This window comes from Mercurialis annua, linkage group LG5 (assembly GCF_937616625.2).
Source record: "Mercurialis annua linkage group LG5, ddMerAnnu1.2, whole genome shotgun sequence".
Taxonomy (NCBI): domain Eukaryota; kingdom Viridiplantae; phylum Streptophyta; class Magnoliopsida; order Malpighiales; family Euphorbiaceae; genus Mercurialis; species Mercurialis annua.
In genome coordinates this window covers 30114435-30402792 of record NC_065574.1, presented here as the reverse complement: position 1 = coordinate 30402792, position 288358 = coordinate 30114435, and the positions used below count along the sequence as shown (strand labels likewise).

General features: G+C 33.0%; 1 protein-coding gene and 1 non-coding gene across 2 annotated transcripts; both read right to left on the bottom strand.

Annotated features, from left to right (window-relative positions):
- Positions 1–94504: 94504 nt before the first annotated feature.
- Positions 94505–95793, bottom strand: LOC126681775 (uncharacterized). Its single transcript, XM_050377325.1, has 2 exons — positions 95761–95793; positions 94505–95710 (listed from the first exon to the last, which is right to left on the bottom strand). Exons 1-2 carry the CDS (start codon positions 95791–95793, stop codon positions 94505–94507), a joined length of 1239 nt encoding a protein of 412 aa, XP_050233282.1.
- A 170232-nt stretch (positions 95794–266025) lies between these two features.
- On the bottom strand, positions 266026–266132 carry LOC126685205 (small nucleolar RNA R71). The gene has a single exon (XR_007643317.1). It is a non-coding gene; the product is annotated as a small nucleolar RNA R71 (small nucleolar RNA).
- Positions 266133–288358: the final 22226 nt, after the last annotated feature.

Genomic DNA, 288358 nt, shown 5'->3' with positions numbered 1-288358 from the left:
ACGTTTGTAAACGTTTGGCTTGAATTTCTAAAAATGTGAAATGTTTGGATTTGTTTCATAACGTTTGTAAACGTTTGGCCTGAATCGCTAAAAAGGTGAAACGTTTGGTTTTGTTTCATAACGTTTGTCAACGTTTGGTTTAAATCGCCAAAAAGGTTAAACGTTTGGATTTGTTTCGTAACGTTTTAAACATTTGGATTGGTTTTGTAACATATTAAACTTTTGGCTTAACTCGCTAAAAAGGTGAAATTTTTTGATATGTTTCGTATAGTTTGTAAAGGTTTGGCTTAAATAGCTAAAAATGTGAAACGTTTAGATTTTTTCGTAACGTTTGTAAACGTTGGGCTTATATCGCTAAAAAGGGGAAACGTTTGGATTTGTTTCGTAACGTTTGTAAACGTTTGGCTTAAATCGCTAACAAGGTGAAACTTTTCCATTTCTTTCGTAACGTTTGTAAACGTTTGGCTTAAATCGCTAAAAAGGTGAAACATTTAGTTTTGTTTCATAACGTTTATACACGTTTGGCATAAATCGCTAAAAACGTGAAATGTTTTGATTTGTTTTGTAACGTTTTAAACATTTGGATTGGTTGTGAAACGTTTTAAACTTTTGGCTTAAATCGTTAAAAGGGTGAAAAGTTTGGATTTGTTTCGTATAGTTTGTAAACGTTTGGCTTAAATCGATAAAAATGTAAAACGTTTGGATTTGTTTCGTAACGTTTGTAAACGTTTGGCTTAAATCGCTAAAAATATGAAACGTTTGGATTTGTTTCTAAACGTTTGTAAACGTTTCGCTTAAATAGCTAAAACGGTGAAACGTTTGGATGGTTTTCGTAACATTTGTAAACGCTTGGCTTAAATAACTAAAAAGCTGAAACGTTCAGTTTTTTTTCGTAACGTTTGTAAACGTTTGTTTTAAATAGCTAAAAATGTGAAATTTTGGATTTGTTTCGTAACGTTTGTAAACGTTTGGCTTAAATTGCTAAAAAGGTGAAACATATGGTTTTGTTTCGTAACTTTTGTATACGTTTGGCTTAAATCGCTAAATAAGTGAAACGTTTGGATTTGTTTCGTAACGTTTGTAAACATTTTGCTTAAATCGGTAAAAAGGTGAAACGTTTGGATTTTTTTCGTAACGTTTTCAACGTTTCGCTTATATCACTAAAAAGGTGAAACGTTTAGATTTGTTTCGTAACGTTTGGCTTAAAATTCTAAAAATGCGAAACGTTTGAAATTCTTTCGTAACGTTTGTAAACGTTTGGCTTAAATCGCTAAAAATGTGAAACATTTGGTTTTGTTTCATAACGTTTGTAAACATTTGGCTTAAATCCCTAAAAAGGTGAAACATTTGGATTTGTTTCGTAACATTTTAAATGTTTGGATTGGTTGTGTAACATTTTAAACTTTTGGCTTAAATGGCCAAAAAGGTGAAAAGTTTGGATTTGTTTCGTATAGTTTGTAAACGTTTGGCTTAAATAGCTAAGAATGTGAAACGTTTGGATTTGTTTCGTAACGCTTGTAAACGTTTGGCTTAAATCTGTAAAAATATGAAACGTTTGGATTTGTTTCGTAACGTTTGTAAATGTTTCGCTTAAATCGCTAAAACGGTGAAACGTTTGGATTGCTTTCGTAACATTTGCAAACGATTGGCCTAAATCACTAAAAAGGTGAAACATTCGTGTTTTTTCGTAACGTTTGTAAATGTTTGGTTTAAATCGCTAAAGATATTAAATGTTTGGATTTGTTTCGTAATGTTTGTAAATGTGTGGCTTAAATTGCTAAAAAGGTGAAACATTTGGTTTTGTTTCGTAGGGTTTGTAGACGTTCGACTTAAATCGCTAAAAAAATTAAACGTTTGGATTTGCTTCGTAACGTTTGTAGACGTTTCGCTTAAATCGGTAAAAAGGTAAAACGTTTGGATTTGTTTCGTAACGTTTTCAACGTTTGGCTTATATCGCTAAAAAGGTGACACGTTTGGATTTGTTTCGTAACGTTTGTAAACGTTTGGCTTGAATTTCTAAAAATGCGAAATGTTTGGATTTGTTTCGTAACGTTTGTAAACGTTTGGCCTGAATCGCTAAAAAGGTGAAACGTTTGGTTTTGTTTCATAACGTTTGTAAACGTCTGGTTTAAATCGCCAAAACGGTTAAACGTTTGGATTTGTTTCGTAACGTTTTAAACATTTGGATTGGTTTTGTAACATACTAAACTTTTGGCTTAACTCGCTAAAAAGGTGAAATTTTTTGATATGTTTCGTATAGTTTGTAAAGGTTTGGCTTAAATAGCTAAAAATGTGAAACGTTTAGATTTTTTCGTAACGTTTTTAAACGTTGGGCTTATATCGCTAAAAAGGGGAAACGTTTGGATTTGTTTCGTAACGTTTGTAAACGTTTGGCTTAAATCGCTAAATATATGAAATGTTTGGATTTGTTTCTAAACGTTTGTAAACGTTTCGCATAAATAGCTAAAACGGTGAAAGGTTTGGATTGTTTTCGTAACATTTGTAAACGCTTGGCTTAAATAACTAAAAAGGTGAAACGTTCGGTTTTTTCGTAACATTTGTAAATGTTTGTTTTAAATAGCTAAAAATGTGAAATTTTGGATTTGTTTTGTAACGTTTGTAAACGTTTGGCTTAAATTGCTAAAAAGGTGAAAAATTTGGTTTTGATTTGTAACTTTTGTAGACGTTTGGCTTAAATCGCTAAAAAAATGAAACGTTTGGATTTGTTTCGTAACGTTTGTAAACGTTTTGCTTAAATCGGTAAAAAGGTCAAACATTTCTATTTGTTTCGTAACGTTTTCAACGTTTGGCTTATATCACTAAAACCGTGAAACATTTGGATTTGTTTCGTAACGTTTGGCTTAAAATTCTAAAAATGCGAAACGTTTGGAATTGTTTCATAACGTTTGTAAACGTTTGGCTTAAATCGCAAAAAAGGTGAAACGTTTGGTTTTGTTTCATAACGTTTGTAAACGTTTGGCTTAAATCACTAAAAAGGTGAAACGTTTGGATTTGTTTCGTAACGTTTTAAACATTTGGATTGGTTGTGTAACATTTTAAACTTTTGGCATAAATGGCTAAAAAGGTGAAAAGTTTGGATTAGTTTCGTATAGTTTGTAAACGTTTGGCTTAAATCGCTAAAAATGGGAAACGTTTGGATTTGTTTCGTAACGCTTGTAAACGTTTGGCTTAAATCTGTAAAAATATGAAATGTTTGGATTTGTTTCGTAACGTTTGTAAATGTTTCGCTTAAATCGCTAAAACGGGGAAACGTTTGGATTGCTTTCGCAACATTTGCAAACGATTGGCCTAAATCACTAAAAAGGTGAAACATTCTGGTTTTTTCGTAACGTTTGTAAATGTTTGGTTTAAATCGCTAAAAATATTAAATGTTTGGATTTGTTTCGTAGCGTTTGTAAATGTGTGGCTTAAATTGCTAAAAAGGTGAAACATTTGGTTTTGTTTCGTAGGGTTTGTAGACGTTCGACTTAAATCGCTAAAAAGATTAAACGTTTGGATTTGCTTCGTAACGTTTGTAGACGTTTCGCTTAAATCGGTAAAAAGGTAAAACGTTTGGATTTGTTTCGTAACGTTTTCAACGTTTGGCTTATATCGCTAAAAAGGTGACACGTTTGGATTTGTTTCGTAACGTTTGTAAACGTTTGGCTTGAATTTCTAAAAATGTGAAACGTTTGGATTTGTTTCGTAACGTTTGTAAACGTTTGGCCTGAATCGCTAAAAAGGTGAAACGTTTGGTTTTGTTTCATAACGTTTGTCAACGTTTGGTTTAAATCGCCAAAAAGGTTAAACGTTTGGATTTGTTTCGTAACGTTTTAAACATTTGGATTGGTTTTGTAACATATTAAACTTTTGGCTTAACTCGCTAAAAAGGTGAAATTTTTTGATATGTTTCGTATAGTTTGTAAAGGTTTGGCTTAAATAGCTAAAAATGTGAAACGTTTAGATTTTTTCGTAACGTTTGTAAACGTTGGGCTTATATCGCTAAAAAGGGGAAACGTTTGGATTTGTTTCGTAACGTTTGTAAACGTTTGGCTTAAATCGCTAACAAGGTGAAACTTTTCCATTTCTTTCGTAACGTTTGTAAACGTTTGGCTTAAATCGCTAAAAAGGTGAAACATTTAGTTTTGTTTCATAACGTTTATACACGTTTGGCATAAATCGCTAAAAACGTGAAATGTTTTGATTTGTTTTGTAACGTTTTAAACATTTGGATTGGTTGTGAAACGTTTTAAACTTTTGGCTTAAATCGTTAAAAAGGTGAAAAGTTTGGATTTGTTTCGTATAGTTTGTAAACGTTTGGCTTAAATCAATAAAAATGTAAAACGTTTGGATTTGTTTCGTAACGTTTGTAAACGTTTGGCTTAAATCGATAAAAATATGAAACGTTTGGATTTGTTTCTAAACGTTTGTAAACGTTTCGCTTAAATAGCTAAAACGGTGAAACGTTTGGATGGTTTTCGTAACATTTGTAAACGCTTGGCTTAAATAACTAAAAAGCTGAAACGTTCAGTTTTTTTTCGTAACGTTTGTAAACGTTTGTTTTAAATAGCTAAAAATGTGAAATTTTGGATTTGTTTCGTAACGTTTGTAAACGTTTGGCTTAAATTGCTAAAAAGGTGAAACATATGGTTTTGTTTCGTAACTTTTGTATACGTTTGGCTTAAATCGCTAAATAAGTGAAACGTTTGGATTTGTTTCGTAACGTTTGTAAACATTTTGCTTAAATCGGTAAAAAGGTGAAACGTTTGGATTTTTTTCGTAACGTTTTCAACGTTTCGCTTATATCACTAAAAAGGTGAAACGTTTAGATTTGTTTTGTAACGTTTGGCTTAAAATTCTAAAAATGCGAAACGTTTGAAATTCTTTCGTAACGTTTGTAAACGTTTGGCTTAAATCGCTAAAAAGGTGAAACATTTGGTTTTGTTTCATAACGTTTGTAAACATTTGGCTTAAATCCCTAAAAAGGTGAAACATTTGGATTTGTTTCGTAACGTTTTAAATGTTTGGATTGGTTGTGTAACATTTTAAACTTTTGGCTTAAATGGCCAAAAAGGTGAAAAGTTTGGATTTGTTTCGTATAGTTTGTAAACGTTTGGCTTAAATAGCTAAGAATGTGAAACGTTTGGATTTGTTTCGTAAGGCTTGTAAACGTTTAGCTAAAATCTGTAAAAATATGAAACGTTTAGATATGTTTCGTAACGTTTGTAAATGTTTCGCTTAAATCGCTAAAACGGTGAAACGTTTGGATCGCTTTCGTAACATTTGCAAACGCTTGGCCTAAATCACTAAAAAGGTGAAACGTTCAGGTTTTTTCGTAGCGTTTGTAAATGTTTGGTTTAAATCGCTAAAAATGTTAAACGTTTGGATTTGTTTCGTAGCGTTTGTAAATGTGTGGCTTAAATTGCTAAAAAGGTGAAACATTTGGTTTTGTTTCGTAGCGTTTGGCTTAAATTGCGAAAAAAGTTAATCGTTTGGATTTGTTTCGTAACGTTTGTAGACGTTTCGCTTGAATCGGTAAAAAGGTGAAATGTTTGGATTTGTTTCGTAACGTTTTCAACGTTTGGCTTATATCGCTAAAAGGGTGACACATTTGGATTTGTTTCGCAACGTTTGTAAACGTTTGGCTTGAATTTCTAAAAATGCGAAACGTTTGGATTTGTTTCGTATCGTTTGTAAACGTTTGGCCTAAATCGCTAAAAAGGTGAAACGTTTGGTTTTTTTTCATAACGTTTGTAAACGTCTGGTTTAAATCGCCAATAAGGTTAAACGTTTGGATTTGTTTCGTAACGTTTTAAACATTTGGATTGGTTTTGTAACATATTAAACTTTTGGCTTAACTCGCTAAAAAGGTGAAAAATTTGGATATGTTTCGTATAGTTTGTAAAGGATTGGCTTAAATAGCTAAAATTGTGAAACGTTTGGATTTTTTCATAACGTTTGTAAACATTGGGCTTATATCGCTAAAAAGGTGAAACGTTTGGATTTGTTTCGTAACGTTTGTAAGCGTTTGGCTTAAATCGCTAATAAGGTGAAACGTTTCGATTTCTTTCGTAACGTTTGTAAACGTTATGCTTAAATCGCTAAAAAGGTGAAACATTTGGTTTTGTTTCATAACGTTTATAAACGTTTGCCTTAAATCGCTAAAAACGTGAAATGTTTTGATTTGTTTCGTAACGTTTTAAACATTTGGATTGGTTGTGTAACGTTTTAAACATTTGGCTTAAATGGTTAAAAAGGTGAAAAGTTTGGCTTATATCACTAAAATGGTGAACCTTTTGGATTTGTTTCGTAACGTTTGTAAACGTTTGGCTTAAAATTCTAAAAATGTAAAACGTTTGGAATTGTTTCGTAACGTTTGTAAACATTTTTGCTTAAATCGCTAATAAGGTTAAACGTTTGGTTTAGTTTCATAACGTTTGTAAACGTTTGGCTTAAATCCCTAAAAAGGTGAAACGTTTGGATTTGTTTCGTAACGTTTTAAACATTTGGATTGGTTGTGTAACATTTTAAACTTTTGTCTTAAATGGCTAAAAAGGTGAAAAGTTTGGATTTGTTTCGTATATTTTGTAAACGTTTGGCTTAAATCGTTAAAAATGTGAAACGTTTTGGATTTGTTTCGTAACGCTTGTAAACGTTTGGCTTAAATCTGTAAATATATGAAACGTTTGGATTTGTTTCGTAACGTTTGTAAATGTTTCGCTTAAATCGCTAAAACGGTGAAACGTTTGGATTGCTTTCGTAACATTTTCAAACGCTTGGCCTAAATCACTAAAAAGGTGAAACGTTCGGTTTTTTTCGTAACATTTGTAAATGTTTGGTTTAAATCGCTAAAAATGTTAAACATTTGGATTTGTTTTGTAGCGTTTGTAAATGTGTGGCTTAAATTGCTAAAAAGGTGAAACATTTTGTTTTATTTCGTAGCGTTTGTAGACGTTTGGCTTAAATCGCCAAAAAAGTGAAACATTTGGATTTGTTTCGTAACGTTTGTAGACGTTTCGCTTAAATCGGTAAAAAGGTGAAACGTTTGGATTTGTTTCGTAACGTTTTCAACGTTTGGCTTATTTCGCTAAAAAGGTGACACGTTTGGATTTGGTGCGTAATGTTTGTAAACGTTTGGCTTAAATTTCTAAAAATGCAAAACGTTTGGATTTGTTTCGTAACGTTTGTAAACGTTTGGCCTAAATCGCTAAAAAGGTGAAACGTTTGGTTTTGTTTCACAACGTTTGTAAACGTCTGGCTTAAATCGCCAAAAAGGTTAAACGTTTGGATTTTTTTCGTAACGTTTTAAACATTTGGATTGGTTTTGTAACATATTAAACTTTTGGCTTAACTCGCTAAAAAGGTGAAAAATTTGGATATGTTTCGAATAGTTTGTAAAGGTTTGGCTTAAATAGCTAAAAATGTGAAACGTTTGGATTTTTTCATAGCGTTTGTAAACGTTTGGCTTATATCGCTAAAAATATGAAACGTTTGGATTTGTTTCGTAACATTTGTATACAATTCGCTTAAATCGCTAAAATAGTGAAACGTTTGGATTGCTTTCATAACGTTTGTAAATGCTTGGCTGAAATTATTAAAAAGGTGAAACGTTTGGTTTTGTTTCATAACGTTTGTAAACGTTTGGCTTAAATCACTAAAAATGTGAAGCGTTTGGATTTTTTTCGTAACATTCGTAAACGTTTGGATTAAATTGCTAAAAATGTGAAACATTTGGTTTTGTTTCGTAACTTCTGTAAATATTTTGTTTAAATCGCTAAAAATGTGAACGTTTGACTTAAATCGCTAAAAAGGTGAAGCGTTTCAATTTGTTTTGTAACGTTTTAAACGTTTGGCTTAAATCGATAAAAAGGTGAAATATTTGGAGTTGTTTCGTAAAGTTTGTAAACGTTTGGATTGGTTTTGTAACGTTTTAAACTTTCGGCTTAAAACGCTAAAAGGTCAAACGTTTGGATTTGTTTTGCAACGTTTGTAAATGTTATGCATAAACTGCTAAAAAAGTGAAACGTTTGGATTTGTTTCGTAACGTTTGTAAATGTTTGGCATAAATTGCCAAAAACGTGAAACGTTTTGATTTGTTGGTAAAATTTTAAAACATTTGGATTTGTTTCGTAGCATTGTAAACGTTTGAATTTGTTTCGTGACGTTTGTAGACGTTTGGCTTAAATCGCTAAAAACGTGAAAAGTTTGGATTTGTTTTATACGTTTGTAAACGTTTGGCTTCAATAGCTAAAAAGGTGAAACGTTTGGTTTTGTTTCATAATGTTTGTAAACATTTGGCTTAAATTTCTAAAAAGGGGAAACATTTGGATTTGTTTCGTAACGTTTGTAAACGTTTTGCTTAAATCGGTGAAAAGGTGAAACGTTTGGATTTGTTTAGTAATGTTTTAAACGTTTGGCTTAGATCGCTAAAAAGGTGAAACGTTTGGATTTATTTCGTAAAGTTTGTAAACGTTTGGCTTAAATTACTAGTAATGTGAAACATTTGGATTTCTTTCGAAACGTTTGTAAACATTTGGTTTCATTCGCTAAAATGGTGAAACATTTGGTTTTGTTTCATAACGTTTATAAACGTTTGGCTTAAATCGCTAAAAAGGCGAAACGTTTGGATTTTTTTATAACGTTGTAAACATTTGGATTGGTTTTGCAAGGTTTTAAACTTCTTAAATCGCTAAAAAGGCAAAAAGTTTGTATTTGTTTCGTATAGTTTTTAAACTTTTGGCTTAAATCACTAAAAATGTGAAACGTTTGGATTTATTTCGTAACGTTTGTTTACGTTTGGCTTAAATCGCTAAAAATATGAAACGTTTGGATTTGTTCCGTAAAATTTGTAAATGTTTGGTTTAAATCGCTAAAAAGGTGAAAAGTTTGGATTTTTTCGTAATGTTTGTAAACGTTTGGCTTAAATCGCTAAAAAGGTGAAAAGTTTGGATTTTTTTCGTAATGTTTGTAAACGTTTGGCTTAAATCGCTAAAAAGGTGAAACGTTTGGTTTTGTTTCGTAACGTTTGTAAATATTTGGCTTAAATCGCTAAAAATGTTAACGTTTGGCTTAAATTGCGAAAAATGTGAAACGTTTGGATTTTTTTCGTAACGTTTTAAATGTTTGGTTTAATTTGCTAAAAAGGTGAAATGTTTGGTTTTGTTTCGTAACGTTTGTAAACGTTTGGATTGGTTTTGTAACGTTTTAAAATTTAGGCTTAAAACGCTAAAAGGTGAAACGTTTAGATTTGTTTCGCAACGTTTTAAACGTTTGAATTGGTTTCATAACGTTTTAAACGTTTGGCTTAAATCGCTAAGCATGTGAAAAGTTAGGATTTGTTTCGTAACGTTTGTAAATGTTTTGCTTAAATTGCTAAAAAGGTGAAATGTTTGGATTTGTTCGTAGCATTTTAAACGTTTCGATTTGTTTTATAGCCTGTTAAACGTTTGGATCGATTTCGTAACGTTTTAAATGTTTGGATTAAATCGCTAAAAAGGTGAAATGTTTTGATTTGTTTCCTAACGTCTGGCTTAAATTGCTAAAAAGGTGAAACTTTTGGATTTGTTTCGTAACATTTTACTCGTTAGGATAGGTTTCATAACGTTTTAAACGTTTGGCGTAAATAGTTAAAAACGTGAAATGTTTGGATTTGTTTCGTAACGTTTACAAATGTTTGGCTTAAATTGCTAAAAAAGGGAAACGTTTGGATTTGTTCGTAACATTTCAAACATTTGGATTGGTTTTGTAGCGTTTTAAACGTTTGGATTGGTTTTGTATCGTTTCAAATGTTTGGCTTAAATCGCTAAAAAGGTGAAACTTTTGGTTCTGTTTCGTAACGTTTGTAAATGTTTGGCTTAAATTTCTAAAAATGTGAAACGTTCGGATTTGTTTTGGTAATGTTTGTAAACGTTTGGCTTAAATTGCTAAAAATGTGAAACGTTAGAATTTGTTTCATAACGTTTGTAAACATTTGGCTTAAATTGCTAAAAAGGTGAAACGTTTGGATTTGTTTTCTTAACGATTGTAAACGTTTGGCTTAAATCGCTAAAAAGGTGAAACGTTTGATTTTGTTTCGTAACGTTTGTAAACGTTTGGCTTAAATCGCTAAAAATATGAAACGTTTGGATTTTTGTCGTAACGTTTCTAAATGTTTAGCTTAAATTGCTAAAAAGGTGAAACATTTGGATTTGTTTCGTAACGTTTGTAAAACTTTGGTTTAAATTTTAAAAAGGTGAAACGTTTGAATTTGTTTTCTAACGTTTGTAAACGTTTGTCTTAAATCGCTAAAAAGGTGAAATGTTTGGATTTGTTTCGTAACGTTTTAAACATTTGGATTGGTTTCATAGAGTTTTAAATGTTTGGATTGGTTTCGTAACATTTTAAACGTTTGGCTTAAATCGCTAAAAATATGAAACGTTTGGATTTGTTTGTCAACGTTTGTAAACATGTGGCTTAAATCGCCAAAAAGGTGAAACGTTTGAATTGTTTTCGTAACGTTTTAAACGTTTCGCTTAAATCGCTAAAAAGGTGAAACGTTTCGATTTGTTTCCTAACGTTTGTAAATGTTTGGCTTAAATCGCTAAAAAGATATAACTTTTGGATTTGTTTCGTAACTTTTTTGCTTTTGTAACGTTTGTAAACGTTTGGCTTAAATCGCTAAAAAGGTGAAAAATTTAGATTAGTTTTGTAACGTTTTAAACTTTTGGCAGTATCGCTAAAAAGGTAAAACGTTTGGATTTGTTTCGTAATGTTTGTAAAGGTTTGGCTTAAATCGCTAAAAATGTGAAACGTTTGGCTTTGTTTTAAAACGTTATAAATGTTTGGCTTAAATTGCTAAAAAGGTGAAACGTTCGGATTTGTTTCGTAGCTGCTTAAATCGCTACAAAGGTGAAACGTTTGGATTTGTTTCGTAACGTTGTAAACGTTTTTGATTGGTTTCGTAATATTTTAAACTTTTAGCTTAAACCGCTAAAAAAGTGAAACATTTGGATTTGTTTCGTAACATTTTAAACGTTTGGAATTGTTTTGTTAATTTTAAACGTTTGGCTTAAATCGCTAAAAATGTAAAACGTTTGGATTGGTTTCGTAACGTTCGGCTTAAATCGCTAAAAATGTAATACATTTGGATTGTTTCGAACGTTTGTAAACGTGTGGCTTATATTGTTAAAAAGGTGAAACGTTTGGATTGGTTTCGTAACGTTTTAAACGTTTGGCTTAAATCATTAAAGAGGTAAAATGTTTTGATTTGTTTCGTAACGTTTGAAAACTTGTGGCTTAAATCGCCAAAAAGGTGAAATGTTTCGATTGGTTTCTTAACGTTTTAAACGTTTGGCTTAAATCGCTAAAAAAGTGAAACTTTTCGATTTGTTTCATAACTTTTGTAAATGTTTGGGTTAAATCGCTAAAAAGGTGAAACACTAAGATTTGTTTCATAACTTTTTTGGTTTCGTAACGTTTGTAAACGTTTGGCTTAAATCCCTAAAAAGGTGAAATGCTTAGATTTTTTTTATAACGTTTTACACATTTGAATAGGTTTTGTAACGTTTTAAACTTTTGGCTTTATCGCTAAAAAGGTAAAACGTTAGGATTTGTTTCGTAAAGTTTGTAAACGTTCGGCTCAAATCGCTAAAAATGTGAAACGTTTGGCTTGGTTTTTAACGTTTTAAATGTTTGGCTTAAATCGCTAAAAAGGTGAAACGTTTGGATTTGATTCGCAGCGGCTTAAATCGCAACAAAGGTGAAATGTTTGAATTTGTTTCGTAACGTTTTAACAGTTTGGATTGGTTTTGTAACATATTAGACTTTTGGCTTAAACCGATAAAAATGTGAAACATTTGGATTTGTTTCGTAACGTTTTATACGTTTGGATTGGTTTTGCTACATTTTAAACGTTTGGTTTAAATCGCTAAAAATGTAAAACGTTTGGATTATTTTCGTAATGTTTTAACCGTTTGGATTGGTTTTGTAACATTTTAAACTTTTGGCTTAAACCACTAAAAAGGTGAAACATTTGGATTTGTTTCGTAACGTTTTAAACGTTTGGATTGGTTTTGTTAAATATTAAACGTTTGGCTTAAATCACTAAACATGTAAAACGTTTGGATTTGTTTCGTAACGTTTGTAAACGTGTGGCTTATATTGTTAAAAAGGTGGAACGTTGGGATTGGTTTCGTAACGTTTTAAACGTTTGGCTTAAATCGTTAAAGAGGTAAAATGTTTCGATTTGTTTTGTAATGTTTGCAAACTTGTGGCTTAAATTCCTAAAAAGGTGAAACGTTTGGATTGGTTTCTTAACGTTTTAACGTTTGCCTTAAATCGCTAAAAAGGTGAAAGATTTCGATTTGTTTCATAACGTTCGTAAATGTTTGGCTTAAATCGCTAAAACGGTGAAACACTTGGATTTGTTTAGTAACTTTTTTGGTTTCGTAACGTTTGGCTTAAATCGCTAAAAAGGTGAAAAGTTTAGATTTGTTTTGTAACGTTTTACACATTTGGATTGGTTTTGCAACTTTTTAAACTTTTGGCTTCATCGGTAAAAAGGTAAAACGTTGGGATTTGACTACGAAGCACGCACAATCGACGAGTCTAAGAACAGAGTAAAACCAATATTAAAATCAAACCCTATTCTAGAGAGTACTAGACACCACATAGGACTAGCAAAATACCGAGTCAAGCATAAACGTAGCCAGAATAGAATGAACAAACAATCAAGTAATGACCCGAGTCAAAAAACTACATGGAGTAACACAATACTCCAAAAACTAAATAAGTCAAGTCTATTGGGTTTCCGCTTTAAAATCTGTTCCTGAAAATATTACTTAAATAATTAGTAAATAATAACTTAAATCCATTTTCTCAAATATTTGGTTAGCCGAGTTACCAATAACGACCAAGCTACCTCACATGTCTAGAGACCCAAGTCTAACCCGATTCAAAATATTTTATCAAAATATAAACCAGAGTTTATAAGTCTCAAAAACAACTTTGATAAAATTAATGTAATTATATCCAATTATTAACCATAGTTTATAATTATAATATTGAAAACGGAACCCAATAGCTTTAACTTCAAGTAACCCAAGTTACAACCAATTTACTTAATTAAAATAAAATAAGAAAGACATTTAAAATCTCAAACGTCAGATTGACACGCCCAATCAATATTTAAAATAACACTTAACTACCCAAGTAATTAATAAATTCAAACAAAACCCATCGCTAAAAATAATTAGAAGAATAATTAAAAGCTAAATTATAAATTTAGTCACACTAACACTCTACGTCAAAATCTCAAAATAACAATGAATAATAATTAAAAATAATTATTAATTTAATAACTCAAATATTATTTTTATGTTTAAAAATAATATTACTAATTTGACAATCTTTCAAATTAAAATTAAATCTCCAATTTAGGAATCAAAGTCAATAATTCAATTAAATCTAAAATCATTTAAATTATAAAAAAATTAATATTAAATCGAAATTTAAAATAATAATACCCAAAGTAAATTTCAAATTATAAATAATAATATTATTAAACTGCCAAACTTTCAATTTAAAAAGTGATTCCCAAATTAGAAATCAAAACAATTAAGCAATAGATAAAATTTAACTTAAGCAATCAATATGTTTAAAGCAAAAAAAATCAGTAACCTAAAAGAACTTTTAGCCAAACCACACACACTTTAACCAAACAATTAATGATACATCATCATCTCCTTCACATATCAAACCAACTCCTACATACAACTGCAGAATCGAATTACTGATTCAAGCAACATAATAAAATAATCTCATAATGAATCAAATCTTGAACCCTCAATCACAAAGCAAATCATAGCTCTTAAACAATAAACAGTGAATCAAGGACCTAATAATCAATAAAACATCAAGAAACTTCAAGTTAAAGCCACGGCATAATTCAAAATAATGTGACGATAAATCGTACGACGTCGAGATAACAAGCGATTCGACGTAACAATATAAGTTTCAACACCCACGGATTTAAGAGGATGATGGGAACAGAAGCAACGGAAAAATCACTTCATATCGATGCTAAGAATAATGAAGTTACGAGTTAATATCGGCACGAGACGATATCGAACATTAAACGAAGAAAAGAGATGAGAATACTTACCGTATCAAAATCTAATGATAAGGGATGATGGTAGAATGTTTCAGAGTGTTTTAGACTGAGAAAGTCGGCTAGGGTTGATAGAAAATGATAGAATATGAAAAATAGGGTTTCAAAACAAAACACGTCTATTTAAATAGACAAAATCCCGTAACAGCAAAGTGCACGTTCGTGCACTTGAGTGCACGACCGTGCACTCAATCGCTCCTCCAACGAGCTTGATATTTTAAAGCAACAGTCAACTTTTTATCGTGCACAACATATCCAAAAATGATCCCGATCCAACGGTTCAATTGGGAGATATGAATGGTTTATCAAAACATGTCAGATTTAGAAGGCACACGAACACAACATCGATTATAATCCGGATACAAATCAAATCTCCATCGAAAACTCACACGACACATGCGACATATACAAAATACAAATCCAATCCCAATTAAAATTTCACACTTGCTAAGTCCACCATTAATAATCTGAAAGTAAGTCGAAAACACAACGAAACCATGACGAAAAATACGGGATATTACAGTTTGGATTTGTTTCGTAACATTTGTAAAAGTGTGTCTTAAATCGCTAAAAAGGTGAAACATTTGGATTTGTTTCATAACGTTTTAAACGTTTGGCTTAAATCGTTAAAAAGGTGAAATGTTTAGATTTGTTTCGTAACGTTTATAAACATTTGGCTTAAATCGCTAAAAAGAGGAAACGTTTGGATTTGTTTCGTAACGTTTTTGGTTTCATAACGTTTGTAAACGTTTTGCTTAATTCGCTAAAAAGGTGAAACTTTTGGATTTGTTTCGTAACGTTTTAAACGGTTGGATTGGTTTTGTAATGTTTTAAACTTTTGGCTTAATCGCTAAAAAGAAGAAACGTTTGGATTTGTTTCATAAGTTTGTAAACGTTTGGCTTAAATCGCTAAAAATGTGAAACATTTGGTTTGGTTTCGTATGTTTGGCTTAAATCGCTAAAACGGTGATACGTTTGGATTTCTTTCGTAACGGCTTAAACCACTAAAAAGGTGAAACATTTGGATTTTTTTCGTAACGTTTGCAAAGTTTTGGCTTAAATAGCTAAAAAGGTGAAACTTTTGGTTTTGTTTCGTAACGTTTGTAAACGTTTGGTTTAAATCGCTAAAAATGTGAAGCGTTTAGATTTGTTTCGTAATGTTTTTAAACGTTTGGGATTAAATTGCTAAAAAGGGGAAATTCTTGGTATTGTTGTTGGCGCATCGGGAGGCGCGGGTCCGGATCGTATATTTCAATTCAAAATCGAAATTCCAATAATCTAAATCCTGAAGTTGATCATATCAACAACAAATGGATTGTCGTATCATTTAGTAATTAAAGCACGCATCTAGAAATCGTAAGAAGAATACCTATGTCGATTCTCCAACGATTCTTGTAGTCCCGAAAGTACGGCAACCTGAAGCTCGTCCACACGAGTATGCGTCCGATTGAGTCCTCGCCTTGAAGTAATCCTGCAAGAGTTCCTCTTGCCGAACAGCCCTAAGCTCAAACTCTCGCCGCGATTACGACCTTACTCGGATGTATGAAAAACGTCGCTAAATTTTTCCCGTGATTGATGACTACTTGAACTCCTTCGAGTGCTTTCTCTCTCTACAACTTTGTAGTGAGATGTGTGTTGTGTGGCGTTGTGAAATGAGCAACGACATGCTCTATTTATAGTCTAGAGCATGTCTTAAGAATGCAACACCTTGCATGCTAGGTGTCACACACCAAGCAAAGGTGTTACCACCACATGACACCTTTCATGTGGTGACATCATATAGGTGATGTCATCATATGACATTACATATATGACATAAGCTTATCTCGTTACATCCTCACCATGAGATCATTATTCCAATAGCTTATGATTAATGATTTAAGTATCATTAATTACACTAATTAATTACTTAAGCTTTTTAATCATAAAACTTGGTTAAAGTGTAATTAGGTTCCTACTAATTTATAACTCTTATAAATTAGTCCCTACTTAACTTGAACATAGTACAATTAGGTTTCTACTAATTTATAACTCTTACAAATTAGTCCCTAATTTGTACTTGTTTTTCATATTTGATTAATTTTCGAGATATGCTAGTATCTATATGAAATCGATCTTTCGTAAACTCAATCGGTTGCACACTCTATTGTGTGTGACTAACTAAGTTCACGTCTATATGGCAATGAGAGACATAAGAAATGCCTTTCTTATATTAAATAATTAAATCCCATTTAATTATTAATTCTCGTAGATCGAGAGTGACGTCTAGGAACATATCACGACCCCCAAATAGAGATGAATGTTTCGATGCATTCTTTATGAACCAATGTTCATAATTGCGGTACACTCAAAATTCCCTTCATCTAAGATTCCAATCTCGACTAGTGTCACGGTTAAGTCAAACACTATTTGTCTTGATTATATGACCTCATCTCTCAGTTCTAATTCTTGATAAATATGACTTCCACTAGAAACAATTTTCTATGTAAGTCATATACACCTGCGCAGGTTTTATCATCCATCAAGAACAATTCGAGATAGCATAGAATATTGTCTCCGTTCATCCAGAGTGATGATTCCTTTCTAGGTTAAACCCCTATCTCCATATACAACTAATTAGAGCCAACACATCCTGCGGCCCTAGCTCATGAAAGATCTAGGATTAAGGAGTATCAAACTCTAATCACCTATATACAAGATAGTGTCACCGCAAGTCAAAGGACATATGTACAATTATGAAATAGATGACATTAAATTGACTTTAATGAATTACCAAGTATAAGTCATCTAGCGTCACTTGTTCGACTCACTCAACACCTTGAGAGTCCACATGTTTATTCTGATCCCCATCAAGTAGTATGAGACTCACTACTTTCTATAATTAGTAACTCTTTACTAATCAGGAGAATAAACAGAGCGATCCCTTATTCATAGGATCCCATCGATCGTGAACGGTTATTTAGATAACTTGTATAATAGAATCTGTCACTCATATTCTTAACACCTTAAGAATAGATTCTATCACAATGTGATAAGGACAATACGTAATAAATGAACACTCAGTTGATGAGACACTTAGTTCAAATAGAACATATATATCTTTGCCATTGGGATTAATTCTACAAATATACATGATCAAATGGCTCTTGGGAACATGCTACTAACAATTATTTCGTAACGTTTGTAAACATTTGGCTTAAATCGCTAAAAATGTGAACATTTGGCATAAATCGTTGAAAAGGTGAAACGTTTGGATTTGTTTCGTAACGTTTTAAACGTTTATCTTAAATCGCTAATAAGGTAAAAAGTTTGGATTTGTTTTGTAACATTTGTAAATGTTTTGCTTAAATTGCTAAAAAGGTGAAACATTTGGATTTGTTCGTAATATTTTAAACTTTTGGATTGGTTTTGTAGCGTTTTAAACGTTTGGAATTGTTTCGTAATGTTTTAAATGTTTGGCTTAAATTATAGAAAAGGTGAAACTTTTGGATTTGTTTCGTAACGTTTGTAAACGTTTGACTTAAATCGCTAAAAAGGTGAAACGTTTGGTTTGGTTTCGTAACGTTTGTAAACGTTTGACATAAATTTCTAAAAAGGTGAAACGTTTGGATTTGTTTTGGTAACGTTTGTAAACTTTTGGCTTAAATCGCTAAAAATGTGAGACGTTTGGATTTGTTTCGTAACGTTTGTCTTAATCGCATAAAGGTGCAACATTTGGATTTGTTTCGTAATGATTGTAAACGTTCAACTTAAACCGCTAAAAAGGTGAAACTTTTGGTTTTGTTTTGTAATGTTTGTAAACATTTGGATTAAATTGCTAAAAAGGTGAAACATTTGGATTTGTTTCATAACGTTTGTCTTTAAATGCTAAAAAAGGTGAAACGTTTGAATTTGTTTTGTAACATTTGTTAACGTTTTGCTTAATTTGCTAAAGAGGTAAAACATTTGGATTTGTTTCATAACGTTTTGAACGTTTGGATTTGTTTCGTAACGTTTGTAAACGTGTGGCTTAAATCGCTAAAAAGGTGAACGTTTGGATTAGTTGCGTAATGTTTTAAACGTTTGGCTTAAATCGCTAAAAAGGTGAAACGTTTCGATTTGTTTCGTAACGTTTGTAAACGATTGGCTTAAATTGCTAAAAAGGGGAAACACTTGGATTTGTTTCGTAACGTTTTTGGTTTTGTAACTTTTGTAACGTTTGTAAAAGTTTGGCTTAAATCACTAAAAAGGTGAAAAGTTTTGATTTGTTTTGTAACGTTTTAAACGTTTGGATTGGTTTTGTAACGTTTTAAACTTTTCACTTAATCGCTGATTTGTATCGTAACGTTTGTAAACGTTTGGCTTAAATCGCTAAAAATGGGAACCGTTGGGCTTGGTTCCTTAACATTTTAAATGTTTGGCTTAAATCGATAAAAAGGGGAAACATTTGGATTTGTTTCGTAACGGCTTAAATCACTACAAGGTAAGACATTTCGATTTGTTTCGTAACGTTTTAAACGATTGGATTGGTTTTGCAACATTTTGAACTTTTGGCTTAAACCGCTAAAAAGGTGAAACAGCTGGATTTGTTTCGTAACGTTTTAAATGTTTGGATTGGTTTTGTAACGTTTGTAAACGTTTGGCTTAAATTGCTAAAAAGGGGAAACGATTGGATTTTTTCGTAACGTTTGTAAACGTTTGGCTTAAATCGCTTAAAAGGTGAAACATTTGGATTTGTTTCGTAATGTTTGTAAGGGTTTGGCTTCAATCGCTAATAAGGTGAAACATTTGGATTTGTTTCGTAACTATTGTAAAAGTTTTGCTTAAATCGCTAAAAAGGGGAAGCATTTGGATTTGTTTCGTAACATTTTAAATATTTGGAATTGTTTCGTAACGTTTGCAAACGAAACAAATCCAAACGTTTCACCTTTTAGGCGATTTAAGCTAAACGTTCACAAACGTAACAAAAAAGGTGAAACGTTTAAAACGTTACAAAAGAAATCCAAACGTTTCACCTTTTTAGCGATTGAAGACAAAATGTTAACAAACGTTACGAAATAAAACTAAAACTTTTCACCTTTTTAGGAATTTAAGCCAAAACTTTACAAACGTTACGAAACGAATCAAAACGTTTTAAACTTTTGGCTTAAATCGCTAAAAAGGTGAAACGTTTGGATTTGTTTCGTAACTTTAGTAAACGTTTGGGTTAAATCCCTAAAAATGTGAAACGTTAGGATTTATTTTGAAACGATTGTAAACGTTTAGCGTAAATCTCTAAAAAGGTGAAACGTTTGGATTGCTTTCCTAACGTTTGTAAACGTTTGGCTTAAATCACTAAAAAGGGGAAACGTTTGGTTTTGTTTCGTAACATTTGTAAACGTTTGGCTTATATCGCTAAAAATGTGAAACATTTGGATTTGTTTCGTAACGTTTGTAAACGTTTTGCTTAAATTGCTGAAAAGGAGAAATGTTTGGTTTTGTTGTGTAGCGTTTGTAAACATTTGGCTTTAAGCTATTTAAGCTATTTAAACGTTCGGCTTAAATCGCTAAAAATGTGAAACATTTGGATTTCTATCGTAATGTTTGTAAACGTTTAGCTTAAATCGGTAAAAAGGTGAAACGTTTGGATTTGTTTCGTAAAGTTTTCAACGTTTGGCTTATATCGCTAAACAGGTGAAAACGTTTGGATTTTATTCGTATCGTTTGTAAATGTTTGGCTTAAATTGCTAAAAATGTGAAACGTTTGGATTAGTTTCGTAACGTTTGTAAACATTTGGCTAAAATTGCTAAAAAGGTGAAACGCTTGGTTTTGTTTCATAACGTTTGTAAACGTTTGGCCTAAATTGCTAAAAAGGGGAAACGTTTGCATTTGCTTCGTAACGTTTTTAACATTTGGATTGGTTTTGTAACGTTTTAAACTTTTGGCTTAAATTGCTAAAAAGGTGAAAAGTTTGGATTTGTTTTCTATAGTTTGTAAACGTTTGGTTTAAATCGCTAAAAATATGAAACGTTTGGATTTCTTTCGTAATGTTTGCAAACGTTTGGCTTAAATCGCTAAAAATATGAAACGTTTTGATTTGTTTCGTAACATTTGTAAACATTTCGCTTAAATCGCAAAAACGGTGAAACGTTAGGATTGCTTTCGTAATGTTTGTAAACGCTTGGCTTAAATCACTAAAAAGGTAAAACGTTCGGTTTGTTTTCAGTAACGTTTGTAGATGTTTGGCTTAAATCGCTAAAAATGTAAAATGTTTGGATTTGTTTCGTAACGTTTGTAAACGTTTGGCTTAAATTGCTAAAAAGGTGAAACAATTGGTTTTGTTTCGTAACTTTTTTAGACGTTTGGCTTAAATCGCTAAAAAAGTGAAACGTTTGGATTTGTTTCGTAACGTTTGTAAACGTTTTGCTTATATTGGTAAAAATGTGAAACGTATGGATTTGTTTCGTAAAGTTTTCATCGTTTGTCTTATATCGCTAAAAAGGTGAAACGTTTGGATTTGTTTCATAATGTTTGTAAACGTTTGGCTTAAATCGCTAAAAATGTGAAACGTTTGGATTTGTTTTGTACTGTTTGTAAACGTTTGGCTTAAATCGCTAAAAATGTGAAACGTTTGGATTTGTTTTGTACTGTTTGTAAACGTTTGGCTAAAATCGCTAAAAATGTGAAACATTCGGTTTTATTTCATAACGTTTGTAAACGTCTAGCTTAAATCGGTAAAAAGGTGAAACGTTTGGATTTGCTTCTTAACGTTTAATACATTTGGATTGGTTTTGTAACGTAATAAACTTTTGGCTTAACTTGCTAAAAAGAGGAAAAGTTTTGATTTGTTTCGTATATTTTGTAAACGTTTGGCTTAAATCGATAAAAATGTGAAACGTTTGGATTTGTTTCGTAACATTTATAAACGTTTCACATAAATCGCTAAAACGGTGAAACGTTTGGTTTTCTTTCGTAGCATATGTAAACGCTTGGCTTAAATCACTAAAAAGGTGAAACGTTCGGTTTTGTTTCGTAACTTTTGTAAACATTTGGCTTAAATCGCTAAGAATATGAACGTTTGGCTTAAATCGCTAAAAAGGTGAAACATTTGGATTTGTTTCGTAACGTTTTAAACGTTTGGCTTAAATCGCTAAAAAGGTGAAAAATTTGGTTTTGTTTCGTAACGTTTGTAAATGTTTGGATTGGTTTCGTAACATTTTAAACGTTTGTCTTATATCGCTAAAAAGGTGAAAAGTTTGGATTTGTTTCGTAACATTTGTAAATGTTTGGTTTAAATTGCTAAAAAGGTGTAACGTTTGGATTTGTTAGTAACATTTTAAAATGATTGGATTGGTTTCGTAGCGTTGTAAACGTTTGAATTTGTTTCGTAACGTTCGTAAACGTTTGGCTGAAATCGCTAAAAAGGGGAAACGTTTGGATTTGTTTCGTAATGTTTGTAACCGTTTGGCTTCAATCGCTAAAAAGGTGAAACGTTTGGTTTTGTTTCGTAACGTTTCTAAACGTGTGGTTTATATCTCTATAAAGGTGAAACGTTTGGATTTGGTTCGTAACGTTTGTAAACGTTTTGCTTAAATCGGTCAAAAGGAGAAACTTTTGTATTTGTTTCGTAACGTTTTTAATGTTTGGCTTATATCGCTAAAAAGGAGAAACGTTTGGATTGTTTCGTAACGTTTGTAAACGTTTTGCATAAATCGGTGAAAAGGTGAAAGATTTGGATTTGTTTCGTAACGTTTGTAAATGTTTGGCTTAAATTTCTAAAAAGAGGAAACGTTTGGATTTGTTTTGTAATGTTTGTATACGTTTGGCTTAAATCGCTAAAAATGAGAAATGTTTTTATTCGTTTCGTACCGTTTTAAACGTTTGGATTTATTTTATAGCGTTTAAAACGTTTGGATTGGTTTCGCAACGTTTTTAACGTTTGGCTTAAATCGCTAAAAATGGGAAACGTTTGGATTTCTTTCGTAATGTTTGTAAACGTGTGGCTTAAATCGTTAAAAAGGTGAAACGTTTGGATTGGTTTCGTAATGTTTTAAATGTTTGCCTTAAAAGGCTAAAAAGATGAAACGTTTCGATTTGTTTCGTAACGTTTAAATGTTTGGTTTAAATCGCTAAAAAGGTGAAACACTTGGATTTGTTTCGTAACATTTTTAGTTTTGTAACATTGATATGTTTGACTTAAATCGCTGAAAAAGGTGAAAAGTTTGGATTTGTTTTGTAACGTTTTAAATGTTTGGATTGGTTTTGTAACTTTTTAATCTTTTGGCTTTATCGTTAAAAGGGTAAAACGTTTGAATTTTTTTCGTAACGTTTGTAAACGTTTATCTCAAATCGGTAAAAATGTGAAACGTTTGGCTTGGTTTTGTAAAATTTTAAATGTTTGGCTTATATCGCTAAGAAGGTTAAATGTTTGGATTTATTTCGTAACGGCCTAAATCGCTACAAAGGTGAAACGTTTGGATTTGTTTCGTAACGTTTTAATCGTTTCAGATTGGTTTTGTAACATTTTAAACTTTTGTCTTAAACCACTAAAGAGGTGAAACATTTGGATTTGTTTCGTAACGTTTTAAACGTTGGATTGGTTTGTTACATTTTAAATGTTTGGCTTAAATCGCTAAAAATGTAAAATGTTTGGATATGTTTCATAACATTTGTAAACGTGTGGCTTAAATTGCTAAAAAGGTGAAACATTTGGATTGGTTTCGTAACGTTTTAAACGTTCGGCTTAAATCGTTAAAAAGGTGAAATGTTTCGATTTGTTTCGTAACGTTTTTGGTTTTGTAACGTTTGTAAACTTTTTGCTTAAATCGCTAAAAAGGTGAAACGCTTGGATTTGTTTCGTAACGTTTTAAACGGTTGGATTGGTTTTGTAATATTTTGAACTTTTGGCTAAATCGCTAAAAAGATGAAACGTTTGGATTTGTTTCGTAGCGTTAGTAAACGTTTGGCTTAAATCGCAAAAAATGTGAAATGTTTGGCTTTGTTTCGTAACGTTTTAAATGTTTGGCTTAAATCTCTAAAATGGTGAAACATTTGTATTTCTTTCATAACGGCTTAAACCGCTAAAAAGGTGAAACATTTGGTTTTGTTTCGTAACATTTGTAAACGTTTGTCTTAAAGTGTTAAAAATATGAAACATTTAGATTTGTTTCGTATCGTTTGTTACCGTTTAACTTAAATTGCTGAAAATGTGAAACATTTGGATTTCTTTCATAACGTTTGTAAATGTTTGGCTTAAATTTCTAAAAAGGTAAAATGTTTGGATTTGTTTTGTAACGTTTGTAAACGTTTGACTTAAATCGCTAAAAAGGGGAAATATTTTTTTTGTTTCGAAACGTTTTAAACGTTTGGATTGGTTTCATAACTTTTTAAACATTTGAATTGGTTTCGTAATGTTTTAAACGTTTGACTTAAATCGCTAAAAATGTGAAACATTTGGATTTGTTTCGTAACATTTGTAAACATGTAGCTTAAATCGATAAAAAGGTGAAACGTTTGGATTGGTTTCGTAACGTTTTAAACGTTTGGCTTAAATCGCTAAAAAGGTGAAATGTTTCGATTTATTTCGTAACGTTTGTAAATATTTGGCTTAAAACGCTAAAAAGGTGAAACACTTGGATTTGTTTCGTAACGTTGATATGTTTGGCTTAAATCGCTAAAAAGGTGAAAAGTTTGGATTTGTTTTGTAACGTTTTAAATGTTTGGATTTGTTTTGTAACATTTTAATTTTTTTTTGTAACGTTTGTAAACGTTTGGCTCAAATCGCTAAAAATGTGAAACGTTTGGCTTGGTTTCATAACATTTTAAATGTTTGGCTTAAATCGCTAAAAAGGTGAAACGTTTGATTTGTTTCATAAAGGCTTAAATCGCTACAAAGGTTAAACGTTTGGATTTGTTTCGTAACGTTTTAAACGTTCGGATTGGTTTTGTAACATTTTAAACTTTTGGATTAAAACGCTAAAAAGGTGAAACATTTGGATTTGTTTCGTAATGTTTTAAACGTATGGATTGGTTTTTTTACATTTTAAACGTTTGGCTTAAATCGCTAAAAATATAAAACGTTTGGATTTGTTTCGAAACATTTGTAAACGTGTGGCTTAAATCGCTAAAAAGGTAAAACGTTTGGATTGGTTTCGTAACGTTTTAAACGTTTGGTTTAAATCATTAAAAAGATGAAATGTTTCGATTTGTTTCGTAATGTTTGTAAACGTTTGGCTTAATCACTAAAAAGGTGAAACGTTTGGATTTGTTCCGTAACATTTACAAACGTTTGGCTTAAATTGCTAAAAATATGAAACGTTTGGATTTAGTTCGGAACGTTTGTAAACGTTTAGCTTAAATTGCTAAAAAGGTGAAACATTTGGATTTGTTTCGTAACGTTTGTAAACGTTTGGTTTATATTTCTAAAAAGATGAAAAGTTTTGATTTGTTTTGTAACGTTTGTAAACGTTTGGCTTAAATAGCTAAAAAGGTGAAACGTTTAGATTTGTTTCGTAACGTTTTAAACGTTTGAATCGGTTTCATAGCGTTTTAAACGTATGGATTGGTTTTGTAATGTTTTAAACGTTTAGCTGAAATCGCTAAAAATGTGAAACGTTTGGATTTGTTTCATAACGTTTGTAAACGTGTGGCTTAAATCGCTAAATAAGTGAAACGTTTGGATTGGTTTTGTAACATTTTATACGTTTGGCTTAATTTGCTAAAAAGGTGAAACATTTCGATTTGTTTTGTAACGTTTGTAAATATTTGGCTTAAATCGCTAAAAAAGGTGAAACACTTGGATTTGTTTCGTAACGTTTTTAGTTTCGTAACGTTTGTAAACGTTTGACTTAAATCGCAAAAAAGGTGAAACATTTGGATTTGTTTTGTGCAATTTTTAATATATTTTATTTTATTTTTGTAAAGTTTTACACATTTGGATTGGTTTTGTAACGCTTTAAATTTTTGGCTTTATCGCCAAAAAGGTAAAACATTTTGCTTGGTTTCGTAACGTTTTAAATGTTCGTCTTAAATCGCTAAAAAGGTGAAACGTGAGGATTTGATTCGTAGCGGCTTAAATCGCTACAAAGGTGAAACGTTTGGATTTGTTGCATAACGTTTTAAACGTTTGGATTGGTTTTGCAACATTTTATACTTTTGGCTTAACCCGCTAAAAAGGTGAAACATTTGGATTTGTTTCGTAACGTTTTAAATGTTTGGATTGGTTCTGTTACATTTTAAACGTTTGGCTTAAATCGCTAAAAATGTAAAACGTTTGGATTGGCTTCGTAACGTTTTAAACGTTTGGCATAAATCGTTAAAAATGTGTAACGTTTGGATTGGCTTCGTAACGTTTTAAACGTTTGGCTTAAATCGTTAAAAAGGTGAAATGTTTCGATTTGTTTCCAAACGTTTGTAAACGTTTGGCTTAAATCGCTAAACAGAGGAAACGTTTGGATTTGTTTCGTAACGTTTTTGGTTTCATAACGTTTGTAAACGTTTCGCTTAATTCGCTAAAAACGTGAAACACTTGGATTTGTTTCGTAACGTTTTATACAGTTGGATTGGTTTTGTAACGTTTTAAACTTTTGGCTTAATTGCTAAAAAGAAGAAACGTTTTGATTTGTTTCGTAAGTTTGTAAACGTTTGGCTTAAATCGCTAAAAATGGGAAACGTTTTGCTTGGTTTCGTATGTTTGGCTTAAATCGCTAAAATGGTGAAATGTTTGGATTTCTTTCGCAACGGCTTAAACCGCTAATAAGGTGAAACATTTGGTTTTGTTTCGTAACGTTTGCAAAGTTTTGGATTAAATCGCTAAAAAGGTGAAACGCTTGGATTTGTTTCGTTACATTTGTAAACGTTTGGTTTAAATTGCGAAAAGGTGAAACGTTTGGATTTGTTTCGTAACGTTTTACTAGTTTGGCTGAAATCGCTCAAATGGGAAACGTTTGAATTTGTTTCGTAATGTTCGTAAACGTTTGTCTAATATCCCTAAAAAGGTGAAATGTTTGGTTTTGTTTCGTAACGTTTGTAAGCATTTAGGTTAAATCGCTAAAAAGGTGAAATGTTTGGATTTGTTTCGTAACGTTTGTAAACGTTTGGGTTAAATTTCTAAAAAGGTGAAACGCTTGGATTTGTTTCGTAAGGTTTCTAAATGTTTGGCTTAGATTGCTAAAAAGGTGAAACGCTTGGATTTGTTTCGTTATGTTTGTAAACGTTTGGTTTAAATTGCTAAAAGGTGAAACGTTTGGATTTGTTTCGTAACATTTTACCAATTTGGCTGAAATCGCTAAAATGGGAAACATTTGAATTTGTTTCGTAACGTTCGTAAACGTTGGGCTAAAATCCTTAAAAAGGTGAAATGTTTGGTTTTGTTTCGTAAAGTTTATAAACGTTCGGCTCAAATAGCTAAAAAGGTGAAAGGTTTGGATTTGTTTCGTAACGTTTGTAAATGTTTGGCTTAAATTTCTACAAAGGTTCGTAACGTTTGTTAATGTTTGACTTAAATTGCTAAAAAGGTGAAATGCTTGGATTTGTTTCGTAACGTTTGTAAACGTTTGGCTTAAATCGCTAAAAAGGTGAAACGTTTTGATTTTGTTTCGTAACGTTTGTAAATGTTTGGATTAAATTGCTAAAAAGGTGAAATGCTTGGATTTGTTCCGTAACGTTTGTAAAGGTTTGACTTAATTTGCTAAAAAGGTTAAACGTTTGGATTTGTTTTGGTAACGTTTCTAAACTTTTGGCTTAAATCGCTAAAAATGTGAGACGTTTCGATTTGTTTCGTAACGATTGTAAACGTTTGGCTTAATAGCATAAAGGTGTAACGTTTGGATTTGTGTCGTAACGTTTGTAAACGTTTGACAAAAATTTCTAAAAGGGTGAAACGTTTGGATTTTTTTTTATAACGTTTGTAAACTTTTGGTTTAAATCGCTAAAAAGGGGAAATGTTTGGATTCGTTTCGTAATGTTTGTAAACGTTTGACATAAATTTCAAAAAACGTGAAACGTTTGGATTTGTTTTGGTAACGTTTGTAAACTTTTGGTTTAAGTCGCTAAAAATGTGAGACGTTTGAATTTGTTTCTTAACGATTGTAAACGTTCGGCTTAATCGCATAAAGGTGTAACGTTTGGATTTGTTTCGTAACGATTGTAAACATTCAGCTTAATCGCATAAAAGGGGAAACGTTTGGTTTTGTTTCGTCTTGTTTGTAAACGTTTGGCTTAAATTGCTAAAAAGGTAAAACATTTGGATTTGTTTCGTAACGTTTGGCTTTAAATGCTAAAAAAGGTGAAAACGTTTGGATTTGTTTTGCAACGTTTGTTAACGTTTGGCTTAATTCGCTAAAAAGGTGAAACGTTTGGATTTGTTTCGTAACGTTTAAAACGTTTGGATTTGTTTCATAACGTTTGTAAATTAAGCGAAACCTTTACAAACGTTACGGAACAAATCCAAGCGTTTCACCTTTTTAGCAATTTAATCCAAACATTTACAAACATTACGAAACAAAATCAAAACGTTTCACCTTTTTAGCAATTTAAGCCAAAACTTTGCAAACGTTACGAATCCAAACGTTTTAAACTTTTGGCTTAAATCGCTAAAATCGTGAAACGTTTGGATTTGTTTCGTAACGTTTGTAAACGTTTGGGTTAAATCGCTAAAAATGTGAAACATTTTGATTTGTTTCATTATGTTTGTATATGTTTGGCTTAAATCGCTAAAAAAAGTGAAACGTTAGGATTTATTTCGTAACGTTTAGCGTAAATCTCTAAAAAGGTGAAACGTTTGGATTGCTTCCCTAACGTTTGTAAGCGTTTGGCTTAAATTGCTAAAAAGCTGAAACGTTTGGTTTTGTTTCGTAACATTTGTAAACGTTTGGCTTAAATCGCTAAAAATAAGAAACGTTTGGATTTGTTTCGTAACGTTTGTAAACGTTTTGCTTAAATTGCTAAAAAGGTGAAATGTTTGGTTTTGTTGTGTAGCGTTTGTAAAAATTTGGCCTTAAGCTATTTAAGTTATTTAAGCATTTGGCTTAAAACGCTAAAAATGTGAAATATTTGGATTTGTTTCGTAACGTTTGTAAACGTTTAGCTTAAATCGGTAAAAAGGTGAAACATTTGGATTTGTTTCGTAACGTTTTCAACGTTTGGCTTATATCGCTAAACTGGTGAAACGTTTGGGTTTTATTCGTATCGTTTGTAAATGTTTGGCTTAAATTGCTAAAAATGGGAAACGTTTGGATTTGTTTAGTAACGGTTGTAAATGTTTGGCTTATATCGCTAAAAGGGTGAAATGTTTGGTTTTTTTCATAAAGTTTGTAAGCCTTTGGCCTAAATTTATAAAAAGGTGAAACATTTGCATTTGTTTCGTAACGTTTTAAACATTTGGATTGGTTTTGTGACGTTTTAAAGTTTTGGCTTAAATCGCTAAAAAGGGGAAAAGTTTCGATTTGTTTCGTATAGTTTGTAAACGTTTGGTTCAAATCGCTAAAAATATTAAACATTTGGATTTGTTTCGTAACGTTTGTAAACGTTTCGCTTAAATCACAAAAACGGTGAAACGTTAGGATTGCTTTTGTAATGTTTGTAAACGCTTGGATTAAATCACTAAAAAGGTAAAACGTTAGGTTTTTTTTTCGTAACGTTTGTAGATGTTTGGCTTAAATCGCTAAAAATATGAAACGTTTGGATTTGTTTCATAACCTTTGTAAACGTTTGGCTTAAATCGCTAAAAAAGTGAAACGTTTGGATTTGTTTCGTAACGTTTATAAACTTTTGGCTTAAATTACTAAAAATGTGAAACATTTGGACTTGTTATGTAATGTTTGTAAACATTTGGCTTCAATCGCTAAAAAGGTGAAACGTTTGGTTTTGTTTCGTAACGTTTAAACATTTGGATTGGTTTGGTAACGTTTTAAACTTTTTGCTTAAATCGCTAAAAAGGTGAAAAGTTTCGATTTGTTTCGTATAGTTTTTAAACGTTTGGCTTAAATCACTATAAATGTGAAACGTTTGGATTTGTTTCGTCTTAAATCGCCAAAAAGGTGAAACATTTGGTTTTGTTTCGTAACTTTTGTAGACGTTTGGCTTAAATTGCTAAAAAAGTGAAACATTGGATTGTTTCGTAATGTTTGTAAACGTTTTGCTAGTATCGGTAAAGAGGTGAAACGTTTGGATTTGTTACGTTTTCAACGTTAGTCTTATATCGCGAAAAAGGTGAAACGTTTGGATTTGTTTCGTAATATTTATAAACGTTTGGCTTAAATCGCTAAAAATGTGAAACGTTTGGATTTGTTTTGTAACGTTTGTAAATGTTAGGCCTAATCGCTAAAAAGGGGAAACGTTTGGTTTTTTTTCGTAACGTTTGTAAACGTCTGGCTTAAATCGGTAAAAATGTGAAACGTTTGGATTTTCTTCTGAAGGTTTTAAACATTTGGATTGGTTTTGTTACGTATTAAACTTTTGGTTAACTCGCTAATAAGGTGAAAAGTTTGGAATTGTTTCTTATAGTTTGTAAGCGTTTGGCTTAAATCGCTAAAAATGTGAAACATTTGGATTTGTTTCGTAACGTTTGTAAACGTTTCGCATAAATTACTAAAACAGTGAAACATTTGGATTGATTTCGTAGCGTTTGTAAACGCTTGGCTTTAATCGCTAAAAGGGTGAAACGTTCAGTTTTGTTCCATAATGTTTGTAAACGTTTGGCTTAAATCGCTAAAAATGTGAAACGTTTGGATTTGTTTCGTAACATTTATCAACGTTTGGCTTAAATTGCTAAAAAGGTGAAACATTTGCTTTGGTTTTGTAACTTTTGTAAACGTTTGGCTTAAATCGTTAAAAATGTGAACGTTTGGCTTGAATCGCTTAAAAGGTGAAACATTTGGATTTGTTTCGTAACGTTTTTAACGTTTGGCTTAAATCGCTAAAAAGGTGAAATGTTTGGTTTTGTTTCGTAATGTTTGTAAATGTTTGGATTGGTTTCGTAACATTTTAAACGTTTGGCTTATATCGCTAAAAATGTGAAAAGTTTGGATTTGTTTCGTAACGTTTATAAATGTTTGGCTTAAATTGCTAAAAAGGTGTAACATTTGGATTTGTTAGTAACATTTTAAAACGTTTGGATTGGTTTTGTAGCATTATAAACGTTTGAATTTGTTTCGTAACGTTTGTAAATGTTTGGCTGAAATCGCTAAAAAGGTGAAACGTTTGGATTTGTTTCGTAACATTTGTAAACATTTGGCTTCAATCGCTTAAAAGGTGAAACGTTTGGTTTTGTTTCTTAACATTTCTAAACGTTTGGCTTAAATCTCTATAAAGGTGAAACGTTTGGATTTGTTTCGTAACGTTTGTAAACGTTTTGCATAACTCGGTGAAATGGTGAAACGTTTGGATTTGTTTCGTAACGTTTTAAACGTTTGGCTTATATCGCTAAAAAGGTGAAATGCTTGGATTTGTTTCGTAACGTTTGTAAACGTTTAGCTTAAATTGCTAAAACTGTGAAACATTTGGACCTGTTATGTAACGTTTGTAAACGTTTGTAAACGTTTAGACTCAATCGCTAAAAAGGGGAAATGTTTGGTTTTGTTTCTTAACGTTGTCTAACCGTTTGGCTTAACTCGCTAAAAAGGTGAAATGTTTGGATTTGTTTCGTAACCTTTAAACATTTTGATTAGTTTTGTAACGTTTTAAACTTTTGGCTTAAATCGCTAAAAAGGTGAAAAGTTTGGATTTGTTTCTTATAGTTTTTAACGTTTGGTTTAAATCACTAAAAATGTGGAACGTTTGGATTTGTTTCGTAATGTTTGTAAAGGTTTGGCTTAAATTGCTAAAAAAGGTGAAATATTTGGCTTTGTTTCGTAACTTTTGTAGACGTTTGGCTTAAATCGCTAAAAAAGTGAAACGTTTGTAAACGTTTTGCTTATATTGGTAAAAAGGGGAAACGTTTGGATTGGTTTCGTAATGTTTTAAACGTTTGTCTTGTATCTCTAAAAAGGTGAAACGTTTGGATTTGTTTTGTAACGTTTGTAAATGTTTGGCTTAAATCGCGAAAAATGTGAAACGTTTGGATTTCTTTAGTAACGTTTGTAAACGTTAGGCTTAAATCGCTAAAAAGGTGAAACGTTTGGTTTTGTTTCGCAATGTTTGTAAACGTCTGGCTTAAATCGGTAAAAAGGTGAAACGTTTGGATTTGTTTCTTAACGTTTTAAACATTTTGATTGGTTTTGTAATGTATTAAACTTTTGGTTAACTCGCTAAAAAGGTGAAAAGTTTGGGTTTGTTTCGTATTGTTTGTAAATGTTTGACATAAATCGCTAAAATAATGAAACGTTTGGATCGCTTTCGTATCGTCTGTAAACGCTTGGCTTATATCACTAAAAAGGTGAAATGTTCAATTTTGTTTCATAACGTTAGTAAACGTTTTGCTTAAATCACTAAAAATTTGAAACGTTTGGAGTTGTTTCACAATGTTTGTCAACGTTTGGCTTAAATCGCTAAAAATGTGAACGTTTGGCTTAAATCTCTAAAAAGGTGAAGCATTTGGATATGTTTCGTAACGTTCTAAACGTTTAGCTTAAAACGCTAAAAAGGTGAAATATTTGGCTATGTTTCGAAACGTTTGGATTGGTTTTTAAATCGCTAAAAAGGTGAAACGTTTTGATTTGTTTCGTAACGTTTATAAACGTTTGGCTTAAATCCCTAAAAAGGCGAAACACTTAGATTTGTTTCGTGAAGTTTTTGGTTTCGTAACATTGATATGTTTGGCTTAAATTGCTAAAAAGGTGAAAAGTTTGGATTTGTTTTGTAACATTTTAAATATTTGGATTGGTTTTGTAACTTTTTAAACTTTTGGCTTTATCGTTAAAAGGGTAAAACATTTGGATTTTTTTCGTAACGTTTGTAAACGTTTCGCTCAAATCGGTAAAAATGTGAAACGTTTGGCTTGGTTTCGTAAAGTTTTAAATGTTTGGCTTAAATCGCTAAAAACGGTTAAACGTTTGGATTTGATACTTAACGTTTTAAATGGTCGGATTGGTTTTGTAACATTTTAAACTTTTGGCTTATACCGCGAAAAAGATGAAACATTTGGATTTGTTTCGTAACGTTTTAAACGTTGGATTGGTTTTGTTACATTTTAAACGTTTGGCTTAAATCGCTAAAAATGTAAAACATTTGGATTTGTTTCGTAACATTTGTAAATGTGTGGCTTAAATCGCTAAAAAGGTGAAACATTTAGATTGGTTTCATAACGTTTTAAACGTTTGGTCTAAATCGTTAAAAAGATGAAACGTTTCGTTTTGTTTCGTAACGTTTGTAAACGTTTGGCTTAAATTGCTAAAAAGGGGAAACGTTTGGATTTGTTTCGTAACTTTTGTAAACGTATGGCTTAAATCGCAAAAAATATGAAACGTTTGGATTTGTTTCGTAACATTTGTAAACATTTACCTTAAATTGCTAAAAAGGTGAAACATTTGGATTTGTTTCGTAACGTTTGTAAACGTTTGGCTTAGATTTCTAAAAAGATGAAAAGTTTTGGTTTATTTTGTAACATTTGTAAATGTTTGGCTTAAATCGCTAAAACGGTGAAACGTTTGGATTTGTTTCGTAATGTTTTAAACGTTTGCATCTGTTTCATAGTGTTTTAAATGTTTGGATTGGTTTCGTAACGTTTTAAACGTTTAGCTTAAATCGCTAAAAATGTGAAACGTTTGGATTTGTTTCGTAACGTTCGTAGACGTGTGGCTTAAATCCCGAAATAGGTGAAACATTTGGATTGGTTTCGTAACGTTATAAACGTTTGTCTTAAATCGCTAAAAAGGTGAAACATTTCGATTTGTTTAGTAACATTTGTAAATGTTTGGCTTAAATCACTAAAAAGTGAAACACTTGGATTTGTTTCGTAATGTTTTTGGTTTCGTAACGTTTTTAAGTTTGCCTTAAATTGCTAAAAAGGTGAAAAGTTTAGATTTGTTTTGTAGCGTTTTACACATTTGGATTGGTTTTGTAACGTTTTAAACTTTTGGCTTTATCGCTAAAAAGGTAAAACATTTGGATTTGTTTCGTAATGTTTGTAAACATTTAGCTCAAATCGCTAAAAATGTGAAACATTTGGCTTGGTTTCATAACGTATTAAATGTTTGGCTTAAATCGATAAAAAGGTGAAACGTTTGGATTTGATTCGTAGCGGCTTAAATCGCTACAAAGGTGAAACGATTGGATTTGTTTCGTAACATATTAAACGTTTGGATTGGTTTTGTAACATTTTAAACTTTTGGCTTAAATCGCTAAAAAGGTGAAACATTTGGATTTGTTTCGTAACGTTTTAAACGTTTGGATTGGTTTTGTTACATTTTAAACGTTTGGCTTAAATCGCGAAAAATGTAAAACGTTTCGATTTGTTTCGTAAAGTTTGTAAACGTGTGGCTTAAATCATTAAAAGGTCAAACGTTTGGATTGGTTTCGTAACGTTTTAAACGTTTGGCTTAAATCGTTAAAAAGGTGAAATCTTGCGATTTGTTTCGTAACATTTGTAAACGCATAGCTTTAAATTTCTTAAAAGGCGAAACATTTGGATTTTTTTCATAACGTTTTAAACGGTTGGATTGGTTTTGTAACGTTTTAAACTTTTGGCTTAATCGCTAAAAAGATGAAACGTTTGGATTTGTTTCGTAAAGTTTGTAAACGTTTGGCTTAAATCGCAAAAAATGTGAAACGTTTGGCTTGGTTTTGTAACGTTTTAAATGTTTGGCGTAAATCGCTAAAACGGTGAAACGTTTGTATTTCTTTCGGAACGGCTTAAACCGCTAAAAAGGTGAAACATTTGGATTTGTTTCGTAACATTTGTAAACGTTTGGCTTAAATCGCTAAAAATATAAAACGTTTAGATTTGTTTCGTATCGTTTGTAAACGTTTAACTTAAATTGCTAAAAAGGTGAAACATTTGGATTTGTTTCGTAACGTTTGTAAATGTTTGGCTTAAATCGATAAAAATGGGAAATGTTTTTATTTGTTTCGTAACGTTTTAAACATTTGGATTTGTTTCATAGAGTTTTAAACGTTTGGATTGGTTTCGTAACATTTTAAACGTTTGGCTTAAATCGCTAAAAATGTGAAACGTTTGGATTTGTTTCGTAACGTTTGTAAACGTGTGGCTTAAATCGCAAAAAAGGTGAAACGTTTGGATTGGTTTTGAACATTTTAAACGTTTGCCTTAAATGGCTAAAAAGCTGAAACGTTTTGTTTTTTTTCGTAATGTTTGTAAACGGTTGGCTTAAATCGCTAAAAAGGCGAAACACTTGGATTTTTTTCGTAAAGTTTTTGGTTTCATAACATTGGTATGTTTGACTTAAATCGCTAAAAAGGTGAAAAGTTTGGATTTGTTTTGTAACGTTTTAAAAGTTTTGATTGGTTTTGTAACTTTTTAATCTTTTGGCTTTATCGTTAAAAGGGTAAAACGTTTGGATTTTTTTTTGACGTTTGTAAACGTTTGGCTCAAATCACTAAAAATGCGAAACGTTTGGCTTGGTTTCGTAAAGTTTTAAACGTTTGGCTTATATCGCTAAAAAGGTGAAACGTTTGGATTTGTTTCGTAACGGCTTAATTCGCTACAAAGGTGACACGTTTGGATTTGTTTCGTAACGTTTTAAACGTTCGGATTGGTTTTGTAACATTTTAAACTTTTGGCTTGAACTGCTTAAGAGGTGAAACATTTGGATTTCATTCGTAACATTTTAAACGTTGGATTGGTTTTGTTACATTTTACACATTTTACTTAAATAGCTAAAAAAGTAAAACATTTGGATTTGTTTCGTAACGTTTGTAAACGTTTGGCTTAAATTCCTAAAAAGATGAAACGTTTTGAATTGTTTTGTAATGTTTGTAAACGTTTGGCTTAAATCGCTAAAAAGGTGAACCGTTTGGATTTATTTCTTAACGGTTTAAACGTTTGGATCGGTTTCATAGCGTTTTAAACATTTAGCTTAAATCACTAAAAATGTGAAACGTTTGGATTTGTTTCGTAATGTTTGTAAACGTGTGGCTTAAATTGCTAAATAGGTGAAACGTTTTGATTGGTTTCGTAAAGTTTTAAAGGTTTGACTTAATTCGCTAAAAAGTTGAAACATTTCGATTTGTTTCGTAACGTTTGTAAACGTTTGACTTTAATCGCTAAAAAGGTGAAACACATGGATTTGTTTCGTAACGTTTTTGGTTTCATAACGTTTGTAAACGTTTGGCTTAAGTCGCTAAAAAGGTGAAAAGTTTAGATTTGTTTTGTAACGTTTTAAACTTTTGGCTATATGGCTAAAAAGCTAAAACGTTTGGATTTGTTTCGTAACGTTTGTAAACATTTAGCTCAAATCGCTAAAAATGTGAAACGTTTCGCTTGGTTCCGTAACGTTTTAAATGTTTGACTTAAATCGCTAAAAAGGTGAAACGTTTGGATTTGATTCGTAGCAGCTTTAATCCCTACAAAGGTGAAACATTTCGATTTGTTTCGTAACGTTTTAAACGTTTGGATTGGTTTGGTAACATTTTAAACTTTTGGCTTAAACCGCTAAAAAGGTGAAATATTTGGATTTGTTTTGTAACGTTTTAAATGTTTGGATTGGTTTTGTTACATATTAAACGTTTGGCATAAATCGCTAAAAATGTAAAATGTTTGGATTTGTTTCGTAAAGTTTGTAAACGTGTGGCTTAAATCGTTAAAAGGTTAAACGTTTGGATTGGTTTTGTAACGTTTTAAACGTTTGTCTTAAATCGTTAAAAAGGTGAAATGTTTCGATTTGTTTCGTAACGTTTGTAAACGTTTAGCTTAAATCGCTAAAAAGGTAAAACGTTTGGATTTGTTTAGCAACGTTTTTTGTTTCGTAACGTTTGTAAACTTTTTGCTTAAATCGCTAAAAAGATGTAACGTTTGGATTTGTTTCCTAACGTTTTAAACGGTTGGATTGGTTTTGTAACGTTTTAAACTTTTGGCTTAATCGCTAAAAATATGAAACGTTTGGATTTGTTTCCTAACGTTTGCAAACGTTTGGCCTAAATCGAAAAAAATGTGAAATGTTTGTCTTGGTTTCGTAACGTTTTGAATGTTTGGCATAAATAGCTAAAATGGTGAAACGTTTGTATTTCTTTCGTAACAGCTTAAACCGCTTAGAAGGTGAAACATTTGGATTTGTTTCGTAACATTTGTAAACGTTTTGTTTAAATCGCTAAAAATATGAAACGTTTAAATTTGTTTCATATCGTTTGTAAAAGTTTAACTTAAATTGCTGAAAAGGTGAAACATTTGGATTTCTTTCGTAACGTTAGTAAATGTTTGGCTTAAATTTCTAAAAAGGTGAAGTGTTAGGATTTGTTTTGTAACGTTTAGCTTAAATCGCTAATAAGGGGAAACGTTTTTATTTGTTTCGTATCGTTTTAAACGTTTGGATTGGTTTCATAGGTTTTTAAATGTTTGAATTGGTTTCATAATGTTTTAAACGTTTGACTTAAATCGCTAAAAATATGAAATGTTTGGATTTGTTTCGTAACGTTTGTAAACGTGTGGCTTAAATCGCTAAAAAGGTGAAACGTTTGGATTAGTTTTGTAACGTTTTAAACGTTTGACCTAAATCACTAAAAAGGTGAAACGTTTCGATTTATTTCGTAAGGTTTGTAAATGTTTGACTTAAATTGCTAAAAAGGTGAAACATTTGGATTTGTTTCGTAACGTTTTTGCTTTCGTAACGTTGATATGTTTGGCTTAAATTGCTAAAAAGGTGAAAAGTTTTGATTTGTTTTGTAACATTTTAAATGTCTGGATTTGTTTTGTAACGTTTTAATATTTTGGCTTTATTGTTAAAAAGGTAAAACATTTGGATCTTTTCATATCGTTTGTAAACGTTTGGCTCAAATCGCTAAAAATGTGAAACGTTTGGCTTGGTTTCGTAACGTTTTAAATGTTTGACTTAAATCGCTAAAAAGGTGAAAAGTTTTGATTTGTTTCGTAACGGCTTAAATCGCTACAAAGGTGAAACGTTTGGATTTGTTTCGTAACGTTTTAAACGTTCAGATTGGTTTTGCAACATTTTAAACTTTTGGATTAAACCGCTAAAAAGGTGAAACATTTGGGTTTGTTTCGTAACGTTTTAAACGTATGGATTGGTTTTCTTACATTTTAAACGTTTGGTTTAAATCGCTAAAAATGTAAAACGTTTGGATTTGTTTCATAACATTTATAAACGTGTGGCTTAAATCGCTAAAAAGGTGAAACGTTTGGATTGGTTCCGTAACGTTTTAAACGTTTGGCTTAAATAGTTAAAAAGATGAAATGTTTCGATTTGATTCGTAACGTTTGTAAACGTTTTGCTTAAATCGCTAATAAGGTGAAACGTTCGGATTTGTTTCGTAACGTTTGTAAACGTTTAGCTTAAATCGCTAAAAATGTGAAACATTTGGATTTGTTTCGTAACGTTTGTAGACGTGTGGCTTAAATCCCTAAATAGGTGAAACATTTGGATTGGTTTCGTAACGTTTTAAACGTTTGTCATAAATCGCTAAAAAGGTTAAAGATTTCGATTTGTTTAGTAACATTTGTAAATGTTTGGCTTAAATCACTAAAAAGTGAAACACTTGGATTTGTTTCGTAATGTTTTTGGTTTCGTAACGTTTTTAAGTTTGCCTTAAATCGCTAAAAAGGTGAAAAGTTTAGATTTGTTTTGTAACGTTTTACACATTTGGATTGGTTTTGTAACGTTTTAAACTTTTGGCTTTATCGCTAAAAAGGTAAAACATTTGGATTTGTTTCGTAATGTTTATAAACATTTAGCTCAAATCGCTAAAAATGTGAAACATTTGGCTTGGTTTCGTAACGTTTTAAATGTTTGGCTTAAATCGCTAAAAAGGTGAAACGTTTAGATTTGATTCGTAGCGGCTTAAATCGCTACAAAGGTTAAACGATTGGATTTGCTTCGTAACATATTAAACGTTTGGATTGGTTTTGTAACATTTTAAACTTTTGGCTTAAATCGCTAAAAAGGTGAAATATTTGGATTTGTTTCGTAAAATTTTAAACGTTTGGATTGGCTTTGTTACATTTTAAACGTTTGGCTTAAATCGCTAAAAATGTAAAATGTTTGGATTTGTTTCGTAAATTTTGTAAACGTGTGGCTTAAATCGTTAAAAGGTCAAACGTTTGGATTGGTTTCGTAACGTTTTAAACGTTTGGATTTGTTTCATAGCATTTTAAACGTTTGGATTGGTTTCGTAACATTTTAAACGTTTGGCTTAAATCGCTAAAAATGTGAAACGTTTTGATTTGTTTCGTAACTTTTGTAAACGTGTGGCTTAAATCGCAAAAAAGGTGAAACGTTTGGATTGGTTTTGAACATTTTAATCGTTTGCCTTAAATGGCTAAAAAGCTGAAACGTTTTGATTTGTTTCGTAATGTTTGTAAACGTTTGGCTTAAATCGCTAAAAAGGCGAAACACTTGGATTTGTTTCGTAACGTTTTTGGTTTCATAACATTGATATGTTTGGCTTAAATCGCTAAAAAGGTGAAAAGTTTGGATTTGTTTTGTAACGTTTTAAAAGTTTGATTTGGTTTTGTAACTTTTTAATCTTTTGGCTTTATCGTTAAAAGGGTAAAACGTTTGGATTTTTTTTGTGACGTTTGTAAACGTTTGGCTCAAATCGCTAAAAATGCGAAACGTTTGGCTTGATTTCGTAAAGTTTTAAATGTTTGGCTTATATCACTAAAAAGGTGTAACGTTTGGATTTGTTTCGTAACGGCTTAATTTGCTACAAAGGTGAAACGTTTGGATTTGTTTCGTAACGTTTTAAACGTTCGGATTGGTTTTGTAACATTTTAAACTTTTGGCTTGAACTGCTAAAGAGGTGAAACATTTGGATTTCATTCGTAACATTTTAAACGTTGGATTGGTTTTGTTACATTTTAAACGTTTTATTTAAATCGCTAAAAATGTAAAACATTTGGATTTGTTTTTTAACGTTTGTAAACGCTTGGCTTAAATTTTTAAAAAGATGAAACTTTTTGAATTGTTTTGTAACGTTTGTAAACGTTTGGCTTAAATCGCTAAAAAGGTGAAACGTTTGGATTTATTTCGTAACAGTTTATACGTTTGGATCGGTTTCATAGCGTTTTAAACATTTAGCTTAAATCACTAAAAATGTGAAACGTTTGGATTTGTTTCGTAACGTTTGTAAACGTGTGGCTTAAATTGCTAAATAGGTGAAACGTTTTGATTGTCTCGTAAAGTTTTAAAGGTTTGGCTTAATTCGCTAAAAAGTTGAAACATTTCGATTTGTTTCTTAACGTTTATAAACGTTTGGCTTTAATCGCTAAAAAGGTGAAATACTTGGATTTGTTTCGTAACGTTTTTGGTTTCATAACGTTTGTGAACGTTTGGCTTAAGTCGTTAAAAAGGTGAAAAGTTTAGATTTGTTTTGTAACGTTTCAACTTTTGGCTTTATGGCTAAAAAGGTAAAACGTTTGGATTTGTTTCGTAATGTTTGTAAACATTTAGCTCAAATCGCTAAAAATGTGAAACGTTTTGCTTGGTTCCGTAACGTTTTAAATGTTTGACTTAAATCGCTAAAAAGGTGAAATGTTTGGATTTGATTTGTAGCGGCTTTAATCCCTACAAAGGTGAAACGTTTCGGTTTGTTTCGTAACGTTTTAAACGTTTGGATTGGTTTGGTAACATTTTAAACTTTTGGATTAAACTGCTAAAAAGGTGAAATATTTGGATTTGTTTTGTAACGTTTTAAATGTTTGGATTGGTTTTGTTACATATTAAACATTTGGCTTAAATCGCTAAAAATGTAAAATGTTTGGATTTGTTTCTTAAAGTTTTTAAACGTGTGGCTTAAATCGTTAAAAGGTGAAACGTTTGGATTGGTTTTGTAACGTTTTAAACATTTGTCTTAAATCGTTAAAAAGGTGAAATGTTTCGATTTGTTTCGTAACGTTTGTAAACGTTTAGCTTAAATCGCTAAAAAGGTAAAACGTTTGGATTTGTTTCGTAACGTTTTTTGTTTCATAACGTTTGTAAACTTTTTGCTTAAATCGCTAAAAAGGTGTAACGTTTGGATTTGTTTCCTAACATTTTAAACGGTTGGATTGGTTTTGTAACGTTTTAAACTTTTGGCTTAATCGCTAAAAATATGAAACGTTTGGATTTGTTTCGTAACGTTTGCAAATGTTTGGCCTAAATCGCAAAAAATGTGAAATGTTTGGCTTCGTTTCGTAACATTTTAAATGTTTGGCATAAATCGCTAAAATGGTGAAACGTTTGTATTTCTTTCGTAACGGCTTAAACCGCTAAAAAGGTGAAACATTTGGATTTGTTTCGTAACATTTGTAAACGTTTGGCTTAAATCGCTAAAAATATGAAACGTTTAGATTTGTTTCATATCGTTTGTAAAAGTTTAACTTAAATTGCTGAAAAGGTGAAACATTTGGATTTCTTTCGTAACGTTTGTAAATGTTTGGCTTAAATTTCTAAAAAGGTGAAGTGTTTGGATTTGTTTTGTAACGTTTGTAAACGTTTGGCTTAAATCGCTAATAAGGGGAAACGTTTTTATTTGTTTCGTAACGTTTTAAACGTTTGGATTGGTTTCATAGGTTTTTAAACGTTTAAATTGGTTTCATAATGTTTTAAACGTTTGACTTAAATCGCTAAAAATGTGAAACGTTTGGATTTGTTTCGTAACGTTTGTAAACGTGTGGCTTAAATCGCTAAAAAGGTGAAACGTTTGGATTAGTTTTGTAACGTTTTAAACGTTTGACCTAAATCACTAAAAAGGTGAAACGTTTCGATTTATTTCGTAAGGTTTGTAAATGTTTGACTTAAATTGCTAAAAGGTGAAACATTTTGATTTGTTTCGTAACGTTTTTGCTTTCGTAACGTTGATATGTTTGGCTTAAATTGCTAAAAGGTGAAAAGTTTGGATTTGTTTTATAACATTTTAAATGTCTGGATTTGTTTTGTAACGTTTTAATATTTTGGCTTTATTGTTAAAAAGGTAAAACATTTGGATTCTTTATCGTTTGTAAACGTTTGGCTCAAATCGCTAAAATTGTGAAACGTTTGTCTTGGTTTCGTAACGTTTTAAATGTTTGACTTAAATCGCTAAAAAGGTGAAACGTTTGGATTTGTTTCGTAACGGCTTAAATCGCTACAAAGGTGAAACGTTTGGATTTGTTTCGTAACGTTTTAAACGTTCAGATTGGTTTTGTAACATTTTAAACTTTTGGATTAAACCGCTAAAAAGGTGAAACATTTGGGTTTGTTTCGCAACGTTTTAAACGTATGGATTGGTTTTCTTACATTTTAAACGTTTGGTTTAAATCGCTAAAAATGTAAAACGTTTGGATTTGTTTCATAACATTTATAAACGTGTGGCTTAAATCGCTAAAAAGGTGAAACGTTTGGATTGGTTCCGTAACGTTTTAAACGTTTGGCTTAAATAGTTAAAAAGATGAAATGTTTCGATTTGATTCGTAACGTTTGTAAACGTTTTGCTTAAATCGCTAATAAGGTGAAACGTTCGGATTTTTTTCGTAACGTTTGTAAACGTTTAGCTTAAATCGCTAAAAATGTGAAACGTTTGGATTTGTTTCGTAACGTTTGTAGACATGTGGCTTAAATCCCTAAATAGGTAAAACATTTGGATTGGTTTCGTAACGTTTTAAACGTTTGTCATAAATCGCTAAAAAGGTTAAATATTTCGATTTGTTTAGTAACATTTGTAAATGTTTGGCTTAAATCACTAAAAAGTGAAACACTTGTATTTGTTTCGTAATGTTTTTGGTTTCGTAACGTTTTTAAGTTTGCCTTAAATCGCTAAAAAGGTGAAAAGTTTATATTTGTTTTGTAACGTTTTACACATTTGGATTGGTTTTGTAACGTTTTAAACTTTTGGCTTTATCGCTAAAAAGGTAAAACATTTGGATTTGTTTCGTAATGTTTGTAAACATTTAGCTCAAATCGCTAAAAATGTGAAACATTTGGCTTGGTTTCGTAATGTTTTAAATGTTTGGCTTAAATCGCTAAAAAGGTGAAACGTTTAGATTTGATTCGTAGCGGCTTAAATCGCTACAAAGGTTAAACGATTGGATTTGGTTCGTAACATATTAAACGTTTGGATTGGTTTTGTAACATTTTAAACTTTTGGCTTAAATCGCTAAAAAGGTGAAACATTTGGATTTGTTTCGTAAAATTTTAAACGTTTGGATTGGCTTTGTTACATTTTAAACGTTTGGCTTAAATCGCTAAAAATGTAAAATATTTGGATTTGTTTCGTAAAGTTTGTAAACGTGTGGCTTAAATCGTTAAAAGGTCAAACGTTTGGATTGGTTTCGTAACGTTTTAAACGTTTGGTTTAAATAGTTAAAAAGGTGAAATGTTGCGATTTGTTTCGTAACGTTTGTAAACGCATAGCTTTAAATTGCTTAAAAGGTGAAACGTTTGGATTTGTTTCGTAACGTTTTAAACGGTTTGATTGGTTTTGTAACGTTTTAAACTTTTAGCTTAATCGCTTAAAAGATGAAACGTTTGGATTTGTTTCGTAACGTTTGTAAAAGTTTGGCTTAAATCGCAAAAAATGTGAAACATTTGGCTTGGTTTTGTAACGTTTTAAATGTTTGTCTTAAATCGCTAAAACGGTGAAACGTTTGTATTACTTTCGGAACGGCTTAAACCGCTAAAAAGGTGAAACATTTGGATTTGTTTCGTAACATTTGTAAACGTTTGGCTTAAATCGCTAAAAATATAAAACGTTTAGATTTTTTTCGTATCGTTTGTAAACGTTTAACTTAAATTGCTAAAAAGGTGAAACATTTGGATTTGTTTCGTAACGTTTGTAAATGTTTGGCTTAAATCGCTAAAAATGGGAAATGTTTTTATTTGTTTCGTAACGTTTTAAACGTTTGGATTTGTTTTATAGCGTTTTAAACGTTTGGATTGGTTTCGTAACATTTTAAACGTTTGGCTTAAATCGCTAAAAATGTGAAACGTTTGGATTTGTTTCGTAACGTTTGTAAACGTGTGGCTTAAATCGCAAAAAAGGTGAAACGTTTGGATTGGTTTTGAACATTTTAATCGTTTGCCTTAAATGGCTAAAAAGCTGAAACGTTTTGATTTGTTTCGTAATGTTTGTAAACGTTTGGCTTAAATCGCTAAAAAGGCGAAACACTTGGATTTGTTTCATAACGTTTTTGGTTTCATAACATTGATATGTTTGGCTTAAATCGCTAAAAAGGTGAAAAATTTGGATTTGTTTTGTAACGTTTTAAAAGTTTGAATTGGTTTTGTAACTTTTTAATCTTTTGGCTTTATCGTTAAAAGGGTAAAACGTTTGGATTTTTTTTGTGACGTTTGTAAACGTTTGGCTCAAATCGCTAAAAATGAGAAACGTTTGGCTTGGTTTCGTAAAGTTTTAAATGTTTGGCTTATATCGCTAAAAAGGTGAAACGTTTGGATTTGTTTCGTAGCGGCTTAATTTGCTACAAAGGTGAAACGTTTGGATTTGTTTCGTAACGTTTTAAACGTTCGGATTGGTTTTGTAACATTTTAAACTTTTGGCTTGAACTGCTAAAGAGGTGAAACATTTGGATTTCATTCGTAACATTTTAAACGTTGGATTGGTTTTGTTACATTTTAAACGTTTTATTTAAATCGCTAAAAATGTAAAACATTTGGATTTGTTTTTTAACGTTTGTAAACGCTTGGCTTAAATTTTTAAAAAGATGAAACGTTTTGAATTGTTTTGTAACGTTTGTAAACGTTTGGCTTAAATCGCTAAAAAGGTGAAACGTTTGGATTTATTTCGTAACAGTTTAAACGTTTGGATCGGTTTCATAGCGTTTTAAACATTTAGCTTAAATCACTAAAAATGTGAAACGTTTGGATTTGTTTCATAACGTTTGTAAACGTGTGGCTTAAATTGCTAAATAGGTGAAACGTTTTGATTGTTTCGTAAAGTTTTAAAGGTTTGGCTTAATTCGCTAAAAAGTTGAAACATTTCAATTTGTTTCGTAACGTTTATAAACGTTTGGCTTTAATCGCTAAAAACGTGAAACACTTGGATTTGTTTCGTAACGTTTTTTGTTTCATAACGTTTGTGAACGTTTGGCTTAAGTCGTTAAAAAGGTGAAAAGTTTAGATTTGTTTTGTAAGGTTTTAAACTTTTGGCTTTATGGCTAAAAAGGTAAAACGTTTGGATTTGTTTCGTAATGTTTGTAAACATTTAGCTCAAATCGCTAAAAATGTGAAACGTTTCGCTTGGTTCCGTAACGTTTAAATGTTTGACTTAAATCGCTAAAAAGGTGAAATTTTTGTATTTGATTTGTAGCGGCTTTAATCCCTACAAAGGTGAAACGTTTCGATTTGTTTCGTAACGTTTTGAACGTTTGGATTGGTTTGGTAACATTTTAAACTTTTGGATTAAACTGCTAAAAAGGTGAAATATTTGGATTTGTTTTGTAACGTTTTAAATGTTTGGATTGGTTTTGTTACATGTTAAACGTTTGGCTTAAATCGCTAAAAATATAAAATGTTTGGATTTGTTTCGTAAAGTTTGTAAACGTGTGGCTTAAATCGTTAAAAGGTGAAACGTTTGGATTGGTTTTGTAACGTTTTAAACATTTGTCTTAAATCGTTAAAAAGGTGAAATGTTTCGATTTGTTTCGTAACGTTTGTAAACGTTTAGCTTAAATCGCTAAAAAGGTGTAACGTTTGGATTTGTTTCCTAACGTTTTAAACGGTTGGATTGGTTTTGTAACGTTTTAAACTTTTGGCTTAATCGCTAAAAATATGAAACGTTTGGATTTGTTTCGTAACGTTTGCAAATGTTTGGCCTAAATCGCAAAAAATGTGAAATGTTTGGCTTGGTTTCGTAACATTTTAAATGTTTGGCATAAATTGCTAAAATGGTGAAACGTTTGTATTTCTTTCGTAACGGCTTAAACCGCTAAAAAGGTGAAACATTTGGATTTGTTTCGTAACATTTGTAAACGTTCAGCTTAAATCGCTAAAAATATGAAACGTTTAGATTTGTTTCATATCGTTTGTAAAAGTTTAACTTAAATTGCCTAAAAGGTGAAACATTTGGATTTCTTTCGTAACATTTGTAAATGTTTGGCTTAAATTTCTAAAAAGGTGAAGTGTTTGGATTTGTTTTGTAACGTTTGTAAACGTTTGGCTTAAATCGCTAATAAGGGGAAATGTTTTTATTTGTTTCGTAACGTTTTAAACGTTTGGATTGGTTTCATAGCTTTTTAAATGTTTGAATTGGTTTCGTAATGTTTTAAACGTTTGATTTAAATCGCTAAAAATGTGAAACGTTTAAATTTGTTTCGTAACGTTTGTAAACGTGTGGCTTAAATCGCTAAAAAGATGAAACGTTTGGATTAGTTTTGTAACGTTTTAAACGTTTGACTTAAATTACTAAAAAGGTGTAACGTTTCGATTTATTTCGTAAATTTTGTAAATGTTTGACTTAAATCGCTAAAAAGGTGAAACATTTGGATGTTTCGTAACGTTTTTTCTTTCGTAACATTAATATGTTTGGCTAAAATTGCTAAAAAGGTGAAAAGTTTGGATTTGTTTTGTAACATTTTAAATGTTTGGATTTGTTTTGTAACGTTTTAATATTTTGGCTTTATCGTTAAAAAGGTAAAACGTTTGGATTCTTTTCATATCGTTTGTAAACGTTTGGCTCAAATCAATAAAAATGTGAAAAACGTTTGGCTTGGTTTCGTAACGTTTTAAATGTTTGGCTTAAATCTCTAAAAAGGTGAAACGTTTGGATTTGTTTCGTAACGGCTTAAATCGCTACAAAGGTGAAACGTTTGGATTTGTTTCGTAACGTTTTAAACGTTCAGATTGGTTTTGTAACATTTTAAACTTTTGGATTAAACCGCTAAAAAGGTGAAACATTTGGGTTTGTTTCGTAACGTTTTAAACGTATGGATTGGTTTTGTTACATTTTAAACGTTTGGTTTAAATCGCTAAAAATGTAAAACGTTTGGATTTGTTTCATAACATTTATAAACGTGTGGCTTAAATCGCTAAAAAGGTGAAACCTTTGGATTGGTTCCGTAACGTTTTAAACGTTTGGCTTAAATCGTTAAAAAGATGAAATGTTTCGATTTGATTCGTAACATTTGTAAACGTTTTGCTTAAATCGCTAATAAGGTTAAACATTCGGATTTGTTTCGCAAGGTTTGTAAACTTTTTGCTGAAATCGCTAAAAAGGTGAAACGTTTGGATTTGTTTCATAACGTTTTCAACGGTTGTATTGGTTTTGTAACGTTTTAAACTTTGGCTTAATTGCAAAAAAGATGAAACGTATGGATTTGTTTCGTAACGTTTGTAAACGTTTGGCTTAAATTGCTTAAAATGTTAAACGTTTGGGTTGGTTTCGAAACGTATTAAATGTTTGGCTTAAATCGCTAAAACGGTGAAACGATTGGATTTCTTTCGCAACAGCTTAAAAGGTGAATCATTTCGATTTGTTTCGTAACGTTTGTAATGTTTTGGCTTAAATAGCTAGAAAGGTGAAATGTTTGGTTTTGTTTCATAACGTTTGTAAAAGTTTGGCTTAGATCTCTAAAAATGTGAAACGTTTGGATTTGTTTCGTAACTTTGTAAACGTTTGGATTAAATTGCTAAAAAGAGGAAACGTTTGGTTTTGTTTCGTGACGTTTGTAAACTTTTGGCTTAAATCGCTAAAAATGTGAAACGTTTGGATTGGTTTCGTAACATTTTAAATGTTTGGCTTAAATCGCTAAAAAGGTGAAACGTTTGGATTTGTTTCGTAACGGCTTAAATCGCTACAAAGGTGGAACGTTTGGATTAGTTTCGTAACGTTTTAAACGTTCAGATTGGTTTTGTAACATTTAAACTTTTGGATTAAACCGCTAAAAAGGTGAAACATTTGGGTTTGTTTCGTAACGTTTTAAACGTATGGATTGGTTTTGTTACATTTTAAACGTTTGGTTTAAATCGCTAAAAATGTAAAACGTTTGGATTTGTTTCATAACATTTATAAACGTGTGGCTTAAATCGCTAAAAAGGTGAAACCTTTGGATTGGTTCCATAACGTTTTAAACGTTTGGCTTAAATCGTTAAAAAGATGAAATGTTTCGATTTGATTCGTAACGTTTGTAAACGTTTTGCTTAAATCGCTAATAAGGTGAAACGTTCGGATTTGTTTCGCAAGGTTTGTAAACTTTTGCTGAAATCGCTAAAAAGGTGAAACGTTTGGATTTGTTTCATAAAGTTTTCAACGGTTGTATTGGTTTTGTAACGTTTTAAACTTTGGCTTAATTGCAAAAAAGATGAAACGTATGGATTTATTTCGTAACGTTTGTAAACATTTGGCTTAAATTGCTAAAAATGTTAAACGTTTGGGTTGGTTTCGAAACGTATTAAATGTTTGGCTTAAATCGCTAATACGGTGAAACGATTGGATTTCTTTCGCAACAGCTTAAAAGCTGAATCATTTCGATTTGTTTCGTAACGTTTGTAAAGTTTTGGCTTAAATAGCTAGAAAGGTGAAATGTTTGGTTTTGTTTCATAACGTTTGTAAAAGTTTGGCTTAGATCTCTAAAAATGTGAAACGTTTGGATTTGTTTCGTAACTTTGTAAACGTTTGGATTAAATTGCTAAAAAGGGGAAACGTTTGGTTTTGTTTCGAAACGTTTGTAAACTTTTGGCTTAAATCGCTAAAAATATGAAACGTTTGGAGTTGTTTCGTAACGTTTGTAAACGTTTGGCTTAAATCGCTAATAGTGTGAAACGTTTGGATTTGTTTCGTAACAATTTAAACGTTTGGTTTGGTTTTGTAACGTTTGTAAATGTTTGGGTTAAATCGCTTAAAAGGTGAAAAATTAAGATTTGCTTTTTAACGTTCTAAACGTATGGCTTAAATCGCTAAAAAATGAAATGTTTGAATTTGTTTCGTAACGTTTGTAAACGTTTGGCTTAAATCGTTAAAAAGGTGAAACGTTTGGATTTGTTTCTTAATGTTTTAAAGGTTTCGATTGCTTTCGTAATGTTTTAAACGTTTGGATTTGTTTTGGAACGTTCGTAACGTTTGTAAACCTTTGGCTTAAATCGCTAAAAAGGTGAAACGTTTGGATTTGTTTCGTAACTTTTGAAAACATTTGGCTTAAATTGCTAAAAAGTGAAACGCTTGGATTTGTTTCGTAACGTTTTTAAACGTTTGGGTAAATCGCTAAAAATATGAAACGTTTGGATTTGTTTCGTAACATTTGTAAACGTTTTTCTTAAACTGCTAAAAAGGTGAAACATTTCGATTTGTTTCAAAACGTTTGTAAACGTTTGGCTTAAATCGCTAAAAAGGTGAAACGTTTGGGTTTGTTTCGTAACATTTTAAATGTTTGGCATAAATCGCTAAAAAGGAGAAACGTTTGGATTTGTTCGTAACGTTTAGAGCATTTGGCTTAAAATCGCTAAAACGTTCAAATGTTTGGATTCGTTTCGTAACATTTGTAAATGTTTGGCTTAAATTGCTAAAAATGTGAAACGTTTGAATTTGTTTCGTAACGTTTTAAACGTTTATATTGTTTTCGTAATGTTTGTAAACGTTTGGTTTAAATTGCTAAAAAGGGGAAATGTTTGGATTTATTTCGTAATGTTTGTAAATGTTTGGCTTAAATCGCTAAAAAGGTGAAAGGTTTGGATTTGTTTCGTAACGTTTGTAAACGTTTGGCTTCATTCGCTAAAAAGGGGAAACGTTTGGATTTGTTTTGTAACGTTTGTAAACGTTTGGCTTAAATCGCTAAAAAGGTGAAACGTTTAAATTTGTTTCGTAATGTTTGTAAACGTTTGGCTTAAATCGCTAAAAATGTGAAACGTTTGGATTGGTTTCATAACGTTTTAAACGATTGGCTTAAATACCTAAAAAATTTAAACGTTTGAATTTGTTTCGTAACGTTTGTAAACATTTGGCTTAAATAAAACGTGAAACGTTAGGATTTGTTTCGTAACGTTTGTAAACATTTGGCTTAAATCGCTAAAAAGGTGAAATGTTTTGATTTGTTTCATAACTATTGTAAACGTTTGGCTTAAATTGCTAAAAACGTAAAATGTTTGAATTGGTTTTGTAACGTTTTAAACGTTTGGATTTGTTTTGTAACGTGTGTAAATGTTTGGCTTAAATTGCTAAAAGGGTGAAACGTTTGGATTTGTTTAGTAACATTTGTAAACGTTTGGCTTAAATCGCTAAAAACGTGAAACGTTTGGATTTGTTGCGTAATGTTTTAAGCGTTTGGATTTGTTTCGTAACGTTTGTACATGTTTGGATTAAATTGCTAAATGGGTGAAGTATTTGGATTTGTTTCATAACGTTTATAAACGTTTGGCTTAAATTGCTAAAAAGGGGAAACGTTTGGATTTGTTTCGTAACGTTTATAGACATTTGGCATAAATCGCTTTAAAGGTGAAACGTTTGGTTTTGTTTCGTAACTTTTGTAAACGTTTGCCTTAAATTGCTAAAAAGGGGAAACGTTTGTTTTTGTTTCGTAACGTTTGTAAACGTTTGGCTTAAATCGCTTAAAACGTGAAACGTTTGGATTAGTTTCGTAACGTTTTAAACGTAAACATTTGGCTTAAATCGCTAAAAATGTGAAACGTTTAGATTTGTTTCGTAACGTTTGTAAACTTTTGGCTTAAATTGCTAAAAAGGTGAAACATTTGGATTTATTTTGTTTCGTTTGTAAACGTTTGGCTTAAATCTCTAAAAAGTTGAAACATTTGGATTTGTGTCGTATCGTTTTAAATATTTGGCTTAAATCACGAAAAAGGTGAAGCGTTTGGATTTATTTTGTAACGTTTGTAAATGTTTGGCTTCAATCACTAAAAAGATGAAATATTTAGATTTGTTTCATAACGTTTGTAAAGGTTTGGCTTAAATCGCTAAAAGGGTGAAACGTTTGGATTTGTTTCGTAACGTTTGTAATGGTTTGGCTTAAATCGCTAAAAAGGGGAAATGTATGTAAACGTTTGGCTTATATCGCTAAAAAGTGGAAACATTTGGATTTGTTTCATAACGTTTTAAGAGTTTGGCTTAAATCACTAAAAAGGAAAACTGTTTGAATTTGTTTCGTAACCTTTGTAAACGTTTGACTTAAATCGCTATAAATGTGAAACATTTGGTTTTGTTTTGTAACGTTTGTAAACGTTTGGCTTAAATCGCTAAAAATGTGAAATGTTTTGATCGGTTTCGTAACGTTTTAAACGTTTGCCTTAAATCGCTAAAAAGGTGAAACGTTTGGATTTGTTTCGTAACGTTTGTAAACGTTTGGTTTAAATAGCTAAAAAGGTGAAACATTAGGATTTGTTTTGTAACGTTTGTAAACATTTGGCTTAAATCGCTAAAAAGGTGAAATGTTTTGATTTGTTTCGTAACGTTTGTAAACGTTTGGCTTAAATCGCTAAAAATGTGAAACGTTTGGATTGGTTTCGTAACGTTTTAAATGTAAACGTTTAGCTTTAATCGATAAAAATGTGAAACATTTGGATTTGTTTCGTAATGTTTTAAACGTATGGATTGGTTTCGTAGCGTTTTAAACGTTTGACTTAAATCACTAAAAAAGTGAAAAACTTTGGATTTGTTTCGTAACGTTTGTAAACGTTTGGCTTAAATCGCTAAAAAGGTGAATCGTTTGGATTTGTTACGATTTAAGACGTTACAAAACAAATCCAGACATTTAACCTTTTTAGTGATTTAAGCCAAACGTTTACAAACGTTACGAAACAAATCCAAAAGTTTCACATTTTTAGCAATTTAAGCCAAACGTTTACAAATGTTACGAAACAAAATCAAACGTTTTACCTCTTTAGTGAATAAAGCCAAACATTGACAAACGTTACGAAATCAATCCAAACGTTTCACATTTTTAGCGATTTAAGCCAAAAGTTTAAAACGTTACGAAACCAATTCAAACGTTTCCCCTTTTTAGCGATTTAGGCCAAACATTTAAAACGTTTCAAAACCAGTCCAAACGTTTACAAATTTATAAAACCAATCCAAACTTTTAAAACGTTACGAAACAAATCCAAACATTTCACCTTTTTAGCAATTTAAGCCAAACGTTTAAAACGTTACGAAACAAATGTAAACGTTTAAAACGTTACGAAAAAATCCAAACATTTCGCCTATTTAGAAATTTAAGCCAAACGTTTAAAAACGTTACGAAACAAAACCAAACGTTTCACCTTTTTAGCAATTTAAGTCAATCGTTTACAAACGTTACAAAACTAATCCAAACGTTTAAAATGTTACGAAACAAATCCAAACGTTTCGCCTTTTTAGCAATTTAAGCCAAACGTTTACAAACATTACGAAACAAAAAACGTTACGAAACAAATCCAAACGTTTCTCCTTTTTAGCGATTTAAGCCAAACGTTCAAAACATTACGAAAAAAATCCAAATGTTTCACATTTTTAGCTATTTAAGCCAAACGTTTACAAACGTTACGAAACAAATCAACATTTAAAACATTATGAAACAAATCCAAATGTTTCACTTTTTTAGAATTTTAGGCCAAACGTTTACAAACGTTCGAAACAAATCCAAACGTTTCACTTTTTTAGCTATTTAAACCAAACGTTTATAAACGTTACAAAACAACTCCAAATGTTTCACCTTTTTAGCGATTTTAGTCAAATATTTAAAACATTGCGAAACCAATCTAAATGTTTCCCATTTTTTGCGATTTAAGCCAAACGTTTACAAATGTTACGAAACAAATCCAAACGTTTCAACTTTTTAGTGATTGAAGCCAAACGTTTACAAACGTTACAAAACAAAACCAAACGTTAACCTTTTTAGCGATTTAAGCCTAACGTTTACAAACGTTGAGAAATAAATCCAAACGTTTAAAACGTTACAAAACAAATCCAAACGTTTCACCTTTTTGCAATTTAAGTCAAACATTTACAAACTTTACGAAACAAATCCAAACATTTCACATTTTTAGCGATTTAAAAGAAACATTTACAAACGTTACTAAACAAATCTAATAGTTTCGCCTTTTTAGCGATTCAAGCCAAACATTTATAAAAGTTACGAAACAAATCCAAACTTTTCACCTTTTTAGCACTTTATGCCAAACGTTTAAGACGTTATGAAACAAATCTAAACGTTTAAAACGTTACGAAACAAATCCAAACGTTTCACCCTTTTAGCAATTTAAATCAAACATTTACCAACGTTACGAAACAAATCCAAACGTTTCACCTTTTTAGCAATTTAAACCAAACGTTTACCAACGTTACGAAACAAAACCAAACGTTTCACCTTTTCAGCAATTTAAGCCAAACATTTACAAATGTTACAAAACCTATCCAAACATTTAAAATGTTGCGAAACAAATACAAACGTTTTGCCTTTTTAGCAATTTAAGCCAAACGTTTACAAACATTACGAAACCAAAAACGTTACGAAACAAATCCAAACGTTTCTCCTTTTTAGCGATTTAAGCCAAACATTCAAAACATTACGAAACAAATCGAAATGTTTCACCTTTTTAGCGATTTAAGCTAAACGTTTACTAACGTTACGAAACAAATCCAAACGTGTCACCTTTTTAGGGATTTAAGCCAACGTTTAAAACGTAACGAAACCAATCCGAACGTTTGAAATGTTTCAAAATAAATCCAAACGTTTCACCTTTTTAGCGATTTAAGCCAAACGTTTACAAACGTTATGAACCAAAACCAAATGTTTCACCTTTATAGCGATTTAAGCCAAACACTTAAAACATTTTGAAACCAATTCAAACGTTTACAAACGTTACAAAACAAATCCAAACGTTTCATATTTTTAGCGATTTAAGCCAAACGTTCACAAATGTTACGAAACAAATGCAGACGTTTCACCTTTTTAGCGATTTAAGCCAAAAGTTTAAAAAGTTACAAAAGAAAACCAGATGTTTCACCTTTTTAGCGATTTAAGCCAAACGTTTAAAACGTTACGAAACCAATCCAAACGTTTAAAACGTTACGAAGAAAATCCAAACGTTTCACATTTTTAGCGATTTAAGCCAAACGTTTAAAACATTACCAAACAAATAAAAACGTTTTACCTTTTTAGCGATTTAAGCCAAATGTTTAAAACGTTACGAAACAAATCCAAACGTTTCCCCTTTTGAGAGATTTAAGCCAAATTTTTACAAATGTTACCAAACAAATCCAAACGTTTCTCTTATTTGAGATTGAATTCAAATGTTTCCAAACATTACAAAACAAATCCAAATGTTTCCCCTTTTTAGCGATTTTAGCCAAACGTTACGAAACAAATCCAAATGTTTCAAATTTTTAGCGATTTAAGCCAAATGTTTACAAATGTTACGAAACAAATCCTAATATTTCACTTTTTTAGCTATTTAATCCAAACAGTTACATACGTTACGAAACAAATCCAAAAGTTTCACCTTTTTAGCGACTTAAGCCAAATGTTTACAAACGTTGCAAAACAAATCCAAATGTTTAACCTTCTTAGTGATTTATGCCAAACATTTAAATACGTTACGAAAAATAACCAAATGTTTCACCTTTTTAGCGATTTAAGCCAAACGTTTACAAACCTTACGAAACAAATTAAAACGTTTCCCCTCTTTAGCAATTTAAGCAAAACGTTTACAAACTTACTAAACAAAACCAAATGTTTCACCTTTTTAGCGATTTAAGCGAACAATTTACAAATGTTATGAAACAAATCCAAACGCTTCACATTTTTAGCGATTTAAGCCAAACGTTTCCAAACGTTACGAAACAAATCTAAATTTTTCACCTTTTTAACGATTTAAGCCAAACGTTTAGAAATGTTACGAAGCAAATCCAAACGTTTCCCCTTTTCAGTGATTTAAGCCAAATGTTTACAAACGTTATGAAACAAATCCAAACGTTTAACCTTTTTAGTGATTGAAGCCAAACGTTTACAAACGATACGACAAAACCAAATGTTTCACCTTATTAGTGATTTAAGCCAAACGTTTAAAACGTTACAAAACCAATCCAAACGTTTTAAACGTTACAAAACAAATCCAAACGTTTCACCTTTTTAGCGATTTAACCTAAATGTTTAAAACGATACGAAACTAATTCAAATGTTTAAAACGTTACGAAACGTTTGACCTTTTTAGCTATTTAAGCCAAATATTTACAAACGTTACGAAACAAATCCAAATGTTTCACCTTTTTAGCTATTTAAGCTAAACGTTTAAAATGTTACGAACCTAATCCAAACGTTTAAAACGTTACGAAACAAATTCACACGTTTAACTTTTTTATTGATTTAAGCCAAACAATTACAAACGTTTCCCCGTATTAGCGATTTAAGCCAAACATTTAAAACATTACGAAACCAATCCAAACGTTTACAAAGGTTACGAAACAAAACCAAATGTTTCACCTTTATAGCGTTTTAAGCCAAACATTTAAAATGTAATGAAACCAATCTGAAACGTTTAAAAAGGTTAAGAAACAAATCCAAACGTTTCACATTTTTAGCGATTTAAGCTAAACGTTCACAAATGTTAGGAAACAAATCCAAATGTTTCGCCTTTTTAGCGATTTAAGCCAAAAGTTTAAAACGTTACAAAACAAAACCAGATGTTTCACCTTTTTAGCCATTTTAGCCAAATGTTTAAAACGTTACGAAACCATTCCAAAAGTTTAAAACGTTACGATACAAATCCAAACGTTTCACGTTTTTAGCGATTTAAGCCAAACCTTTACAAACGTTACAAAACAAATCCAAACGTTTCACCTTTTTAGCGATTTAATCCAAACGTTTAAAACGTTACGAAACCAGTCCAAACCTTTAAAACTTTACGGAAAAAATTCAAACGTTTCACTTTCATATCGATTTAAGCGAAATGTTTACAAACATTACGAATAAAATCCAAACGTTTTCCCTTTTTAGCGATTTAAGACAAAAATTTAAAACATTACAAAACCAATCCAAACGTCTAAAACGTTACGAAACAAATCCAAACGTTTTCCCTTTTTCTCGATTTAAGCCAAACGTTTACAAACGTTAGTAAACAAAAGCAAACATTTTCCCTTTTTTGCGTTTCACGTTTTTAGCTATTTAAGCCAAACGTATAAAACGTTAATAAAACAATCCGAACGTTTAAAACGTTACGAAACAAATCCAAACGTTTCACCTTTTTAGCGATTTAAGCCAAACATTTAAAACGTTATAAAACCAATCCAAACGTTTAAAATGTTACGAAACAAATCTAAATGTTTCACCTTTTTAGCTATTTTAGCCAAACATTTAAAACGTTACGAAACCAATCCAAATGTTTACAAACGTTATAAAACAAAACCAATCGTTTCACTTTTTTTGCATTTTAAGCCAAACGTTTACAAACGTTACGAAACAAATCCAACGTTTAAAACGTTACGTTTCCCTTTTCATTCAATTTAAGCCAAACATTTAAAATGTTACGAAACAAATCCTAACGCTTAAAACGTTACGAAACAAATCCAAATGTTTCACCTTTTTAGAAATTTAAGCCAAACGTCTACAAACGTTACGAAACAAATCCTAACTTTTCACCTTTTTAGATATTTAAAGAAAAAGTTTATAAACGCTACAAAATAAATCCAAATGTTTCACCTTTTTAGCGATTTAAGCGATACGTTACGAAACAAATCCAAACGTTTCCCATTTTTAGCGTTTTAAGCCAAACGTTTACAAACGTTACGAAATAAATCCAAACGTTTCACCTTTTTAGCGTTTTAAGACAAACGTTTACAAACGTTACGAAATAAATCCAAACGTTTCACCTTTTTAGAGATTGAAGCCAAACATTTACCAACGTTACGAAACAATACCAAATGTTAAACCTTTTTAGCGATTTAAGCCAAACATTTGAAAACGTTGAGAAATAAATCCAAACGTTTAAAAAGATACGAAACAAATCCAAACATTTCACTTTTTTAGCGATTTAAGTCAAACATTTACAAACGTTACGAAAAAAATCCAAACACTTCACATTTTTAGTGACTTAAGCCAACCGTTTACAAACGCTACTAAACAAATCCAAACGTTTCACCTTTTTAGCGATTCAAGCCAAACATTTACAAACGTTACGAAACAAATCCAAATATTTCACCTTTTTTGGGATTTAAGCCAAACTATTGAAACATTACGAAACAAATCTAAACGTTTAAAACGATACGAAAAAATCAAACGTTTCATCTTTTTAGCAATTTAAGCCAAACGTTTACAAACGTCACGAAACAAAACCAAACGCTTCACCTTTTTAGAAATTTAATCCCAACGTTTACAAACCTTACTAAACAAATCCAAACGTTTCACCTTTTTCATTTTATGTCAAACGTTTACAAACGTTACGAAACAAATCTAAACATTTAAAACGTTACGAAATAAATCCAAACGTTTCACCTTTTTAGCATTTTAAGCCAAACGTTTACAAACATTACGAAACAAAACCAAATGTTTCACCTTTTTAGCAATTTAAGCCAAACGGTTACAAACGTTACAAAACAAAAACGTTACGAAAATAATTCAAACGTTTCTCCTTTTTAGCGATTGAAGCCAAACGTTCAAAACATTACGAAAACAATCCAAATGTTTCACCTTTTCAGCGATTTAAGCCAAACATTTACAAACGTTACGAAATAAATACAAACGTTTCACCTTTTTAAGGATTTAAACCAAATGCTTAAAACGTTACGAAACCAATCCAAACGTTTAAAATGTTACGAAACAAATCTAAACGTTTTACCTTTTTAGCGATTTATGCCAAACGTTTACAAACGTTACGAAACAAATCCAAACGTTTCACACTTTTAGCTATTTAAGCAAAATATTTGCAGACGTTGCAAAACAAACCCAATCGTTTCTCCTTTTTAGCGATTTAAGCCAAATGTTTACAAACGTTACAAAACAAATTCAAACTTTTCAGCTTTTTAGCAATTTAAGCCAAATGTTTACAAACGTTACGAAACAAATCCTAACATTTCACCTTTTTAGCAATTTAAGCCAAACATTTACAAACGTTACAAAAAAAGCCAAACGTTTCACCTTTTTAGCTATTTAAGCCAAACATTCAAAACGTTACAAAATCAAATAAAAACTTTTAAAACATTACGAAACAAATTCACACGTTTAACTTTTTTATTGATTTAAGCCAAACAATTATAAATGTTACGAAACAAATCCAAACGTTTCCCCGTATTAGCGATTTAAGCCAAACATTTAAAACATTACAAAACCAATCCAAACGTTTACAAAGGTTACGAAACAAAACCAAATGTTTCACCTTTATAGCGTTTTAAGCCAAACATTTAAAATGTAATGAAACAATTCCAACACGTTTAAAAAGGTTAAGAAACAAATCCAAACGTTTCACATTTTTAGCGATTTAAGCTAAACGTTCACAAATGTTACGAAACAAATCCAAACGTTTCGCCTTTTTAGCGATTTAAGCCAAAAGTTTAAAACGTTACAAAACAAAACCAGATGTTTCACCTTTTTAGCGATTTCAGCCAAACGTTTAAAACGTTATGAAACCATTCCCAAAGTTTAAAACGTTACGATACAAATCCAAACCTTTCAGATTTTTAGCGATTTAAGCCAAACCTTTACATACATTACAAAACAAATCCAAACGTTTCACCTTTTTAGCGATTTAAGCCAAACATTTAAAACGTTACGAAACCAGTCCAAACCTTTAAAACGTTACGAAAAAAATTCAAACGTTTCCCTTTCATATCGATTTAAGCCAAACGTTTACAAACGTTACGAATAAAATCCAAACGTTTCCCCTTTTTAGAGATTTAAGACAAACATTTAAAACATTGCAAAACCAATCCAAACGTTTAAAACGTTACGAAACAAATCCAAACGTTTTCCTTTTTTCGCGATTTAAGCCAAACGTTTACAAACGTTAGTAAACAAAAGCAAACATTTCCCCTTTTTAGCGTTTCACGTTTTTAGCTATTTAAGCCAAACGTTTAAAACGTTAATAAACCAATCCAAACGTTTAAAACGTTACGAAACAAATGCAAACGTTTCACCTTTTTAGCGATTTAAGCCAAACATTTAAAACGTCATAAAACCAATCCAAACGTTTAAAACGTTACGAAACAAATCTAAATGTTTCACATTTTTAGCTATTTAAGCCAAACATTTAAAACGTTACGAAACCAATCCAAACGTTTACAAACGTTATAAAACAAAACCAAACGTTTCCCCTTTTTCGCATTTTAAGCCAAACGTTTACAAACGTTACGAAACAAATCCAAAAGTTTAAAACGTTACGTTTCCCTTTTCATTCAATTTAAGCCAAACATTTAAAATGTTACGAAACAAATCCTAACGCTTAAAACGTTACGAAACAAATCCAAATGTTTCACCTTTTTAGAAATTTAAGCCATACGTTTACAAACGTTACGAAACAAATCCTAACATTTCACTTTTTTAGATATTTAAACAAAAAGTTTATCAACGCTACAAAATAAATCCAAATGTTTCACCTTTTAGCGATTTAAGCGAAACGTTTAATATGTTACGAAACCAATTCAAATGTTTCCCATTTTTAGCGTTTTAAGCCAAACGTTCACAAACGTTACGAAATAAATCCAAACGTTTCACCTTTTTAGAGATTGAAGCCAAACGTTTACCAACGTTACGAAACAATACCAAATGTTAAACCTTTTTAGCGATTTAAGCCAAACATTTGAAACAGTTGAGAAATAAATCCAAACGTTTAAAACGTTACGAAACAAATCCAAACATTTCACTTTTTTAGCGATTTAAGTCAAACATTTACAAACGTTACGAAAAAAATCCAAACACTTCACATTTTTAGTGACTTAAGCCAACCGTTTACAAACGCTACTAAACAAATCCAAACGTTTCACCTTTTTAGCGATTCAAGCCAAACATTTACAAACGTTACGAAACAAATCCAAATATTTCACCTTTTTTGGGATTTAAGCCAAACTATTGAAACATTACGAAACAAATCTAAACGTTTAAAACGATACGAAAAAATCAAACGTTTCATCTTTTTAGCAATTTAAGCCAAACGTTTACAAACGTCACGAAACAAAACCAAACGCTTCACCTTTTTAGAAATTTAATCCCAACGTTTACAAACCTTACTAAACAAATCCAAACGTTTCACCTTTTTCATTTTATGTCAAACGTTTACAAACGTTACGAAACAAATCTAAACATTTAAAACGTTACGAAATAAATCCAAACGTTTCACCTTTTTAGCATTTTAAGCCAAACGTTTACAAACATTACGAAACAAAACCAAATGTTTCACCTTTTTAGCAATTTAAGCCAAACGGTTACAAACGTTACAAAACAAAAACGTTACGAAAATAATTCAAACGTTTCTCCTTTTTAGCGATTGAAGCCAAACGTTCAAAACATTACGAAAACAATCCAAATGTTTCACCTTTTCAGCGATTTAAGCCAAACATTTACAAACGTTACGAAATAAATACAAACGTTTCACCTTTTTAAGGATTTAAACCAAATGCTTAAAACGTTACGAAACCAATCCAAACGTTTAAAATGTTACGAAACAAATCTAAACGTTTTACCTTTTTAGCGATTTATGCCAAACGTTTACAAACGTTACGAAACAAATCCAAACGTTTCACACTTTTAGCTATTTAAGCAAAATATTTGCAGACGTTGCAAAACAAACCCAATCGTTTCTCCTTTTTAGCGATTTAAGCCAAATGTTTACAAACGTTACAAAACAAATTCAAACTTTTCAGCTTTTTAGCAATTTAAGCCAAATGTTTACAAACGTTACGAAACAAATCCTAACATTTCACCTTTTTAGCAATTTAAGCCAAACATTTACAAACGTTACAAAAAAAGCCAAACGTTTCACCTTTTTAGCTATTTAAGCCAAACATTCAAAACGTTACAAAATCAAATAAAAACTTTTAAAACATTACGAAACAAATTCACACGTTTAACTTTTTTATTGATTTAAGCCAAACAATTATAAATGTTACGAAACAAATCCAAACGTTTCCCCGTATTAGCGATTTAAGCCAAACATTTAAAACATTACAAAAGCAATCCAAACGTTTACAAAGGTTACGAAACAAAACCAAATGTTTCACCTTTATAGCGTTTTAAGCCAAACATTTAAAATGTAATGAAACAATTCCAACACGTTTAAAAAGGTTAAGAAACAAATCCAAACGTTTCACATTTTTAGCGATTTAAGCTAAACGTTCACAAATGTTACGAAACAAATCCAAACGTTTCGCCTTTTTAGCGATTTAAGCCAAAAGTTTAAAACGTTACAAAACAAAACCAGATGTTTCACCTTTTTAGCGATTTCAGCCAAACGTTTAAAACGTTATGAAACCATTCCCAAAGTTTAAAACGTTACGATACAAATCCAAACCTTTCAGATTTTTAGCGATTTAAGCCAAACCTTTACATACATTACAAAACAAATCCAAACGTTTCACCTTTTTAGCGATTTAAGCCAAACATTTAAAACGTTACGAAACCAGTCCAAACCTTTAAAACGTTACGAAAAAAATTCAAACGTTTCCCTTTCATATCGATTTAAGCCAAACGTTTACAAACGTTACGAATAAAATCCAAACGTTTCCCCTTTTTAGAGATTTAAGACAAACATTTAAAACATTGCAAAACCAATCCAAACGTTTAAAACGTTACGAAACAAATCCAAACGTTTTCCTTTTTTCGCGATTTAAGCCAAACGTTTACAAACGTTAGTAAACAAAAGCAAACATTTCCCCTTTTTAGCGTTTCACGTTTTTAGCTATTTAAGCCAAACGTTTAAAACGTTAATAAACCAATCCAAACGTTTAAAACGTTACGAAACAAATGCAAACGTTTCACCTTTTTAGCGATTTAAGCCAAACATTTAAAACGTCATAAAACCAATCCAAACGTTTAAAACGTTACGAAACAAATCTAAATGTTTCACATTTTTAGCTATTTAAGCCAAACATTTAAAACGTTACGAAACCAATCCAAACGTTTACAAACGTTATAAAACAAAACCAAACGTTTCCCCTTTTTCGCATTTTAAGCCAAACGTTTACAAACGTTACGAAACAAATCCAAAAGTTTAAAACGTTACGTTTCCCTTTTCATTCAATTTAAGCCAAACATTTAAAATGTTACGAAACAAATCCTAACGCTTAAAACGTTACGAAACAAATCCAAATGTTTCACCTTTTTAGAAATTTAAGCCATACGTTTACAAACGTTACGAAACAAATCCTAACATTTCACTTTTTTAGATATTTAAACAAAAAGTTTATCAACGCTACAAAATAAATCCAAATGTTTCACCTTTTAGCGATTTAAGCGAAACGTTTAATATGTTACGAAACCAATTCAAATGTTTCCCATTTTTAGCGTTTTAAGCCAAACGTTCACAAACGTTACGAAATAAATCCAAACGTTTCACCTTTTTAGAGATTGAAGCCAAACGTTTACCAACGTTACGAAACAATACCAAATGTTAAACCTTTTTAGCGATTTAAGCCAAACATTTGAAACAGTTGAGAAATAAATCTAAACGTTTAAAACGTTACGAAACAAATCCAAACATTTCACCTTTTTAGCGATTTAAGTCAAACATTTACAAACGTTACAAAAAAAATCCAAACATTTCACATTTTTAGCGACTTAAGCCAACCGTTTACAAACGCTACTAAACAAATCCAAACGTTTCACCTTTTTAGCGATTCAAGCCAAACATTTACAAACGTTACGAAACAAATCCAAATATTTCACCTTTTTTGGGATTTAAGCCAAACGATTAAAACGTTACGAAACAAATCTAAACATTTAAAACGATACGAAAAAATCAAACGTTTTCTTTTTTAGCAATTTAAGCCAAACGTTTACAAACGTCACGAAACAAAACCAAATGTTTCACCTTTTTAGAAATTTAATCCCAACGTTTACAAACCTTACTAAACAAATTCAAACGTTTCCCCTTTTTCATTTTATGCCAAACGTTTACAAACGTTACGAAACAAATCTAAACATTAAAAACGTTACGAAACAAATCCAAACGTTTCACCTTTTTAGCATTTTAAGCCAAACGTTTACAAACGTTCCGAAACAAAACCAAATGTTTCACTTTTTTAGCAATTTAAGCCAAACGTTTACAAACGTTACGAAAATAATCCAAACGTTTCTCCTTTTTAGCGATTGAAGCCAAACGTTCAATACATTACGAAACAAATCCAAATGTTTCACCTTTTCATAGATTTAAGCCAAACATTTACAAACGTTACGAAACAAATACAAACGCTTCACCTTTTAAGAGATTTAAACCAAATGCTTAAAACGTTACGAAACCAATCCAAACGTTTAAAATGTTACGAAACAAATCCAAACGTTTTACCTTTTTAGCGATTTAAGCCAAACGTTTACAAACGTAATGAAACAAATTCAAACGCTTCATATTTTTAGCTATTTAAGCAAAATATTTACAGACGTTGCAAAACAAACCCAAATGTTTCTCCTTTTTAGCGATTTAAGCCAAATGTATACAAACGTTACAAAACAAATTCAAACTTTTCAGCAATTTAAGCCAAAAGTTTACAAACGTTACGAAACAAATCCTAACATTTCACCTTTTTAGCAATTTAAGCCAAACGTTTACAAACGTTACGAAAAAATCCAAACGTATCACCTTTTTAGCTATTTAAGCCAAACATTTAAAACGTTACAATATCAAATCAAAACTTTTAAAACGTTCCGAAACAAAACTAAACGTTTCACCTTTTTAGCAATTTAAGCCAAACGTTTAAAAACTTTACGAAACAAATTCAAATATTTCACCTTTTTAGTGATTCAAGCCAAACGTTTACAAACGTTACGAAACAAATCCAAACGTTTCACCTTTTTTGCGATTTAAGACAAATGTTTACAAATCCAAACGTTACGAAACCAATCCAAACATTTAATACATTACGAAACAAATTTAAACGTTTCCCCTTATTAGCGATTTAAGCCATACATTTACAAACTTTACGAAACAAATCCAAACATTTCACCTTTTTAGAGATTTAAGCCAAACGTTTACAAACCTTACGAAATAAATCCAAACATTTAAACGTTAAGAAACAAATCCAAAGTTTCACCTTTTTAGCCATTTAAGCCAAATATTTAAAACGTTACAAAAAAAATTCAAACGTTTCGCTTTCATAGCGAATTAAGCCAAACGTTTATAAACGTTACGAAACAAATTCAAACGTTTCACCTTTTTAGCGATTGAAGGCAAACGTTTACAAACGTTAAGAAACAGTACCAAATGTTTAACCTTATTAACGATTTAAGCCAAACATTTGAAAACGTTGAGAAATAAATCCAAACATTTAAAATGTTACGAAACAAATCCAAACATTTCACCTTTTTAGCGATTTAAGTCAAACATTTACAAACATTATGAAACAAATCCAAACATTTCACATTTTTAGCGATTTAAGCCAACCGTTAAAAAACGCTACCAAACAAATCCAAACGTTTCCCCGTTTTAGCAAGTCAAGCCAAACATTTACAAACGTTACAAAACAAATCTAAATGTTTCCTCTTTTTAAGGGATTTAAGCCAAACGTTTAAAACGTTAGGAATCTAAACGTTTAAAACGATATGAAAAAATCAAACGTTTCACCTTTTTTAGCAATTTAAGCCAAACGTTTGCAAACGTCACGAAACAAAACCAAACGTTTCCCCTTTTTAGCAATTTAAGCCAAACGTTTACAAACATTACGAAACCAAAAATGTTACGAAACAAATCCAAACGTTTCTACTTTTTAGCAATTTAAGCTAAATGTTCAAAACATTACGAAACAAATACAAATGTTTCACCTTTTTAGGGATTAAAGCCAAATGTTTAAAATGTTTCGAAACCAATCCAAACGTTTAAAACGTTACGAACAAATCCAAACGTTTCACCTTTTTACCAATTTAAGCCAAATGTTTACAAACGTTAAGAAACAAATCCAAACGTTTCACATTTGTAGCGATTTAAGCCAAATGTTTAAAAACGTTACGAAACAAATCCTAACGTTTCACCTTTTTAGCGTTTTAAGCCAAATGTTTACAAACGTTATAAGAGAAAGTTGGCTTAAATAGCTAAACGTGAAACGTTTGAATTTGTTTCGTGACGTTTGTAAACGTTTGGTTTAAATCTCTAAGAATGTGAAACGTTTAAATTTTTCCGTAACGTTTTAAACGTTTAGTTTTGTTTCGTAACGTTTTAAGCATTTGGCTTAAACCGCTAAAAAGGTGAAACGGTTGGATTTGTTTCGTATCGTTTAAAACGTTTGGATTGGTTTTGTTACGTTTGTAAGCGTTTGGCTTAAATCGCTAAAAAGGAGAAACGTTAGGCATTCTGAAGAAATCTACGCGAAAATCACTTGAATCGGACGTCGAACGGCGAAACGGCGGCGAAACGACGATATCGTTCGATATTCTCTCGCTCTCTCTCGATTCTTCTTCTTCATCATCTGTTTCTTATTCAAAACCTTATATATTAAGGTTGAAAGCTCACTTTGGTCCTTGTTCTTTTTACTTATTATCATTTATCCTTTAAACTTTTCTTTTGTACGATTTAGTCCATAGCTAAATCGATAACTTCTTTTATTATGACTTATACGTATTATTTATACCCGATAAATAATACGAGGCTCAATATTAATACTTTCCCGTCAAAACTTATAAATTTTCATTTTCGATACAAAGTGGCTAAATTACCACTTTAGTCCCTGTACTTTATTTTAGGCTTTTCTTGACATTTTTTCCTTTTAATTCCAATTTTAACTTTAGAATTGAAATATAACCTTAATTTCCTCATAATTAATTTCCCAAAACCGACCTACTTGAAATTTACTTACTTTACTTTTATCAGAAATCTTTCCAATTTCGCCACCCGGGCGAGTCAAAACTGGACACGTGGTCCAATTAGCTAATTAAATATTTTGGGGTATTACATTCTTCCCCCCTTATAAAAAATCGTCCTCGAATTTTCATAAATCTCGTTGTGATCTTAAAATTGTTCTTATATTTTTCTTGACGTCCATTAATACGTTTTAGTTGTAGCTTTTTCTCTTACTTAAATTCTTAGCTTTCTATGCACAGCTATGACTTCATACTTGTTGCTAATTGATTATTTATCTTGTTCTTAGTAGCTTCTCACTGTTGCATAGTTGAGAATCTTCTCATTGTCACTTTCGTCCTATTTGTCATCTTTCTAAAATAGTGTGGCTCAAGACGTATCGCTGATATCGTAATCTCGACGTCTTGTACAACTGGTCGTGATCTTTCTTCTAATCATCATTACCGTTGATTAATCCTCACTTGATACTCTCCAAGTCTACTGTTTCATTCTTAATCGTCATCGGGTCGCTATTTGTCTTTTTTATACGTGAATAATCACGGCGTATCGGCTACATCTTTAATGACGTACTTACTTCATTCATACTTCTAAGAGTATTTCCTCTTATAAGCACAATCTACGACTTTTAATCCTTACTATCATCTAACGATATCATCTTTCTTCCTTAACTGATTATCGTCGTTCCTTACTTCTCTTTACTGTTATCTGACATCTCATTCCTGATTAGCTAATCTCTTTCAACTTGTACCCTGTCTAGCACAGTCACTGTCTCTTAACATAGCTAAACTTGATACATCCTTCACTATCTTCCATTTCTTATTCTTTTGCTTCCTTAAGCTATCGTGAACTTCACGTCGTTTGTTGATGGTGATCCTTCACTCGCTTACCATTGTCTTAAACGTTTCATTTCACGTTACTTTTAATCGTATGGCTTGTACAGTTGCCTTTGTTACTAATACTATTCGTATTCTTATCCTTTTAACTTCCCTCTAATTACCCTTTTGAGGTTTGTCGCGAATCTCTTATTGACTTATCAGTCAAAGTTGTCTTTCTTTTACGTCATAATTCCTTATTCATGATGACCTCATAAGAATCTCACATGTTTCTTTAACATTTAAATTTCTTAAGAATCCTTCTTACTGACTAATCTTTGCTTAATTTTATTTTTAACTTTCATCCTTAACGTATTCACTAGATCCTTAATAACTTATTTATTTCCTTAATCGTCATTCCTTCCTACTATATAATCAACTTCCTTTCTCGTCTTATACTTCTTCTTCTTACTTTTGAATAGCTTCATAATTTTATTCTCATTCTTCAAGGTATCGTCTTAATACTAGTTACGATTATTTCCTAGTTCGTCCTTATTCTGTCCTTCATCTTCTTCTTGAAGTGTTTCCTTAGCACTTATATCATGATTCTAATTGTTCTTTTAAATAACTTGATTTCTCTGTACTAGCATCATCTCTTGTCCTTATGACATCATGGTCACTCGGATATAGTTTACTCCTATCCGTTCAATAGCAATGAAGTATTATCTTGCTATTTACTTATTGTATTTATTACGTCTTTCCTCCGTTTATAATAGCTCCATTATTATTGTTCTATTCTGATAATCCTTCTGACGTATTTCTAGAACTTTCTCCTCTATTCATCTTACTAAACCTTAAGGGTATATGAGTTTCCTCATTACACTTTCTTTCATATTATCCACAATTCATACATTTACTGACACGTATGCCTATACGTGTGCCTTTCTCCTTATACTAGAATTTTACAACTTATCTTTTCTCCTTTCTGTTAACGCAATCTATAGCTCTTAATGGTGATATTAGTGACTTCACTTAATATCAGTCATATAGCATCATTATCTCTCTTGATCTATCAAATTTTTAACTTTCATATCGTGCAAAATCACCTTCACATTTTGCAAAATCGTCTGCTTCATCGTTTCGTATCCTTTCTCTTTCTACTTCTATATCTTCAAACTCTGATATTGACAAGGTTATATCCTTTAAATACCACTTCATGTTCATCATTTATAGTATCATCTTCTCGTCCTTTATACTTTCAATTTCTTTTCTCTATTGCGTTCCTCGTTCGCTATGCTACTTATTTCACAATAATAATAATCGTTATATTCTTTGTCCTTACGTATTTGTTACGTTTCTTTCGTCTAACATGACTCTCTGTCATTTCATCCTTTGTTCTATCATAAGGATAAATATTGTATCCTTAAATATTGCCAGTGCATCGCATTTTACCTGCGTATGCTCTCCGGCGATACCTCCTCATTCATATTCTCCTTAAGGTTCATTAGCCTTGTTGAAATTAATCATTCTATGGCTTTATTCTATTATTGGGGTTTGTTTTATAATTTTAGTCTTATTTATTAAGAGTCTTTTATTATTCGTCGCAGAGTTTCAATCTGGGTTCACTTACTAAACAAAAGATTTCAAAACATTCTTTGGCTGATCAGCTCTTTAAACTACTTTTCATAAATCGTTCTAAATCGTCAATACAATTGTAGCTGAGAGTGATGATACCTCTCATCACCAAAGAGTTGCTCGAAATCGTATTTACTTTTTCCATTACAAAGATGTGATGCATGATCTAAAATTTTAAAAATCATTCTTCTATGTATTCCTATCGTGATTATGGAATGTCACATGCGATGTCTGAGCACAATTGTACTTTGAAAAATCATAAAAACTTTCAAAATTTTCATAAAATCGTAAGTTTACTATAGACTGTACACTCTGCGACTATCAACGACTTTTTTTTTAATACTTATTGGGTATATTTAAATTTTTTGTATTGCTGTCATTTTCTGTCATTTACAGACTGTTCTTCTGTTACATCACTTCTTTCTCCATATCTCCGATAACTCAATTCAATTCAAAATTTTCTACTGCTGTAATCACCACATCCACTTCTGCAACATTCTGTACTCTATCATATAAAATGCAGGTACCGATGTTCCACATCGATTTCCTCTTCTAATAATATATCTTTTCCTTTACAACTTCTAGAACGTAATATAGGAATTACGCTCACTACAATGTATTATGTAGTGTGTATTATATTATTGTTTTCGTAAGTTATGTTTATATATTCTTTTATTAGTCGCGTGTTTAACAACAGTGCTTCCTATAGGTTCTTACTTCTCTGAGGTATTATCCTATAGGCGTATCCTTAATTGCTATGCTCTATTATGCAATGCAGCATATATACACAATAATGCAACACGTAAACACAATTACACAGAGCATATTAATCATTTGATACCGGGGTTGTCTAATATGGGACACTAGGTTTCCTAATAGCTACGCCTCAGTGTCGACCCCTAATTCTTCTACTGGAGTTGCCTCTGCCTCTATACACGGAGTGGGGGTTAGTCCTAATACCAAAGGATCGACCATTATAGTCTGGATAGAACGCAAGTCCGAAAAAGGTAGGGTCGAACAGGATTGCTATCCCACTCGCGGTCAGCCTCGATCTTACGGGCCATCCTAGTGAGCGTTCCAAAGTGCTCGTGAACATACTCATATAGCTCATCAAACTCGAGTCCCAAACCCCTAACGTATCTACGGTTAATCGTCCTATTATCTTCATTAAGGTCTGGAACTCTTTTGTCCATGCGCAGAAAGTCAGAGGAATACAGTCCCACTGGTAGTATTCCTCTAGAAAAGGAGAGCATTTGCCTCCTAACCTGATTCAGAACCACATGCCCCTAACCTTTAGCTATCTCTGTATCCTCTCTCAAATTGTGGTATCTCCGCACATTGGACTACAAATGTTCACTCTGATACTCCTTGACGTCTAACTCATCTGATAACTCTTCTTCTTTAAAGTCCTCCTCTTGATAAACTTTTTCTGATTCTTCCTCTAGATCCTCCTCTGGATCTTCCTCGGAATCTTCCTCACTTTCCTCACTATGCTCCATTTCAAGCGAGTGAGTTCTACCTCTAACACCAGAAGAACTACCAATTTCTGATACTGACATGAAACCATTCTGATATATCTCAGATATCTCCCAATATCTATGTGGAATCCATTCTGGTGGATTCCAGATGGTCCGCCTACTTCGTTATGAAATCCATTCTGATATATAGGAGGCGCTTCCTCCTATTCCTCTGCAGCATGTAGCTGAGCTCCATTTTGCCCAGACATGCTGAAAAGAAATAATTTCTAACGTCATTGACCATCCGAGCCCCTTTTTCCTCGCTTAACTTCAATATCAACTTATAAGGTGCTATAAACATTTAACATTAAATCAATATGTATGTAATTCGCAAATACGTAATCACTAAATACCCCTTACACAAGTAATAAACACTTAGTTTCCTTAGCCGCTCATATACACTGATATTCATCACTTCTTCATTTAACCATCTCGGTTCGCGCGCTTTATGGAACTTACTAATAATGCACATATCAATCAAATGCAAACAACTAAGGTTTGACTCTCTAGTTGCAGTAGTTCCTAGGTTTACTTACTGACAGAGTATTCCAAGTCAAACAAACATTCAGACACAACTGGCAGTGGTAATTAGACCAACTGCTCTTAAACAACACCGAAACAAACTTGTAGTGGTAACTGGACCAACTGCTCTGATATCAAAATTGTCACGACCCAAAATATTGAGCCGCAACCGGCGCTAGGGAACAGGAGTGGTAGCTCCGGAACCCGTAGCAAGCCTCAAACCACAATTAATTTTTCGCAAATAATAAACAAATAATACAACATAACAGAATATACAAATCATATATACGCCAACATTTACACTAACTGCTCTGTTAACCTCGTGGGCTCTAGTTACCGTACCCTGTACGAACTGGCCTCGCGGTAATATGTACAAAAGTTAGTGTATCCAAATCATACCACCGGCATCTGGGGCCGTGGACAACATATAAAACACGTAGCCTGCAAAAGCATATAAACAAGACAGCAAGTAATATGTACACTCAAAATGTACTGCTGTCTAGGCTGTGACTCTGTCACACGGGACCACTACTACAGCATTCACAGAAGTCAGATACTATACATACACAGCTGACTTCTGGACTTCAAAATTTGGCCTCTAGCTAGGTCCACATACTAAGTACCTGAAAGACATCAAAGGTGAGGGGTCAGTATTTGGGAAAATACTGAGTCAGTTTGCATTTACTAACGGTATTAATATAGAAACATAACATCGCATCTCAAGAAAACAATAATATAAAACATATAAACATGTATTTGATCCGTACGAAACTAATATCCTAACATGCGACACATCTCTTGAATAATCATATATCATTCAACCCAATCGTAAATTTCAAGTTGTGAGTCCAACTCATTGGTGGGCCCAGCCCACTAGATACGGGAACTTCCAGACTACACCGTAGCCGAGTTCACTCTCGTATCAAATTCATATCATATCATACATATCCAATCATTTCTCAAATGCAACCACACTAAACTGACTCAATACTGGTGATCACACAGCCTATTGACACCCAATAGGTAGCTAGTTTCTTCGGATCACATACTAGTTCTCGTATATAAACTTGATAGCAACATATAACATTTAATCAAATCATATATTATGCGATGCGTATAAACAATATATATATCTATATAAAATAACTTTAATATATAATACACGAAAGTAAAGTGCAACTCACAGTGACCGCAATCCAATCAATAATGTGGTCGATGAAATGATATGCCCTCGCTATCCCACGTCTACTGACCTCTCTGCTCGCTCATACGTCTGATAAATAATTAACGTTTAATGATTAGACGTGAATCTCGTATTCCTATACGTATAATACTTTTAAGTTTTAGGGTTTAGTTTCATTCCGATGAAGTTTCAAGGAGTTTTCAGGACAATGCGCAGGTGGTGCCTGCACACTGACACTGTTTAGTAAAACGACGATCCCTCCCAATTGAACCGTTGGATCGAGATGAAATTTGACAGAGGCGTTCCTAAGAGGCAAATCTATAAACTGACCGTTGGGATTTTGAATCTGGCATGTTTTGGGTAGTGTGCAAACGCAGACAATGAGTGTGTGAACGCACACCCTAAAATTCAAGGAGTGTGCGAACGCACACTCGTGACAGCCCCTGGAAAGTCGTTTTTCGGGGCTTTTTAACCATCCCGACGTGCTATACATTCAACTATACAAAACCCGCATCTCGGTTTTTATTAAAACGCTATAATAACTTCAAAAACATTAAATTCGATATCTAATCATTATTTTCTTAAATCAGCCCATATATATCGAATTTTAACCAAAATTCTTGAAGATTTACCTTGAAACGAAGCTTAGGATCGATAGAGGATTCGATTCTGAAGAAATCGCCGCGAAAATTACTTGAATCGGACGTCGAACGGCGAAACGGCGGCGAAACGACGATATCGTTCGATATTCTCTCGCTCTCTCTCGATTCTTCTTCTTCATCATCTGTTTCTTATTCAAAACCTTATATATTAAGGTTGAAAGCTCACTTTGGTCCTTGTTCTTTTTACTTATTATCATTTATCCTTTAAACTTTTCTTTTGTACGATTTAGTACATAGCTAAATCGATAACTTCTTTTATTATGACTTATACGTATTATTTATACCCGATAAATAATACGAAGCTCAATATTAATACTTCCCCGTCAAAACTTATAAATTTTCATTTTCGATTCAAAGTGGCTAAATTACCACTTTAGTCCCTGAACTTTATTTTAGGCTTTTCTTGACATTTTTTCCTTTTAATTCCAATTCTAACTTTAGAATTGAAATATAACCTTAATATCCTCATAATTAATTGCCCAAAACCGACCTACTTGAAATTTACTTACTTTACTTTTATCAGAAATCTTTCCAATTTCGCCACCCGGGCGAGTCAAAACTGGACACATGGTCCAATTAGCTAATTAAATATTTTGGGGTATTACAGACGACGAGTTACGCTTATATATTAAACGTTAAACTCTAATCAATGTAATTAATTATATAAATAGGAATTTTTATTAGATATTCTAAGAATAAATTATACGTTAGATACGACGGGATGCCGAGCTACGGATGTGGCAAATCAAGGGAGCTTGGCGAGGATCAACGTTATATTATTTATTTTTGGATTCTATAGCGGTCACGGTGAGTTTCATTTTACTTTCGCCTATTATTTATAAAAGTTATTTTCATATATTATGAATAATATTATCAAACACATCGCATTTATATGATTTGATTGTATGAATGTTGTGTTGGCGCAGCGGGAGACGCGGGTCCGGATCGTATATTTCAATTCAGAATCAAAATCCTAACAATCCAGATCCTAAAGTTGATCATATCAACAACAAATGGATCGTCGTATCATTTAGTAATTAAAGCACGCATCTAGGAATCGTAAGAAGAATAGCTATGTCAATTCTCCAACGATTCTTGTAGTCCCGAAAGTACGGCGACCTCAAGCTCGTCCGCACGAGTATGAGTCCAATTGAATCCTCGCCTTGAAGTAATCCTGCAAGAGTTCCTCTTGTTGAGCAGCCCTAAGCCCAAACTCTTGCCACGATCACTGCCTTGCTCGGATGTATGAAAAACGTCGCCAAGTTTTTCCCGTGATGATGACTACTTGAACTCCTTCAAGTGCTTTCTCTCTCTACAACTTTGTAGTGAGATGTGTGTTGTGTGGTATGTTGAAATGAGCAAAGACATGCTCTATTTCTAGGCTAGAGCATGTCTTAAGAATGCAACACCTTGCATGCTAGGTGTCACACACCAAGCAAAGGTGTTGCCACCACATGGCACCTTTCATGTGGTGACATCACATAGGTGACATCATATAGGTGATGTCATCATATGACATCATATATATGACATAAGCTTATCTCATTACATCATCACCATGACATCATCATTCCATTAGCTTATGATTAATGATTTAAGTATCATTAATTACACTAATTAATTACTTAAGCCTTTTAATCATAAAACTTGGTTAAAATATAATTAGGTTCCTACTAATTTATAACTCTTACAAATTAGTCCCTAATTAACTTGGACATAGTACAATTAGGTTCCTACTAATTTATAACTCTTACAAATTAGTCCCTAATTTGTACTTGTTTTTCATCTTAGATTAATTTCCGAGATATGCTAATATCCATATGAAATTGATCTTTTGTAAACTCAATCGGTTGCACACTCTATTGTGTCTGACTTACTAGGTTCACATCTATATGGCAACGAGAGACATAAGAAACGTCTTTCTTATATTAAATAATTAACTCTCATTTAATTATTAATTCTCGTAGATCGAGAGTGATGTCTAGCAACATATCACGACCCTCAAATAGAGATGAATGTTTCGATGCATTCTTTTTGAACTAATGTTCATAATTGCCGTACACTCAAAATTCCCTTCATCTAAGATTCTAATGTCGACTAGTGTTACGGTTAAGTCAAACACTGTTTGTCTTGATTATATGACCTCATCTCTCAGTTCTAATTCTTGATAAATATGACTTCCACTAGAAACAACTTTCTATGTAAGTCATATACACCTGCGCAGGTTTTATCATCCATCAAGAACAATTCGAGATAGCATAGAATCTTGTCTCTGCTCATCCAGAGTAATGAATTCTTTCTAGGTTAAACCCCTATCTCCATATACAACTAATTAGAGCCAACACATCCTGCGGCCCAAGCTCATGAAAGATCTAGGGTTCAGGAGTATCAAACTCTAATCACCTATATACAAGATAGTGTCACCGCAAGTCAAAGGACATATGCACAATTATGAACTAGATGACATTAAATTGACTTTAATGAATTACCATGTATAAGTCATCTAGCGTCTCTTGTTCAACTTACTCAACACCTTGAGTGTCCACATGTTTATTCTGATCCCAATCAAGTAGTATGAGACTCACTACTTCCTATAATTAGCAACTCTTTACTAATCAGGAGAATAAATAGAGGTGGCAATCTTTCCGGGATAATGCGATGCCCTTATTCGCAGGACCCCATTGATCATGAACGGTTATTTAGATCACTTGTATAATAGAATCTGTCACTCATATTCTTAACACCTTAAGAATAGATTCTATCACAATGTGACAAGGATAATACGTAATACATGAACACTTAGTTGATGAGACACTTAGTTCAAATAGAACATATATATCTTTTCCATTGGGATTAATTCTACAAATATAAACGATCAAATGGCCTTAGGGCATATACTACTAACATGTTGTTTAATGATTGTTTTTAATACAAGCATCTAGTGTGCGATCCGAAGAAACTAACTACTTATTGGGTGTAAATAGGCTGTGTGACCACCAGTATTTGAGTCAGTCTAGCGTGTCTAGATTGTTATTGATGATATGAATGCGCATGATATGAATATGAAAGATGGAATATGAATGAGAGATATGAGGTTGAACTCGGTAGAAATATCTATTGAAAGAAACTTCCTTTAGAGATGCAGGGATTCGGCTTAGTCACCATCTCCGTCCACCTTTTCGGCTTTGGTTACTCAGTTCCCTGCCAGAAAGGCCTCTCTCTTACCCACGGTCAAGGTATCCGAGAGAGGAAGCTTCCGGACCACCTTTTTCAGCCAGATAACGAGTGATCACTCAGTAATGAACACTAACTGAAAGCGGCCGAGAATGAGTACCTATCCCTTACGAGAATCAAACCCGTGTCTTTGACATGAAAAGAGTAGGGAATGGAAGTGGTAGCTCCAAAACCCGTAACAAGCCTAAAATAACTAAAAATGTTTTCGCATATAATAACCAAATAATAACATCACAAACGAAAGCACATACAAAAGCATATTTATATTAACATATCTGAAAAAGGCAACATAATCACACGAGCATATAACTTCCGTACTACGTACGTACTAGCCCATTATACTATATACAACTAGTGTGTCTATCACATCACAGGCATCTGGCCTCGTGAGGCAAACTAGTAGGCGTGGTCCACAAAAAGGTAAATACAAACAACAGTCATATAAACAACAAACGTAATACGACTGTTACTGGCCACGACTCTGTCAACAGAAGGTTATCACTACTGCAGCGCGACGGAACTCAAGAAATATTCATGTACTGACGACTTCCGGATCCCAAAAATGGACTATGGATAGGTCCAGACATTAAGCACCTGAAATGTTAAACAACAACAGGGTTAGACTATGTTGAGTGAGTTTGCAATTTACTAACAGAATTATAAAGTAACATCGCATTTCAATAAGGCATTAATACGAAAATACATATAATCAAGCATTTTATCCGACTGAAACTTAAAGCCCGAAACTTAACACAACTTATTTATCATCTATCACGTAAATCAGAATTCAAACTGATCATTCAAACCTTTGGCTCGGTCCCGGGATAGTTCAATCGAGTTCAACCGCTGCCAGTCTCTTAATCTCAAGTTGTGGGTCCCGAGATAGTTTAAACGAGTTCAACTTACTAGATATGGGTCCCGAGATAGTTCAACCGACTTCAACCTCATATCTATTGTTCATATCTGCCTTTCATATTTCAAACCGTGCGCACTTATCAAATCATCACTAATAGTCTAAACATACTAGACTAACTCATTAACTGGTGATCACGCAGCCTATTGACACCCAATAGGTATCTAGTTTCTTCGGATCGCACACTAGATTCTTATACATAAGTTTTAATGAAACCATATATCATACCAACAAATCGTATAGATGCGATGCATATAAATACCATATATAAGATATATTATCAAATAACTTTTATATATAATACACGAAAGTAAAATGCAACTAAGTTGAACCTTTATCCAATTTATGACCTGGTCGATATGATAATATGCCCGTATTAATCCACGTCTACCTGACCTAACCGCTAGCTGACACGTCTGTTACATATTAATTAATGTTTAATAGTCAGACGTGATCTTCGTGTTTACATGCGTAGTACTTTTAAGTTCTAAGTTTAGATTGGTTTAGTTCCATTCTAATTGTTATTCGTGAATTTGATAATCCTTAATCGCATTCACGGGTAGATGAATACCGCTTCTTATATTCACCGATCATATATACGTCTTAATATTTTCTACTTCGAATATTTATCTTTAAAACGTCGAGTTTAACTTTGATTTATGTCTCTCGGGGTTCATGACTCATTTTTACAGTCTAACGCTCTAAAAATCGGAAGTCTAGGTCGAATGGGGCCAACTGTGCGGGCCCAAATTATTGAGCCGCAACCGGCGATAGGGAATGGGAGTGGTAGCTCCAAAACCCGTAGCAAGCCTCAATTAGCTAAAAATGTTTTCTTTAATAATAACCAAATAATCACATCACAACCAAAAGCATATACGTCATGCATACATAAACATATATATACACAAACATATCTGAAAAAGGCTACATAATTACACAGGCTTATAACTTCCATACCATGTACGTATTAGCCCAACTATACTATATACAACTAGTATGTCTTTCACATCACGGGTATTTACCCTCGTGAGACAAAATAGCTGATGTGATCCACAAAAAGATATGTACAAACAACAGTCATATAAACAATAAACATAATACGACTGTTACTGGCCACTACTCTGTCAACTGGGTTTTACCAATACTACAGCACTACGGAAGTCAAGAACTATACATGTACTGTCGAATCCCGGATCCCAAAAATGGACTCTAGCTAGGTCCAAACACTAAGCACCTGAAATGTTAAACAACAACAGGATCAGAGTATGCTGAGTGAGTTTGCAATTTACTAACGATATTATAAAATAACATCGCATTTCAAGTAAAGCATTAATATGAAAATACATATAATCAAGCATTTGATCCGATCGAAACTTAATTCCTAAAAGTTAACACAACCTATATATCGTCTATCATGTATATCAAAATTCAAACTGATCATTCAAACCTTTGGCCCGGTCCCAGGATAGTTCAACCGAGTTCAACCACTGCCAGTCTCTAAATCCCAAGTTGTGGGTTCCGAGATAGTTCAACGGAGTTCAACCCACTAGATACGGGTCCCGAGATAGTTCAACCGGGTTCAACCTCGTATCTACTGTTCATTATCCATCTTTCATGGTAACTTGTGAAATCGTGGTACATCTCTGATCTGGTGGAGGTTTCACGATCGTACCTAAAATAAAGGCACAACACAACCGTAAGAAGGGTGCCGGAAGGGGATTCCGGCAAACCACCCCGACGGTCTAGTCAGTTGATGTTTTAGTTAGAGAAAGAATAAGAAGTGAAAGGGAGTTGAGAGGTTAGAGAAAAAGAGAATTAACCTTTTCACCTACTTTTTCTTCACCTTTTATACTATGTCTTTGTTTCTCTTTGTCTGGGCCGACAGGTCTAATTTCATTCTCTTTGTCTGTGCAGATATTGTCTGGAATGTCAGGGTACGTTCTGACAGATTTGTTCTTTGTACTCAGTGAGAGGTGAACTCGGACGAGACCGAGATGCTGTTATAGTGTATGTTGCTCGGTGTGACCGAGATGGTGCTTGCTATGTGTTTTATTCGGTTGAACCGGGATGACCATATGATATGTCTTACTCGGTTGGGCCGAGATGGAGTTTTGACGATGTAATGTGCCTTGTTCGGCTATTCGTGATGTTTTTATGGTGTGCCTTGTTCGGTTTGTGCTCTATTTTGAGATTGTTCATCTGTGTTGTTATCACAAGCCCCCCCCCCCCCCCAGTTTTTTCGGATATTTATGTCCGAGTTTGGTTTTTTTAACCTGGCCTTTTTGCTTGATTTGGTCGGTTTTGATCTTGGTTAGCCTTGGTCGTGCTCGGTTTTTACCGTGCTCGGTCATCTCTTGGGTGTCTTTTGGGTTGCTTTCTTGTTTTATGTGCGTGGATTACACGTGTCTTTCATTTAATTCTGCCCTTATGCCTTTATGCCACATGTTATCCACTCGCACAATTATTGAGGCGTTGTTTCAGTTGTCCCGCTTTGGTTCCTATAAAAACCCTCATTTTGTCCTTTGCTTAGTTTTCTTTTTCCTTTCTTTGCTCTCATTTCTCTTTCCTTTGCTTTGTTGGTGTCTACTTTTCTACTTTCGAAGATATTCATCAGTAAGTTTTTTCTTTTCCTTAGTTTTGATCTTATTTATTGTTATTTCTTCATCTTTTTTCTGTTTGTTCTTCGTGTTCTTGAGTGTTCATCTTATGGGTTGGTAAAGGTGGGTAGTTTGATTTTTTGATTTTGTATTTTTTGTTTCGGTTGAATAATGTCTTCTGAGGAGGATTCCCAGAATGATTTTGTGGACGTTTAGGATGATGGTGAGGGTAACTCGGATGGATGTACATCTGTAGGTGATAAATTTGAGGCCGAGTGTTCTGACTCGGCTAAGGGAGGGTAAGATGGCGTTCCTTGTAAAGTAGAGGAAGTAGGTTGTTCGGAAGCAACCTCTTCTGTTAAACCGAGATGAATGAGATCTAGGAGTAGTAAAACTGCTGAGTCTCGGAGAGTTAGGATGGAGACCGCGTTTACTGAGTTGAACCAAGGGTATTTAGATTATCTCCTTTCTCAAATTAATTTACATACGGGGTATCGGTTTGAACTGTCCCCTCCTGGTCTAACTATAAACACTCCGGGCGAACCGGATTACATAGCTATAAGCATAGAACACCTTCATTCCGGTGTTCGCATTCCTCTAATATCCGACTTAGTGGCTTTTCTAAAATTTTATAATATGCCTCTTAGTCAGTTTCACCCGAATGGTATTAGGCACTTCCTCTGTCTTCGTCGGTTGTGTAGACGACGTAAGATTCCTTTCTCGGTAGAGTTTTTTGCCAGCATTTATGGCCTTATCTTTGGCGGTGCTTATGATTTTTCTTCTTTCAAAATTAGTAAGTCGGAACCTAGGCATGTTATAGAGAAGGTGTCTACCTCGGTTAAGAGGTTTAGGGACGACTTGTTTCGGATTTATCACCCTACTGCCTTCGCCGACCTGCCTCAACGGTGGTTGTGTACTTCTCCCGTGACCCTATTGAGATGGGATGCTGCTGGGAATGAGAACCATATACTTCTCCAGAACGTTTTGAAGACCACTTGTCCAATAAATACTTATTCTCTTATACCGAAACTGCCTATTGTTAAGTTTGACCCGAAGCGGGAAGGTTGTTCTCGGTCTTTATTACTTTTTATTTCGGATTTTTCTGTCTTATCTTGTTTTGTTTTCTTATCGGTTTTCTGTTTCTTGTACTGTTTAATATGACTACCTTCAATGCTGCTCGGAGAAAGGGCGATGGTGCCGCTGCTAAGAGAGGGTCTTTCGCCGATGTTGGAGTTGCCGAGAAAACTTCTGGAGGGAAAGCTGCTTCGGGACTGCCCGTTATAACCCCTGCTAAGCCTTTATCGATTGTGCCTCCGTCGGTCAAGCCCGTTAAGCGGAAGAATTTGGATAAGGGTAAAGAACCTTATTCTGCGGCCGAGGTGAAGGGTTCTTCTACTCTTCCTGGTGGTTCGGATGTAGTTGTGGGGTTAGAGGCCTCTGCATTTGCTGTGTCCGGAATGGACAAGAATTTGTCGCCTCCTTTGAAGAATGCTAAATCGGGTGATTTGGGAGTTACCCGGGTTGACGCTGAGAGGTGAAATTGACTCCTCGAATTCTCGCTCGTTATTTGAAGTCTAAATCCATGGAGGACACTGTTGATTCGCTGACAACTTCTGTCTTCTTGGGGAAAACGGTGTCTCTTCCTCGAGATCGAGAGGCTCTCTCGGCTACTCCCCAAAAAGACTTCCTTGACACCGGTGTTTCTCTGTCCTTCCAGGTGCGTTTTACTCGGTTTGTGTCTCTTTTGTGTCTTTGTTTATTTGACTAAGTTTTGTTTGTTTTATGTCTGTTTTTTTTTGTTTAGTTGATTAACCATTTGCTGGGAGCTCGGTCATTTCAAGAAGACTTGGCTGCTAAGGCCTCGGAAGATAGGGAGAAATTGACCACTGCTCTTGCAGATCTGGAAAAGGAGCAGCTTCAGAGGGCCAATGTTGAATCGGTTTTGGCGAGTAATACAGAGAAGTTTAATGCCAAGATCGAGAAGCTGAATGAGGAGATATCTGCCTTGGTCAAGGAACGGGACGAGCTTGCTCTTGCTAAGAGTGCTTTTGAGAAGGAAAAAGAGGAGCTTCGGGTTCAGCTGATCGAGAAGTTTGATAAAGAGAAGGCTGACTTTCCAAATACTGTCGAGGGGCATCATCAGAGTTATATGCGATTGCATGACATTCTTGATGACACGACGAAGGTGGTGGAGACTCAGCGAGATGATTTGATGAAGGAGTTTTCCTATCTTACCGATGTTATGGAAGATGATCTTAAGGAGCGTGTTGGGCCGCTCCTCTGAGCTGATGTTGATCTGATCTGTCTATATCTTGATATGGAGGGCATGTATCAGAAGATTCAGGCCGAGCGAGAACTTGCTAAGGAGAAGGCAAAGGAGGTGATCGCTTACGAGCGATGTGCTGAGGATTTTGCAGCCGAGCTGAGGAGAGAGCTTGAAGATGATGTTGCTCTTTCCAAGGATGGCTTTTTGACTCAAGGTGCTGATGTTGCTGTGACCGAGAAGGTTAATGATGCTGGGATTGAGGTGGCCGGTGCTGCTACACCAAAAGAGGTTAATGCCGTTGCTGTCGATCTACGAGAATTAATAATTAAATGGGATTTAATTATTTAATATAAGAAAGGCGTTTCTTATGACTCTCGTTGCCATATAGATGTGAACCTAGTTAGTCACACACAATAGAGTGTGCAACCGATTGAGTTTACGAAAGATCGATTTCATATAGATACTAGCATATCTCGGAAATTAATCTAAGATGAAAAACAAGTACAAATTAGGGACTAATTTGTAAGAGTTATAAATTAGTAGGAACCTAATTGTATTATGTCCATATTAATTAGGGACTAATTTATAAGATTTATAAATTAGTAGGAACCTAATTATATTTTAACCAAGTTTTATGATTAAAAGGTTTAAGTAATTAATTAGTGTAATTAATGATACTTAAATGACTAATCATTAGCTAATGGAATGATGATGTCATGGTGATGATGTAATGAGATAAGCCTATGTCATATATGTGATGTCATATGATGACATCACCTATATGATGTCACCTATGTGATGTCACCACATGAAAGGTGTCATGTGGTGGCAACACCTTTGCTTGGTGTGTGACACCTAGCATGCAAGGTGTTGCATTCTTAAGACATGCTCTAGCCTATAAATAGAGCATGTCCTTGCTCATTTCAACATAACACACAACACACATCTCACTACAAAGTTGTAGAGAGAGAAATCACTTGAAGGAGTTCAAGTAGTCATCAATCACGGGAAAAACTTGGCGACGTTTTTCATACATCCGAGCAAGGTAGTGATCGCGGCGAGAGTTTGAGCTTAGGGCTGCTCGGCAAGAGGAACTCTTGCAGGATTACTTCAAGGCGAGGATTCAATCGGACGCATACTCGTGTGGACGAGCTTGAGGTCGCCGTACTTTCGGGACTACAAGAATCGTTGGAGAATCGACATAGGTATTCTTCTTACGATTCTTAGATGCGTGCTTTAATTACTAAATGATACGACGATCCATTTGTTGTTGATATGATCAACTTTAGGATCCGGATTGTTAGAATTTCGACTTTGAATTGAAATATACGATCCAGACCCGCGCCTCCCGCTGCGCCAACACAGATGATTTTTTTTCCGGACAAAGCTTCGTATTCGCGTTTCTGTTATGGTGGAGACAGCTTCGGCTTCTACCCATTTGGAGAAATGGTCAACGGCTACTATCATGAATTTCCTCTGCCCACTTGCTGTTGGGAAAGGGCCGACAATGTCGATTCCCCATGTGCTGAAAGGCCAAGGACTTACTATCGGACTTTGTTCGGTTATGGGTTGATGGTGCACATTTTGGTGATATTGACATTTCTCGCATTTTTGCACCAAGCTTGCCGTGTCTTGTGCTAGTGTCGGCCAGTAGTAACCTTGTAGTACTGCTTTTTGACAGAGTTCTAGATGGAAGATGTGGCTTCCACACATACCTTCGTGTATTTCTGATAAGACATATTTTCCTTCTTCCACCGTGAGGCATCTGGACCATGGATGCGAGAATGACTTTCTGTATAGTGTGCCGTCTCGGTATGAGAAGTGTGGTGCTCTGCGCTTTACCTTCCTTGCCTGTTTTTTATCCTCAGGTAGACTTCCGTTCTCTATGTATGATATGATGTGCTCCATCCAATGGTCTAATGGGTTGATGAGGAATGTTACTTCGGGGTTTTGGATACTGCTGAAGTTTTGTATTGAGCATGGTATGCCTAGTATTGTTTCCTTGGATGCCCCGGCCTTTGCCAGTGTGTCCGCCTCTGTGTTCTCTTCTCTGGATATATGTTCTAATTCCCATTTTCTGCCTTCTTCGGTAATTTTGGTGAGCAGTTCTTTCACTCGGTCTACATATTTTTTCATTTCTGGATCTTTGACCTCAAATAGTCCGAGACTTGGTTAACCACCAGTTGAGAGTCACTCTGAATTTTTATGTACTCGGCTTTGACCACTATCGCCATTCTTAATCCTCCGATTATTGCTTCGTATTCGGCTGAATTGTTGGTTGCTGGAAAGTTTAGGTGGATTGAATTTTGCATTTTTATCTTATGTGGCTCTCTTAATATCATGCCTGCCCCTGCTCCCGCCATGTTTGATGCTCCATCTAATTGTAATATTCAGCTGATCATACTCTTGTCTATCTCGGTGGGTTGATCGTATGTTGTTGTTTCGGCCACGAAATCTGCTAGGATGTAACACCCACATTTAAATTGCATATAGTCATGCTCATACATTCATGCATTTCGATGGTCAAGAGTAAGCGTCGTTCATTAGCATTTACGTGAGCATTTAAAGTAATTATTGATGTTAATTAAATGAAAATGATGGGGGGTTTGATTAATTATATTACTATTTAAAATGAATAATAGGTAGTATAATGAGCCACTAATATATTAGAACTAAATTGGAATGTAAGTACGTCGGTAAATTAAGTTGATTTAAGTGATTCGAAATAAAATTAACTTTGAGATTTAAAATTGAACATATAGAATAATTCAAGGACTAAATGTAACCTTATTGTTTGCTGGATATTTTGATGATTAACTCATCACATATGTCATGTTTGACTTATATACTTAACCTAAGTTAGCATAAGATAAAACTCACCTCTTCACCTTCGTCTCTTCTTAAGCATAAACCTAGAACTAAGAAATAAGAGAGGAAAGAAAGTAATTCAGAAATTCAAGACCTAAATCAAAGAACTAATCATCTAATTTTAATGGATTTAAGGTTCAAGAACAATTGGGAAGCAATTAGGTATGTTTGATGAATTGAATTCTTGTGTTTTAGGTTTTCTTGTTTCAACTCTGTTTCTGGCAGCAATTTGTGCTATGTTGGTTTAATTGTATCTCGAGTTATATGACTCTAAAATGATTGATTCTTGATGCTATGGAAATTATAGCCAGTCTAATACAATTGTCATTATTTGTGTTTCATCATTTGAAGTCTTTACGATAGCCTAATATTCCATGACATTTTGGTACTCGGTCTGTCCATATAGCTTGATAGGATGTCACCAAAACATGAATATCACATAGTATTGAGATCTAATTGGGTTGGTTATTTTTGATATGTTTTATAGACTCATATACCTATAACTCCACCGAAGGGTTTTGCCAAATTGTGTTTATATAGATGTGTGGATCACTTTCAAGATAGAGTATATGTTCTGCTACTTGTAGAATTATAGCTGCATATTTAACTAATTGTAAAATCGATACAATTAGTTATTCATGTCCAAATTATGCCATTCATGTTTCTTTGGATTCCTTAGGATGTTAACTAAAATTTTTTAGTTTTGACAAAAGATTAATTCTGTCATTGGAATGGTGTATAAGGGTAGAACATTTAAGTGTGCACTCTGTTTTGACAGTTTAACCTAGTTGTGTTGTAATGTGCATAATCTGATTTATATTTATCCAATTGATGTTCTTCTAATTTGAGTTAGGAGTAGTACCTATTTGAAGTTATTATACGTGATCTGCCTAGAAAATCTGGTTATGGTTAATAGTTTATTTCTTTATGTAAATTATCAAAGTAGTTATACTTTGTGAATGAATTGAGATTGTATATGTGAATAGGTACTTATAGACCGTAAGGTAATACGACGGAGAAGCCTGGAACTTCATGGGTTTGAGACTCGGTGAATTAAGTAAGTGATTAGATAGTGTTATACTTGGTATATACGTTTGTTTGCAATTGCAAGTGTGTATTGATTTGAGACGCAAATGCGCTTGTGAATTATAGTTGAATTGTTTGGGCAAGTCATGTTTTGGTTTTGATAATCACGTCATGCTTATGTGTGGATATTCAATGAGAATTAAGATAGTCGTTGGTTGTCTAAAATGGCGATTCGGGCCAACGACATGAGATTAAGTTATTGGTTGCCTAAAAGGGCGATTTGGGCCAATAACGTATGTTGGCTGCCTAATGGCGATTTGGGCCAACATGAGAATTATGCGCATGATTGAATATCCTTCTGTAAGCTTGATGTTGATTGGAAATGTGAGAATATGTTTGCTTTGAATTGAACATTGGACTGTTATAATTATTATGGTTATTGCTTATGTTGAATGGATAATTGCTTGAGTTATATATTAGTTACTTGAAATGCATATGAATGTGTATATTTAGTATGCATATATCTATTTGCTTATTGAGTTGTAGGCTCACCCCTCATCGTTATTTTTTTTCAGGATACAAAGAGTTGCATTGAGTCGACATTTGCATCTGATAGAGGTTTCAGGTGGGCCAATGGAGAGTTCATTGCACGTGCATATTTTAAAGTGTTTATGCGTATAAGATAGATGACAAAACGTTTGTACTAAGAGTTATTGTATAAAGTTATGTATATGTGTTTGATGTGAGATAGTTTGAATGTTACAGTTATGCGATAAGTTAAAACTTTTGTGTCGAAACATAGCATATATTAAATGGATTTTGTGATGTTTGTTATAAATGTTTGAGTATATAATGTTTTAAATTGTGTGGGTGTTACATTAAGTGATATCAGAGCGGGGATTAGATTCCCTAGGGCATAGAGTTGTGATGCATATTTGCATAGCATGCATAACATGCATAACATGATATACATCTAATTGATGTAGTACATCTTTTATAGGATGGATGAGCATGGAGATGATCTCATTGGCCCAAAAATGTCTGTAGAGTCTGTGCATGATCCTGGAAATGCATCTGTTAATGATCAGGAATAGTCTGAGGATAATGCTCCACCACAAGATGAAAATCATTTGCTGCGATAATTTATTAAAATGTTGCAAACAATAGCAGCACCTCCGCACCATCGAGCACAGGAACCAGAAATTGACAAAAACTATGAGAGAGTTAGGAAACAAGGGGCAAAGACATTTGGAGGTACTACAGATCCTGTAGAAGCTGAAGAATGGTTGAGAAATGCAGAGAGAGTTTTAGACAGAATTGAATGCGCTCCTCAGCAGAAATTGAAATATGCAGTGTCATTGTTTGATAAGGATGCTTTGGATTGGTGGGAAACAGTTCCAGGAAGCGGGAATAGGCCATTGACTTTAACCTGGGATGATTTCCTTAGAGAATTTAGTGAGAAGTACATGCCACCAGTCTATCGTGATAAAAAGAAAATTGAATTCATGGAATTGAAGCAGAATGAGTTATCAGTGGTTGAATATGAACTTCAATTTGTCAGACTATCAAAGTATGCACCTGAAGAGATAACTACTGAGGAAAGAAAAAGACGTAAATTTGAAAGGGGTTTGAACCTTGATATTCGAGAGAAAATTGTTGTTAAGACTCCTACTTATAGTGCATTGATTGAAGCCGCATTGAGGGCTGAAGAAATACTAGTTGAAAGGAGTGAGATAGAGTCTAAAAAGAAGAAAATGAATGGGACTTTTAATGCTCCTTAAAGACATGGTGGTTCCTTTTCTTTTAGAGGATCAAGTTCAAGTATTAGGGGCTATAGAGGAAAGGGAAGAGGCCAGTCGAGTAGGCCAGCCTCAATTTTATCTGGCAGAGGTGGATATACATCTACTGGTTTGATAAGAGACAACGAACAACAAGGTCAGTTAGTGTAGGATCCACTCCAGTGTGTGCAAATTGTGGTAGAGTACATTGAGGGGAGTGTTGCGGAAGAAACCCTATTGTGTGTTATAATTGTCGTCAACCTGGCCATATTGTTAGAGATTGTCCACTCAGGAGAGGTTTACTTGAAGAATATCAAGCAATGGGTCAGAGTAGTGTGGGTGAAAATATACACCAAGTGGGTGTAGGCCGGGGAAGAGGGAGAGGTAATAGAGGAGGAGGAACATCATCAGCTATACAGTATGGATATACAGGCCAACCTCGTACCCAAGCCAGAGTATTTGCACTGACGAGGCAAGATGCACCTACTGCACCTGATGTGATTACTGGTACATTTTCTATCTGTAAATGTGATGCACATGTGTTAATTGATCCTGGATCTACATGTTCATTCATATCACATGAGTTTGCATTATGTGTGCATGGCATATTAGAACCATTGGGACATGATATATATGTTTCTATGCCTGCTGGGGGTGTTATTATTGTAAATACTATGATAAAATATTGTCCTATGATTGTGGATGGTATAACCTTACAAGCTGATTTGGTGGTTATTCATTTGAGAGAGTTTGATGTTATATTGGGTATGGATTGGTTGTCAAAACATCATGCCATTGTTGATTGTCAAACTAAAGAAGTAGTTATGGAGATTCAAGGGCATATGAAAATGATGATTGTTGGGGAAAGGAAAACAGTGCCTAATTGTTTAATCTCTGCTCTTACTACATTTCATTTGATTAAAGATGGGTGTCAAGCATATTTGGCTATTATAATAGATGTGACTAAAGTTAGTCCGGGGGTTTCATAAATTCCAGTAGTGAGAGACTTTCCAAATGTGTTTCTTGATGAATTGCCTTGTTTGCCACCACATAGGGAGGTTGATTTTGAAATTGAAACTATGCCTGGGTCAGCTCCAATTTCTATTGCACCATATAGAATGGCTCCATTAGAATTGAAAGAACTCAAGAAACAGTTAGAAGATCTACTTGATAATGGGTTCATCAGGCCTAGTATTTCTCCCTGGGGCGCACCTGTGTTATTTGTGAAGAAGAAAGATGGTAGTATGCGATTATGCATTGATTATAGGCAATTGAATAGAATCACTATGAAGAATAAATATCCATTGCCAAGAATCAATGATTTACTTGATCAATTGAGAGGTGCCATGGTATTTTCTAAAATTGGTTTGCGGTCAGGATATTGGCAACTTCGAGTTGATGAGAAGTCCATTCCTAAAACTGCATTTAGAACTAGGTATGCTCATTATGATTTTATTGTGATGCCATTTGTATTGACGAATGCTCCAGCTGCTTTTATGTCATTAATGTACAAAACGTTTCAGCAATATTTGGATCAATTTGTGATTGTGTTTATTGATGATATTCTTATATATTCTCGAAGTCATGAAGAACATGAACAACATTTGGGAATTGTTTTACAAGTTTTGAAAGACAAGCAACTTTATGCCAAGTTTAGTAAATGTGAATTCTGGTTGGTAGAAATAGCCTTTTTGGGGCATATAATTTCAGAACATGGTGTACAACCAGATCCATCAAAGATTAAAGCTATTCTTGAATGGGAGTCACCAAAGAATGTTACAGAAGTTCGAAGTTTTCTGGGTTTAGCAGGGTATTACAGAAGATTTGTGAAAGACTTTTCTGTTATTGCAAAACCGTTGACAAATTTGCTGAAAAAGAATGCAACTTTCAAGTGGATTGACACATGTGAGAAAAGCTTTGAGGAATTAAAGAAAAGGCTTATTTCAGCACCAATACTCTCCTTACCATCTGAAACTGGAGGTTATGTGGTTTACACTGATGCATCAAAGCAAGGCTTTGGATGTGTATTAATGCAACATGGGAAGGTTATTGCTTATGCTTCTAGATAACTGCGACCTCATGAAGTGAATTACCCAACTCATGATCTAGAACTAGGAGCCATTGTGCATGCATTGAAGACATGGAAACATTACTTATATTGTGAGACGTTTCAAGTTTTCACAGATCACAAAAGCTTGAAATATATTCCTACACAGAAAGAGTTGAATATAAGGCAATGAAGATGGATTGAGTTACTGAAAGATTATGACTGTACTATTGATTATCATCCTGGAAAAGCAAATGTTGTTGCTGATGCTTTGAGTCAAAAGGTTATGGATCGTATGGCGGGTATGCTCTGTTATGATATTGAATATTTAGTTGTACTTCGAGGAATGAACACTTGGTTGGACACACATGATGATATCTTATTAGCCACCTTACAAGTGAAGCCTTCTATTGAAGATAAAATTAAAGAAACTCAGTTTGAAGATCCTTATTTACAGAAGATGAGAAGAAAGGTTGAATAAGGAAAACATGATCAATTTGTTTTGAGAGATGATGGTCTTTTATTAAATGGCCAGTCGTGTTTGTGTTCCAAATGTGGAGAACTTGAGGAAGAATATATTAGAAGAAGCTCATAATGCACCCTATAGTATGCATCCTGGAAGTACTAAAATGTATAGAAATATGAAGCCTTTTTATTGGCGGCCAACAATGAAGAAAGATGTGTCAGAATTTGTGGCTAAATGCTTAACATGTCAATAAGTGAAAGCAGAACATCAGGCACCTGTAGGTAAACTTCATTCTTTAGCTATACCAGAGTGGAAATGGGAGAAAAAAACTATCGATTTTGTTGTTGGGTTACCACGTACATTCAGAAAGCATGATTCTATTTGGGTTATTGTTGATAGACTCACTAAATATGCTCATTTCTTACCTGTTCAACAAACTGATTCCTTTGATAAATTGGCTACATTGTATGTTTCTGAGATTTTTAGATTGCATGGTGTGCCTAATTCAATTGTGTCTGATAGAGATCCACGGTTTACTTCACACCTTTGGGGTAGTTTACAAAATGCTATGGGTACTAAGTTGCATTTCAGTACAGCATTTCATCCGCAGACAGATGGGCAATCAGAGAGAACTATTCAGACTTTGGAGGAAATGATGAGAGCTTGTGCACTAGAGTTCAAAGGGAACTGGGATGATCATTTACCTTTGATGGAATTTGCCTACAATAATAGTTTTCATTCTAGTATAGGTATGGCTCCATATGAAGCACTGTATGGAAGAAAGTGTCGAAGTCCAGTGTGTTGGGATATTGAAGGAATGCGACAACTTGAAGGACCTGAAATAGTTCAAGAAACTATGGATAAGATACAAACAGTCAAACAGTGTTTGAAAGCATCACAAGATCGGCAAAAGAGTTACACTGATAGACATCGTAGGAAAATGGAATATGAAGTGGGTGAGAAAGTATTCATGAAAGTATCTCCATGGAAAGGAATTTTGAGATTTGGCAAGCAGGGAAAGCTTAGTCCAAGATATATTGGACCGTATGAAATCATTGAGAGAATTGGACCATTGGCTTATCGACTAGCATTACCGGGAGAGTTATCACAAATTCATGACGTGTTTCATATTTCCATTTTATGAAGATATAGATCTGATCCTAGTCATGTGATACAAGAACCAGAGGTAGAACTCACAGAGAAATTGGTATACACAGAGGAACCTATAGAAATATTGGGAACAGAGGTAAAGAAATTAAGAAATAAAGAGATACCGATGGTTAAAGTAAGACGGAGTCGTCATTCTCCAAAGGAAGCTACATGGGAGGTGGAAGAACATATGAGAAGGAAATATCCTTATCTGTTTAATGATGGTGGTAAGTTCATAAATTTCGAGACGAAATTTTCTAAGGTGGGGAGAGTTGTAACACCCACATTTAAATTGCATATAGTCATGCTCATACATTCATGCATTTTGATGGTCAAGAGTAAGCGTTGTTCATTAGCATTTACGTGAGCATTTAAAGTAATTATTGATGTTAATTAAATGAAAATGATGGGGTTTTGATTAATTATATTACTATTTAAAATGAATAATAGGTAGTATTACGACCCACTAATATATTAGAACTAAATTGGAATGTAAGTACGTCGGTAAATTAGGTTGATTTAAGTGATTTGAAATAAAATTAACTTTGAGATTTAAAATTGAACATATAGAATAATTCAAGGACTAAATGGAACCTTATTGTTTTCTGGATATTTTGATGATTAACTCATCACATATGTCATGTTTGACTTATATACTTAACCTAAGTTAGCATAAGATAAAACTCACCTCTTCACCTTCTTCTCTTCTTAAGCGTAAACCTAGAACTAAGAAGTAAGAGAGGAAAGAAAGTAATTCAGAAATTCAAGACCTAAATCAAAGAAGTAATCATCTAATTTTCATGGATTTAAGGTTCAAGAACAATTGGGAAGCAATTAGGTATGTTTGATGAATTGAATTCTTGTGTTTTAGGTTTTCTTGTTTCAACTCTGTTTCTGGCAGAAATTTGTGCTATGTTGTTTAAATTGTATCTCGAGTTATATGACTCTAAAATGATTGATTCTTGATGCTATGGAAACTATAGCCAGTCTAATACAATTTTCATTCTTTGTGTTTCATCATTTGAAGTCTTTACGATAGCCTAATATTCCATGCCAGTTTTGTACTCGGTCTGCCCATACAGCTTGATAGGATGTCACCAAAACTTGAATATCTTATAGTATGGAGATCTAATTGGGTTGGTTATTTTTGATATGTTTTATAGACTCATATACCTATAACTCCACCTAAGGGTTTTGCCAAATTGTGTTTATATTGATGTGTGGATCACTTTCAAGATAGAGTATATGTTCTGCCTACTTGTAGAATTATAGCTGCATCTTTAACTAATTGTAAAATCGATACAATGAGTTATTCATGTCAAAATTATGCCATTCCTGTTTCTTTGGATTCCTTAGGATGTTAACTAAAACTTTTTAGTTTTGACAAAAGATTAATTCTGTCATTGGAATGGTGTATAAGGGTAGAACATTTAAGTGTGCACTCTGTTTTGACAGTTTAACCTAGTTGTGTTGTAATGTGCATAATCTGATTTATATTAATCTAATTGATGTGATTCCAATTGGAAATGAAACTAGACTCAAATGTACAGAACTCATTTCAATATTTTGTATAAATGATGTTTGAGTTAGGAGTAGTACCTATTTGAAGTCATTACACGTAATCTGCCTAGAAAATCTGGTTATGGTTACTAGTTTATTTCTTTACGTAAATTATCAAAGTAGTTATACTTTGTGAATGAATTGAGATTGTATATGTGAATAGGTACTTATAGACCAGAAGGTAATACGACGGACAAGCCTGGAACTTCACGGGTTTGAGACTCGGTGAATGAAGTAAGTGATTAGATAGTGTTATACTTGGTATATACGTTTGTTTGCAATTGCAAGTGTATTGATTTGAGACGCAAATGCGCTTGTGAATTATAGTTGAATTGTTTGAGCAAGTCATGTTTTGGTTTTGAGAATCATGTCATGTTTATGTTTGGATATTCAATGAGAATTGAGATAGTCGTTGGTTGCCTAAAATGGCAATACGGGCCAACGACGTGAGATTAAGTTATTGGTTGCCTAAAAGGACGATTTGGGCCAATAACGTAAGTTTGGCTGCCTAATGGCGATTTGGGCCAACATGAGAATTATGCGCATGATTGAATATCCTTCTGTAAGCTTGATGTTGATTGGAAATGTGAGAATATGTTTGCTTTGAATTGAACATTGGACTATTATAATTGTTATGGTTATTGCTTATGTTGAATGGATAATTGCCTGAGTTATATATTAGTTACTTGAAATGCATATGAATGTGTATATTTAGTATGCATATATCTTTTTGCTTATTGAGTTGCAGGCTCACCCCTCTGCGTTATTTTTTTTCAGGATACAAAGAGTTGCATTGAGTCGACATTTGCATCTGATAGAGGTTTCAGGTGGGCCAATGGAGAGTTAATTGCACGTGCATATTTTAAAGTGTTTATGCGTATAAGATAGATGACAAAACTTTTGTACTAAGAGTTATTGTATAAAGTTATGTATAAGTGTTTGATGTGAGATAGTTTAAATGTTACGGTTATGCGATAAGTTAAAACTTTTGTGTCGAAACATAGCATATATTAAATGGATTTTGTGATGTTTGCTATAAATGTTTGACTATATAATGTTTAAAATTGTGTGGGTGTTACATAGGATCAGAGCTTTCATTGCTGTTCTTGGTTCGTACTTGATGTCGTATGATCCTACCATGAACGACCAGTTGATTAGTCGTCCAGAGGTTTCTAGCCTTCCGAGCGCCTTTTTCAGGGGGTGGTTTGTTCGGACTACTACTGTGTGAGCCTGAAAATATCTTTTGAGCTTTTCTACCATTAATACCAGTGCTAGCGTAATTTTTTCGATTTTGCTATTTCTAAGCTTGGGCCCTTTCAACACTTTGCTCGTGTAATATACCGGTTTTTGCTCGGTTGCATCTTCTTTTACCAGCACGGATGCTATCGTTTCATTGGTGACACTTAGATATAAGTATAGCACTTCTCCTTCTTCGGGCCTTCCAAGTAGTGGTGGTGAACTTAGCAATTTCTTGAGCTCCTCGAAAGACTGTTGACATTCTTCGGTCCACTCAAAGATTTTCACATTTCTTAGTGTTTTGAAGAATGGGAGACATCTTCTGGCCGAGTTAGACACGAATCGACCGAGGGCCGTGATTCTTCTATTGAGCTTTTGGACTTCTTTGGCTGATTTCGGCGCTTTCATGTCTATGATTGCTTTTGTTTTTTCCGGGTTTACCTAAATGCCTTTTTGAGATATGAGATAACCGAGGAGTTTCCCCGCCGGGACCCCAAAGGCGCATTTGTCTGGGTTTAGCTTGAGCTTGTATTTCTTTAGCTTGGTGAAAACTTCTTCCAGGTCTTTCGCGTGGTCTTCCACCTTTTTGGAGTTGACGATGATGTCATCGACATAGACTTCAATGTTTCGACCGATCTGGTCCTTGAATACAAAATTCATCAACCGCTGATAAGTTGCCCCGACATTTTTTAATCCAAAAGGCATTTGTTTGTAGCAGTATGTGCCGCTATCAGTGACAAAGCTCGTTTTCTCTTCGTCTTGTTTGTTCATTGGAATCTGGTGGTATCCTTGGACAGCGTCTATGAACGAGTATACTTCGTAACCGCACGTTGAGTCGACCAACTGGTCAATGTTTGGCGAGGGGTAGCTATCCCTGGGGCATGCTCGGTTTAGGTCTGTGAAGTTTATGCATAGCCTCCATTTTCCATTCGGCTTTTTTATGAGTACCACGTTTGATAACCACTCCGGATAATATACTCTTCTGATGAAGCCTGCTGCTAACAGTTTTTCTACTTCGGCTCTAATGGCGATCTGTCTGTCCACTGCGAATGCTCTTTTCTTCTATTTGACTGGTTTGTGCTTTGGATCAACGTTTAGCTTGTGTGAAATTATTGCCGGATCCACCCCTTCTATCTCTCCTAGAGTGTTGACAAATTCTATTTCGTTTCTGACTAACATGTCAGTTATTTCCTGTTTTATTGGTTCGGGCAGGGCAGCGCCTATTTGGACTGATCTTGGTGTTACTCCTGTTAAATTAACCTTTTCTAATCTTCCATGAGGCTCAAGCTTGCCTTCATCCGGGTCCTGTATCTCCATTGTTTCGATAGCCAAAGTTTCCGACACCTCTCTCATTGATACCAAGTAGCACTGTTTGGCTATGTCTTGCCTTCCTTTTACTGTCACCACTCCTTCTTCGGTTGGTATTTTCATACATAAGTATTTGATACATGTGACTGCCCCGGTGTTGTATAGCATTGGCCTGCCGAATATTACATTGTAAGCGAGTGGCATGTTGACGACCATGAAAAGTGTTTTGAATTTCATTGTGATGCCGACTAGACCTCCTTTAGGTGAACCATTCTCTTTTCCTAATTCAACTGTTAATTCTGCTACTCCTTCTGCTCGCACCTGTGCGCCTCCTAGGCCAACTAGGGGAGTTTTGACTGGGTTTAGATTTAGGACCGAGCATCCTATGCCGAGGTATGCCTGCTTTGTGATGAGGTTGACTGAACTCCCCTCGTCCACCAATTGTCTCATTACCCAGAAATTTTCTGTTAGGCCTGAGATCACTAAAGGGTCTTCGGGGAGAGGTTTCGCCGCTGATATGTTCATTACCATTCTTTGCCTTTTGCGCCGTCCTTGTTTATACTCGGGGTCAGCCATTCCACCAGCTATGGTGTTGATTACCCCGGATATGTTTTGCCTTTTTGGTGGTGGTGCTTCTTCCCTTTTTCCACTGTGCTCGCCTCGGTTTCCTCCTCCTTAGTTGTAATTTTTATTTTGTGCTACAAAGTCTTTTAAATGACCGACTTTTACCAAGCGGTCGATTTCTTTCTTTAGGCTCCCACATTCGTCAGTGACGTGGCCATGACCATCATGGAATTGACAGTATTTCTTTCTTTCCCCCTCATACTGCAGCTTTGGTGGGTATCTTACTGGTTCATTGTTGTTTTGAATCCACATTAAAATGTGTGATCTTGGTGTATTAAGCGGGATGAAAGCTTGGTCTTCTACTTTCACTGGTCGGTGTGGTTCCATTCGTGGTAGGGCAAACTGCCGTTGCTCTTTTGGCCTGAATCGGTCATTCCTGGCAGGTGGATTGAAAGTTATTCTCGGTGTTTGGAACTGTGCTGTTGTTTGTGTAGCTTTTCTTCGTTGTTCTTCATCCAGATTGATGTAATTCCAAGCTCGGTCCATGAGCTGAGAGTAGGTTTGCACCGAATTTGTTATCAGGTTGTCTCGAAATGCCATCATTCTTGTGTTATCTTTCATTGCATCTATTACGGTATCATCATTCAAGTTTTCTACCTCGACAGCTTCGGCATTGAATCTGCCGATGTAACTTTGTAGACTTTTTCCGGGTTTCTGGTAGCAAAGTTTGAGATCACTGGATTTCTTCTTCTGTTGTATGCTCGGTGCGAAATGAGTTCGAAACGCTCTTGCTAGCTCGTCGAAGCTTCGAATAGAGCCTTCTTTCAGGCTTTGGTACCAGATGGCTGCCGATCCTTTTAGGGTTGTTGGGAAGAGTTTGCAGACGGCGGCTTCGGACAAGCTTTGTACCATCATGACCACTTGAAAACAGCTCAAGTGTGTGATCGGGTCCCCTGTGCCATTGTAGTCGTCCAACTGTGGTGTTTTATAGTTTAACGGGAAGGGCTCATCTCGTATCTCGGCTGAAAGTGGGTTTCCGATGTTTAAAAAACTCGTGTTTCTCGGCTCTTTCATTCTGAATTTATCTATTTCGCTCCTTACCCTTTCAGTAATTTCTTGCTCTAGATTCTTTTTCTTCAGTGAGTCGGCACCTGAGCTGTGCACGCTTTCTTCAATTTCGACCCATTTCGGTATCTTTTTCTGCCCTTCTGGTGTTTTTTGTCCGGTTTGTAGCCCCTGCCCTTCCTTTGGGTTTTGCTCGTGCAGATTTTTCTCGTCGTTTGCTTCCTCGGGTGTTGTTTGGCCTTGGTAGAATTCCTATGGATGAGGGGGTGCGGCTGGTATGTACGGTGGGGTGGTAATATTGCCTTAAGATGTTGTGGCGGCGGTTGGTCGGGCATGGGCTTGCTGCACTTGTTGGAGGAAAGCTAACTGCCGAGCATGAAACTCAATGTATTATTGTATTTGTGCTGGTGTAGGGTTTTGGATTTCTATGGTTGTCGCCGGCCTGGGAGAGGGGGTGGTGCTTGGAGTGAATGTGAGATTGATGGGGGTTACGCCCGGTCTCAAGGAAATTTTTTGGGTAGTTTGCTACATGGGTGTGAAGTATGATGCTAGGGGAATGCTCCCTGGCAGTGGCATCCCCATGGGTACTGAGTGGTGACTCCAGATGTAGTGCCCAAGTGGGTGCCTCCTCCTGACGTTGTAGCCAGGCATAATGAGCTTTCCCCTGTGGCCCTTCGTGGTGGTGCATTGAGCCCCTCTCCTGTTCTTTTATCGTGTATCATGTTCTCTGGTGGCGAGATCATCTCCCTCTACTCTGCTCATCCTATCACCCTCCGGTGAGATAGAAAGGAGGAAACTTTCTTACTTTCTTTCCCACAGACGGCGCCAAATGATAACTTGTGAAATCGCGGTACGTCTCTGATCTGGTGGAGGTTTCACGATCGTACCTGAAAGGCACAACACAATCGTAAGAAGGGTGCCGGAAGGGGATTCCGGCAAACCACTCCGACGGTCTAGTCAGTTGATGTTTTAGTAAGAGAAAGAATAAGAAGTGAAAGGGAGTTAAGAGTTGAGAGAAAAAGAGAATTAACCTTTTCACCTACTTTTTCTTCACCTTTTATACTATGTCTTTGTTTCTCTTTGTCTAGGCCGACAGGTCTGATTTCATTCTCTTTGTCTGTGCAGATATTGTCTGGAATGTCAGGGTACGTTCTGACAGATTGGGTTCTTTGTACTCAGTGAGAGGTGAACTCTGACGAGACCGAGATGCTGTTATAGTGTATGTTGCTCGGTGTGACCGAGATGGTGCATTCTATGTGTTTTATTCGGTTGAACCGGGATGACCATATGATATGTCTTAAACGGTTGGGCCGAGATGGAGTTTTGACGATGTAATGTGCCTTGTTCGGCTATCCGTGGTGTTTTTATGGTGTGCCTTGTTCGGTTTGTGCTCTATTTTCAGAGTGTTCATCTGTGTTGTTATCATTTCATATTCAAAATCGTGGGCACTATCATATCATCACTAATAGTCTAAACACACTAGCCTAACTCAGTTACTAGTGATCACACAGCCTATTGACACCCAATAGGTAGCTAGTTTCTTCGGATGGTACACTAGATTCTTATATATAATCTTTGATAAAACCATATATCATATCAACAAATCATATAAGATGAGATGCCTTTAAATATAATACATAAGATATACTATTAAATAACTTTTATAGATAATACACAAAAGTAAAATGCAACTCACTTGAACTGCTATCCAATCTATAACGTATTCGATATGATAATATGCTTCTACTAATCCACGTCCGCTGACCTCACCGCTTGCTGACACGTCTGTTACATATTGGTTAAAGTTTAACAGTTAGAGGTGAATTTTGTATTGTATGCTTACTATCTTTCAATTCTTGTTTTAATTCCATTCTTAATGTGATTCGTGAATCCGATAACCTTAATCGCATTTCACGGCTCAATGAATACCGCTTCTTGTATTCACTTGATCTTATAACTCTCTTAACATTTTCTATCTCGAATGTAAACGCTTAAAAATATCGAGCTTAATTTTTAGTTTATGTCTCTCGGGGTTCGTGATTCATTTTAAAAGGCTAACTCTATAAAAATCGGAAGTGTAGGTCGAATAGGGGCAAAAATGCCCAATACGTCCTTCAAGTCGGCTGTGCGGGCGCACAAGAGACAATGTGCATCTGCACAGTACACTGTGCATCCGCACAGTTATGTCACAATCCAAATTATTGAGCCGCGACCGGCGCTAGGGAATGGGAGTGGTAGCTCTAAAACACGTAACAAGCCTAATACTGTTTTAAATTTTACGCAAATAAAACGTATTATAATATATAAAACATTTTCAGAAAACTTGCTTAGATAATAAAATTAGAGAAATTAAAATATTATATTACTTTCCTGAAAATGTTTGCAAAACGATTCGTAGAAACCATGGTCTTACAACGCGATATCTCATATCCAGCATTGCCATGGTCTTCCACACATGGCAATTGGTTAAAGAAATCAAACGGATGAAAACATCATCTTTATAAATCGTGTCAGAGTTTACATTATAAAATACCGTTTGAAGTCAAATCATAAATCTTATTGGACATAAATGATACTTGTAAGTTGAATTAAAACGAATAAGTAATCATTTGATCAAAAGATAAGTTAAAACAAAGATTTGTATTAAATAAAGAAATGAGGGACTAAAGAGGAGATTTAGCCAAACTATATAAGACGTGGATTATGAAATGAATTTTCATTCCATCAGAAGCATCCAGAGAAGTGAAGAACGAAGGAAAACGGCTATCAACTTCGATCCGCCACCGTTTCGCCATTTCTCGTCCTAATCGCATGATTTTTGTTCTGTTGCTTACATAAAATCGATACCTACCATCCCCAAGCTTCTTATCGAGGTAAGCTTAACGTTTTAATTCTGGTTTTTGAAGAGTTATGGTCTGTTTTAGTTTAAAAGAGTTGTGGTCGAATCGAACTCGCAAAAATCACATTTTTATAGTCGTTTTTTATCATTTAGAGTTAGGTTTTGTGAGGTATTGGCTTAGAAGCTTGATAGAATTGATTGGAGGACGTCGGAACGGCCCGGGAATTGATTTTTGCGGGACATTGTGTGGGGCACGGCCGTAATGCAGGCGTTCTCCCGCACAAGACGGCGGCGCGCCCGCACAAGCGGGCGAGGCATGCTAAAAAGGTGAAACGTTTGAATTTGTTTCGCTACGTTTTAAACGTTTGGATTGGTTTCGTAATGTTTTAAACGTTTGGCTTAAATCGCTAAAAAGGTGGAAACAAATGCAGACGTTTCACCTTTTTAGCATTTCACATTGTTAGTGATTTAATACAAACGTTTAAAATGTTACGAAACAGATCCAAATGTTTAAGACGTTACGAAATGAAATCCAAACATTTTAAATTTTTTGCGATTTAAGCAAAACGGTTTACCTTTTTAACGATTTATGTCAAACATATAAAATATTACTAAACCAATCCAAACGTTTCACATTTTTAGCGATTTAAGCCAAACGTAACTTTTGTAAACGTTTGGCTTCAATCGCTAAAAAGGTGAAACATTTGGATTGGTTTCGTATAAATCGCTAAAAAGGTAAAACGTTTGATTTTGTTTCGTAACGTTTTAAACGTTTGGCTAAAATTGATAAAAAGGTGAAATGTTTGGATTTGTTTCGTAACGTTTTAAACGTTTGGATTAATTTCATAACGTTGTAAACGTTTGGATTTTTTTGTAACGTTTGTAAACGCTTGGCTTATATAGCTAAAAAGGTGAAACGTTTTGATTGAAACGTTTGCAAACGTTACGAAGCAAAACCAAACGTTTCACATATTTAGCGAATTAAGCCAAACGTTTATAAACTTTACGAAATAAAACAAAACGTTTCGCATTTTTAGAGATTTAAGCCAAACGTTTAGAAACATTACGAAACAAATCCAAACATTTAAAACGTTTTGAAACAAATCCAAACATTTAAAACATTACAAAAAAATTCCAAACGTTCACCTTTTTAGCGATTTAAGCCAAACATATAAAACGTTATGAAACCAATCCAAACTTTTAAAACATTATGAAACAAATCAAAACGTTTCTTCTTTTTAGCGATTTAAGCCAAACATTTACAAACTTTATGAAAGAAATCCAAACGTTTCACATTTTTAACGATTTAAGCTAAACGTTTAAAACGTTACGAAACAAATCCTAATGTTTCACCTTTTTAGTGATTTAAGCCAAAAAAATTACAAACGTTACGAAATAAATCCAAACGTTTCACCTTTTTAGCGATTTAAGCCAAACGTTTACAAACGTTACAATACCAATCTAAACGTTTACAAACATTACGAAACAAAATCACATGTTTTACCTTTTTAGTTATTTAAGCCAAACGTTTAAAACATTATGAGACCAATTTAAACGTTTCACTTTTTTAGCGATTTAAGCCAAACGTTTACAAACGTTAGGAAACAAACCCAAACGTTTGGCTAAAATTGCAAAAAAGATGAAATGTTTGGTTTTGTTTTATAACGTTTATAAATGTTTGGCTTAAATAGCTAAAAAGGCGAAACATTTGGATTTGTTTCGTAACGTTTGTAAACATTTGGTTTAAATCCCTAAAAAGGTGAAACGTTTGGATTTGTTCCGTAACGTTTTAAACGTTTGTATTGGTTTTGTAACGTTTTAAACTCTTGGCTTAAATCGCTAAAAAGGTGAAACGTTTGGATTTGTTTTCCCCTTTTTAGCAATTTAAGCCAAACGTTTAAAACGGTACGAAACCAATCAAAATGTTTAAAACGTTATGAAACAAATCCAAACGTGAAAAGTGGAAACGTTTGGTTTGGTTTTGTAATGTTTTAAACGTTTGGCTTAAATCGCTAAAATGGTAAATGTTTGGTTTTGTTTCGTAACGTTTTAAACGTTTTGATGGTTTCGTAACGTTTTAAACGTTTGGCGACAATCTTTAGAAAAGTGAAACTTTTGGATTTGTTTCGTAACTTTTGTAAACTTTTGGCTTATATCACTAATAAGGTGAAACGTTTGGATTTATTTCGTAAAGTTTTAAACGTTTTTGTTTTGTTTCGTAACGTTTTAAATTTTAGATTGGTTTCGTAATGTTTTAAACGTTTGGCTCCCTAAAAAGGTGAAATATTTGAATTCGTTTCGTAACGTTTGTAAAGGTTTGGCTTAATCGCTCAAAAGGTGAAACGTTTGGATTGGTTTCGTACCGTTTAAACGTTCCATCTTTTTAGCGATTGAAGCCAAACGCTACGAAAAAAATGAAAATGTTTCACCTTTTTATCGATTTAAGCCAAAAGTTTTAAATGTTACGACACCAATCAAAACGTTTGAAACATTACGAAACAAATCCATACGCTACGAAACCAATCCAAACGTTAAAAACGTTATGAAACAAATCCAAACGTATCACCTTTTTAGCAATTTAACCCAAACGTTTAAAACATTACGAAACAAATCCAAACATTTCACCTTCTTAGCGATTTAAGCCAAACGTTTCGTAGAGTTTGTAAACGTTTTGAAAAAAACCCAAACGTTTCACCTTTTTAGCGATTTCAGCAAAACGTTTACAAACATTGCAAAATAAATCGAAACGTTTCACCTTTTTAGCGATTTAAGTCAAACGTTTACAATTGTTATGAATCAAATCCAAACTTTTCACCCTTTTAGCGATATAAGCCAAACTTTTAAAACATTATGAAACAAATCCAAACGTTTAAAACGTAACGAAACAAATCCAAACGTTACACCTTATTAGCGATTTAAGTCAAACGTTTACAAATTTTACGAAACAAATGAAAACGTTTCGCCTTTTAGCGATTGAAGCCAAATGTTTTATACGTTACGAAACCAATCCAAATGTTTAAAACGTTACAAAAAAATCCAAACATTTCATCTTTTTAGAGATTTATGCCAAATTTTGACAAACGTTATGAAACAAATCCAAACTTTTCACCGTTTTAGCGATTTAAGCCAAACGTTTAAAACGTTACGAAACCAATCCAAACGTTTAAAACATTATGAAACAAATCCAAACGTTTCACCTTTTTAGCGGTTTAAGCCAAACATTTACAAACAATACGAAACAAATCCAAACGTTTCACCTTTTTAGCGATTTAAGTGAAACGTTTAAATCGTTACAAAACCGATCTAAACGTTTAGAACGCTACGAAACAAATCCTAACATTTCACCTTTTTAACGATTTAAGCCAAACATTTCAAACGTTACGAAACAAATCCTAACATTTAACCTTTTTAGCGATTTAAACGAAACATTTAAAACGTTATGAAACAAATCCTAACATTTCACCTTTTTAGCGATTTAAGCCAAACGTTTAAAACGTTTCGAAACAAAGCTGAACGTTTCACCTTTCGCGATTTAAGCAAAACGTTTAAAATGTTATGAAACCAATCCAAACGTTCAAAACGTTACGATACAAATCCTAACGTTTCCCTTTTTTAGCGATTTAAGCCAAACGTTTACAAACATTATGAAACAAATCCAAACGTTTAAAATCTTATGAAACCAATCAAAACTCTAAAAATGTTATGAAACAAATTCGAATATTTCACCTCTTTAGCCATTTAAGCCAAATGTTTAAAACGTTGTCAATACAAATCTGAACGTTTCACCATTAGCGATTTAAGCCAAACGTTTAAAACGTTATGAAACCAATCCAAATGTTCAAAACGTTACGATACAAATCCTAACGTTTCACCTTTTTAGCGATTTAAGCAAAACGTTTACAAACATTACGAAATAAATCCAAACGTTTAAAACGTTATGAAACCAATTAAAACTCTAAAAACGTTATGAAATAAATCCAAACATTTCACCTTTTTAGCGATTTAACACAAACGTTTAAAACGGTACAAACAAATCAATCCAAAAGCTTAAAACGTTACGAAACAAATCCAAACGTTTAAACGCTTAAATTTTACGAAATCGATCCAAACGTTTAAAACGTTACGAAACAAATCCTAAAGTTTCACCTTTTTAGCGATTTAACCCAAACGTTTAAAACGGTAGGAAACAAATCCTAACTTTTCACCTTTTTTGCGATTTAATCCAAACGTTTAAAATGTTACGAAACAAATTCTAATGTTTTACCTTTTTAGTAATTTAAGCCAAACATTTAAAATGTTACGACTAAAATCCAAATGTTTAAAGTTACGAAATAAATTCTAAAATTTCACCTTTTTAGTTATTTAAGCCAAACGTTTAAAACGTTACGAAACAAATCCTAACATTTCACCTTTTTAACGATTTAATACAAACGTTTAAAATGTTACGAAACAAATCCTAACGTTTCACCTTTTTAGCAATTTATGCCAAAGGTTAAAACGTTACGACTCAAATCCAAAAGTTCATAAAACTTACGAAACAAATCCTAATGTTTAACCTTTTTAGCGATTTCAACCAAATGTTTAAAAAGTTAAAAAAGAAATTCAAACGTTTTACCTTTTTAGCGATTTAAGCCAGACGTTTAAAATGTTACGTAACGAATCCAAACGTTTAAAACGTTACGAAACAAATCCAAACGTTTCACCTTTTTAGCAATTTAAGCCAAACGTTTAAAACGTTACGAAACAAATCCTAACATTTCACCTTTTTAGCAATTTTAGCGAAATTTAAAATATTACGAAATAAATCCAAATGTTTAATACGTTGCAAAACATATCCTAATGTTTAACCTTTTTAGCGATTGAAGCCAAATGTTTACAAACTTTTACAAAGTAACGAAGAAAATCTAAACGTTTCACCTTTTTAGCGATTTAAGCCAAACATATAAAATGTTAAAAACAATCAAAACGTATATAACGTTACAAAATAAATCCAAACGTTTCACCTTATTAGTTATTTAGTCCAAATGTTTACAAACGTTACGAAACAAATGCAATCGTTTCCCCTTTTTATCAATTTAAGCCAAACGTTTACAACGTTATGAAACCAATCAAAACGTTTAAAACGTTACGAAAAAAATCCAAACGTTTCACCTTTTTAGCGGTAAAAGCCAAACATTTACAAACGTTACAAAACAAATCCAAACGTTTCGCCTTTTTAGCGATTTAAGCCATACATTTACAAACGTTACTAAACAAATCCAAACGTTTCCTCATTTTAGAGATTTATGCCAAACGTTTACAAATGTTACGAAACAAATCCAAACGTTTCACCTTTTAAGCAATTTAAGCAAAACATTTACAAACGTTACGAAACAAATCCAAACGTTTCACCTTTTTAGCGATTTAAGCCGAGCGTTTACAAATGCAAGGAAACTAATCCAAGAGTGTCAGCTTTTTAGCAATTTAAGCCAAACGTTTACAAACGTTACAAAACAAATCCAAGTGTTTCACCTTTTTAGTAATTTAAGCAAAACGTTTACAAACTTTACAAAACAAATCCAAACGTTTCACCTTTTTAGCGATTTAAGCCGAGCGTTTACAAATATAACGAAACAAAACCAAACATTCAACCTTTATAGTGATTTAAACCAAACATTTAAAATGTTACGAAACAAATTCAAACCTTTAACCTTTTTAGCGATTTAAGCCAAACATTTACAAACGTTACGAAACAAATCCAAACGTTTCATATTTTTAGCGATTGAATCCAAACGTTACGAAACAAATACAAACGTTTCACATTTTTAGCGATTTAAGCCAAACCTTTAAAGACGTTACGAAATAAAACCAAATGTTTCACCTTTTTAGCAATTTAAGCCAAACATATACAAACGTTACGAAACAAATCCAAGCCTTTCTCCTTTTTAGCAGTTTATGACAAACGTTTACTAACTTTCTGAAACAAATCCAAGCGTTTCACCTTTTTTGTAATTTAAGCCAAAAGTTTAAAAACGTTACGAAACAAATCCATGCATTTCACCTTTTTAGCAATATAAGTCAAACGTTTACAAACGTTACAAAACAAATTCAAACGTTTCACCTTTTTAGCGATTTAAGCCGAACGTTCACAAAAGTTATGAAACAAAACTAAACATTTCACCTTTTTAGAAATTTAAGTCAAACGTTTACAAACATTTCGAAACAAACCCAAACATTTCCCCATTTGAGCAATTTAAGACAAACTTTTAAAACGTCACGAAACAAATCCAAACATTTCACCTTTTTAACAATTTATGCCAAACGTTTACAAACATTACGAAACAAATCCAAACGTTTCACATTTTTAGGGATTTAAGCCAAAACGTTTACAAACCTTACGAAACAAATCCAAACGTTTCACCTTTTTAGCGATTTAAGACAAACATTTACAAACGTTAAGAAACAAATCCAAGCGTTTCACCTTTTTAGCAATTTAAGCAAAACGTTTACAAATGTTACGAAACAAATTCAAGCGTTTCACCTTTTAGCAATTTAAGCCAAACATTTACAAACGTTAAGAAACAAATCCAAGCGTTTCACCTTTTTTGCAACTTAAGCAAAACGTTTACAAACGTTACGAAACAAATCCAAGCGTTTCACCTTTTTTAGCGATTGAAGCCGAACGTTTACAAACGTCAAGAAAAAAATCCAAACGTTTCCCCATTTTAGCAATTTAAGACAAAGGTTTATAAACGTTACGAAACAAAACCAAACGTTTACAAACGTTTGGAAAGAAATCTAAATATTTCCCCATTTTAGCGATTTAAGCAAAACGTTTACGAACGTTACGAAACAAATCCAAACGTTTCATTTTTTTAGCGATTTAAGCCAAACGTTTAAATTTTGAGTTACTGCAAATTCTATTTCCTTTCATTTTCCATGTTGACATGGCATAAATTTCAATGGCTATTTGTGATTTACTTTGTTTGAATTGGAGAAAAGTACAAGAAATTAGTGGACTTTCTATTCTTTTATCAAAAATATAACCTAGACATGTAAGATTCTATTTTTTTTGGGTTTTAATGGTTTTCGGAATCCATTTTTATTGTTCTTAAAGAAAAAGTATCTAATCACTTACTTTTTGGATTCTTAAAGTTATTGACAAATATATATATCATAATTTAAGTTTTATTTGTGTCATTTTAATCCAGAATAACATTATTTTCAAAATAAATATACGTATAATTCTAAATATATTATTTATTATTTATAATGAAAGAAAATTAATAATTAATAATGACTTATTAATACAAATAAAATTTATTCTTTTGTCTTTGTTAGACATTAAACAATTAACGAATTTTATGGCTTATAACTATTTTAGGAGACACCGATAAAGTAGATAGCCGGGTAGCACAGTCTGGTAATTAGTTTATTGCACGATCGAGGTAAGTATAGTTAATTATATTTATGTATATTTGTTGATTGTTAAATGTGGATTATTATATGGTTGGTATTGGTGTTGTGGTATATGATAAATTATATGTTAGTTGGTATAGTAATTATATTTTTGCCGTATTTGTTTTGAGTGTAATATAATTGGATTATGTGATGGTGAAATTGATTGATATGTTGGATACATGTTCGTGAGTATTTGGTTATGTTCGATGAGGCAGTTAAAGAATTAAATTTTGATAATAATTAAAGAAGTTGACAATTGCTTACCTAGGACTAATTATATCCAATGGTTTAGAGATGCAATGATTAAATCGTGAAATGATGAGATAAAGGATGTGGTCAAAGTTTTGCTAGGCACTTCGGTGCCGGGATATTCTCGGAAGAATAGAATATCTTGTGCGTTTTGTTAGATACTGGGGTGGTGTCGGGATACTAATGTGTTTAGTATCTTGTCCGATATATATATTGTTAATGTGACTGTGATGGCCGACAAACATTGGATATGATTCAGTTAGGTTAAGCAGGGCCCTAATTAAATAAATATAATGAATTACGATTTAATTGGTCTGATTATATGTGTGGGTTGTATATGAGAGTTAATGGATTTATGGTTGAATTAAATGATATTTTGTTATTTGTTTTGTTTGTTGTTGTCGTATATATATATAAATATACTTAGCTATATTCTATTGAGTAGGCAGCTCACCCCTTGCCACCTATTTTTCAGGAGATAGACCGCAGTGACTCATCCATCTAGGTTCGTGCAATCAGTCAATTGGTTTGATTAGGTGGGTCAACAATGTCATCTGAGTTTAGATTTTATTTAAAATTTAATTTAATTTATACGAACAATTAACTATTATTTCTGAAATTAGCATTAGGCATTCTGATTTGAATTGACAATTATAAATTTAATGAAATTGTATTATTTCGAGATCGTTAATAAATGTCTGAACTGGAAATTTTATGAGATTAAATTTGAATTGTGTTTTTAAGTTAATTTTTAATATAAATGCGAGAAGGGTGCTACAATTGCTTTATCCATGTTTGGTGTATTATGGTGAAGAATTGATTTTCTTGGGGCTTAAGAACATAGGTTGCTGTAACTTGTGGTTAAGGAGGGAATTTGAATTTAAATGAAGAAGATGGCTTATTAGCCACTTTGATTATCAAATTGTTTTGTTTGAATCAATTAGATCCTTTAAGTTAAACTTTATCTTTTGTTTCGATAATAACTAGAATTTCGATTTGATTGCAATTTAAGATTTGAACGATAACAAATTATAAATCAAGTTGATATAATTACTTGGGTAATTATATTTTACTTTCGAATAACTAAGTGACTAAATTACAATTTAGCCCCTGAATGTTTTTAAACTTATTTGATTAAATGGTTGGTTAATAACCATATACTTTAATTTGAATTATAATAATTATATTTTATTTCGAATATCTATTTGGTATGAAATTGACTAAATTACAATTTAGCCCTTGAATATTTTTATAACTTATTTAATTAAGTTTTTGGTTAGTAATTTCATATTTTGTTTTAATTATAAACAAAGGTAATTAAATTGATTTTGAAAATCAAAATGGCTAAAGTATAGTTTAGTCCCTAATTGGCTAAAGTACAGTTTAGTCCCTAATTGGCAAAAGTACAGTTTAGTCCCTAATTGGCTAAAGTACAGTTTAGTCCTTAAACTTTTATAAACTTAAAATGGTTAGATTTTTGGATTGTAACTTGGGTTACTTGCAATTTAAGTTATTGAGTTCTGTTTTAATGACTTATTATTTTACGAAATTATTTTTATAAATATAAACTCGGGTTTATATTTGATAAACGTCTTGAGTCGGGTTAGACTTGGGTCACCCGACAAGTGAGGTTAGCTTGGTAGTTATTGGTAACTCGGCTAACCCACTATATGGAAATTAATTGTTATTTAAGTATTATTAAATGATATTCATAAATTGGATTTTAAGCGAGAACTCAATAGACTTGTTTTAATTGGGCTTTATTACCTATTGGGTATTTTTGGTGTTGTTTTGGATTGTTTATTCCGACGTGTTATTTGTACTAGTCCTATGTGGTCTCTAGTACACTCTAGAGTTATGGTCTGTTGTTAATAATTATTTTATTTGTCTAGACCCGTCTATTGTTCGTGCTCCAGAGGCGAACCATGATTAGTTGCTTACCAGTTATCACGTGGATTAGCTAGCTGTGAGTTTGTACTTACTATTTACCGCTTTATTAAGTAAATTATTTTTTAATATTAAATGTATATGTTGTACGTATATTTCGAACTGTTTTATATTATGGCTCTTAGTTGGAACATGCTACATAATGGGCATCATTAGGACTGCGTGCGCACCGGTAATGATCTGGGTAAGGTATATACAGAAATGTGGTAACTCGGTGTGAGCATAGCTCTCGGGACCAAATAGAGTAACTCGGTGTAGCGCAGCTCTCGGGACTCTGATATGGTAAAAGTGTGGTCAGTGGTAACTCGGTGTAGCTCAGCTCTCGGGACCAGGCCTATTGGATTATGTTTATTATTTAGAATTGTGGATTAGGGTTCCAATTATTATTCGTAATATCGTTATTAAATGTTTTAAACGGTTTTAAACGGTTTTAATGGTTTTACACTTAATAAATGTAGATAGTGGTATAAACTCATCTCAGTATATCTGACCCCGTTGTTTTCCCAATTTTTTCCAAGGTTATGATATGAGTGAGTCTGGTGATCTCCGCATTTACTTTTCCTCGGAGGTCCCATTTATTTAGTAAAGCTATCAAACTATTTTGTTGTTAGACCGCAGTAGTTGACTAGACGTCTTTATTTTTATTACAATTGTTTGTCGGATCGGTCCGACTGGATATATTGCTTTGGCATGTTTATACTGTTTATTCTGTTTACTTTTATGCCATATTGGAGACTCGTAGTTGAACAAGTATTTATAATATTAAATGTTGAATATTACAACTGCTAGAATTAGGTTGAAGTCTCGGTTGCCCCCGAGCATTGGTTTTCTTGCAGGTTTATTATAATTGTATGTTAACCGAAAGGCTAGCTACGGGTTTTGGTACTACATTACCCATACCCTAGCGCCGGTCACGATTCATGAAAATGGGTCGTGACAGCCCCTTTATAGTGATTTAAGCCAAACGTTTAAAATGTTACGAAACAAATCCAAACGTTTCACCTTTTTAGCGATTTAAGCCAAACATTTACAAACGTTAATAAACAAATCCAAACGTTTCACATTTTTAGCGATTGAATCCAATCGTTTACAAACGTTACAAAACAAATCCAAACGTTTCCCCTTTTTAGCAATTTAAGCCAAACGTTTACAGACGTCGCGAAACAAATCCAAACGTTTCACTTTTTAGCGATTTAAGCCAAACGTTTACAAACGTTCCGAAACAAATTCAAACTATTCACCTTTTTAGCAATTTTAAGTCAAACATTTACAAACGTTACGAAACAAATCCAAGCGTTTCCTTTTTTAAAGATTTAAGACAAACATTTAAAAACGTTACGAAAAAAATCCAAACATTTAACCTTTTTAGCGATTTAAGCCAAACGTTTACAAATGTTATGAAACAAATCCAAACGTTTCACCTTTTTACCGATTGAAGCCAAACTTTTACAAACGTTACGAAACAAAACAGGACGTTTCACCTTTTTTGCGATTTAAGCCAAACGTTTACAAATATTACGAAACAATACCAAACGTTTAAAACGTAACGAAACAAATCCAAGCATTTCACATTTTTTAGCAATTTAAGCCAAACGTTTATAAACGTTGCGAAAGAAATCCAAACATTTCACCTTTTTAGCAATTTAATCCAAACGTTTACAAACGTTAAGAAACAAATCTAAATGTTTCACCTTTTTAGTGATTTAAGCCAAACGTTTACAAACGTTACGAAACAAATCCAAACGTTATGAAGCAAAACCAAACGTTTACAAACGTAACGAAAGTAATCCAAGTGTTCCCCCTTTTTTAGCTATAAGCCAAACGTTTACAAAGTTATGAAAGAAATCCAAGCGTTTCACCTTTTAGCAATTTAAGCAAAATATTTACAAACTTTACGAAACAAATCCAAATGTTTCATGTTTTTAGCAAATTAAGCCAAACATTTACAAACGTTACGAAACAAATCCAAACGTTTCTCCTTTTAAGCGATATAAGCCAAACGTTTACAAACGTAACGAAACAAATCCAAAAGCTTCACCCTTTTAGCAATTTAGGCAAACGTTTACAAATGTTACGAAACAAAACCAAACTTTTAAAACGTTGCGAAATAAATCCAAGCGTTACACATTTTTAGTTATTTAAGCCAAACGTTTGCAGACATTACGAAACAAAACCAAGCGTTTCACCTTTTAAGCCATTTTAACCAAACGTTTACAAACATTACAAAATAAATCCAAGCGTTTCACCTTTGTAGCAATTTAAGCCAAATGTTTACAAACTTTACGTTACAAATCCAAACGTTTCAACTTTTTAGCGATTTAAGCCAAACATTTACAAAGATTATGAAACAAATCCAAATGTTTCATCTTTTTAGCAATTTGAGCCAAACGTTTAGAAACGTTACAAAACAAATCCAATCGTTTCACCTTTTTAGCAATTTATGCCAAACGTTTACAAGAGTTACGAAACAACTCCAAGAGTTTCACCTTTTTAGCAATTTAAGCCAAACGTTTACAAACGTTACGAAACAAATCCAAACATTTAACCATTTTAGCGATATAAGCCAAACATATACAAACATTTCGAACCAAATCCAAACGGTTTTCTTTTTTAGAAATTTAAATCAAACGTTTACAAACATTACGAAACAAATCCAAATATTTTACCTTTTTAGCGATTTAAGCCAAACGTTTACAAACATTATGAAACAAAACCAAACGTTTAAATCGTTAAGAAACAAATACAAACGTTTCACTTTTCTAGCGATTTAAGCCAAACCTTTTCAAACGTTACAAAACCAAGCGTTTCACCTATTTAGCAATTTAAGCCAAACGTTACGAAACAAATCCAAACGTTTTAAATTTTTAGCGATTGAATCCAAACGTTTACAAACGTTACGAAACAAATACAAACGTTTCACCTTTTTAGCAATTTAAGCCAAACATTTACAAATGTTACGAAACAAATCCAAATGTTTCACCTTTTTAGCAATTTAGGCCAAACGTTTACAAAAGTTACGAAATAAATCCAAGCGTTTCACTTTTTAACGATTTAAGACAAACGTTTAAAAATGTTACGAAACAAATCCGAGTGTTTCACCTTTTTAGCGATTTTAGGCAAACGTTTACAAACGTAACGAAAGTAATCCAAGTGTTTCCCCTCTTTAGCAATTTATGCCAAACGTTTACAAACGTTACGAAAGAAATCCAAGCGTTTCACCTTTTTAGCAACTTAAGCAAAACGTTTACAAACGTTACGAAACAAATCCAAACATTTCACCATTTTAGCAATTTAAGCCAAAAGTTTACAAACGTTACTAAACAAATCCAAACGTTTCCCCTTTTCAACGATATAAGCCAAACGTTTACAAACGTAACAAAACAAATCCGAAATCTTCACCTTTTTAGCGATTTTAGCCAAACGTTTACAAATATCACGAAACAAAACCAAACTTTTAAAACGTTACGAAACAAATCCAAACGTTTCACATTTTTAATGATTTAAGCCAAATGTTCACAAACGTTACGAAACAAAACCAAGTGTTTCACCTTTTCAGACATTTTAGCCAAACGTTTACAAACATTACAAAACAAATCCAAGCGTTTCACCTTTTTAGCAATTTAAGCCAAACGTTTACAAACGTTACGTAACAAATCCAAACGTTTCACTTTTTTAGCGATTTAAGCTAAACATTTACAGAGATTAGGAAACAAATCCAAATGTTTCATCTTTTTAGCAATTTGAGCCAAACGTTTAAAAACGTTACGAAACAAATCCAAGCGTTTCACCTTTTTAGCAATTTATGCCAAACGTTTACAAATGTTATTAAACAAATCCAAGCGTTTCACCTTTTTAGCAATGTAAGCCAAACGTTTACAAACGTTACGTAACAAATCCAAACGTTTCACCTTTTTAGCGATTTCAACCAAACGTTTACAAAGATTACGAAACAAATCCAAATGTTTCATCTTTTTAGCAATTTGAGCCAAACGTTTACAAACGGTACGAAACAAATCCAATCGTTTCACCTTTTTAGCAATTTATGCCAAACGTTTAGAAACGTTACGAAACAAATCCAAGCGTTTCACCTATTTAGCAATTTAAGCCAAACATTTACAAACGTTACGAAACAAATCCAAATGTTTCACCTTTTTAGCGATTGAAGCCAAACGTTTACAAACGTTACAAAACAAATCCAAATGTTTCACCTTTTTAGCGATTTAAGCCAAACGTATACAAATATTTGGAACCAAATCCAAACGTTTTTCTTTTTTAGCAATTTATACCAAACGTTTAAAAACGTTACGAAACAAATCCAAACGTTTCACCTTTTTAGTGATTTAAGCCAAATGTTTACAAACGTTACGAAACAAAACGAAATGTTTAAATCGTTACGAAACAAATACAAACGTTTCACATTTTTAGATATTTAAGCCAAACCTTTACAAACATTACAAAACCAAGCGTTTCACCTTTTTAGCAATTTAAACCAAACGTTTACAAACATTACGAAAAAAATCCAAGTGTTTCACCTTTTTAGCAATTTAAGCCAAACGTTTAAAAATGTTCCGAAAAAATCCAAACGTTTCGCCTTTTTAGTAAATTAAGCCAAACGTTTACAAACGTTATGAAACAAATTCAAGCGTTTCACCTTTTTAGCAGTATAAGCCAAACGTTTACAAATGTTACGAAACAAATCCAACCGTTTCACCTTTTTAGCGATTTAAGACGAACGTTTACAAACGTTACGAAACATAACAAAGCATTTTACCTTTTTAGCAATTTAAGTCAAACGTTTACAAACATTACGAAACAAATCCAACTTTTTCCCCATTTTTGCGATTTAAGCCAATTGTTTAAAACATTAAGAAACAAATCCAAACGTTTCACCTTTTTAGCTATTTAAGCCAAACGTTTACAAATGTAACGAAACAAATCCAAACATTTCACTTTTTTAGCGATTGAAGCCAAACGTTTACAATTTTACGAAACAAATCCAAACGTTTCCCATATATAGAAAATTAAGCCAAACGTTTACAAACGTTACGAAACAAAAACAAACGTTTCACCTTTTTAGCTATTTAAGCCAAACGTTTCACCTTTTTAGAGATTTATGTCAAACGTTTACAAACGTTACGAAACAAATCCAGAAGTATCAAATTTTTAGCGATTTAAGCCAAACGTTTACAAACGTTACAAAAAAAAACCAAACGTTTAAAACATTACGAAAAAAATCCAAAAGTTTCCCATTTTTAGCGATTTAAGCTAAACGTTTACAAACGTTTTGAAACAAGGTGAATCATTTGGATTATATTCCATTATAGAAGCCGAGTATATTATGACATGAGATGTCCTATTAGAATGTGTTTGGATAAATTAGTTCATAATTAAACTAAATATGGTTTTCTTCCATTAAGTCAATAGTTCCTTTTCCTGTGACCACAATGGTGCTACTGCCCTAGCAAAAGAAACTGTGTCTCACAACTTATCCAAACATATGGAAAGGCATTATCATATTATCCAAATAAATTGTTGGAAAGAGAAAATTGTTTCTCCAAAAGATAGCATTAGCCAATAACACGGCGGACCCACTGACAAAGCCCATGACTTAGAGTCATTAAGGTTTACATGACTTAGAGTCATTAAGATTTACATCTTGTGAAGATGGGGCTTAGATATGGTTGTCAATGGCACTAGCGCAAATGGGAGATTGTTAGTAGTATGTGTCCTAGGGCCATTTAATTGTATATATTTGTAGAACTAATCCCAATGGCAAAGATATATATGTTTTATTTGAACTAAGTGTCTTATCAACTAAGTGTTCATTTATTACGTATTGTCCTTATCACATTGTGATAGAATCTATTCTTAAGGTGTTAAGAATATGAGTGACAAATTCTATTATACAAGTGATCTAAATAACCGTTCACGATCGATGGGATCCTACGAATAAGGGCATCGCATTATCCCGGAAAGATCGTCACCTCTGTTTATTCTCATGATTAAGGCTAATAATCACCCACGGTCCCTGACTTTAGGGGTACCTAACGACAAACCCCCTGATAAAAAAAAACAATCAGTAAACCCCCCTGATCTTTGTGGCGGCGCTCGCTAAACCCCTTTTGGACGAAAATACCCTTGGCGCCGTCTTTTTTGGTCAACTGACTTTCAAGAAAAAAAAACTGACGGCGCCACGTCAGCTGACACGTCATCAAAAATTCATAAAAAATTAAAACACCTAAAATACCCCCATATTTAATTAAAAAATAAATAAAATAACTTAACCCAACTCTATCTAACCCAAACAATTCAATCAACCTAACCACAAAGGAACCAACCACCGCCACCCGACCAGCCCGCCGCCTGACCACCGCCGAAAAATTTTCCGGTCAACTTCCCCGAGATGACTGGAAAATTTTCCGGTCATACTCCGATCTGTTCTTGGAACAGATCCCGTCCACGCATGGATCTGTTCTTGGAACAAATCCGTCGCCGAATCTGTTCCAAGAACAGATCTGAGTATGACCGGAAAATTTTCCGGTCATCTCGGAGAAGATGACCGGGAAATTTTCCGGCGATCGGGTGGCGGGTTGGTCGGGTGGCGGTTGTTGGGTCGGTTAATCAAATGGTTTAGATTGGGTTGATTTATTTTATTTTTGTCTTTTTCTAAATTAAATTAGTGGTATTTTGGGTGTTTGTAATTTTTAAGTATGTTGCTAACGTGGCGCCGTCAGAATTTTTTCTTTAAAAAAAATGATAGTTGACTGAAAAAGACGGCGCCAGGGGTATTTTCGTCATATTTGGGGTTTAGGGGGTTTAGCGAGCACCGCCACAAAGATCAGGGGGTTTACTGATCGTTTTTTTTTATCAGGGGGTTTGTCGTAAGGTGCCCCTAAAGTCAGGGGCCGTGGGTGATTATTATCCCATGATTAGTAAAGAGTTACTAAATTATAGGAAGTAGTGAGTCTCATACTACTTGATGAGGATCAGAATAAACATGTGGACACTCAAGGTGTTGAGTGAGTCGAACAAGTGACGCTAGATGACTTATACATGGTAATTCATTAAAGTCCATTTAATGTCATCTAGTTCATAATTGTACATATGTCCTTTGACTTGCGGTGACACTATCTTGTATATAGGTGATTAGAGTTTGATACTCCTTAAACGTAGATCTTTCATGAGCTAGGGCCGCGGAATGTGTTGGCTCTAGTTAGTTGTATATGGAGATAGGTTTTTAACCTAGAAAGGATTTATCACTCTGGATGAACGGAGACAAGATTCTATGCTATCTCGAATTGTTCTGGATGGATGATAAAACCTGCGCAGGTGTATATGACTTACTTAGAAAGTCGTTTCCAGTGGAAGTCATATTTATCAAGAATTAGAACTGAGAGATGAGGTCATATGATCAAGACAAACAGTAGTTGACTTAACTGTGACACTAGTCGAGATTGGAATCTTAGATGAAGGGAATTTTGCGTGTACGGTAATTATGAACATTGGTTCATTAAGAATGCATCGAAACATTCATCTCTATTTGGGGGTCGTGATGTGTCGCTAGACGTCACTCTCGATCTACGAGAATTAATAATTAAATGGGATTTAATTATTTAATATAAGAAAGGCGTTTCTTATGACTCTCGTTGCCATACAGATGTGAACCTAGTTAGTCACACACAATACAGTGTGCAACCGATTGAGTTTACAAAAGATCGATTTCATATAGGTACTAGCATATGTCAGAAATTAATCTAAAATGAAAATTAAATACAAATTAGGGACTAATTTGTAAGAGTTATCAATTAATAGGAACCTAATTGTACTATGTCCAAGTTAATTAGGGACTAATTTATAACAGTTATAAATTAGTAGGAACGTAATTATATTTTAACCAAGTTTTATGATTATAAGGCTTAATTAATTAATTAGTGTAATTAATGATACTTAAAGCATTAATCATAGGTTAGTGGAATGATGATGTCATGGTGATGATGAGATATGGTCATGTCATATATGTGATGTCATATGAGGACATCGCCTATATGATGTCACCACATGAAAGGTGTCATGTGGTGGCAACACCTTTGCTTGGTGTGTGACACCTAGCATGCAAGGTGTTGCATTCTTAAGACATGCTCTAGCCTATAAATAGAGATAAATCCAAGCATTTCACCTTTTTAGCGATTTAAGCCAAATGTTTACAAACGCTACGCAAAATCCAAGCGTTTCACCTTTTTAGCTATTTTAACCAAACGTTTACAAACGTTATGAAACAAAACCAAATGTTTCACCTTTTTAGCAATTTAAGCAAAACGTTTACAAACGTTACAAAACAAATCAAAACCTTTCACCTTTCTAGCGATTTAAGCCAAACGTTTACAAACTTTAAGAAACAAATCCAAACGTTTCACCTTTTTAGCAATTTAAATCCAAAAGTTTCACCTTTATAGCGATTTAATCCAAACGTTTACAAACGTTACGAAACAAATTCAAACATTGCGAAACAAAACCAAACTTTTACAAACGTTACAAAAGAAAGCCAAGCGTTTCACCTTTTTAGCAATTTAAGACAAACGATTGCAAACATTACGAAACAAATCTAGGCGTTTTACCTTTTTAACAATTTAAGTAAAACGTTTACAAACGTTAAGAAACAAATCCAAACGTCTCATCTTTTTGGCGATTGAAGCCGAACGTTTACGAACGTTACGAAATAAAACCAAATGTTTCCCATTAATAGCGATTTAAGCCAAACCTTTACAAGCGTTACGAAATAAATCCAAACCTTTCCCAATATTAGCGATTTCTGCAAACGTTTAAAACGTTACGAAACAAATCCAAATGTTTCCCCTTTTTAGCGATTTAAGCCAAATGTTTACAAACGTTACAAAACAAAACCAAACGTTTCACATTTTTAGTTAGTGAAGCCAAATGTTTACAAACGTTGCGAAACAAATCCAAAAGTTTCACATATTTAGCAATTTAAACCAAACATTTACAAACGTTACGAAATAAAACCAAGCGTTTCACCATTTTAGAAATTTAAACCAAAAGTTTACAAACGCGACGAAACAAATCCAAGCGTTTCACCTTTTTAGCAATTTAAGCCAAACATTTACAAACGTTATGAAACAAATCCAAACGTTCCACTTTTTTAGCTATTTAAGCCAAACGTTTACAAACGGTACGAAACAAATCCAAACGATTCACCTTTTTAGCAATTTAAGCCAAATGTTTACAAACGCTACCAAACAAATCCAAACGTTTCCCCTTTTTAGTAATTTAAGCCAAACGTTTACAAATGTATGAAACAAATCCAAACGTTTCACGTTTTTAGCGATTTAAGCCAAACATTTACCAGCGCTACGAAACAAATCCAAACGTTTCATCTTTTTAGCAATTTAAGCCAAACGCTGACAAACGTTACGAAACAAATCCAAACGTTTCACCTTTTTAGCGATTAAGGCAAACGTTTACAAACGTTACAAAACAAATCCAAACGTTTCCTCTTTTTAGCGATTTAAGCCAAACTTTTACAAATGATACGAAACAAATCCAAATGTTTCACCTTATTAGAGATTTAAGCCAAATATTTACGAATGTCACGAAACAAATCAAAATGTTTCGCCTCTTTACCGATTTAAGCCAAACATTTACAAAGGTTAAGAAACAAATCCAAATGTTTCACCTTTTTAGCGATATAAGCCAAACACTTTCAAACGATACGAAACAAATCCAAACATTTCACATTTTTAGTGATTTAAGCCAAACGGTTACAAACGTTACGAAACAAATCCAAACGTTTCACGTTTTTAGCGATTTAAGCCAAACATTTACCAGCGCTACGAAACAAATCCAAACGTTTCACCTTTTTACTGACATAAGACAAACATTTAGAAATGTTATGAAACAAATCCAAACGTTTCACCTTTTTAGCAATTTAATCTAAACATTTACAAACGTTACGAAACAAAACAAAACGTTAAAAACGTTATGAAACAAATCCAAACGTTTCACATTTTTAGCAATTTAAGGAAAACGTTTACAAACGTTGCGAAACAAAACCAAGTGTTTCACCTTTTTAGTAATTTAAGACAAATGTTTACAAACATTACAAAACAAATCCAAGCGTTTCACCCTTTTAGCAATATAAGCCAAACGTTTACAAACGTTACGAAACAAATCCAAGGGTTTCACCTTTTTACCAATTTAAGCAAAACGTTTACAAACGTTACGAAACAAATCCAAGCGTTTCACCTTTTTAGCAATATAAGCCAAATGTTTAAAACGTTATGAAACAAATCCAAACGTTTCACATTTTTAGCAATTTAAGTTAAACCCTTACAAACGTTACGAAACAAAACAAAGCGTCTCACCTTATTAGCAAATTAAGCCAAAATTTACAAATGTCACGAAATAAATCCAAGCGTTTCACCTTCTTCGCAAATTAAGCGAAACGTTTATATACGTTCCGAAATAAATTCAAGCGTACCACCTTTTTTGAAATTTAAGGCAAACGTTTACAAACGTTACGAAACAAATACAAACGTTTCCCTTTTTAGCGATATAAGACGAAAAAACGTTACGAAACAAAACCAAACATTTCACCTTTTGAGCAATTTAAGCCAAACGTTTACAAGCGTTACGAAACAAATACAAATGTTTCCCCATTTTAGCGATTTAAGCCACACGTTTAAAACGTACCGAAACAAATCCAAATATTTAACCTTTTTAGCGATTTATGCCAAACGTTTACAAACGTTAAATCCAAATGTTTCCCCTTTTAAGCGATTGAAGCCAATTGTTTACAAACGTTACAAAAAAAATCCAAACGGTTCGCCTTTTCACCAATTTAAGCCAAACGTTTCGAAACAAATCCAAACGTTTCGTCTTTTTAGCGACTTAAGCCAAACGTTTACAAAGGTTATGAAACAAATCTAAATGTTTCACCTTTTTAGCGAATTAAGCCAAACATTTACAAAGGATATGAATAAAATCCAAGCATTTCACCTTTTTTGCAATTTAAGCCAAACGTTTAAAAACATTACGAAACAAATCCAAGCGTTTCACCTTTTTAGCAATTTAAGCCAAACGTTTACAAACGTTACGAAACAAATCCAAGCGTTTCGACTTATTAGCAATTTAAGCCAAACGTTACGAAACAAATGCAAACGTTTCATATTTTAAGCGGTTTGAGCCAAACTTTTACAAATATTACGAAACAAAACAAAACGTTTCACCTTTTTAACGATTTTAGCCAAACGTTTACAAAAATTACGAAACAAATTCAAACGTTTCCCCATTTTAGCAATTTAAGCCAAACGTTTACAAACGTTACGAAACAAAACCAAGCGTTTCACCTTTTTAGGAATTTAAGCCAAAAGTTTACAAACGTAACGAAACAAATCCAAGCGTTTCACCTTTATAGGAATTTAAGCCAAACATTTACAAATGTTACGAAACAAATCCAAACGTTTCACCTTTTTAGCTATTTAAACGTTTACAAACGGTACGAAACAAATCCAAATGTTTCACCTTTTTAGCATTTTAAGCCAAACGTTTACAAACGCTACCAAACAAAACCAAACATTTAACCTTCTTAGCAATTTAAGCCTAACGTTTACAAATGTAAGAAATAAATTCAAATGTTTCACCTTTTTAGCGATTTAGGCCAAACATTTACGAACGTTACGAAACAAATCCAAACGTTTCACCTTTTTAGCGATATAAGCCAAACATTTACAAAGGTCAAGAAACAAATCCAAATGTTTCACCTTTTTAGTGATATAAGCCAAACTATTACAAACGATACGAAACAAATCCAAACGTTTCACCTTTTTAGCGATTTAAGCCAAACGTTTACAAACGTTACGAAACAAATCCAAACGTTTCACCTTTTTAGCGATTTAAGCCAAACATTTACCAATACTACGAAACAAATCGAAACGTTTCACCTTTTTAGTGACATAAGCCAAACATTTACAACGTTTTGAAACATATCCAAGCGTTTCACCTTTTTAGCGATTTAAGCCAAACGTTTACAAGCTTTACGAAACAAAACAAAACGTTTAAAACGTTACGAAACAAATCCAAACGTTTCACAGTTTTAGCCGTTTAAGGAAAACGTTTATAAACGTTGCGAAACAAAACCAAGCGTTTCACCTTTTTAGCAATTTAAGCCAAACGTTTACAAACGGTATGAAACAAAAACAAACATTTCACCTTTTTAGCAATTTAAGCCAAACGCTTTCAAACGATACGAACTAAATCCAAACGTTTCATCTTTTTAGCGATTTAAGCCAAACATTTACAAACGTTACAAAACAACTCCAAATGTTTCACCTTTATTAGCGATATAAGCCAAACATTTACCAACTCTACAAAACAAATCCAAACGTTTCACCTTTTTAGTGACATATGCCAAACATTTCAAACGTTATGAAACAAATCCAAACGTTTCACCTTTTTAGCGATTTAAGCCAAACGTTTACAAACGTTACGAAACAAATCCAAACGTTTCACCTTTTTAGCGATTTAAGCCAAACATTTACCAACACTACGAAACAAATCGAAACGTTTCACCTTTTTAGTGACATAAGCCAAACATTTACAAACGTTTTGAAACAAATCCAAGCGTTTCACCTTTTTAGCGATTTAAGCCAAACGTTTACAAACTTTACGAAACAAAACAAAACGTTTAAAACGTTACGAAACAAATCCAAACGTTTCACATTTTTTGCAGTATAAGGGAAACGTTTACAAACGTTGCGAAACAAAACCAAGCGTTTCACCTTTTTAGCAATTTAAGCCAAACGTTTACAAACGTTACGAAACAAAAACAAGCATTTCACCTTTTTAGCAATTTAAGCCAAACGCTTTCAAGCGATACAAACTAAATCCAAATGTTTCATCTTTTTAGCGATTTAAGCCAAACGTTTACAAACGTTACAAAACAACTCCAAATGTTTCACCTTTATTAGCGAAATAAGCCAAACATTTACCAACGCTACAAAACAAATCCAAACGTTTCACCTTTTTAGTGACATATGCCAAACATTTCAAACGTTATGAAACAAATCCAAACGTTTCACCTTTTTAGCTATTTAAGCCAAACGTTTACAAACTTTACGAAACAAAACAAAACGTTTAAAACGTTACGAAACAAATCCAAACGTTTTACATTTTTAGCGGTTTAAGGAAAACGTTTACAAACGCTGCGAAACAAAACCAAGCGTTTCACCTTTTTAGCAATTTAAGCCAAACGTTTACAAACAATACAAAACAAATCCAAGCGTTTCACCTTTTTAGCAATATAAGCCAAACGTTTACAAACTTACGAAACAAATCCAAGGATTTCACCTTTTTAGCAATATAAGCCAAACGTTTAAAACGTTACGAAACAAATCCAAACGTTTCACATTTTTAGCAATTTAAGCCAAACCCTTACAAACGTTATGAAACAAAATGAAGCGTCTCACCTTATTAGCAATTTAAGCCAAACATTTGCAAACGTCACGAAATAAATCCAAGCGTTTCACCTTATTAGCAATTTAAACCAAACGTTTATAAACGTTCCGAAACAAATTCAAGGGTTTCACCTTTTTAGAAATTTAAGGCAAACGTTTACAAACGTTACGAAACAAATCCAAACGTTTCCCTTTTTGCGATTTAAGACGAACGTTTACAAACGTTACGAAAAAACACCAAACATTTCACTTTTTGAGCAATTTAAGCCAAACGTTTACAAACGTTACGAAAGAAATACAAATGTTTTCCCATTTTAGCGATTTAAGTCAAACGTTTAAAACTGAAACAAATCCAAACATTTTGCCTTTTTAGTGATTGAAGCCAATTGTTTACAAACATTACGAAACAAATCCGTATGTTTCGGCTTTTCAGCAATATAAGTCAAACGTTTACAAACGTTACGAAACAAATCCAAACGCTTCGCCTTTTTAGCGATTTAAGCCAAACGTTTACGAAGGTTGTGAAACACATCTAAACGTTTCGCCCTTTTTGAAATTTAAGCCAAACGTTTACAAACGATACGAAACAAATCCAAACGTTTTACCTTTTTAGCGATTTAGGCCAAACATTTACGAACGTTACGAAACAAATCCAAACGTTTCACCTTTTTAGCGATTTAAGCCAAACATTTACAAAGGTTAAGAAACAAATCCCAACGTTTCACCTTTTTAGCGATATAAGCCAAACCCTTTCAAACGATACGAAACAAATCCAAACGTTTCACCTTTTTAGCGATTTAAGTCAAACGTTTACAAACGTTACGAAACAAATCCAAACGTTTCACCTTTTTAGCGATTTATGCCAAACATTTACCAACGCTACGAAACAAATCCAAACGTTTCACCTTATTAGTGACATAAGCCAAACATTTGCAAACGTTATGAAACAAATCCAAATGTTTCACCTTTTTAGCGATTTAAGCCAAATGTTTACAAACGTTGCGAAACAAAACAAAACGTTTAAAATGTTACGGAACAAATCCAAACGTTTCATATTTTTAGCGGTTTAAGGAAAACGTTTACAAACGTTGCGAAACAAAACTAAGCGTTTCACCTTTTTAGCAATTTAAGCCAAACGTTCACAAACATTACAAAACAAATCCAAGCATTTCACCTTTTTGGCAATATAAGCCAAAAGTTTACAAATGTTACGAAACAAATCCAAGCGTTTCACCTTTTAAGAAATATAAGCCAAACCTTTAAAACGTTACGAAACAAATCCAAAGGTTTCACATTTTTAGCAATTTAAGCCAAACCCTTACAAACGTTACGAAACAAAACGAAGCATCTCACCTTATTAGCAATTTAAGCCAAACATTTAAAAACGTTCCGAAACAAATCCAAAGGTTTCACATTTTTAGCAATTTAAGCCAAACCCTTACAAACGTTACGAAACAAAACGAAGCATCTCACCTTTTTAGAAATATAAGCCAAACGTTTATAAACGTTCCGAAATAAATTCAAGCGTTTCAATTTTTTAGTAATTTAAGGCAAACATTTAAAAACGTTACGAAACGAATCCAAACGTTTCTCTTTTTAGCGTTTACAAAAGTTACGAAACAAATACAAATGTTTCCACATTTTAGAGATTTAAGCCAAACGTTTAAAACGTACCGAAACAAATCCAAACATTTCACCTTTTTAGCGATTTATGCCAAATGTTTACAAAGGTTAAGAAACAAATCCATACGTTTCCCCTTTTTAGCGATTGAAGCCAATTGTTTGCAAAGATTACAAAACCAATCCAAACGTTTCGCCTTTTCATCGATTTAAGCCAAACGTTGACAAACGTTACGAAACAAATCCAAACATTTCGCCTTTTTAGCGATTTAAGCCAAACGTTTACGAAGGTTAAGAAACAAATCTAAACGTTTCCCCTTTTTAGAGATTTAAGCCAAACGTTTACAAAGGTTATGAAAAAAATCCAAGCATTTCACCTTTTTAGCAATTTAAGCCAAACGTTTACAAAAGTTACGAAACAACTCCAAGCGTTTCACCTTTTTAGCAATTTAAACCAAACGTTTACAAACGTTATAAAACAAATCAAAGCGTTTCACCTTTTTAGCAATTGAAGCCAAACGTTTACAAACGTTACGAAACAAATCCAAACGTTTCATCTTTTTAGCGATTTAAGCCGAAAGTTTACAAATATTACGAAACAAAACCAAACGTTTCACCTTTTTAGCGATTTTAGCCTAACGTTTATAAAAATTACAAAACAAATTCAAATATTTCCCCATTTTAGCAATTTAAACCAAACGTTTACAAACGTTAAGAAACAAAACCAAGCGTTTCACCTTTTTAGGAATTTAAGCCAAAAGTTTACAAACAAAACGAAACAAATCCAAGCGTTTTACCTTTTTAGCCATATAAGCCAAACGTTTAAAACATTACGAAACAAATCCAAACGTTTCACCTTTTTATCGATTGAAGCCAAACGTTTACAAACGCTACGAAACGAATCCAAACGTTTCAGATTTTTAGCAATTTAAGCCAAACGTTTACAAACGTTACGAAACAAATCCAAGAGTTTCCCTTTTTTGGCAATTTAAGCCAAACGTTTACAAACGTTACGAAACAAATCCAAGAGTTTCACCTTTTTGGCAATTTAAGCCGAACGTTTATAAACGTTACAAAACAAATCCAAGTGTTTCACCATTTTAGCTATTTAAGCCAAACGATTAGAAACGTTACGAAACAAATTCAAATGTTTCCCCTTTTTAGCGACTAAAGCCAAACGTTTACAAACGATACAAAAAAATCTAAACGTTTCACCTTTTTAGATATTTAAGCCAAACGTTTACAAACGGTACGAAACAAATCACAACGTTTCTCATTTTTTGTGATTTAAGCTAAACGTTTACAAACATTACGAAACAAATCCAAGCGTTTCTCCTTTTTAGCAATATAAGCCTAACGTTTACAAACGCTACGAAACAAATCAAAGCGTTTCACCTTTTTAGAAATTTAAGTCAAACGTTTACAAAGCTTAAGAAACAAATCCAAATGTTTCACCATTTTTGCGATTTAAGCCAAACGTTTACAAACGATACGAAACACATCCCAACATTTCACCTTTTTAGCAATTTTATCCAAACGTTTACAAACGTTACGAAACAAATAAAAGTGTTTTACCTTTTTAGCAATTTAAGCCAAATGCTTACAAATGTTACGAAACAAATCCAACTGTTTGACCATTTTAGCAATTTAAGCCAAACTTTTACAAACGTTACGAAACAAATTCAAATGTTTCACCTTTTTAGCGATTTAAGCCAAACGTTTACAAATCCAAACGTTTTACCTTTTTAGCGATTTAAGCCAAACATTTACAAATGTTACGAAACAAATCCAATTTCACCTTTTTAGCGATATAAGCCCAACATTTACAAAATGTTACGAAACAAATCCAAACGTTTCACCTTTTTAGCGATTTAAGCCAAACATTTACAAACGTAGGAAACACATCCAAACGTTTCACCTTTATAGCGATTTAAGCCAAACGTTTACAAAGGTTATGAAACAAATCCAATTTTTTCACATTTTTGGCAATTTAAGCCAAACGTTTACAAACGTTATGAAACAAATCCAAGCGTTTCCCCTTTTTTGAAATTTAAGCCAAACATTTACAAACGTTACGAAACAAATCCAACCGTTTCAGCATTTTATCAATTTAAGCCAAACTTTTATAAACGTTTTGAAACAAATTCAACCATTTCACCTTTTCAGCTGGTTAAGTTAAACGTTTACAAACGTTTCAAAAAAATCCATACGTTTCCCCTTTTTAGCAATTTTAGCCAAACGTTTACAAACATTACGAAACCAATCCAAACGTTTCACCATTTTAGCGATTTAAGCTAAACGTTTACAAACGTTACAAACAAATCCAAACGTTTCACCTTTTTAGCGATTTAAGCCAAACGTTTACAAACATTACAAAACTAATCCAAACGTTTCCCCTTTTTAGCGATTGAAGCCGAACGGTTACAAACGTTACGAAACAAAACTAAACTTTTAAAATGATGCAAATCAAATCCAAATGTTTCACATTTTTAGCGATTTAAGCCAAACGTTTACAAACGTTACGAAACAAATCCAAGCGTTTCATTTTTTTAGCAATTTAAGCCAAATATTTACAAACGTTATGAAACAAATCCAATAATTTCACCTTTTTACCAATTTAAGCCAAACGTTAACAAACGTTACGAAACAAATCCAAGCGTTTTACCTTTTTAGCTATTTAAGCCAAACGTTTAAAAAAGTGATAAAAAAATTCCAAACATTTCCCCTTTTTTGCGATTGAAGTCAAACGTTTACAAACGTTACGAAACAAATCCAAAAGTTTCGCCTTTTTAGCGATTTAAGCCAAACGTTTACAAACGTTACGAAACAAATCCTAACATTTCACCTTTTTAGCGATTTAAGCTAAACATTTAAAAAGGTTATGAAACGAATCCAAATGTTTCACCTTTTTAGCAATTTAAGCTAAACGTTTACAAACGTTAAGAAACAAATCCAAGCATTTCACCTTTTTAGCAATTTAAGCCAAACGTTTACAAACGTTACGAAACAAATCCAAGTGTTTAACCTTTTTAGAAATTTAAGCCTAACGTTTACAAACGTTATGAAACAAATCCAAGTGTTTCACCTTTTTAACAATTTAAGCCAAACGTTTACAAACGTTATGAAACAAATCCAACCATTTCACCATTTTAGCAATTTAAGCCAAACTTTTACAAACGTTACGAAACAAATTCAACCTTTTCACCTTTTCAGTGATTTAAGCCAAACGTTTACAAACATTACAAAAAAATCCAAACGTTTCACCTTTTTAGCGATTTTAGCCAAATGTTTACAAACGATACGAAACAAATCCAAACGTTTCCCCATTTTAGAGATTTAAGCCAAACGTTTACAAACATTACAAACAAATCCAAACGTTTCACCTTTTTAGCGATTTAAGCCAAACGTTTGCAGACAATACGAAACAAATCCAAAAAATTCTCCTTTTTAGCGATTTAAGCCGGACGGGTACAAACGGTACGAAACAAAACCAAACGTTTAAAACGATACGAAACAAATCCAAACGTTTCCCCTTTTTAGCAATTTAAGCCAAACGCTTACAAACGTTACGAAACAAATCCAAGCGTTTCACCTTTTTAGCAATTTAAGCCAAACGTTTACAAACATTACAAAACAAATCCAATAGATTCACCTTTTTTAGCAATTTAAGCCAAACTTTACAAACGTTACGAAAAAAATACAAGCGTTTCACCTTTTTAGCTATTTAAGCCAAACATTTACAAACAATATAAAAAAATTCAAATGTTTCACCTTTTTTGCGATTGAAGCCAAACGTTTATAACGATACAAAAATAATCCAAACGTTTCACATTTTTAGCGATTTAAGCCAAACATTTACAAACGTTGCGAAACAAGTCCAAGCGTTTCACCTTTTTAGCAATTTAAGCGAAATCACAAACGTTACGAAACAAATCCAATAGTTTCACCTTTTTAGCAATTTAAACAAAATGCTTACAAACGCTACGAAACAAATCCAAGCATTTCACCTTTTTAGATATTTAAGCCAAACGTTTACAAACGTTACAAAAATAAAAATACAAACGTTTCACCTTTTTTGCGAACGAAGCCAAACGTTTACAAACGTTACAAAACAAATCTTAATGTTTCACCTTTTTAGCGATTTAAGCTAAACATTTACAAAGGGTATGAAACAAATCCAAATGTTTCACCTTTTTAGCTATTTAAGCCAAACGTTTACAAACGCTAAGAAACAAATCCAAGCGTTTCACCTTTTTAGCAATATAAGCCAAACGTTTACAAACGTTACGAAACAAATCCACGCGTTTTCACCTTTTTAGCAATTTAAGCCTAAAGTTTACAAACGTTTCGGAAAAAATCCAAACGTTTCAGCTTTATTGCGATTTAAGCCAAACGTTTACAAACGTTACGAAACAAATCCAAACGTTTCGACCTTTTAGCAATTTAAGCCAAACTTTTACAAACGTTACAAAACAAATCCAAAAGTTTCACCGTTTTAGTGATTTATGCCAAATATTTACAAATGTTACGAAACAAATCCAATTTCACCATTTTTGCAATTTAAGCCAAACATTTACAAAATGTTATGAAACAAATCCAAACGTTTCATCTTTTTAGAAATTTAAGCCAAACGTTTACAAACGTTACGAAACAAATATAAATGGTTTACCTTTTTTGCGATTTAAGCCAAACGTTTACAAATATTATGAAAAAAACCAAACATTTAAAACATTACGAAACAAATCCAAATGTTTCACATTTTTAGCGATTTAAGCCAAACGTTTACAAACGTTCCGAAACAAATCCAAGCGTTTCACCTTTTAGGAATTTAAGCCAAACGTTTACAAATGTTCCGAAGCAAATCCAAGCGTTTCACCTTTTTAGAAATTTAAGCAAAACGTTTACAAACGTTACGAAAAAAATCCAAACGTTTCACCTTTTTAGCGATTTTAGCCGAACGTTTACAAACGTTACAAAACAAAACCAAACGTTTCACCTTTTTTGCAATTTAAGCCAAACGTTTAAAAACGTTACGAAACAAATCCAAGCGTTTCACCTTTTTAGCAATTTAAGCCAAACGTTTACAAACGTTACGAAACAAATCCCACCATTTCACCATTTTAGCAACTTAAGCCAAACTTTTGCAAACGTTACGTAACAAATTCAACCTTTTCACCTTTTCAGCGATTTAAGCCAAACGTTTACAAACATTACAAAACAAATACAAGCATTTCAATTTTTTTGCAATTTAAGCCAAACGTTTACAAACGTTATGAAACAAATCCAAGCGTTTCACCTTTCTTGCAATTTATACCAAACTATTAAAACGTTACGAAATAAATCCAAACGTTTCATATTTTTAGCAATTTAATCCATTCGTTTACAAACGTTACAAAACAAAACTAAACGTTTCACCTTTTTAGCGATTTAAGCTGAACGTTTACAAATGTTACAGAACAAATCCAAACGTTTTACCTTTTTAGCGATTTAAGCCGAACGTTTACAAACGTTACGCAACAAAACCAAATGTTTCACCTTTTTTGAGATTTAAGCCTAACGTTTACAAATGTTAGGAAACAAATCCAAATGATTAACCTTTTTAGCAATTTAAGGCAAATGTAAACAAACGTTACGAAACAAATCAAACGTTTTACTTTTTTAGCGATTTAAGCCAAACGTTAGCAAAGGTTACGAAACAATCCAAACGTGTCACCTTTTTAGAATTTAAGCAAAACGTTTATAAACGTTCGAAACAAATCCAAACGTTTGACCTTTTTAGCGATTTAAGCCAAACGTTTGCAAATGTTATGAAACAAAAGCAAATGTTTCGCCTATTTAGTAATTTAAGTCAAACGTTTGCAAATGTTACGAAACAAATCCAAACGTGTCACTTTTTTTAGCAATTTAAGCCAAACGTTTACAAACATTATGAAACAAATCCAAATGTTTCACATTTTTAGCGATTTAAGCCGAACATTTACAAACGCAACGAAACAAAACCATATGTTTTTAACGTTACAGAATAAATCCAAAAGTTTCCCCTTTTTAGTAATTTAATCCAAACGTTTACAAACGTTACAAAATAAATCAAAGCGTTTCACCTTTTTAGCAATTTAAGCCAAACGTTTAAAAACATTACGAAATTTCAAACGTTTCACCTTTTTAGCGATTTAAGCCAAACATTTACAGACGTTACAAAACAAATCCAAACGTTTCACCTTTTTAGCGATTTAAGCCAAACGATCACAAACGTTTCGAAACAAGTCCAAACGTTTCGCCTTTTTAGCAATTTAAGCCAAACGTTTACGAATGTTACGAAACAAATCCAAACGTTTCACCTTTTTAGCAGTTTAAGCCAAACGTTTACAAACGTTACGAAACAAAACCAAACGTTTAAAACGTTACGAAACAAATCCAAACTTTTCACATTTTTAGCGATTTTAAACCAAACCCTTACAAACGTTACGAAACAAATCCAAACGTTTCACATTTTTAGCGATTTTAAGCCAAACTCTTACAAACGTTACGAAATAAAACCAAGAGTTTCACCTTTTTAGCAATTTAAGCTAAACATTTACAAACGTGACAAAATAAATCCAAGTGTTTCACCTTTTTAGCAATTAAACCTGAACTTCACCTTATTAGTATTTTAAGCCAAACATTTACAAATGTTACGAAACAAATCTAAACGTTTCACCTTTTTAGCGATTTAAGCCAAACGATTACAAACGTTTCGAAACAAATCCAAACGTTTCGCCTTTTTAGCAATTTAAGCCAAACGTTTACAAATGTTACGAAACAAATCCAAACGTTTCACCTTTTTAGAGATTTAAGCCAAACGTTTACGAACATTACGAAACAAAACCAAACGTTTAAAGTGTTACGAAACAAATCTAAATGTTTCACATTTTTAGCGATTTTAAGCGAAACCCTTACAAACGTTACGAAATAAATCCAAACGTTTCACATTTTTAGCGATTTTAAGCTAAACGTTTACAAAGGTTACGAAACAAATTCAAACGCTTCACCTTTTTAGCAATGTAAGCCGAACGTTTACAAACGTTACGATACAAATCCAAGCGTTTCACCTTTTTAGCAATTTAAGCCAAACGTTCACAAACGTTACGAAACAAATCCAAGTGTTTCACCTTTTTAGAAATTTAAGCCAAACATGTACAAACAATCCGAAAAAAATCTAAACGTTTCGCCGTTTTAGCGATTTTAGCCGAACGTTTACAAACATTACGAAACAAAACCAAACGTTTCCCCTTTTTTAGCAATTTAAGCCAAACGTTTAAAAACGTTACGAAACAAATCCAAGCGTTTCACCTTTTTAGAAATTTAAGCCAAACGTTTACAAACGTTACGAAACAAATCCAAGCGTTTCACCTTTTTAGCAATTTAAGCCAAACGTTTACAAACGTTACGAAACAAATCCCACCATTTCACCATTTTAGCAACTTAAGCCAAACTTTTACAAACGTTACGAAACAAATTAAACCTTTTCACCTTTTCAGCGATTTAAGCCAAACATTTACAAACATTACAAAATAAATCCAAGAATTTCAACTTTTTTGCAATTTAAGCCAAACGTTTACAAACGTTATGAACAAATCCAAGCATTTCTTCTTTTTTTCCATTTAAACCAAACTATTAAAACGTTACGAGATAAATCCAAACGTTTCATATTTTTAGCAATTTAATCCAATCGTTTACAAACGTTACAAAACAAAAATAAATGTTTCACCTTTTTAGCGATTTAAGCTGAACGTTTACAAATGTTACAAAACAAATCCAAACATTTTACCTTTTTAGCGATTTAAGCCGAACGTTTATAAACATTACGCAACAAAACCAAACGTTTCACCTTTTTTGAGATTTAAGCCTAACGTTTGGAAACAAATCCAAATGATTCACCTTTTTAGCGATTTAAGCCAAATGTAAACAAACGTTACGAAACAAATCAAACGTTTCACTTTTTAAGCGATTTTAGCCAAACGTTAGCAAAGGTTACGAAACAATCCAAACGTGTCACCTTTTTAGAATTTAAGCAAAACGTTTATAAACGTTCGAAACAAATCCAAACGTTTGACCTTTTTAGCGATTTAAGCCAAACGTTTACAAATGTTATGAAACAAAAGCTAACGTTTTACCTTTTAGCGATTTAAGTCAAACGTTTACAAACGTTACGAAACAAATCCAAACGTGTCACCTTTTTAGCAATTTAAGCCAAACATTTACAAACATTACGAAACAAATCCAAACGTTTCACCTTTTTAGCGATTAAATCCAAACGTTTAAAAACGTTACGAGTGATTTAAGCCAAACATTTACAAACGCTACGAAACAAAACCAAATGTTTTTAACGTTACGAAATAAATCCAAACGTTTCCCCTTTTTAGCAATTTAATCCAAACGTTTACAAACGTTACGAAATAAATCAAAGCGTTTTACCTTTTTAGCAATTTAAGCCAAACATTTACAAACGTTACGAAATTTCCAACGTTTCACCTTTTTAGCGATTTAAGCCAAACATTTACAAACGTTACAAAACAAATCCAAACGTTTAACCTTTTTAGCGATGTAAGCCAAAAGATTACAAACGTTTCGAAACAAGTCCAAACGTTTCGCCTTTTTAGCAATTTAAGCCAAACGTTTACAAATGTTACGAAACAAATCCAAACGTTTCCCCTTTTTAGCGATTTAAGCCAAACATTTACATACCTTATGAAACAAAACCAAACGTTTAAAACGTTACGAAACAAATCCAAACGTTTCACATCTTTAGCGATTTTAAGCCAAACCCTTACAAACGTTACGAAACAAATCCAAACGTTTCACATTTTTAGCGATTTTAAGCCAAACCCTTACAAACGTTACGAAACAAAACCAAGCGTTTCACCTTTTTAGAAATTTATGCCAAACATTTACAAACGTCACAAAATAAATCCAAGTGTTTCACCTTTTTAGCAATTAAACCTGAACGTTTATAAACGTTCCAAAACAAGTTTAAGCGTTTCACCTTATTAGTATTTTAAGCCAAACATTTACAAATGTTACTAAACGAATCTAAACGTTTCACCTTTCAAGCGATTTAAGCCAAACGATTACAAACGTTTCGAAACAAATCCAAACGTTTCACCGTATTAGTGATTTAAGCCAAACATTTACAAATGTTACGAAACAAATCCAATTTCACCGTTTTAGGAATTTAAGCCAAACATTTACAAAATGTTACGAGACAAATCCAAACGTTTCATCTTTTTAGCAATTTAAGCCAAACGTTTACAAACGTTACCAAACAATACTTTAGACATTCAAGTCCTAAAACATTGCTCTGATACCACCTTTGTCACGACCCGATTTCTCCCTCGAAACTCGAGCCGAGACTGGCGCTAGGGAATGGGAATGGTTGTTCCGAAACCCGTAGCAAACCTAAGACCTCTATAAATTTTTTGCAAATATAAATCTAGATCGTACCCCGCGTACGACCTGTTTTCAAAAAACACCGTTAAAATAATTGTTTTTCTGTTTAACGTGGAAAACACATTCTGAAAATATTCATATAAGCGAGAATTTTTCGCAAATATAAATCTAGATCGTACCTCATGTACGACCAGTTTTCAGAAAACACCGTTAAAATAATTGTTTTTCCGTTTAACATGGAAAACACATTCTGAAAATATTCATATAAGCGAAATCGCGTTTTCAGAAAGGCTGGTTGAATAACCCTAGTTATTCTGACCCACGCGCATTTCTGAAAACCGGTGCGGTGGTACAAGGACTTAGCTCGCATGCCTTGCCTCGCAGGCAGCGTTGTCTCAAACCGCACAACCGAACAATATGTTTAATAAAATATGTCAAACACTTTCCTTTTCAAAGCGTTATATCAAGCATATTAAAAACATGCACAGCAGGCACACAAACGTAAGGCCAGCTAAACTACACACAGTGTCTTTGCAGACCAAAGGCACGAAGCTTGGCCCACCCGTAGGGGACACCATAAAACACCATATGCCTATTAAGTAGCAACTTATTAGAGCTAGACAAAGTTAGGTTCCTATCAGAGTATATAAACAAGGGAACCATGACGTGGCCACAAGCATATTAGACCTATATACACTATTGCAACATCTAAGAGTTTAAAGTGTTATTTACATAATAACCCAATAAGCTTCCCTGATGGAAAAAGGGTGGAAGCTCGACCAGACTCGGTAGCTAGGTACCTGAAAATGAGAAACAACAACGGAGTCAGAAATATAAATATTTTTGAGTGAGTAGATAGGTTTACAGTTAAATACCAAAATCGCGTATAGACAGAATATCGGTATATATAAATATTACCAGTCGTCGATCCAAATGAGACCCTAGTCCTGATACGATATAATGCTATCATATATAATGCATATGCACAACTCTTATTTAATACAGGATGAGCTGTATACTTATGTATCACAGCCATCTTGACTCTGTATAGGGTTGCTGGGCAGGAACTTAAATCACTGCCACCTCAGGACTACCCAATAGGTTTAAGCAGCTTTACTAGCATATGGCTTAAATCCTAATCTCAATATTTATACTTATAATATTTACCTCTCATCTAGTTCATTAACACCGGTGATCACACAGTCCTATTGTTGGCCAATAGATAGCTCGTTTCAGTGGATCTTCCTTGGCTAAGTTTCATACTTAGTGCGATCTGTGGATTTAAAAACAATTGAATACTAATATTCAAAAGTAATCAAATGAACTCACAAACACTGCTAGGTCTGGAACTTAATCCTGTGGTTGTGGTCAGACTGCTCGCTAGCTGGTCGGACTAAACACACAAAGCAAACAAGATAAAATACATAAATATATGTTTCCTATAAAATTTCTAGGTCCTTAAACCCAGATCTAGGTCCTTAAACCCAGATCTAGGTCAAACATATAATCATTTAAACATATAGCACTTATGGTATATTTTCTTTAAAAACCATATTACAAATTCTCGTTTTGAGAAAACGTATAAACTTCTTTCTAGAAGTTATTTTAGGTATCGCAATACCTAAAGAAAACTATTTATAGTATAGACCTAATTGTCAAAACAATTCTCGGTCATATACTAAGTATTTAGCAAAATCGATTGATAAATCTTTAAAATCGTTTAAACGTTGACTTTAACTCTTTTAAAGTCCATTATAAACGTTTAACTTTATTTTTAAAATCTCCTTTTAAAAGTCTTTAGGTTCAGTGTATAAAACCTTTTCACTTTTTTCTATCACGAGTTATCATTTTAAAATATCTAACTTTGGTTTAAAAACATTTAATAAAAATGTTTTAGGTTCGGTCGGAAAACACCTCGGGTTTCTAGGTGAAAGCACGTCGGAATCGCCTGTGGAAAGTTCCCTGAAAGCCGAAGAAAAATGAACCCCGACTGCCTGTCGGGGCAGCTGGCGGCCGCACACTGTGCGGCCGCGCAGTGCAGTGTGCGCCCGCGCAGCGCAGTGTGCGCCCGCGCAGCGCAGTGTGCGCCCGCACACTGGGCTGTGCGGTCGCACAGCTCACTATGCATGCGCACAGTGGGCTGTGCTTTTGCACAGCCCCGGAAATTAAATTCTGGGACCTCCCGTCCTGCTTAAAACGTTCGAAAACGCTATTCTAACGTCCACAATCACGTATACACAATTAAAAATCAATACGGACGTTTAAAACGATTATTCGATACGGTAACCGTTTATAAACGAGTTTATATTTGAAATAAATCGAAATAAACGTTTTATGCGGATATAATACCTCGATTACGTGAGTAATCTTTGAAGAAATTGAGTTAGAATCGAGAAACGGACGAAGCGGCGCGGAAACCCTAATCGCCGAAGTGTCTCAGAGGAAACAGGTGAATGTTTCTTTCAAAAATGAAAGAATGAAGCTGTGGGCTTCATTTAGATAACAATTGATTATATATATAGGATTGGCTAAAGTACGTTTTAATACTAGCTCAATCATGCACTTTAAAGCAACTTCTAAACTAGTCGTTCGTGGCCTAAACGGAAACGATTTCCAAATTTCGTGAAAATTTTACCAAAAATCTAATAAAATATAATAAGAATAAAAATATAATTTTTATTCCCATCCGACTTATATTTTATTCTTAATAAGTCATTTTCGATTTATTAAGTCCGCATTGACTGCGCTTGATAAAATATCTACTTCCAAATTTTATCAAATTTTCACGATAACCTTTTTAAATTATTTCGCGAATATTGGCACCAAAAATATTCGCTAGGGATTTATGAATTATTCTGCACCCAATTCATAAATCCAAATTGTCACCGTTAACTATATAGTTAATCAAATTTAAATTCTAAAAATTTAAATTTGTAATCCTATAGCCATATTAAAAATTTAGGGACACTTGTAAATTAAATTTATCTTTAAATTTAATTTACCTACTCCAGTCTAATAAAATATTAGACAAGTGGCTATATTTTATCTCTTAAATTTCCGGGTTATTACATTCTCTCCCCCTTATATAAATTCGTCCTCGAATTTACATGTACTTACTTTTCACTTATAATTCAAACTTCACTTATACTTAATCTCATTTCATGCTTCGGAAAGCATAGCACCATCTTGACTGGCATTCTCAATCATATTCTCTCTTTCTCACTGTTGTTCATATCATCTGTTTAAACTTCCGTTTATCAAACAGATTGTCCACTTTATATACTCCTCTTGATCCTATAAATTGTATATAATACCCTTTTACTCCTTAGCTTAGCGTCCCACAACGCATTCCAAGGACTAATCTCTAATCTTTCTTGCTAAGCGATCCAAGTAGGTAAGTATAAGTTAACACCATTTAACTTACTCCATGGTTATCATAAAACTAGGTTACCTTCGCTAGCTTTCGATAACTCCTCTTTTAATATACCACCTTTGTCATACATACTCATTTATTTTATTTTTCTTTCTTTTCTTTTCTTTTCAATCTTAGTTGTTTGTTTATGACTCATCTTATTATTGAGATGACTTTTAGTATGTTTTATGATTACTTTTTCATAAACTAACTACTTCTCTTTGACATTCCTTGCAATTCCATACCTTGTATAGAATGTCCTTTATTTTCTTCCTCAATCTATAGTAACTTCTTGTTACAGATTGGGTAACTGATCTTCTCTCTAGTCGAAATGTGGTTGTATAAGTATGGGTGTGGTTATAATCTAACTATCTCACTATGAAACACCTTCTATCTTACTCCACATACATATCATCCTTGTTCACAGCTAACAGTTTTCATAACTGTACTGTAGCTGTTACTATCGCGTTTAATTAACTGACTATCAACTGTAGCTCCATTTTCAAAACATTTTACATTTAAACAAAATGTTTATTAAGTAAGTTTCCACTTTTAGTCGGCGATGCTTTACGCATTTCTGGCCCGACAGTCAAAATACATGCACACTACATGTACATTCCGTTACCAGTCAGCCTAGACTTCACAGTCATAAGGCACGGTTCTCGGAATTTATCTTTTGAAATTACTGTCTCAATACAGTTTTCAAACTCATTTTGTATACATACATGGAGCTTATGTTCATAATTCCAAGTTAATTAAAGTTTACACTTATTATCATGATCACTTGCGCTTTTGGCTCACTGCCAAAATTCACGCAAGTTTCACAACATCACCTTCATCTTTGAGCATCATATTCCTCTTCGTTCATCGATCGCAACGGTTAAAACTTAGAAAACCATCCTGGGATTATCATATCCCAATATCAAACCGATCTAACGGTTCGATCACTAGTTACTGAGGTTTTACTAGACTTTGTTAGTTTCCAGATAACATCTGAAACTTACTCCTTTAGTTCTTTATCTCTTTCTTACATTGATAACATTTCCATCTTATGTTAATCCAAGGTTTATTATACTATTTAAGTATATTATTTATTCATTAAATAATTAATAATTATTTATCAATGAATATTTTATTTGACATGACATCTCAAAGTTTGTTAGTCGTTAGCATAATCAACGACTCTCTTTATTCAAGTCAGAACTAGTAGTGTAACTACTTGGTTCTGAGAATTACTTTCCTTTTCATCATCTTTCTTTTAATTAATTATTTCGTTGTTGTTTATTCGTTAAGTGTTGAGGTTTACTCCTCTCAGACTTATAAGTTTTGGTTCATCTAACCACTCCTTTGGATTCAAGAGATATGTCTATTAGTGACATCTGCTCTGTCTGTAAGACCAATCTCATATCCACTTTAATTAAACACACACGTATGACTCTGTTCACCGATAGTTACTTGAAGTCAAACTAACCGAGTTGTGTTTAATTAGATCCTACTCTCTATTATCTTAATCGCAGTTATCTTCTATTATCTACTCTAGAACTTCTATTTATCATAAAAGTCCATCAATAGACTTATCTCTTAGTCTATCTTAGAGTAAGAATGTAAATTCTCACTTCCTACTCTTCTCAATCCTTAGTAATTTTTGATGTTTCGGAATGAAACATTAGAATCCAGATCTTTATTGTTTATTATGAACAATAAAAATCACAACATCTTATCTTCGCTATCTTGTATCCTACCTTGACTTTATTACAGAGTTTTCGTTCAAATACGCTTATATTTTAAAACAAATACAGTTTGTTTTATAAACAAATGGTTTCTCAAACCAATCATTTCAAACATATGTGCATATACACATATTCACCCACATATACAAGTATATGTGTGTACCAGCTGGATTTTCTTTAAATTTATCTTTTCAAAACTGTGAATCTAACAATTCACATTTTAAAACTTTTGTACAATTGTGGCTCAGGGTGATGATATCTCTCATCCCCAAAGAGTTGCTATACAATCTACTTTTTCTTTGATGCATGTCATAACAAAAATTATTTTGTATAGGTATATGGAATTCAAGTATTCCTTTTTCTATAGTGATTGTTGCAATGTGCATTCATGATGCATCTGAGCACAATAATACATTCTTTTTAAAAATAAAACTATATACTCACTCTGTAAGCTTCTTTCAAACTACTGCTCCGTAACATTTCAAGTTTCTTAATCCTAATACTTTATCCTCACATTAGGACTACTATTGCTTCACATCATTTGGTGGAGTATCAATAGTTATTGATTTTTCATTTAAGGATATACACTTTTAACATCCCTAACTTATCAATTCTCATTTATCATTTAACTTTTAATGTTTACTTATATGTGTATTTCTTTTTGTTTAAGGATACAATTTATATCTATAGTTTATGTTTTCTAATTCTAACGCGAATATTGAAAACATATAAACAGACTAACTTAAACATTAAACACATAACTAAATATTACCTGACGATGATCGCGAAGACGAAAATGCCTCACGAATCATCGGGCCTTTACCTCGCCCTCCGCGGAATTTCAGTTTTCCCTTATCCTTTCCCCCTCGCGAAACAAAATAGGGGTTGTAGTGCCTCGCGGGTCCAGAGTTTCCTACCCTAGGAAATGTAGCAGTAGATTCTTCAGGTTTGGTGTAATAGTACGGCTGGAGGGGTACATCGTTCCTCCTCAACTTACTCTCTATCTGCTTCGCACGGCCAACCAGATATGCTACAGAATCAGACTTTACCGCCATGAGTTCCTCGAACTCAGGCCCCAAACCTTTGACGTATCTACTTGCAACTTCCTCACCATCACGAACTAACTCATGTACTTCTTCGCATAAACGCATAAACTCAACAGTATATGCCTCTACATTCAAATCTTCCCTAGTATACTTGTCCATATAATTCCTCAGCCTATCCAAATTTTGGTTCTCTTGCACCTCCCACTCGCTCACGTATTCCCATGACTGATTCGGCGAGTGTCTTATTTTCTATTGAACCCTCCTTAGATGGTCCACCTCAGCTAAGAACGTTTTTACCTTAAATCCCAGATAAGTCGATGTAGCAGTCGGTTCAGACACAGAGCTATGGCTATTTCCAGTACTGTTTATGTTTTCATTCAACATTCTCTCTAATTCCTCTACTCCAATAGCATCCTCCCATATGTCCATGTCGCATGCTGATGTTGAGTCAACAGCCTCTATGGGAACAGATGTATCAGGTATAACAGGCAAACCTGGTACATTATGTGGATCAGACCCCACATGCGTATGAGCTCTACTTGGCCCAGACATACTGTAATACATGAAATTTCACCGTAAGTACCGTATGTAATAGTTGTAGAAAATCACATTTTCATATAACAGGTATCAACTATTAAACCCATATAAGCAAAACACATAACAATCAAACACAATTCAGAGAAAATTTAACTATTTTCTCGAACAAAAATTCAGAGGAAATTTTCGCTTTGTCCTGTGTTCAAACAGAACCATTCTCCTCGAACACTGGTCATCTGTTCTGACCATTCCGCACCATAATTGTAACATGTTTCCAACTTAGGAACATCTCACATGTTCCATTAGTTGTAACATGTCTCGAACACAAGAACAACTCATGTGTTCCTGATCAAAACATCAATACATACTACACACATGTATAGTTGCTATCTATAGCTGATTGTATTCAATAACTGACAACTAATCAAGACATGACTCGAATCCTATGTTGCTGCAATAGTTTACTAGGAATTCTTATGACTTCTGGTACATCTACTTAACATATATCAACAACAATACTTCAGACATTCAAGTCCTAAAACATTGCTCTGATACCACCTTTGTCACGACCCGATTTCTCCCTCGAAAATCGAGCCGAGACCGGCGCTAGGGAATGGGAATGGTTGTTCCGAAACCCGTAGCAAGCCTAAAACCTCTATAAATGTTTCGCAAATATAAATCTAGATCGTACCCCGCGTACGACCCGTTTTCGAAAAAAAACCCGTTAAAATAATTGTTTTTCCGTTTAACGTGGAAAACACATTGTGAAAATATTCATATAAGCGAGAACTTTTCGCAAATATAAATCTAGATCGTACCTCATGTACGACCCGTTTTCAGAAAACACCGTTAAAATAATTGTTTTTCCGTTTAACGTGGAAAACACATTCTGAAAATATTCATATAAGCGAAATCACGTTTTCAGAAAGGCTGGTTGAATAACCCTAGTTATTCTGACCCACGCGCATTTCTGAAAACCGGTGCGGTGATACAAGGACTTAGCTCGCATGCCTTGCCTCGCAGGCAGCCCTGTCTCAAACCGCACAACCGAACAATATGTTTAATAAAATATGTCAAACACTTTCCTTTTCAAAGCGTTATATCAAACATATTAAAAACATGCACAACAGGCACACAAACGTAAGGCCAGCTAAACTACACACAGTGTCTTTGCAGACCAAAGACACGAAGCTTGGCCCACCCGTAGGGGACACCATAAAACACCATATGCCTATTAAGTAGCCACTTATTGGAGCTAGACAAAGTCAGGTTCCTATCAGAGTATATAAACAAAGGAACCATGACGTAGCCACAGGCATATAAGACTTATATACACTATTGCAGCATCTAAGAGTTTAAAGTGTTATTTACATAACAACCCAATAATCTTCCCTGATGGAAAAAGGGTGGAAGCTTGACCAGACCCGGTAGCTAGGTACCTGAAAATGAGAAACAACAACGGAGTCAGAAATATAAATATTTCTGAGTGAGTAGATAGGTTTACAGTTAAATACCAAAATCGCGTATAGACAGAATATCGGTAAATAAAAATATTACCAGTCCTCGATCCAAATGAAACCCTAGTCCTGTTACGATATAATGGTATCATATATAATTCATATGCACAACTCTTGTTTAATAGAGTATGAGCTGTATACTTATGTATCACAGCCATCTTGACTCTATATAGGGTTGCTGGGCCGGAACTTAAATCACTGCCACCTCAGGACTTCCCAATAGGTTTAAGCCGCTATACAAGCGTCTAGCTTAAAACCTAATCTCAATATGTATGCGTCTAATATTTACCTCACATCTAGTTCATTAACACCGGTGATCACACAGTCCTATTGTTGCCCAATAGATAGCTCGTTTTAGTGGATCTTCCTTGGCTAAGTTTCATACTTAGTGCGATTTGTGGATTTAAAAACAATTGAATACTAATATTCAAAAGTAATCAAATGAACTCACAAACACTGCTAGGTCTGGAACTTAATCCTGTGGTTGTGGTCAGACTGCTCGCTAGCTGGTCGGACTAAACACACAAAGCAAACAAGATAAAATACATAAATATATGTTTCCTATAAAATTTCTAGGTCCTTAAACCCAGATCTAGGTCAAACATATAATCATTTAAACATATAGCACTTATGGTCTATTTTCTTTTAAAACGATATTACAAATTCTCGTTTTGAGAAAACGTATAATCTTCTTTCTAGAAGTTATTTTAGGTATCGCAATACCTAAAGAAAACTATTTATAGTATAGACCTAATTGTCCAAACAATTCTCGGTCATATACTAAGTATTTAACAAAATAAATTGGTAAATCTTTAAAATCGTTTAAACGTTGACTTTAACTCTTTTAAAGTCCATTATAAACGCTTAACTTTACTTTTAAAATCTCCATTTAAAAGTCTTTAGGTTTAGTGTATAAAACCTTTTCACTTTCTTCTATCACAAGTTATCATTTTAAAATATCTAACTTTAGTTTAAAAATGTTTCAGGTTTGTTCGGAAAACACCTCGGGTTTCTAGGCAAAAGCACGTCGGAATCGCCCCCGGAAAGTCCCTTGAAAGCCCAAGAAAAACGAACCCCGCCTGCACACTATGCTCTGCGTTTGCACAGCACAGTGTGCACCCGCACAATGTGAGGCCGCGCAGCATAGTGTGCGCCCGTACACTGTGCTGTGCGGTCGCACAGCTCACTGTGCATGCGCACAGCACAGCCCAGAATTTAAATTCCGTGACTTCCCGTCCGGCTTAAAATGTTCAAAAATGCTATTCTAACGTCCACAATCATGTTCAAACATTTACAAACGTCACAAAATAAATCGAAGTGTTTCACCTTTTTAGCAATTAAACCTGAACGTTTATAAATGTTCCAAAACGAATTTAAGTGTTTCACCTTATTAGTATTTTAAGCCAAACATTTACAAATGTTACGAAACAAATCTAAACTTTTCACCTTTTTAGCGATGTAAGCCAAACGATTACAAACGTTTCGAAACAAATCCAAACGTTTCGCCATTTTAGCAATTTAATCCAATCGTTTATAAACGTTACAAAACAAAACTAAACGTTTCACCTTTTTAGCGATTTTAGCTAACATTTACAAATGTTACAAAACAAATCCAAACGTTTTACCTTTTTAGCGATTTAAGCCGAACGTTTACAAACGTTACGCAACAAAACCAAATGTTTCACCTTTTTTGAGATTTAAGCCTAACGATTACAAACGTTAGGAAACAAATCCAAATGATTCACCTTTTTAGCGATTTAAGCCAAATGTAAACAAACGTTACGAAAAATCAAACGTTTCACTTTTTTAGCGATTTAAGCCAAACGTTAGCAAAGGTTACGAAACAATCCAAACGTGTCACCTTTTTAGAATTTAAGCAAAACGCTTATAAACGTTCGAAACAAATCCAAACGTTTGACCTTTTTAGCGATTTTAAGCCAAAAGTTTACAAATGTTATGAAACAAAAGCAAACGTTTCAACTTTTTAGCGATTTAAGGCAAACGTTTACAAACGTTACGAAACAAATCCAAACGTGTCACCTTTTTAGAAATTTAAGCCAAACGTTTACAAACATTATGAAACAAATCCAAACGTTTCACCTTTTTAGCGATTAAATCAAAACGTTTAAAAACGTTACGAAACAAATACAAACGTTTCACATTTTTAGCGATTTAAGCCGAACATTTACAAACGCTACGAAACAAAACCAAATGTTTTTAACGTTGCGAAATAAATCCAAACGTTTCACTTTTTAGCAATTTAATCCAAACGTTTACAAACGTTACGAAATAAATCATAGCGTTTCACCTTTTTAGCAATTTAAGCCAAACTTTTACAAACGTTATGAAATTTCAAACGTTTCCCTTTTTAGCGATTTAAGCCAAACATTTACAAACCATAGAAAACAAATCCAAACGTTTCCCCTTTTTAGCGATTTAAGCCAAACGATTACAAACGTTTCGAAACAAATCCAAACGTTTCGCCATTTTAGCAATTTAAGCCAAACGTTTACAAATGTTACGAAACAAATCCAAACGTTTCACCTTTTTAGCGATTTAAGCCAAACATTTACAAACGTTACGAAAAAAAACCAAACGTTTAAAACGTTACGAAACAAATCCAAACGTTTCACATTTTTAGCGATTTTAAGCCAAACCCTTACAAACGTTACAAAACAAATCCAAACGTTTCACATTTTTAGCGATTTTAAGCCAAACGTTTACAAAGGTTACGAAACAAATTCAAACGTTTCACCTTTTTAGCAGTGTAAGCCGAACGTTTACAAATGTTACGATACAAATCCAAGCGTTTCACCTTTTTAGCAATTTAAGCCAAACGTTTACAAACGTTACGAAACAAATCCAAGCGTTTCACCTTTTTAGCAATTTAAGCCAAACATTTACAACCGTTCCGAAAAAAATCCAAACGTTTCGCCGTTTTAGCGATTTTAGCCGAACGTTTACAAACGTTACGAAACAAAACCAAACGTTTCACCTTTTTAGCAATTTAAGCCAAACGTTTAAAAATGTTACGAAAGAAATCCAAGTGTTTCAACCTTTTTACCATTTTAGCAACTTAAGCCAAACCTTTACAAACGTTACGAAACAAATTCAACCTTTTCACCTTTTCAGCAACTTGAGCCAAACGTTTACAAACGTTATGAAACAAATCCAAGTGTTTCACCTTTTTTGCAATTTAAACCAAACTATTAAAACGTTAGGAAATAAATCCAAATGTTTCATATATTTAGCAATTTAATCCAATCATTTACAAATGTTACAAAACAAAACTAAATGTTTCACCTTTTTAGCGATTTAAGCTGAACGTTTACAAATGTTACAAAACAAATCAAAACGTTATACCTTTTTAGCGATTTAAGCCGAACGTTTACAAGCGTTATGCAACAAAACCAAATGTTTCAACTTTTTTGAGATTTAAGCCTAACGTTTACAAAAGTTAGGAAACAAATCCAAATGATTCACCTTTTTAGCGATTTAAGCCAAATGTAAACAAACGTTACGAAACAAATCAAACGTTTCACTTTTTTAGCGATTTAAGCCAAACGTTAGCAAAGGTTACGAAACAATCCAAACGTGTCACCTTTTTAGAATTTAAGCAAAAAGTTTATAAACGTTCGAAATAAATCCAAACGTTTGACCTTTTTAGCGATTTAAGCCAAACGTTTACAAATGTTATGAAACAAAAGCAAACGTTTCACCTTTTTAGCGATTTAAGTCAAACGTTTACAAACGTTACGAAACAAATCCAAACGTGTCACCTTTTTAGCAATTTAAGCCAAACGTTAACAAACATTACGAAACAAATCCAGACGTTTCACCTTTTTAGCGATTAAATCCAAACGTTTAAAAACGTTACGAAACAAATACAAACGTTTCACATTTTTAGCGATTTAAGCCGAACATTTACAAACGCTACGAAACAAAACCAAATGTTATTAACATTACGAAATAAATCCAAACGTTTCCCCTTTTTAGCAATATAATCCAAACGTTTACAAACGTTACGAAATAAATCAAAGCGTTTCACCTTTTTAGCAATTTAATCTAAACGTTTACTAACGTTACGAAATTTCAAACGTTTCACCTTTTTAGCGATTTAAGCCAAATGTTTACAAACGTTACAAAATAAAACCAAAGGTTTAAAACGTTATGAAACAAATCCAAATGTTTCACATTTTTAGCGATTATAAGCCAAACCCTTACAAATGTTACAAAACAAATCGAAACGTTCCACATTTTTAGCGATTTTAAGCCAAACGTTTACAAAGGTTACGAAACAAATTCAAACGTTTCACCTTTTTAGCAATGTAAGCCGAACGTTTACAAACGTTACGATACAAATCCAAGTGTTTCACCTTTTTAGCAATTTAAGCCAAACGTTTACAAACGTTACGAAACAAATCCAAGCATTTTACCTTTTTAGCAATTTCAGCCAAACATTTACAACCGTTCCGAAAAAAATCCAAACGTTTCGCCGTTTTAGCTATTTTAGCCGAACGTTTACAAATGTTATGAAACAAAACCAAACGTTTCACCTTTTTAGGAATTCAAGCCAAACGTTCAAAAACGTTACGAAACAAATCCAAGCGTTTCACCTTTTTAGCAATTTAAGCCAAACGTTTACAAATGTTACAAAACAAATCCCACCATTTCATCATTTTAGAAACTTAAGCCAAAACTTTTACAAACGTTACGAAACAAATTCAACCTTTTCACCTTTTCAGCGATTTAAGCCAAACGTTTAAAAACATTACAAAACAAATCCAAGCATTTCAAATTTTATAAATATTAGCCAAACATTTACAAACGTTATGAAACAAATCCAAGCGTTTCACCTTTTTTGCAATTTAAACCAAACTATTAAAACGTTACGAAATAAATCCAAACGTTTCATATTTTTAGCAATTTAATCCAATCGTTTACAAACGTTACAAAACAAAACTAAACGTTTCAACTCTTTAGCGATTTAAGCTGAACGTTTACAAATGTTACAAAACAAATCCAAACGTTTTACCTTTTTAGCGATTTAAGCCGAACGTTTACAAACGTTACGCAACAAAACCAAATGTTTCACCTTTTTTGAGATTTAAGCCTAACGTTTACAAACGTTAGGAAACAAATCCAAATGATTCACCTTTTTAGCGATTTAAGCCAAATGTAAACAAACGTTACGAAACAAATCAAACGTTTCACTTTTTTAGCGATTTAAGCCAAACGTTAGCAAAGGTTACGAAACAATCCAAACGTGTCACCTTTTTAGAATTTAAGCAAAACGTTTATAAACGTTCGAAACAAATCCAAACGTTTGACCTTTTTAGCGATTTAAGCCAAACGTTTACAAATGTTATGAAACAAAAGCAAACGTTTCACCTTTTTAGCGATTTAAGTCAAACGTTTACAAACGTTACGAAACAAATCCAAACGTGTCACCTTTTTAGCAATATAAGCCAAACGTTTACAAACATTACGAAACAAATCCAAACGTTTCCCCTTTTTAGCGATTAAATCCAAACGTTTAAAAACGTTACGAAACAAATACAAACGTTTCACATTTTTAGAGATTTAAGCCGAACATTTACAAACGCTACGAAAAAAAACCAAATCTTTTTAACGTTACGAAATTAATCCAAACGTTTCCCCTTTTTAGCAATTTAATCCAAACGTTTACAAACTTTACGAAATAAATCAAAGCGTTTCACCTTTTTAGCAATTTAAGCCAAACGTTTACAAACGTTACGAAATTTCAAACGTTTCACCTTTTTAGCGATTTAAGCCAAACATTTACAAACGTTACAAAACAAATCCAAACGTTTCGCCTTTTTAGCGATTTAAGCCAAACGATTCGAAACAAGTCCAAACGTTTCGCCTTTTTAGCAAATTAAGCCAAACGTTTACAAATGTTACGAAACAAATCCAAACGTTTCCTCTTTTTAGCGATTTAAGCCAAACGTTTACAAACTTTACGAAACAAAACGAAACGTTTAAAACGTTACGAAACAAATCCAAACCTTTCACATTTTTAGCGATTTTAAGCCAAACCCTTACAAACGTTACGAAACAAATCCAAACGTTTCACATTTTTAGCGATTTTAATCCAAACCCTTAGAAACGTTATGAAACTAAGCCAAGCGTTTCATCTTTTTAGAAATTTAAGCCAAACATTTACAAACGTCACAAAATAAATCCAAGTGTTTCACCTTTTTAGCAATTAAACCTGAACGTTTATAAATGATCCAAAACAAATTTAAGTGTTTCTCCTTATTAGTATTTTAAGCCAAACATTTACAAATGTTACGACACAAATCTAAACGTTTCACCTATTTAGCGATTTAAGCCAAACGATTACAAATGTTTTGAAACAAATCCAAACTTTTCACCGTTTTAGTGATTTAAGCCAAATATTTACAAATGTTACCAAACAAATCCAATTTCACCATTTTAGCAATTTAAGCCAAAAATTTACAAAATGTTATGAAACAAATCCAAACATTTCATATTTTTAGCAATTTAAGCCAAACGTTTACAAACGTTTCGAAACAAGTCCAAATGTTTCGCCTTTTTAGCAATTTAAGCCAAACGTTTACAAATGTTACGAAAAAAATCCAAACGTTTCCCCTTTTTAGCGATTTAAGCCAAACGTTTACAAACGTTACGACACAAAACCAAACGTTTAAAACGTTACGAAGCAAATCCAAACGTTTCACATTTTTAGCGATTTTAAGCCCCTTACAAACGTTACGAAACAAATCCAAACGTTTCACATTTTTAGCGATTTTAAGCCAAACCCTTAGAAACGTTACGAAACTAAACCAAGCGTTTCACCTTTTTAGCAATTTAAGCCAAACATTTACAAACGTCACAAAATAAATCCAAGTGTTTCACCTTTTTAACAATTAAACCTGAAAGTTTATAAACGTTCCAAAACAAATTTAAGTGTTTCACCTTATTAATATTTTAAGCAAAACATTTACAAATGTTACGAAACAAATCTAAACGTTTCACCTTTTTAGCGATGTAAGCCAAACGATTATAAACGTTTCGAAATAAACCCAAATATTTCGCCTTTTTAGCAATTTAAGCCAAACGTTTACAAATGTTACGAAACAAATCCAAACGTTTCACCTTTTTAGCGATTTAAGCCAAACGTTTACAGACATTACGAAACAAAACCAAACGTTTAAAACGTTACGAAACAAATCCAAACGTTTCACATTTTCAGCGATTTTAAGCCAAACCCTTACAAACGTTATAAAACAAATCCAAACGTTTCATATTTTTAGCGATTTTAAGCCAAACGTTTACAAAGGTTACGAAACAAATTCAAACGTTTCACCTTTTTAGCAATGTAAGCCGAACGTTTACAAACGTTACGATACAAATCCAAGCGTTTCACCTTTTTAGCAATTTAAGCCAAACGTTTACAAACGTTACGAAACAAATTCAAGCGTTTCACCTTTTTAGCAATTTAAGCCAAACATTTACAACCGTTCCGAAAAAAATCCAAACGCTTCGCCGTTTTAGCGATTTTAGCCGAACGTTTACAAACGTTACGAAACAAAACTAAACGTTTCCCCTTTTTAGCAGTTTAAGCCAAACGTTTAAAAACGTTACGAAACAAATCCAAGCGTTTCACCTTTTTAGAAATTTAAGCAAAACGTTTACAAATGTTACGAAACAAATCCCACCATTTCACCATTTTGCAGTATTAGCCAAACATTTGCAAACGTTATGAAACAAATCCAAGCGTTTCACCTTTTTTGCAAATGAAACCAAACTATTAAAACGTTACGAAATAAATCCAAACGGTTCATATTTTTAGCAATTTAATCCAATCGCTTACAAACGTTACAAAACAAAACTAAACGTTTCACCTCTTTAGCGATTTAAGTTGAACGTTTACAAATGTTACAAAACAAATCCAAACGTTTTACCTTTTTAGCGATTTAAGCCGAACGTTTACAAACGTTACGCAACAAAACCAAATGTTTCACCTTTTTTGAGATTTAAGCTTAACGTTTACAAACGTTAGGAAACAAATCCAAATGACTCAACTTTTTAGCGATTTAAGCCAAATATAAACAAACGTTATGAAACAAATCAAACGTTTCACTTTTTTAGCGATTTAAGCCAAACGTTAGCAAAGATTACGAAACAATCCAAACGTGTCACCTTTTTAGAATTTAAGCAAAACGTTTATAAACGTTCGAAACAAATCCAAATGTTTCACCATTTTTGCAATTTAAACCAAACTATTAAAACGTTACGAAATAAATCCAAACATTTCATATTTTTAGCAATTAAATCCAATCGTTTACAAACGTTACAAAACAAAACTAGACGTTTCACCTTTTTAGCGATTTAAGCTGAACGTTTACAAATGTTACAAAACAAATCAAAACGTTTTACCTTTTTAGCGATTTAAACCGAACGTTTACAAACGTTACGCAACAAAACCAAATGGTTCACCTTTTTTGAGATTTAATCCTAACGTTTACAAACGTTAGGAAACAAATCCAAATGATTCACCTTTTTAGCGATATAAGCCAAATATAAACAAACGTTACGAAACAAATCAAACGTTCCACTTTTTTAGTGATTTAAGCCAAACGTTAGCAAAGGTTACGAAACAATCCAAACGTGTCACCTTTTTAGAATTTAAGCAAAACGTTTATAAACATTCGAAACAAATCCAAACGTTTCACCTTTTTTGCAATTTAACCCAAACTATTAAAACGTTACGAAATAAATCCAAACGTTTCATATTTTTAGCAATTTAATCCAATCGTTTATAAACGTTACAAAACAAAACTAAACGTTTCACCTTTTTAGCGATTTAAGCTAACATTTACAAATGTTACAAAACAAATCCAAACGTTTTACCTTTTTAGCGATTTAAGCCGAACGTTTACAAACGTTACGCAACAAAACCAAATGTTTCACCTTTTTTGAGATTTAAGCCTAACGATTACAAACGTTAGGAAACAAATCCAAATGATTCACCTTTTTAGCGATTTAAGCCAAATGTAAACAAACGTTACGAAACAAACAAACGTTTCACTTTTTTAGCGATTTAAGCCAAACATTAGCAAAGGTTACGAAACAATCCAAACGTGTCACCTTTTTAGAATTTAAGCAAAACGCTTATAAACGTTCGAAACAAATCCAAACGTTTGACCTTTTTAGCGATTTAAGCCAAAAGTTTACAAATGTTATGAAACAAAAGCAAACGTTTCAACTTTCTAGCGATTTAAGGCAAACGTTTACAAACGTTACGAAACAAATCCAAACGTGTCACCTTTTTAGCAATTTATGCCAAACGTTTACAAACATTATGAAACAAATCCAAACGTTTCACCTTTTTAGCGATTAAATCAAAACGTTTAAAAACGTTACGAAACAAATACAAACGTTTCACATTTTTAGCGATTTAAGTTGAACATTTACAAACGCTACGAAACAAAACCAAATGTTTTTAACGTTGCGAAATAAATCCAAACGTTTCCTTTTTTAGCAATTTAATCCAAACGTTTACAAACGTTACGAAATAAATCATAGCGTTTCACCTTTTTAGCAATTTAAGCCAAACTTTTACAAACGTTATGAAATTTCAAACGTTTCCCTTTTTAGCGATTTAAGCCAAACATTTACAAACCTTAGAAAACAAATCCAAACGTTTCCCCTTTTTAGCGATTTAAGCCAAACGATTACAAACGTTTCGAAACAAATCCAAACGTTTCGCCATTTTAGCAATTTAAGCCAAACGTTTACAAATGTTACGAAACAAATCCAAACGTTTCACCTTTTTAGCGATTTAAGCCAAACATTTACAAACGTTACGAAACAAAACCAAACGTTTAAAACGTTACGAAACAAATCCAAACGTTTCACATTTTTAGCGATTTTAAGCCAAACCCTTACAAACGTTACAAAACAAATCCAAACGTTTCATATTTTTAGCGATTTTAAGCCAAACGTTTACAAAGGTTACGAAACAAATTCAAACGTTTCACCTTTTTAGCAGTGTAAGCCGAACGTTTACAAATGTTACGATACAAATCCAAGCGTTTCACCTTTTTAGCAATTTAAGCCAAACGTTTACAAACGTTTCGAAACAAATCCAAGCGTTTCACCTTTTTAGCAATTTAAGCCAAACATTTACAACCGTTCCGAAAAAAAATCCAAACGTTTCGCCGTTTTAGCGATTTTAGCCGAACGTTTACAAACGTTACGAAACAAAACCAAACGTCTCACCTTTTTAGCAATTTAAGCCAAACGTTTAAAAACGTTACGAAAGAAATCCAAGTGTTTCAACCTTTTTACAATTTTAGCAACTTAAGCCAAACCTTTACAAACGTTACGAAACAAATTCAACCTTTTCACCTTTTCAGCAATTTAAGCCAAACGTTTACAAACGTTATGAAACAAATCCAAGTGTTTCACCTTTTTTGCAATTTAAACCAAACTATTAAAACGTTAGGAAATAAATCCAAATGTTTCATATATTTAGCAATTTAATCCAATCGTTTACAAATGTTACAAAACAAAACTAAATGTTTCACCTTTTTAGCGATTTAAGCTGAACGTTTACAAATGTTACAAAACAAATCAAAACGTTATACCTTTTTAGCGATTTAAGCCGAACGTTTACAGGCGTTATGCAACAAAACCAAATGTTTCAACTTTTTTGAGATTTAAGCCTAACGTTTACAAAAGTTAGAAATGATTCACCTTTTTAGCGATTTAAGCCAAATGTAAACAAACGTTACGAAACAAATCAAACGTTTCACTTTTTTAGCGATTTAAGCCAAACGTTAGCAAAGGTTACGAAACAATCCAAACGTGTCACCTTTTTAGAATTTAAGCAAAACGTTTATAAACGTTCGAAACAAATCCAAATGTTTGACCTTTTTAGCGATTTAAGCCAAACGTTTACAAATGTTATGAAACAAAAGCAAACGTTTCACCTTTTTAGCGATATAAGTCAAACGTTTACAAACGTTACGAAACAAATCCAAACGTGTCACCTTTTTAGCAATTTAAGCCAAACGTTAACAAACATTACGAAACAAATCCAAATGTTTCACCTTTTTAGCGATTAAATCCAAACGTTTAAAAACGTTACGAAACAAATACAAACGTTTCACATTTTTAGCGATTTAAGCCGAACATTTACAAACGCTACGAAACAAAACCAAATGTTATTAACGTTACGAAATAAATCCAAACGTTTCCCCTTTTTAGCAATATAACCCAAACGTTTACAAACGTTACGAAATAAATCAAAGCGTTTCACCTTTTTAGCAATTTAATCCAAACGTTTACTAACGTTACGAAATTTCAAACGTTTCACCTTTTTAGCGATTTAAGCCAAATGTTTACAAACGTTACAAAATAAAACAAAAGGTTTAAAACGTTATGAAACAAATCCAAATGTTTCACATTTTTAGCGATTTTAAGCCAAACCCTTACAAATGTTACAAAACAAATCGAAACGTTCCACATTTTTAGCGATTTTAAGCCAAACGTTTACAAAGGTTACGAAACAAATTCAAACGTTTCACCTTTTTAGCAATGTAAGCCGAACGTTTACAAACGTTACGATACAAATCCAAGTGTTTCACCTTTTTAGCAATTTAAGCCAAACGTTTACAAACGTTACGAAACAAATCCAAGCATTTTACCTTTTTAGCAATTTCAGCCAAACATTTACAACCGTTCCGAAAAAAATCCAAACGTTTCGCCGTTTTAGCTATTTTAGCCGAACGTTTACAAATGTTACGAAACAAAACCAAACGTTTCACCTTTTTAGGAATTCAAGCCAAACGTTTAAAAACGTTACGAAACAAATCCAAGCGTTTCACCTTTTTAGCAATTTAAGCCAAACGTTTACAAATGTTACAAAACAAATCCCACCATTTCATCATTTTAGAAACTTAAGCCAAAACTTTTACAAACGTTACGAAACAAATTCAACCTTTTCACCTTTTCAGCGATTTAAGCCAAACGTTTAAAAACATTACAAAACAAATCCAAGCATTTCAAATTTTATAAATATTAGCCAAACATTTACAAACGTTATGAAACAAATCCAAGCGTTTCACCTTTTTTGCAATTTAAACCAAACTATTAAAACGTTACGAAATAAATCCAAAAGTTTCATATTTTTAGCAATTTAATCCAATCGTTTACAAACGTTACAAAACAAAACTAAACGTTTCAAATTTTTAGCGATTTAAGCTGAACGTTTACAAATGTTACAAAACAAATCCAAATATTTTACCTTTTTAGCGATTTAAGCCGAACGTTTACAAACGTTACGCAACAAAACCAAATGTTTCACCTTTTTTGAGATTTAAGCCTAACGTTTACAAACGTTAGGAAACAAATCCAAATGATTCACCTTTTTAGCGATTTAAGCCAAATGTAAACAAACATTACGAAACAAATCAAACGTTTCACTTTTTTAGCGATTTAAGCCAAACGTTAGCAAAGGTTACGAAACAATCCAAACGTGTCACCTTTTTAGAATTTAAGCAAAACGTTTATAAACGTTCGAAACAAATCCAAACGTTTGACCTTTTTAGCGATTTAAGCCAAACGTTTACAAATGTTATGAAACAAAAGCAAACGTTTCACCTTTTTAGCGATTTAAGTCAAACGTTTACAAACATTACGAAACAAATCCAAACGTTTCCCCTTTTTAGCGATTAAATCCAAACGTTTAAAAACGTTACGAAACAAATACAAACGTTTCACATTTTTAGAGATTTAAGCCGAACATTTACAAACGCTACGAAACAAAACCAAATCTTTTTAACGTTACTAAATTAATCCAAACGTTTCCCCTTTTTAGCAATTTAATCCAAACGTTTACAAACTTTACGAAATAAATCAAAGCGTTTCACCTTTTTAGCAATTTAAGCCAAACGTTTACCTTTTTAGCGATTTAAGCCAAACATTTACAAACGTTACAAAACAAATCCAAACGTTTCGCCTTTTTAGCGATTTAAGCCAAACGATTCGAAACAAGTCCAAACGTTTCGCCTTTTTAGCAAATTAAGCCAAACGTTTACAAATGTTACGAAACAAATCCAAACGTTTCCTCTATTTAGCGATTTAAGCCAAACGTTTACAAACTTTACGAAACAAAACGAAACGTTTAAAACGTTACGAAACAAATCCAAACCTTTCACATTTTTAGCGATTTTAAGCCAAACCCTTACAAACGTTACCAAACAAATCCAAACGTTTCATATTTTTAGCGATTTTAATCCAAACCCTTAGAAACGTTATGAAACTAAGCCAAGCGTTTCATCTTTTTAGAAATTTAAGCCAAACATTTACAAACGTCACAAAATAAATCCAAGTGTTTCACCTTTTTAGCAATTAAACCTGAACGTTTATAAATGTTCAAAAACAAATTTAAGTGTTTCTCCTTATTAGTATTTTAAGCCAAACATTTACAAATGTTGCGACACAAATCTAAACGTTTCACCTATTTAGCGATTTAAGCCAAACGATTACAAATGTTTTGAAACAAATCCAAACTTTTCACCGTTTTAGTGATTTAAGCCAAACATTTACAAATGTTACGAAACAAATCCAATTTCACCATTTTAGCAATTTAAGCCAAAAATTTACAAAATGTTATGAAACAAATCCAAACATTTCATATTTTTAGCAATTTAAGCCAAACGTTTACAAACGTTTCGAAACAAGTCCAAATGTTTCGCCTTTTTAGCAATTTAAGCCAAACGTTTACAAATGTTACGAAAAAAATCCAAACGTTTCCCCTTTTTAGCGATTTAAGCCAAACGTTTACAAACGTTACGAAACAAAACCAAACGTTTAAAACGTTACGAAGCAAATCCAAACGTTTCACATTTTTAGCGATTTTAAGCCAAAACCTTAGAAACGTTACGAAACAAATCCAAACGTTTCACATTTTTAGCGATTTTAAGCCAAACCCTTACAAACGTTACGAAACTAAACCAAGCGTTTCACCTTTTTAGCAATTTAAGCCAAACATTTACAAACGTCACAAAATAAATCCAAGTGTTTCACCTTTTTAGCAATTAAACCTGAAAGTTTATAAACGTTCCAAAACAAATTTAAGTGTTTCACCTTATTAATATTTTAAGCCAAACATTTACAAATGTTACGAAATAAATCTAAACGTTTCACCTTTTTAGCGATGTAAGCCAAACGATTATAAACGTTTCGAAACAAATCCAAATAATTCGCCTTTTTAGCAATTTAAGCCAAACGTTTACAAATGTTACGAAACAAATCCAAAACGTTTCGCCTTTTTAGCGATTTAAGCCAAACGTTTACAAACATTACGAAACAAAATCAAACGTTTAAAACGTTACGAAACAAATCCAAACGTTTCACATTTTCAACGATTTTAAGCCAAACCCTTACAAACGTTACAAAACAAATCCAAACGTTTCATATTTTTAGCGATTTTAAGCCAAACGTTTACAAAGGTTACGAAACAAATTCAAACGTTTCACCTTTTTAGCAATGTAAGCCGAACGTTTACAAACGTTACGATACAAATCCAAGCGTTTCACCTTTTTAGCAATTTAAGCCAAACGTTTACAAACGTTACGAAACAAATTCAAGCGTTTCACCTTTTTAGCAATATAAGCCAAACATTTACAACCGTTCCGGAAAAAATCCAAACGCTTCGCCGTTTTAGCGATTTTAGCCGAATGTTTACAAACGTTACGAAACAAAACTAAACGTTTCCCCTTTTTAGCAGTTTAAGCCAAACGTTTAAAAACGTTATGAAACAAATCCAAGCGTTTCACCTTTTTAGCAATTTAAGCCAAACGTTTACAAATGTTACGAAACAAATCCCACAATTTCACCATTTTGCAATATTAGCCAAACATTTACAAACGTTATGAAACAAATCCAAGCGTTTCACCTTTTTTGCAAATGAAACCAAACTATTAAAACGTTACGAAATAAATCCAAACGTTTCATATTTTTAGCAATTTAATCCAATCGGTTACAAACGTTACAAAACAAAACTAAACGTTTCACCTCTTTAGCGATTTAAGTTGAACGTTTACAAATGTTACAAAACAAATCCAAACGTTTTACCTTTTTAGCGATTTAAGCCGAACGTTTACAAACGTTACGCAACAAAACCAAATGTTTCACCTTTTTTGAGATTTAAGCCTAACGTTTACAAACGTTAGGAAACAAATCCAAATGACTCACCTTTTTAGCGATTTAAGCCAAATATAAACAAACGTTATGAAACAAATCAAACGTTTCACTTTTTTAGCGATTTAAGCCAAACGTTAGCAAAGATTACGAAACAATCCAAACGTGTCACCTTTTTAGAATTTAAGCAAAACGTTTATAAACGTTCGAAACAAATCCAAATGTTTCACCTTTTTTGCAATTTAAACCAAACTATTAAAACGTTACGAAATAAATCCAAACATTTCATATTTTTAGCAATTTAATCCAATCGTTTACAAACGTTACAAAACAAAACTAGACGTTTCACCTTTTTAGCGATTTAAGTTGAACGTTTACAAATGTTTCAAAACAAATCCAAACGTTTTACCTTTTTAGCGATTTAAGCAGAACGTTTACAAATGTTACAAAACAAATCAAAACGTTTTACCTTTTTAGCGATTTAAGCCGAACGTTTACAAACGTTACGCAACAAAACCAAATGTTTCACCTTTTTTGAGATTTAATCCTAACGTTTACAAACGTTAGGAAACAAATCCAAATGATTCACCTTTTTAGCGATATAAGCCAAATATAAACAAACGTTACGAAACAAATCAAACGTTCAACTTTTTTAGTGATTTAAGCAAAACGTTAGCAAAGGTTACGAAACAATCCAAACGTGTCACCTTTTTAGAATTTAAGCAAAACGTTTATAAACGTTCGAAACAAATCTAAACGTTTCACCTTTTTTGCAATTTAACCCAAACTATTAAAACGTTACGAAATAAATCCAAACGTTTCATATTTTTAGCAATTTAATCCAATCGTTTATAAAGGTTACAAAACAAAACTAAACGTTTCACCTTTTTAGCGATTTAAGCTAACATTTACAAATGTTACAAAACAAATCCAAACGTTTTACCTTTTTAGCGATTTAAGCCGAACGTTTACAAACGTTACGCAACAAAACCAAATGTTTCACCTTTTTTGAGATTTAAGCCTAACGATTACAAACGTTAGGAAATAAATCCAAATGATTCACCTTTTTAGCGATTTAAGCCAAATGTAAACAAACGTTACGAAACAAATCAAACGTTTCACTTTTTTAGCGATTTAAGCCAAACGTTAGCAAAGGTTACGAAACAATCCAAACGTGTTACCTTTTTAGAATTTAAGCAAAACGCATATAAACGTTCGAAACAAATCCAAACGTTTGACCTTTTTAGCGATTTAAGCCAAAAGTTTACAAATGTTATGAAACAAAAGCAAACGTTTCAACTTTTTAGCGATTTAAGGCAAACGTTTACAAACGTTACGAAACAAATCCAAACGTGTCACCTTTTTAGCAATTTAAGCCAAGCGTTTACAAACATTACGAAACAAATCCAAACGTTTCCCCTTTTTAGCGATTAAATCCAAACGTTTAAAAACGTTACGAAACAAATACAAACGTTTCACATTTTTAGAGATTTAAGCCGAACATTTACAAACGCTACGAAACAAAACCAAATCTTTTTAACGTTACTAAATTAATCCAAACGTTTCCCCTTTTTAGCAATTTAATCCAAACGTTTACAAACTTTACGAAATAAATCAAAGCGTTTCACCTTTTTAGCAATTTAAGCCAAACGTTTACCTTTTTAGCGATTTAAGCCAAACATTTACAAACGTTACAAAACAAATCCAAACGTTTCGCCTTTTTAGCGATTTAAGCCAAACGATTCGAAACAAGTCCAAACGTTTCGCCTTTTTAGCAAATTAAGCCAAACGTTTACAAATGTTACGAAACAAATCCAAACGTTTCCTCTATTTAGCGATTTAAGCCAAACGTTTACAAACTTTACGAAACAAAACGAAACGTTTAAAACGTTACGAAACAAATCCAAACCTTTCACATTTTTAGCGATTTTAAGCCAAACCCTTACAAACGTTACCAAACAAATCCAAACGTTTCATATTTTTAGCGATTTTAATCCAAACCCTTAGAAACGTTATGAAACTAAGCCAAGCGTTTCATCTTTTTTAGAAATTTAAGCCAAACATTTACAAACGTCACAAAATAAATCCAAGTGTTTCACCTTTTTAGCAATTAAACCTGAACGTTTATAAATGTTCAAAAACAAATTTAAGTGTTTCTCCTTATTAGTATTTTAAGCCAAACATTTACAAATGTTGCGACACAAATCTAAACGTTTCACCTATTTAGCGATTTAAGCCAAACGATTACAAATGTTTTGAAACAAATCCAAACTTTTCACCGTTTTAGTGATTTAAGCCAAACATTTACAAATGTTACGAAACAAATCCAATTTCACCATTTTAGCAATTTAAGCCAAAAATTTACAAAATGTTATGAAACAAATCCAAACATTTCATATTTTTAGCAATTTAAGCCAAACGTTTACAAACGTTTCGAAACAAGTCCAAATGTTTCGCCTTTTTAGCAATTTAAGCCAAACGTTTACAAATGTTACGAAAAAAATCCAAACGTTTCCCCTTTTTAGCGATTTAAGCCAAACGTTTACAAACGTTACGAAACAAAACCAAACGTTTAAAACGTTACGAAGCAAATCCAAACGTTTCACATTTTTAGCGATTTTAAGCCAAAACCTTAGAAACGTTACGAAACAAATCCAAACGTTTCACATTTTTAGCGATTTTAAGCCAAACCCTTACAAACGTTACGAAACTAAACCAAGCGTTTCACCTTTTTAGCAATTTAAGCCAAACATTTACAAACGTCACAAAATAAATCCAAGTGTTTCACCTTTTTAGCAATTAAACCTGAAAGTTTATAAACGTTCCAAAACAAATTTAAGTGTTTCACCTTATTAATATTTTAAGCCAAACATTTACAAATGTTACGAAATAAATCTAAACGTTTCACCTTTTTAGCGATGTAAGCCAAACGATTATAAACGTTTCGAAACAAATCCAAATAATTCGCCTTTTTAGCAATTTAAGCCAAACGTTTACAAATGTTACGAAACAAATCCAAAACGTTTCGCCTTTTTAGCGATTTAAGCCAAACGTTTACAAACATTACGAAACAAAATCAAACGTTTAAAACGTTACGAAACAAATCCAAACGTTTCACATTTTCAACGATTTTAAGCCAAACCCTTACAAACGTTACAAAACAAATCCAAACGTTTCATATTTTTAGCGATTTTAAGCCAAACGTTTACAAAGGTTACGAAACAAATTCAAACGTTTCACCTTTTTAGCAATGTAAGCCGAACGTTTACAAACGTTACGATACAAATCCAAGCGTTTCACCTTTTTAGCAATTTAAGCCAAACGTTTACAAACGTTACGAAACAAATTCAAGCGTTTCACCTTTTTAGCAATATAAGCCAAACATTTACAACCGTTCCGGAAAAAATCCAAACGCTTCGCCGTTTTAGCGATTTTAGCCGAATGTTTACAAACGTTACGAAACAAAACTAAACGTTTCCCCTTTTTAGCAGTTTAAGCCAAACGTTTAAAAACGTTATGAAACAAATCCAAGCGTTTCACCTTTTTAGCAATTTAAGCCAAACGTTTACAAATGTTACGAAACAAATCCCACAATTTCACCATTTTGCAATATTAGCCAAACATTTACAAACGTTATGAAACAAATCCAAGCGTTTCACCTTTTTTGCAAATGAAACCAAACTATTAAAACGTTACGAAATAAATCCAAACGTTTCATATTTTTAGCAATTTAATCCAATCGGTTACAAACGTTACAAAACAAAACTAAACGTTTCACCTCTTTAGCGATTTAAGTTGAACGTTTACAAATGTTACAAAACAAATCCAAACGTTTTACCTTTTTAGCGATTTAAGCTGAACGTTTACAAACGTTACGCAACAAAACCAAATGTTTCACCTTTTTTGAGATTTAAGCCTAACGTTTACAAACGTTAGGAAACAAATCCAAATGACTCACCTTTTTAGCGATTTAAGCCAAATATAAACAAACGTTATGAAACAAATCAAACGTTTCACTTTTTTAGCGATTTAAGCCAAACGTTAGCAAAGATTACGAAACAATCCAAACGTGTCACCTTTTTAGAATTTAAGCAAAACGTTTATAAACGTTCGAAACAAATCCAAATGTTTCACCTTTTTTGCAATTTAAACCAAACTATTAAAACGTTACGAAATAAATCCAAACATTTCATATTTTTAGCAATTTAATCCAATCGTTTACAAACGTTACAAAACAAAACTAGACGTTTCACCTTTTTAGCGATTTAAGTTGAACGTTTACAAATGTTTCAAAACAAATCCAAACGTTTTACCTTTTTAGCGATTTAAGCAGAACGTTTACAAATGTTACAAAACAAATCAAAACGTTTTACCTTTTTAGCGATTTAAGCCGAACGTTTACAAACGTTACGCAACAAAACCAAATGTTTCACCTTTTTTGAGATTTAATCCTAACGTTTACAAACGTTAGGAAACAAATCCAAATGATTCACCTTTTTAGCGATATAAGCCAAATATAAACAAACGTTACGAAACAAATCAAACGTTCAACTTTTTTAGTGATTTAAGCAAAACGTTAGCAAAGGTTACGAAACAATCCAAACGTGTCACCTTTTTAGAATTTAAGCAAAACGTTTATAAACGTTCGAAACAAATCTAAACGTTTCACCTTTTTTGCAATTTAACCCAAACTATTAAAACGTTACGAAATAAATCCAAACGTTTCATATTTTTAGCAATTTAATCCAATCGTTTATAAAGGTTACAAAACAAAACTAAACGTTTCACCTTTTTAGCGATTTAAGCTAACATTTACAAATGTTACAAAACAAATCCAAACGTTTTACCTTTTTAGCGATTTAAGCCGAACGTTTACAAACGTTACGCAACAAAACCAAATGTTTCACCTTTTTTGAGATTTAAGCCTAACGATTACAAACGTTAGGAAATAAATCCAAATGATTCACCTTTTTAGCGATTTAAGCCAAATGTAAACAAACGTTACGAAACAAATCAAACGTTTCACTTTTTTAGCGATTTAAGCCAAACGTTAGCAAAGGTTACGAAACAATCCAAACGTGTTACCTTTTTAGAATTTAAGCAAAACGCATATAAACGTTCGAAACAAATCCAAACGTTTGACCTTTTTAGCGATTTAAGCCAAAAGTTTACAAATGTTATGAAACAAAAGCAAACGTTTCAACTTTTTAGCGATTTAAGGCAAACGTTTACAAACGTTACGAAACAAATCCAAACGTGTCACCTTTTTAGCAATTTAAGCCAAGCGTTTACAAACATTATGAAACAAATCCAAACGTTTCACCTTTTTAGCGATTAAATCAAAACGTTTAAAAACGTTACGAAACAAATACAAACGTTTCACATTTTTAGCGATTTAAGCCGAACATTTACAAACGCTACGAAACAAAACCAAATGTTTTTAACGTTGCGAAATAAATCCAAACGTTTCCCTTTTTAGCAATTTAATCCAAACGTTTACAAACGTTACGAAATAAATCATAGCGTTTCACCTTTTTAGCAATTTAAGCCAAACTTTTACAAACGTTATGAAATTTCAAACGTTTCCCTTTTTAGCGATTTAAGCCAAATATTTACAAACGTTAGAAAACAAATCCAAACGTTTCCCCTTTTTAGCGATTTAAGCCAAACGATTACAAACGTTTCGAAACAAGTCCTAACGTTTCGCCTTTTTAGCAATTTAAGCCAAACGTTTACAAATATTACGAAACAAATCCAAACGTTTCCCCTTTTTAGCGATTTAATCCAAACATTTACAAACGTTACGAAACAAAACCAAACGTTTAAAACGTTACGAAAAAAATCCAAATATTTCACATTTTTAGCGATTTTAAGCCAATCCCTTACAAACGTTATGAAACAAATCCAAACGTTTCACATTTTTAGCGATTTTAAGCCAAACCCTTACAAATGTTACGAAATTAAACCAAGCGTTTCACCTTTTTAGCAATTTAAGCCAAACATTTACAAACGTCACAAAATAAATCCAAGTGTTTCACCTTTTTAGCAATTAAACCTGAACGTTTATAAACGTTCTAAAACAAATTTAAGTGTTTCACATTATTAGTATTTTAAGCCAAACATTTACAAATGTTACGAAACAAATCTAAACATTTCACCTATTTAGCGATTTAAGCCAAACGATTACAAACGTTTCGAAACAAATCCAAACTTTTCACCGTTTTAGTGATTTAAGCCAAACATTTACAAATGTTACGAAACAAATCCAATTTCACCATTTTAGCAATTTAAGCCAAACATTTACAAAATATTATGAAACAAATCCAAACGTTTCATATTTTTAGCAATTTAAGCCAAACGTTTACAAACGTTACGAAATAAATCTAAATGGTTTACCTTTTTTTGCAATTTAAGCCAAATGTTTACAAACGTTATGAAAAAAATACCAAAACTTTAAAACATTACGAAACAAATCCAGACGTTTCACATTTTTAGCGATTTAAGCCAAACGTTTACAAACGTTCCGAAACAAATCCAAGCGTTTCACCTTTTTTGCAATTTAAGCCAAATGTTTACAAACGGTTCGAAACAGATCCAAGCGTTTCACCTTTTTAGCAATTTAAGCAAAACGTTTACAAACGTTACAAAAAAATCCAAACGTTTCACCTTTTTAGCAATTTTTGCCGAACGTTTACAAACGTTACGAAACAAAACTAAACGTTTCTTCTTTTTAGCAATTTAAGCCAAACGTTTAAAAACGTTACGAAACAAATCCAAGCGTTTCACCGTTTTAGCAATTTAAGCCAAACGTTTACAACCGTTACGAAACAAATCCCACCATTTCACCATTTTAGCAACTTAAGCCAAACTTTTACAAACGTTACGAAACAAATTCAACCTTTTCACCATTTCAGTGATTAAGCCAAACGTTTACAAACATTACAAAACAAATCCAAGCATTTCTACTTTTTTGCAATTTAAGCCAAACGACCTTTTTTGGAATTTAAACCAAACTATTAAAACGTTACGAAATAAATCCAAACATTTCAAATTTTTAGCAATTTAATCCAATGGTTGACAAACGTTACAAAACAAAACGAAACGTTTCACCTATTTAGCGATTTAAGCTGAACGTTTACAAATGTTACAAAACAAATCCAAACGTTTTACCTTTTTAGCGATTTAAGCCGAACGTTTACAAACGTTACGCAACAAAACCAAATGTTTCACCTTTTTTAAGATTTAAGGCTAACGTTTACAAACGTTACGAAACAAATCCAAACGTTTCACATTTTTAGCGATTTTAAGCCAAACCCTTACAAACGTTACGAAACTAAACCAAGCGTTTCACCTTTTTAGCAATTTAAGCCAAACATTTACAAACGTCACAAAATAAATCCAAGTGTTTCACCTTTTTAACAATTAAACCTGAAAGTTTATAAACGTTCCAAAACAAATTTAAGTGTTTCACCTTATTAATATTTTAAGCAAAACATTTACAAATGTTACGAAACAAATCTAAACGTTTCACCTTTTTAGCGATGTAAGCCAAACGATTATAAACGTTTCGAAATAAACCCAAATATTTCGCCTTTTTAGCAATTTAAGCCAAACGTTTACAAATGTTACGAAACAAATCCAAACGTTTCACCTTTTTAGCGATTTAAGCCAAACGTTTACAGACATTACGAAACAAAACCAAACGTTTAAAACGTTACGAAACAAATCCAAACGTTTCACATTTTCAGCGATTTTAAGCCAAACCCTTACAAACGTTACAAAACAAATCCAAACGTTTCATATTTTTAGCGATTTTAAGCCAAACGTTTACAAAGGTTACGAAACAAATTCAAACGTTTCACCTTTTTAGCAATGTAAGCCGAACGTTTACAAACGTTACGATACAAATCCAAGCGTTTCACCTTTTTAGCAATTTAAGCCAAACGTTTACAAACGTTACGAAACAAATTCAAGCGTTTCACCTTTTTAGCAATTTAAGCCAAACATTTACAACCGTTCCGAAAAAAATCCAAACGCTTCGCCGTTTTAGCGATTTTAGCCGAACGTTTACAAACGTTACGAAACAAAACTAAACGTTTCCCCTTTTTAGCAGTTTAAGCCAAACGTTTAAAAACGTTACGAAACAAATCCAAGCGTTTCACCTTTTTAGCAATTTAAGCAAAACGTTTACAAATGTTACGAAACAAATCCCACCATTTCACCATTTTGCAGTATTAGCCAAACATTTACAAACGTTATGAAACAAATCCAAGCGTTTCACCTTTTTTGCAAATGAAACCAAACTATTAAAACGTTACGAAATAAATCCAAACGGTTCATATTTTTAGCAATTTAATCCAATCGCTTACAAACGTTACAAAACAAAACTAAACGTTTCACCTCTTTAGCGATTTAAGTTGAACGTTTACAAATGTTACAAAACAAATCCAAACGTTTTACCTTTTTAGCGATTTAAGCCGAACGTTTACAAACGTTACGCAACAAAACCAAATGTTTCACCTTTTTTGAGATTTAAGCTTAACGTTTACAAACGTTAGGAAACAAATCTAAATGACTCAACTTTTTAGCGATTTAAGCCAAATATAAACAAACGTTATGAAACAAATCAAACGTTTCACTTTTTTAGCGATTTAAGCCAAACGTTAGCAAAGATTACGAAACAATCCAAACGTGTCACCTTTTTAGAATTTAAGCAAAACGTTTATAAACGTTCGAAACAAATCCAAATGTTTCACCATTTTTGCAATTTAAACCAAACTATTAAAACGTTACGAAATAAATCCAAACATTTCATATTTTTAGCAATTAAATCCAATCGTTTACAAACGTTACAAAACAAAACTAGACGTTTCACCTTTTTAGCGATTTAAGCTGAACGTTTACAAATGTTACAAAACAAATCAAAACGTTTTACCTTTTTAGCGATTTAAACCGAACGTTTACAAACGTTACGCAACAAAACCAAATGGTTCACCTTTTTTGAGATTTAATCCTAACGTTTACAAACGTTAGGAAACAAATCCAAATGATTCACCTTTTTAGCGATATAAGCCAAATATAAACAAACGTTACGAAACAAATCAAACGTTCCACTTTTTTAGTGATTTAAGCCAAACGTTAGCAAAGGTTACGAAACAATCCAAACGTGTCACCTTTTTAGAATTTAAGCAAAACGTTTATAAACATTCGAAACAAATCCAAACGTTTCACCTTTTTTGCAATTTAACCCAAACTATTAAAACGTTACGAAATAAATCCAAACGTTTCATATTTTTAGCAATTTAATCCAATCGTTTATAAACGTTACAAAACAAAACTAAACGTTTCACCTTTTTAGCGATTTAAGCTAACATTTACAAATGTTACAAAACAAATCCAAACGTTTTACCTTTTTAGCGATTTAAGCCGAACGTTTACAAACGTTACGCAACAAAACCAAATGTTTCACCTTTTTTGAGATTTAAGCCTAACGATTACAAACGTTAGGAAACAAATCCAAATGATTCACCTTTTTAGCGATTTAAGCCAAATGTAAACAAACGTTACGAAACAAACAAACGTTTCACTTTTTTAGCGATTTAAGCCAAACATTAGCAAAGGTTACGAAACAATCCAAACGTGTCACCTTTTTAGAATTTAAGCAAAACGCTTATAAACGTTCGAAACAAATCCAAACGTTTGACCTTTTTAGCGATTTAAGCCAAAAGTTTACAAATGTTATGAAACAAAAGCAAACGTTTCAACTTTCTAGCGATTTAAGGCAAACGTTTACAAACGTTACGAAACAAATCCAAACGTGTCACCTTTTTAGCAATTTATGCCAAACGTTTACAAACATTATGAAACAAATCCAAACGTTTCACCTTTTTAGCGATTAAATCAAAACGTTTAAAAACGTTACGAAACAAATACAAACGTTTCACATTTTTAGCGATTTAAGTTGAACATTTACAAACGCTACGAAACAAAACCAAATGTTTTTAACGTTGCGAAATAAATCCAAACGTTTCCTTTTTTAGCAATTTAATCCAAACGTTTACAAACGTTACGAAATAAATCATAGCGTTTCACCTTTTTAGCAATTTAAGCCAAACTTTTACAAACGTTATGAAATTTCAAACGTTTCCCTTTTTAGCGATTTAAGCCAAACATTTACAAACCTTAGAAAACAAATCCAAACGTTTCCCCTTTTTAGCGATTTAAGCCAAACGATTACAAACGTTTCGAAACAAATCCAAACGTTTCGCCATTTTAGCAATTTAAGCCAAACGTTTACAAATGTTACGAAACAAATCCAAACGTTTCACCTTTTTAGCGATTTAAGCCAAACATTTACAAACGTTACGAAACAAAACCAAACGTTTAAAACGTTACGAAACAAATCCAAACGTTTCACATTTTTAGCGATTTTAAGCCAAACCCTTACAAACGTTACAAAACAAATCCAAACGTTTCATATTTTTAGCGATTTTAAGCCAAACGTTTACAAAGGTTACGAAACAAATTCAAACGTTTCACCTTTTTAGCAGTGTAAGCCGAACGTTTACAAATGTTACGATACAAATCCAAGCGTTTCACCTTTTTAGCAATTTAAGCCAAACGTTTACAAACGTTTCGAAACAAATCCAAGCGTTTCACCTTTTTAGCAATTTAAGCCAAACATTTACAACCGTTCCGAAAAAAATCCAAACGTTTCGCCGTTTTAGCGATTTTAGCCGAACGTTTACAAACGTTGCGAAACAAAACCAAACGTCTCACCTTTTTAGCAATTTAAGCCAAACGTTTAAAAACGTTACGAAAGAAATGCAAGTGTTTCAACCTTTTTACCATTTTAGCAACTTAAGCCAAACCTTTACAAACGTTACGAAACAAATTCAACCTTTTCACCTTTTCAGCAATTTAAGCCAAACGTTTACAAACGTTATGAAACAAATCCAAGTGTTTCACCTTTTTTGCAATTTAAACCAAACTATTAAAACGTTAGGAAATAAATCCAAATGTTTCATATATTTAGCAATTTAATCCAATCGTTTACAAATGTTACAAAACTAAACTAAATGTTTCACCTTTTTAGCGATTTAAGCTGAACGTTTACAAATGTTACAAAACAAATCAAAACGTTATACCTTTTTAGCGATTTAAGCCGAACGTTTACAGGCGTTATGCAACAAAACCAAATGTTTCAACTTTTTTGAGATTTAAGCCTAACGTTTACAAAAGTTAGAAATGATTCACCTTTTTAGCGATTTAAGCCAAATGTAAACAAACGTTACGAAACAAATCAAACGTTTCACTTTTTTAGCGATTTAAGCCAAACGTTAGAAAAGGTTACGAAACAATCCAAACGTGTCACCTTTTTAGAATTTAAGCAAAACGTTTATAAACGTTCGAAACAAATCCAAATGTTTGACCTTTTTAGCGATTTAAGCCAAACGTTTACAAATGTTATGAAACAAAAGCAAACGTTTCACCTTTTTAGCGATATAAGTCAAACGTTTACAAACGTTACGAAACAAATCCAAACGTGTCACCTTTTTAGCAATTTAAGCCAAACGTTAACAAACATTACGAAACAAATCCAAACGTTTCACCTTTTTAGCGATTAAATCCAAACGTTTAAAAACGTTACGAAACAAATACAAACGTTTCACATTTTTAGCGATTTAAGCCGAACATTTACAAACGCTACGAAACAAAACCAAATGTTATTAACGTTACGAAATAAATCCAAACGTTTCCCCTTTTTAGCAATATAACCCAAACGTTTACAAACGTTACGAAATAAATCAAAGCGTTTCACCTTTTTAGCAATTTAATCCAAACGTTTACTAACGTTACGAAATTTCAAACGTTTCACCTTTTTAGCGATTTAAGCCAAATGTTTACAAACGTTACAAAATAAAACAAAAGGTTTAAAACGTTATGAAACAAATCCAAATGTTTCACATTTTTAGCGATTTTAAGCCAAACCCTTACAAATGTTACAAAACAAATCGAAACGTTCCACATTTTTAGCGATTTTAAGCCAAACGTTTACAAAGGTTACGAAACAAATTCAAACGTTTCACCTTTTTAGCAATGTAAGCCGAACGTTTACAAACGTTACGATACAAATCCAAGTGTTTCACCTTTTTAGCAATTTAAGCCAAACGTTTACAAACGTTACGAAACAAATCCAAGCATTTTACCTTTTTAGCAATTTCAGCCAAACATTTACAACCGTTCCGAAAAAAATCCAAACGTTTCGCCGTTTTAGCTATTTTAGCCGAACGTTTACAAATGTTACGAAACAAAACCAAACGTTTCACCTTTTTAGGAATTCAAGCCAAACGTTTAAAAACGTTACGAAACAAATCCAAGCGTTTCACCTTTTTAGCAATTTAAGCCAAACGTTTACAAATGTTACAAAACAAATCCCACCATTTCATCATTTTAGAAACTTAAGCCAAAACTTTTACAAACGTTACGAAACAAATTCAACCTTTTCACCTTTTCAGCGATTTAAGCCAAACGTTTAAAAACATTACAAAACAAATCCAAGCATTTCAAATTTTATAAATATTAGCCAAACATTTACAAACGTTATGAAACAAATCCAAGCGTTTCACCTTTTTTGCAATTTAAACCAAACTATTAAAACTTTACGAAATAAATCCAAAAGTTTCATATTTTTAGCAATTTAATCCAATCGTTTACAAACGTTACAAAACAAAACTAAACGTTTCAAATTTTTAGCGATTTAAGCTGAACGTTTACAAATGTTACAAAACAAATCCAAATATTTTACCTTTTTAGCGATTTAAGCCGAACGTTTACAAACGTTACGCAACAAAACCAAATGTTTCACCTTTTTTGAGATTTAAGCCTAACGTTTACAAACGTTAGGAAACAAATCCAAATGATTCACCTTTTTAGCGATTTAAGCCAAATGTAAACAAACATTACGAAACAAATCAAACGTTTCACTTTTTTAGCGATTTAAGCCAAACGTTAGCAAAGGTTACGAAACAATCCAAACGTGTCACCTTTTTAGAATTTAAGCAAAACGTTTATAAACGTTCGAAACAAATCCAAACGTTTGACCTTTTTAGCGATTTAAGCCAAACGTTTACAAATGTTATGAAACAAAAGCAAACGTTTCACCTTTTTAGCGATTTAAGTCAAACGTTTACAAACATTACGAAACAAATCCAAACGTTTCCCCTTTTTAGCGATTAAATCCAAACGTTTAAAAACAAATACAAACGTTTCACATTTTTAGAGATTTAAGCCGAACATTTACAAACGCTACGAAACAAAACCAAATCTTTTTAACGTTACTAAATTAATCCAAACGTTTCCCCTTTTTAGCAATTTAATCCAAACGTTTACAAACTTTACGAAATAAATCAAAGCGTTTCACCTTTTTAGCAATTTAAGCCAAACGTTTACCTTTTTAGCGATTTAAGCCAAACATTTACAAACGTTACAAAACAAATCCAAACGTTTCGCCTTTTTAGCGATTTAAGCCAAACGATTCGAAACAAGTCCAAACGTTTCGCCTTTTTAGCAAATTAAGCCAAACGTTTACAAATGTTACGAAACAAATCCAAACGTTTCCTCTATTTAGCGATTTAAGCCAAACGTTTACAAACTTTACGAAACAAAACGAAACGTTTAAAACGTTACGAAACAAATCCAAACCTTTCACATTTTTAGCGATTTTAAGCCAAACCCTTACAAACGTTACCAAACAAATCCAAACGTTTCATATTTTTAGCGATTTTAATCCAAACCCTTAGAAACGTTATGAAACTAAGCCAAGCGTTTCATCTTTTTAGAAATTTAAGCCAAACATTTACAAACGTCACAAAATAAATCCAAGTGTTTCACCTTTTTAGCAATTAAACCTGAACGTTTATAAATGTTCAAAAACAAATTTAAGTGTTTCTCCTTATTAGTATTTTAAGCCAAACATTTACAAATGTTGCGACACAAATCTAAACGTTTCACCTATTTAGCGATTTAAGCCAAACGATTACAAATGTTTTGAAACAAATCCAAACTTTTCACCGTTTTAGTGATTTAAGCCAAACATTTACAAATGTTACGAAACAAATCCAATTTCACCATTTTAGCAATTTAAGCCAAAAATTTACAAAATGTTATGAAACAAATCCAAACATTTCATATTTTTAGCAATTTAAGCCAAACGTTTACAAACGTTACGAAACAAGTCCAAATGTTTCGCCTTTTTAGCAATTTAAGCCAAACGTTTACAAATGTTACGAAAAAAATCCAAACGTTTCCCCTTTTTAGCGATTTAAGCCAAACGTTTACAAACGTTACGAAACAAAACCAAACGTTTAAAACGTTACGAAGCAAATCCAAACGTTTCACATTTTTAGCGATTTTAAGCCAAAACCTTAGAAACGTTACGAAACAAATCCAAACGTTTCACATTTTTAGCGATTTTAAGCCAAACCCTTACAAACGTTACGAAACTAAACCAAGCGTTTCACCTTTTTAGCAATTTAAGCCAAACATTTACAAACGTCACAAAATAAATCCAAGTGTTTCACCTTTTTAGCAATTAAACCTGAAAGTTTATAAACGTTCAAAAACAAATTTAAGTGTTTCACCTTATTAATATTTTAAGCCAAACATTTACAAATGTTACGAAATAAATCTAAACGTTTCACCTTTTTAGCGATGTAAGCCAAACGATTATAAACGTTTCGAAACAAATCCAAATAATTCGCCTTTTTAGCAATTTAAGCCAAACGTTTACAAATGTTACGAAACAAATCCAAAACGTTTCGCCTTTTTAGCGATTTAAGCCAAACGTTTACAAACATTACGAAACAAAATCAAACGTTTAAAACGTTACGAAACAAATCCAAACGTTTCACATTTTCAGCGATTTTAAGCCAAACCCTTACAAACGTTACAAAACAAATCCAAACGTTTCATATTTTTAGCGATTTTAAGCCAAACGTTTACAAAGGTTACGAAACAAATTCAAACGTTTCACCTTTTTAGCAATGTAAGCCGAACGTTTACAAACGTTACGATACAAATCCAAGCGTTTCACCTTTTTAGCAATTTAAGCCAAACGTTTACAAACGTTACGAAACAAATTCAAGCGTTTCACCTTTTTAGCAATATAAGCCAAACATTTACAACCGTTCCGGAAAAAATCCAAACGCTTCGCCGTTTTAGCGATTTTAGCCGAATGTTTACAAACGTTACGAAACAAAACTAAACGTTTCCCCTTTTTAGCAGTTTAAGCCAAACAATTAAAAACGTTATGAAACAAATCCAAGCGTTTCACCTTTTTAGCAATTTAAGCCAAACGTTTACAAATGTTACGAAACAAATCCCACAATTTCACCATTTTGCAATATTAGCCAAACATTTACAAACGTTATGAAACAAATCCAAGCGTTTCACCTTTTTTGCAAATGAAACCAAACTATTAAAACGTTACGAAATAAATCCAAACGTTTCATATTTTTAGCAATTTAATCCAATCGTTTACAAACGTTACAAAACAAAACTAAACGTTTCACCTCTTTAGCGATTTAAGTTGAACGTTTACAAATGTTACAAAACAAATCCAAACGTTTTACCTTTTTAGCGATTTAAGCCGAACGTTTACAAACGTTACGCAACAAAACCAAATGTTTCACCTTTTTTGAGATTTAAGCCTAACGTTTACAAACGTTAGGAAACAAATCCAAATGACTCACCTTTTTAGCGATTTAAGCCAAATATAAACAAATGTTATGAAACAAATCAAACGTTTCACTTTTTTAGCGATTTAAGCCAAACGTTAGCAAAGATTACGAAACAATCCAAACGTGTCACCTTTTTAGAATTTAAGCAAAACGTTTATAAACGTTCGAAACAAATCCAAATGTTTCACCTTTTTTGCAATTTAAACCAAACTATTAAAACGTTACGAAATAAATCCAAACATTTCATATTTTTAGCAATTTAATCCAATCGTTTACAAACGTTACAAAACAAAACTAGACGTTTCACCTTTTTAGCGATTTAAGTTGAACGTTTACAAATGTTTCAAAACAAATCCAAACGTTTTACCTTTTTAGCGATTTAAGCAGAACGTTTACAAATGTTACAAAACAAATCAAAACGTTTTACCTTTTTAGCGATTTAAGCCGAACGTTTACAAACGTTACGCAACAAAACCAAATGTTTCACCTTTTTTGAGATTTAATCCTAACGTTTACAAACGTTAGGAAACAAATCCAAATGATTCACCTTTTTAGCGATATAAGCCAAATATAAACAAACGTTACGAAACAAATCAAACGTTCAACTTTTTTAGTGATTTAAGCAAAACGTTAGCAAAGGTTACGAAACAATCCAAACGTGTCACCTTTTTAGAATTTAAGCAAAACGTTTATAAACGTTCGAAACAAATCTAAACGTTTCACCTTTTTTGCAATTTAACCCAAACTATTAAAACGTTACGAAATAAATCCAAACGTTTCATATTTTTAGCAATTTAATCCAATCGTTTATAAACGTTACAAAACAAAACTAAACGTTTCACCTTTTTAGCGATTTAAGCTAACATTTACAAATGTTACAAAACAAATCCAAACGTTTTACCTTTTTAGCGATTTAAGCCGAACGTTTACAAACGTTACGCAACAAAACCAAATGTTTCACCTTTTTTGAGATTTAAGCCTAACGATTACAAACGTTAGGAAATAAATCCAAATGATTCACCTTTTTAGCGATTTAAGCCAAATGTAAACAAACGTTACGAAACAAATCAAACGTTTCACTTTTTTAGCGATTTAAGCCAAACGTTAGCAAAGGTTACGAAACAATCCAAACGTGTTACCTTTTTAGAATTTAAGCAAAACGCATATAAACGTTCGAAACAAATCCAAACGTTTGACCTTTTTAGCGATTTAAGCCAAAAGTTTACAAATGTTATGAAACAAAAGCAAACGTTTCAACTTTTTAGCGATTTAAGGCAAACGTTTACAAACGTTACGAAACAAATCCAAACGTGTCACCTTTTTAGCAATTTAAGCCAAACGTTTACAAACATTATGAAACAAATCCAAACGTTTCACCTTTTTAGCGATTAAATCAAAACGTTTAAAAACGTTACGAAACAAATACAAACGTTTCACATTTTTAGCGATTTAAGCCGAACATTTACAAACGCTACGAAACAAAACCAAATGTTTTTAACGTTGCGAAATAAATCCAAACGTTTCCCTTTTTAGCAATTTAATCCAAACGTTTACAAACGTTACGAAATAAATCATAGCGTTTCACCTTTTTAGCAATTTAAGCCAAACTTTTACAAACGTTATGAAATTTCAAACGTTTCCCTTTTTAGCGATTTAAGCCAAATATTTACAAACGTTAGAAAACAAATCCAAACGTTTCCCCTTTTTAGCGATTTAAGCCAAACGATTACAAACGTTTCGAAACAAGTCCTAACGTTTCGCCTATTTAGCAATTTAAGCCAAACGTTTACAAATATTACGAAACAAATCCAAACGTTTCCCCTTTTTAGCGATTTAATCCAAACATTTACAAACGTTACGAAACAAAACCAAACGTTTAAAACGTTACGAAAAAAATCCAAATATTTCACATTTTTAGCGATTTTAAGCCAATCCCTTACAAACGTTATGAAACAAATCCAAACGTTTCACATTTTTAGCGATTTTAAGCCAAACCCTTACAAATGTTACGAAATTAAACCAAGCGTTTCACCTTTTTAGCAATTTAAGCCAAACATTTACAAACGTCACAAAATAAATCCAAGTGTTTCACCTTTTTAGCAATTAAACCTGAACGTTTATAAACGTTCTAAAACAAATTTAAGTGTTTCACATTATTAGTATTTTAAGCCAAACATTTACAAATGTTACGAAACAAATCTAAACATTTCACCTATTTAGCGATTTAAGCCAAACGATTACAAACGTTTCGAAACAAATCCAAACTTTTCACCGTTTTAGTGATTTAAGCCAAACATTTACAAATGTTACGAAACAAATCCAATTTCACCATTTTAGCAATTTAAGCCAAACATTTACAAAATATTATGAAACAAATCCAAACGTTTCATATTTTTAGCAATTTAAGCCAAACGTTTACAAACGTTACGAAATAAATCTAAATGGTTTACCTTTTTTTGCAATTTAAGCCAAATGTTTACAAACGTTATGAAAAAAATACCAAAACTTTAAAACATTACGAAACAAATCCAGACGTTTCACATTTTTAGCGATTTAAGCCAAACGTTTACAAACGTTCCGAAACAAATCCAAGCGTTTCACCTTTTTTGCAATTTAAGCCAAATGTTTACAAACGGTTCGAAACAGATCCAAGCGTTTCACCTTTTTAGCAATTTAAGCAAAACGTTTACAAACGTTACAAAAAAATCCAAACGTTTCACCTTTTTAGCAATTTTTGCCGAACGTTTACAAACGTTACGAAACAAAACTAAACGTTTCTTCTTTTTAGCAATTTAAGCCAAACGTTTAAAAACGTTACGAAACAAATCCAAGCGTTTCACCGTTTTAGCAATTTAAGCCAAACGTTTACAACCGTTACGAAACAAATCCCACCATTTCACCATTTTAGCAACTTAAGCCAAACTTTTACAAACGTTACGAAACAAATTCAACCTTTTCACCATTTCAGTGATTAAGCCAAACGTTTACAAACATTACAAAACAAATCCAAGCATTTCTACTTTTTTGCAATTTAAGCCAAACGACCTTTTTTGGAATTTAAACCAAACTATTAAAACGTTACGAAATAAATCCAAACATTTCAAATTTTTAGCAATTTAATCCAATGGTTGACAAACGTTACAAAACAAAACGAAACGTTTCACCTATTTAGCGATTTAAGCTGAACGTTTACAAATGTTACAAAACAAATCCAAACGTTTTACCTTTTTAGCGATTTAAGCCGAACGTTTACAAACGTTACGCAACAAAACCAAATGTTTCACCTTTTTTAAGATTTAAGGCTAACGTTTACAAACGTTAGGAAACAAATCCAAATGACTCACCTGTATAGCGATTTAAGCCAAATGTAAACAAACGTTACGAAACAAAACAAACGTTTCTCTTTTTTAGCGATTTAAGCCAAACGTTAGCAAAGGTTACGAAACAAATCTAAACGTGTCACCTTTTTAGAATTTCAGCAACACGTTTATAAACGTTCGAAATAAATCCAAACTTTTGACCTTTTTAGCGATTTAAGCTAAACGTTTACAAATGTTATGAAACAAAAGCAAACGCTTCACTTTTTTAGCGATTTAAGCCAAACATTTACAAACTTTACGAAACAAATCCAAACGTTTCACCTTTTTAGCGATTAAATCCAAACGTTTAAAAACGTTACGAAACAAATACAAATGTTTCACATTTTTAGCGATTTAAGCCGAACATTTACAAACGCTACGAAACAAAACCAATTGTTTTTAACGTTACGAAATAAATCCAAACGTTTCCCCTTTTTAGCAATTTAATCCAAACGTTTACAAACGTTAAGAAATAAATCAAAGCGTTTCACCTTTTTAGCAATTTAAGCCAAACGTTTACAAACGTTACGAAATTTCAAACGTTTTACCTTTTTAGCGATTTAAGCTAGACATTTACAAACGTTACAAAACAAATCCAAATGTTTCACCTTTTTAGAGATTTAAGCAAAACGATTACAAACGTTTCGAAACAAGTCCAAACGTTTCGCCTTTTTAGCAATTTAAGCCAAACGTTTACAAATGTTACGAAACAAAACCAAACGTTTAAAACGTTACGAAACAAATCCAAACGTTTCCCATTTTTAGCGATTTTAAGCCAAACCCTTACAAACGTTACGAAACAAATCCAAACGTTTCACATTTTTAGCGATTTTAAGCCAAACCCTTACAAACGTTACGAAACAAAACCAAGCGTTTCACCTTTTTAGGAATTTAAGCCAAACATTTACAAACATCAGAAAATAATTCCAAGTGTTTCACCTTTTTAGCAATTAAACCTGAACGTTTATAAACGTTCTAAAACAAATTTAAGTGTTTCACCTTATTAGTATTTCAAGCCAAACATTTACAAATGTTACGAAACAAATCTAAACGTTTCACCTTTATAGCGATTTAAGCCAAACGATTACAAACGTTTCGAAACAAATCCAAACGTTTCGCCTTTTTAGCAATTTAAGCCAAACGTTTACAAATGTTACGAAACAAATCCAAACGGTTCACCTTTTTAGCGATTTAAGCCAAATGTTTACAAACGTTACGAAAAAAAACCAAACTTTTAAAACGTTACGAAACAAATCCAAACGTGTCACATTTTTAGCGATTTTAAGCCAAACCCTTACAAACGTTACGAAACATATCCAAACGTTTCACATTTTTAGCGATTTTATGCCAAACGTTTACAAAGGTTACGAATCAAATTCAAATGTTTCACCTTTTTAGCAATGTAAGCCGAATGTTTACAAACGTTATGATACAAATCCAAGCGTTTCCCCTTTTTAGCAATTTAAGCCAAACGTTTACAAACGTTACGAAACAAATCCAAGCGTTTCACCTTTTTAGCAATTTAAGCCAAATATTTACAAACGTTCCGAAAAAAATCAAAACGTTTCGCCGTTTTAGCGATTTTAGCTGAACGTTTACAAACGTAACGAAACAAAACCAAACGTTTCCCCTTTTTAGCAATTTACGCCGAACGTTTGAAAACGTTACGAAACAAATCCAAGCGTTTCACCTTTTTAGCAATTTAAGCCAAACGTTTACAAACGTTACGAAACAAATCCCACCATTTCACCATTTTAGCAACTTAAGCCAAACTTTTACAAACGTTACAAAACAAATTCAATCCTTTCACCTTTTCAGCGATTTAAGCCAAACGTTTACAAACATTACAAAACAAATCCAAGCATTTCAACTTTTTTGCAATTTAAGCCAAACATTTACAAAAGTTATGAAACAAATCCAAGCGTTTCACCTTTTTTGCAATTTTAACCAAACTATTAAAACGTTACGAAATAAATCCAAACGTTTCATATTTTTAGCAATTTAATCCAATCGTTTACAAACGTTACAAAAAAAACTAAACGTTTCATTTTTTAGCGATTTAAGCTGAACGTTTACAAATGTTACGAAACAAATCCAAACGTTTTACCTTTTTAGCGATTTAAGCCGAACGTTTACGAATGTTACGAAACAAAACCAAACGATTCCCCTTTTTAGCAATTTACGCCAAACGTTTAAAAACGTTACGAAACAAATCCAAGCGTTTCACCTTTTTAGCAATTTAAGCCAAACGTTTACAAACGTTACGAAACAAATCCCACCATTTAACCATTTTAGCAACTTAAGCCAAACTTTTACAAACGTTACAAAACAAATTCAACCTTTTCACCTTTTCAGCGATTTAAGCCAAACGTTTACAAACATTACAAAACAAATCCAAGCATTTCAACTTTTTTGCAATTTAAGCCAAACGTTTACAAACGTTATGAAACAAATCCAAGTGTTTCACCTTTTTTGCAATTTTAACCAAACTATTAAAATGTTACGAAATAAATCCAAACGTTTCATATTTTTAGCAATTTAATCCAATCGTTTACAAACGTTACAAAAAAACTAAACGTTTCACTTTTTTAGCGATTTAAGCTGAACGTTTACAAATGTTACGAAACAAATCCAAACGTTTTACCTTTTTAGCGATTTAAGCCGAACGTTTACAAACGTTACGCAACAAAACCAAATGTTTCACCTTTTTTGAGATATAAGCCTAACTTTTACAAACGTTAGGAAACAAATCCAAATGATTCACCTTTTTAGCGATTTAAGCCAAATGTAAACAAACGTTACGAAACAAATCAAACGTTTCACTTTTTTAGCGATTTAAGCCAAACGTTAGCAAAGGTTACGAAACAATCCAAACGTGTCACCTTTTTAGAATTTAAGCAATACGTTTATAAACGTTCGAAACAAATCCAAACGTTTGACCTTTTGAGCGATTTAAGCCAAACGTTTACAAATGTTATGAAACAAAAGCAAACGTTTCACCTTTTTAGCGATTTAAGACAAACATTTACAAACGTTACGAAACAAATCCAAACGTGTCACCTTTTTAGCAATTTAAGCCAAACGTTTACAAACATTACGAAACAAATCCAAACGTTTCACCTTTTTAGCGATTAAATCCAAACGTTTAAAAATTTTACGAAACAAATAAAAATGTTTCACATTTTTAGCGATTTAAGCCGAACATTTACAAATGCTACGAAACAAAACCAAATGTTTTAAACGTTACAAAATAAATCCAAACGTTTCCCCTTTTTCGCAATTTAATCCAAACGTTTATAAACGTTACGAAGTAAATCAAAGCGTTTCACTTTTTTAGTAATTTAAGCCAAATGTTTACAAACGTTACGAAATTTCAAACGTTTCAACTTTTTAGCGATTAAATCCAAACGTTTAAAATTTTTACGAAACAAATACAAACGTTTCACATTTTTAGCGATTTAAGCCGAACATTTACAAACGCTACGAAACAAAACCAATTGTTTTTAACGTTACGAAATAAATCCAAACGTTTCCCCTTTTTAGCAATTTAATCCAAACGTTTACAAACGTTACGAAATAAATCAAAGCGTTTCACCTTTTTAGCAATTTAAGCCAAACGTTTACAAACGTTACGAAATTTCAAACGTTTTACCTTTTTAGCGATTTAAGCTAGACATTTACAAACGTTACAAAACAAATCCAAATGTTTCACCTTTTTAGAGATTTAAGCAAAACGATTACAAACGTTTCGAAACAAGTCCAAACGTTTCGCCTTTTTAGCAATTTAAGCCAAACGTTTACAAATGTTACGAAACAAAACCAAACGTTTAAAACGTTACGAAACAAATCCAAACGTTTCACATTTTTAGCGATTTTAAGCCAAACCCTTACAAACGTTACGAAACAAATCCAAACGTTTCACATTTTTTGCGATTTTAAGCCAAACCCTTACAAACGTTACGAAACAAAACCAAGCGTTTCACCTTTTTAGGAATTTAAGCCAAACATTTACAAACATCAGAAAACAAATCCAAGTGTTTCACCTTTTTAGCAATTAAACCTGAACGTTTATAAACGTTCTAAAACAAATTTAAGTGTTTCACCTTATTAGTATTTTAAGCCAAATATTTACAAATGTTACGAAACAAATCTAAACGTTTCACCTTTATAGCGATTTAAGCCAAACGATTACAAACGTTTCGAAACAAATCCAAACGTTTCGCCTTTTTAGCAATTTAAGCCAAACGTTTACAAATGTTACGAAACAAATCCAAACGTTTCACCTTTTTAGCGATTTAAGCCAAACGTTTACAAACGTTACGAAAAAAAACCAAACGTTTAAAACGTTACGAAACAAATCCAAACGTGTCACATGTTTAGCGATTTTAAGCCAAACCCTTACAGACGTTACGAAACATATCCAAACGTTTCACATTTTTAGCGATTTTATGCCAAACGTTTACAAAGGTTACGAATCAAATTCAAATGTTTCACCTTTTTAGCAATGTAAGCCGAACGTTTAGAAACGTTACGATACAAATCCAAGCATTTCCCCTTTTTAGCAATTTAAGCCAAACGTTTACAAACGTTACGAAACAAATCCAAGCGTTTCACCTTTTTAGCAATTTAAGCCAAATATTTACAAACGTTCCGAAAAAAATCAAAACGTTTCGCCGTTTTAGCGATTTTAGCCGAACGTTTACAAACGTAACGAAACAAAACCAAACGTTTCCCCTTTTTAGCAATTTACGCCGAACGTTTAAAAACGTTACGAAACAAATCCAAGCGTTTCACCTTTTTAGCAATTTAAGCCAAACGTTTACAAACGTTACGAAACAAATCCCACCATTTCACCATTTTAGCAACTTAAGCCAAACTTTTACAAACGTTACAAAACAAATTCAACCTTTTCACCTTTACAGCGATTTAAGCCAAACGTTTACAAACATTACAAAACAAATCCAAGCATTTCAACTTTTTTGCAATTTAAGCCAAACGTTTACAAACGTTATGAAACAAATCCAACCGTTTCACCTTTTTTGCAATTTTAACCAAACTATTAGTTACGAAATAAATCCAAACGTTTCATATTTTTAGCAATTTAATCCAATCGTTTACAAACGTTACAAAAAAAACTAAACGTTTCATTATTTAGCGATTTAAGCTGAACGTTTACAAATGTTACAAAACAAATCCAAACGTTTTACCTTTTTAGCGATTTAAGCCAAACGTTTACGAATGTTACGAAACAAAACCAAACGTTTCCCCTTTTTAGCAATTTACGCCAAACGTTTAAAAACGTTACGAAACAAATCCAAGCGTTTCACCTTTTTAGCAATTTAAGCCAAACGTTTACAAACGTTACGAAACAAATCCCACCATTTAACCATTTTAGTAACTTAAGCCAAACTTTTACAAACGTTACAAAATAAATTCAACCTTTTCACCTTTTCAGCGATTTAAGCCAAACGTTTACAAACATTACAAAACAAATCCAAGCATTTCAACTTTTTTGCAATTTAAGCCAAATGTTTACAAACGTTATGAAACAAATCCAAGCGTTTCACCTTTTTTGCAATTTTAACCAAACTATTAAAATGTTACGAAATAAATCCAAACGTTTCATATTTTTAGCAATTTAATCCAATCGTTTACAAACGTTACAAAAAAACTAAACGTTTCACTTTTTTAGCGATTTAAGCTGAACGTTTACAAATGTTACGAAACAAATCCAAACGTTTTACCTTTTTAGCGATTTAAGCCGAACGTTTAAAAACGTTACGCAACAAAACCAAATGTTTCACCTTTTTTGAGATATAAGCCTAACTTTTACAAACGTTAGGAAACAAATCCAAATGATTCACCTTTTTAGCGATTTAAGCCAAATGTAAACAAACGTTACGAAACAAATCAAACGTTTCACTTTTTTAGCGATTTAAGCCAAACGTTAGCAAAGGTTACGAAACAATCCAAACGTGTCACCTTTTTAGAATTTAAGCAATACGTTTATAAACGTTCGAAACAAATCCAAACGTTTGACCTTTTGAGCGATTTAAGCCAAACGTTTACAAATGTTATGAAATAAAAGCAAACGTTTCACCTTTTTAGCGATTTAAGACAAACATTTACAAACGTTACGAAACAAATCCAAACGTGTCACCTTTTTAGCAATTTAAGCCAAACGTTTACAAACATTACGAAACAAATCCAAACGTTTCACCTTTTTAGCGATTAAATCCAAACGTTTAAAAATTTTACGAAACAAATACAAGCGTTTCTCATTTTTAGCGATTTAAGCCGAACATTTACAAATGCTACGAAACAAAACCAAATGTTTTAAACGTTACAAAATAAATCCAAACGTTTCCCCTTTTTAGCAATTTAATCCAAACGTTTATAAACGTTACGAAATAAATCAAAGCGTTTCACTTTTTTAGTAATTTAAGCCAAATGTTTACAAACGTTACGAAATTTCAAACGTTTCAACTTTTTAGTGATTTAAGCCAAACATTTACAAACGTTACAAAACAAATCCAAACGTTTCACCTTTTTAGCGATTTAAGCCAAACGATTACAAACGTTTCGAAACAAGTCCAAACGTTTCGCCTTTTTAGCAATTTAAGCCAAACGTTTACAAATGTTACGAAACAAATCCAAACGTTTCCCCTTTTTAGCGATTAAAGCCAAACGTTTACAAATGTTACTAAACAAAACCAAACGTTTAAAAAGTTACGAAACAAATCCAAACGTTTCACATTTTTAGGGATTTTAAGCCAAACCCTTACAAACGTTACGAAACAAATCCAAACGTTTCACATTTTTAGCAATTTTAAGCCAAAGGCTTACAAACGTTACGAAACAAAACCAAGCGTTTCACCTTTTTTGCAATTTAAGCAAAACATTTACAAACGTCACAAAATAAATCCAAGTGTTTCACCTTTTTAGCAATTAAACCTGAACGTTTATAAACGTTCCAAAACAAATTTAAGTGTTTCACCTTATTAGTATTTTAAGCCAAACATTTACAAATGTTACGAAAAAAATCTAAACGTTTCACCTTTTTAGCGATTTAAGCCAAACGATTACAAACGTTTCGAAACAAATCCAAACGTTTCGCCTTTTTAGCAATTTATGCCAAATGTTTACAAATGTTACGAAACAAATCCAAACGTTTCACCTTTTTAGCGATTTAAGCCAAACGTTTACAAACGTTTACAAACGTTATGAAACAAAACCAAACGTTTAAAACGTTACGAAACAAATCCAAACGTGTCACATTTTTAGCGATTTTAAGCCAAACCCTTACAAACGTTACGAAACATATCCAAACGTTTCACATTTTTAGCGATTTCAAGCCAAACCCTTACAAACGTTACGAAACGAATCCAAATGTTTCACATTTTTAGCAATTTTAAGCCAAACGTTTACAAAGGTTACGAAACAAATTCAAGCGTTTTGCCGTTTTAGCGATTATAGCCAAACGTTTACAAAGGTTATGAAACAAATCGAAATTTTACACTTTTTTAGCAATATAAGCCAAACGTTACGAAACAAATCCAAGCGTTTCACCTTTTTACCAATTTAAGCCAAACGTTTACAAATGTTACGAAACAAATCCAAGCGTTTCAACTTTTTAGTAATTTAAGCCAAACGTTTACAAACGTTACGAAGCAAATCCAAACGTTTAACCTTTTTAGCAATTTAAGCCAAACGTTTACAAACCATACGTAACAAATCCAAACTTTTACAAACATTACGAAACAAAACCAAACGTTTACAAACATTACGAAACAAATCGAAACATTTCAACTTATTAGCGATTTTAACCAAATTATAATAAACGTTACGAAACAAATTCAAAGTTTTCCCCATTTTAGCAATTTAAACCAAATGTTTAAAACGTTACGAAACAAATCCAAACGTTTCACCTTTTTGGCGATTTAAGCCAAACGTTTACAAACGTTGCGAAAAAAATCCAAACGTTTCCCTTTTTTTAGCAATTGAAGCCAAACGTTTACAAACGTTCCGAAACAAATCCCAACGTTTCAATTTTTTTAGCAATTTAAGCCAAACGTTGACAAACATTACGAAACAAATCCAAGCGTTTTACCTTTTTAGCAATTTATGCCAACCGTTTACAAACATTGCGAAACGAATTCAAGCGTTTCAACTTTTTAGCAATTTAAGCCAAACGTTTACAAACGTTGCAAAACAAATTCAAGCGTTTCACCTTTTGAGCAATTTAAGCCAAACGTTTACAAACGATACGAAACAAATCCAAATGTTTCACCTTTTTAGCGATTAAAGCCAAACGTTTACAAAAGGTACGAAACAAATCCAAACGTTTCACCTTTTTATTGATTTAACCAAGCGCTTACAAACGGTACGAAACAAATCAAAACGTTTCATCTTTTTAGCAATTTAAGCCAAACGTCTACAAACGTTACAAAACAAATCCAAGCGTTTCTCCTTTTTAGCAATTTAAACAAAATGTTTACAAACGTTACAAAACAAATCAAAGCGTTTCAGCATTTTAGTGATTTAAGCCAAACATTTACAAACGATATGAAACAAATCCAAACGTTTCAGCTTTTTAGCGATTTAAGCCAAACGTTTACAAACGTTACAAAACAAATCCAAATGTTTCACCTTTTTTGCGATTTAAGCCAAACGTTTACAAACGCTATGAAACAAATCCAAACGTTTCGCTTTTTTAGTGATTTAAGCCAAACATTTACAACTGTTACGAAACAAATCCAAACGTTTCACCTTTTTAGCGATATAAGCAAAACGTTTACAAGCGTTCCGAAAAAAGACCAAAAGTTTAAAACGTTACGAAACAAATCAAAACGTTTCGCATTTTTAGTAATTTAAGTCAAACCTTTACAAACATTACGAAATAATTAAAGCGTTTCACCTTTTTAAAAATTTAAGCCAAACGTCTACAAAGGTTAAGAAACAAATAAAAACATTTCACCTTTTTATCGATTTAAGCAAAACGTTTACAAACGATACAAAACAAATCCAAACGTTTACGAACATTACGAAACAAAAGTTTCACCTTTTTAGCGATTGAAGCCAAACGTTTACGAACATTACGAAACAAAACGAAACGTTTAGAAACGTTACGAAACAAATCCAAACGTTTCACTATTTTAGCGATTTAAGCCAAACATTTACAAACGTTACGAAACAAAAACAAATGTTTCACCTTTTTCGCTATTTAATCCAAACGTTTATAAATGTTACAAAACAAATCCAAACGTTTACCAATTTTAGCGATTGAAGTCAAATGTTTACGAACATTACGAAACAAAACCAAACGTTTATGAACGTTACGAAAAAAAATCCAAACGTTTGTTTTAGCGATTTAAGCCAAATATTTACAAACATTAGGAAACAAAAACAAACGTTTCACCTTTTTAGCGATTTAAGCCAAACGTTTATAAACGTTAAAAAACAAATCAAAAAATTTACCCATTTTAGCGATTTAAGCCAAACGTTTAAAACGTTACGAAATGAATCCAAGCGTTTCCCCTTTTTAACAATTTAAGCCAAACGTTAACAAACATTACGAAATAAAACCAAACATTTCCCCTTTTTAGCGATTTAAGCCAAACATTTATAAACATTACGAAACAAATTTAAATTTTTCCCCATTTTAACGATTTAAGACAAATGTTTACAAACGTGATGAAACAAATCCAAGCGTTTCACCTTTTTAGCGATTTAAGCCAAACGTTTACACAACTCACAAAAAAAATCCAAACGTTTCACCTTTTTAGCAATTTAAGTTAAACTTTTACAAACGTTACGAAACGAATCCAAACGTTTCACATTTTTAGCGATTTAAGCCAAACATTTATGAACATTACGAAACAAATCCAAACGTTACCCCATTTTAGCGATTTATGCCAAACCTGTACAAACGTTACAAAACAAATCCAAGCGTTTCAGCTTTTAAGATGTTTAAGCCAAATTTTTACAAACGCTTCGAAACAAAAACAAACGTTTCACCATTTTAGCAATTTAAGCCAAACGTTTACAAACGCTTCGAAACAAAAACAAATGTTTCTACTTTTTAGTGATTTAAGCTAAACGTTTATAAACGTTACTAAATAAAACCAAACATTTCACCTTTTTAGCGATTTAAGCCAAACGTTTGTATACGTTACGAAACAAATCCAAACATTTCCCCTTTTTAGCGATTTAAGCCAAACGTTTACAAACGCTTCGAAACAAAAACAAATGTTTCCCCTTTTTAACGATTTAAGCTAAACGTTTACAAACGTTACGAAACAAATCCAAATGTTTCCCCATTATAGCGATTTAAGCCAAATGTTTACAAACGTCATGAAACAAATCAAAGTGTTCACCTTTTTAGCAATTTAAGACAAACGTTTACAAACGTTACGAAACAAATCCGAGCGTTTCATATTTTAGCAATTTAAGCCAAATGTTTACACACGATGCGAAACAAATCCAAGCGTTTCATCTCTTTAGCAATTTAAGCCAAACATTTACAAACGTTACGAAACAAATTCAAATGTTTTACCTTTTTATATAATAAAGCCAAACGTTTATGAACGGTACGAAACAAATCCAAACGTTTCCCCTTTATAGCGATTTAAGACAAACGCTTACAAAAGGTATGAAACAATCAAAACGTTTCACCTTTTTAGCAATTTAGGCCAAACGTTTACAAACGTTACAAAACAAATCCAAGCGTTTCTCCTTTTTAGCAATTTAAGCCAAACGTTTACAAACGTTACAAAACAAATCAAAGCGTTTCACCTTTTTAGAAATTTAAGCCAAATGTTTACAAAGGTTAAGAAAAAAATCCAAACGTTTCACCTTTTTAGCGATTTAAGCCAAATGTTTACAAACGATTCGAAACAAATCCAAACGTTTCATCTTTTTAGCGATTTAAGCCAAACGTTTACAAACGATACGAAACAAATCCAAATGTTTCACCTTTTTAGCGATTGAAGCCAAACATTTACAAACGCTACGAAACAAATCCAAACGTTTCACCTTTTTAGTGATATAAGCCTAACATTTACAAACATTACGTAAACAAATCCAAACGTTTCCCCTTTTTAGCGATTTAAGCCAAACGTTTACAAACGTTACGAAACAAAACCAAAAGTTTAAAACGTTAGGAAACAAATCCAAACGTTTCGCATTTTTAGCAATTTAAGCCAAGCGTTTACAAACATTACGAAACAAACCAAGCGTTTCACCTTTTTAGCAATTTAAGCCGAACTTTTACAAATGTTACGAAACAAATCCAAGCGTTTCACCTTTTTAGTAATTTAAGCCAAACGTGTACCAACGTTGCAAAACAAATCAAGCGTTTCACCTTTTTAGCAATTTAAGCCTAACGTTTACAAACGTTACAAAACAAATCCACCTGTATCACCTTTTTAGCAATTTAAGCCAAACGTTTACAAACGTAGGAAACACATCCAAACGTTTCACCTTTTTAGCGATTTAAGCCAAACGTTTACAAAGCTTATGAAACAAATCCAAATTTTTCACCTTTTTGGCAATTTAAGCTAAACGTTTACAAATGTTACGAAACGAATCCAAGCGTTTCACCTTTTTAGCAATTTAAGCCAACCGTTTACAAACGTTACCAAACAAATCCAACCATTTCCCCAATTTAGCAATTTAAGCCAAACGTTTACAAACATTACAAAACAAATCCAACCGTTTTACCTTTTTAGCGATTTAAGCCAAACGTTTACAAACATTGTGAAACGAATTCAAGCGTTTCAACTTTTTAGCAATTTAAGCCAAACGTTTACAAACGTTGCAAAACAAATTCAAGCGTTTCACCTTTTGAGCAATTTAAGTCAAACGTTTACAAACGATACGAAACAAATCCAAATGTTTCACCTTTTTAGCGATTAAAGCCAAACGTTTACAAAAGGTACGAAACAAATCCAAACGTTTCACCTTTTTATTGATTTAACCAAGCGCTTACAAACGGTACGAAACAAATCAAAACGTTTCATCTTTTTAGCAATTTAAGCCAAATGTCTACAAACGTTACAAAACAAATCCAAGCGTTTCTCCTTTTTAGCAATTTAAACAAAATGTTTACAAACGTTACAAAACAAATCAAAGCGTTTCAGCTTTTTAGTGATTTAAGCCAAACATTTACAAACGATACGAAACAAATCCAAACGTTTCAGCTTTTTAGCGATTTAAGCAAAAATGTTTACAAGTTTACAAACTTTACGAAACAAATCCAAACGTTTCACCTTTTTATCGATTTAAGCCAAACGTTTACAAACGTTACGAAACAAAATAAAAAGTTTAAAACGTTACAAAACAAATCCAAACGTTTCACATTTTTAGCGATTTAAGCCAAACGTTTACAAACATTACGAAACAAACCAAGCGTTTCACCTTTTTATCAATTTAAGCCAAATGTTTACAAATGCTACAAAACAAATCCAAACGTTTCACCTTTTTAGCAATTTAAGTCAAACTTTTATAAACATTACGAACAAATCCAAAACTTTCACCTTTTTAGTGGTTTAAGCCAAATGTTTACAAATGTTACGAAACAAATCAAAGCGTTTCACCTTTTTAGCGATTTAAGCCAAACGTTTACAAACGTCACGAAACAAATCCAAACGTTTCACATTTTTAGCAATTTAAGCCAAATGTTTACAAACGTTACGAAACGAATCTAAACGTTTCCCCTTTTTAGGGATTCAAGCCAATCGTTTACAAACTTTAAGAAACAAATCCAAACGTTACCCCATTTTAGCGATTTAAGCCAAACATGTACAAACGTTACGATACAAATCCAAGCGTTTCACCTTTTTAGCAATTTAAGCTAAACATTTACAAACATTACGAAACAAAACCAAACGTTTCACCTTTTTAGCGATTTAAGCGAAACGTTTATAAACGTTACGAAACAAACAAACGATTGAAGCCAAACGTTTACGAAAATTACGAAACAAAACCAAACGTTAATAAACGTTAGGAAACAAATCCAAACGTTTCACTGTTTTAGCGATTTAAGCCAAACGTTTAAAAATGTTACGAAACAAAAACAAATGTTTCACCTTTTTAGCGATTTAAGCCAAACGTTTATAAACATTACAAAACAAATCCAAGCTAACCCAAACGTTTAAAACGTTACGAAACAAATCGAAGTGTTTCACCTTTTTAGCAATTTAAGCCAAACGTTTACAAACATTACGAAACAAAACCAAATGTTTCACCTTTTTAGCGATTTAAGCCAAACGTTTATAAACATTACGAAACAAATTCAAATGTTTCCCCATTTTAGCGATTTAAGACAAATGTCTACAAACGTGACGAAACAAATCCAAGCGTTTCACGTTTTCAGCGACTTAAGCCAAAACGTTTACAAACGTCACGAAACAAATCCAAACGTTTCACATTTTTAGCAAATTAAGCCAAATGTTTACAAGTGTTATGAAATGAATCTAAGAGTTTCCCCTTTTTAGGGATTTAAGCCAAACGTTTACAAACATTACGAAACAAATCCAAACGTTACCCCATTTTAGCGATTTAAGCCAAACGTGTAGAAACGTTACGAAACAAATCCATGTGTTTCACCTTTTTAGCAATATAAGCCAAATGTTTACAAACGTAACGAAACAAAAGCAAGTGTTTCACCTTTTTACGATATAAGCGAAACGTTTATAAACGTTACGAAACAAATCAAAATGTTTCACCTTCTTAGCGATTGAAGACAAACGTTTACGAACATTACGAAACAAAATCAAACGTTTATAAACGTTACGAAACAAATCCAAACGTTTCACTGTTTTAGCGATTTAAGCCAAACATTTAAAAACGTTACGAAACAAAAACAAACGTTTCCCCTTTTTATCGATTAAAGCCAAACGTTTATTAACGTTATAAAACAAATCCAAACGTTTACCCATTTTAGCTATTTAAGCCAAACGTGTAAAATGTTACGAAACAAATCCAAGCGTTACACCTTTTTAGCAATTTAAGCCAAACATTTACAAACATTACGAAACAAAAACAAATGTTTCACCTTTTTAGCGATATAAGCCAAACGTTTATAAACATTACGAAACAAATCCAAACTTTTCCCCATTTTAGCGATTTAAGACAAATGTTTACAAACGTGACGAAACAAATCCAAGCGTTTCACCTTTTTAGCGATTTACGCCAAACGTTTACAAAAGTCATGAAACAAATCCAAACATTTTACCTTTTTAGCAGTTTAAGTTAAATGTTTACAAACGGTACGAAACGAATCCAAACATTTCACCTTTTTAGCGATTTAAGCCAAAGGTTTACGAACATTACGAAACAAATCCAAACATTTACAAACGTTACAAAACAAATCCATGCGTTTCACCTTTTTAGCAATTTAAGCCCAACGTTTACAAACGCTTCGAAACAAAACCAAACATTTCACCTTTTTAGCGATTTATGCCAAACGTTTATAAACGTTACGAAACAAAACCAAACATTTCACCTTTTTAGCGATTTAAGCCAAACGTTTGGAAACTTTACGAAACAAATCAAAACATTTCCCCTTTTTAGCGATTTAAGCCAAACGTTTACAAACCTTATGGAACAAAACCAAACGTTTCACATTTTTAGCGATTTAAGATAAACGTTTACAAACGTTACGAAAAAAATCCAAGCTAACCCAAACGTTTAAAATGTTACGAAACAAATCGAAGAGTTTCACCTTTTTAGCAATTTAAGCCAAACGTTTACAAACATTACGAAACAAAACCAAATGTTTCACCTTTTTAGCGATTTAAGCCAAACGTTTATAAACATTACGAAACAAATTCAAACGTTTGCCCATTTTAGCGATTTAAGACAAATGTCTACAAACGTGACGAAACAAATCCAAGCGTTTCACGTTTTCAGCGACTTAAGCTAAAGCGTTTACAAACGTCACGAAACAAATCCAAATGTTTCACATTTTTAGCAAATTAAGCCAAATGTTTACAAACGTTGCGAAACGAATCTAAAAGTCTCCTCTTTTTAGGGATGTAAGCCAAACGTTTACAAACATTACGAAACAAATCCAAAAGTTACCCCATTTTAGCGATTAAGCCAAACGTGTAGAAACGTTACGAAACAAATCCAAGCGTTTCCCCTTTTTAGCGATATAAGCCAAACGATTACAAATGTTACGTAACAAAACCAAGTGTTTCACCTTTTTACGATATAAGCGAAACGTTTATAAACGTTACGAAACAAATCAAAATGTTGCACCTTCTTAGCGATTGAAGACAAACGTTTACAAACATTACGAAAAAAAATAAAACGTTTATAAACGTTACGAAACAAATCGAAATGTTTCACTGTTTTAGCGATTTAAGCCAAACGTTTTAAAACATTACGAGACAAAATCAAATGTTTCCCCCTTTTAGCGATTTAAGCCAAACATTTATTAACGTTACAAAAGAAATCCAAACGTTTACCCATTTTAGCGATTTAAGCCAAACGTTTACAACGTTACAAAACAAATCCAAGCGTTACACCTTTTTAGCAATTTAAGCCAAACGTTTACAAACATTACGAAACAAAACCAAATGTTTGACATTTTTAGCGATATAAGCCAAACGTTTATAAACATTACGAAACAAATCCAAACTTTTCCCCATTTTAGCGATTTAAGACAAATGTATACAAACGTGACGAATCAAATCCAAGCGTTTCACCTTTTTAGCGATTTAAGCCAAACGTTTACAAACGTCATGAAACAAATCCAAACGTTTCACATTTTTAGCAGTTTAAGTTAAATGTTTACAAACGGTACGAAACGAATACAAACATTTCACCTTTTTAGCGATTTAAGACAAAGGTTTACGAACATTACGAAACAAATCCAAACGTTACCGCATTTTAGCGACTTAAGCCAAACATTTACAAACGTTACAAAAGCAATCCATGCGTTTCACCTTTTTAGCAATTTAAGCCCAACGTTTACAAACGCTTCGAAACAAAACCAAACATTTCACCTTTTTAGCGATTTAAGCCAAACGTTTATAAACGTTACGAAACAAAACCAAACATTTCACCTTTTTAGCGATTTAAGCCAAACGTTTGGAAACTTTACGAAACAAATCCAAACATTTCCCCTTTTTAGCGATTTAAGCCAAACGTTTACAAACCTTATGGAACAAAACCAAATGTTTCACATTTTTAGCGATTTAAGCTAAACGTTTACAAAAGTTACGAAACAAATCCAAATGTTTGCCCATTTTAGTGATTTAAGGAAAATGTTTACAAACGTTACGAAACAAATCCAAGCGTTTCACATTTTAAGCAATTTAAGACAAACGTTTACAAACGTTATGAAACAAATCATGGCGTTTCCCTATTTTAGCAATTTAAGCCAAACGTTTACAAACGTTTCTAAACAAATCCAAGCGTTTCACCTTTTTAGCAATATAAGGAAAATGTTTACAAACATTACGAAACAAATCCAAACATTTCACATTTTTAGCAATTTAAGTTAAACGTTTACAAACGCTACGAAACGAATCCAAACGTTTCACCTTTTTAGCGATTTAAGCCAAACGTTTACGAACATTACAAAACAAATCCTAACTTTACCCTATATTAGCGATTTAAGCCAAACGTGTACAAACGTTACTAAATAAATCCAAGCGTTTCCCCTTTTTAGCAATTTAAGCCAAACGTTTACAAACATTACGAAACAAAACCAAACATTTCACCTTTTTAGCGATTTAAGCCAAACGTTTGTAAACGTTACGAAACAAATCCAAACATTTCACCTTTTTAGCGATTTAAGCCAAACGTTTATAAACCTTACGGAACAAAAACAAACATTTCACATTTTTACCGATATAAGTTAAACGTTTACAAACGTTACAAAACAAATACAAATGTTTCCCCATTTTAGCGATTTAAGCCAAATGTTTACAAACGTTACGAAACAAATCCAAGTGTTTTCCCATTTTAGCGATCCAATCCAAACGTTTACAAACGTTACAAAACAAATCCAAACGTTTCACCTTTTTAGCGATTTAAGCCAAAGGTTTACAAACATTACGAAACAAATCCAAACATTTCACCTTTTTAGCGATTTAAGCTAAACGTTTACAAACATTACGAAACAAATCTAAACGTTTCACCTTTTTAGCGATTTAAGACAAATGTGTACAAACTTTATGAAATAAATCCAAGCTTTACCCTATTTTAATGATTTAAGCCAAACGTGTACAAAGGTTATTAAATAAAACCCAGCGTTTGACCTTTTTAGCAATTTAAGCCAAACGTTTATAAATGTTACGAAACAAAATCAAACATTTTACCTTTTTAGCGATTTGAGCCAAATGTTTGTAAACGTTACGAATCAAATCCAAACGTTTTACCTTTTTAGCGAATTAAGCCAAAACGTTTACAAACCTTATGGAACAAAACCAAACGTTTTGCATTTTTAGCGATTTAATCCAAACATTTACAAATGTTACGAAACAAATCCAAATGTTTCCCCATTTTAGCGATTTAAGCCAAACGTTTTCAAACGTTACGAAACAAATCCATGCGTTTCCCCATTTTAGCGATTCAAGCCAAACGTATACAAACATTACGAAACAAATCCAAACTTTTAACTTTTATAATGATTTAAGCCAAATGTCAACAAACGTTATGAAACAAATCCAAGCGTTTCACCTTTTTATCAATTTAAGCAAAACGTTTACAAACAGTACGAAACAAATCGAAATGCTTCACCTTTTGAGCGATTGAAGCCACACGTTTACGAACATTACGAAACAAAACCAAACGTTTATAAACTTTACGAAACAAATCCAAACGTTTCACCGTTTTTGCGATTTAAGCCAAACATTTACAAACATTACGAAACAAAAACAAACATTTCACCTTTTTAGCGATATAAACCAAACGTTTATAAACATTACAAAACAAATTGAAAACGTTTACCCATTTTTGCGATTTAAGCCAAATGTTTAAAACGTTACGAAACAAATCCAAGCGTTTCACCTTTTTAGCAATTTAAGACAAAGGTTTACAAACGTTACGAAACAAAACCAAATGTTTCACCTTTTTAGCGATTTAAGCCAAACGTTTATAAATATTATGAAACAAATACAAATGTTTCTTCATTTTAGCCATTTAAGCCAAATGTTTACAAACGAAACAAATCCAAGCGTTTCACCTCTTGAGCGATTTAAGCCAAACATTTACAAACGTCACGAAACAAATCCAAACATTTTACATTTTTAGCAATTTAAGCCAAACATTTACAAACGTTACGAAACAAATCTAAACGTTTCCCCTTTTTAGGATTTAAGCCAAACGCTTAAAAACATTACGAAAAAAATCCAAACGTTACCCCATTTTAGCGATTTAGGCCAAACGTGTACAAACGTTACGAAAAAAATCCAAGCGTTTAACCTTTTTAGCAATTTATGTTAAACGTTTACAAGCGTTACGAAACAAAACCAAACGTTTCACCTATTTAGCGATTTAAGCCAAACGTTTATAAACATTACGAAACAAATCCAAGGGTTTCCCCATTTTAGCAACTTAAGACAATTGTTTACGAATGTGACGAAACAAATCCAAGCGTTTCACCTTTTCAGCGATTGAAGCCAAACGTTTACAAACGTAATGAAACAAATCCAAACGTTTCACCTTTTTAGCAATTTAAGTTAAACGTTTACAAACACTACGAAACGAATCCAAACGTTTAACCTTTTTAGCGATTTAAGCCAAACGTTTACGAATATTACGAAACAAATCCTAACGTTACCCCATTTTAGCGATTTAAGCCAAACGTGTACAAACGTTACAAAATAAATCCAAGCGTTTCCCCTTTTTAGCAATTTAAGCCAAACGTTTACAAACATTACGAAACAAAACCAAAAAGTTCACCTTTTTAGCGATTTAAGCCAAACGTTTGTAAACGTTACGAAACAAATCCAAACATTTCACCTTTTTAGCGATTTAAGCCAAACGTTTACAAACCTTACGGAAAAAAAACAAATGTTTTACATTTTTAGAGATGTAAGTTAAACGTTTACAAACGTTACAAAACAAATACAAATGTTTCCCCATTTTAGCGATTTAAGCCAAATGTTTACAAACGTTACGAAACAAATCCAAGCGTTTTCCCATTTTAGCGATCCAATCCAAACGTTTACAAACGTTACAAAACAAATCCAAACCTTTCACCTTTCTAGCGATTGAAGTCAAACGTTTACAAACGTTACGAAATAAAACCAAACGTTTAAAACATTGTAAAACAAATCGAAACGTTTCCCTCTTCTAGCGATTTAATCCAAAAGTTAACAAACGTTACGAAACAAATCCAAGTTGTTCACCTTTTTAGCAATATAAGCCAAACGTTTACAAACGTTACAAAACAAATCAAAACGTTTAACCTTTTTAGCGATTGAAGCCAAAAGTTTACGAACATTACGAAACAAAACAAACATTTACAAACGTTACGAAACAAATCGAAATGTTTCACCTTTTGAGCGATTGAAGCCACACGTTTACGAACATTACGAAACAAAACCAAACGTTTATAAACGTTACGAAACAAATCCAAACGTTTCACCGATTTAGAGATTTAAGCCAAACATTTACAAACATTGCAAAACAAAAACAAACGTTATAAGCCAAACGTCTATAAACATTACAAAACAGATCCAAAACGTTTACCCATTTTTGCGATTTAAGCCAAATGTTTAAAACTTTACGAAACAAATCCAAGCGTTTCACCTTTTTAGCAATTTAAGACAAAGGTTTACAAACGTTACGAAATAAAACCAAATGTTTCACCTCTTTCGCTATTTAAGCCAAACGTTTATAGACATTACGAACAAATCCAAATGTTTCGCCATTTTAGCCATTTAAGCCAAATGTTTACAAACGAAACAAATCCAAACGTTTCACCTCTTTAGCGATTTAAGCCAAACGTTTACAAACGTCATGAAAAAATCCAAACATTTCACATTTTAGCGATTTAAGCCAAACATGTACAAACGTTACGAAACAAATCCAAGCGTTTCACCTTTTCAGCAATTTAGCCAAACGTTTACAAACGTTACGAAACAAAACCAAACGTTTCACCTTTTTAGCGATTTAAGCTAAACGTTTATAAACGTTGCGAAACAAAACCAAACGAAAAAAACCAAACATTTCACCTTTTTAGATATTTAAGTCAAACGTTTGTAAAGGTTACGAAAAAATCCAAACGTTTCACCTTTTTAGCAATTTATGCGAAACGTTTACAACCCTTACGGAACAAAACAAAATGTTTCACATTTTTATAGATTTAAGCCAAACGTTTACAAACATTACGTAACAAATCCAAATGTTTCCCCATTTTAGCGATTGAAGGCAAACGTTTACAAACGTTACAAAAGAAATCCAAGCGTTTCCCCATTTTAGCGATTTAAACCAAACATTTACAAACATTACGAAACAAATTCAAACGTTTCACCTTTTTAGCGATTGAAGTCAAACGTTTACAAATGTTACGAAATAAAACCAAACGTTTAAAACGTTACGAAACAAATCCAAACGTTTCTCTTTTATAGCGATTTAAGCCAAACATTTACAAATGTTACGAAACAAATCCAATCGTTTCACCTTTTTAGCAATATAAGCCAAACGTTTACAAACGTTACGAAACAAATCCGAACGTTTCACCTTTTTATCGATTGAAGCCAAAAGTTACGAAAATTACGAAACAAAACCAAACGTTTATAAAGGTTACGAAACAAATCCAAACGTTTCCCCTTTTTGGCAATTTAAGCCAAACGTTTACAAACGTTACGGAACAAAAACAAATGTTTCACCTTTTTAGCAATTTAAGCAAAACGTTTATAAACGTTACAAAACAAATCCAAACGTTTACTCATTTTAGCGATTTAAGTCAAACGTTTAAAAGGTTACAAAACAAATCCAAGTGTTTCACCTTTTAAGCAATTTAAGCCAAACATTTACAAATGTTACGAAAGAAAACCAAAAGTTTCACATTTTTAGCGATTTAAGCTAAACGTTTATAAACTTTACGAAACAAAACCAAATATTTCACCTTTTTATCGATTTAAGCCAAACGTTTGTAAACGTTACGAAACAAATCCGAACGTTTCCCCTTTTTAGCGATTTAAGCCACACGTTTACAAACGTTACGAAACAAATCCAAATGTTTCCCAATTTTAGCGATTCAAGCCAAACGTTAGTGACGTTACGAAACATATCCAAGCGCTTCCCCATTTTAGCGATTCAAGCCAAATGTTACGAAACAAATCCAAATGTTTCCCCTTTTTAGCGATTGAAGTGAAACGTTTACAAACTTTACGGAATAAAACCAAACGTTTAAAACATTACGAAACAAATCAAAACGTTTCCCTTTTTTAGCGATTTAAGCCAAACGTTTACAAGCGTTATGAAAAAAATCCAAGCGTTTCACCTTTCTAGCAATATAAGCCAAACGTTTACAAACGTTACAAAACAAATCCAAACGTTTCACCTTTCTAGCGATTGAAGCCAAAAGTTTACGAACATTAAGAAACAAAACGAAACGTTTATTAACGTTACGAAACTAATCCAAACGTTTCACCTTTTGGCGATTAAAGTCAAACGTTTACAAACGTTATGAAACAAAAACAAATGTTTCCCCTTTTTACCGATTTAAGCCAAAAGTTTATAAACGTTACAAAACAAATCCAAACGTTTACGCATTTTAGCGATTTAAGTCAAACGATTAAAACGTTACGAAACAAATCCAAGCGTTTCCCCTTTTTAGCAATTTAAGCCAAACGTTTTGAAACGTTACGAAACAAAACAAAACGTTTCCCCTTTTTCGTAATTTACGCCAAACGTTTAGAAACGTTACGAAACAAATCCAAACGTTTCCCCATTTTAGCGATTTAAGCCAAATGTTTACAAACGTTACGAAACAAATCCAAGTGTTTCACCTTTTTAGCAATTTAAGCCAAACGTTTACAAATGTCACGAAACAAATCCAAACATTTCCCATTTTTAGCGATTTAAGCCAAACGTTTACAAATGTTACGAAACGAATCCAAGCGTTTCAACTTTTTAGCAATTTAAGCCAAAGGTTTACAAACATTACGAAACAAATCCAAACGTTACCCCATTTTAGTGATTTAAGCCAAACGTGTGCAAACGTTACGAAACAAATCCAAGCGTTTCACCTTATTAGCAATTTATGTTAATCGTTTACAAATGTTACGAAACAAAACCAAACGTATTCCCTTTTTAGCGATTTAAGCTAAACGTATAAACGTTACAAAACAAAACCAAACATTTCACCTTTTTAGCGATTTAAGCCAAACGTTTGTAAACGTTACGAAGCAAATCGAAAAGTTTGTTAACTTTGCGAAACAAAACCATACGTTTCACCTTTTTAGTGATTTAAGCCAAACGTTTACAAACTTTATGGAAGAAAACCAAGCGTTTCACATTTTAGCGATTTAAGCCAAACGTTTACAGACGATGCGAAACAAATCCAAGCGTTTCCCAATTTTTCCAATTCAAGCTAAATGTTTACAAACGTTACGAAACAAATCCAAACGTTTCACCCTTTTAGCGATTGAAGTCAAACGTTTACAAATGTTACAGAATAAAACCAAACATGTAAAACATTACGAAGCAAATCCAAGCGTTTCACCTTTCTAGCAATATAAGCCAAATGTTTACAAACGTTACGAAACAAATAAAAACGTTTGACCTGTTTAGCAATTGAAGCCAAAATTTAACAAATATTACGAAACAAAACCAAACGTTTATGAAAGTTACGAAACAAATCCAAACGTTTCCCGTTTTTAGCGATTTAAACCAAACGTTTATAAACGTTACGAAACAAATACAAATGTTTCACCTTTTTAGCGATTTAAGTTAAACGTTTATAAACGTTACAAAACAAATCCAAACGTTTACCCAATATAGCGATTTAAGCCAAATGTTTAAAACGTTACGGAACAAATCCAACCATTTCACCTTTTTAGCAATTTAAGCCAAACGATTACAAATGTTTTGAAAAAAAAAAACAAACGTTTCACCTTTTTAGAAATTTAAGCCAAACGTTTACAAACTTTACAAAACAAATCCAAATGTTTACCAATTTTAGCAATATAAGCCAAACGTTTACAAACATTACAAACAAATCCAAACGTTTCACCTTTTTAGCGATTTAAGCCAAACGTTTACGAACATCACGAAACAAATCCAAACGTTTCACTTTTTTAGCGATTGAAGCCAAACGTTTACAAGCGTTATGAAACAAATTAAAGCTTTTCACCCTTCTAGCTATATAAGGCAAACGTTTACAAATGATACGAAACAAATCAAAACGTTTATAAAAGCTACGAAATAAATCCAAACGTTTCACCTTTTTGGCGATTTAAGCCAAACGTTTATAAACGTTACGAAACAAAAAACATATTTTTCACCTTCTTAGCTATTTAAGTTAAACGTTTATAATCGTTACAAAACAAATCCAAACGTTTACCAGAGTAGCGATTTAAGCCATACATTCAAAACGTAACGAAACAAATGCAAGCGTTCCACTTTTTTAGCAATTTAAGCCAAACGATTACAAACGTTTCAAAACAAAACCAAACGTTTCACCTTTTTAGCGATTTAAGCCAAACGTTTACAAACGTTACGAAACAAATCCAAACGTTTACCCATTTTAGCGATTTAAGCCAAACGTTTACAAACGTTACAAACAAATCCAAACGTTTCAAATTTTTAGCGATTTAAGCCAAACATTTACAAACGTTACGAAATAAATCCAAACGATTCCCCTTTTTAGCGATTTAAGCCAAACGTTTACGGACATTACGAAACAAATCCAAGCATTTCACCTATTTAGCAATTTAAGCCAAACGTTTACAAACATTACGAAACAAAACTAAACGTTTCACCTTTTTAGCGATTTAACCTAAAAGTTTATAAACTTTACGAAACAAAACTAAATATTTCACCTTTTTAGAAATTTAAGCCAAAAGTTTGTAAACGTTTCTAAACAAATTCAAACTTTTCACCTTTTTAGCTATTTAAGCCAAACGTTTACAAACCTTACAGGAACAAAACCAAACGTTTCCCACTTTTAGCGAATTAAGCCAAACATTTACAAACATTACGAAACAAATCCTAATGTTTCCCCATTTGAGCGATTTAAGCCAAACCTTTACAAACGTTATGAAACAAATCCAAGCGTTTCACCATTTTAGAGATTCAAGCCAAACGTTTACAAACGTTGCGAAACAAATCCAAACAATTCACCTTTTTAGCGATTGAACTCAAACGTTTATAAATGTTACGAAATAAAACCAAACATTTAAAAAGTTACGAAACTAATCCAAACGATTCACTTTTTTAGCGATTTAAGCCAAACGTTTACAAATGTTGCAAAACAAATCCAAATGTTTCACCTTTTTAGAGATTGAAGCCAATAGTTTACAAACATTACGAAACAAAACCAAATGTTTATAAACGTTACGAAACAAATCCAAACATTTCACCTTTTTGGCAATATAAGCCAAACATTTACAAACGTTACCAATCAAAAACAAACGTTTCACATTTTTAGAGATTTAATCCAAACGTTTATAAACGTTACAGAACAAATCCAAACGCTTACTCATTTTAGCGATTTAAGCCAAACATTTAAAGCGTTACGAAACAAATCAAAGCGTTTAACCTTTTTAGCAATTTAAGAGAAACGTTTAAAAACGTTACAAAACAAAACCAAACATTTAACCTTTTTAGCCATTTAAGACAAACGTTTACAAACGTTACGAAACAAATCCAAATGTTTCCCCATTTTAGCGATTTAAGCCATATGTTTAGAAACGTTGCGAAACAAATCCAAGCGTTTCACCTTTTTAGCGATTTAAGCAAAACGTTTACGAACATCACGAAACAAATCCAAATGTTTCACCTTTATAGCAATTTAAGCCAAACGTTTACAAACGTTACGAAACAAATATGAGCGTTTCACCTTTTTAAGCCAAACATTTACAAACATTACGAAGTAAATCCAAACATTACCCCATTTTAGCGATTTAAGCCAAACGTGTACAAAGGTGACGAAACAATTCCTAGCGTTTTAGCTTTTGAGCAATTTAAGTCAAATGTTTACAAACGTTACGAAACAAAACCAAACGTTTCACTTTATTAGCAATTTAAACTAAACGTTACGAAACAAAACCAAATATTTAACTTTTTTAGCGATTTAAGACAAAAGTTTGTAAACGTTACGAAACAAATCCAAATGTTTAACCTTTTTAGCGAATTAAGCCAAACGTTTACAAACCTTACGGAACAAAACCAAACGTTTCACATTTTTAGCGATGTAAGCCAAACGTTTCCAAACGTTACGAAACAAATCCAAATATTTTCCCATTTTAGCGATTTAAGCCAAACGTTTATAAACGTTACGAAACAAATCCAAGCGTTTCCCCATTTTAGCGACTCAAGCCAAACGTTTACAAACGTTACGAAACAAATCCAAATTCACCTTTTTATCGATTGAAGTCAATCGTTTACAAACGTTATGAAATAAAACGAAACGTTTAAAACGTTACGAAACAAATCCGAACGTTTAACTTTTTCAGCAATTTAAACCAAACATTTACAAACGTTACGAAACCAATCTAATCGTTTCACCTTGTTAACAATATAAGCCAAACGTTTACAAACGTTACGAAATAAAACAAGACGTTTAAAACCTTACGAAACAAATCCAAGCGTTTCGCCTTTTTAGCAATTTAAGCCTAACGTTTACAAACGTTACGAAACAAATCCAAATGTTTCACCTTTTTTGTGATTTAAGCCAAATGTTTACAAACATTTACAAACGTTACGAAACCAATCCAAACGTTTCAACGTTTTAGCGATTTAAGTCAAACGTTTACAAACGTTACAAAACAAATCTAAATGTTTCACCTTTTTAGTGATTAAGCCAAACATATACAAATGTTATGAAACAAATCCAATTTCACCTTTTTAGCAATTTAAGCCAAACGTTTACAAAACGTTATGGAACAAATACAAACGTTTCATCTTCTTAGCAATATAAGCCAAACGTTTACTAATGTTACGAAACAAATCCAAATGTTTCACCTTTTTTGTGATCTAAGCAAAACGTTTACAACCATTACGAAACAAAACAAAACATTTAAAACATTACGAAACAAATCCACACGTTTCACATTTTTAGCGATTTAAGACAAACGTTTACAAACGTTCCGAAACATATTCAAGCGTTTGACCTTTTTAGCAATTTAAGCCAAACGTTTACAAATTCCGAAACAAATCCAAGTGTTTCACCTTTTTAGCAATTTAAGCCAAACGTTTACAAATGTTACGAAAAAAAATTTAAACGTTTCACCTTTTTAGCGATTAAAGCCGACCGTTTAAAAACGTTACGAAACAAATCCAAACGTTTCACATTTTTGGCGATTTAAGCCAAACGTTCACAAACATTACAAAACAAATCCAAGCGTTTCATGTTTTTAGCAATATAAGCCAAACGTTTACAAACGTTATGAAACAAATCCAAGCCTTTCACCTTTTTTGCAATTTAAACCAAACTATTAAGACGTTACCAAATAAATCCAAACGTTTCACATTTTTAGCAATTTAATCCAATCGTTTACAAACGTTACAAAACAAAACTAAACATTTCACCTTTTTAGCGTTTTAAGCCGAACGTTACAAATGCTACAAAAAAATCCAAACGTTCACCTTATTAGCGATTTAAGCCGAAGGTTTACAAACGTTACGCAACAAAACCAAATGTTTCACCTTTTTTGCGATTTAAGCCAAACGTTTACAAACGTTCTGATACAAATTCAAACGTTTCACCTATTTAGCGATTTAAGCCAAATGTAAACAAACGTTACGAAACAAATCAAACGTTTCACCTTTTTAGCGATATAAGTCAAACGTTAAGAAATGTTACGAAACAAATCCAAACGTGTCACCTTTTTAGAATTTAAGCAAAACATTTACAAACGTTACGAAACAAATCAAACGTTTTACCTTTTTAGCAATTTAAGCCAAACGTTACAAAACAAAACCTAACATTTGAAACACTACGAAACAAATCCAAACGTTTCACTTTTTTAGAAATTTAAGCCAAACGTTTACAAACAATACGAAACAAATCGAATCGTTTCACCTTTTTAACGATTGAAGCCAAACATTTACAAATGTTATGAAACAAAACCAAACATTTCACCTTTTTTGGAATTTAAGCCAAACGTTTACAAACGTTACGAAGCAAATCCAAACGTTTCCTGTTTTTAGCAATTTAAGCCAAACGTTTACAAACGTTACAAAACAAATCCAAATGTTTAACCTTTTTAGCTATTTAAGCCAAATGTTTATAAACGTTACGAAACAAATCCAAATGTTTAACCTTTTTAGCAATTGAAGTCAAACGTTTACAAACGTTACGAAATAAAACCAAACATTTAAAACATTACGAAGCAAATCCAAATGTTTCACCTTTTTAGCAATTTAAGCCAAACGTTACGAAACAAATCCAAGTGTTTCACCTTATTAGCAATTTAAGCCAAACGTTTAGAAACGTTACGAAACAAATCCAAACGTTTCCAACAAATCCAAACGTTTAAAATTTTATGAAGCAAATCCAAACGTTTCACCATTTTAGAAATTTAAGCCAAACGTTTACAAACGTTACGAAACAAAGCCAAACGTTTTCAAATGTTGCGAAACAAATTTAAGTGTTTTTCCTTTATTGCAATTTCAGCCAGTCGTTTACAAACGTTACGAAACAAAACCAAACGTTTCACCTTTTTAGCTATTTAAGCGAAACATTTACAAACTTTACAAAAAAAATCCAAATGTTTCACCTTTTTAGTAATTTAAGCCATCCGTTTACAAAGGTTATGAAAGAAATCCAAATGTTTCACGTTTTTAGCAATTTATGCCAAACGTTACGAAACAATTCCAAGTGTTTCACCTTTTTAGCAATTTAAGCCAAGCGTTCACAGACGTTACGAAACAAAACCAAATGTTTCACCTTTTTAGCGATATAAGCCGAACGTTTACAAACGCTACGACATAAATCCAAATGTTTCACCTTTTTAGCGATTTAAGCCAAACGTTTACAAAAATTACGAAACAAAACCAAACGCTTAAAACATTACAAAACAAATCCAAATGTTTCCCCTTTTTAGCAATTTAAGCCAAACGTTTACAGACGTTAGAAAACAAATCCAAACGTTTCACATTTTAGCGATTTAAGCCAAACATTTACAAACGTTACGATACAAATCTAAATTTTTAACTTTTTTTAGCGATTGAAGTCAAACGTTTACAAATGTTACGAAATAAAACCAAACGTTAAAAACGTTAAAAAATAAATCCAAATATTTCACCTTTTTAGCAATTTAAGACAAACGTTACGAAATAATCCAAGTGTTTCACCGTTTACAAACGTTATAAAACAAATCAAAAAGTTTCGAACAAATCCAAATGTTTAATACGTTATGAAGCAAATCCAAACGTTTACAAACGTTACGAAACAAAGCCAAACGTTTTCAAACGTTACGAAATAAATCCAAGCATTTTACCATTATGGCAATTTAAGCCAAACGTTTTCAAACGTTACGAAATAAATCCAAGCGTTTTACCATTATGGCAATTTAAGCCAAACAATTACAAACATTAAGAAAAGAAAAACAAAACGTGTCACCTTTTTAGCTATTTAAGCCAAATTTTACGAAACAAAACCTAACGTTTTAAATGTTACGAAACAAATCCAAACGTTTCTCTTTTTTAGCGATTTAAGAAAAACGTTTACAAATGTTACGAAACAAATCCAATTGTTTCACCTTTTTAGGAATTAAAGCCAAACATTTACAAACGTTACGAAACAAATACAAATGTTTCACCTTTTTAGCAATTTAAGCCAAACGTTTATAAACGTTACGAAACAAATCCAAACGTTTCTCCTTTTTAGCAATTTAAGCCAAACGTTTACAGACGTTACAAAACGTTTATTTCAAATGTTTAACCTTTTTAGCGATTGAGTTCAAGCGTTTACAAACGTTATGAAATAAAACCAAATGTTTAAAATATTACGAAAAAATCCAAATGTTTCACTTTTTTAGCGATTTAAGCCAAACGTTTAAAAATGTTACCAAACAAATCTGTTTCACCTTTTAAGCAATTTAAGCCAAACGTTTACAAACTCTACGAAACAAATCAAAATGTTTCACCTTTTTCATGATTGAAGCCAAACGGTTACAAACATTACGAAATAAAACAAACGTTTATAAACGTTAAGAAATAAATCCAAACGTTTCACCGTTTTAGCGATTTCAGCCAAATGTTTACGAACGTTACGAAACAAAAACAAACGTTTCACCTTTTTAGCTATTTATGCCAAGCGTTTATAAACGTTACAAAACAAATCCAAACGTTAACCGATTTTAGCGATTTAAGCCAAACGTTTAAAACGTTACGAAATAAATCCAAGTGTTTCACCTGTTTAGCAATTTAAGCCAAACGTTTACAAATGTTACGAAGCAAAACCAAATGTTTCTTCTTTTTAGCGATTTAAGCCAAACGTTTATAAATATTAGGAAACAAAACCAAACGTTTCCCCATTTTAGCGATTTAAGCCAAATGTTTATAAACATTACGAAACAAATCCAAGCCTTTCACAATTTAGCGATTTAAGCCAAATGTTTACAAAGGTTACGAAACAAATCAGAAACATTTCAACTTTTTAGCGATTTAAGCCAAAGGTTTACAAACATTACGAAACAAATCCAAAAATTTCACCTTTTTAGCGGTAAACGTTTACAAACATTACGAAACAAATCCAAACGTTTCACCTTTTTAGCGATTTAAGACAAACGTGTACAAACGTTATGAAATAAATCCAAGTTCTACCCTATTTTAATGATTTAAGCCAAACGTGTACAAACGTTATTAAATAAAACCAAGTGTTTGACCTTTTTAGCAATTTAAGTCAAACGTTTATAAATGTTACGAAACAAAACCAAACATTTTACCTTTTTAGCGATTTAAGCCAAATGTTTGTAAACGTTACGAACCAAATCCAAACGTTTTCCCTTTTTAGTGAATTAAGCCAAAACGTTTACAAACCTTACGGAACAAAACCAAACGTTTTGCATTTTTAGCGATTTAATCCAAACATTTACAAACGTTACGAAACAAATCCAAATGTTTCCCCATTTTAGCGATTTAAGCCAAACGTTTTCAAACGTTACGAAACAAATCCATGCATTTCCCCATTTTAGCGATTCAAGCCAAACGTATACAAATGTTACGAAACAAATCCAAACGTTTAGCCTTTTTAGCGATTGAAGTCAAACGTTTACAAAAGTTACGAAATAAAACCAAATGTTTTAAACTTTACGAATCAAATCCAAATGTTTCACTTTTTTAACGATTTAAGCCAAATGTCAACAAACGTTATGAAACAAATCCAAGCGTTTCACCTTTTTAATAATTTAAGCAAAACGTTTACAAACGTTACGAAACAAATTGAATTGTTTCACCTTTTGAGCGATTGAAGCCACACGTTTACGAACATTACGAAACAAAACCAAACGTTTATAAACGTTACGAAACAAATCCAAACGTTTCACCGTTTTTGCAATTTAAGCCAAACATTTACAAACATTACGAAACAAAAACAAACGTTTCACCTTTTTAGCGATATAAGCCAAACGTTTATAAACATTACAAAACAAATTCAAAACGTTTACCCATTTTTGCGATTTAAGCCAAATGTTTAAAACGTTACGAAACAAATCCAAGCGTTTCACCTTTTTAGCAATTTAAGACAAAGGTTTACAAACGTTACGAAACAAAACCAAATGTTTCACCTTTTTAGCGATTTAAGCCAAACGTTTATAAACATTACGAAACAAATCCAAATGTTTCTTCATTTTAGTCATTTAAGCCAAATGTTTACGAACGAAGCAAATCGAAGCGTTTCACCTCTTTAGCGATTAAAGCCAAACATTTACAAACGTCACGAAACAAATCCAAACATTTTACATTTTTAGCAATTTAAGCCAAACGTTTACAAACGTTACGAAACAAATCTAAACGTTTCTCCTTTTTAGGATTTAAGCCAAACGCTTAAAAACATTACGAAAAAAATCCAAACGTTACCCCATTTTAGCGATTTAGGCCAAACGTGTACAAACGTTACGAAAAAAATCCAAGCGTTTAACCTTTTTAGCAATTTATGTTAAACGTTTACAAACGTTACGAAACAAAACCAAAAGTTTCACCTATTTAGCGAATTAAGCCAAACGTTTATAAACATTACGAAACAAATCCAAGGGTTTCCCCATATTAGCGATTTAAGACAATTGTTTACGAATGTGACGAAACAAATGCAAGCGTTTCACCTTTTCAGCGATTGAAGCCAAACGTTTACAAACGTAATGAAACAAATCCAAACGTTTCCCCTTTTTAGCAATTTAAGTTACACGTTTACAAACGCTACGAAACGAATCCAAACGTTTCACCGTTTTAGCGATTTAAGCCAAACGTTTACGAACATTACAAACGAATCCTAACGTTACCCCATTTTAGCGATTTAAGCCAAACGTGTACAAACTTTACAAAATAAATCCAAGCGTTTCCCCTTTTTAGCAATTTAAGCCAAACGTTTACAAACATTACGAAACAAAACAGAACGTTTCACCTTTTTAGCGATTTAAGCCAAACGTTTGTAAACGTTACGAAACAAATCCAACCATTTCACCTTTTTAGCGATTTAAGACAAATGTTTACAAACCTTACGGAACAAAAACAAACGTTTCCCATTTTTAGCGATATAAGTTAAACGTTTACAAACGTTACAAAACAAATACAAATGTTTCCCCATTTTAGCGATTTAAGCCAAATGTTTATAAACGTTACGAAACAAATCCAAGCGTTTCCCCATTTTAGCTATCCAATCCAAACGTTTACAAACGTTACAAAACAAATCCAAACGTTTCACCTTTCTAGCGATTGAAGTCAAACGTTTACAAACGTTACGAAATAAAACCAAACGTTTAAAACATTATAAAACAAATTGAAACGTTTCCCTCTTCTAGCGATTTAAGCCAAACGTTAACAAACGTTACGAAACAAATCCAAACGTTTACAAACATTACGAAACAAATCCAAACGTTTCACCTTTTTAGCGATTGAAGTCAAACGTTTACAAATGATACGAAATAAAACCAAACGTTTAAAACGTTACGAAACAAATCCAAACGTTTCTCTTTTATAGCGATTTAAGCCAAACATTTACAAATTTTACGAAACAAATCCAATCGTTTCACCTTTTTAGCAATATAAGCCAAACCTTTACAAAAGTAACGAAACAAATCCGAACGTTTCACCTTTTTATCGATTGAAGCCAAAAGTTTACGAACTTTACGAAACAAAACCAAACGTTTATAAATGTTACGAAACAAATCCAAACGTTTCCCCTTTTTGGCAATTTAAGCCAAACGTTTACAAACGTTACGGAACAAAAACAAATGTTTCACCTTTTTAGCAATTTAAATAAAACGTTTATAAACGTTACAAAAAAAACCCAAACGTTTACTCATTTTAGTGATGTAAGTTAAACGTTTAAAAGGTTACGAAACAAATCCAAGTGTTTCACCTTTTAAGCAATTTAAACCAAACGTTTACAAATGTTACGAAAGAAAACCAAAAGTTTCACATTTTTAGCGATTTAAGCTAACCGTTTATAAACTTTACGAAACAAAACCAAATATTTCAACTTTTTATCGATTTAAGCCAAACGTTTGTAAACGTTACGAAACAAATCCGAATGTTTCACCTTTTTAGCGATTTAAGCCACACGTTTACAAATGTTACGAAACAAATCCAAATGTTTCCCAATTTTAGCGATTCAAGCCAAACGTTAGAGACGTTACGAAACATATCCAAGCGTTTCCCCATTTTAGCGATTCAAGCCAAACGTTACGAAACAAATCCAAGCGTTTCCCCTTTTTAGCGATTGAAGTGAAACGTTTACAAACTTTACGAAATAAAACCAAACGTTTAAAACATTACGAAACAAATCGAAACGTTTCACTTTTTTAGCGATTTAAGCCAAACGTTTACAAGCGTTACGAAAAAAAATCCAAGCTTTTCACCTTTCTAGAAATATAAGCCAAACGTTTACAAACGTTACAAAATAAATCCAAACGTTTCACCTTTCTAGCGATTGAAGCCAAAAGTTTACAAACATTAAGAAACAAAACCAAACGTTTATTAACGTTACGAAACTAATCCAAACGTTTCACCTTTTGGCGATTTAAGTCAAACGTTTACAAACGTTACGAAACAAAAACAAATGTTTCCCCTTTTTACCGATTTAAGCCAAAAGTTTATAAATGTTACAAAACAAATCCAAACGTTTACGCATTTTAGCGATTTAAGTCAAACGATTTAAACGTTACGAAAAAAATCCAAGCGTTTCCCGTTTTTAGCAATTTAAGCCAAACTCTTTGAAACGTTACGAAATAAAACAAAACGTTTCCCCTTTTTCGCAATTTACGCAAAACGTTTAGAAACGTTACGAAACAAATCTAAACGTTTCCCCATTTTAGCGATTTAAGCCAAATGTTTACAAACGTTACGAAAAAAATCCAAGTGTTTCACCTTTTTAGCAATGTAAGCCAAACGTTTACAAATGTCACGAAACAAATCCAAACATTTCCCATTTTTAGCGATTTAAGCCAAACGTTTACAAATGTTACGAAACGAATCCAAGTGTTTCAACTTTTTAGCAATTTAAGCCAAAGGTTTACAAACATTACGAAACAAATCCAAACGTTACCCCATTTTAGTGATTTAAGCCAAACGTGTGCAAACGTTACGAAACAAATCCAAGCGTTTCACCTTATTAGCAATTTATGCCAATCGTTTACAAATGTTACGAAACAAAACCAAACGTTTTCCCTTTTTAGCGATTTAAGCTAAACGATTATAAACGTTACGAAACAAAACCAAACATTTCACCTTTTTAGCGATTTAAGCCAAACGTTTGTAAACGTTACGAAGCAAATCGAAACGTTTGTTAACGTTGCGAAACAAAACCATACGTTTCACCTTTTTTGTGATTTAAGCCAAACGTTTACAAACTTTACGGAAGAAAACCAAGTGTTTCACATTTTAGCGATTTAAGCCAAACGTTTACAGACGATGCGAAACAAATCCAAGCGTTTCCCCATTTTAGCAATTCAAGCGAAATGTTTACAAACGTTACGAAACAAATCCAAAGGTTTCACCGTTTTAGCGATTTAAGCCAAACGTTTACAAACGTTACGAAACAAAAACAAACGTTTCACCATTTTAGCTATTTAAGCCAAGCGTTTATAAACCTGACAAAAGAAATCCAAACGTTTACCGATTTTAGCGATTTAAACCAAACATTTAAAACGTTACAAAACAAATCCAAGCGTTTCAACTGTTTAGCAATTTAAGCCAAACGTTTACAAATGTTACGAAGCATAACCAAACGTTTCACCGTTTTAGCGGTTTAAGCCAAATATTTATAAACATTACGAAACAAAACCAAACGTTTCCCCATTTAAGCAATTTAAGCCAAATGTTTATAAACATTACGAAACAAATCCAAGCGTTTCACAATTTTAGCGATTTAAGCCAAACGTTTACAAACGTTACGAAACAAATCCAAACGTTTCACCTTTTTAGCGATTTAAGCCAAACGTTTACAAACGTTACAAAACAAATCCAAACGTTTCCCCTTTTTAGCAATTTAAGCCAAACGTTTACAAACATTAAGAAACAAATCTAAATGTTTCACCTTTTTAATGATTTAAGCCAAACGTGTACAAACGTTATGAAACAAAACCAAGCGTTTCACCTTTTTAGCAATTTAAGCCTTTCACCTTTTTTGCGATTTAAGCCAAACATTTGTGAACGTTACGAAACAAATATAAACGTTTCCCCTTTTTAGCGATTGAAGCCAAAACGTTTCGAAACCTTACGGAACAAAACCAAACGTTTCACATTTTTAGCGATTTAATCCAAACGTTTCCAAACGTTACGAAACAAATCCAAATGTTTCCCCATTTTAGAGATTTAGGCCAAACGTTTTTAAACGTTATGAAACAAATCCAAGCGTTTCCCCATTTTAGCGATTCAAGCCAAACCTTTACAAACGATACGAAACAAATCCAAACGTTTAACCTTTTTAGCGATTGAAGTCAAACTTTTACAAAAGTTACGAAATAAAACCAAACATTTGAAACGTTACGAAACAAATCCAAAACGTTGACAAATTTTTGCGATTTAAGCCAAACGTTTAAAACGTTACGAAACAAATCCAAGCGTTTCACCTTTTTAGCAATTTAAGACAAAGGTTTACAAACGTTACGAAAAAAAATCAAATGTTTCACCTTTTTAGCGATTTAAGCCAAATGTTTATAAATATTACGAAACAAATCCAATTGTTTCCCCATTTTAGCCATTTAAGCCAAATGTTTACAAATGTTACAAACCAAATCTAAGAGTTTCACCTTTTTAGCGAGTGAAGCCAAACGTTTACAAACGTCACGAAACAATCCAAATGTTTCCCATTTTTAGCAATTTAAGCCAAACGTTTACAAACGTTACAAAACGAATCTAAATGTTTCCCCTTTTTAGGGACTAAAGCCAAATGTTTACAAACATTACGAAACAAATCCAAACGTTACCCCATTTTAGCGATTTAAGCCAAACGTGTACAAACGTTACGAAACAAATCCAAGCGTTTCACCTTTGTAGCAATTTAAGCCAAACATTTATAAACGTTACGAAACAAAACCAAAATTTTCACCTTTTTAGCGATTTAAGCGAAACGTTTATAAACAATACGAAACAAATCAAAACGTTTCACCTTTTTAGCGATTGAAGCTAAACTTTACGAACATTACGAAATAAAACCAAACGTTTATAAACATTACGAAAAAAATCCAAACGTTACACTGTTTTAGCGATTTAAGTCAAACGTTTACGAACTTTACCAAACAAAAACAAACGTTTCATCTTTTTAGCGATTTAAGCCAAACGTTCATAAACTTCACAAAAGAAATCCAAACGTTTACCCATTTTAGCGATTGAAGCCAAACGTTTAAGAACATTAAGAAACAAAACCAAACGTTTATAAACCTTACGAAACAAATCCAAACGTCTCATTGTTTTAGCGATTTAAGCCAAACATTTACAAACGTTACGAAACAAAAACAAATGTTTCACCTTTTTAGCGATTTAAGCCAAACATTTATAAAAGTGAAAAAACAAATCCAAACGTTTACCCATTTTAGCGATTTAAGCCAAACGTTTAAAACATTACGAAACAAATCCAAGCGTTTTACCTTTTTAGCAATTTAAGCCAAACGTTTACAAACATTACGAAACAAAACCAAACATTTAATCTTTTTAGAGATTTACGCCAAACGTTTATAAACCTTACGAAACAAATCCAAACGTTTCCTCATTTTAGCGATTCAAGACAAATGTTTACAAACGTGACAAAACAAATCCAAGCGTTTCACATTTTTTGCGATTTAAGCCAAACGTCTACAAACGTCATGAAACAAATCCAAACGTTTCACTTTTTTGGCAATTTAAGTTAAACGTTTACAAACGTTACGAAACAAATCCAAACGTTTCACCTTTTTAGCGATTTCAACCAAATGTTTACGAACATTACGAAACAAATCCAAACGTTACCTCATTTTAGCGATTTAAACCAAACGTGTACAAACATTACAAAACAAATCCAAGCGTTTCACCTTTTTAGCAATTTAAGCCAAACGTTTACAAACGCTTCGAAACAAAACCAAACGTTTCACCTTTTTAGCAATTTAAGCTGAACGTTTATAAACTTTACGAAACAAAACCAAATATTTCACCTTCTTAGCGATTTAAGCCAAACGTTTGTAAACGTTACGAAACAAATCCAAACATTTCTCCTTTTTAGCAATTTAAGCCAAACGTTTACAAACCTTACGGAACAAAACCAAATGTTTCACATTTTTAGCGAAAAATCCGAAAACTATATCTTTGTGGTTATAATGCCAAAATATCCAAGCGTTTCAAATTTTTAAGCCCAATGTTTACAAACTTTACGAAACAAATCCAAGCGTTTCAAATTTTTAGCAATTTAAGCCAAACGTTTACAAATGTTTCGAAACAAATCCAAGCGTTTCACCATTTTAGCAATTTAGGCCAAACGTTTACAAACGTTACAAAACAAATCCAAACGTTTCACCTTTTTAGCAATTTAAGCCAAACGTTTACAATTGTTACGAAACAAATCCAAACATTTCACCCTTTTAGCGATTAAAGCCAAACGTTTACGAACGGTTCGAAACAAATCCAAATGTTTCACCTTTTTAGCAATTTAAGCCTAACGCTTACAAACGGTACGAAACAAATCAAAACGGTTCACCTTTTTAGCAATTTAAGCCAAAACGTTAACAAACGTTACGAAACAAATCCAAGCATTTCTCCTTTATAGCAATTTAAGCCAAACGTTTACAAACGTTACAAAATAAATTAAAAAGTTTCACCTTTTTAGGGATTGAAACCAAACTTTATGAACATTACGAAACAAAACCAAACTTTTATAAACGGTACGAAGCAAATCCAAGCGTTTCACTGTTTTAGCAATTTAAGCCAGACATTTACAAACGTTACGAAACAAAACAAAACGTTTCACCTTTTTAGCGATTTAAGCCAAACGTTAATAAACTTCACAAATGAAATCCAAATGTTTACCCATTTTAGCGATTGAAGCCAAACGTTTATGAACATTACGAAACAAAACCAAACGTTTATAAACGTTACGAAACAAATCCAAACGTTTCATTCTTTAAATGATTTGAGCCAAACGTTTACAAACGTTACGAAACAAAAAAAACGTTTCACGTTTTTAGCGAATTAAGCTAAACATTTATAAAAGTTACAAAACAAATCCAAACGTTTACCCATTTTAGCGATTTAAGCCAAATGTTTAAAACGTTACGAAAAAAACCCAAGTGTTTTACCTTTTTAACAATTTAAGCCAAACGATTACAAACATTACGAAACAAAACAAAACGTTTAACCTTTTTAGCGATTTAAGCCAAACATTTACAAACATTACGAAACAAATCCAAAATTTTCCCCATTTTAGCGATTTAAGACAAATGTTTACAAACATTACGAAACAAATCAAAGTGTTTCACCTTTTTCGCGATTTAAGCCAAACGTTTACAAACGTCACGAAATAAATCCAAAGTTTCACCTTTTTGGCAATTTAAGTTAAACGTTTACAAACGTTACGAAACTAATCCAAACATTTCACCTTTTTTGCGAATTAAGCCAAACGGTTACGAACATTACGAAACAAATCCAAACGTTTCCCCATTTTAGCGATTTAAGCCAAACCTGTACAAACGTTACAAAACAAATCCAAGTGTTTCACCATTTTAGCAATTTAAGCCAAACGTTTACAAACACTTCGAAACAAAACCAAACGTTTCGCCTTTTTAGCAATTTAAGCTAAACGTTTATAAACATTACGAAACAAAACCAAATATTTCAACTTTTTAGCGATTTAAGCCAAACGTTTGTAAATGTTACGAAACAAATCCAAACATTTCTCCTTTTTAGCAACTTAAACTAAACATTTACAAATCTTACGAAATAAAACCAAACGTTTCACATTTTTAGCGATTTAAGCTAAACGTTTACAAACGTTACGAAACAAATCCAAATGTTTCCCCATTTTAGCGATTTAAGCCAAATGTTTACAAACGTTACGAAACAAATCCAAGCGTTTAACCTTTTTAGCAATTTAAGCCAAACGTTTACAAATGTTACAAAACAAATCAAAGCGTTTCGCCATTTTAGCAATTTAGGCCAAACGTTTACAAACATTGCGAAACAAATCCAAGCTTTTCACATTTTTGGCAATTTAAGCCAAACGTTTACAAACGTTACGAAACAAATTCCAAACATTTCACCTTTTTAGCGATTAAAGCCAAACGTTTACGAACGGTTCAAAACAAATCCAAACGTTTCACCTTTTTAGTAATTTTAGCCAAACGCTTACAAACTTTACAAAATAAATCAGAGCGTTTCACCTTTTTAGAAATTTAAGCCAAACGTTTACAAAGGTTATGAAACAAATCTAAACGTTTCACCTTTTTAGCAATCTAAGCCAAACATTTACAAACGTTACGAAACAAGTCCAAACGTTTCAACTTTTTGACAATTTAAGTTAAACGTTTACAAACGGTACGAAACAAATTCAAATGTTTCACCTTTTTAGCGATTTAAGCCAAACATTTCGAAACGCTACAAAACAAATCCAAATGTTTCCCCTTTTTAGCGATATAAGCCAAACACTTACAAACGTTACGAAAAAAATCCAAACGTTTCACCTGTTTAGAGATTTAAGCCAAACATTTACAAACGTTACGAAATAAAACCAAAAGATTAAAACGTGACGAAACTGTAATACCCCAAATGATTAAATTGTCTAATTGGTCCATGTGTCTAGTGTTGAGTCGCTGGAGTGGCAATATCGGGAGAATTTTCGAGAAATTAAGATAAATATAGAATTCGAGCAGGATGGTTTTGAAAAGATTATTGCGAGAGAATTAATATTATATTTCAGTTCTGAAGTTGGAATTGAAGTTAGAAAAGAAAAATGTTAAGAAAGTCGCAAAATAAAGTACAGGGACTCAAATGGTAATTTAGCCATATAAATTCCGAAGTGAAAATTATTTCGCCAAGGTCCGCGAAATGTTTTATAGTATATGTGGTAAAGATTTCGAGTCAATCAGAGAGACCTTTTAAAATTTGGACGCGGATGCGTTTTTGGCTAAATTGCAATTTTTGAAAAGTTCAAGGACCAAAATGTAAATTAGCCAATTAAGTCTCGAGAATAGCAATTAAAAGATTATTGGCGGAAAATAATAATATTGAGTTAGTATTATTTATACGAATATAAATAATACGAAAGTAATCGAGTTAAAAGGATAATTTAACCATTTGGTTAAATTAGAAAGTTTAAAAGAAAAATAGTTTAAGTTAAAGAAATGAAGGATCAAAATGGACAATTAGAAAAGATATATAAGTAACTTTCCTTAGGAATAAGGAAATGAGACATGAGCAGAAGGCGAAGGAAACAGAAGGAAATGGCGATCAATTCGATCCGCCGCCGTTTTGCCGTTTCTCGTCCAAATCGAGCGTTCTTTATATCGATTTGTTCAGGATTCGATTCTCTATCATCTTCGAGCATCAAACTAAGGTAATCTCGAAGTTTTTGTTGCTGAAATAAGAGAATAAAGGATGTTTTAAGTTTAACAAATCGAACGAATCGTAATAGCGTTTTTAGTGTCGTTTTGATGAATTTGGAGTTGCGTTTGTGTTAAAATGAGATAGGAGCATGACGGAATCGAGTTTAAGCACGTCGGAATAGTCCGAGAACGAGTCCAGGAGCTACGCGGCCGCGTAACTAGGTTACGCGGGCGCGTAACAAATGTTACGCGGGCGCGCAACTATGTTACGCGGGCGCGCATTGAGGCTATGCGGGCGCACAACTTATTCGAAGCACCTAAAGATTATTTCCGCCCCGTTATGACCCCGTTTTCCGACTTTAAGAGTGTCGGACATTGAAAAGGAAATATGGGCCCCAAAAACGAGAAATTTGGATATCGAACATGACGTGTTCGATTAGGATATCGAGGTATAAGAAACATATGATTGGAAATCGATTAACAATAGATATAACAAGTATCTCGACTAAGTATTAAAACACGATCAAAGTTAAAAGACATATTTAGAATAAGATCGTGTTAACCTAAGTTTATAACTTAGGATTTTAGTATTCAATTTACGTTTATGAATTAAACGTACGAGTAATTTGAATAGGAAGCGGATGTATCGACGAGCTACCAGGCCGGCGAGCTGGAATAGCTACGAGATCATATGACACACGGAACCTACGTGATGAATTGACGATAATGCAATTTTGGGATAGCGGTCACTGTGAGTTGGACTTTACTTTCGTGTATTATATATTAAAGTTATTTTATATAGATATATATACTTTTTATACGCATCGCGTTATATATAATTGATTGAAATGTTATATGTTTCATTAATTTCTATATACGAGGACTAGTATGCGATCTGAAGAAACTAGCTACCTATTGGGTGTCAATAGGCTGTGTGATCACCAGTATTAAGTCATTCTAGTGTGTTTGCATTTGAGAAATGATTGTATATGTATGATATGATATGAATTCGATATGAGAGTGAACTCGGCTACGGTGTAGTCTAGAAGTTCCCGTATCTAGTGGGTTGGACCCACCAGTGAGTTGGACTCACAACTTGAAATTTACGATTGGGTTGAATGATATATGATTATTCAAGAGATGTGTCACATGCTAGGATATTACTTTCGTACGGATCAAATACCTGTTTATATGTTTTACATTATTGTTTTCTTGAGATGCGATGTTCAATTTTTATATTAATACCGTTAGTAACTTGGAAGCTCACTCAGTATTTCCCAAAATACTGACTCCCTCACAGTGTTTTATTTCAGGTGATCGTAGTCGGATCAGACAGACCATCTCCTTTGTGTTGGAAGTCTTCTGACTTGCACAAAGTACGAGTCCTAAGAGCTGCAATAGTCAGTAGGTGTCAAAATAAGATTTATGATTTGATTTCAAACGGTATTTAAAATGTGAACTCTGATATAAATTTTATAAATGAGTTGTTTAGAAAGATGGAGTTTATCCGTTTGAATTTGATACCGATTGCCGTGAGTGGAATTGGTGATGTTTTTGATCAGATAAAGGGCGGTGCTGGATATGAGATATCGCTAGGTAAGACCTGGTTTCTAAGAATTGTTTCGCGAATGTTTTCAGAAAAGGAATACGATATTTTAATAATTGAATTATATTATTTAAAGAAGATTTCTGATAATGTATTATATATAATAATATGTTTTAATCGCGAAAAATTTACAGTGGTTTTAGGCTTGCTACGGGTTCCGGAGCTATCACTCCCGTTCCCTAGTGCCGGTCGCGGCTCAATAATTTGGGTCGTGACAGAAACAAATCCAAACGTTTTGCATTTTTAGCAATTAAGCCAAATATTTACAAACATTACGAAACAAACCAAGCGTTTCACCTTTTTTGCAATTTAAGACAAACGTTTACAAATGTTACGAAACAAATCCAAGCGTTTCACCTTTTTAGCAATTTAAGCCAAACGTTTACAAACGTTACAAAAGAAATCCAACCGTTTCACCTTTTTAGCAATTTAAGCCAAATGTTTACAAACGTAGGAAACACTTCAAAATATTTCACCTTTTTAGCGATTTAAGCCAAATGTTTACAAAGGTTATGAAACAAATCCAATTTTTCACCTTTTTGGCAATTTAAGCCAAACATTTACAAACGTTATGAAACAAATCCAAGCGTTTCACCTTTTATGCAATTTAAGCCAAACGTTTACAAACGTTACCAAACAAATCCAACTGTTTCCCCAATTTAACAATTTTAGCCAAACGTTTACAAACGTTACGAAACAAATCAAACCGTTTTAACTTTTTAGCGATTTAAGCCAAATGTTTACAAACGTTACAAAAAAATCCAAACGTTTCCCCTTTTTAGCGATTTTAGCCAAACGTTTACAAACGTTACGAAACAAATACAAAGGTTTCACCATTTTAGCGATTTAAGCCAAACGTTTACAAACGTTACAAACAAATCCAAACGTTTCACCTTTTTTGTGATTTAAGCCAAACGATTACAAACATTACGAAACAAATCAAACGTTTCACCTTTTTTGCGATTTAAGCCGAACGTTTACTAAAGTTACGAAAAAAAAAACGAAATGTTTAAAACGATACGAAACAAATTCAAACGTTTCACATTTTTAGCGATTTAAGCCAAATATTTACAAACGTTACGAAACAAAACCAAGCGTTTCACCTTTTTAGCAATTTAAGCCAAACGTTTACAAACGTTATGAAACAAATCCAAATCTTTCCCCTGTTTAGCGATTGAATGCAATTGTTTACAAATGTTACGAAACAAATCTAAACGTTTCTCCTTTTTAGCGCTTGAAGCCAAACATTTACAAACGTCGAAACAAATCCAAACGTTTCACCTTTTTAGCGATTTAAACCAAAAGTTTACAAAGTTACGAAACAAATCCAATTGTTTCACCTTTTTAGCAATGTAAGCCAAACGTTTACAAACGTTACGAAACAAATCCAAGCGTTTCCCCTTTTTAGCGATTGAAGCCAAATATTTACAAAGCTTATGAAACAAATCCAAACGTTTCACCTAAATTTAAGCCAAAAGTTTACAAAGTTACGAAACAAATCCAAACGTTTCCCCTTTTTAGCAATGTAAGCCAAACGTTTACAAACGTTACAAAATAAATCCAAGCGTTTCACCTTTTTAGCAATTTAAGCCAAACATTTACAAACGTTACGAAACAGATCCAAGCGTTTCACCTTTTTGGAAATTTAAGCCTAACATTTACAAATGTTCTGAAAATTATCCAAACGTTTCGCCGTTTTAGCGATTTAAGCCAAACGTTTACAAAGGTTATGAAATAAATTTTACACCTTTTTAGCAATATAAGCCAAACATTTACAACCGTTACGAAATAAATGCAAACGTTTCATCTTTTTAGCAATTTAAGCCAAACGTTTAAAATGATACGAAACAAATCCAAACGTTTCACATTTTTAGCGATTTAAGCCAAACGTTTACAAACGTTAAGAAACAAAACCAAATGTTTCACCTTTTTAGCAATTTAAGCCAAACGTTTACAAACGTTACGAAACAAATCCAAACGTTTCCCCTTTTTAGCGATTGAATCCAATTGTTTACAAACGTTACGAAACAAATCCAAACGTTTCACCTGTTTAGCGATTGAAGCCAAACCTTTACAAACATTACGAAACAAATCCAAACGTTTCACCTTTTTAACGATTTAAGCCAAACGTTTACAAAGTTTATGAAACAAATTAAAACGTTTCACCTTTTTAGCGATTTAAGCCAAACGTTTACAAAGGTTACGAAAAAAATCCAAACGTTTCCCCTTTTTAGCAATGTAAGCCAAATGTTAATAAACATTACGAAACAAATCAAAAGCGTTTCACCTTTTTAGCAATTTAAGCTAAACGTTTATAAACGTTACGAAACAAATCCAAGCGTTTCACCTTTTTATCAATTTAAGCCAAACATTTACAAACGTTGCGAAAAAAATCCAATCGTTTCGCCGTTTTAGCGATTTAAGCCAAACATTTACAAAGATTATGAAAAAAATCCAAATTTTACACCTTTTTAGCAATATAAGCCAAACGTTTACAAATGTTATGAATCAAATCCATGCGTTTTACCTTTTTAGCAATTTAAACCAAACGTTTACAAACGTTACGAAACAAATCCAAGCGTTTCACCTTTTGAGCAATTTAAGTCAAAATGTTTACAAACGCTAAGAAAAGAATCCAAGCGTTTCTCCTTTTTAGCAATTTAAGCCAAATGTTTACAAACGTTACAAAATAAATCAACAAGTTTCACCTTTTTAGCGATTGAAGCCAAACTTTACGAACATTACGAAACAAAACCAAACGTTTATAAACGTTACAAAACAAATTCAAATGTTTCCCTGTTTTAGCGATTTAAGCCAAACGTTTACAAACGTTACGAAACAAAAACAACCGTTTCACCTTTTTAGCTATTTAAGCCAAACGTTTAGAAACTTCACAAAAGAAATCCAAACGTTTACCCATTTTAGCGATTGAAGCCAAACGTTTACGAACATTTCGAAACAAAACCAAACGTTTATAAACGTTACGAAACAAATCCAAACGTTTCACTGTATTAGAGATTTAAGCCAAACGTTTACAAACGTTACGAAACGAAAACAAACGTTTCATCTTTTTAGCGATATAAGCCAAACATTTATTAAAGTTACAAAACAAATCCAAACGTTTACCCATTTTAGCGATTTAAGCGAAACGTTTAAAATGTTACGAAACAAATCCAAACGTTTTACCTTTTTAGCAATTTAAGCTAAATGTTTACAAACATTATGAAACAAAACCAAACGTTTAACCTTTTTAGCGATTTAAGCCAAACGTTTATAAACATTATGAAACAAATCCAAACGTTTCCCCATTTTAGCGATTTAACACAAATGTTTACAAACGTGACGAAACAAATCCAAGTGTTTCACCTTTTTCGAGATTTAAGCCAAACGTTTACAAACGTCACGAAACAAATCCAAACGTTTCACCTTTTTGGCAATTTAAGTTAAAAATTTACAAATGTTACAAAACAAATCCAAACGTTTTACCTTTTTAGAGATATAAGCCAAACGTGTACGAACATTACGAAAGAAATCCAAACGTTACCCCATTTTAGCGATTTACGCCAAACCTATACAAACATTACAAAACAAATCCAAGCGTTTCACCTTTTTAGCAATTTAAGCCAAACGTTTACAAACGCTTCGAAACAAAACCAAATGTTTCACCTTTTTAGCAATTTAAGCTAAACGTTTATAAACGTTATGAAACAAAACCAAATATTTCACCTTTTTAGCGATTTAAGCCAAACGTTTTTAAACATTACGAAACAAATCCAAACATTTCTCCTTTTTAACAATTTAAGCCAAACGTTTACAAACTTTACGGAACAAAACCAAACGTTTCACATGTTTAGCGATTTAAGCTAAACGTTTGCAAACGTTATGAAACAAATCTAAATGTTTCCCAATTTTAGTGATTTAAGCAAAAGGTTTACAAACGTTACGAAAAAAATCAAAGCATTTGACCTTTTTAGCAATTTAAGCCAAACGTTTACAAATGTTACGAAACAAATCCAAGTGTTTCACCATTTTAGCAATTTAGGCCAAACATTTACAAACGTTGCGAAACAAATCAAAGCGTTTCACCTTTTTAGCAATTTAAGCCAAACGTTTACAAACGTTGGGAAACAAATCCAAACATTTCACCCTTTTAGTGATTAAAGCCAAACATTTACGAATGGTTCGAAACAAATCTAAACGTTTCACATTTTTAGCAATTTAAGCCAAACGCATAAAAACGGTACGAAACAAATCAAAACGTTTCACCTTTAAGCCAAACGTTTACGAACGTTACGAAAAAAATCCAAGCGTTTCTCCTCTTTAGCAATTTAAGCCAAACGTTTACAAACGTTACAAAATAAATCAAAGTGTTTCACCTTTTTAGAAATTTAAGCCAAACGTTTACAAAGATTAAGAAACAAATCCAAACGTTTCCCCTTTTTAGCGATTTAAGCCGAACATTTAAAAACGATACGAAAAAAATCCAAACGTTTCAGCTTTTTAGCGATTTAAGCCAAATGTATACAAACGGTACGAAACAAATCCAAATGTTTCACCTTTTTAGCGATTTAAGCCAAACATTTGCAAACGCTACAAAACAAATCCAGACGTTTCACCTTTTTAGCGATATAAGCCAAACATTTACAAACGTTACAAAAAAATCCAAACGTTTCACCCTTTTAGCGATTTAAGCTAAACGTTTACAAACGTTACGAAACAAAACCAAAAGTTTAAAACATAACGAAACAAATCCAAACGTTTTGCATTTTTAGCAATTTAAGCCAAACATTTACAAATATTACGAAACAAACCAAGCATTTCACCTTTTTAGCAATTTAAGCCAAATGTTTACAAACGTTACAAAACAAATCCAACCATTTCACCTTTTTAACAATTTAAGCCAAACGTTTACAAACGTAGGAAACACAGCCATATGTTTCACCTTTTTAGCGATTTAAGCAAAACGTTTACATAGGTTATGAAACAAATCCAAATTTTTCACCTTTTCAGCAATTTAAGCCAAACGTTTACAAACGTTACGAAACAAATCCAAGCGTTTAACCTTTTAAGCAATTTAAGCCAAACATCTACAAACGTTACCAAACAAATCCAATCGTTTCACCTATTTAGCAATTTAAGCCAAATGTTTACGAACGTTACGAAACAAATCAAACCGTTTTACCTTTTTAGCGATTTAAGCCAAAACCTTTACAAACGTTACAAAAACATCCAAACGTTTCCCCTTTTTAGCGATTTTAGACAAACGTTTACAAACGTTACGAAACAAATCCAAACGTTTCACCATTTTAGCCATTTAAGCCAAACGTTTACAAACGTTACAAACAAATCCAAACGTTTCACCTTTTTTGTGATTTAAGCCAAACATTTACAAACGCTACAAAACAAATCCAGACGTTTCACCTTTTTAGCGATATAAGCCAAACATTTACAAACGTTACGAAAAAAATCCAAACGTTTCACCTTTTTGGCGATTTAAGCCAAACCTTTACAAACGTTACGAAACAAAACCAAAAGTTTAAAACATAACGAAACAAATCCAAACGTTTTGCATCTTTAGCAATTTAATCCAAACATTTACAAACATTACGAAACAAACCAAGCATTTCACCTTTTTTGCAATTTCAGCCAAACGTTTACAAATGTTACGAAACAAATCCAAGCGTTTCACCTTTTTAGCAATTTAAGCCAAACATTTACAAACGTTACAAAACAAATCCAACCGTTTCACCTTTTTAACAATTTAAGCCAAACGTATACAAACGTAGGATACATATCCATATGTTTCACCTTTTTAGCGATTTAAGCCAAACGTCTACATAGGTTATGAAACAAATCCAAATTTTTCACCTTTTCGGCAATTTAAGCTAAACGTTTACAAATGTTACGAAACAAATTCAAGTGTTTCACCTTTTAAGCAATTTATACCAAACATCTACAAACGTTACCTAACAAATCCAATCGTTTCACGAATTTAGCAATTTAAGCCAAACGTTTACAAACGTTACGAAACAAATCAAACCCTTTTACCTTTTTAGCGATTTAAGCCAAAACGTTTACAAAGGTTACAAAAACATCCAAACGTTTCCCCTTTTTAGCGATTTTAGCCAAACGTTTGCAAACGGTACGAAACAAATCCAAACGTTTCACCATTTCATCCATTTAAGCCAAACGTTTACAAACGTTACAAACAAATCCAAATGTTTCACCTTTTTTGTGATTTAAGCCAAACGATTACAAACATTACGAAACAAATCCAAACGTTTAACCTTTTTAGAGATTTAAGCCGAACGTTTACAAACGTTATGAGAAAAAACCAAACGTTAAAAACGATACGAAACAAATTCAAACGTTTCCCATTTTTCGCGATTTAAGCCAAACGTTTACAAACGTTACGAAACAAAACCAAGCGTTTCACCTTTTTAGCAATTTAAGCAAAACGTTTACAAACGTTACGAAATAAAACCAAACGTTTCCCCTTTTTAGCGATTCAATCCAATTGTTTACAAACGTTACGAAACGAATCCAAACGTTTCACCTTTTTAGCGATCGAAGCCAAACATTTACAAACGTCGAAACAAAACCGAACGTTTCAATTTGATACCGATTGCCGTGAGTGGAATTGGTGATGTTTGTGATCAGAAACAGGGCGGTGCTGGATATGAGATATCGCTAGGTAAGACCTGGTTTCTAAGAATTGTTTCGCGAATGTTTTCAGAAAAGGAATACGATATTTTAATAATTGAATTATATTATTTAAAGAAGATTTCTGATAATGTATTATATATAATAATATGTTTTAATCGCGAAAAATTTACAGTGGTTTTAGGCTTGCTACGGGTTCCGGAGCTATCACTCCCGTTCCCTAGTGCCGGTGGCGGCTCAATAATTTGGGTCGTGACAGAAATAAATCCAAACGTTTTGCATTTTTAGCAATTAAGCCAAACATTTACAAACATTACGAAACAAACCAAGCGTTTCACCTTTTTTGCAATTTAAGACAAACGTTTACAAATGTTACGAAACAAATCCAAGCGTTTCTGTAATATCCCGTATTTTGAAATTAGTTTTTTATATAAATTTTAATTATAATCTTTGCATTCCATCAAGTTTTAGATAATTTATATTATTATTATTATTATTATTATTATTATTATTATTATTATTATTATTATTATTATTATTTTAGTCGTTCGTGGTTCGTTTCGGGCTTGATTTGTTTTATTAATTTAAAAAAAAAATATATATATAATATGGATATAACAAGTTTCGCATGCAACCCATGCATGTCCTTTTGTTACCAACATATTTGGCCCATTTTTTTTAACATGAGAAGCCCAATGCCTTTGTAAAATGGAAGACCATATTTTTGTTTATGATTTATACAGCAACAGCATATTCTTCTTTCTTTTATTATAAATACGTTTTTTTACTAACCCTAATTTCCGTACTCTATTTTTCTAAAATAAACCCTAGCCGTCTTATGCTCTAAAACGTCCTGAGACATCACCTTCATTATTCCTTTCCATTGCTTCGGATCCGGTAGGTAATTTACGTCGCTTCTCTTCGTTACTTTTGTATTCAAATTCGTTTCCGCCGTGTGTGACTTGTGATTTTCTTTAGGCTAGCTTTAAGCTGAATTTTTCTCTACGTTCCATCCATGTCAATTGTTCTCTAATCGTTGTACGTGTTGGAATCGAATACGGTACGTAAATCTTGCCGTTCCTATGCCGTGTCGATTATCGTTTACTGTTGTGTTCTATCTATTGTACTATTTGATTACGTTGCTGCCATCTTTAGGGTTTGTTATCTAGTAGGGCTGAAGTAGTAAATCCTTTGCTTATGATTGTGATTATTCTATCGTTGTTGAATCGATTTGTTACCATCGTGAAATACGGCCGTCTTCCGAATTGATTTGCTTGGGCTGCCATACGTGGTCACTGTGGATTCTTAATTTCTTTGATTTTCTCATGATTATAGACTCTTGCGTTTTTGAGTGTTTAATCACTGAACTATTAACTTGTGATTCCTCATCGATTTTGTGATCATCATTTTGGGTTTAAAGTCGGTTCCTTTGTTCTTATCACTGCCATGTTTTCAAATTGTTATGAGAATGATTTTTTTATTAATCTTGGAGATATTGTACCTCTCATGTTGTTTATATTGTTGTTCATGATTCTTTGGTTGGGTTATTATCCAAGTTTGTTAAGCATATTGAATTTATGTTGGCGGGACTACTATTATTCATGGCAGAAACGTTGGTCAGTTCTTGGTTTCAAAGTGATGGTTAATTGGCTGTTTTGGTCAATGTTTTCTTTTGCTTAAATCAAATAGGTTCCAAGTTCTATGACTTTTATTAAATTGGTTTAGGTAGCATTGATTTGAATATTTTGATGAGCAAAGGAATGAAACGTTTACTGTGTTAGTAAGATTATTGTTTGGCTTTGATTGAAAGTGGTGGTTATTTATCAAATGTGGTTCCTTGATTCTCTTGTTTTAATCCATTGAATCCTTTAGGTTATTATCTAATTATACATATTTAATTAACATTAATTAATATTGATTTTAACTTGGGAATTTCTTCTCAATTTAAAAATTTGACAAGTTGATAATATTATTTTAAAATTTTAAAAAAATATATATATTTAAATTCATTTATAATTAAATTATGTTTGTTATTATAAATGAAAAGTGAATATTTATATTTAATCTATTATTTTAGAGATTTTGACTTAACATGCCAATTTGGCTAAATTTATAATTTAGCTTTTTAATTATTTATTAAATTGTTTTAGTGATACTTTGCCGATAATTTTAATTACTTGGGTTTCAAGCTATTGAGTTCCGTTTGATATTAACTAATATTTTATTTAATTATAATTATGACTTGTGGTTTATAATTCTTGAATATCAGTTGGGTCGGTTTAGACTTGGGTCACCGACATGTGGGTTTAGTTTGGTAGTTTTAATAAACTCGGCTAAACCACCATTTGAGGAATTCATTCAATTATTATTTAAATATTATATTTCAAAGTGGTGTTTAAGGTGTGAACTCAACAGACTTGAATTATTTTACGGCATTATATTTTATTTGGGAATTGTGTTTCTCTGTGTGATTTTATCTGTCTTATTATTTATGCTAGTCCTACGTGGTGTCTAGTAATCTTAGAGTTAGGGGTTGTTCGGAAATTAACTTATATATTGTTTTAGACCCGTCGACTGCTCGTGCTTCAGAGTCTACGCAGGGTTAGCTGTTTGCCAATAATCACGTGGATAAGCAAGCAGTGAGTTTGTAGTGCTATTTACCGCTTTATTAAGTACCGCAATTTATTTTAATATTATAAAAGTTTGCGAACTGTTTTTACGGATTATGGAACTGGATTGAAACGAGCTACTCGATAGGCTTGTATCGAGACTGTGTGCACCGGTAAGTACTCTGGGAAACGGCAGACTAAATTCTTGCTCACGCTGGTATATTTATTTGACGAGGATTTGTTCCCGTCCACTCTGGGTTTATCGGTATGCTATGTCATACTTACGCTGGGATCATTTCAATACTGTTTTTCCATAATCATATTATATTAGTATAAAAAATATTTTGATTTAAGGGTTTTAAACTTAATAAATGTAAATAGTATTGCGAACTCATCTCAGTATATCTGACCCCGTTGTTTTCCCAAATTTTCCAGGTTTATGATTTGAAAGCTGGTCCACTCCGATTCTTTTGATTCCTCGGAGGTTTTTATGTTATTAAACTAGTTTCTATTTTTCGAACTCTTAGACCGCAGTAGAACTAGTTATTTATTTCATTGGATTATTATACTTTGGGATTATCGATTTGCTCGATTATTTATTGGCATGTTCACTCTGGATTATTTATTTTTAAATATAAGGCATGCTGTTAAACTTTCCAGATATTTAAGTTATTTATATTGTTTATTGTTTTTCCGCAAGGCTTGCTACGGGTTTTGGTACGACCATACCCATACCCTAGCGCCGGTCACGATCCACGAAATTGGGTCGTGACAAAGTTGGTATCGGAGCTTTGGTTTCAAACCAAGGCCATTTGCATGCTATGTGTTTACTCTGTTATATTGTTACTGAGTCATAGGTACTACTGCGGAATTAGGTTCATGTCTTGTCTTTGAAACGTCATCTTTTGATTTTAGAACTTTCTGCCTACACCGATAGGATTGTGTCGAGTCAGTCATTATTTATGCTTGATTTGATGCTTTTATTTTATTATATTGATGTTCTTTCACTTGGGTGATTTTCATTGCTTTTGATTTATCGGAAAAATCTTATGTTGGTAATTTGGTTTAATTCATGTTTGGGCATGATATTATTTTTCTTATCATGTTGTTGATGCGTTTCACTGGGTGATAAAGTTTTTGCTGTTTTATGCCTTTAAGAAAAATTGTTGACGTTAAATTATTTTGTGAGTACTTCTGGTTTTGGCCGAGAGCTTTGATTTTAAAAAAAATGATGATATTTTGTCAGGCTTTGACATTGGTTCGGGTTTAAATAATTTTTGGCTGATTTTTTTTTATCACGTTTCGTGGATTACATTGTTGGCCACGTATTGGTTTTAAATTCCTTAAGAATATTATTTTTGACTGACCGGTGTTTTGACGCAAAAAGTCAAATGGGTAGTCTGGACACGACACCCTAAAATATTATTTTCAGTATCTTGCTAGTAAAAATGAAATTGTATATTTCAAAAATTGTATATTTGACTAAAGATTTAAAAAGGGTTGTTGTTTTTAAATGAATTTCTCGTATTCAAAAAAAAAGTCACATATAGCTTGGTTATTCAAAATTTTTGTTTGAAATAAAATTATTTTTGAAGGCGATGCCTATTTGACGATTTAATATCACTTTTATAATTTTTATCATATTTTGATTGTCAACACCTTGGTGTTGTTGGTCTTATGCTCGTTTTGCTAGTTTTTGACTAAGCTGGTGTTTCTGAAAAGGTTGTTAAAGAATAAATTTTTTCTCACGTGGGTGATGAGTCTGATGTTGTTAATTGGGTGACGTTGAGCTACTTATTTTGAAAATATTGAGATTTATTATGTAATGCGTTTTTCTGGATTTAAAAATGTGTGGTTTATGTTTTATATATGGTTATTGTGGGTCGACTTGGGTCACCCAAATTTAGAGTTGAGCTTGGAAGTGGTAATTACTTGACTGACTCGGTGATTTTAATTTGAGGTGTTTGGAAACAAGTATATCTATTGTTTTATAAAAGAGGTTTTCCGAAAAATGATTTTTAATTCTATGGGGCTCCACATGAACTTGAAATCTATTTTGTAAATGTTACCTTTGGAATGGTTTTGATAAATACTTTTGGGTCAACATCTTTATTATTTAAATCTGATTGGATGTTTATTATTTGATTCGATAATTTAGTCATTGTTGGACTGTTTGAGTTGCTACCATTCATTGATCACATAAGATGTTCTATGCTCAATCCTTTGAAATTTATTTTGGTTATCTATCTTAATGAGTAATTGTTTTACTGCAAGATGCTTAGGTGTTTTTCGGATGTGTGAACAATTCTTGACCTATATTACTATGTCGTTATTTTTGTCTCTCATTAAGTTATGCCATGGTAGTTTTGTGCTCGTTTATCTCATTGTGTGAAGTATCGCGTGAGGACACTTCTCGCTAGTTTTTCTTTGGCTTAACTTTAGTATTAGTATCGATGTGCGTTTCGAACCTTTATTTTGACCCTGTGATTAGTTTATATGTTCAAATTGGTTTAGCCGAATCAAACATTTGACTCTGGAAATCGATGTGATTAATTTTCTTATCAATAAAATTTGAGGAGCGATTCTCAAGAGCTGTTCGCAGAATCGAATTTCAAAATTTGTCCTTGTCAGAGGAAGGCTATTTGAGTTATATTACTCACCACCGGTGGAATAATTCTTCTCGTGAGTGTTCGCCTCGTGCGTGAATGTTCGAGCGTTATGCGTTTTTTTACTTCAGACTCGTTTGTGATAAATTGTAGGGTCGAAGTTTCGGTTGTTAGCATTCTAATATTATATATGGAATATTGTGAATCGGGGTTGATCAGTGTAGTAATACACTGGTGTTTTCTTTAGGGGGATCGGTGAAATACCGAACCTCATAGTGGAGCTGTGAAGGCGGTCGTGTTGCTTTGATGCCTTTGTAAAATTTTCAATTCGGTTTGAGGGGTAATTCGTTGTTAGGGAAATTTTAGTTTCGTTGTTGATTTAGGATTATTTCGTTAATGACGATGCAAATTGGTGGACTAGAATAATGGGGATGGACAAATATGTCAAGATTGACGAGTGCACGTCTGACAGAGTGTAATGTCTAGAGAATGTTTCAAATGAAAGTTGATTTCAAATGTTAACTTTTTAAAGTAATTGAAATGTTTTTATCACGTAATTGTGCCCAGACATGTCATGAACATGCATTTGGTATACCACGAATAGGATACTGCATTGAGCATTAAGTATGATCACTAATTAAAAGAGAAATAAATAATTGATACATGCATCTAGAACATTCATCACGACATTAAATTATTAGGGTTGAATGCAACTCTTTGGAGATGAGAGCTGTCATCACCCTGGCGCACAATTATGTAAAATAAATTTTATCAGTAAGGCTTTTCAAGATAAATGTTTTGTTATAAACTCGCGAGTTATATTGTGAAAATGGTGTTTGAAAGGTTGTTAAATTTCAAACGGTTTTGAAATTTTGGTTGGAAACTAGACAAATACTCTGTGACGACGGTAGTGATTTAAGAGAAATTGCATTGTAAGGATTTATTCTATATTGTTGGAGTATCAGCGTTTGGTAAATAGGAGCTATGGTTATAAGTTGCACTCGAGGTTTAGTTGTGGTAGGTGCGGAAAAATATTGAGTTCGGATTAACGAATTGTGTGAGCATAGAGTTTGTTATTTGAGGATTTATGATTTAAGAAATTTGGTTATGCTCTGTGTATGTTTACAAAAAACTTAACAGAAATTTTGTTTTTATAGATTCGATTTCTATTTAAAAAGCTTTGATACCGGTGTGAAAATTATTTCGTAAACAAAGGATCCTTGTTTGCGAAAATTTTATCTTTTTGAGAAAATGATGAAATTTTGTTAGTTTTGACTAAAAGTGGATTTTAAGATTTTTATAAATGAACAATTTTATAAAATCGTAAAAATTATTTTGAAAGTAAGGTTTGGTTATGATTTCAAAATGAGGGTGTTTTATTTTGTGGATGCGTTTACGAAACTACAAATTTTTTCATCGGGTTAATTATTTTCTGTTGGAAATGAAATTAAACTAAAGATGTTAGTAATTTCAAATTAAAAGCGGATGTATTATTAAAGATTTTGTGGTTGCGAAAAGCGTTTTAATATAAAAAAATTTTTTTGAGCATAACCAACAAACCGACTGATAGCGATTTGATCTAAATGATCTTCGGTAGGATTCGAGGTGTTAGTGATTAAGAAAAAAAAAATTGGAGGATAAAAAAAATTGTTATCTGAAGTTTAAGTTAGGTTTTCCTTAGAAATTTTTATGTTTTCGTACATCTTGGTTTCGAAGTTAATAGTATTGTCGAGCTGATCTTAATTGGTTGAACCGAGACAATGCTAATGGTGTTTAGTTTGCAACCGTTATTTTGTGAGAGCACATTGATCTGAATGACATTTTTATTTGCTGTTAAACTTTCTTATTTGAGGTAATTGGTATTGTGACCACTATAAGTTTATAGTGCGTAGGCGTTAAGTGATGTAAGATTAATTCCAGTGAGAGTGTCTGTATTTTTTGGTTTGTAGCATTGGAGTTTGGCTTAATAAGTTTTCGATTTGAATTTTGGGTTGAGAAATAAATTTTTAATTCGTTCACACGTGGTGTTTGAGGAGCCATTTGAGGTACAAAATTGTTGATCTTAGCATTTTTCGCGTATGCATGTGGTGACCATTTGAGTTTTCGAATCAGTTTTTAAATTCGAAGTCGTATTTTAATAAGTTGGGAAGAATATAAAACCCTACATATTTTCAGCGTGTTTTCGATTAAATTATGTATCGTTCGCTTTGATTCTCCTCAGTTTTCATTGTGGCAGAATTATCTTTTGGTGAGAGTTGGTTCAATCTATTGAGATTGCGGTTGAGTTCTGCTTAAGTTGAATTAGGCGGTTATTACTTTGTTTCCGTTGAGTTGTCACCTGGTCGTAAAGTGTTTCTGGGAATCAGAAATTGTTATTCATAGTTGTTTCTTTCGTTCCGTTGAGGACGCGTTGTTCCGTATTTTTGAGTTTTTTATACGTGCTGTAATTGACTTTATATTATTTTATTTGTGATAAATTCGAGGACGAATTTTTTTTATAAGTTGGGGAGAATGTAATATCCCGTATTTTGAAATTAGTTTTTTATATAAATTTTAATTATAATCTTTGCATTCCATCAAGTTTTAGATAATTTATATTATTATTATTATTATTATTATTATTATTATTATTATTATTATTATTATTATTATTATTTTAGTCGTTCGTGGTTCGTTTCGGGCTTGATTTGTTTTATTAATTTAAAAAAAAAATATATATATAATATGGATATAACAAGTTTCGCATGCAACCCATGCATGTCCTTTTGTTACCAACATATTTGGCCCATTTTTTTTAACATGAGAAGCCCAATGCCTTTGTAAAATGGAAGACCATATTTTTGTTTATGATTTATACAGCAACAGCATATTCTTCTTTCTTTTATTATAAATACGTTTTTTTACTAACCCTAATTTCCGTACTCTATTTTTCTAAAATAAACCCTAGCCGTCTTATGCTCTAAAACGTCCTGAGACATCACCTTCATTATTCCTTTCCATTGCTTCGGATCCGGTAGGTAATTTACGTCGCTTCTCTTCGTTACTTTTGTATTCAAATTCGTTTCCGCCGTGTGTGACTTGTGATTTTCTTTAGGCTAGCTTTAAGCTGAATTTTTCTCTACGTTCCATCCATGTCAATTGTTCTCTAATCGTTGTACGTGTTGGAATCGAATACGGTACGTAAATCTTGCCGTTCCTATGCCGTGTCGATTATCGTTTACTGTTGTGTTCTATCTATTGTACTATTTGATTACGTTGCTGCCATCTTTAGGGTTTGTTATCTAGTAGGGCTGAAGTAGTAAATCCTTTGCTTATGATTGTGATTATTCTATCGTTGTTGAATCGATTTGTTACCATCGTGAAATACGGCCGTCTTCCGAATTGATTTGCTTGGGCTGCCATACGTGGTCACTGTGGATTCTTAATTTCTTTGATTTTCTCATGATTATAGACTCTTGCGTTTTTGAGTGTTTAATCACTGAACTATTAACTTGTGATTCCTCATCGATTTTGTGATCATCATTTTGGGTTTAAAGTCGGTTCCTTTGTTCTTATCACTGCCATGTTTTCAAATTGTTATGAGAATGATTTTTTTATTAATCTTGGAGATATTGTACCTCTCATGTTGTTTATATTGTTGTTCATGATTCTTTGGTTGGGTTATTATCCAAGTTTGTTAAGCATATTGAATTTATGTTGGCGGGACTACTATTATTCATGGCAGAAACGTTGGTCAGTTCTTGGTTTCAAAGTGATGGTTAATTGGCTGTTTTGGTCAATGTTTTCTTTTGCTTAAATCAAATAGGTTCCAAGTTCTATGACTTTTATTAAATTGGTTTAGGTAGCATTGATTTGAATATTTTGATGAGCAAAGGAATGAAACGTTTACTGTGTTAGTAAGATTATTGTTTGGCTTTGATTGAAAGTGGTGGTTATTTATCAAATGTGGTTCCTTGATTCTCTTGTTTTAATCCATTGAATCCTTTAGGTTATTATCTAATTATACATATTTAATTAACATTAATTAATATTGATTTTAACTTGGGAATTTCTTCTCAATTTAAAAATTTGACAAGTTGATAATATTATTTTAAAATTTTAAAAAAATATATATATTTAAATTCATTTATAATTAAATTATGTTTGTTATTATAAATGAAAAGTGAATATTTATATTTAATCTATTATTTTAGAGATTTTGACTTAACATGCCAATTTGGCTAAATTTATAATTTAGCTTTTTAATTATTTATTAAATTGTTTTAGTGATACTTTGCCGATAATTTTAATTACTTGGGTTTCAAGCTATTGAGTTCCGTTTGATATTAACTAATATTTTATTTAATTATAATTATGACTTGTGGTTTATAATTCTTGAATATCAGTTGGGTCGGTTTAGACTTGGGTCACCGACATGTGGGTTTAGTTTGGTAGTTTTAATAAACTCGGCTAAACCACCATTTGAGGAATTCATTCAATTATTATTTAAATATTATATTTCAAAGTGGTGTTTAAGGTGTGAACTCAACAGACTTGAATTATTTTACGGCATTATATTTTATTTGGGAATTGTGTTTCTCTGTGTGATTTTATCTGTCTTATTATTTATGCTAGTCCTACGTGGTGTCTAGTAATCTTAGAGTTAGGGGTTGTTCGGAAATTAACTTATATATTGTTTTAGACCCGTCGACTGCTCGTGCTTCAGAGTCTACGCAGGGTTAGCTGTTTGCCAATAATCACGTGGATAAGCAAGCAGTGAGTTTGTAGTGCTATTTACCGCTTTATTAAGTACCGCAATTTATTTTAATATTATAAAAGTTTGCGAACTGTTTTTACGGATTATGGAACTGGATTGAAACGAGCTACTCGATAGGCTTGTATCGAGACTGTGTGCACCGGTAAGTACTCTGGGAAACGGCAGACTAAATTCTTGCTCACGCTGGTATATTTATTTGACGAGGATTTGTTCCCGTCCACTCTGGGTTTATCGGTATGCTATGTCATACTTACGCTGGGATCATTTCAATACTGTTTTTCCATAATCATATTATATTAGTATAAAAAATATTTTGATTTAAGGGTTTTAAACTTAATAAATGTAAATAGTATTGCGAACTCATCTCAGTATATCTGACCCCGTTGTTTTCCCAAATTTTCCAGGTTTATGATTTGAAAGCTGGTCCACTCCGATTCTTTTGATTCCTCGGAGGTTTTTATGTTATTAAACTAGTTTCTATTTTTCGAACTCTTAGACCGCAGTAGAACTAGTTATTTATTTCATTGGATTATTATACTTTGGGATTATCGATTTGCTCGATTATTTATTGGCATGTTCACTCTGGATTATTTATTTTTAAATATAAGGCATGCTGTTAAACTTTCCAGATATTTAAGTTATTTATATTGTTTATTGTTTTTCCGCAAGGCTTGCTACGGGTTTTGGTACGACCATACCCATACCCTAGCGCCGGTCACGATCCACGAAATTGGGTCGTGACAGTTTCACCTTTTTAGCAATTTAAGCCAAACGTTTACAAACGTTACAAAACAAATCCAACCGTTTCACCTTTTTAGCAATTTAAGCCAAATGTTTACAAACGTAGGAAACACTTCAAAATATTTCACCTTTTTAGCGATTTAAGCCAAATGTTTACAAAGGTTATGAAACCAATCCAATTTTTCACCTTTTTGGCAATTTAAGCCAAACATTTACAAACGTTACGAAACAAATCCAAGCGTTTCACCTTTTATGCAATTTAAGCCAAACGTTTACAAACGTTACCAAACAAATCCAACTGTTTCCCCAATTTAACAATTTAAGCCAAACGTTTACAAACGTTACGAAACAAATCAAACCGTTTTACCTTTTTAGCGATTTAAGCCAAATGTTTACAAACGTTACAAAAAAATCCAAACGTTTCCCCTTTTTAGCGATTTTAGCCAAACGTTTACAAACGTTACGAAACAAATACAAAGTTTCACCATTTTAGCGATTTAAGACAAACGTTTACAAACGTTACAAACAAATCCAAACGTTTCACCTTTTTTGTGATTTAAGCCAAACGATTACAAACATTATGAAACAAATCAAACGTTTCACCTTTTTTGCGATTTAAGCCGAACGTTTACTAAAGTTACGAAAAAAAAACAAAACGTTTAAAACGATACGAAACAAATTCAAACGTTTCATATTTTTAGCGATTTAAGCCAAATATTTACAAACGTTACGAAACAAAACCAAGCGTTTCACCTTTTTAGCAATTTAAGCCAAACGTTTACAAACGTTATGAAACAAATCCAAACGTTTCCCCTGTTTAGCGATTGAATGCAATTGTTTACAAATGTTACGAAACAAATCTAAACGTTTCTCCTTTTTAGCGATTGAAGCCAAATATTTACAAACGTCGAAACAAATCCAACCGTTTCACCTTTTTGGCGATTTAAACCAAAAGTTTACAAAGTTACGAAACAAATCCGATTGTTTCACCTTTTTAGCAATGTAAGCCAAACGTTTACAAACGTTACGAAACAAATCCAAGCGTTTCCCCTTTTTAGCGATTGAAGCCAAATATTTACAAAGCTTATGAAACAAATCCAAACGTTTCACCTTTTTAGCAATTTAAGCCAAAAGTTTACAAAGTTACGAAACAAATCCAAACGTTTCCCCTTTCTAGCAATGTAAGCAAAACGTTTACAAACGTTACGAAATATATCCAAGCGTTTCACCTTTTTAGCAATTTAAGCCAAACATTTACAAACGTTACGAAACAGATCCAAGTGTTTCACCTTTTTGGCAATTTAAGCCTAACATTTACAAATGTTCTGAAAATTATCCAAACGTTTCGCCGTTTTAGCGATTTAAGCCAAACGTTTACAAAGGTTATGAAATAAATTTTACACCTTTTTAGCAATATAAGCCAAACATTTACAAACGTTACGAAACAAATGCAAACGTTTCATCTTTTTAGCAATTTAAGCCAAACGTTTAAAATGATACGAAACAAATCCAAACGTTTCACATTTTTAGCGATTTAAGCCAAACGTTTACAAACGTTAAGAAACAAAACCAAATGTTTCACCTTTTTAGCAATTTAAGCCAAACGTTTACAAACGTTACGAAACAAATCCAAACGTTTCCCCTTTTTAGAGATTGAATCCAATTGTTTACAAACGTTACGAAACAAATCCAAACGTTTCACCTGTTTAGCGATTAAAGCCAAACCTTTACAAACATTACGAAACAAATCCAAACGTTTCACCTTTTTAACGATTTAAGCCAAACGTTTACAAAGTTTATGAAACAAATCCAAACGTTTCACCTTTTTAGCGATTTAAGCCAAACGTTTACAAAGGTTACGAAACAAATCCAAACGTTTCCCCTTTTTAGCAATGTAAGCCAAATGTTAATAAACATTACGAAACAAATCAAAAGCGTTTCACCTTTTTAGCAATTTAAGCTAAACGTTTATAAACGTTACGAAACAAATCCAAGCGTTTCACCTTTTTATCAATTTAAGCCAAACATTTACAAACGTTCCGAAAAAAATCCAATCGTTTCGCCGTTTTAGCGATTTAAGCCAAACGTATACAAAGGTTATGAAAAAAATCCAAATTTTACACCTTTCTAGCAATATAAGCCAAACGTTTACAAATGTAATGAATCAAATCCATGCGTTTTACCTTTTTAGCAATTTAAACCAAACGTTTACAAACGTTACGAAACAAATCCAAGCGTTTCACCTTTTGAGCAATTTAAGTCAAAATGTTTACAAACGCTAAGAAAAGAATCCAAGCGTTTCTCCTTTTTAGCAATTTAAGCCAAACGTTTACAAACGTTACAAAATAAATCAAGAAGTTTCACCTTTTTAGCGATTGAAGCCAAACTTTGTAAACATTACGAAACAAAACCAAATGTTTATAAACGTTACAAAACAAATTCAAATGTTTCCCTGTTTTAGCGATTTATGCCAAACGTTTACAAACGTTACGAAACAAAAACAACCGTTTCACCTTTTTAGCGATTTAAGCCAAACGTTTAGAAACTTCACAAAAGAAATCCAAAGGTTTACCCATTTTAGCGATTGAAGCCAAACGTTTACGAACATTTCGAAACAAAACCAAACGTTTATAAACGTTACGAAACAAACCAAACGTTTCACTGTTTTAGAGATTTAAGCCAAACGTTTACAAACGTTACGAAACGAAATAAAACGTTTCCCCTTTTTAGCGATTTAAGCCAAACATTTATTAAAGTTACAAAACAAATCCAAACGTTTACCCATTTTAGCGATTTAAGCGAAACGTTTAAAATGTTACGAAACAAATCCAAACGTTTTACCTTTTTAGCAATTTAAGCCAAATGTTTACAAACATTATGAAACAAAACCAAACGTTTTACCTTTTTAGCAATTTAAGCCAAATGTTTACAAACATTATGAAACAAAAACCAAACGTTTAACCTTTTTAGCGATTTAAGCCAAACGTTTATAAACATTATGAAACAAATCCAAACGTTTCCCCATTTTAGCGATTTAACACAAATGTTTACAAACGTGACGAAACAAATCCAAGTGTTTCACCTTTTTTGAGATTTAAGCCAAACGTTTACAAACGTCACGAAACAAATCCAAACGTTTCACCTTTTTGGCAATTTAAGTTAAAAATTTACAAATGTTACAAAACAAATCCAAACGTTTTACCTTTTTAGAGATTTAAGCCAAACGTGTACTAACATTACGAAAGAAATCCAAACGTTACCCCATTTTAGCGATTTACGCCAAACCTATACAAACATTACAAAACAAATCCAAGCGTTTCACCTTTTTAGCAATTTAAGCCAAACGTTTACAAACGCTTCGAAACAAAACCAAATGTTTCACCTTTTTAGCAATTTAAGCTAAACGTTTATAAACGTTACGAAACAAAACCAAATATTTCACCTTTTTAGCGATTTAAGCCAAACGTTTTTAAACGTTACGAAACAAATCCAAACATTTCTCCTTTTTAGCAATTTAAGCCAAACGTTTACAAACTTTACGGAACAAAACCAAACGCTTCACATGTTTAGCGATTTAAGCTAAACGTTTGCAAACGTTATGAAACAAATCTAAATGTTTCCCAATTCTAGTGATTTAAGCAAAAGGTTTACAAACGTTACGAAAAAAATACAAGTATTTTACCTTTTTAGCAATTTAAGGCAAACATTTACAAACGTTGCGAAACAAATCAAAGCGTTTCACCTTTTTAGCAATTTAAGCCAAACGTTTACAAACGTTGGGAAACAAATCCAAACATTTCACCCTTTTAGTGATTAAAGCCAAACATTTACGAATGGTTTGAAACAAATTTAAACGTTTCACATTTTTAGCAATTTAAGCCAAACGCATAAATACGGTACAAAACAAATCAAAACGTTTCACCTTTAAGCCAAACGTTTACGAACGTTACGAAAAAAATCCAAGCGTTTCTCCTCTTTAGCAATTTAAGCCAAACGTTTACAAACATTACAAAATAAATCAAAGTGTTTCACCTTTTTAGAAATTTAAGCCAAACGTTTACAAAGATTAAGAAACAAATCCAAACGTTTCCCCTTTTTAGCGATTTAAGCCAAACATTTAAAAACGATACGAAAAAAATCCAAACGTTTCAGCTTTTTAGCGATTTAAGCCAAATGTTTACAAACGGTACGAAACAAATCCAAATGTTTCACCTTTTTAGCGATTTAAGCCAAGCATTTGCAAACGCTACAAAACAAATCCAGACGTTTCACCTTTTTAGTGATATAAGCCAAACATTTACAAACGTTACAAAAAAATCCAAACGTTTCACCCTTTTAGCGATTTAAGCCAAACGTTTACAAACGTTACGAAACAAAACCAAAAGTTTAAAACATAACGAAACAAATCCAAACGTTTTGCATTTTTAGCAATTTAAGCCAAACATTTACAAATATTACGAAACAAACCAAGCATTTCACCGTTTTTGCAATTTCAGCCAAACTTTAACAAATGTTACGAAACAAATCCAAGTGTTTCACCTTTTTAGCAATTTAAGCCAAATGTTTACAAACGTTACAAAACAAATCCAACCATTTCACCTTTTTAACAATTTAAGCCAAACGTTTACAAACGTAGGAAACACATCCATATGTTTCACCTTTTTAGCGATTTAAGCAAAACGTTTACATAGGTTATGAAACAAATCCAAATTTTTCACCTTTTCAGCAATTTAAGCCAAACGTTTACAATCGTTACGAAACAAATCCAAGCGTTTCACCTTTTAAGCAATTTAAGCCAAACATCTACAAACGTTACCAAACAAATCCAATCGTTTCACCTATTTAGCAATTTAAGCCAAATGTTTACGAACGTTACGAAACAAATCAAACCGTTTTACCTTTTTAGCGATTTAAGCCAAAACCTTTACAAACGTTACAAAAACATCCAAACGTTTCCCCTTTTTAGCGATTTTAGACAAACGTTTACAAACAAATCCAAACGTTTCACCATTTTAGCCATTTAATCCAAACGTTTACAAACGTTACAAACAAATCCAAACGTTTCACCTTTTTTGTGATTTAAGCCAAACATTTACAAACGCTACAAAACAAATCCAGACGTTTCACCTTTTTAGCGATATAAGCCAAACATTTACAAACGTTACGAAAAAAATCCAAACGTTTAACCTTTTTGGCGATTTAAGCCAAACCTTTACAAACGTTACGAAACAAAACCAAAAGTTTAAAACATAACGAAACAAATCCAAACGTTTTGCATTTTTAGCAATTTAATCCAACATTTACAAACATTACGAAACAAACCAAGCATTTCACCTTTTTTGCAATTTCAGCCAAACGTTTACAAATGTTACGAAACAAATCCAAGCGTTTCACCTTTTTAGCAATTTAAGCCAAACATTTACAAACGTTACAAAACAAATCCAACCGTTTCACCTTTTTAAGAATTTAAGCCAAACGTATACAAACGTAGTACACATCCATATGTTTCACCTTTTTAGCGATTTAAGCCAAACGTCTACATAGGTTATGAAACAAATTCAAATTTTTCACCTTTTCGGCAATTTAAGCCAAACGTTACAAATGTTACGAAACAAATTCAAGTGTTTCACCTTTTAAGCAATTTATACCAAACATCTACAAACGTTACCTAACAAATCCAATCGTTTCACCAATTTAGCAATTTAAGCCAAACGTTTACAAACGTTACGAAACAAATCAAACCGTTTTACCTTTTTAGCGATTTAAGCCAAAATGTTTATAAACGTTACAAAAACATCCAAACGTTTCCCCTTTTTAGCGATATTAGCCAAACGTATACAAACGTTACGAAACAAATCCAAACATTTCACCATTTTATCCATTTAAGCCAAACGTTTACAAACGTTACAAACAAATCCAAATGTTTCACCTTTTTTGTTATTTAAGCCAAACGATTACAAACATTACGAAACAAATCCAAACGTTTCACCTTTTTAGAGATTTAAGCCGAACGTTTACAAACGTTACGAAAAAAAACCAAACGTTAAAAACGATACGAAACAAATTCAAACATTTCCCATTTTTAGCGATTTAAGCCAAACGTTTACAAACGTTACGAAACAAAACCAAGCGTTTCACCTTTTTAGCAATTTAAGCGAAACGTTTACAAACGTTACGAAACAAATCCAAACGTTTCCCCTTTTTAGCGATTCAATCCAATTGTTTACAAACGTTACGAAACGAATCCAAACGTTTCACCTTTTTAGCGATCGAAGCCAAACATTTACAAACGTCGAAACAAAACCGAACGTTTCACCTTTTAAGCAATTTAAGCTAAACGTTTATAAAAGTTACGAAACAAAACCAAATATTTCACCTTTTTAGCGATTTAAGCCAAACGTTTGTAAACGTTACGAAACAAATCCAAACATTTCTCCTTTTTAGGAATTTAAGCCAAACGTTTACAAACGTTATGAAACAAATACAAATGTTTCCCCTTTTTAGAAATTTAAGCCTAACGTTTACAAACGTTACAAAACAAATCCAAGAGTTTCACCTTTTTGGCAATTTAAGCCCAACATTTAGAAATGTTCCGAAAAATACCCAAACGTTTCGCCGTTTTTGCGATTTAAGCCAAATGTTTACAAAGGTTATGAAACAAATTTTACACTTATTTAGCAATTTAAACCAAACGTTTAAAACGATACGAAACAAATCTAAACGTTTCACATTTTTAGCAATTTAAGCCAAACGTTTACAAACGTTACGAAACAAAACCAAACGTTTCACCTTTTTAGCAATTTAAGCAAAACGTTTAAAAACGTTACGAAAAAAATCCAAAAGTTTCCCCTTTTTAGCGATTGAATCCAATTGTTTACAAACGTTACGAAACAAATCCAAACGTTTCACCTTTTTAGCGATTTAAGCCGAACGCTTACAAACGTTACGGAAAAAAAACAAAACGTTTAAAACGATACGAAACAAATTCAAACGTTTCAAATTTTTAGCGATTTAAGCCAAACGTTTACAAACGTTACGAAACAAAACCAAGCGTTTGTCACGACCCAAAACTATTGAGCCGCAACCGGCGCTAGGGAACGGGAGTGGTAGCTCCGGAACCCGTAGCAAGCCTAAAATCACAATTAATTTTTCGCAAATATAATATAAAATAAACAATATCAAACAACGGAAGTAAATGTACATATATATAACATATAATCATACATTTACACTAACTGTTTCAAAACCTCGCGGGCTCTAGTTACCGTACCCTGTACGAACTAGCCTCGCGGTACTATATACATCAGTTAGTGTCTCAAAATATCACACCGGCATCTAGGGCCGTGGGTTATATACAAAACACGTAGCCTATCAATAAGCATATAAAACAATAACAGCAGTTAATATATACAATAAAATAAACTGCTGTCTAGGCTACTATTCTACCGACACAGGACCACTACTGCAGCATTCACAGAAGTCATAAACTAACATATACAGATGACTTCTGCACTCCAAAATTGGCTTCTAGCTAGGTCCACAAACTAAGCACCTGTAAGACAGTAAAGGTGAGGGGTCAGTATTTGGGAAAATACTGAGTGAGTTTTCATTTACAAACAGTATTAATATATAAAAACATAGCATCGCATTTCAAGGAAACAATAATATGAAATATATAAACACGTATTTGATCCGTACGAAACTAATATCCTAGCATGTGACACATTTCTCGAATAATCATTATCAATCAACCCAATCGTAAATATCATTCGCGAGTCCAACTCGCTGGTGGCCCAGCCACTGGATACGGGGACTCCAGACTACACCGTAGCCGAGTACTCACTCGTATCAAAACCCAATCGTAAATATCATAATCATCAACAGCTCCCAGCTGTGTTAAGTCATTTCTCAAATGCAAACATACTAGACTGACTCGATACTGGTGATCACACAGCCTATTGACACCCAATAGGTAGCTAGTTTCTTCGGATCGCATACTAGTTCTCATATATAGAATTTAAATAAACATATAACGTTTCAGTCAACTATATATAATGCGATGCGTGAAAACAGTATATATATATATACATATATATATATGTACAGATATATATATGTACAGATATATCTATGTACAGATATATATATGTACAGATATATCTATGTACAGATGTACATATGTACATATGTACATCTGTACATAGATATATATGTACATAGATATATATGTACATAGATATATATGTACATAGATATATGTATATATACATATATATGTATATATAGATATATGTATATATATATATATATATATATATATATATATATATATATATCAAATAGTTTTAATACATGAAAGTAAAAGCACAACTCACAGTGACCGCAATCCAAGAAATGATATGATCGATCTGATAGTACGCTCTCGCTAGTCCGCTCCTACTGACTCCACTATTCGCTGACACGTCTGATAAATAATTAACACTTAATGATTAGACGTGAATCTCGTATAATACTTTTAAGTTTTAGGGTTTAGTTTTATTTTTAACTTTATTTATGATCGCATTCTTCCTTTATCATAGTTGCGATATCTCGAACTCGGTTTCTCGTATTCGAGAAACGTATAATATCCTTGACATTTTTCATTATCATAGCTTACGTAAAATGCCGAGCTAAAACTTTACTTTTCAATTTATCGGGGTCCTTAATCGTTTTTAGGGTCTAATATTCAAAAATGTTGAAATCCCGTTCAATTAGGGCTAAAAGCTCAATTAGGTCCCTGCGGACCCACTGTGTGCGCTCGCACACTTCAGTGTGCGTCCGCACACTTGGGAGTGTGCGTTCGCACACTTGGGAGTGTGCGTTCGCACACTTGGGAGTGTGCGTTCGCACACTACAAGTGTGCGTTCGCACACTTGCTCAAGTGTGCGTTCGCACACTGCAAGTGTGCGTTCGCACACTTCGGCGTGCGATCGCACACCGAGTGCAGTTCACGCACAGCCCCGGAAACGTCGTTTCTGGGCTTCCCGTTGTGCTATCACTCCCCATACACGCCAAACACTCCGTTTCCAACAAAACCCGTAACTTTGTTTTTCCAAAAACGCTAAAATCGAGTTTAAATCGATAATTCCAATTTCTAAACTAAAACAGCCCGTATAACTCGAATTCGGCACCAATTCTCGAAATCTTACCTTAATTTGAAGCTAGAGACCGATAAAGCTTTCAATTCCGAAGAGATTGCCGCTTGAATCACTCAATTCGGACGTCGGACGGTGAAACGGTGGCGAAACGACGATAATCGGCGATGATTCTCCAATTCTCTCGATCCTTCTCTCTTCTCTTCAGTTCATATTTCCTTTCTTATATATGTTGGCTAAAAGCCCACTTTGATCCTTGTTCTTTTTGTTTCTTATCATTTATCCTTTAAACTTTTATTTCCTACGATTTAGTACATAGCTAAATCGATAAACTCTTTTATTACAACTTATACGTATTATTTATATCCGATAAATAATACAAAGCTCGATATTAACACTTTCCCGTCAAAATCCAATATTTCTATTTTCGACACGAAGTGGTTAAATTACCACTTTGGTCCCTGTACTTTATTTTGGACTGTTCTTGACATTTTTTCTTTTTAATTCCAATTCTGTCTTTAGAATCGAAATATAACCTTAATTTTCTCATAATTTATTTCCTGAAACCAACCTACTTGAAATTTATTTATTTGAATTTTATCAAAATCTTTCCGATTTCGCCACTCTGGCGAATCTAAACTGAACACGTGGTCCAATTAGATAATTAGATAATTTGGGGTATTACATTCTTCCCCCCTCATAAAAATTCGTCCCCGAATTTTCATAAATCTTGTTAGGATCTTAACTTATTCTTACAATTTCCTTGACGTCCGCTAATCCGTTTTGATCGCAGCTTTTCCTTTTACTCAACTCTTACCTTTCCACGTATGGCGGTGATCCCATTAATCGATTATCTATTTTGGTCATTGTAGTCTCTTGCTGTTGTATAGTTGAGAATCTTCTCATTATCATCTTGTTTAATCTGTCGTCTTTCCAGAATAATGTAGCTGTAATTGTATCCTTAATATCATAATCCTTGCGTCGTTGCTATTTGGTCGTAACTAATCATAACTTAATGTTTTCTCGTTTCGTCATTTCATTCTTAGTAGCCATAGGTTGCTACTAGTCTTCTTTATACGTGAATGGTCACGGCGTGCCAATTTCATCCTTACTAACATACTTACTTTATTCATATTCTTATGAATATTTTCTCTTGTAATCATAACTTGCAGTTATGATTTTTTTTTTCTATCGTCTGCAGTTATCACTTTCCTTTCTTAACTGGTTCTTGTCATTTCTCACTCCTTGCTATCATTGTCTGACACTTCGTTCCTTATCATTCAATCTTCTTCAACTTGCTTTACGTCTAATACATTCACTATCTCTTACATAGCTAAGCCTGATACTTCCTTTACTATCTTTGATTTCTTCTTCTTTTACTTTTCTAATCTATCGTGAATCTCATGTCACCTGTTGACTATGATCTTTCATTCCTTTTTCCGTTACCTTAAACGTTCCACTTCACGTTACTTTCGGTTATATAGCTTGTACAGTTGCCCTTATTTACTAGTATTACTCGTATTCTTATCCTTTTCATTTCTTTCTAGTTGCTCCTTAGAGGTTCGCCCTGAATTTCTTATTGACTTTTAATCAACAATGTTCTTCCTTTACGTTACAGTTCCCTATTCATGATGACCTCATAAGAATCTCGTATGTTTCTTTAATCATTTAACTCTCTTAAGAATCTTTCTGATTAATCTTTACTTTTATCCTTAACGGATTCAGTAGATCCTTAGTAATTTATTTACTTCTTTAATCTTCATTCCTTCTTACTATATAATCAATTTTCTTTCTCATCTTAAATTTCTTCCTCTTACTTTCGAATACCTTCATAATTTTATTCTCATTCTTCAAGGTGTCGCTTTAATACTAGTCATGATCATTTCTTAGTTTGTCCTTATTCCTTCCTTCCTCTTCTTCTCGAAGTGTTTTCTTAGCACTTATATCCTGATTCTAATAATCGTTCTGATGTATCTCTTACATTTATTAACACGTACACCTATACGTGTGCTTTTCTGCTTATGTTAGAATTTTACGCTTAACCTTTCTCCTTTCTATTAACGCAACTTATAGTTCATGATGCTGATATTAGTTACTTCACCTAATATCAGTCATAGTATCATTACCTCTTTTGATCTATCTAATTTAAACTTCCATGTCTCACAAAATCATCTTCTTGTCACTTGTATTTTTTTTTTCTACTTCTGTATCTTTAAATACTGATGTTGATAACGCTATATCTCCTTTAAATATCACTTGATGTTCATCAGTCATATTATCATCTTTTCGTCCTTCATACTTTTAATCTCTTTCCTCCAATTATTACTTCTTATTTCTACTTCATTTATCTCAACATAAGAGTAATCATATATTTATTATTCTTATGTATTCGTTATACTTTCTTCTTTTAACACGACTCTCTGTCATTTCATCCTTTGTTCAATCATAAGGATAAATATTGTATCCTTAAGTATTGTCAGTGCATTGCAGCTTATCTGCATATGCTCTCCGGCGATAAGTCCTGATTCACATTCTTATCTAGTTCCACTAGCTTCGTTACAATTAATCGTTAACGTGGCTTTATTCTGTTATTGGAGTTTCTTTTACAATTTTTTTTTATTATTCTTATTTAATAAGAATCTTTTATTATTTGTCGCAGGGCTTTATATCCGAGTTTACTTACTAAACAAAGCGACTTTAAAACTTCTTTTGGCTGCGCAGCTCTTTCTAAACTACTTTTCATAAATCATTTAAAATCGTTAGTACAATTGTTGCTCAGAGTGATGACACCTCTCATCACCAAAGAGTTGCTCAAAATCGCATTTTTCTTTATCATTGTAAAGATATGATGCATGATCTAAATTTTTTGAAAACCATTCTTTTATGCATTCCTATTATGATTATGCAATGTCACATGCGATGTCTGAGCACCATTGTATCTTGAAAAATCATGAAAACTTTCAAAATCTTCATAAAATCGTAAGTCTTACTCTAGATTATACGCTCTGCGACTACTAACGGCTTTCTTTATACTTATTGGGTATATTTCAAATTTTTGCATTGCTTTCATTTTTGTATTACTGTCATTTTTCTGTCATTTACAGACTGTTCGTCTGTCACATCACTTCTTTCTCCATATCTCTGATAACTCAATTAAGTTCAAAATTTTCTATTACTGTAATCATCATATCCACTTCTGCAACCTTCTAATCTACGTCATATTCAGACGCAGATACCGATGTTTCACATCGACTTCCTCTATAATAATCTATCTTTTCCTTTACACTTCTTGAACGTAATCTAGGAATTACGTTCACTGCAAATTTATTATGTAGTGTATATTATTGTTTTTGTGAGTTATATTTATATGTTCTTTTGTTAGGCGCGTGTTTAACTACAACGCTTCCCATAGGTTCTCACTTTCTGAGGTATTATCCTAGAGGCAAAACCTATTACTTACATTCTACTATGCAATGCAGCAATTATATAAATACAATAATGCAAACACATAAACACAATACTTAAAGTACGTAAATCACTAATACCTGGAGGTGCCTGATGCGGGACGTTAGGTTCCCTAATAACTATGCCTGTATGCCGGCCCCTAACTGTTCTACCAGAGTTTCTTCCACCTCTTTGCACGAAATAGGGGTTAGTTGTAGTTCTGGAGGACGTACTAACGTAATCTGGGTGGTACTCACGTCTAAAGTAATAAGGTCGTACCGGATCGCCCGCTCACTCATGCTCTGTTTCAATCCTACGGGCCATTGTAGTAAGCGTGCTGAAATGTTCGTCCACATGCTCATCCAGCTCATCAAACTGAGGTCCTAAACCCCTGACATATCTACGATTAATGGTTCTATTTCTTTCGTTCAGATTAGGGACTCCCTCTGACATCCGCAGAAAATCAGTAGAGTACACTCCTACAGTCAACATTCCTCTAGAAAAAGAACGCATTTGCCTCCTAACCTGATTTAGGGCTATCTGCGCCTGACCGTTAGCTATGTCCGCATCTTCCCTCAAATTGCGGTATCTCCGCACACTTGACCAGAAATAGTCACCTCTGTATTCCTCGACATCTAACTCATCTAACTCTTCTTCTTCATGCTCTTCTTCCTGAGGATTTTCCTCCTTCTGCTTCCTCTTCTAATTCTTCTTCTGGATCCTCCTCAGGGTCTTCTTCAGGATCCTCTTCCGGATCTTCTTCCGGATCTTCCTACGGTTCCTCTTCCTCTTCTTCGCTGTACTCTATTTCCGGTGAATGCACTCTAACTCTGTTTTCAGAAGAACTACCTATCTCCGACACAGACATATAGCCATTTTGATATATCTCTGGTGATTCTCTAGTATTTGCGTGGAATCTATTCTGATGGACCCCAGATGGTTCGCCTACTTTGTTAGGAAACCCGTTTTGAAATATAGGAGGCGCTTCCTCCCGTTCTTCCTCAGCATGCGACTGAGCTCCATTTTGCCCAGACATGCTGAAAATAAACAATTTCGAACGTAAGCGACCATCTGAGCCCATTTCACACGCAATCCCCATCATCAATTTATAAATGCTGTAAACATTTAGCATTTAATCCAACCGTACGTAATTCACAAGCAAATAAACATTTAATAATCTCAGCGCAAGTAATAATCACGTAATTACCTCAATAGTTCATAATTTGCAAATATATAACCACTTTCTATCTCTTGACGTAAGTAACAAATACTTAGTTACCTTAGTCGTCCGCATAAACAGATACTATTCACTTACTAGCTTAATAGTCCTGGTTCGCGCGCGTTATAAAACTTATTAACAATGCATATGTCAATCAAATGCAGACAACTAGGGTCCGACTCATTGCTGCAGTAGTTCCTAGGTATACTTACTGACAAATACTCCCAGTCAAACAAGCAATCAAACAACTCTAGCAGTGGTAACTGGACCAACTGCTCTAAAACAAACATTGAAACAAACTTGCAGTGGTAACTGGACCAACCGCTCTGATACCAACATTGTCACGACCCAAAACTATTGAGCCGCAACCGGCGCTAGGGAACGGGAGTGGTAGCTCCGGAACCCGTAGCAAGCCTAAAATCACAATTAATTTTTTGCAAATATAATATAAAATAAACAATATCAAACAACGGAAGCAAATGTACATATATATAACATATAATCATACATTTACACTAACTGTTTCAAAACCTCGCGGGCTCTAGTTACCGTACCCTGTACGAACTAGCCTCGCGGTACTATATACATCAGTTAGTGTCTCAAAATATCACACCGGCATCTAGGGCCGTGGGTTATATACAAAACACGTAGCCTATCAAAAAGCATATAAAACAATAACAGCAGTTAATATATAAAATAAAATAAACTGTTGTCTAGGCTACTATTCTACCGACACAGGACCACTACTGCAGCATTCACAGAAGTCATAAACTAACATATACAGATGACTTCTGCACTCCAAAATTGGCTTCTAGCTAGGTCCACAAACTAAGCACCTGTAAGACAGTAAAGGTGAGGGGTCAGTATTTGGGAAAATACTGAGTGAGTTGTCATTTACTAACAGTATTAATATATAAAAACATAACATCGCATTTCAAGGAAACAATAATATGAAATATATAAACACGTATTTGATCCGTACGAAACTAATATCCTAGCATGTGACACATTTCTCGAATAATCATTATCAATCAACCCAATCGTAAATATCATTCGCGAGTCCAACTCGCTGGTGGCCCAGCCACTGGATACGGGGACTCCAAACTACACCGTAGCCGAGTACTCACTCGTATCAAAACCCAATCGTAAATATCATATTCATCAACAGCTCCCAGCTGTGTTAAGTCATTTTTCAAATGCAAACATACTAGACTGACTCGATACTGGTGATCACACAGCCTATTGACACCCAATAGGTAGCTAGTTTCTTCGGATCGCATACTAGTTCTCATATATAGAATTTAAATAAACATATAACGTTTCAGTCAACTATATATAATGTGATGCGTGAAAACAGTATATATATATATATCAAATAGTTTTAATACATGAAAGTAAAAGCACAACTCACAGTGACCGCAATCCAAGAAATGATATGATCGATCTGATAGTACGCTCTCGCTAGTCCGCTCCTACTGACTCCACTATTCGCTGACACGTCTGATAAATAATTAACACTTAATGATTAGACGTGAATCTCGTATAATACTTTTAAGTTTTAGGGTTTAGTTTTATTTTTAACTTTATTTATGATCGCATTCTTCCTTTATCATAGTTGCGATATCTCGAACTCGGTTTCTCATATTCGAGAAACGTATAATATCCTTGAAATTTTTCACTATCATAGCTTACGTAAAATGCCGAGCTAAAACTTTACTTTTCAATTTATCGTGGTCCTTAATCGTTTTTAGGGTCTAATATTCAAAAATGTTGAAATCCCGTTCAATTAGAGCTAAAAGCTCAATTAGGTCCCTGTGGACCCACTGTGTGCGCTCGCACACTTCAGTGTGCGTCCGCACACTTGGGAGTGTGCGTTCGCACACTTGCTCAAGTGTGCGTTCGCACACTTCGGTGTGTGATCGCACACCGAGTGCAGTTCACGCACAGCCCCGGAAACGTCGTTTCTGGGCTTCCCGTCGTGCTATCACTCCCCATACACGCCAAACACTCTGTTTCCAACAAAACCCGTAACTTTGTTTTTCCAAAAACGCTAAAATCGAGTTTAAATCGATAATTCCAATTTCTAAACTAAAACAGACCGTATAACTCGAATTCGGCACCAATTCTCGAAATCTTACCTTGATTTGAAGCTAGAGATCGATAAAGCTTTCAATTCTGAAGAGATTGCCGCTTGAATCACTCAATTCGGACGTCGGACGGTGAAACGGCGGCGAAACGACGATAATCGGCGATGATTCTCCAATTCTCTCGATCCTTCTCTCTACTCTTCAGTTCATATTTCCTTTCTTATATATGTTGGCTAAAAGCCCACTTTGATCCTTGTTCTTTTTGTTTCTTATCATTTATCCTTTAAACTTTTCTTTCCTACGATTTAGTCCATAGCTAAATCGATAAACTCTTTTATTACAACTTATACGTATTATTTATATCCGATAAATAATACAAAGCTCGATATTAACACTTTCCCGTCAAAATCCAATATTTCTATTTTCGACACGAAGTGGTTAAATTACCACTTTGGTCCCTGTACTTTATTTTGGACTGTTCTTGACATTTTTTCCTTTTAATTCCAGTTCTGTCTTTAGAATCGAAATATAACCTTAATTTTCTCATAATTTATTTCCAGAAACCAACCTACTTGAAATTTATTTATTTGAATTTTATCAAAATCTTTCCGATTTCGCCACTATGGCGAATCTAAACTGAACACGTGGTCCAATTAGATAATTAGATAATTTGGGGTATTACAGCATTTCACCTTTTTAGCAATTTAAGCCAAACGTTTACAAACGATACGAAACAAATCCAAACATTTCCCCTTTTTTGCGATTGAATCCGATTGTTTACAAACGTTACGAAACAAATCCAAACGTTTCACCGTTTTAGCGATTGAAGCCAAGCATTTACAAACGTCGAAACAAATCCAAACGTTTCACCTTTTTAGCGATTTAAGCCAAAGGTTTACAAAGGTTATGAAATAAATCCAAATGTTTCACCTTTTTAGCGATTTAAGCCAAAAGTTTACAAAGTAACGAAACAAATTCAAACGTTTCCCCTTTTTAGAAATATAAGCCAAACGTTTACAAACGTTATGAAACAAATCCAAGAGTTTCCCCTTTTTAGCAATTTAAGCCAAACGTTTACAAACATTACGAAATAAATCCAAGCGTTTCACCTTTTTGGCAATTTAAGCCCAACATTTACAAATGTTCGGAAAAAAATCCAAACGTTTTCCCTTTTTAGCGATTGAATCCAATTGTTTAAAAAGGTTACGAAACAAATCCAAATGTTTCACCTTATTAGCGATTGAAGCCAAACGTTTACAAACATTACGAAAGAAATCCAAACGTTTCACCTTTTTAGCGATTTAAGCCAAACATTTACAAACGATAGGAAACAAATCGAAACGTTTCAGCTTTTTGGCGATTTAAGCCAAACGTTTACAAACATTACGAAACAAATCCAAATGTTTCACCTTTTTAGCGATTTAAGCCAAACATTTACAAACGATACGAAACAAATCCAAACGTTTTAGCTTTTTGGCGATTTAAGCCAAACGTTTACAAACTTTACGAAACAAATACAAATGTTTCACCTTTTTAGCAATTTAAGCCAAACATTTACAAACTCTACGAAACAAATCCAAACGTTTCACCTTTTTAGTGATATAAGCCAAACATTTACAATCGTTGAACAAATCCAAACGTTTCATCTTTTTAGCGATTTAAGCCAAACATATACAAACGTTACGTTAATAACCAAACATTTAAAACGTTACGAGACAAATCCACACGTTTCACATTTTAGCAATTTAAGCCAAACGTTTACAAACATTACGAAACAAACCAAGCGTTTCACCTTTTTAAAAGTTTAAGCTAAACGTTTACAAACGTTACGAAACAAAACCAAATGTTTCACCTTTTTAGCAATTTAAGCCAAACGTTTACAAACGTTACGAAAAAAATCCAAACGTTTCCCCTTTTTAGCGATTGAATCCAATTGTTTACAAACGTTACGAAACAAATTCAAACGTTTCACCTTTTTAGCGATTTAAGCCGAACGTTTACAAACGTAGGAAACACATCGAAACGTTTCACGTTTTTAGCGATTTAAGCCAAACGTTTACAACGGTTATGAAACAAATAAAAAAAATCACCTTTTTGGCAATTTAAGCAAAACGTTTACAAACGTTTCAAAATAAATCCAAAAGTTTCACCTTTTTAGCGATTTAAGCCAAACGTTTACAAACATTACGAAACAAAACCAAACGCTTCAAACGTTACAAAACAAATCTAAATGTTTCACCTTTTTTAGTAATTTAAGCCAAACGTTTACAAATGTTACAAAACAAATCCAAACGTGTCACCTTTTTAGCAATTTAAGCCAAACACAAACGTTACGAAACAAATCCAAGCGTTTTACCTTTTTAGCAATTTAAGCCAAACGTTGCGAAGCAAAACCTAACGTTTGAAACTTTACGAAACAAATTCAAACGTTTCACTTTTTTAGCGCTTTAAGACAAATGTTTACAAACATTACGAAACAAATCCAAGTATTTCCCTCTAATAGGAATTAAAGCCAAACGTTACGAAACAAATCCAAACGTTTCACCTTTTTATCGATTGAAGCCAATCATTTACAAACGTTGTGAAACAAAACCAAACATATCACCTTTTTAGCAATGTAAGCCAAACGTTTACAAACGTTACGAAAAAATTCAAACATTTCCCCTTTTTAGTAATTTAAGCCAAACGTTTACAAACGTTACAAAATAAATCCAAACGTTTCACCTTTTTAGCGATTTAAGCCAAACGTTTACAAACGTTACGAAACAAATCCAAGTGTTTAACCTTTTTAGCGATTGAATTCAAACATTTACAACCGTTACAAAATAAAACCAAACGTTTAAAACATTACGAAAGAAATCCAAATGTTTCACCTTTTTAGCAATTTAAGTCAAACGTCACGAAACAAATCCAAGTGTTTCACCTTTTTAGCAATTAAAGCTAAACGTTTACAAACGCTACGAAACAAATCGAAACGTTTTCAACAAATCCAAACGTTTAAAATGTTACGAAACAAATCCAAACGTTTCACCATTTTAGCGATTTAAGCCAAATGTTTACAAACGTTACGAAACAAAGCCAAACATTTTCAAATGTTACGAAACAAATCCAAGCGTTTTACCTTTATTGCAATTTAAGCCAAACATTTAGAAACGTTACGAAACAAAACCAAACGTTTCACCTTTTTAGCTATTTAAGACAAACGTTTACAAACGTTACAAAAAGATCCAAACGTTTCACCTTTTTAGAAATTTAAGCCAAACGTTACGAAACAAATCCAAGTGTTTCACCTTTTTAGCAATGTAAGGTAAAGGTTACGAAACAAATCCAAGTGTTTTAGCTTTTTAGCAATTTAAGCCAAACGTTTACAAACGTTACAAAACAAATCCAAACGTTTCCATTTTTTAGAGATTCAATCCAATTATTTACAAACGTTACGAAACAAATCCAAATGTTTCACCTTTTTAGCGATTGAAGCCAAACATTTACAAACGTCGAAACAAAACCGAACGTTTCAACTTTTATGCAATTTAAGATAAACGTTTATAAACGTTACGAAACGAAACCAAATATTTCATCTTTTTAGCGATTTAAGCCAAACGTTTGTAAACGTTACGAAACAAATCCAAACATTTCTCCTTTTCAGGAATTTAAGTTAAACGTTTACAAACGTTACGAAACAAATCCAAAAGTTTCCCCATTTTAGAAATTTAAGCCTAACGTTTACAAACATTACAAAACAAATCCAAGCGTTTCACCTTTTTGGCAATTTAAGACCAACATTTACAAATGTTCCAAAAAATACCCAAATGTTTCGCCATTTTAGCGATTTAAGCCAAACGTTTACAAAGTTTATGAAACAAATTTTGCACCTTTTTAGCAATATAAGCCAAACATTTCCAAAAGTTAATAAACAAATCCAAATGTTTCACCCTTTTAGCAATTTAAGCCTAACGTTTAAAACGATACAAAACAAATCCAAACGTTTCCCAGTTTTAGCGATTTAAGCCAAACGTTTACAAACGTTACGAAACAAAACCAAATGTTTCACCTTTTTAGCAATTTAAGCCAAACGTTTACAAACGTTACGAAAAAATCCAAACGTTTCCCCTTTTTAGCGATTGAATCCAATTGTTTACAAACGTTACGAAACAAATTCAAACGTTTCACCTTTTTAGCGATTTAAGCCGAACGTTTACAAACGTTACGAAAAAAAAAACAAAAGTTTAAAATGATACGAAACAAATTCAAACGTTTCACATTTTTAGCGATTGAAGCCAAACGTTTACAAACGTTACGAAACAAAACCAAGCGTTTCACCTTTTTAGCAATTTAAGCAAAACGTTTACAAACGTTACGAAACAAATCCAAACGTTTTCCCTTTTTAGCGATTGAATCCAATTGTTTAGAAACGTTACGTAACGAATCCAAACGTTCCACCTTTTTTAGCGATTGAAGCCAAACATTTACAAACGTCGAAACAAATCCAAACGTTTCACCTTGTTAGCGATTTAAGCCAAAGGTTTACAAAGGTTATGAAACAAATCCAAATGTTTCACCTTTTTAGTGATTTAAGCCAAAAGTTTACAAAGTAACGAAACAAATTCAAACGTTTCCCCTTTTTAGAAATGTAAGCCAAACGTTTACAAACGTTAGGAAACAAATCCAAGCGTTTCACCTTTTTAGCAATTTAAGCCAAACGTTTACAAACATTACGAAACAAATCCAAGCGTTTCACCTTTTTGGCAATTTAAGCCCAACATTTACAAATATTCTGAAACAAATCCAAACGTTTCCCCGTTTTAGCGATTGAATCTAATTGTTTACAAATGTTACGAAATAAATCCAAACGCTTCACCTTATTAGCGATTGAAGCCAAATGTTTACAAACATTACGATAGAAATCCAAACGTTTCACCTTTTTAGCGATTTAAGCCAAACATTTACAAACGATACGAAACAAATCCAAACGTTTCTGCTTTTCGGCGATTTAAGCCAAACGTTTACAAACGTTACGAAACAAATCCAAATGTTTCACCTTTTTAGCGATTTAATCCAAACATTTACAAACAATACGAAACAAATCCAAACGTTTCAGCTTTTTGGCAATTTAAGCCAAACGTTTAACGTTACGAAACAAATACAAATGTTTCACCTTTTTAGCTATTTAAGCCAAACATTTACAAACGCTACGAAACAAATCCAAACGTTTCACCTTTTCAGTGATATAAGCCAAACATTTACAATCTTTACGAACAAATCCAAACGTTTCATCTTTTTAGCAATTTAAGCCAAACGTTTACAAACGTTACGAAACAAAACCAAACATTTAAAACGTTACGAAACAAATCCAAACGTTTCGCATTTAAGCAATTTAAACCAAACGTTTACAAACATTACGAAACAAACCAAGCGTTTCACCTTTTTATAGTTTAAGCTAAACGTTTACAAATGTTACGAAACAAATCCAAGCGTTTCACCTTTCTAGCAATTTAAGCCAAACGTTTACAACCGTTACAAAACAAATCCAACCGTTTTACCTTTTAACAATTTAAGCCAAACGTTTACAAACATTACGAAACAAATTCAAAACTATCACCTCTTTAGAGATTTAAGCCAAACGTTTACATATATAGGAAACACATCCAAACGTTTCACGTTTTTAGCGATTTAAGCCAAACGTTTACAAAGGTTATGAAACAAATCCAAAATTTTCACCATTTTGGCAATTTAAGCAAAACGTTTACAAACGTTTTTAAATAAATCCAAACGTTTCACCTTTTTACCGATTTAAGCCAAACGTTTACAAACATTACGAAACAAAACCAAATGCTTCAAACGTTACACAATAAATCTAAACGTTTCACCTTTTTAGTAATTTAAGCGAAACGTTACGAAACAAATCCAAACCTGTCACCTTTTTAGCAATTTAAGCCAATCACAAACGTTACGAAACAAATCCAAGCGTTTGAAACTTTTCGAAGCAATTTAAGCCAAACGTTACGAAGCAAAACCTAACGTTTGAATCTTTACGAAACAAATTCAAACGTTTCACTTTTTAGCGCTTTAAGACAAAATTTTACAAATATTACGAAACAAATCCAAGTATTTCACTCTTACAGGAATTAAAGCCAAACGTTAATAAACGTTACGAAACAAATCCAAACGATTCACTTTTTTATCGATTGAAGCCAATCATTTACAAACGTTATGAAACAAAACAAAACATTTGACCTTTTTACCAATTTAAGCCAATCGTTTACAAACGTTACGAAAAAATCCAAACATTTCCCCTTTTTAGTAATTTAAGCCAAACGTTTACCAACGTTACAAAACAAATCCAAACGTTTCCCTTTTTTAGTGATTTAAGCCAAACGTTTATAAACGTTACGAAATAAATCCAAATGTTTAACCTTTTTAGCGATTGAAGTCAAACATTTACAGCCGTTACAAAATAAAACCAAACGATTAGAACTTTACGAAAGAAATCCAAATGTTTCACCTTTTTAGCAATTTAAGCGGAACGTCACGAAACAAATCCAAGTGTTTAACCTTTTTAGCAATTAAAGATAAACGTTTACAAACGCTACGAAACAAATCGAAATGTTTCCAACAAATCAAAACGTTTAAAATGTTACGAAGCAAATCCAAACGTTTCACCATTTTGCGATTTAAGCCAAATGTTTACAAACGTTATGAAACAAAGCCAAACATTTTCAAATGTTACGAAACAAATCCAAGCGTTTTACCTTTATTGCAATTTCATCCAAACGTTTAGAAACGTTACGAAACAAAACCAAACGTTTCACCTTTTTAGCTTTTTAAGCCAAACGTTTACAAACGTTACAAAAAGATCCAAACGTTTCACCTTTTTAGCAATTTAAGCAAACGTTACGAAACAAATCCAAGTGTTTAACCTTTTTAGCAATTTAAGCCAAACGTTACGAAACAAATCCAAGTGTTTCACCTTTTTAGCAATTTAAGCCAAACGTTTACATACATATTACGAAAAAAACCAAACGTTTCCCCTTTTTAGCGATTTAAGCCGAAGGTTTACAAATGTTACGAAATAAATCTAAACGTTTCACCTTTATAGCGATATAAGCCAAACGTTTACAAACATTATGAAACAAAACCAAACGCTTAAAACGTTACAAAAAATCAAACATTTCACCTTTTTAGCAATTTAAGCCAATCGTTTACAAACGTTAGGAAACAAATCCCAACGTTTCCCCTTTTTCGAACTTTAAGCCAAACGTTTACTAACGATACGAAGCAAATCCAAATGTTTATCCTTTTTAGCAATTGAAGTCAAACGTTTACAAATGTTACAAAATAAATCCAAACGTTTAAAACGTTACAAAACAAATCCAAATATTTCACCATTTTAGCAATTTAAGACAAACGTTACGAAACAAATCTAAGTATTTCACCTTTTTAGCAATTTAAGCCAAACGTTTACAAACGTTACGAAACAAATACAAAACGTTTCGAACAAATCCAAACGTTTAAAAAGTTACGAAGCAAATCCAAATGTTTCACCATTTTAGCGATTTAAGCCAAACATTTACAAACGTTACGAAACAAAGCCAAACGTGTTCAAATGCTACGAAACAAATCCAAGCGTTTTACCTTTATAGCAATTTAAGCCAAACGTTTACAAACGTTACGAAACAAAACCAAACGTTTCACCTTTTTAGCTATTTAAGCCAAACGGTACGAAACAAAACCTAACGTTTGAAACGTTACGAAACAAATCCAAATGTTTCTCTTTTTTAGCGATATAAGACAAACATTGACAAATGTTACGAAACAAATCCTATTGTGTCACCTCTTTAGGAATTATAGCCAAACGTTTACAAACATTACGAAACAAATCCAAAACGTCTCCCCTTTTTAGTAATTTAAGCCAAACGTTTACAAACGTTATAAAACAAATCCAAACGTTTCACCTTTTTAGCGATTTAAGCCAAACTTTTACAAACATTACGAAATAAATTCAAACGTTTCTTCTTTTTAGCTATTTAAGTCAAATGTTTACAAACGCTACAAAACAAATCCAAACGTTTCACCTTTGTAGCGATTTAAGCCAAACGTTTACAAACGTTACGAAACAAATCCAAATGTTTAACCTTTTTATCGATTGAAGTCAAACGTTTACAAACGTTACGAAATAAAACCAAACGTTTAAAACGTTACGAAAAAAATCCAAATGTTTCACTTTCTTAGTGATTTAAGCCAAACGTTTAAAAATGTTACGAAACAAATCCAAGCATTTCACCTTTTAAGCAATTTAAGCCAAACATTTACAAATGCTACGAAACAAATCAAAATGTTTCACCTTTTTAGCGATTGAAGCCAAACGGTTACAAACATTAGGAAACAAAACCAAATATTTATAAACGTTACGAAACAAATCCAAACATTTCACCGTTTTAGCAATTTAAGCCAAACGTTTATAAACGTTACGAAACAAAAACAAACGTTTCACCTCTTTAGCTATTTAAGCCAAGCGTTTATAAACGTTACAAAACAAATCCAAATATTTACCGATTTTAGCGATTTAAGCCAAACGTTTAAAACTTTACGAAACAAATCCAAGCGTTTCACCTGTTTAGCGATTTAAGACAAACGTTTAAAAACGTTATGATGCAAAACCAAACGTATCACCTTTTTAGTGATTTAAGCTAATCCTTTATAAACATTATGAAACATAACCAAACTTTTCCCCATTTTAGCGATTTAAGCCAAATGTTTATAAAAATTACGAAACAAATCCAAGCGTTTCACAATTTTAGCGATTTAAGCCAAACGTTTACAAACGTTACGAAACAAATCCAAACGTTTCACCTTTTTAGCGATTTAAGCCAAACTTTTACAAACGTTACGAAACAAATCCAAATGTTTCACCTTTTTAGCGATTTAAGCCAAACGTTTAAAAACGGTACGAAACGAATCCAAGCGTTTCACCTTTTTAGCGATTTAAGCCAAATGTGTACAAACATTACGAAACAAATCCATGCGTTACCCCATTTTAAAGATATTAAGCCAAACGTGTACAAACGTTACGAAACAAAACCAAGCGTTTCACCTTTTTAGCAATTTAAGCCAAACGTTTATAAATGTTACGAAACAAAACCAAACATTTCACCTTTTTAGCGATTTAAGCCAAACGTTTGGAAACGTTACGAAACAAATCCAAACGTTTCCCCTTTTTAGCGATTTAAGCCAAACGTTTTCAAACGTAACGAAACAAATCCAAGCATTTCCCCATTTTAGCGATTCAAGCCAAACGTTTACAAACGTTCTGAAACAAATCCAAACATTTAACCTTTTTAGCGATTGAAGTCAAACGTTTACAAAAGTTACGAAATAAAACCAAACGTTTAAAACGTTACGAAACAAGTCCAAATGTTTCACTTTTTTAACAATTTAAGCAAATGCTTACAAACGTTACGAAACAAATCCAAGCGTTTCACCTTTTTAGCAATTTAAGCCAAACGTTTACAAACGTTACAAAACAAAACCAAGCGTTTCACCTTTTGAGCGATTGAAGCCACACGTTTACGAACATTACGAATCAAAACCAAACGTTTATAAACGTTACGAAACAAATCCAAATGTTTCATCGTTTTAGCGATTTAAGCCAAACATTTACAAAAGTTACGAAACAAAAACAAATGTTTCACCTTTTTAACGATTTAAGCCAAATGTTTATAAACGTTACAAAATAAATCCAAAATGTTTATCCATTTTTGTGATTTAAGCCACACGTTTAAAACATTACAAAACAAATCCAAGCGTTTTACCTTTTATGCAATTTAAGACAAAGGTTTACAAACGTTACGAAACAAATGTTTCACCTTTTTAGCGATATAAGCCAAACATTTATAAACATTACAAAACATATCCAAATGTTTCCCCATTTTAGCCATTTAAGCCAAATGTTTACAAACGAAACAAATCCAAGCGTTTCACCTTTTTAGCGATTTAAGCCAAACGTTTACAAAGGTAACAAAACAAATCCAAACGTTTCACATTTTTAGTAATTTAAGCCAAACGTTTACAAACGTTATGAAACAAATCTAAACGTTTCCCCTTTTTAGGGATTTAAGCCAAACGTTTACAAACATTACAAAACAAATCCAAAGTTACCCCATTTTAGCGATTTAAGCCAAACGTGTACAAACGTTTCGAAGCAAATCCAAGTGTTTCACCTATTTAGCAATTTAAGCCAAACGTTTACAAAATTTACGAAAGAAAACCAAACGTTTCCTCTTTTTAGCGATTTAAGAGAAACGTTTATTAACGTTACGAAACAAATCAAAATGTTTCACCTTTTTAGCGATTGAAGCCAAACGTTTACGAACATTAAGAAACAAAACCAAACGTTTATAAACGTTACGAAATAAATCGAAACGTTTAACAATTTTAGCGAATTAAGCCAAACGTTTACAAACGTTACGAAACAGAAACAAACGTTTCACCTTTTTAGCGATTCAAGCCAAACGTTTATAAACGTTACAAAACAAATCCAAACGTTTACCCATTTTAGCGATTTAAGCCAAACATTTAAAACGTTATGAAACAAATAAAAGCGTTTCACCTTTTTTGCGATGTAAGCCGTACGTTTACAAACGTTACGAAACAAAACCAAAGGTTTCCCCTTTTTAGCGATTTAAGCCAAACGTTTATCAGCATTACGAAACAAATCCAAACGTTTCCCCATTTTAGCGATTTAAGACAAATGTTTACAAACGTGACGAAACAAATCTAAGCGTTTCACCTTTTTAGCGATTTAAGCCAAACGTTTACAAACGTCACGAAACAAATCCAAACGTTTCACCTCTTAAGCAATTTAAGTTAAACGTTTACGAACGTTACGAAATGAATCCAAACGTTTCCCCTTTTAAAAGATTTAAGCCAAACGTTTATGAACATTACGAAAAAAATCCAAACGTTACCCCATTTTAGCAATTTAAGCCAAACGTGTACAAAAGTTACAAAACAAATCCAAGAGTTTCACCTTCTTAGTAATTTAAGCCAAACGTTTACAAACGCTTCGAAACAAAACCAAACGTTTCCCCTTTTTAGCGATTTAAGCTAAACGTTTATAAACGTTACGAAACAAAACTAAACATTTCACCTATTTAGCGATTTAAGCCAAACGTTTGTAAATGTTACGAAACAAATCCAAGCGTTTCCCCTTTTTAGCGATTTAAGCCAAACGTTTACAAACGTTACGAAACAAATCCAAGCGTTTCACCTTATTAGCCATTTAAGCCAAACGTTTACAAACATTACGAAACAAATCCAAGCATTTCACCATTGTAGCAATTTAAGCCAAACGTTTACAAACGTTGCGAAACAAATCCAAGCGTTTCACCTTTTTAGCAATTTAAGGAAAACGTTTACAAACGTTACGAAACAAATCCAAAAGTTTCACCTTTTTATTGATTAAAGCCAAACGATTACGAATAGTGCGATATAAATCCAAACATTTCACGTTTTTAGCTATTTAAGCGAAACACTTACAAACGGTACGAAACAAATCAAAATGTTTCACCTTTATAGCAATTTAAGCCAAACGTTTACAAACATTACGAAACAAATCCAAGCGTTTCTACTTTTTAGCAATTTAAGCCAAACGTATACAAACTTTACAAAACAAATCAAAGAGTTTCACCTTTTTAGAAATTTAAGGCAAACATTTATAAAGGTTAAGGAACAAATCCAAACGTTTCACCTTTTTAGCGATTTAACCCAAACATTTACAAACGATATGAAACAAATCCAAACGTTTCAGCTTTTTGGCGATTTAAGCCAAACGTTTACAAACTTTACGAAACAAATCCAAATGTTTCACCTTTTTAGCAATTTAAGCCAAACATTTTCCAACGCTACGAAACAAATCCAAACGTTTCACCTTTTTAGTGATATAAGCCAAACATTTACAAACATTACGAACAAATCCAAATGTTTCATTTCTTTAGCGATTTAAACCAAACGTTTACAAACGTTACGAAACAAAACTAAATATTTAAAACGTTACGAAAGAAATCCAAACGTTTCGCATTTTAGCAATTTAAGCCAAACGTTTACAAACATTACGAAACAAACCAAGTGTTTCACCTTTTTAAAAGTTTAAGCTAAACGTTTACAAATGTTACGAAACAAATCCAAGCGTTTCACCTTTTTAGCAATTTAAGCCAAACGTTTACAAATGTTACAAAACAAATCCAACCGTTTTACCTTTTAACAATTTAAGCCAAACGTTTACAAACATTACGAAACAAATTTAAAACGTTCACCTCTTTAGTGATTTAAGCCAAACGTTTACAAACGTAGGAAACACATCCAAACGTTTCACGTTTTTAGCGATTTAAGCCAAACGTTTACAAAGGTTATGAAACAAATTCAAATTTTTCACCTTTATGGCAATTTAAGCAAAACGTTTACGAACGTTTCGAAATAAATCCAAATGTTTCCCCTTTTTAGCGATTTAAGCCAAACGTTTACAAACATTACGAAACAAAACCAAACGCTTTAAACGTTACAAAACAAATCTAAACGTTTCATCTTTTTAGTAATTTAAGCCATACGTTTACAAACGTTACGAAACAAATCCAAATGTGTCACCTTTTTAGCAATTTAAGCCAAACACAAACGTTACAAAACAAATCCAAGCGTTTTACCTTTTTAGCAATTTAAGCCAAACGTTACGAAGCAAAACCTAACGTTTGAAACTTTACGAAACAAATCCAAACGTTTACAAACATTACGAAACAAATTGTGACGACCCATTTTCATGAATCGTGACCGGCGCTAGGGTACGGGTAATGTAATACCAAAACCCGTAGCTAGCCTTTCGGTTAACATATAATTATAATAAACCTGCAAGAAAACAATGATCGGGGGCAACCGAGACTTCAGTCTAATTCTAGCAGTTATAATATTCAACCTTTAATATTAAAAATACTCGTTCAACAACGAGTTTTCCAATATTGCATAAAAGTAAACAGAGTAAACAGTATAAACATGCCAAAGAAATATATCCAGTCGGACCAATCCGACAAACAACTATAATAAAAATAAAGACGTCTAGTCAACTACAGCGGTCTAAGAATAAAACAATTTGATAGTTTTACTAAAATAAATGAAACCTCCGAGGAAAATAAATACGGAGATCACTAGACCCTCTCAGATCATAACCCTGGGGAAAATTGGGAAAACAACGGGGTCAGATATACTAAGATGAGTTTATACCACTATTTACATTTATCAAGTGGAAAACCTTTAAAACCGTTTAAATCATTTTATAACGATATTACGAATAATAGTTGGAACCCTAATCCACAATTCTAAATAATAAACATAATCTAATAGGCCTGGTCCCGAGAGCTGAGCTACACCGAGTTACCACTGACCACACTTTGACCATATCCAGAGTCCGAGAGCTGTGCTACACCGAGTTACTTGATAGGAGTATTTTACTCCTATAATTAGGCTCGATTTTACTCGGTTTTTATCACGTTTAGTATTAATTTTATAGATTATTTGACATTTTTATGTTTGATAGTGTTTGTTAGTGTTTCAGTGAAAATTAGGTGAAAATCGAGTATTTGGAGCTAATTAATTATGGATTGAGCGTTGGAGTAAAAGCGTTGCTTGCGGACGAAGGAATTAACGTCGTAAAAAGGGATCAAGAATTCTCGAACGAAACTTGCGCAGTAAAGAGCTGTTCCCGTTCGAAAAACACAATTCTCGAACGGGAACCATGAAGAAAAAGCTTGAGTCTCGAACGAGAAAGCCATTCTCGAACGAGACTCAAGTGAAAAGGTGAAAGTTGCGTTCGAAACCAAGGAGGGGCAAACGAGAATTTTCTCTCGGTCAAGGTTTTTTCGAACGGGAAGCCAAGGTACGAACGAGAACCTTGAGAATTTGGCTTAATTCCCGAACGGGAAAGAGAGGTACGAACGAGAAAGAGGTGAAATTTGCCTAATCAGAATTGGACTTGGACTTAATCTCCTTTTACGACTCCAATCGAAACTCCTATTTCAAATTCGATTCGTCAATCGACTTAGAAGATTCCAGAGCTTCCTCCACTATATAAAGACCTTGTAATAGACTAGTTTTAAAAAATTAGAATACGTTAGTTTTATTTTCGTTCTCTTAAAATAGCGTTTTAGCTTCTGTTTCTCAGCAGTTTATAAGTAGTTTATTATTAGTTTCTGCAAAGAACGATTGTGAAGATTTCAAGTTTAATCTAGACGATTCTTCCGAAATTGACAACTCCGGTATTTATTGTTCTAATTATGTTTAATTCTTCATCTTCTTCTTTGTTTAATTTAAGCTTAAGCATGCGTAACTAAATCCTTTGTTCGGGGATTGATATGAACACTTAGATTAGTTTTCGAATTGGATTAGGATTTATTAAGTGAGTAAAATTGTGTTTTAATTACTAAGATTAATGCTTGAATTAATTTGATCACTTAGTTCATGATTTTGTGTTTAATTAACTAATTGAGAGATTGTTAATTAAATAGACATAGGTAATTAAAAACTTAGAGGAAAACGCCGTGAGAGCGGGTTGGAATTTAGGTAGTCGTTGAGTTTGCTTCATAATTACAATTTAGTTCTTTAATTCAATTTTAATATTGTGAGAGCAAGTTAATAATTGATTAGTTAATTAGGTTGTGATTTTATTTGAATCTTTGAGGCTTGAGAGAGCGGGATTCGGTGCATTAGAATAGCTCGATTCATAATAAAATCACTAGATAAATTTTAATCCATTCTTTTACTAGTTTATTTGGAATTATCAATCCTTGAGCTTTTTCTCATTATTGTTTAAACCTTAATTTATTTGTTTAAATTCATATTTTTTTACTCGAAGTTGATTTAAAATTAGATTTTATTTAGTTTACACAAATCCATTTATTTTTCTACTAGCCAATTAAAGAATATTAGAAATTAGTTGTTTAATTCATTGTTCCTTGTGGGATCGATACTTGGTCTTCCAAGTTATATTACTTGCGCGATATCGTACACTTGCGATTATTTGCCAACAAGTTTTTGGCGCCGTTGCCGGGCAACAATTGCAATTAAATTAATTAAAAATATCTTATTCTTAGATTGAGTTAGTTTTATTTAATTTTAGTTATTTTTATACTTTGTGATTCTTGGATTGTACGTTGGTTTTCTTGTTTGTGTTTGCGCAGGAGTTTGGTTAGTGTATGCCTAATACACGACGTGCCAAAAAACCGCTAGAACCGTTTCACCAAGATTTAACATCCTTCGAAAGAAGTATCCGAAAAACAGCGCGGAAATCCAAAACAATGGAGGACGACCGTAACCCTCCGTTGAATCATGAGGGGATTGTTCCACCACCACATGATGGCCTAGCTCTTAATAGGCCAAACGAGAGGGTTGTCCCTCTTCCCGAAAGACGTACCTTGGGTGAATTCTTCTTACCCAACGTGGACAACGCCAACTATGGATGTTTTGCACCTCATATCCTCGCTAACAATTTTGAAATCAAGCCGGGAACGATTCAACTACTTAAATGTCGTTGCCAATTTTATGGGTTGGAACGCTAGGATCCAAACGCTCATCTTTCAAAATTCACGAAGGTATGCAACACATTCAAAATCCATAATGTGACGGAGGATCAAATCAAGCTTCGTCTTATCCCTTTCTCTTTGAGGGATAAGGCGAGGAATTGGATTCAATCACTTCCAAGCACCTCAATCACAACATGGAAGCAATTGGCACAAGCTTTTCTCAATAAGTATTTCTCTATGGGCAAAACGGCGAGGATGACCAAGCAAATTATAGATTTTCTGCAATTACATGGTGAATCTCTATACCAAGCTTGGGAACGCTTCAAAGAGCTTCAAAGAAATTGTCCGCATCATCATCTAGGAAGGGAGCATCTTGTCTCTATTTTCTACAATGGTACTAATGAGGGTACACGGGCAACGATTGATGCGGCATCGGGAGGATCACTTATGAAGAAAACTTATGATGAGGCCAATAACTTGCTAGAGGAACTTGCTACAAATAGTTGTTCTTGGTCAACCGAGCGGTTGAGGCAACCACCTTAAAAGGGTATAATGACCCTCGAGCAAACCCAAGAATTTGAAGCAATGAAAGCGAAGAATGCGACACTTCTAGCACAACTCGAGATGTACAAACAACAAGCAAATCAAAGGAATGCTCAACTTGCGGTAGTTCAAATGGGTTGCGAGACTTGTGATGAGCACGATCATTTGGGAATGGATTGCCCCGTCCTACATCAAAACTCAAATGAGCAAGTCAACTATGTCAATGGGCAAAGGCAAGGCAATGACCCATATTCCAACACCTATAATCCGGGGTGGAGGAATCATCCTAACTTTTCATGGAGGGACAATTCGGGTCAAGCCAATGCCAACCCAAATATGGGAGGAGCAAATTTCCAAGGAGGAAACCGTGGTCCACAAAACCAAGGCAACTTCAACAACTACCGACCACAACACCCACCCGGTTTTCAAAATCGGAATACGGATGAGGGGAGAAAAATTGACAAGCTTATTGAGGAAGTTAGAACCGGTTTTAAGAACCAAGCTTCCGTCAATCACCATCTCGAGACTCAAATTTCTCAACTTGCCATCTCGCTTCAAAATAGAGCTCAAGGGGGTTTACCGTCTACAACGGAATCAAATCCAAGGGAGCAAGTCAAAGCTATTGAACTCCGAAGCGGGAAAGAACTTCATGATCCACATGCAAGTAAAGAGAAAGCGATCGATCTAACAATGGGAACAAATGAGGAGAAAGTAACCGAACTTCCATATGTTAAACCGCCACCTCCTCCTCCATTTGTGCCGAAGGTCCCTTTCCCGGGACGATTAAAGAAGACGCCGGACAACCAAAAATTCCATAAATTTCTGGAAATTTTCAAGAAACTCCAAATCAACATAAGCTTTGCGGATGCTTTGCGTGAGATGCCTCAATACGCGAAGTTTCTCAAAGAAATCATAACGAAGAAACGGAGTTGGGACGACAAAGGCACAATTTCCCTAACGGAAAATTGTAGCTCACTCATCCTTAGTGACTTGCCCACCAAGCTTAAGGACCCAGGGAGGTTTACAATTCCATGCAAAATAGGCGATTTAAATTCAATTAATTGTCTATGTGATTTAGGGGCAAGTATCAATCTAATGCCTTTGTTTCTTTTCAGGGATATTTTTGGTGATCAAACATTGAAGCAAACATCGATGATGCTTCAATTGGCGGACCATTCACTCAAAAAGCCATACGGAGTGGTAGAAGATGTTCTAGTCAAAGTAGACAAATTCATCTTTCCGGTGGATTTTGTGGTACTTGACTATGCGGCGGATAAAACATGCCCTATGATTCTTGGGCGTCCCTTCATGAACACGGGGAGAGCATTGATAGATGTGCACGCCGGACGACTCACTCTGCGTATCGATGATGACAAAGTGGAGTTTGATATGAAAAGGATTATGCGCAACACTTTTGAGGAGGTAGAATGCATGAAATTGGATATGATTGATGGAATCGTGGAAGAACTTTTCCCAGTTTCAAAAGTCATATTCCATTCCGATGAGACACATGAAACCACCGGGGAAGAATATTCCAAAGAAGATGAGCCGAGAGCCAAAAATTTGATTAGAAGAGAAAGCGTGACACCACCTTCTTCTATTTCTCCACCAAAGGTTGAGCTTAAAACGTTACCATCTCACTTACGATATGCATTTTTAGGCGACAACATGACACTTCCCATCATCATCTCAAACAACTTGTCGGAAACACAAGAAGCGAGAGTTGTCAAAGTGGTGAAGCAACATATATTGGCGATCGGTTGGCAAATTTCGGACATCCGAGGAATTATTCCATCGGTGGTCATGCACAAGATCCACCTAGAAAATGAGTCAAGAGCATCGGCTCAAAGACAACGGCGCTTGAATCCAAATATGAAGGAGGTTGTGCACAAAGAGATAGTAAAACTTCTCGACGCCGGAATTATATACCCCATATCCAATAGTGCGTGGGTTAGTCCCATTCAATGCGTTCCAAAGAAAGGGGGAATGACGGTGATTGAAAACGAGAAGGGTGAGCAAATTTCCACTAGGACGGTAATGGGATGGCTTGTTTGTATTGACTACCGCAAGTTAAATACGGAGACGAGGAAGGACCATTTTCCATTACCATTTATCGATCAAATGTTGGAGCGGGTAGCGGGCCACGCTTATTATTGTTTTCTCGATGGATATTTCGGGTACAATCAAATTCTTATCTTCCCGGATGACCAAGAGAAAACAACTTTCACATGTCCTTATGGAACATTTGCTTACCGGAGGATGCCATTTGGTCTTTGTAATGCACCGGCAACATTTCAACGATGTATGACCTCCATCTTCGCTGATATGATTGAAGATATTATGATGGTCTTCATGGATGATTTTTCAGTATTCGGGGACTCTTTTGATATGTGCTTGAATAATCTTGAACGAGTGTTGGCCCGGTGTGAGGAGACCAATCTAGTTTTGAATTGGGAGAAGTGCCATTTCATGGTAGAGGAAGGAATTGTCTTGGGACATAAAATCTCCAAGGACGGCATTGAAGTAGATAGAGCAAAAACGGAAATCATCGAGAAATTACCACCACCAACTACCGTAAAAGGAGTTCGTGCCTTCTTAGGGCACGCCGGGTTTTATCGACGATTTATCAAAAATTTCTCTTCCATTGCTCGTCCTTTAACTAATCTGCTTGTTAAAGATATTCCATATGAATTTACTAATGATTTCCTTGTTGCTTTTTCTAGGTTGAAGGAAGCTCTTATCTCGACCCCAATTATTTCATCACCCGATTGGACTCTTCCTTTCGAACTCATGTGTGATGCAAGCGATATAGCACTTGGGTGCGTATTGGGGCAACGAAAGGAGAAAAAGCTTCATGTGGTTTACTATGCGAGCCGAACATTGACGGGTGCTCAACTCAATTACACTACCACCGAAAAAGAGATGCTTGCGGTGGTGTTCGCATTGGATAAATTTCGGTCGTACTTACTTTGCTCTAAGGTTATCATCTATAAGGACCATGCGGCCCTTCGATACTTTTGCAAAGCAAGATGCTAAATCGAGACTAATCCGATGGGTGCTTCTTATGCAAGAGTTCGACATCGAAATTCGCGACAAGAAAGGAATGGAGAACGTCGTCGCCGACCACTTGTTAAGGTTAGAAATTCCGGAACCAATTATAAGTGGCGTAGAGATTAATGAAACGTTTCTGGATGAGATGTTGATGGTACTTTCGGAAGTAGAAACGCCATGGTATGCGGATATTGCAAACTATTTATCTTCCGAAATAATACCACCGGACTTGACTTACCACCAAAGGAAGAAGTTCTTGAGCGATGCTAAACGATTTCTATGGGAGGAACCGTACCTCTTCAAGGTGTGTGGAGATGGGATTTTGAGGAGATGTGTACCACTACATGAGATGATGCCTATACTTAGTCAATGCCATTCGTCGGACTATGCGGGTCACTATGGTACATCTAGGACCGCCGCTCGTGTGCTAGAGTGCGGATTCTTTTGGCCTACGCTATTTCGCGATGCAAAAGACTTTGTTAGTCATTGCGATCGATGCCAAAGAGTGGGGAACATATCTAAGAGAGATGACATGCCGCTTACCAACATTCAAGAGGTGGAACTTTTCGATGTGTGGGGAATAAACTTCATGGGTCCATTTCCTATGTCGTTTGGAAAGCAATACATATTGGTGTGCGTAGATTACGTTTCAAAATGGGTAGAGGCAGAAGCATTACCCACTAGAGCAATAATAAGCGATGGTGGATCTCACTTTTGCAATAGGCAATTCGATGCCTTGATGCGGAAGTATAAAGTCTATCATTGGGTCGCTACTCCGTACCATCCTCAAACAAGCGGGCAAGTTGAAGTTTCTAACCGTGAGCTAAAAAGAATTCTAGAGAAAACGGCTAACAACACAAGGAAAGATTGGTCGCTAAAACTAGATGATGCATTATGGGCATATCGTACAGCTTTTAAAACGCCTCTCGGAATGTCTCCATATCGTATTGTTTTTGGGAAAGTGTGCCATCTTCCGGTGGAACTTGAACATAGAGCATATTGGGCCATAAAAAAGCTCAATTTTGACCTTAAAGCGGCGGGGGAGAAACGTATGCTTCAACTCAATGAGTTGGACGAATTTCGGTTAAACGCTTACGAAAACGCCAAGCTTTACAAGGAAAAGACGAAGCGATGGCATGATGCTCACATCGTTCCTAAAACCTTTTCTGAAGGGTCGTTTGTCTTGCTCTACAACTCACGCCTCAAATTATTTTCCGGGAAGTTGAAGTCTCGTTGGAGCGGTCCTTTCAAAATTCGAAGTGTGGCAAGTCATGGAGCTTTGGAATTGGAGAATGGTAGCGGTGAAGTCTTCAAGGTAAATGGACAACGGTGCAAACCGTATCTTGGACCTTTGACGGATCAAGTGGTGGAACACATCATGTTCACCACTCCTCCATAAATTCCGGGTCACGGTCTAGCTTTTGACTAAAAATAAAGCGCACTCGGGAGGCAATTCCGATAGGTTTGTTTATTTTATTTTAATTTTTTTTACTATTTACTTTTCAATTTTGTTAGTTTTTATTTTATTTTTGTTTCCGTTTAATTCCGGGGTGAGTTTTTGTGTTTGATAGTGCAGGTATTTAAAGGGTTTATCGCAAGTTTCAGAGGGTTTCCAGACCATTCTTTGAGTTATTTTGCCTTGGTCTCGTTCGAAATTTATAATTTCGAACGAGACCCTTGCAAAATCCCTCAAATATGGCTCAGGTAAGGTGTTTCTCGTTCGAAAAACACAAGTTTCGAACGAGAAACTTTGAAAATTGCCTTGGTCTCGTTCGAGAATCCCATTCTCGTTCGAGACCAATGAAAATTTTCAGAGCCAAAGCTCTCGGCTCTTTTGGAAACTGATTTTTTTCGAACGAGAACCCTTTTCTCGTTCGAACCTAGGAAAAATTGTCCTGGTTCTCGTTCGGGAATCCTTTTCCCGTTCGAGAACCACGGCAATTTTGCCTGGGTTCAATCAGATTACGAATGAGAAAATGCTGGCACAAATAAACCTGACTAGAAATTTTGTTTTCCCGTTCGAAAAACCATTTTCCCGTTCGGGAAACCATAAAAAATAGTGGGAAATTTGAATTTTTCATTGAAAACTTTTGAATTAAAGTGTGGTAGATTTCTTGGGACTTGTGTTTCTTTTGAGACTTGTGTTTCTTTGAGATTTGTGCTTTGAAAAAATTTAATTTTTCACTTGGATTGATGACTTGAGAAATCCGAACCATTCATTAGTGCTTAAATTTCACTTGGATTGATTGCATGATGTTGATCTAAACCGTTAAATCAATTCAAAGTTATTAAATGGAAAGTTTGAATTTAGTGGTGGGAAATCTTGAGATTTGATATTTTTTTCCCTATAAATACCTTGCATTATTCCACTTTTTATTTCACACAAATTCTTCTTGTAATACTTTTCTTTTCTTATTCTCCAAAATTTTTGCTTAGAAAAATTCTCATTCCGCAATCATGGTGCGAAGCAAGAATGCCGAAAATCAACCAATTCGTCGTTCAAGCACAAGAAATCAAGAGGCGGTTATTCCATCTTTACCGGCCGTCGGAAGAAGTCGCTCAAAATCAACCGCTCCCTCCGCCTCTAGACCTAGCACCTCGGCGATTTTGACATCCCGTTATCAAGCACCTTTCCAAATCCATACGGAGGAGGAAGGTGACTTGTATTCGAATATTAAGGAGCGGGATATGGCAGTTCCATTTCAAATTGATTTCGATGATATGGAGCGCCTCGGTATTAAAAATGAAATTGAGCGGTATTTAGACATCTTGGGTCTAACGGCGTTGGCTAAGGTAAGTCACCATTCTTACGATGAGATGACTCTTGAGTTCTTTTCTACTCTTCAACCGGTTCGCGGTTATCCTACTTCCATTACTTTCCGCATCAAGAACACTAGTCATACTCTTAGTGTTGAAGATTTAGTGGAACTTTTTGGAATGAGGGGAACGGGATTGGTCAATTGGGCTCAAGAGTTCGATCAAGTGGCAATTTGGAGGGAATTGACGGATCGTGACGATTACAAGTCCAAGGTGTCAAAGATGAATGAAGTCAAAGACATCAACATTGTGGTGTTCTTGAAATGGTTTGGGCACTCTTTTGGCGGACGTAATGAGTACTCCAAGGTGGCGAAGAGTGATCTTTTGGCATTGAATGCCATTTTACATCCGGAGATTGACGCCTACCAAGTCAACACGGCTTATCGTCTTTTGAAGCGATTAAGGGCGGTTCCACAAGAATTGTCAAAAATTGGCTATGGATGGTTTGTTCGTGCATTGGCCGAGAAGTACAATTGTATGCCCACGACATTTACCTTGGCAACTTCCGAGTCCACTCCGGCGCGGGTAATAAATATTAACCATTTAGATGTGGCCGGGTATGTGAAGAGGGGGAGAATTATTCCCTATAATAGAAGGGTGCGATTGTTGTCAAGAGCCGAAAGAGAAGCGGCGGCACAAGAAGAGAGAGCGGAAGAAAAAGGAGGAGACGTGGAAGGAAGAGTAGGAAGGCGAGCGGGGAAGGAACCCGCGGAAAATTCTCAAGCCGGCGAGGCGGCTAATGTTTCCGGGTTTGATCAACGGTTTTCTGAGTTGGTTGAACAAAACCGGACCGGATGGGAGCAAAACCGGGATGGTTGGGAAACTAACCAAAAATTACTTGAAGATATCCGACGTGAGCAACATGTTGGTCTTGCACAACTTCAATGGAGGCAAGATCGAATGCGGGCACGGCTTAATCGGCAAGAGGATTTTCTTCGGGGTTATTTTAATGCCGCCGGCGAAGAGCATTATCCATCACTAGAACCATCACCGGATCCACCGGCCTTTGACTAGAGCGAGATTTGTTTTTCTAAACCCAAACTCCTTTAATTTTCTATTTTTATTTCTTAGCTTTGGGGACATAGCTAGAAATAGTGTGAGGAGGGGGGAAGAAAATTTTATCTTTCGTTTGGGTTATTTTCGGTGATTTATCTTTATTTTCAGTTTTATTTTTGTTTTTATTAGGGTGTTGATGTAGTTTATTTTCAAAGGCTTGTATCGCTTTAAATCTTTGTCTTTTAATTATAAAAGTGTTAGTTGATTTGGTGTGTATCTTAATTAATTTTTCAATCTTAGATTTCCCCGAATCAATGAATGTATAAACGCGACTTCTTAATTCGACAATTGATAAGTGATGCTTGCTTAATGACTTAAATAATTCGTTGACATAATCCGATGAAATAAGGGTGAATTCAAAATTTAGACTTGTTCAAATTGTTTAAACATAATTGAATAACTTGATGCGGATTCATGACATGTGGATTGTTTATTTTTATAGTCGTTTTTAAACTTTTGGCATAAGTAGCATAATTTTTGTAGGAATTAAGTTTATGGCATAACACTACACACTTTTGAGAGTTTTGAGCCTAATTTCCTTGTTGTGAGTGTTGATTTCGTGTTTTATTCCTAGAACTTACTCGGTGTCCGTTTAAAGTTACACGGTTGAGTTTTCAACAATTAGATGATTATGGCAATTAGGTATAACCTTTCTTTTAGACCACTTAAATAGACTACCTTTTATCCCCTAGATTACACCAATTTGAGTCTTAAACCTTTTTATTGTTTTTACCATATTTTACACCCTTCTACCATTCTATGTTTTACCTCTTTTGTTTACCTTATCGACTTAATATATTATCTATTATGACTACGATGTATATAGGTGATTCAAATCTCAAGATTAGTGAAAAGAAAAAGTGAACTACATTGTGCTTAAAAGATTAAGTTTGCGCCTTGAAAAAGATTGAAAAGAAAAAAAAAACGAGATAGAAATTTGCAAGTAATAGCTCAAAAAGAAGAACAAAATTCTGAGATTGCAAAAGGCAATGAGTAAAGCGTAATTCAAAAAGGAAAAGAAAGTTATGAGTTCATATAAACGCAAAAGCGGAGTTAGATCAACCTAGAAGTTAATAGTAGTAATAAATAGTTTATTAAGTTGATATTTAGCCTTTGTTTTATCCTTTTTACCTACCCTTTTACCTTAGCCATGTTACAACCCCATAAAAGACCATATGATTTTTGTTGATTACCGAATCAAGTAGCGGAGCCCTGGACTATGAGCAAGCTTATGGTGAGTATTCATGTTTTCAATTGTGAGCTTTTCTTTGATATATACCTTACTTGTTGATATATTGATGCCATTAGCTCGGTTTTTACTAAATTGTGCTATGATTTGCCTAAGCGAGAAATTGATTATTTTCCGTGTCCCGCAAGTGATAGTGAAGCTTGAAGTGTGATTCAATTTGACCTTGTACTAATGAGTTAGTAACCTTTGTTATATTGAATTATGTCATAAATTATTAATGTTATTTGATTGCATCATTATTTAGTTGTCGGGTTTAGAAGTTTTTATTGTTCATATTGTTCATAGGTTGGGGGATTTCTTTGATTGATTTATTGTTAAGTTATATGCTAAGGATTTCTAACATATTTTGTAGAGTAAGATTTATTTCTTGCTTGAGGACAAGCAAAGGTTAAGTGTGAGGAGGTTTGATAGGAGTATTTTATTCCTATAATTAGGCTCGATCTTACTCGGTTTTTATCACGTTTAGTATTAATTTTATACATTATTTGGCATTTTTATGTTTGATAGTGTTTGTTAGTGTTTCAGTGGAAATTAGGTGAAAATCAAGTATTTGGAGCTAATTAATGATGGATTGAGCGTTGGAGTAAAAACGTAGCTTGCGGACGAAGGAATTAACGTCGTAAAAAGGGATCAAGAATTCTCGAACAAAACTTGTGCAGTAAAGAGCTGTTCCCGTTCGAAAAACACAATTCTCGAACGGGAACCATGAAGAAAAAGCTTGAGTCTCGAACGAGAAAGACATTCTCGAACGAGACTCAAGTGAAAAGGTGAAAGTTGCGTTCGAAACCAAGGAGGGGCAAACGAGAATTTTCTCTCGGTCAAGGTTTTTTCGAACGGGAAGCCAAGGTACGAACGAGAACCTTGAGAATTTGGCTTAATTCCCGAACGGGAAAGAGAGGTACGAACGAGAAAGAGGTGAAATTTGCCTAATCAGAATTGGACTTGGACTTAATCTCCTTTTACGACTCCAATCGAAACTCCTATTTCAAATTCGATTCGTCAATCGACTTAGAAGATTCCAGAGCTTCCTCCACTATATAAAGACCTTGTAATAGACTAGTTTTAAAAAATTAGAATACGTTAGTTTTATTTTCGTTCTCTTAAAATAGCGTTTTAGCTTATGTTTCTCAGCAGTTTATAAGTAGTTTATTATTTGTTTCTGCAAAGAACGATTGTGAAGATTTCAAGTTTAATCTAGACGATTCTTCCGAAATTGACAACTCCGGTATTTATTGTTCTAATTATGTTTAATTCTTCATCTTCTTCTTTGTTTAATTTAAGTTTAAGCATGCGTAACTAAATCCTTTGTTCGGGGATTGATATGAACACTTAGATTAGTTTTCGAATTGGATTAGGATTTATTAAGTGAGTAAAATTGTGTTTTAATTACTAAGATTAATGCTTGAATTAATTTGATCACTTAATTCATGATTTTGTGTTTAATTAACTAATTGAGAGATTGTTAATTAAATAGACATAGGTAATTAAAAACTTAGAGGAAAACGCCGTGAGAGCGGGTTGGAATTTAGGTAGTCGTTGAGTTTGCTTCATAATTACAATTTAGTTCTTTAATTCAATTTTAATATTGTGAGAGCAAGTTAATAATTGATTAGTTAATTAGATTGTGATTTTATTTGAATCTTTGAGGCTTGAGAGAGCGGGATTCGGTGCATTAGAATAGCTCGATTCATAATAAAATCACTAGATAAATTTTAATCCATTCTTTTACTAGTTTATTTGGAATTATCAATCCTTGAACTTTTTCTCATTATTGTTTAAACCTTAATTTATTTGTTTAAATTCAGATTTTTTTTACTTGAAGTTGATTTAAAATTAGATTTTATTTAGTTTACACAAATCCATTTATTTTTCTACTAGCCAATTAAAGAATATTAGAAATTAGTTGTTTAATTCATTGTTCCTTATGGGATCGATACTTGGTCTTCCAAGTTATATTACTTGCGCGATATCGTACACTTGCGATTATTTGCCAACATTACTCTATTTGTTCCCGAGAGCTATGCTCACACCGAGTTACCATATTTCCATATATACCTTACCCAGATCATCACCGGTGCGCACACAGTCCTAATGATGCCCATTAGGTAGCATGTTCCAACTAAGAGCCATAATATAAAAACAGTTCGCAATATACGTACAATATATATATTCAATATTAAAATAACAATTTACTTAATAAAGCGGTAAATAGTAAGTACAAACTCACTGCTCGCTAATCCACGTGATAACCTGGCAAGCAACTAATCCTGATTCGTCTCCGAAGTACGAACAATCGACGAGTCTAGACAATATAAATCAGAATTAAAACATGTCCTAACTCTAGAGAGCACTAGACAACACATATGACTAACACAAACATCAACGAGTCAAGACATTCATCAAACACAAAGCAAACACACTTACTTAATCCATAGCCAAAGCATAAACCAAAGTAGAGTAATCATAGATACTCAATATAACCAAAGTCATACGATAGCCAAGTCAAATTGAGCTCCCACTTTGAAAACATAATCCGGAAATCATTTCAATAACTTAGTTAAAATTATAAAACCAAGTTTAAACCAAAGTGGTGAGCTAGCCGAGTTATCACAACTGCCAAGCCTATACTCACAAATTGGGCGACCCAAGTCTAACCCAAACCAAACATCCAACCAAAGTAAAACAATTCTTTTAAAGTCCGGAATCATTTAAATATACTAAAGTATCAATTTAGAAAACAAGAGAATTCAATTAAACATTAAAACCCAAGTATAACATCATATTTATAAAGTGTTCGATAAAAGTCCCCAAAGGACAAACACAACCAAATAAACCAAACACCAATATACAACAGCCCTAGCATGCTTAATAATCACATTTTATATAATACATGTCATAGTAAAACATTTGGAATCAACATATTTTTCACAACATCAGGTCAATTAAGCATTCATGGCACTTAGCCCAAAACGAGACCGAACATGAATCGCCAAACTAAAATACTTTAGATCAGTTCATATACATGCCATAATCAATAATATGAAAGTAATTCAGATCTTAGGTCATTACAAAGTATCGAACCCGAAATCAAAGCATTTTAGCGTAAAACTACCTAATTTGCAAACTAAGCCAACACATACCAAAACATTTATGATTCAAACTCCCAAACTCATTTAGATCAGTATTATATCATACATAATTTCAAAATAGCAAACCAACTCAGATCTAAACTCATGCCAACATCCCTTAAACAATCGATAACACAATTTTGCTAGAAATTGCCTAAACATGCTAAACAAGCCAAATCATGCATTCGACAATCCAAATCATATAGCCGCTGATCCTAAATCATATAAACATCATATATATCATCTTAGAATAGTAGGTGCATCATCTCAAAATATTTATGCGATTACAACTCTCAAACAACCCAAATTCACCATTTTACGCAATTTCAGCTAAAACAATCGAGGGCATGCCAAAGTGTTGATACAACTAACAAGATCAGTTCATAAACATAAAATCCATCAAAAATATCGTTCATATTAGTAACCTTAGCATAGAATCTCAATTTCATAGATTCAAACGACCAAATCGATTAGAATACAACAATTTCTAGAAAAATCCTAACATTGATGAATCATGCCAAATGCTTTCCAAAACATGTAAAATCAATTTATATAAGTACAAACCATCATTTTATCCATATAAACTCAGTAGCATAAGCATGGCATAACAATAGCAACAATTCACTTTATTAAAATCCTATATTATGCATTTATAGGCAAAATCACACAACAATGAATCCATGAATCAAAAGGATACGAAAACAATACCTAAGGATGATGAACAATAATATAAATGATGTATTAACCCAAGGTTCAAGGGGCGGGACCGAATTCAATTTAATCCACAAGCTTTCAACGAAGAACGCAACGTAGAAATCGCGTAGATCTTGCGAGTAGGATGTAAAATCATATTCTAAGCGGAATGAATCGCATTCAGAATTTTTAGAAAGAAGAAATCAATTTCATTGAGTGAATAAATTCGTTTTTAGGGTTTGGAGTTGAATGGGGGCTAGGATTTGCAACTTAAAGGGTCTATTTATAGACTCCTGCGGGCTTTACTTGGGCTGCAATTAAAGCCCACAGTTTAACAGGTAGTTTTAGAGTTAGAAACCTCCAAATAACAATCAACCGACAAGATTTTAGCAAATCCTCTTAGGAACAACATATCCAAAGATGAGCCCGATCCGACCGTTCAATTGTGAGATATCAACGCTTTACTAACACGTGGCAGTTTTCAAAAACATGGGAAAACAACTTCAATAAATACCCGAAATTGAATCGAATCAATATCTACTACCCACACGATACATATGACACATACAAGATAAAAAAAAGACTCAATCAAGGTGTCACAATGCTCAAACCAATCTGAAACCATGTCGAAAACATAACAAACAAATAAGGGGTATTACACAAATCCAAGTATTTCACTCTTATAGGAATTAAAGCCAAACGTTTATAAACGTTACGAAACAAATCCAAATGTTTCACCTTTTTATCGATTGAAGCCAATCATTTACAAACGTTATGAAACAAAACCAAACATTTCACTTTTTTTAGCAATTTAAGCCAAACGTTTACAAACGTTGCGAAAAAATCCAAACGTTTCCCCTTTTTAGTAATTTAAGCCAAACGTTTACAAACGTTACAAAATAAATCCAAACGTTTCACCTTTTTAGCGATTTAAGCCAAACGTTTACAAACGTTGCGAATAAAATCCAAATGTTTAACCTTTTTAGCGATTGAAGTCAAACATTTACAACCGTTACAAAATAAAACCAAACGTTTAAAACATTACGAAAGAAATCCAAATGTTTCACCTTTTTAGCAATTTAAGTCAAACGTCACGAAACAAATCCAAGAGTTTCACCTTTTTAGCAATTAAGCCAAACGTTAACAAATGTTACGAAACAAATCAAAATGTTTCAAACAAATCCAAACATTTCACCATTTTAGCGACTTAAGCCAAATGCTTACAAACGATACGAAATAAAGCCAAACATTTTCAAACGTTACGAAACAAATCCAAGCGTTTTACCTTTATTGAAATTTAAGCCAAACGTTTAGAAACGTTACGAAATAAAACCAAACATTTCACCTTTTTAGCTATTTAAGCCAAACGTTTACAAATGTTACAAAAAGATCCAAACGATTTACCTTTTTAGCAATTTAAGCCAAACGTTACGAAACAAATCCAAGTGTTTCACCTTTTTAGCAATTTAAGCCAAACGTTTACAGACATATTACGAAACAAAACCAAACGTTTCACCTTTTTAGCGATTTAAGCCGAAGGTTTACAAATGTTATGAAATAAATCCAAACGTTTCACCTTTATAGCGATTTAAGCCAAACGTTTACAAACATTACGAAACAAAACCAAACTCTTAAAACGTAACAAAAAAATCCAAACATTTCACCTTTTTAGCAATTTAAGCCAAACGTTTACAAACGTTAGGAAACAAATCCAAACGTTTCACCTTTTTAAAAATTTAAGCCAAACGTTTACAAACGATACGAAACAAATCCAAATGTTTATCCTTTTTAGCAATTGAAGTCAAACGTTTACAAATGTTACAAAATAAATCCAAATATTTAAAACGTTACAAAACAAATCCAAATATTTCACCATTTTAGCAATTTAAGAAAAAGATTATGAAACAAATCTAAGTATTTCACCTTTTTAGCAATTTAAGCCAAACGTTTACAAACGTTACGAAACAAATCTAAACGTTTCAAACAAATCCAAACGTTTAAAAAGTTACGAAGCAAATCCAAATGTTTCACCATTTTAGCGATTTAAGCCAAACGTTTGCAAACGATACGAAACAAAGCCAAACGTTTTCAAATGTTACGAAACAAATTCAAGCATTTTACCTTTAAAGCAATTTAGGCCAAAAGTTTACAAACGTTGCGAAACAAAACCAAACGTTTCACCTTTTTAGCTATTTAAGCCAAACGTTACGAACCAAAACCTAACGTTTGAAACGTTACGAAACAAATCCAAACGTTTCTCCTTTTTAGCGATTTAAGACAAACGTTTACAAACGTTATGAAACAAATCCTATTGTGTTACCTCTTTAGGAATTAAAGCCAAACATTTACAAATGTTATGAAACAAAACAAAATATTTCACCTTTTTAACAATTTAAGCCAAACTTTTACAAACGTTACGAAACAAATCCAAACGTTTCTCCTTTTTAGCTATTTAAGCCAAACGTTTACAAATGTCACGAAATAAAACCAAACTTTTAAAACGTTACGAAACAAAATCCAAATGTTTCAGTTTTTTAGCGATTTAAGCCAAACGTTTAAAAATGTTACGAAACAAATCCAAGCGTTTCACCTTTTAAGCAATTTAAGCCAAACATTTACAAACGCTACGAAACAAATCAAAATGTTTCATCTTTTTAGCGATTGAAGCCAAACGGTTACAAACATTACGAAACAAAACCAAACGTTTATAAATGTTACGAAACAAATCCAAACGTTTCACCGTTTTAGCGATTTAAGGCAAACTTTTACAAACGTTACGAAACAAAAACAAACGTTTCACCTCATTAGCTATTTAAGCCAAGCGTTTATAAATGATACAAAACAAATCCAAATGTTTACCGATTTTAGCGATTTTAGCCAAACGTTTAAAACTTTACGAAACAAATCCAAGTGTTTCACTTGTTTAGAAATTTAAGACAAACGTTTACAAACGTTACGAAGCAAACTTTATACATTTGAAACAAAACAAAACTTTTCCCCATTTTAGTGATTTAAGCCAAATGTTTATAAAAATTACGAAACAAATCCAAGCTTTTCGTTTAGTGATTTAAGCCAAACGTTTACAAACGTTACGAAACAAATCCAAAAGTTTAACCTTTTTTGCTATTTAAGCCAAACTTTTACAAACGTTACGAAACAAATCCAAATGTTTCACCTTTTTAGCGATATAAGCCAAACGTTTACAAACGTTACGAAACGAATCCAAACGTTTCACCTTTTTAGCGATTTAAGCCAAACATGTACAAACGTTGCCAAACAAATCCATGCGTTACCCCATTTTAATGATTTTAAGCCAAACGTGTACAAACATTAAGAAACAAAACCAAGCGTTTCACCTTTTTAACAATTTAAGCCAAACGTCTATAAATGTTACGAAACAAAACCAAACATTTCCCCTTTTTAGCGATTTAAGCCAAACGTTTGTAAATGTTACGAAACAAATCCAAACGTTTCCCCTTTTTAGCGATTTAAGCAAAACATTTTCAAACGCAACGAAACAAATCCAAGCATTTCCCCATTTTAGCGATTCAAGCCAAACGTTTACAAACGTTACGAAACAAATACAAGCGTTTAACCTTTTTAGCGATTGAAGTCAAACGTTTACAAAAGTTACGAAATGAAACCAAACGTTTAAAACGTTACGAAACAAGTCCAAACGTTTCACTTTTTTAACGATTTAAGCCAAATGTTTACAAACATTACGAAACAAATACAAGCGTTTCACCTTTTTAGCAATTTAAGCCAAACATTTACAAACGCTACAAAAAGATCCAAACATTTCACCTTTTTAGCAATTTAAGCCAAACGTTACGAAACAAATCCAAGTGTTTCACCTTTTTAGCAATTTAACCAAGACGTTTACAGACATATTACGAAACAAAACCAAAATTTTCACCTTTTTAGCGATTTAAGCCGAATTTTACAAATGTTATGAAATAAATCCAAACGTTTCCCCTTTATAGCGATTTAAGCCAAACGTTTACAAACATTACGAAACAAAACCAAACTCTTAAAACATTACAAAACAAATCCAAACGTTTCCCCTTTTTAGCGATTTAAGCCAAACGTTTTCAAACGTTACAAAACAAAAACAAACATTTCACCTATTTAGCTATTTAAGCCAAGCGGTTATAAATGTTACAAAACAAATCCAAATGATTACCGATTTTAGCTATTTAAGCCAAACGTTAAAAACGTTATGAAACAAATCCAAGCGTTTCACTTGGTTAGAAATTTAAGACAAACGTTTACAAACGTTACGAAGAAAAACCAAACGTATCCCCTTTTTAGCGATTTAAGCCAAACCTTTATAAACATTATGAAACAAAACCAAACTTTTCCCCATTTTAGCGATTTAAGCCAAATGTTTATAAAAATTATGAAACAAATCCAAGCGTTTCGTTTAGCGATTTAAGCCAAACGTTTACAAACGTTACGAAACAAATCCAAAAGTTTCACCTTTTTTGCTATTTAGGCCAAACTTTTACAAACGTTACGAAACAAATACAAATGTTTCACCTTTTTAGCGATATAAGCCAAACGTTTAAAAACGTTACGAAACGAATCCAAACGTTTCACCTTTTTAGCGATTTAAGCCAAACGTGTACAAACGTTACCAAACAAATCCATGCGTTACCCCATTTTAACGATTTTAAGCCAAACGAGTCCAAACGTTACGAAACAAAACCAAGCGTTTTACCTTTTTAACAATTTAAGCCAAACGTTTATAAATGTTACGAAACAAAACCAAACATTTCACATTTTTAGCGATTTAAGCCAAACGTTTGTAAACGTTACAAAACAAATCCAAACGTTTCCCCTTTTTAGCGATTTAAGCCAAACGATTTCAAACGTAACGAAACAAATCCAAGCATTTCCCCATTTTAGCGATTCAAACCAAACGTTTACAAACGTTACGAAACAAATCCAAACGTTTAACCTTTTTAGCGATTGAAGTCAAACGTTTACAAAAGTTACAAAATGAAACCAAACGTTTAAAACGTTACGAAACAAGTCCAAACATTTCACTTTTTTTAACGATTTAAGCCAAATGTTTACAAACATTACGAAACAAATACAAGCGTTTCACCTTTTTGGCAATTTAAGCCAAACATTTAGAAACGCTATAAAAAGATCCAAACATTTCACCTTTTTAGAATTTAAGCCAAACGTAACGAAACAAATCCAAGTGTTTCACCTTTTTAGCAATTTAAGCCAAACGTTACGAAACAAATCCAAGTGTTTCACCTTTTTTGCAATTTAAGCCAAACGTTTACAGACATATTACGAAACAAAACAAAAAATTTCACCTTTTTAGCGATTTAAGCCGAATTTTACAAATGTTATGAAATAAATCCAAACGTTTAACCTTTATAGTGATTTAAGCCAAACGTTTACAAACATTACGAAACAAAACCAAACTCTTAAAACTTTACAAAACAAATATAAACGTTTCCCCTTTTTTAGCGATTTAAGCCAAATGTTTTCAAACGTTATGAAACAAATCCAAACGTTTCACCTTTTTAGAAATTTAAGATAAACGTTTACAAACGATACGAAACAAATCCAAATGTTTATTCTTTTTAGCAATTGAAGTCAAACATTTACAAATGTTACAAAATAAATCCAAACGTTTAAAACGTTAAAAAACGAATCCAAATATTTCACCATTTTCGCAATTTAAGAAAAAGATTATGAAACAAATCTAAGTATTTCACCTTTTTAGCAATTTAAGCCAAACGTTTACAAACGTTACGAAAAAAATCCAAATGTTTCAAACAAATCCAAACGTTTAAAAAGTTACGAAGCAAATCCAAATGTTTCACCATTTTAGCGATTTAAGCCAAACGTTTACAAACGATACGAAAGAAAGCCAAACGTTTTCAAATGTTACGAAATAAATCCAAGCGTTTTACCTTTATAGCAATATAAGCCAAAAGTTTACAAACGTTGCGAAACAAAACCAAACGTTTCACCTTTTTAGCTATTTAAGCCAAACGTTACGAAACAAAACCTAACGTTTGAAACGTTACGAAACAAATCCAAACGTTTCTCTTTTTTAGCGATTTAAGACAAACGTTTACAAACGTTACGAAACAAATCCTATTGTGTCACCTCTTTAGGAATTAAAGCCAAACGTTTACAAACGTTACGAAACAAAACCAAACGTTTCACCGTTTTATCAATTGAAGTCAAACATTTACAAATGTTATGAAACAAAACAAAACATTTCACCTTTTTAACAATTTAAGCCAAACTTTTACAAACGTTACGAAACAAATCCAAATGTTTCTCCTTTTTAGCTATTTAAACCAAACGTTTACAAACATTACAAAACAAATCCAAATATTTCACCTTTTTAGCCATTTAAGCCAAACGTATACAAACGTTACAAAACAAATCCAAATGTATTAAACTTTTTAGCTATTGAAGTCAAACGTTTACAAACGTCACGAAATAAAACCAAACTTTCAAAACGTTACGAAACAAAATCCAAATGTTTCACTTTTTTATCGATTTAAGCTAAACGTTTAAAAATGTTACGAAACAAATCCAAGCGTTTCACCTTTTAAGCAATGTAAGCCAAACATTTACAAACGCTATGAAACAAATCAAAATGTTTCACCTTTTTAGCGATTGAAGCCAAACGGTTACAAACATTACGAAACAAAACGAAACGTTAATAAACGTTACGAAACAAATCCAAACGTTTCACCGTTTTAGCGATTTAAGCCAAACATTTACAAACGTTTCAAAACAAAAACAAACATTTCACCTCTTTAGTTATTTAAGCCAAGCGTTTATAAATGTTACAAAACAAATCCAAATGTTTACCGATTTTAGCGATTTAAGCCAAACGTTAAAAACGTTAGGAAACAAATCCAAGCGTTTCACTTGTTTAGAAATTTAAGACAAACGTTTACAAACGTTACGAAGCAAAACAAAACGTATCCCCTTTTTAGCGATTTAAGCCAAACCTTTATAAACATTATGAAACAAAACCAAACTTTTCCCCATTTTAGCGATTTAAGCCAAATCTTTATAAAAATTATGAAACAAATCCAAGCGTTTCATTTAGCAATTTAAGCCAAACATTTACAAACGTTACGAAACAAATCCCAAAGTTTCACCTTTTTTGCTATTTAGGCCAAACGTTTACAAACGATACGAAACAAATCCAAATGTTTCACCTTTTTAGCAATATAAGCCAAACGTTTAAAAACGTTACGAAACGAATCCAAACGTTTCACCTTTTTAGCGATTTAAGCCAAACGTGTACAAACGTTACCAAACAAATCCATGCGTTACCCCATTTTAACGATTTTAAGCCAAACGTGTACAAACGTTACAAAACAAAACCAAGCGTTTCACCTTTTTAACAATTCAAGCCAAACGTTTATAAATGTTACGAAACAAAAGTAAATATTTCACCTTTTTAGCGATTTAAGCCAAACGTTTGTAAATGTTACGAAACAAATCCAAACGTTTCCCCTTTTTAGCGATTTAAGCAAAACATTTTTAAACGTAACGAAACAAATCCAAGCATTTCTCCATTTTAGCGATTCAAGCCAAACGTTTACAAACGTTACGAAACAAATCCAAACGTTTAACCTTTTTAGCGATTGAAGTCAAACGTTTACAAAAGTTACGAAATGAAACCAAACGTTTAAAACGTTACGAAACAAGTCCAAACGTTTCACTTTTTTAACGATTTAAGCCAAATGTTTACAAACATTACGAAACAAATACAAGCGTTTCACCTTTTTAGCAATTTAAGCCAAACATTTACAAACGCTACAAAAAGATCCAAACATTTCACCTTTTTAGCAATTTAAGCCAAACGTTACGAAACAAATCCAAGTGTTTCACCTTTTTAGCAATTTAAGCCAGACGTTTACAAACATATTACGAAACAAAACCAAAATTTTCACCTTTTTAGCGATTTAAGCCGAATTTTACAAATGTTATGAAATAAATCCAAACGTTTCCCCTTTATAGCGATTTAAGCCAAACGTTTACAAACATTACGAAACAAAACCAAACTCTTAAAACGTTACAAAACAAATCCAAACGTTTCCCCTTTTTAGCGATTTAAGCCAAACGTTTTCAAACGTTACAAAACAAAAACAAACATTTCACCTATTTAGCTATTTAAGCCAAGCGTTTATAAATGTTACAAAACAAATCCAAATGATTACCGATTTTAGCTATTTAAGCCAAACGTTAAAAACATTATGAAACAAATCCAAGCGTTTCACTTGGTTAGAAATTTAAGACAAACGTTTACAAACGTTACGAAGAAAAACCAAACGTATCCCCTTTTTAGCGATTTAAGCCAAACCTTTATAAACATTATGAAACAAAACCAAACTTTTCCCCATTTTAGCGATTTAAGCCAAATGTTTATAAAAATTATGAAACAAATCCAAGCGTTTCGTTTAGCGATTTAAACCAAACGTTTACAAACGTTACGAAACAAATCCAAAAATTTCACCTTTTTTGCTATTTAGGCCAAACTTTTACAAACGTTACGAAACAAATACAAATGTTTCACCTTTTTAGCGATATAAGCCAAACGTTTAAAAAAGTTACGAAACGAATCCAAACGTTTCTCCTTTTTAGCGATTTAAGCCAAACGTGTACAAACGTTACCAAACAAATCCATGCGTTACCCCATTTTAACGATTTTAAGCCAAACGTGTCCAAACGTTACGAAACAAAACCAAGCGTTTTACCTTTTTAACAATTTAAGCCAAACGTTTATAAATGCTACGAAACAAAACCAAACATTTCACATTTTTAGCGATTTAAGCCAAACGTTTGTAAACGTTACAAAACAAATCCAAACGTTTCCCCTTTTTAGCGATTTAAGCCAAACGATTTCAAACGTAACGAAACAAATCCAAGCATTTCCCCATTTTAGCGATGTTAGTAGTATGTGCCCTAGGGCCATTTGATCATGTATATTTGTAGAACTAATCCCAATGGCAAAGATATATATGTTCTAATTGAACTAAGTGTCTCATCAACTAAGTGTTCATTTATTACGTATTGTCCTTATCACATTGTGATAGAATCTATTCTTAAGGTGTTAAGAATATGAGTTACAGATTTTATTATACATGTGATCTAAATAACAGTTCATGATCGATGGGGTCCTACGAATAAGGGCATCGTATTATCCCGGAAAGATTGTCACCTCTGTTTATTCTCCTGATTAGTAAGGAGTTACTAATTATAGGAAGTAGTGAGTCTCATACTACTTGATGGAGATCAGGATAAACATGTGGACACTCAAGATGTTGAGTGGGTCGAACAAGTGACGCTAGATGACTTATACATGGTATTTCATCAAAGTCAATTTAATGTCATCTATTTCATAATTGTACATATGTCCTTTGACTTGCGGTGACACTATCTTGTATATAGGTGATTAGAGTTTGATACTCCTTATCCCTAGATCTTTCATGAGCTAGGGTCGCGGGATGTGTTGGCTCTAGTTAGTTGTATATGGAGATAGGGGTTTAACCAAGAGAGGATTTATCACTCCGGATGAACGGAGAAAAGATTCTATGCTATCTCAAATTGTTCTTGATGGATGATAAAACCTGCGCGGGTGTATATGACTTACTTAGAAAGTTGTTTCTAGTGGAAGTCATATTTATCAAGAATAAGAATTGAGATGAGGTCATATGATTAAGACAAACAGTGTTTGACTTAACCGTGACACTAGTCGAGATCGGAATCTTAGATGAAGGGAATTTTGAGTGTACGGTAATTATGAACATTGGTTCATAAAGAATGCATCGAAGCATTCATATCTATTTGGGGGTCGTGATATGTTGCTAGACGTCACTCACGATCTACGAGAATTAATAATTAATGGGATTTAATTATTTAATATAAGAAAGGCGTTTCTTATGACTCTCGTTGCCATATAGATGTGAACCTAGTTAGTCACACACAATAGGGTGTGCAACCGATTGAGTTTACGAGAGATCGATTTCATATAGATACTAGCATATCT

Coding starts and splice junctions, on each gene's coding strand:
- LOC126681775 (XM_050377325.1), bottom strand. CDS start 95,793: ATGCCCGACCAACCGCCGCCACAACATCTTAAG. Junction 95,711..95,760: donor CGCCGCCACAACATCTTAAG/GCAATATTACCA, acceptor CCTCATCCATAG/GAATTCTACCAAGGCCAAAC.